At 40.0% G+C, this 262,910-nt stretch overlaps 12 protein-coding genes across 33 annotated transcripts in view; 6 read left to right on the forward strand and 6 right to left on the reverse strand.

The window, feature by feature from the left end:
• Nucleotides 1-2,486, forward strand: part of fam83b (family with sequence similarity 83 member B) — an 8,364-nt gene extending 5,878 nt beyond the window's left edge. For both annotated transcript variants that reach the window (XM_071480826.1, XM_071480827.1), the window contains exon 5: nt 1-2,486. This exon is cut by the window's left edge and continues 358 nt beyond it. In XM_071480826.1, coding sequence (XP_071336927.1) covers nt 1-1,626 — 1,626 coding nt within the window. In that variant the 3' untranslated portion in view covers nt 1,627-2,486.
• Nucleotides 2,487-9,940: 7,454 nt separating this feature from the next.
• On the forward strand, nt 9,941-32,427 carry hcrtr2 (hypocretin (orexin) receptor 2). Of its 2 annotated transcripts, XM_071480828.1 has the most exons (7): nt 9,941-10,154; nt 22,359-22,537; nt 24,564-24,807; nt 26,040-26,155; nt 26,275-26,495; nt 26,753-26,874; nt 27,309-32,427. In XM_071480828.1, exons 1-7 carry the CDS (start codon nt 9,941-9,943, stop codon nt 27,473-27,475), a joined length of 1,263 nt encoding a protein of 420 aa, XP_071336929.1. In that variant the 3' UTR covers nt 27,476-32,427. The 2 variants fall into 2 exon arrangements, with proteins under 2 accessions (XP_071336929.1, XP_071336931.1); XM_071480830.1 differs by lacking the exon at nt 9,941-10,154 and having other exon boundaries at nt 22,396-22,537; nt 23,572-24,807.
• Nucleotides 32,428-32,937: 510 nt separating this feature from the next.
• On the forward strand, nt 32,938-37,645 carry gfral (GDNF family receptor alpha like). 4 transcript variants are annotated; one of them, XM_071480834.1, is made up of 10 exons: nt 32,938-33,371; nt 34,411-34,545; nt 34,884-35,015; nt 35,438-35,587; nt 35,763-35,822; nt 35,943-36,258; nt 36,761-37,020; nt 37,112-37,195; nt 37,311-37,392; nt 37,501-37,645. In XM_071480834.1, the coding sequence occupies exons 2-10, from the start codon at nt 34,509-34,511 to the stop codon at nt 37,568-37,570; spliced, it is 1,191 nt and encodes a 396-aa protein (XP_071336935.1). In that variant the 5' UTR covers nt 32,938-33,371; nt 34,411-34,508; the 3' UTR covers nt 37,571-37,645. The 4 variants fall into 4 exon arrangements, with proteins under 4 accessions (XP_071336935.1, XP_071336933.1, XP_071336932.1 ...); XM_071480832.1 differs by having other exon boundaries at nt 32,944-33,371; nt 34,372-34,545; nt 35,432-35,587; XM_071480831.1 differs by having other exon boundaries at nt 32,944-33,371; nt 35,432-35,587.
• A 3,126-nt stretch (nt 37,646-40,771) lies between these two features.
• Nucleotides 40,772-54,212, reverse strand: hmgcll1 (3-hydroxymethyl-3-methylglutaryl-CoA lyase like 1). Its single transcript, XM_071480835.1, has 9 exons — nt 53,926-54,212; nt 52,271-52,348; nt 51,645-51,752; nt 51,165-51,260; nt 50,814-50,962; nt 49,861-49,924; nt 49,254-49,442; nt 42,451-42,576; nt 40,772-42,044 (listed from the first exon to the last, which is right to left on the reverse strand). The coding sequence occupies exons 1-9, from the start codon at nt 54,016-54,018 to the stop codon at nt 41,940-41,942; spliced, it is 1,008 nt and encodes a 335-aa protein (XP_071336936.1). The 5' UTR covers nt 54,019-54,212; the 3' UTR covers nt 40,772-41,939.
• A 7,591-nt stretch (nt 54,213-61,803) lies between these two features.
• On the reverse strand, nt 61,804-71,958 carry bmp5 (bone morphogenetic protein 5). Its single transcript, XM_071480836.1, has 7 exons — nt 71,012-71,958; nt 68,324-68,516; nt 64,846-64,994; nt 64,267-64,464; nt 63,305-63,381; nt 63,028-63,138; nt 61,804-62,882 (listed from the first exon to the last, which is right to left on the reverse strand). Exons 1-7 carry the CDS (start codon nt 71,505-71,507, stop codon nt 62,733-62,735), a joined length of 1,374 nt encoding a protein of 457 aa, XP_071336937.1. The 5' UTR covers nt 71,508-71,958; the 3' UTR covers nt 61,804-62,732.
• Nucleotides 71,959-73,116: 1,158 nt separating this feature from the next.
• Nucleotides 73,117-99,977, reverse strand: col21a1 (collagen, type XXI, alpha 1). Of its 3 annotated transcripts, none has more exons than XM_071480853.1 (29): nt 99,845-99,977; nt 92,535-92,662; nt 91,774-92,334; nt 91,415-91,580; nt 91,116-91,344; nt 90,050-90,220; nt 88,568-88,645; nt 87,490-87,573; nt 86,246-86,308; nt 85,766-85,819; nt 85,624-85,677; nt 85,457-85,510; nt 81,285-81,338; nt 81,130-81,183; nt 80,992-81,045; nt 80,584-80,637; nt 79,019-79,063; nt 78,871-78,924; nt 78,725-78,778; nt 77,690-77,743; nt 77,400-77,471; nt 77,175-77,210; nt 76,438-76,482; nt 75,341-75,373; nt 75,100-75,246; nt 74,902-74,956; nt 74,626-74,817; nt 74,472-74,549; nt 73,117-74,287 (listed from the first exon to the last, which is right to left on the reverse strand). In XM_071480853.1, exons 2-29 carry the CDS (start codon nt 92,629-92,631, stop codon nt 74,100-74,102), a joined length of 2,880 nt encoding a protein of 959 aa, XP_071336954.1. In that variant the 5' UTR covers nt 92,632-92,662; nt 99,845-99,977; the 3' UTR covers nt 73,117-74,099. The 3 variants fall into 3 exon arrangements, with proteins under 3 accessions (XP_071336954.1, XP_071336955.1, XP_071336956.1); XM_071480854.1 differs by lacking the exon at nt 99,845-99,977 and adding an exon at nt 97,933-98,378; XM_071480855.1 differs by lacking the exons at nt 73,117-74,287; nt 74,472-74,549; nt 99,845-99,977 and adding an exon at nt 97,933-99,787 and having other exon boundaries at nt 74,652-74,817; nt 75,100-75,242.
• Nucleotides 99,978-103,300: 3,323 nt separating this feature from the next.
• Nucleotides 103,301-119,826, reverse strand: LOC139623033 (collagen alpha-1(IX) chain). Its single transcript, XM_071480856.1, has 27 exons — nt 118,438-119,826; nt 117,722-117,832; nt 116,499-116,622; nt 115,045-115,438; nt 114,871-114,948; nt 114,684-114,779; nt 114,543-114,596; nt 111,195-111,248; nt 111,058-111,111; nt 110,923-110,976; nt 110,707-110,760; nt 110,566-110,619; nt 110,435-110,488; nt 109,979-110,032; nt 109,799-109,843; nt 109,646-109,699; nt 109,505-109,558; nt 109,361-109,414; nt 109,147-109,218; nt 109,026-109,061; nt 107,732-107,776; nt 107,609-107,641; nt 106,861-107,007; nt 106,205-106,381; nt 105,357-105,447; nt 104,094-104,171; nt 103,301-103,797 (listed from the first exon to the last, which is right to left on the reverse strand). Exons 2-27 carry the CDS (start codon nt 117,798-117,800, stop codon nt 103,595-103,597), a joined length of 2,292 nt encoding a protein of 763 aa, XP_071336957.1. The 5' UTR covers nt 117,801-117,832; nt 118,438-119,826; the 3' UTR covers nt 103,301-103,594.
• Nucleotides 119,827-119,971: 145 nt separating this feature from the next.
• Nucleotides 119,972-223,514, reverse strand: dst (dystonin). 13 transcript variants are annotated; one of them, XM_071480840.1, is made up of 105 exons: nt 223,142-223,514; nt 222,755-222,786; nt 221,259-221,447; nt 216,920-217,133; nt 202,475-202,536; nt 199,415-199,504; nt 197,536-197,571; nt 196,176-196,253; nt 195,099-195,191; nt 188,413-188,579; nt 187,612-187,724; nt 187,316-187,422; nt 187,099-187,218; nt 186,625-186,720; nt 186,385-186,512; nt 184,782-184,875; nt 184,535-184,689; nt 183,979-184,447; nt 183,754-183,882; nt 183,494-183,571; nt 183,216-183,377; nt 182,778-182,882; nt 182,481-182,576; nt 182,277-182,402; nt 182,032-182,184; nt 181,771-181,925; nt 181,505-181,631; nt 181,200-181,383; nt 180,335-180,492; nt 180,069-180,247; nt 179,845-179,983; nt 179,558-179,751; nt 179,277-179,439; nt 179,107-179,190; nt 178,771-178,878; nt 178,584-178,682; nt 172,318-172,464; nt 170,495-170,583; nt 170,303-170,411; nt 164,826-169,706; nt 164,582-164,728; nt 164,229-164,444; nt 164,006-164,149; nt 163,681-163,917; nt 162,531-162,683; nt 162,171-162,404; nt 161,719-162,003; nt 160,713-161,261; nt 160,318-160,494; nt 159,294-159,417; nt 158,276-158,484; nt 157,847-158,164; nt 157,603-157,769; nt 157,310-157,466; nt 156,674-156,800; nt 156,430-156,480; nt 154,917-155,152; nt 154,627-154,756; nt 154,049-154,248; nt 153,440-153,938; nt 151,579-153,047; nt 144,151-144,312; nt 143,788-143,958; nt 143,339-143,505; nt 142,556-142,715; nt 142,027-142,353; nt 141,770-141,854; nt 141,212-141,453; nt 140,854-141,060; nt 140,601-140,720; nt 140,383-140,490; nt 140,079-140,297; nt 139,787-139,990; nt 139,175-139,406; nt 138,476-138,702; nt 138,267-138,389; nt 138,026-138,127; nt 137,272-137,373; nt 136,732-136,905; nt 136,356-136,511; nt 136,045-136,242; nt 135,340-135,468; nt 134,589-134,759; nt 133,307-133,462; nt 132,734-132,940; nt 132,329-132,448; nt 131,511-131,680; nt 131,230-131,389; nt 130,404-130,598; nt 130,193-130,321; nt 129,746-129,889; nt 129,305-129,493; nt 129,063-129,192; nt 128,723-128,886; nt 128,454-128,616; nt 128,200-128,354; nt 128,037-128,111; nt 127,825-127,842; nt 126,858-126,974; nt 125,238-125,355; nt 124,387-124,500; nt 122,914-123,104; nt 122,583-122,693; nt 121,846-121,972; nt 119,972-121,024 (listed from the first exon to the last, which is right to left on the reverse strand). In XM_071480840.1, exons 1-105 carry the CDS (start codon nt 223,323-223,325, stop codon nt 120,768-120,770), a joined length of 22,917 nt encoding a protein of 7,638 aa, XP_071336941.1. In that variant the 5' UTR covers nt 223,326-223,514; the 3' UTR covers nt 119,972-120,767. The 13 variants fall into 13 exon arrangements, with proteins under 13 accessions (XP_071336941.1, XP_071336938.1, XP_071336942.1 ...); XM_071480837.1 differs by having other exon boundaries at nt 124,435-124,500; nt 197,473-197,571; XM_071480841.1 differs by lacking the exon at nt 197,536-197,571.
• A 2,051-nt stretch (nt 223,515-225,565) lies between these two features.
• On the forward strand, nt 225,566-232,235 carry znf451 (zinc finger protein 451). Of its 2 annotated transcripts, none has more exons than XM_071480857.1 (12): nt 225,566-225,698; nt 226,865-226,928; nt 227,306-227,389; nt 227,485-227,598; nt 228,284-228,395; nt 228,680-228,830; nt 228,922-229,048; nt 229,168-229,327; nt 229,472-229,619; nt 229,752-231,259; nt 231,775-231,840; nt 232,093-232,235. In XM_071480857.1, exons 2-12 carry the CDS (start codon nt 226,869-226,871, stop codon nt 232,131-232,133), a joined length of 2,571 nt encoding a protein of 856 aa, XP_071336958.1. In that variant the 5' UTR covers nt 225,566-225,698; nt 226,865-226,868; the 3' UTR covers nt 232,134-232,235. The 2 variants fall into 2 exon arrangements, with proteins under 2 accessions (XP_071336958.1, XP_071336959.1); XM_071480858.1 differs by lacking the exon at nt 225,566-225,698 and adding an exon at nt 226,129-226,269.
• A 1,359-nt stretch (nt 232,236-233,594) lies between these two features.
• bag2 (BCL2 associated athanogene 2) lies at nt 233,595-236,345 on the forward strand. The gene is made up of 3 exons (XM_071480860.1): nt 233,595-233,879; nt 234,209-234,318; nt 235,264-236,345. Exons 1-3 carry the CDS (start codon nt 233,758-233,760, stop codon nt 235,656-235,658), a joined length of 627 nt encoding a protein of 208 aa, XP_071336961.1. The 5' UTR covers nt 233,595-233,757; the 3' UTR covers nt 235,659-236,345.
• A 508-nt stretch (nt 236,346-236,853) lies between these two features.
• rab23 (RAB23, member RAS oncogene family) lies at nt 236,854-243,192 on the reverse strand. Its single transcript, XM_071480861.1, has 7 exons — nt 242,789-243,192; nt 240,272-240,505; nt 239,850-239,935; nt 239,386-239,542; nt 239,156-239,238; nt 238,964-239,056; nt 236,854-238,866 (listed from the first exon to the last, which is right to left on the reverse strand). The coding sequence occupies exons 2-7, from the start codon at nt 240,424-240,426 to the stop codon at nt 238,733-238,735; spliced, it is 708 nt and encodes a 235-aa protein (XP_071336962.1). The 5' UTR covers nt 240,427-240,505; nt 242,789-243,192; the 3' UTR covers nt 236,854-238,732.
• A 1,114-nt stretch (nt 243,193-244,306) lies between these two features.
• The window catches only part of prim2 (DNA primase subunit 2), a 21,784-nt gene continuing 3,180 nt past the window's right edge, over nt 244,307-262,910 (forward strand). Inside the window, exons 1-12 of one of the 2 annotated variants that reach the window (XM_071480862.1) lie at nt 244,307-244,443; nt 245,793-245,942; nt 246,077-246,189; nt 246,858-246,949; nt 247,063-247,183; nt 248,115-248,210; nt 249,762-249,899; nt 252,705-252,772; nt 254,227-254,299; nt 254,583-254,768; nt 261,190-261,316; nt 261,577-261,659. In XM_071480862.1, coding sequence (XP_071336963.1) covers nt 245,798-245,942; nt 246,077-246,189; nt 246,858-246,949; nt 247,063-247,183; nt 248,115-248,210; nt 249,762-249,899; nt 252,705-252,772; nt 254,227-254,299; nt 254,583-254,768; nt 261,190-261,316; nt 261,577-261,659 — 1,242 coding nt within the window. In that variant the 5' untranslated portion in view covers nt 244,307-244,443; nt 245,793-245,797. Of the gene's footprint in view, nt 244,444-244,609; nt 244,721-245,792; nt 245,943-246,076; nt 246,190-246,857; nt 246,950-247,062; nt 247,184-248,114; nt 248,211-249,761; nt 249,900-252,704; nt 252,773-254,226; nt 254,300-254,582; nt 254,769-261,189; nt 261,317-261,576; nt 261,660-262,910 lie in introns of those variants that run through there. The other variant, XM_071480863.1, reaches the window with a different exon arrangement.

Here is a 262,910-nt window from a genome sequence, read left to right on the forward strand (position 1 = left end):
GCAATGAACTTCTACAAAAGGCACAGCTACGCAGGGGAACAACAAGATGGAATTACACCCGAGAACATGAGGCCCAGAGCAAGCAACTGGAATATCTCCAGAGAAACAGGAAATGGAACTAACAACTATCCCATGGATAATTATTTACAAGTGCCTCAGATATACAGAGGTCAAAACATGCGGCAGTCCTACAATGGCAGTGACAAAAAGGTTCTGTCCATGCAGCAGAATATGCCAACACTAGAGAATACATCCAAGGCATTCATGCGCACATGGCGGATCGAGTCTTACCTCAAAAACCCAGACGTCCCGTTTGGAGACCCTTGCGACTACTTAGACCAGTTCGAACCAATGGACAAAGCTGGCTCCTACATGCAGGGAAGAATGAGGTCTTCCCTTGTTTTCAGGTCCAACATACCGGAGCAAATGGAACCAAACAGACACATAAACAATGCTTCCACTAACATTAGCTCCTCAACAGCACAAAACATTCCTTTGCACTACTCATCAATGCAGTGGAATCCAACTGCAGGAGGAGAGAATAGAATAAATAACGATGAGTACATGTTAAAGAGAAAAAGTTTGCAGATTTTGGATGACAATTATCTTAATCCAAGCTATGGCCCAGGGAGAAACCCTTACCAATCTGCATATACCAACTTAGGCAGAGCAAGAGGTGGGCAGATGATAACAAACCCTGACACCCTAACAGACAATTGGCACAAAAGGCATAGTGTGGCAGATCCACGATCAAACACTGAGTACACACATGAACCCTCAGGTCACATGTATGACGCTTTTGCAAGGATGCAGGTACATAGAAGCACAACAGGGATCCATGCACAGAATGGTGGATATGGTTTAAATCTGAATGAAGATCAACGGTCTATCTCTCATCATGATGTCAAGAGTTACACAAAGGGTGTCAGAGCTCCTAACTGGCAGGAGCCACCATCCAGGACTGTGTCTGCAGCAGCACTGGATGTGAACAACAAGGATTTAACAGCTAAATCCAACAGGATGGGCTCTCTGCATTTTCTGCAGAAGAAAAGAATATCAAACATCCCAGAGAAAAAAGAGGATTCGATCGGAACCATGGAAACAGTGAGTCTGAAGTCAGGTGGCAGCACAGACACTTTAACAGCTGAGCATGAGGAGAAAACATCAGATGGAAAACATCACCAAAGCACAACCAACTCAGTCAGGTCCTCCTCAGAGCACCAGAGGAAGTGGTTAAATGATGACCATCTAAACTCCAAACCTCGATTCGCAACTGAAGACCACCAACCACAGGCTCCTCTCTCCAAAACAACCACACAGAAGAAATCTACCATTCCGGACAAAAGCATGAGGCATGGCCTTGACGCAGGCAGCTGGGGCAAAAATCGAGTAGCTGAGAATCGCCTGTACAGCAGATTTGAGCCTTTCTGTTCCATTGAAAAGAAACACTCTTCACGCACTTCACACAGCTTCGGAAACACACAATCTCAGGAGAAAAGCAAAAGCCTTCCTAAAGGTGAGGCAACTACTGAACACAACCTCACCCGGGCTGCAAGAGGACACCATGAAAATAAGCTGGAGAAATTCTTTCAAAGAGTGGGAAATCTCATACACAAGAACAAGTAGTGACAACTGCATTAGCATAACACATAACACACTGACAGTTAAACAGTCAGTTATTATGAATGCACACTTGACTGGTACAGTTTATATTTGTATAGACGGCCTTTATTTCTGTTTACTTGTACATATGTTTTTAGCAAACACTGTTTACATGTTTACCTCTGCTTCTTTTATCTGCACTGATTAACATCACTGAAAAGAGAATACAATACATTTTATATGAAAACATGCTGCAGACCTTTGTACAACATATAATTTTAAAATGCCACTTTCAAGCTGTCTTTGTGTCTGTTCTCCCCACTGGCGTCTACCTAAGTGACTAATTCAAATGCTGTTAACAGATGTTGCAGACACATTAAATATTAGTCGTGTCAATTGTCAGAGATGTATACAGTTTATTGCTGCAAGTGCAGGCGTGTACACATACCAAAGTGCTGTTGTTTATTATCTGAGGATTATTCTGCCTCAGTATTGTCGGCATGTCAGGGTAAATATGTTGCATATGCAATCAGCATGTAAGATAACCACCACTACACATGATGACACACTTAACAATACATCATCACATCCTTGTCATTTATGTGTCAGACAGAGGTTTTACGAATGCTATGAGGGCTACTGTGGACTCAGGAGGTAGAGCGGGTAATGCATGGGTGTTCCATCAGTGTATGTGTGTGATGTATGAATGTGTGATTGACTGGATGAATGTGGCAAGTATTGTAAAGCGCTTTGAGTGGTCAATAAGACTAGAAAAGCACAATATAAGTGCAGTCCATTGCAATAATTTTGTAAAATACACAATATGTTTCTGTATTTGAACCACTTTTCAGTGAGTGTAAGAGAAATAAAAAAGAATGTCTTTATTGATTGTCTTTTATTTACTGGATTTGAAGACATACAGTAGTGACAGGGCCCAACTGAGGCTCTGCTCTTTGATAAATGTCACTCATCCATGGGTTTATGTTGTGTTATGAACATTGTGCCTTACAGCAAAATTCAATGTGCACTGTAAGCATGTAATTAGAAACACATGCCCTCAGTGGCCACTCAGAGACAGACAAGGATTTCAACTAAATATATGCTCCATCATTTACTCAAGGTCTAAACAGAGAGAAACGTGGCCCTCAGTGTGAAAAATAAATGCATGCAACAACTGAGTATTCTGTCTTATTTTAAACTGTTATTTTGATGTTGCTTGCCAGTTCCACATTGGTTGTCTTTGTTTTTCTCTTCTCTGTGAGATTTGTGAGAACATAGTGGCTTTTTTCAAATACAGAAGATCCATGTACTTTCTCTTGGTGATGCTGATAAAATGTTGATGGAAATGAGGGGTGATGATTAATGTGTCTCTTTTGGTCTGCCATATGGATGAATCATGTAAATTATATGCTTATTACTTGTAGAGTTCTGTGAAAAAAGTTCTGTCAGAAGATACGTTCACAAACTATGAATAAGGAAGTGACTTGAAAAAATTGCTAAAAAAGGACAGAGAGAACAGAGAGGAATTGTCTAAAATGGATGCAATAGAAAATTACCTGCAATCTGGAGTCAGAGCATTTATTAGGAACATTTTACCCAACGCAGATCTTGTAGGTAACTGAAGATAAAACAAATAGGAATTGGGGTAGCCTAAAAAGTTGAAGTGAAGATTACAGGCAAAACACATACACAAGCATAGATGTTATAATAAACTGCCAAACACAAGCAACTGAAAAAAAAATCCACAGTTATGGAAACATTTTATGGCCCTTTTGACTTTATGTAATTGACCCAAGATAGAAAAACAAATGGTAAAAAGTATTTTGATATGATTGTTTCTTTAACAAAATGTGTCACATCATGTATCAAGTGGCACGATATAAAGCTTCTCAGCTTCTTTTCAAGAAAGAGCTTTTTCAGAAAACTTATAGAACGAAAACAGAAGAACTTAAGATTAATTTGAAGCTCAATACACTCGAGTGTTTCAAATATAATTCAGTGTTTAAAACCTGCCATCTGTGAAGCTGTATTTGATCCCAGTTGGTGTGAATCCCTCCATTCGATGGCTCCGGAAATCTCAGTGATTTTATTTTATTTGAAGACCACCTTCATCACATAAGTAATGAGCCAACGACATATATATATTGTCCCGTTACTAATGTGAAATGAAGCACACAGTTAAGGTACATATATAAAAACGTACAACATAAATACATGGATACTTATCAGACGTCATCCAGTTTCTTTTATTACACCATTAATATAGAGAGGGAAATTAAATGAAGCTGTGTAACAAAATTCATTTCCTTCCTGTGTCGCGCATGATTCAGCCAATACAATCGACATCCGTTCTAGTTTGACTGATTTTATAGGATATTTCAGGTTGTTCATGTCTATCTATTAGAATTAGTATTTTGTCAACAGTTCTTAGGGTTTGTCATGTTTGGAGTATATGTTAAAAAAGTGAAATCGCAGGAATTTATCTGGATGTATTATATTACATCTCTGAATGTAACATGAATCTATTTCCTCCTTGCAAAGAGATAACGTCTTCCCTTGAAAAAAGTAATCTGTGTGGCAGTCATCCTTGGGTTTCTGTAGGAATGCAGCCACAGATCGGCACATCTCTTTCTGAACCACGTTTCTTGTGCGAGTCGCACTGTGTACAAAGTTGCTTCACATTGAGTTCTCTTCTGTGTGAAACTGAAAAATAACTGGCAAAAAAGGCAAAACAGAAACGCCTGCCACTCGCTTCATCCAGTTATAAGCAGGTTCCCAGTCTCTGATGTAGCTGCTTTTCCTTTTCTTCGTGGGAGTTTCCATCATATTCCAAAGAAATCTGCAAGGCTTGTGACTTTGTGGTGACTCGCAATTTTCCCAGTTGGGTGCAGTGTAGGCTGCAAAGACCCATGTGAGCACAGTTTGATTGACATCAAACATTGCCCCATGATGACAGTCTTCCCTGCTTTCCTCACAGCCATTGGATTGAAGCCAGATTTTAGGAAAGCATCTGTCCTGCGGTGTTGATTTTCGAAAACTAGATGGTAAATGGACTGCACATATATAGCTCTAGTCTAGTTCTGTTGACTGCTCGAAGCGCTTTACAGTAAAAGCTATATTTACCCATTGACAAACACATTCATACACTGCTTTTTCTATGAATTCAGAATTTTTCTATCACAAGTAATCAAAATGTGGGACATGATCTCAATATGGGGGGTATATACACACCTATGCTTATTGGGTGAAACACCCACCAAACAAGATGTTCAGATGTACTGACCCTAATTTGACACCATATGTTACTCTGTCCCATCCCATCATGTCCAAAATTATCCTACCCTACTGAATAATATCCCATTCTCTTCTCTGCATTTTAGAGCAAGAAGAAATACATTAGCAGCCTCAATAATATGTGATGCAATACAGCCTCCTCCTCTACTCTGTTAGCAACAGATGCTCTCGCTCTGATGGCAATCTTCAACTCATACAAAATATGACAGTTAACTTTTTTTGGATACACTTGAAGAACACCTTGCACCTCTGGGGTGAATAAGTATGACCTGATTGCATTGCTGCAATGAAACGTAAGGGAAGGGAAGGGAAGGAAGGAAAGGAGCTCCCACTTGCACAGTCCCTCAGCACCTTTATTGACTCATTGATAAGTTTCAGAAGACTTAGCAGGCAGTTGTGTCTGCTGTGGAGATGAGTTAAATTGGACAAATAACAGAGTTTTCTTCCTCTTATGTCTGCTGATAAGAGTGCAAAGTTTAATGATGTCCTGTGAATCCATTTAGAAATGAGCTGAGAGGCATGATTCATCTTGACTGAACAAAATTCGGGGATAGGGTTTAAATCTCTCAAACTATTCAAGAAAAATAATCACACACCTTTTCTTTGCTCTTCAAGTTAAGAAACCTCAAAATGTTTTGCAAATGCACATAAAAAGCTGATTAGATATCCATAGGTATGAGTCGTGACATAATTTTCTTCACTGCCAAACTGACACACTAAAAGTTTGAGTTGAAGTGCTAAACTGTGTCAGACCTCATGGGTCCAGCTCCACCTGCTGGTTATGGACTGACAAAATGATTCAATCTTCACCAACTTCAACAGATACAATTTTGACAAACATAAAATACACAAAATATGTTTAAATAAAAAATGCGAAACATGTAGCGTGGGAACAGTCAGATCTGATGCTGGATTACAATTGATTGTGCTGCAGATGTGCGGGACTGCTGTATAGTGAGCTTCTACTGTGGGTTTGGACTAATGGCTATTGACTGAACGAATGGCTGCATGCGACTGTGTAATTAGTGGATGAGGATGTGTTGAGTGATTGCTCTGATACTTTGAACTTGGCTTTAATATTATCATTATGCAAGAACGTACTGATCCTACTGATTCATAGAGACATGTGCATTGTGTGCACGGCATATGAAACTCTGACTCTAAACTACATTTACATTTGGCAGATACTTTTATCCAAAGCAACTTACAAATGAGGGACACAACTAAAGCTTCGTTGCAGTAGGAGACATTGGTGTGCGTAGTACGTGCACGACACTGAGATATTAATGTATCAGCCATGATTATGTGAGATAGTCCCAGCTAATGAGAGAAAGTCCTGCAGGCAGAGGCAGGCCTGAGTTTCAGTCAGAGATCAGTGGGTTGAACACAATTTTGTGTGAGAGCCTGCAGTGTAATCAGGTGCCTGAGAACACACTGCAATGAGCCATGAAGCAGATAATGCTGAAAAATTGATGAGGAATAATTAAAAGTGAGCCTAGAATTGTACAAGACGGCCCGGTTGTTATCAAGAGCAGACAGTGAAAGACAGTGAAGGGAATATACCAGTGACATGACACAGAAAAATCACACGTGGTGACCGTTACACTTTATAATCTCTTGTAGCTCCTGTGTTTGAGGCATTGTCTCTATTAAATCAACAAAATCAAACTATTAAATCAAATTATTTCACAACTTTAAAACATATGAGTAACATATATTTTGGATGTCATTCCTCTTTCTACTCTGTCCGTTTCTCCAGTTGTGATGATGGTTTACAAATATTTTCCCATTCTTTCTTCCTCTTGGAGATAATGTCTCAATTGTATGGATTTTTAAAAGTCATGGGTAGACAAGTGGAATTTATTAGAAAGAGGTTGAAGGATTGAACTATTTTCACAGTGATCCCTGCAGCCGTACGGTATCACTGCCAAGTCTCTGGGTCCAGCTTTTTCATATCTTTACAAAAGAGCCTCAAGAGCAATTTCCTGTAATTACACCTTAGTTCAAATGAAAAGAGACAGTTTATTGTGTGGGGATCTTAATAACGGTCCTGGTTATTTGTCTGATTGGATAACTAATAACTGTTTAGATGTCAATAAATAGGAAAGAAATATTAACAGAGATTTAAAAAATGTTGTAAAATGAGTTGTTATACACTGCAGTTTTAATTAAGGGGAACACTTTGGTTGATTACTTAATTGCTCATAATGAGTGTTTGCCAGACTGTACAGAGTTTCATGTCTCACCTGATTTGAGCTGAGCATTAGGATTTAGAGCCTGAAGGCATTATTCTAACTGAAGATAGAAATAAATTGCTGCTTATGTGTGATTATCCTTTAAACCTTTAAACACGCAAAGTCAAATGAGTCTGGATCCTTGGAGTTATAAGTTTGATGACTGCTTGTGAGGAGCTTTAATTATAAATGGTCATTATGCAACAGCAAACGCAAAAGCTCCAGACAAGGCAGCAGGAAATTAAGAGGTATACTGCCTATTTCTATTAGGCAGTATTAACGAAAAAACATGGATTATTTATATTTATTAGAAACTCAGAATTATTACTGCCAAGAAAGAGGTTCAACATAGAGTCCTTATTGCTGACTTTCTTTGCTGTGTGCAGACAAAGCAATGCTGCATGGACAAGCACTACTTTTCTTTCTATGTTGTTTTAAAGCTGCATCGTTTGACATACACATATACAAGGAGTGATGTCAGACATAAAGAATAACAGCAAACCGACCGATTGTTGATGGCAAAGCTTACAAAAACAGCTCAATCTTGTCCATCTCCTCTGTCCAAATAAAGACGAATACTGAGATGAAGAGATCAATACAAACAAAAGATTGGTTCAAGTCTTGTTATAACCAAAAACCTGACTGTGGTGTCATGGCTACCACATAGTGGAAAGACTTTGAATAAGGCTTTGAATTGACATTCCATGTTTGAGAGCAGTCCATTCATTTTACATGACACAAAAATAATGAAGTACAATCATGATTTCACACCTGGGTCCAAATGCTCTGACAAGTCTCTGTCATTTTGCATCCAGTGTTCTTGTGAACACTGAAGGGAACCTGCATTGTGTCAGATACCTTCGTTTTGCTTGTTTCTCTCCCCTAAGAGTATAAATTCAACTAAAGGAGCAATGATGTGCAGGATCACAGTCATAATTCATTTCTGCTCCTCTGGCTCCAAAACCGAGCAGCTGTTGAGTATTCTACTATACATCTGGCAACCAGTGAGAAATTCTGATACAGCAACTCCAGTGTTATTCAGCTCGCCTTCCAGCACCTCTGAAGCTCACTTATTAACACTTACATCTTTTAGATTTATTCAATAACTTCAGAAATAACTTCTCATGTCTGTACTTAGTGTACAGACATGGGAAAATGGTTAGAACATCCAGCTTTTCGTAGAAGCAAACAGACCATACTACTGAAAAAAGACAAAACAAGGAACTAAGACTTAACACTGACATCACTATGCTTGAAAGTCATTTTAATGACCTTGGCTCCGACTTATACAGAGTCGGTAATTTGAATCTTCTGATGAAGAAATGAGACACATCACATTTATACAATGGAGCAAAGAGGAAGCCTGTAAAGAGGAAACACCTGCTGTCTCCAAACAATGGAAGTTCAGTCAGGTACAATTAACAATGTTGATAAATAGGAAAAAAAACATATCCCTGTCTCAAGTTGCTATAAAAACAAAAAAATCACACTACACTTTTGTACCATATAAGGAGATTTAGCAAAGACTGGACACTATCAACCTCAATATTGTAAAAATATGTACTTCTATATTATTCATAGTGTCAAGTTTCATCTGAAAAATCTTACAAAACCAATTTAAAAGATGACATTTGAGACATAATTGGCAGCTCATCTGGATGAACAAACACTTGCTCTTTTCAAATATGGGATTTGATTCATTTTGACCTCCGCTGTCATCAGCCATTTGTGTAGCTTTGTCTTGTTTGTCTTGCTGCATGTTTCCAGTGCTTTAATCATCACAGGCCACTTTTCTCACTGAGGCCACGTCATCAGCAGCATCATAGATTGCACAAAAATGCTACTTCAACAAACCCAGACAGCTCACTTTTTTTTTTTTTTTTTTGTATAAAAAACAAGATCCTGGAATGAAAATCTATGATCCCTGTTAGTTTGCGCCCATTGCATTGCAGCAGCATTTCTCAGCTTGAGGCAGTGGGAATGATGACTCTTAACGACATAAAACAATAGCAATTCACCTTATTTACTGTAATGATTAAGTTGATATGTCCATAAATTGGTTGTTAAAAATAACATATTTTTAGGGTTGAGTTAGGGTAGATATCTTAACATGTTAGCCACGTTTTGAGGCAAATTACCCAATTTATTCTAATGGTGTTCACAGCTGTGTTCACAGCTCATGTAATTTGATCATGCAGGTTAACTGGGTGTATGAAATGGTCTCAAGTCCTCCTTGGGGTATTTATACACCCATTCCCCGTTTAGAGGCTCCTGATGGAGCTCTGCACTGAATTCAAAACAGATAAAGCTGCTACAGCTCAATATCCCTCCAACCTCACTCTAACTCTTACTTACACGTCCTTGTCCATCACAGGGACAACTCACTGCCCTATGGAAGCACTGGAATCTTTAAAAAATGAATGAATGAATTTAGTATCAAAATGAAGACAGAACCTCTGCAGATAAATGGGTGATGTAAAATAACCTGAAGGGTAGCCTAAGGGTCAGATCTCTGTGGGGGTATTTTAATGCTCACAGCAGAAAATAACCTCTCTCACAGACTTTTGCAACATCTCTTTTTTTTTTTTTGTGTCTTTTGAAGGGGCGCTCACAGGTTCTTGCAGGCTACAATCAGCTGTGCTGCTGGTGTCTGACCCTGCTGGGGCCGCGCAGGAGAGACAGAGGAGAAAATCAGCGTCACACTGACGAGGTCTGCGGAGAGCGTTATCATCGCGCTACAGTGCGAGTCCTCATTGTCAGTCTGCTCAACAACCTGCGGCCGCTGCGGACACACGATTGACAGCGAGAGGATGTCTGGCATCACCGGGAATCTGGATTGCGAGGATTGTTCTTCTGCACATGTGGCCAACAGCACGGAGTTGCATGTGCACTCCACTCTGGATGAGGACGACGAACTTCTGAGATACATCTGGAGAGAGTACTTACACCCCAAGCAGTATGAATGGGTTCTGATTGTGGCTTACATTATTGTTTTCTTCGTTTCACTCATTGGAAACTCGCTTGGTAAGTGCTGTCTTTGATATATTTTCATTCCCCCATACGCGCGTAATCAGCCCTGCATAAATCAGACATTAGAAGCTCTCTTTGAACAACTTTTTTTCCTCTTGTTTTTTTTTTTTTTTTTTTGTTTGTTTTTTTGAGAACACGAATGAGCACGCTGCTGCAGGGGAAATGAAATGAAATGCTACAGTGATGAGAAATGTAAAACAGGAAGCTTCAGTTTCTCTTTAATCGCAGCGGCGCACCTGCTGCTGGAGGGAGCTGAAGAGGATAAGTCACAGAGCGCAGTCTCCCGGTGCGGCAAGGTGCAGCTCCACACGGGCACAAGTGGAAGCCCGCAGATACAGACAGTATAAATTATATCACTGGTTTGACAGAGGGAGACTGCGCGCCCACGGACGCACTTTTCTCGCACCAAAAGATTTTTATTTTTGTTTATTTATTTATTTTTTTTGTTATTATTATTTTTTTTTTCAGATTGTAAATCACACTAGTGTAATTTTAATTTTTTTGAACATTTTTTCTGAGTTTCATCTAATCATTTCTCGATCATCACCCCCCCTTTATTATGCTGTTTGTAGTCTTGTGTACCCTGCTGTGAGCAGGAGCAAATATACCTTTGAACCGGTGTGTGTGTGTGTGTGTGTGTGTGTGTGTGTGTGTGTGTGTGTGTGTGAGTGTGTGTGTGTGTGTCTGTGTGTATCCCCCCCCCCCCCCCCCAATCACTGTGGGGTGTCCACTGGTGGGGTCCCTGGTATACACACACACACAAGTTGGCTTGTGGGACATATCAAGCGCTCTTGGGGGCCCTCTGGTGGTCACAGGGGCTCTGCCGCAACCTGCCGATTTCCCGTTTACAGTTTGATCCATGCGGTCTCAACTCTTTTTATGCAAATTTGTGTTGTTGACCTCACTGCAGGAGTCTTCCTTCTCTCATCATCTAGAGTTCCTTTCCTTCACTAGAATCAGTTCCATCATAAACAACATTACATTTTTGGCCATGACTGCTGTCTCAACAAACCCAGATGGACCCAATTTATCAATGTGCACTTACAGAACAGGACCCGGTGTGAAATAATACGTGAAATAACAAGTGAAATGACTTAAGGAAATTGGTGTGTCATTCTTTTGCCATTTGACAGATAAAACAAAACTTAAAATATATAATCTAAACATACTTTTTTCTGAATGAAATAACCGCTATGGATAGAAATGTGGGAATAAATCTTAATTTTGGTATTTTATAAGAAACACTAGTTCATTCATCTATAGTGCCATCTGAGCAACTCAAATGTTTAATGATGCAGACAACTCAGTATCAATCCATCTGGCCTTACAGCTCAGTCCAGCAGGTCTCACAATTTAATGGACAGATAGACTGGAAATAATATGGGCATGCACAAGTTATAATCACAGTAGTGAGACACAGTTTCAATCAATAGTTTCACTGTAAGGTCAGGGTTCTGGATTTGGTCCTTATACCACAGATAACTCCAGTAATACCGAAGACATGTCCTTTGTTTTCAAATCAAACAGTGTGAAAGCCACAAATTGGCAGCAACCACACCAGTAGGTCTCCCTCTCCCACAGACACAGAATAGGGCCTATGTCAAAATACCAAAATATGCCTAATAATGTGTTTTACTCATCTAGTTTGCCTGCTGTGTGCATGGATGATAAATGGTTCAACTGCAGCTTCAATAATCATTCCATGTACTGTAGAATTTATCCAGCAGATTTTCTGCTTCCAGTGAAATTTGCATTTGTTTGTCTAACAGATCCGGGGGATACCAGGGGAGAGCTGGCGTTTGGTTTTAACGGGCAGGCCATTAGTTTCATAGCTTCAGCTGACAGGTTGTCATTAAAACTGTCTCCTTTTAGATGAAATGCCAACAGCAGAAGGCAAAGGCTTTTAAAATCATCTTAGCTTCTCTTTCTTTGTGCTTTTGTGCCCAAGACATTGTTATGACTATTGATGTTTGCAGCAAATTTTCCAAAAGCTGAACACAGAGACAACATTTTAAAGAACACGGGTACTAAAGTAAAACCTTGTAACGTAGCAACATGTGAGGAAAGCCGTTTGGCCCTTTGAGACTTAAGGACGCCAGCAAGATCAGCAGAGCAGATGACATAAGAAAAACAGAATGGATACAAATGAAGAATTTTCACATGTACCCGCTTTAACTGCGTTGTTTTGTTTTATAATTCCATCCACACCTTCTCCCTTACTTAAAGCTGCTGAAATCAAATTTTTCTTATGAGCAGTGTATCAGTGTGTGTGAAAGGGGACGCTTCTTAGTGCACAGAGAATTATTACCTGACTCTGCAGTGGCCTTCAGCTCGACAAAGCAGTTTAACGTCTTTCAGCTAATTTTTTTGGTTCTTTGTTGTCATGGGTAATTCTCACTGCTCTTACACTTAATGCAAGTTTAATTATAACACGCCAATTACCTATGTGTTAAGATTGTAGTAGGGGAGCCCAAATCAAAATCTGGCAGGTGGCACTGTACTTAATAAGTAATGTATTTTCATTATTATTTCTATTTATGCTTAATGTTTGCCACTAAAAACTCCTTGTGGTACAAGCGGATTTCCACCTATTGCGCTTTATAGAGTATAAGTTCGGCCAGTAGCACATGTCAGCATCAGATGCATGCATTTAAGTTTGCTTTGGATTTAATGCTACATTGCATCTAATTATAACCATAAAAACAGGAGATCAAAGACAAGCTGTGCCTTTTTCAATTCAGTTCAACTCGAGCAAGTGTATATAATTGTTGCTGTGTTAGCCACCCATGGGCCACTGCACACAGAGTTTAGCCATGAATTACTTCCTAGTTTGTGATGGGTTCATTACTTACACTTTCACACTATTCTTTTTTTGTGTTTGCCAGCGTCTCATTTCTGGCTTGCTGAGGGAGGATTTCATCATGTGCTGTGCTGAAATCAAACAGCATTTTCAAAAAATAACTAGGTCCTAACTGACCAACCTGCATAACGTGCTGATCTGTAGTCCTACTAGTAAACTTGACTGATGTATAATAATTCATATTCTTTTAATGATAGTAATGGTGAAAGCAAACATCCTTATGAAAAAAAGGGAGTATATTATAACAAATGCGTGTGGTCAGTGTTCATAATTGAGGACATTTTTAAGACAGTTTTTATGCACAAAGATTCATCTTCCACAGAGACGCAGTGATGAATATGGATGCAGCAATCCACACTGAACTAATCACTGTGCGGGATATGGAAGAATTTCAGCACAATTAATATGCAACAGTACATTTTACCCATTTTTGATACTGGAAAGTATCGACCCGGTGTTTGTTAGAAGCTCTGTTTTACAGCCTGGGTTGGACATTGATTACAATTACAATATAATGATATATTTCTAATAGATTAAGTGTCATGGAAAGCACTCTGGGCTCTGAAGCACTTGTCACTTACATGTTTTGTTTTTTTTCCTACAGTTGATTGATGGTCCTTGAATATGTTTTGATCTGGAAGCCTGAACAAAACTTGAAGTATGGTCTGCAGCATTAGTTACCACAACAACGGAGAGCTGTTTTTGAGGTCGAACCACCTTGTTGAGACCAGATCGACCCACTAATCCTGCTTTGTGAGAAAGACTCTTGTTCTTGTGGCTACGATGACAATAGCAAACAGTTGCCTACTTCAAAATGCAGTGGAAACAAACAACACGTACATCCAGTTGGACTGTGTTTGTGGCTGCCGGCTGGCGTTAGATTCCAAGGCCAAGAAAAGCCAGCGGCGATGTGCAAATATCCTTTGAGTAATACCGGAGAAACACTTTCAGGGTTTGTTTATACACTGATTTTGCAGTGTAGTATACTGAACGTCAAATTTTTGTTGCTCAAGAAAATTTAAGGGAACAATATTTCAAGCTTAGAGAAATCTTTTTTTGGGCTTTGTTAAATAGAAAAGATTTCACTTGACAGAGTCAGACTGAAATGCGCTTGACTTTTTGATGCAACAGCTGTAAAAGTTTTTGGGATGTGCACATTCTCCACTCTGTTTGTCCTTGACCTGAAATTACATCGCTTTGACTGTAATTTTTCTCAATGGTTTGACATGATTTGAAAGAGGATTGTGAGACAGGACTTAACACCGAGAGGGACTTGATTATAGAGGTCAACAATGGGCAGAACAGAGACTAGTCCCTGCGACTCAATCAACCCCTCCATCGTCTGCTATTATGGCAGAGGTAGAGGATAAAAAAGAGATGTGCTGCTATTCCCAGGCCTAAGCTCTGTTATGTTTGAGCCTTCGGCAGCAGGAAAAGCAGTGTTTGACAAGCTTGTCACAAACTGACACTCAGATAACAGCCTCAGACGCATTTTATTGCTGATTTTGTAAAAGTTTGCTTGGCAGACCTGCAGCTTGATCGAAAAGGGAACACAAAACTCCAAGCCAAAAGATGTTATTTTGAGCACCCATGGTCTTCAAAATACTTGACAAGAAGACAAACAGTGCTTTTGTGTATACAGCAGAAGAAGTCATGTCCTTATGCTGCTTCTATAGAGGGAATGTATGTGAAAATGAGGAGGAGGTGTTGCTGTGCAATAGACAAACAGATTCAGAAAGAGTTCACAGAGGAAACTGCTGCAGGATAAATGAAAGAGATGAAGCATGAAGAGATTCTTTCTTATGGACTGGTTAACATTAACTAATCAAGCACACAATTTCAGGAATCAAATATGTCATAACCATTGCAAATCTGTCTGCAACCAAGCAGAATATCATGTCAAATCTCCGTGATTTTGCTTTATGCCTTTCAGGCTTCGCGCTGGTGTTCAGCTACAAGCAACAACAACAATTTCAATTTCTGAGATACTCACAATCTTTTGGATACCACATTACATTTTGCTTTACTTTACTTACTTTACTTTAAGTTTTACTATTCTCAGCTTTTATTCTGAAGGCCAGTGGCACACAACAGTTGCTGCTTCTCCTGTCCACATGTCAACGTATTCTTGGGCAAGACACTGAGCCCAAAACTGCTCCCAATGGTCTGGCCAGCTCCCAGAATGGTAGATCGCTACCATCTGTGTAAATGAAACGTAAACTGTGAAGTGCTTTGGATAGAAGCACAAAATAAATACTGCTATTTACTCTCATTAGTGTGTGACGACTTTCATTACTGGATTACCTCTGAAGCTGAAGTTGATTACTGGCATTGACAATCACTGGCTCGTTCATCAGCTGTTTAGCTACTTGCTGACTGGCAATGCTAATCATGATCACGCGGGTGTACAAGGTGACCCTTATAATCTGAGAATCACTCATGCCAGTGCTCTTTGTTGCTGCACCTCCTTACTGGCTACACCTTTGTACTAATATTGTGAATATAACTTAGACTGGCCAGTGTTCATATATGTGTTTATTAAGGTGGATGAGTTTAGAGACTCCATCCATCCCTTATCTATACCGCTTATCTGTACAGGGCCGTGGGGGGGCTGGAGCCAATCCCATCTGACGCTGGGCGAGGGAGGGGTACCTAAGATGTCATATATGTGCTCACAGATTCCAGAAATGAATCCAGAAAACATATTCCTGACAAAATACTGGAAAAAAATCTCCATCTTGACACAGTCCCTACAGCTATATCTTTCTCTTCCTTAAGACTGAAAGGTGAATCTGGGCGGTTGTGCTGCTGTTGCTTGAATTAATGTGACTCCATTGATCCTCAAGGGATTTATTGTTTGAGTCTTCGTGACAGAGCCTTTAACATCGTGGGGAGCTGTGAGAGAGACACTGAGAAAGAACAGGAGGTTACTTGTGTCTTTCTCTAAGCGGAGAAAAACATTTGTGTCTAACTTCACCAGTTGTTGGTATAGAAAAGAAGAAAGTGGAGGGAGAGTGTCTGTTTATGCTGCAGCAGTTTCTTTTATTTTTGTGATCCTTGTGCCCTTTCTTCTGTGTGTAAAATGATCAGAAATAGCTGTATTAATTCACACAAATCAAGCAAATTTGTTGATCGGCTTTGGCTAAGATGTTATTACTGGATATTGTTATTAAATTTTGACTTTATTTAAATTTTCATTGCAGATGCAATAATTCAATCATGGCATTGTTGCAACTTTTCATTTTCACATTGCTGATCAGATGTGCACAAAAAAAAAAAATAATAATAATTTCACTTGACTGTATCCTGTGTTTGCTGTTATGCATAGTTACAGTTATGGTCTGGATGTTTCATTATGCTTATATAATCCACTGCAGGTCTGCAGTATCACATCTGCATTTTACAGTGTTGTTATCATCTTTGGGGCTTCAAGACATGAAGAAAAAGTAAACAGTTATACTAGATAGATCTGACACCAGTGAATTCACAGATCACAGAAAAGAAGAACCACAGCCAGAGCAACATTTAAGTGCTCTGTGCACCCCTGGTTCACCTCTACAGGTGTTCTCACCTTTGTTGTCTGATAAGACTTCTTCTCAGGGCTGTGTGGGCATGTACAGACTATTTCTGATTGACATGACCCACGCGCTCCTGTTCCAGCATTTCAGGGAGGCAAACTTTGATCTTTATCATTCTTATTGGTATTTGTATTTGATTATGTTGTGTAAAGATGAACTCGCTCCTCTTTGATATCAGTGAGGAGCAGAGCCAGAACTAATTTGCTTCTGTTGCAAATTGATCCAAGTTTTGTTTTTTTTTTTTACCTCACATAGAGTTCACTGTGACTGACATACAAATTACAAGCCGCTCCAGCATTTTGCCATTTCATCAGCAGAAAAAGCACATTTGTAATTAACAACAATAATCGGCGAACTCCATTTAGCGGCTTCCGTTTCTATCAAAATGTCAGTTGTGGAAAAGGCCAATTTGCAGCCAGTTTTTGGGGAGGGGGCGGAACTGTCCTCCCCTTATGTAAATACTGAATGTTTGTATTATTTGCTTCGACACAGTGAGTGCAGGGAAAATATAAAGACAATAATATGTTTGTTAAGCAGCTATATATAATATCTATCCTACCTGCTTTTTGCTTCATCATGTAAGTAAGTGGTAGTGAATAGTTTGGTAAATGTACTTACTCACCGCTCCTATTAGCATCATTTCCAGCCATAGCAGTTAGTTGTTTTCAGAGGAAAGGCTCTGATAAATCCACTGTATGCCACCGGCCCAGCACCAGACAAAAAACAGTCCCCACTCTGACCGCACCATAATTCCCACTGTGGCTCCAGCCAACTTTATTCTGAACACAGGTCTGATCAGACAAAAATACTTTCTGCAGCACTCCAAAACTTTACCAACACAGAGTGGGTTTGAGCTGGGAGGGTCTGGTTTCTGCTTCATTTCAACATTACGCACCAGGTGGCGTGTTGCCTCAATCAATGGCTTGTGGGGAAAGTAAACAAAATACTACATGTACCAGCATGGGTTCTAACAGCTGAATCCAAATGAGAAAGGTTCTGTATCGACCTGCATGTGCTGGAATGGTAGAGACATACTTAGACATACTTAAATAAGCGTAGAAGGCCTTTTATCTCTGTGTCTTATGCACTCGAACACCTGGTACCCCTTGTTACAACTCTCAGGCAGTGAAATCATTTTCCACTCTGCCTGCTGTGGTTCTCTTTCCTGCAGCCACCTGTACAAGGTTGAGTTCATTCACCCACCCCGGCACAGAATAAATTAGAATCCAAGTGGTTGTATACATGAGAAATAAGTCACAATAGAAACTTTAATGTATTTTCTACAGTCATGTCGGTAAACTTTAATTAAATTTCTCCTGAAAATATATATATTCTAATGGTGGAAAATGTAATTCTGGTTCTTTTCAGAGACATACATATTTTTAAGTGTCAACATTCTCTTTCCACCCACCTTACAAATTCTCTATGTCATTTTGCACATTCACATTGCAGCCCAGGTTACACCATGTTTGAATTACCGAAGCATTTCAAAAGCAACAGCAGTTATACACTGTCAGTGTTGGGGAAGTTACTTTGAAAGCATAGCTTTGCAAGCTGCCAATTACTTGAAGCTACCCAAAGAAGAAATCTAGTTTGGCTAACTAAAACTACTAAAAAAAAGTAGTACATGATGGTCATAGAAGTTGCTCTACTGATATATGTGAGCTTTCTTATTTTGTTATGTAGATTTGTTTTGTATTGATAATTTAGTTTTCTTTTAGAATATACTGTGTATTTTCTCATATGTTCAGGCTTATATTTTCCTAATAATTCATACTTTTACAGCCTGAAACTGAAGACTGTGGACCCTGACAGCTTTGCCGGTGTCTCCTCTGTTGTTGGCACTTGGTGTCTCTCTTTTTTGATGTTCTCATTTGGCTTTTGAAGTCCTACGCAAATTCTCACTGTGCCTGTTGGCTTCATGACCGGCACCATAGGTACACACCAGGTTGTGTGACCCTCTCTATCAACTATTCCATTCACTGCAAGTCAGACTGGACTATGGGAAGAAGTGGTTGGGGAACTCTTCTGGCTGTATTCACAGTGTATGATACAGCTCATTCTCCTGGATTTTGACTGAATCTGTCTTAAGTTGATGTCCTGCCCCTGCACTAACCTGCTCTACTCTGTTGACCAGCTTCATCTCTATTACTGTCTTTCTCCCTAGGTTGTCGCCTGTAGGGCCTTCTTTTAGGTTAAAGATCTACTCCCTCAGTTTATGCAGCATATTAGCTGTGAACTGTGCCATAATATCTGGTGTCCCTCACGGCCTATCCAGGGGTTAGATCTAATGAGCTTACTCTTTGGCTTAAATGCTCTGAATGTTTCCAGATTCATTACACTAATGTCAGTGGCTATATTGATTCTAATCCAGTCTTGATTTACCGCTCCAAGATAAAAGTTTTCCTCAGTGTCTTCACAATGAGTGACTTCTCTTACCAAGTGACCATTTTTCCCGCATTTTCTGCAACAAGCTGTCTCCCACATCTCTTCAATTATCTCCAGTGTGTCACTCCCTGCACTTTGAGTGCTGCCTATTGCCCCTGCTGGTTTATGTGCTGTGCTACATCCTCAGCTCGCCTTACAGTCAGCACTGCAGTTTCCAAATTGAATTCAGGCATGAGCTGTAGTTTCCTGGAGAGCCATTTTGTCACCGATGCCGACAACCAGTCAGTCTCTGATATGCTTTCTTTTCTCCACATTTCTAACTCAGTCTAGAACCTTTTGATAAATGACTCACTGTTTCCCCCGCCTTTTGCACCTGGTTTTTTTTTTCCATCAATATGGCTTGCACCTGACATTCATAATATTGCTTTTTCATTGAGGGTACAAGAAGGTAGGGGATTTTACTTAAGTCTTAAGAAGTGACACAACACACACCGCCAGTTTCCTATGTGAAACTGGATGAAGAAAGGGCAAAATGCTTCCACCCAAGTAAGAAAGGAACCAAGCAACTAGTTTCTACTTTTATTCATTCTATAGCTTTTAATTCTCCCTGACACACACTCCAGCTTGAGCCTTTCCACACTTCTATTTTACAACAGTGAGGGTTCTGCTGTTCTGTGATTTTAAAATGACTGTTTCTGTTATCACCAGTGACAGAGGGATCAGTTGTTCAGTAAGCCATCTCTCTCTCCACATGGTCTGACCATCTAATCTTATTCATACTCCCTGCTGGCCGACTGTATGTCTCTTCCACTGTTCCATGTCAAAGTTCAAGGAAAGGCTACTCAGTGTAATATCTCTGTTAAATAAGTCATTTGTGTATAATGATTTTTTTTAAATTATTATCACAGAATCTCCTCCTGGCTATTTTTTTCACCAACTAAGACTTTTGGGATGGGATGGGATTATAAACTTTATTGAACTCTAAATCTTCTTTTGAATTCTCTGAGCCCCTGTCAATAATCCTTCTCAGGTATGACAGGTTTTTAATTCTAGGTGATTTTAATATTCATGTCTGCTGCACCACTAACTGTCCAAGTTTTTATCTTGATTGATTCTTTTAATGTATCCCTCTCATCACCTAGGCCCACTCATTGTCAGGGCCATACTCTTGATCTTGTTTTATCTGATGGTCTTGTATTATCTTCCTTGACGTATTCTGATCCTTTTTTTTTCTGATCACGGTTGTATTTGATTTTACTTTCTTCTTTTAGCAGCTCACATAGACAGTTACACTCATTCACTTCTCATTTTGCCTTTATTATGATAGTTGCAGTGATAGAGAGACAGGAAGGTCAGGGAGAGAGAGGGGATGACATACAGCAAAGGGCCTCAGGCCAGACTCGAACCCAGGCCTGCTACAGTGAGGACTAAGCCTTAATGGTATGCGGTCGACCAGATGAGCCACCAGAGTGCCCTTGGAGCATGTAAATCTAAAATGCTAGCATGTCATGAAATTATTAGCCTGCTGTTCTTATTGTTCGAATGTATGTAGTTATGTTTTTACTCCTGTTAAAAGATTTGTCACCATTTATGATTTACTTTGTGCGTTGTGTTTGTTAAACTCATATACTTGTATTTCCATAACCATAAGGGATAATTCATTTAATCATCATTTAATTCACTTTGCATATTTCCCCTGTCAAAGTCCGGTACTACAATCATCTACTCTTTCACCGTAGTGTCATTGTTGTGTAGTTAGTATTTGTTGTGTTATTGTAATGTCAGTCTTTGTTAATCGTGTGTATTAGGCTAATAAATGTTTATGTTGTTGACTGTGCTTTCTGTAACTTACTTTCAATCAGTCCTCTGATTCCCCCTTAAAGTTTGTGCGTTACAGACACTCTGGATTGATCACCCAGTGAAATGGTCATTAGTTATATTGTGCTGGCTCTGAAATTACGTTACTGGTCGAATAATTAAAAGGGTTCTGCCTGATAATTATAAATGGTGCCATATTTCTCCTAATTGAGTTAAATTTTCCCCACACTCACAAAATGTCAGTGTTTCAGAGTATTACTATTACTACCAGAACAGTTTTCCCCAAGCTATATAAGCTATATATTCTGGACCATTTACCTCCACATGTGCTGTCAAGGGCCATGAGGTCCATAAAAGCAGCAATTTGCACTTTTATAACCATCCAGTGACTCCCCTGTCTTGCTTTACCACACCTTTTGTTTTATTGCTTTAGTAAGTTTTTGTTCTTTTTTATGTTTATTACAGTGTATATGTTTTATTTCTATTCTTGTGTTTACAGAAGAGTCGCAATTACAAATCTTTAATGGGTTTATGACTATTCAAAGCCACTGAACTACTTAGTGCTGATTTTGATGACTGTTTGTATTATGCTTTAATTCTTTTAATCATTTCGAAGGTTTTTATTTATTGTCTTTTATCTCTTTTTAATGTCGATGAAGCACTTTAAACTTGTTTTTGAAAAGTGCTATGCAAATGAAGTCTGTTTAACAGAGGTAATAATGTACTTAATTTTACTGCATAAAGCAAAACACTGGTTTATTTTTATTCATTTGCATTTGTCATTTATTACAAGTTGTATCAAGACACATTTGAGGTATTTCGACATTGTCTGTTGGTCTGATAATAGATATAAACTGAATAATGTCATATTTTTGATGTGACTTTTAACCATTATGTAAGACACGATTACATGTAGCTAGTTGCTCTGAGATTTGTTTGCAGTTGCCTTTTGCATAAATGGCACATATTCACATTATGACTTTTGACTCCCTTTCCACAGTCTTTATCTATATATGGCAGTGGATTTGCTTTTACTTAAGATTCACCATTAAATGTATTCTTTTTTTTGTTTGTTTGTTTTATATTTTATACAACTCAGTGAATGCTGAAATCTGTTCAGGTTTGATAAGACCAAAGATCATATTTTCTTGGGGCGTTACGTTAATTAAAATTAATAGCTCATTTAGATAATCCTGTAAAATAACCAGTTTTCGTTGTGCCAATGAATTGCTTAAAGAAAATGCCTGTACTAAAAAGAGCTGTTAAAAATTGATTAACTTTTATGAATGTGAAAACACTTTCCTGTGACAGTCTCAGCATGAAATGTCACACTAACACATTAAACATTAATTGTATTTGTTTAATTTCTGAATAGTGAATAGTTTGCCAGCAGGACTGAAGCTGTAAACATGAATATAATTAGATTTTAATTCAAACTGCAATTGACTGCATGGCTCCAAGACAGTAGTGATTAACATTCGGTAGCCTGGACTAATGAGATAAATGTTTGCCTTTATTGACTTTGGGCTGTCTTTGATTGTGCATCATTTTCAGTTTGTTTTGCAGTGTGGAAGAACCGTCACATGCGCACCGTGACCAACTATTTCATAGTGAATCTCTCCTTTGCTGATGTCTTGGTCACCATCATCTGCCTGCCTGCAAGTCTCGTGGTCGACATCACAGAGACGTGGTTCTTTGGAAACACTCTTTGCAAAGTTGTGCCTTATCTGCAGGTAAGAGATCAACATCAACATTCAACCAGGATAGTTGAAATCTTGACCTGATGTAAACTACTCAACCTGTGAGGGTTTTATTAATATAGACCAAGACTCTTGTTTCTGTTTTTACTTTTTTCTTTCTCTCTATTCCCAAGGGGACCCCCCCCCCCCCAAAAAAAAAAAAAAACAACATTTTTTTATATCCCAGGAGATGCGCACTGTGTGAAACCTTTGCTGTTATCCCATGGTGATTTACCATATTATTACTTACACTATTATCTCTCACACAGTTTTATTGATTTGTATTTAGGCTGTTCACAGGTCTTTGTGTTAAGTTTTACTAGAATTGTCCATGAGCAAGTTTGGCACCCTTCCCTCTACTGCACCTTCCCCAGCAGCTGGAATTCACTGGAACCTTTAACCACTGTGGTGAAAAGATATCTACATTTCTCTAACTGTCAACAGATTCAATGAAAAGACACAAACTAGCAGTGCACTTTCCGACTTCCCAACCCTCTCTCATGCGTGTAGGTTTCTACATACTGAAGGTGTGAATCTTTAAAAACAAGTCTCAAATATGTAGTGTCTGTTAAAGTTTTTAGCAGGGTGACATATCTGGGCTTAACTCAAGATAATCTATAATGCCCATGTTCTTTCTGATGGAGCATATCCAGTACAAAGATGGGTCTCATTGATTTACCTAGATCAATTCATTGACAGTTTTAGTCGTTCCGTGGGATTTGTTGACTGTAATATAATATAATTACAGTATACACTGTAATATCAGCAGATCTATCATTTCATTCCTTTCCAGAATGACAGTATCACAGTATGACTATAGACTGGCTGCACTGACGTGTCCTGTTTGTTATATCTTAAATGGCTTCTGAAGACCTGCAGTGTGCCCGTAGGCTGGTACACTATACTCTGTGGGTTCTATTTCTGCGTCATGCTCAGTGTATTAACAGATCTCTTTCAAAGCCACCATATCAAGCTCATAATATCTGTACATGTACTATTGATTGGAGCTGAGCATTTATTTCCCACAGAATATGACCCAGCCACAACCCACAGGTTTATCTCCCACATGAAATTGGTGATGCTGCTGTGAACCAAAAGGACCAACGGAAATTCCTGGTGACAACCATGTGCAACAGGCTGAAACTGGATAAGAGGATCTCCAACAGAGGAGTTTCTCATGCATCAACATGCCACATCTGAAGTCGGTCCAGTTTCCTCATTCCATAATTGAAATCTCGCTTCATCTGGTATGGCTCCTTTCCCAGAGTCTCATTTAAGAGCCAGGCTATTTAGATTGTGGTGAGATTAGACCGCACTCCATCGAGGCAACAAAGAAAAAGGCAAAGAAGATTGTGGTTGACCCCCCGTCCTGTTGGTCTAACTGAACCCTGCTAATCTGCTCTTGGACTCATTCGTGATTACCATTATGGTTTGGATACAATGGACTAACTCCATCTGTGCTCGATCTCCAGGACGGTTCACACCTGTATCGTGAAAGCCAGCATTTTGGTGAATTGGTGAATCGATTTGCTTAATTAAAAAAATACAGATAAAATCAATCATTATGATGCTACATTCCTCACCACACTGTCTACCCTGATGTCACCAATCAAGGACTGCAAAATTAATCAAAGACGTTTTACCATTCACACTTTGTCATACTAACCACACTTTGTTCGGTCTAAAAATCTAAATGAATGTGTTATGCTGCCATTGCCTCAGAAAAGGAGCTAACAGTTAAATTGGAAGGGTGTTGGCTAAAGACATGCGTTAGAGCCATGTAGTATCTCCAAGATTTAAAACAAAGTCCCAGCAGCTATACATTTTGAAATAATGTTCCTCATTCACGTGTGCTGTTGCACATAATCAAATTTATATGAATGTCTCTTGTATCACAGCTGCATCCATGAATAAAATAAAATGCTGCGGGAACTGTTTTCTGAATCCTGACTTTGGAGTACTGAAAATGCCATTTCAGTCTCTATCTAACTGGCGGGTCTTTTTTTTTTTTTTATTTCAGACCATCTCAGTTTCTGTATCAGTCCTAACACTGAGCTGCATTGCCCAAGACCGTTGGTATGCTATCTGCCATCCATTGATGTTCAAGAGCACAGCCAAGAGGGCTCGCAAGAGTATTGTTGTCATCTGGGTTGTATCATGCATCATCATGATCCCTCAGGCTATTGTGATGGAGTGCAGCAGCCTGCTGCCTGAACTCACAAACAAGACCAGTCTGTTCACCGTGTGCGATGAACACTGGGGAGGTTAGTTTTCACAATGCGCCTTGAATACATAAAAACACTGAGCCAGATTTCTCACTCTATTAGGTTACAGTGACAGAGGCAGGTTATCAATTGGATACTTTTAAAACACAGATAGCTCAAAGAAGACACAACATGTACACACACACACACACACACACACACAACCCTAACACTAACCCTAACCACTAAATTCAACAAAGCTGAACTCCAACTGACTTAAAGTGAAACAAAAATCAAGTACTGAAGTGTCACCAGAAAGATGAGCAATGTTTTATTCTTTACTCGTACAATAATATACCGTTATTCCCCCTAGGTATGTGGAGACAGGAGCAACTAATCTTCATTCCTCACACTATACACTACACACACACACACACACACGTATGTGTGCATATTGTGTAAGGAATGGATTACTAACCTAGCTTTACTCTCAAAGGCATGGGCCTGTTATTAGTCATCTATATTATCAATATTATTACAGGTGCAGTAACAGCAGACACGCTGTCCTGATTTTCGTTTAGTTTGGAGATGTTTACACTCCAGCAGCTCCAACCAAACTTGTGTCAGATGGCATTTCATTTGCCAGACTCCTCAGTTCTTCCTCGTCCTCAAATCATTTTCTTATGTAAAAGTAAATTACAGGCCACTGTAATAGACAAACATAAAGTTTAAATCTAAACATCGCGTTGCTTGACCAAGTATGTTTTTCTGCTATCCAGTGGTCAGAAATAATATTTTGTTAATAATAATAATAATAATAATAATAATAATAATAATAATAATAATAATAATAATAATAATAATAATAATAATAATAATAATAATAATAATAATATTTAGTTAGATTTTCATGTAAATACTGCACCATAATACTAGAACTAACAGAACTAACAGAACTAAGTCAGATTAAAAACATTTTAAAAAATCAGCTATAAAAGTTTTCAACCAACTAGTTACAACTGCTAAGATCTGCAAATATCAGTCATTTCAGCCCATACAATCCACTGTTGTCGGCTAGAATCGAAAAGTCTGCTTTTGTTTACGTCTATGTGAAGTTGAAGACCTGGTGTTTCAAACATTACTCTGCATTTTGACTAATAACTCGATGCGCTGTGCGAGAACACAAAGATTGACAAGAACAGCAACAGTAACTGGGGGCGTGGGTCTTAGGGAGAGATCGTACAGTTAGTTTTCAATCAAATTCTAATGATATTTGTTTTATGTTTATACAGCTGAGATCTACCCAAAGGTGTATCACACCTGTTTCTTCATTGTCACCTACTTTGCACCATTATGTCTCATGGTCCTGGCATATATCCAGATATGTCACAAGCTGTGGTGTCAACAGGTGTGTAATATATATCTTTTAAAGGTGATTTAAACGTGTTCAAACATAAATCTTGTGGTGAACTGATCTTCCTTTGTCAGGTTTACAGTGCCTGATGTATACACATGTTTTATTAACAGATTCCTGGAAGCACATCTGTGTTGCAGAGGAAGTGGAGGCCCATACAGTGCTCAGCTCCGACTCCAGGCCGGGGAGAGTCTGTCAGAGTCAGGACCAGCACAGTTTGTGCTGAGATCAAACAGGTCCGAGCCCGACGCAAGACAGCTCGCATGCTGATGGTGGTGCTTTTTGTTTTCGCCCTGTGCTACCTGCCAATCAGCGTGCTCAATGTCATGAAAAGGTAATAACCTCTCAAGCTGGGCTGCTTTAAGATTCAAAAGACATGTAAGCAGAGAGAGATCAAGAACAGAGGTTGCGGGACATTTTACATTTCTTTTTCAATTAGGAGCTCACCCTGGTAGCCTCATGTATATTAACACTACTGAACGCACTGAATCGTTGCTTGTTTTCTGCAATCCTGATTTAAAATAATGTGTTTTATAGTATAGCATGAATAGGAGAATCTTTAGCTGACACCGTGTCCTGCTTTACTTGCAGAGTCTTTGGGACTTTCAAGAACACAAATGACAGAGAAACAGTGTATGCATGGTTCACTTTCTCACATTGGCTCATATATGCCAACAGTGCAGCTAATCCCATCATCTACAATTTCCTCAGTGGTAAGTTTGTAACCTGTCTCATCACTTTAACCAGCTGTTTGAGCTCATTAGTGCCCTCTAGTGGAACGTTTGGGTTTAAAAATACAACTCACTGTCATAAATTCCTCATCTGATAGTAATGTATGTTGTAAATATGAATATAAGCCGCGATTATGTTTATCACAAACTCACATGAATTTATAGATGCTATTAAATTTTGATATCTTTGATAATGATATACAGCTCAGCTATTAGTCACTATGTACCAAAAAAAAACAAAAAAAAAACAAAATGTGATGTATCTATAATAAAGAGTTAACTGACTCTTTTAAAACACGAGTCACTAATAAAATTGTTGGTCATAATGTTAATGAAAACAGAAAATGCTTTTATGCAAGGTATAAAGAAAAGGTTCAAAGTGAAAGTGGTTTTCATGTTTCTCTCGTTCTCCTTAGGGAAGTTCCGCGGGGAGTTTAAAGCAGCCTTTTCTTGCCATTGTTATGGTCAAGGCCAAAATGGAACACAGAGGACAAGGACCAGAACGAGCACAGACAGCCGAAAATCTCTGTCAACTCAAGTTAACATGGACAATGTGTCACGCATATCAGATCAGGTAGTGTAGTCTTATACTCTGAGTGGGGGGCTTCAGAGACACACTTATAACTTATAACTGTTTCCTGAAGACCCTCTCACTTCTTTTACGTGAACGGGAACACAAGGAATGGCAAAAAGCGGCATTTGAATGTTTAGTATTTAAGAACTCCATATATATTTTATGATATACAGTTAAGTGACATGATTCTAGTTGCACATGCTTTTATTGTATTGTAAACGTACCATTTTATATTTATAACTTTATATCTGGTTCAGTAGCCAGAATCAATATTGCAGATGATCTGTTTATGGGTTTTTACAACAATAGAAGAGCAGGTGTTATAGATAATAGGTCTCATAACTGCTCAGATTTGTACTTTTTCTCCTTAATTAGTTGATTTCCATCTTCAGTCTTCAGTGTAAATGCCCATGAATGAATGATTATGTGCATTAACAGTATGAAATTATGCTAGATCAAACATAATAAATATCCATCAAACTATGGAACATGAATTTTATGATATTTCTTTGTTGCAGCTGCACACATGCCCGCTATTGTATGTCTAGCACCAAAGCAAAATTAAGTTTTAAACATTATAAATAATAAAATCATGAACTTCTCTGCTTCCAAGAGCTGGTGAATTCTTCAACACAGGGTAGAAGTGACATGGAGTCGATAAGAGGTGTCAGAGTTTCAAAGATCCAGTTTGAAATGCACTGAAATGCTTCTGTCAATCATCTATACTGTCAGAGTCCAGCAGGCACTTCCCTGTCAGAAAAAAACAGAGGATGTCATGAAAACCAAACATCATTATATCAATACTAAGCTGCACTTTAGAATGTGCAATCAAGAAACATGTCTATATAATATCCTGGCTGAAATGAATATTCATGATGAAAGCCTTAAATATGAAAAGAAAACAAACAGAAAAACACAGCTGCAAAACTGTTTGTATCAGTTTCACAGTTTCTCAAATACTGTGAATTATAATCGTCTGTAATCTTCATTGACAGTGACTGACTTCTATATTGACCCTAACTTTTTCTTAATCATGTTCAGTTAATTTACCAAAATTATCATAGTTCGATTACACCATTATACTATTATAGGCTGCTTGCTGTCATCCACCATACCCAACCTTTCAATCATTTAACCTACTCTCAATAATGTCATTGAGGCCTGTAAATAAATGACGTTAACATATTTTGACTGTAAACCAGTTGTTGTCTCAACAAGTGATGTTGCTACTGCGTTGTTTTGTTTGGCTACATATGTGTCAGAGTGTGAGTCTTTTACAGCAATGCATTTGGCATCCAGTTAACCCAGACAGGAAATGACTCCACTGAACTGCAAAATGTGCGACAATGCTTTTACAGGAACGCCTGGGTCACACTCACATAGTTCCACACACTCACACCTGGACGCTGCTCAGTACAAAGGCTTCGTCAAGGACATCTCAGTGGCGACAGTCAAGCAGCTAGCAAGCACTTCTTTCACTTTCCCAACAAAAATCAACAAAAAACATCTGCTGGTCCTTGGACTGAATGAATTGAAAATCGTTCAGTCTCAACCCGGTTTCTTCTTTATAATCGTTACTTTAGGAAGGACAGTGGAACTCCAGCACAGTTTCTCCCATTCTCAGCTGTTTTAGTCATAGTAAATAGTTAAAACAGCTAATATATTATTCTCATTAATATTTATAAATTGCAAAATGTAATTGCAGCTAATAAGCTTGTATATGGGTGCAATTAAAGCTTCAAGTACAAACATAAATCTGAAACAAAGATTCCCAAGCAAAAAATGATATTGTTTGTGTTCTCACTCACTAAACCGCAGACTCTGATTCCTTGGTAGTCGTGTCTGCATGTCCGCATTGTGTTTGTGCTGGCAGCAATTAGACCCAAAAACAGTGAGCGAAGGAATATTAAAGCAACCTCTACACACAGTTCCATGCAGATTTAATACAAAAAACAAGCTTTCTGTCAGGAGACACTAAGGCAGATGGATGGAGTGCAGTAAGCCAATTCTAATGGACCTGTTCACATCGGAAATTTAATTCAACGCAAGTTCACCTTGGAATGTAAATCCACAAACCTACAGCACATGATAAAATACTCGCTAAATAAAGCAAATGGATACAAATGTTATGAAATGGAAATGTTATTCAAGTAGTATTTGTCAAAGTGATAATTAACACACATAATAAACAAACACAGTAAGTATTAAACACCACTGTAATCATCAGTGTAGATAAAGTCTTCCTGCTCATAAGTGACGCAAAATGAATAAACAAAAGTTATGTGGAAGTCTCTCATCAGATCAAGATAATGAAATACATCAATAAAACTGAAAACGCATTCAGGAAAAGGCAAGAGTGATATGAAAGAATTCCACAAACAAGAAAACAAACTGTAATTCTGCAATGACACGAAACAAAGATGGGGAAATGATGCTAAACAATGCAGCTTGATTCCTGTTCAGTGGCTCTATAATTACTGGTGCGTGTTGACTATAAATTGAGATTGCTAATAAGCGAGATTGTAAGTGGTCAAAAGTTTGCTTGTTGAGCCAAAAATGTTTCGAGAGTAGATCTGTAACTCTTGGTAGTTTTAGTATTCATGTAAGTCTAACATCATCAGGACCACTTTCACTCTTGACTTGAATGTGAGATTGTTGCACATCAAGGATAATTTACTTAATGCTGCAAAAACAACATGCTATCCTATACATTCAGGAAATTTCAGAGATTTGTGCCCCCACTGGTAGAATGCAGTGCACTGACATTTTATCTTCTTCAGTTCAGGTATTTCCATTATTGTCCAGACTGGAACAGTTTATAAAATTATCATCATTATAACATAAAAAAAACTAACAAATATGTTTTGTAAAATGTGTTAAAAAGTTGACTATATTATGTGTATGTCAGTTTTACATTTTCACATCTTATGCCTTTTCTTCTTTTATTTATTTGAATGTGTATTGTGCACCATGATCAGTATTTGTTTTATTCCGAATAAGATGGTGCTAAATAAGTAAATTAACTTCACCTGTGAGTGATTCCTGTGAGAGTCAATTAATGTTGATTGATAGTGGTTTATAATTTATTTCATAAAAAGCATATACATTAGCCTTTGTCCAAACGGTTTTGATCTTACACTCTTTTAATTTCATTTCAATTTCAACTGTACTTTTAAAGCTTCTCAATCCTGAAATTAAACTTTATTAGTTACATTCAAATTGTGGAACTTAACATTTTCAAACTCTATCAGACAATAAGTTAATCACGCTTTTCAAATCATGTGTAAAATCATTTGTAATCTGAAATATCAGACTAAACATCCAAAATGTTTCAGATGCTTTAAAACACCAGAGATGTTTGCTACTCATTATGTTGTGATGAATTTGTTTCATTATGCATAGATGTGGTTTGTTTAAAGTGGAAATCCTTAGCTTCAGTAATAGAGCTCCGGTATTTGATTTTGTGTTTAAGTATAATTTCACCATCTTGTCAGTGCTTTATGAAAAATTTGCATTTCTCTTTCCAGAACCTCCTTGTATCTCTTTCTTTTTCAAAGCAGCTGTGAGCTTTGTTGTATTTTATTTTGCAATAGTTATTTGGTGAAAAAAATCTTTTATAAGTATTAATGCCAATGTAATATGACATGGTTTTTGAAGCTTTTTTCGTAAGCTTTTTAGTAGCAGTTAAATAAGAAGTTCATTACAAATCATACCATGCTGTGCAACAAGCTGTGTATCTTTATCCAAATTTGTAATAATCTGGTTTTCCTTTTCATACAACCAATGGCTGTAGAAGTCAGCGTGTAAATCAGAATGTAAGCCTCAAACAGAAATTCATAAAAAGTCAGGATGTTGACCATCATTATTTTTTCATGTTCAATGCATTTATTTATTTGGAAACACACTTTTTCATGGGAATGCATTGCCACCAATCAGAGTTTCATGCAGTTATCCCACCATGTGTCCTGAGCTTAAACTTTTCAGATTGCCTTATTAGTTCCTTGACTTGATATTACTGTTCTTGTGAGCTTTCAAAGTGCATTAATTAGTTATCAGTTTATTCCTCATTGTTATGGGCTGCAGATTGTAAAGTGGGGCATACTGAAATCAACAACAACATCTCGCCAAGATTTCACATTAAGATTTAACATTTAACATTTAGGTTAAACATTTGACATTATATTTAATATTTGGACTTTAACATTACTTCTTTTTTTTTTAAAGCAAATATGACAAAGTTCATGAATATTGCTGTAAATCTGGCCAAAAAAAATAGTTTTAAAAATTCACACCGCTTTTTTCTCGACATTAGTTGGGGCTAAATGCGTTAAAATGTTGCTGTTAATTTCAATGTGCACCACTTAATAATCAACGCCCCATACACTGTGTCTGTTTTCCTGCACATGTTTTATCAATAAAGTATCTTCCTATATGGTTTATCTTCCTCTGTCTCTTATCTCTGTCCCCAGCAAAAAAATATCATGGGCTTGGGTAAGATAGCCAGTAGCATCTTAGCTCAGCACACCAGACGATCATTTGCCATTGCTCCACTAACTGGGAAAATAAAACTGGAAAATAAAAACACCTAGAGCTGCCAGTGGTGTATCTGGTGTATGCAGTCTAATTTCTATAGATAAAGTAAAGACAAACTAACAAACAAACGTTTTTGAAATTTGCAATTACTAATCTTGTTTTACCAGAAGGGGGGAGTAGAAACAAGCTGTGAACACAATCCTGACAAATAATCACCCTTCACAATGATATGGTGAACTTCAGCGGTCACCTGTTTACACATACACAGAGTAACATTATCATTCACTTGGTGTTGGGTTTCTGACAACCTGCAGGGGCATATTCAGAGTCATTTGTAGCTGTTGTTTGATGTCAATTTGTAGCTTGGTCTCCATTGACTCCTGATGGGGAGAAATTCTGGCTCTTTAGTTGCACTGTGTTCACCAGCTAGCTGCTAACTTTGTCTGTGTTTGGTGTTAAGCAAGTTAATTCAGCTTATCATTGGTTTTAAGAGCCTTATCATTGAAAACAGGTTCATTCTGTATCTGGAAACGGGCTGACAGCAGTTCAGTTGCGACCAAAACAATGAGCTAAAATGCTCAGTTATAGTTGCCTGTCTATCACTTTGAGCGAGCCCTTTCCCATAGAAGCAGTGCTCCACTGTTTAAAAATATTGATGGTGCTTGTAGAGTTACAAAAGTACTAACAACTAACAAAATCTATTGAGACAAATTTTATTTGAAGATTTTAAACCGGGACATAAACTGGCTTCCATGCAGTGTTTGTGATCCCAACATGCCTTAATAAGAGCAGTCATGTAATCTGATTCTATCCTGCATCTAAGGGAAAGGTTGGCATGGGGAAAATAGCAGGAAATAGCAGGAAATTAACAACAGCCATTCTTACCCACAACCAGAACTGGTAATGGGCATGTTCAAACTAGTGGGTTGTTGTACTCAGCCACCTGCCATCTGCACTTCAGTCAGATCTCGATCAAGTCTTTACCAGAACTCAACAACAGCATAAGAAAGTTAAACTGGGGAACAAACAAACAAACACAGAAACCTCTCGCCTGTGACAGAAGTCAGAAGTTGGGTGAACAGGAAATGGGGCGTGCAGGGAAGAACCAGAACAGAGGATGGCTGGCTGTGTTTATAGACGGCCCACATACAGGGAATGGGCAGAAACGTGCCATCTTTCCTTGAAATATTGTCAACCAGGTTGTGCCTGGCTCTGTGTATAGTTCATGGTTAGTAAGTAGATGCTCAAATCTCCTCCTCCTCATCATGTCGATCTCCATAAAAAAAAACCCCGACCTCAGCAAAGAGAAGGAAGCTTCACCCAGGCTGTTAGATCCCATTATCACAAAGAAATCAACTTCACGGTATTAGAGGTAAGTCTGACAGCATGGCTGTGATGTGTCTGTGTACTTTCAGGCAATAAAACAGAAAAGGAAAAACAAAGCTTTTCTTCTATTTTGCTGCACCGCACTTAGTTCAGTGTCTCAGCTGCTGCTTTTCATGGCTGCAGATAAAACTTTCACCTGTCAGAAAGCTGAGAGGGAGTGAAGCTAGCTGCCTCCCCTGGCCGGAGCCAGAGATCCTATAATTTACATGACTGTTTCAAGTCATTTAAACAATATGACTCACATCGATACACTGTGTCCACCACAATTTGCTTTTTTCATCCCTCTTCCCTTTTGTCTTCATACAAATTCAAGCCAGTAACAAAGTTTAGCTTCATCTTATGCAGAAACAGCAATCCCACCACAGTTTCTTCAGAAATTGCACTTTTGAGTGTCACATGTCTGTTTTCTTTGGTGACCGGCTACCATAGACATAATAACATTAGCCGACTTGCTGTTATCCTTATTTGAAATTTGTTTGGCAAATGTTGCTATTGCTAGCTGGCGTACTTCCAGCATTGTTATGTAGCCAATCACGGCTTGGGCTAATGGTTGTGGTTAGATTGTTTTTTTTTTGTTGGCTCTTGTATACATGGTAACTTTATTCAGTTGTGCTTTGTTGTGTGTTTAGTGGCTGCTTTCGCTGTGCTCCATAACACCTTGCTGACTGAGAAAGTGAAGGGAGGGATGGGAGGTCTTGGCCATGAAGCCCGATGAAACATTTGATGTGGGTGGTCTATAGTGTGATATCTAGTGGTAGTGACAGTCATGTCATGTTGCCAATACTTTCTGTAGCTGCTGAAACATCTCAATACCAACTTCAACAACAATTCTGGTTGTTAATTCCTACCTATAAAGAAATACACTCATACCTTTTGGACACAAGAAAAATAAAAACCGCATACACTATGACTACATCAGTACAAAATATTTGTTTTTAGTTTGTCTTGTTTGTGAATCGTACGTGTCATTTCATTACACTGTGCAGGGAACAGCCTCCAGTGAACGTGTTGCTTCCTGTTGACAGTGGGTGGTGTATCCTAGTTTAAGTGCATCAACACCGACGTGAGGCACAGATCAGCTGCAGGAGAGCCTCAATCAACTCACAGCTTTGCAATAGCTATCATGCAACTAACACGTCTGGAAGCTGCTGTCATCCTTGGTGAGTCTATAGTCAACTGTTACTATAAAATATATTTTTTAACTAACATACTAAAACTGATTGAATTCAACTGAATGTGTTTTATCAGGGGTGTAACTAAAGCTAAAACTTTAAACTAGAGCTGCATGTCTTGTAGTTTACAATACAGCACAGTCAACCAAAGTTATGTCTACACTTAACAAAGTAAAATGTTCATGTTTTGAATCTTTTCTATAAATAAAATTAAAATATCCAAATGATATGTAGATGAATATAATGCAATAATTCACATATAATCACCTTTCAAGGTAAATGAATAAATTATTGTAATGTATTGTATTGTATGTGTTGTATTTCAGGGATTGTAATTCCTCAGATATCCAGCATCAGTTCATCTGCACCTTCTGACTGTCTGGCTTCTGTGGATATCTGCATGTCGGATTTATGCGCGAGTGAGCAGGCTTTTATCGGCGGCATCTGTAACAGTAAAGGTGACACATTTCCAATTTACTATTCCTGCTGCAGGGGACTTGAACATGTTGTTATCCTTAAAAAAAGTAATGATTACATTTCCTCAGGAAGCCCAGGACATGAAGCTATTTAACTGAATTGCAGTTCTCGGAGTATGGCTTAAATGTAATAACTGAGGCAACAGCCTGGAGCAAAGTCTATATAACTAAGTCAATAGATAATAATAAAGAGGCCTTCAGCTGCTGTTTTGACACTAGATTCCAGTATTATGATACTAAATTTAATTCTGTCTACCTATATCTGCATCTAAACAGCTTTCATATGTGAAATAATCAGAGCAGTAGGACATAGGAAACACCTGTTGCACAAACAAGACCTCACTCGCTCATGGAAAATCCTGTTTTTCTGCCTCCCTCTTGTGTTTGTGTCATTCAAGATGAAGGCTGCCAAATAAAAGGCTCAGAGGTCTGTAACATGACCATCCAGACTGTACTGGACCAATTTCCCTCTCTGCGAGGGTGTGTGTGTGCCTGGGAGGAGGAGCTTTGTGACTCTATACAAGCGCTGGCCACACAATGCCACGGAAAGCCAGGTGCAGTATTCTCAGTGCGCTCTGCGATAACAATTTACAGCTAAAATTACATTTTTGTTTACCAAAGGTATGAACAAACAGTATTGTGCTGCAGAATGAGTGTCATGAACAGCAGATTGGTTTTAACTGGCATTTGTTGTAGAAAAGCTGATCATGTTTTCTGTTGTTTGAACAGCAACTCAGCAGAAGAGAAGTACAGTGACGGACTGGAAGTCAAGCAGTTTGATAGGCTATGGTAATAATTTTATTTTGGTTTAACCTCAAATGAGAAGATAAAATGACAAATTTAATTCAATCAATACAAAAGTGATGTTAGTGAAATCTCAAAACTCATTCGCCACATCTCTTTTCACAGTATATGACCCTGCTGGATCCTGCTCTGACCGGATATCAGTTTGTGTCAATGATGCAGTTTGCAACAGGTACCTTGTACCCGTTCTCCAGGCATGTTTGGCAGATCTGTGCAACCGTGAGCTCTGTCAGCAAGTGACTCAACACTTCTACGGCAGCATGCCGCAGAATGTTGCAGAGATGCTGGTCATGTGTGAGTGTGAGGCTTCAGATCAGAGCTGTCTGGATATGAAAACTGCTCTGCACAGTGGCACGTGTGGAGACGAGACCCGGATCTGCCAGGACACAGTTCACCAGTGTGTTGAAGACAGTGACTGCAGGTTTGTTGCTGTTCTGCCTCTCTACAATGTGTCGGACACTTCAACAGTACTACAGAAAACAAATTATTTGAGGATGGAAGTTCAGTCTTTAACTCTGGATCATGTTAAAATCAATATAGAATAAATTAGAATTTTTGTTGATACGAATTCCACAGCAACAAATTTTTAAATAACGAAGCAATGCTTATTTATAAATACTGCAGACCTGTTGGATATGGAAACCTAGATTTAGAAATGAACTCATAAATGAGTGGCTGAAGGCAAATTTAGCATGTACTTTGATACTGGTACGTTTTTAGGGAACATTTACAATTTGCATCTAATTAACCTTAAATGTCCAATCATTAAAAAAGAAAAATGTCACATTATAACACAATTTACTGACCCACAATTAAATTTCAATAACACAATCTATTTGAAATAATCATCAAAGTAATGGTTTGTTACAGGATGTTAAAGATGATGAAATCTGATGTATATATTATTTTCCACGATTTACCAGAGACCTGTTAAAAACTTTCCAAACCAAATGCTGGAGCGCTGCAGAGGCTCTGTGCAGCGACAGCGACCTCCAGGGTGATGAGTGTTTCACCAGCATGGATCCAACCCTCATCCTTGGTGCAGACTCTGAATGTAAAATGGCCTTCTTAGCCACTTTGGCCACAGCACTTCACCACCCTTGTTCATGCAGAGGCATGCACAATGGTGATCTGAAAGCCTGCAACATGATTCACGATGTATTTCATAACAGATCATACTTCAGTGAGTAGGATATGGGTTTACAGGGCGGGTATTTTAATGATCAATTTTGTTTATTGGAAATATTGTAAAGATTTTTTTATGCTCTTTTTAGTGACATCTTGGAAAAGCAGCAGCAGTGGTCCTTCTAAACCTCCTGAAATCACTCAGCCTGGGCGTGGTCACACATGGTCACATGGTAATGTGAAATTCAGCACCTTATACTCATTGTGATGTTATTAAAATAAATATTTATTTAGTTAGTTTCAGAACAGTTTTGCATGTATTCAATGTCAAATATTTTGTCTCTTCAGATTATCTGCTGTATGCTTTTGCAACTGTGCTACTTGTTGGAGTTGTTGTATTAATACCTTTGGCTGTTGTCAGTAAAATTTGGTAAGTACATCAACAATAAGTCACTGCAAGATATGTTAAATTTTCCTGATATTTAACAATAACACACCACATCTTTTTTTTTTTACATTTTTTTCTTTTGTCTTGTAGGTTCTTGAGAAAAAGAGATAAAACAAAATTACATCATCCACAGAAAGGCAACTGTGCTGTTATTCTCTGACGTTAATGGCATTAAAATCACAAATCACCACTTTGTTCCATTTTAACACATAAAAATTTGAGAAGATTAAACTTATCAGAGGGTTTTTTTTTTTTATTTTGTCACCTAAATATCAGCAGCGTTGTAAGATATGAAGTTTTGTAGTGAACCCTGGTCTTGGTAACAGATGACAGGTTTTAGCAGTCTCATTGTGCTTTATTAAAGAAAATCTATTTAAGAAGGTTGATAAAACAAAACATTTACAGCTATAAGTGTCTCAAAGGAAAATACTGTTGTAGAGATTTCCATGATGTTTATGAGTGAACACAGGATTTTTTTCTTGAATCACAAAAGAAACCTTTAAACGACAGAGCTTATGGATCGATCAACTCTCTTCAGTTTTTGATCTTTTCATGTATTTCACACTGACTTGTGCCATCAATCAATCTAACACATCTGACACATCTGAGATTACTTTTAGTCATCAGTTGTCTTTTTGTGATGATTTATTGGTGCTCCAGGCCTCCAGTGTATCTGTTAAATAAACACTCACAGTTTGATGAAAATGTCATATTTCTGAGGTGTCGAGCTGTATTTTGATCCACAGAAAAAAAAAAAGCAGCTTTTAAAAGAAAAGTTTTTATAGTGCTTTAAGCCTTTATATACAGTCTATACTTTAAACACACCAGAGCCCGGCATATAGAAACAGAACAACATAGAGGACAAGGGAAAATTAAATGAAAAAAATATATACAGTATGAGAAACAGCCAGGGGTTTAAGGCTTCAGACAGAAACACAGGAGCATATGGGGTCAGGCAGAATATCACCAGCTAGTAAAACAATGCTTGAAATGTAATTAAGAAAGCATCAGAAAAAAGTATGGCAGGCAGGTGGAAGGAAATTACACAGTTACAGCTATTCAGAAAGCCCTGTCAACAAAGCACTTAGACCTGCATCTGGAGACAGACGGGAGCCAGACGATGTCAGCTCTCTGACAGTGAGACATAAAGACAGCTGATGTGAAATGTAAGCAGCGGCAAGACCATTTAGTGCTTTGTTCGCAAACAGCAGAATTTTAAAGTCAATTCACTTCAACTGTAGGAGGCAAGAATGGGTTTAATATGGTCCCTCTTTTCTGACCCTGCTTCAGCCATTGAACTATTTGGAGACGTAAGTGATGACAAAACATGAAGAGCTGCAGTAATCGAGGTACAAAGGCATGAAGGACTTGCCCAGGTCAAAGTCATGGAGGACTATGTAGAGTCTGGAGATGGTTCAAATATCCGATTTATTTTTTGTTTGATGATTTAGTTGATCAAACTTCAAAGCAGAAGATGTTTTGCATGAAAAATAGACAAAGTGCCGAGGAGAGTTGCAAGCAGGGAGGTTAAATGCTGTGGTACGAATGATAGAAATTTGGATTTTGTTTAATTCTGCTGGAGAAGGTTTTCAGCCATCCAGGTTCTGAACTGAGCTGAACTGCCTTTATATGACATTTACTTTTTACTTGTATACTCTTTATTATGATTTAACCTTAGATGAAGATCTTATCTTTTTCTCATTTCTCTGCATGATAAAAAATATTATACATGGCTCTATGGAGCCCCTAAAGATAATATTTTTAATCTTTTGTGCACTACATATTATCTTGAGCACACAAGATACAATTTATAGTGTGCACACAAGATAAAATGTTGTGCTTGCAAGATAAAAAAAAAATGTATGTACACCTTTTGGGACTTTGGGAGCTCTGTTTTACTATTTGCCTACAAGCAAAAAAAAGGATGGGATCAGAGGAAAGCACTGGTGAGATAACTAAAAAAGCATAAACAGTATTAGGAAATAATAGTAATTTTTTTATGCCTGAAGACAGTTCTAAATACAGAGTCAACCACAAAGATGAGGATGGAAATATAATAGAGGAAAAGTTGGATGGAAGGTGAAGCAGGTTGGGGAGGGGTTTGCTTTGCTCGGAATTTCTCCATCTATTTTTGGCATTAGATGCACTTTTTTTTATGAGAGTCCTCATTTTGACCTAACAGCCTCCTCGAGCTTTTTGATATCCTGTTGATCAGTGAACAATTATTTCTCATCTGGTCTGCCTTTGAAGATAAACCTTGTGTTCTCTCTTACACTAGAGCTTCCTGTGGGGAGTTAATCTTTGCTGGTTCGGATGATGTTCTTAGGTGTTGTTTGGCTGTTGTTCAGAAAACAGTTTGAAGTGCAAGTGCGAGGATGAATCCTAATGATTTTGGTTGATCTCCTGACTTTTCATGTAGCACCACCAGCAGTTTTCACTTATTCAAATGTTCAAAATCAAAATCAAAATTTGGTACACACAATCATTTATTCCTGAGGGATGAATGAATATGATGAATCATAATAACGCTGTTGGCACCTTCAGTCATCTTTTTCTTTTTTTTTCTTTTTTTCCAATACTTTGTGGTCTATAGTTTGATTGAATACTCACACAGCTGGTGTTTTTCACATCAGGCTCAACTATGCTTTGTGCTCAGTGCTGCCATCAAATGTTACCATGCTTACAACAGCTTTAGCCGACAGGCCAACTCACCTCAAGTAAATTTTAGATTCCTTATTTCCAGGACAGACTGAATCAGAACCTCCCTGTGAGAAATATCATGTCAAAATGTTAAACCTCAGCCTCTAAAACAGAACCAGAGAACTTGCATGAACCATGAAAAAAAACCTCAGCGAGGAAACACATTTTCATTAAATGACACCACACTGATCAGCACCAGAGAAAAATAAATATGTATGCTCCTATATAAAACTGTGGGAGAATTCTTTACTGCAATACCAATAAAATTGTATTTTTAATTCCAGATCCTTCAGATGATTCATCCTATTCAGTGTCTGTTATTTGAGCTTCCAAAGTTTGCTCATTATTGAGTGACCGCACTCCAATGTACACATTTTTTTGATGAATAATGGTTTGCTTACAGTATGTGTTAAAGATGGACCATTGTGAGTAGAATTATCACATCTTAATACACATATGTAAATGTGCCAGTTATCTGTTGCATCTATTCATTAGAGTTGAGCTTTGATTCATTCCCAGAGTCCAGCCGGCTTGCACTCCAGCATCTAATTATAATGACTTACTACTGGGATACGTGATGAATATAATTAACAACAATCAACTTGCTGGATAGGAAACCAGAGGTGTCCTAAGTCCTGAGGACCAGGAGAGAGACGTCCACGACAGTTCTTTCGTCTTTATTGCGATTTTCATATGCAAACATAAAAAGATGATATTCACTTTTCTTAATTACAGCATATGTTTGTTTTTTTTTTGTCACATCTTGCTTTAGATAAAACTTCATTAAAATTCAGTGTCACATTCAATTATTTATGTTTCTATTGTTATCTTTTACAGATAGCAGGATGTAAACAGACAGGAGAGACACAGGTGAAATGCAAAGACATTTGACTTTCACACAGAGGGTAGCTTATGTCATGGCTTTTTAATGGCAAAAAACAGTCAAGGGGCACTTCTTTGGCAAACCTGAGGGCAAAACCATCTCTTTTAAATGGCGATTTTTCTAGTAGTTTGAGAGAAGTCTTATTTCTGGTTGCTAGTCACACAGAATCTGACCGGGGAAGAAAAGCTGGAAAGATCCTCAGAAGTATTCTGCATAAGGAAATATTCATATTTATAAAGTAGCAAGGAGGCTTTTTTTCTTTTTGCAGTTTGTCTTATTCAAATGAAATACCTGTGGCAATAATAAACTTCAGCGCACAGCCAAAGCAACTTAATTCTTATTCTGTTACTTTAATTGTATAAGGCCACTGAGCGATGCAAAGTAATAACGGTGACTGATCTTTACTGGGTTTATTTGTCAATTATTTGCCAAATAAATGTCAGAATGTTTAAAAATAGAAGTGGATAATTCAGCCTGTGAAAAGGCCACATGTATTCATATCTAATCAATTTAGACCTCTATCATGAGTAAAAGGTCTTGTTAGAGTCAGTCGTCTCCCTTAAGTTATTTTTAAGCTGATGTGACCTGTCCTCGTAATGTCCAATCATACAGAGCAGAAAATAACATAACAAAAATATTACACAAAACATGTGACACTTCAGCAGATCGTAAAGGTCTTTCAGGTCTGCATAAATGCCAAAATGTGGCAATGAAAGTTAAAAAAAAGGAAACTCTAATTGAAAGAGGTGGTTTTGCAACACAAATGTTGAAATCTTATGATTATTCTTGAGAGTATTTGTTTCAGATTTAGAGCAAGTTTAAAACAAGGTACAATGCACTTCAGATACAGCGGCATAGGCAACAAATTGAAAGGCAGCAACAACAGGGGAAGCACTTTAAATGGAACAGATGGAAATATTAAAACATATTCCTCTACAGAAACACATCACAATGATCTGCCTTGGGCCTGGGCGACCTTGGAGTTTGTCTTGCGACATAAAGCGTTGCAGATGAAGTCACCGGCCTCGATAACTTTTGCGAGGTTCACACCCTGCAGATAAATGATCGTAGTATCTGTTAATCTGTCTCCATGTCTACAATGCGATATAATGTGGGTGAGATGAACAAACAGTAAGTAACAGTCAGTGTAAAGGATGTAAATGGATGCGTACAACAGGTGGGAGAAAACTAAACTGCAGTGAAAATATTCCACCAGCAGGGGTAGGAATTGTTAAATAAATTGTCCCTGGGTAGGTGCATGCAACACTGTGGGCTTGTGCAAGTTCTGTAAAACCACTGATATTATAAAAATAAATATTTACAGAGCAGTATGTTTGCACAGTGATCTGTTTATGTAAATGAGCTCAGACTGATTGTATAGCTTTGAGTTTGGTTGATGCGTTGGGAAATGTAAAATGCAGCAGGTCTGTCCAAGTGCACGGCGAAGACATACTCACAGTTTCAATCCCCATGCCGTGGAGCATGTAGAGAACATCCTCTGTTGAAACATTGCCAGATGAACCCTGAGCGTACGGGCAGCCTCCCAGGCCAGCTACTGCCGAATCCACCACACAGACCCCCATCTGCAAGGACACACAACAGAGACATTCAGCACCTCAACACAGACTTCACCTCAGGTAAAATCTTAGGAACAAAGATCCTTGTTCTGTTGAATTGTTCGACCCTGCAGGCTGCACGGCCGCGCGCCGTTGCCGGGCCTGCGGTCGTGTTTTACAGCTGTTTAGGAGAACTGTGGGCTTATGTCTTGAAGATGAGTGGGCACAGAATGTCCCACAGTATAGCTTAGTCATCCTCTTTGTCAGCTCAAACCACCAGCACCACATAATTACGGCCTTGTTCATATGAGAGGAACATTATAAATGCTGAACAGAACATTTCATATGTTTCTGATTCTCCTGGGTACTCATGTTTTTACAGCACTACTCTGCCCTTAACCATGGGGATTCACTTTCTTGCCACACTGAGAAGACATTTTTTCCTTGGCTGGATGGTGTCCTCTTACACTGTGCCAACAATACAGGAATTGTAACATTACTACTCAAATGTGTCCTCATTTCAGGGATTTGGTTCATTGGCTGATTATAATCAATATTTAGAGGGAAAATATATTTTTTTAAGGGTCTACAATATCAAGTGTCTGCCCGCGACATGAAAATTTATGATGCGTTTTCAGTTGGCATTTTTTTTTGGTTGTTGTTGTTGTTGTTGTTGTTGTTGTTGGACAGCTCACCAAACATCTTAAAATGCTGCTCAGGAAGTATGAGCTCACTGCTTTGTGTAAACTAATGTTGATGCCGGGTGGCGGGATGAGTTCATCTATTGAGATTGACTTTTCTCTGAATACAGATAATACATAAAGAGATAAAACAGTAGTGCTTGCTGTGTAAGCGTACAGAACCTTTGTTTTCACACCAAAAAATGATGAAGCCAGACCTTCAGTTTTTCAGAGTCATTACAGACTCAGGTCTCAGGATGTTTTCCACATGTCCCTGGGATCGTCATGAGAATATTAAAGATGTTTTCCAGCTTCCGTGGCAGAGCCAGATGTCAGAGGATCCCACAGTGAGACAAAATTAACACGCTGATCCTCTCAGTGGCATTGGGTCATGAAGGACTTTCTCCCCATGGAGCATGACCAAGCAAGCTAAATTAAAAGAATCTCTACTGCCTTTTTTTTTTTTTTTTTTTTTTTGAACAATGCTGCTAATTGGTTGCTTTTCCTCCAGACAAGAACCTACTTCTTTCAGGGGCTGTCTGAGCCAGCCGTAATTGCTGTTTGTGTTGGCAAGAGGAGAGGAGGAGGTGGGGTAGAAGGAGGAGGAGATCTACTCCGGTGTGTGTGCAGTGCACAAGATTTCCAGACCTTGGTTCAAGCCAGAGCAGGATATTGTACTAGGCAGAATTTTTGTAGTATAAACACAGAGTTGTAATCTACCATGCCAATCCTCTCGCTTTCAGCTGCTAACCGTGTAAGGCCAGGGGTCTTCAGCATACTGTTTCCGAGAGGAACAAAACAGAGCCTTCAGCAGCATGCCCTGTTCCTCTGGACAGTGATCGCGCAGGGATTGGTGGTCAGCAGTTCCCGCTTGCCAATGCTCAGTTCGGTTCACACTGCCCAGAAACCAGATGTGCGCTCAGTGTGAAAAAAGCCATATCCAGTGAGCTGTGGCTATATAAAAACAATACATTCCTGGGTAACGACACAGCGCATTTTCAAACTTGCGTGATTTGGGATAAGCTTGTTGACATTCTACACACTGAGTGGACGAGGCTGAGGATGGACATGCTCCCATTTTGGTTTTATAACTGCGTCAGTGAGAGAGAGAGAGAGTGTGTATTCACTGAGGGATACGCAGCAGTGATGCTTTACCCACTGCTACATAAACTGGGAAGCTGAAAGAAAACTGTCACAGATCCACTGCTGACACATATATAACCTCTTTCCAGGAAGCTGGAATGCAAAGCCCAGATACTGGAGGACAGCTAGGAGATAGACAAAACAAACATAGAGAATTCTTTCATGATTTATTTGAGCATAAAAATTCTGAACTATAATCAAGTCATTCATCTTTACCTCTTCATGGATTACTGAATTTTGACAATTAGTTAATATAGCAAAAATTCTGATGGTAATTTAAAATCTTGGTGCTTTAAAATTTATGTCTTTACATTCAGACAGAAGCTGTGTGGCCGGCAAGAGGGAAATTGAAGCATATTTAACTTTGTAACCCCAAAAAAAGAAATGTATTTGGTTAGAGCTGCCAGAACTAATAAATCTGCATCCATGAAAAACAGGCTAGCGACTAGTTTCCATAGACACAGACTGTGCCAAATACACCTGCTCGTATGTTTATTGACCAAGTCTTAGTCACAGTAAAAACATATTTAATAATCTTTAATAATACTTGATTTCAATATTTAAAAATGTTACAACAGTTACAACTTATTTTATCAAAATGAAAATGACCAGAAGGCTGGGCTTCATGCGTCCTCGGCATTTTTTTGAAATATTATACCTAAAATGAGATTTTTATTCTTTTTGGTTAGTGTAAGGTTCTGAATGTGACAGTGTATGTGTAATAGTTTTTACTATATATCCTTACATTGTTGTATCCTCTTATATCATTGTATATACTGTACACGTATAAATGCATTCATCTTTTTAAAACCATTTTTAACCTTTACCTTCTGTCAGTATCTATAAAATTTATTATGTATTATTTAAGAATATATATTAATACTATATCATTATTATTATTATTATTTTATATAAATAATAATATAGTAAAACTCCAGAGTGTGCAATTATTTATTGCTGTCTGTAATCATGTGGGGTTTTCCTCTGAAAAAAAGCACTTCACCACTCAAAAGTGACAAAACAGTGATGATAATGTTGTTGACAGTCGTGATGAAGAGGACGATGAAGAACATGAATATGGCAATGTTATAAATGTCAGCTATAACACTGACATATCAACATCTGCAAAAGAGGCCAACAGAAAGTTGTACAGAAGTTATCAACAGGCCGTCATGACTGAATAGTGCCTCATGGACAAGAAGAAAAAAGAAAACACTGCAGAATGTTATTGTTAGCGGAGAGCTCAAGTGTGTGCACAAACAGGTTGTACTGTATTCTCCAGCTGCAGCAATACACAATACGCCAAAATTGTGGGTAAGAATAAATAATTTTCCTTGCCAAGCCTGTGAAATCTAAGTACATACATTGTCATTGTGTGACCTGCCAGGAGTAGGTTAGTTACAAAGCCCCCCCAGACCTCATGAAGAAAAAAAAAAAAAAGAAAAGGTACAAAGACTGAGGAATGTCTTTATCAGGAACAAAAGAAGTGACTCAGGGCTGACAGCGCTGGGGGAATTCATTTCTCTCCCAGTTGGTGGTGTGGACTTCTGGCACACAGTAATGAAAAACTATGATAAAATCTTTCATTTCCATCTTGTTTATGGGTGAGCAAATGGTAGGCTAAATATCCCCGGCTGCTATTACTTTCTGTGGCCATGGGGCAGCTGTGATGAATCATTCTAAGTATGATCCACAGAGGAATTTCACCATCCCTCTGTGCTTTCTCACTCCGGCGTCCAAAATCAAAGCTAACTTTAAAAATATTTGCTACTTTACACATGGACATTGTTGAGCTTCACTTTAGCGCAGTGTTACAGTGTTACAGATGACTAGTACCATATATTATCAATATTACAGTAAATCTTGTTGTGCTTTGTGTCCTGACAGAGTGAACTGTAAATCATGTTGCTTTTTGTTTTTTTGGGATTACAGCGAAAAATGTAGAAGTTGGAAGTATAGACGTACCTGCTATCTCAAGTCATAATACTATGAGATGACATGTATTTATTCTTCATAGGCTAATTCTCATTAAAAACACGAACATTAATGAGTTATGTTATTTATGTTTATAGGAATTCAATAGGAAATAATAACTGCCCTACTTTTGTCAATTAGAAAAATCTAATAATAATAATAGGGAATAAATGTGTGTAATATGTGAAAATCTTCCAGTTACAACACATAATTAGTTACTGAATTTACAGTAATAACACTGAGCTGCTTTGTCTTGGTGGGTGTGTGACTCTTGTTAAATAAATGTTTCTAGGTCTTAAAACTTCCAGGTCTTTTTTGTTCTTATGTGATAAAGAGTGCAGTACATTTTTGGTTAACATTACCACAGTAATTATTCATTCATTTCACACACTAAAAGTCAAAAAGCATAATTATCTTCTACACACCAGATATTTGCAGTCCTATGAAACAAAGCGCTCTCGAAGTTTCTCTGAGTTTGGTCTGCAGCTGCGACACTGCTCATCATGTGCTCAGCAGCGAGCGAATGAAGGGATCATTTTCCACTGGCCTTTAAGCACAGCATTGTCAGGGTTCAACAGCCAAGCGACAGATGAGTTAGGAGCCCCCCAGGGCCCTTCTATCCACCTAGCTTTCAGATGCTTTGTCCAACAGACACTGAATAGGTGAGCCTTTGTGCTGACCCCCTCACATCTGTTGACCCACCCAGCCCCCAATGAGCTTCCTCTTCTGCAATGACAATGTGCTCCAGAGAACTGATACAGCCATATCTGCGTTACCTCTGTTTTATGTCTGGATTTATGTCAGTTATAGACTTGCTACAGGCAGAGAGGTGAAAATCATCCCGACGAGAGCTCTTCTACCGGGGTTTACAAGCTAATTACATTTTTGTGAGTTGCTTATAATGGAGTATATAACTATAATAGTCCGTGAAGTTTTTTTCACTTGAATCCTTGTGTACTGTGATGGGAGGGCCCTTTGGAAATATCTTATGTTCATTAAGATTCTGGGATTTTTTTTTTCAGAGGGCAGTTTGTGAATCATCTTACTTTGTGGCGAGGCTAAGATCATGTTTCTTAATGTCCCTCTTCCTTGTTGACTGATGGTTCCTGGTTTTCTGTGTGTCCCATTGTAACCTACACATTTGTTTTGGGCCCTCTCAATACTCCCTGAACAGAGGATACATTCATAATGTCGTAAAATGACACATTGCCATTAAAGCTCAAGGCCAATTCAGGTTTACAGTGTGTTTCATAAACATCTCATCATTGTGGTCAGCTCAATACTCAAAATGACAATATTTGTTTAAGAGAAGAATGTCAGCAGTACTTTTGTGATTTATATTATATGTTTTTTATTAAATCTAGAGCATAGAAGCTCTAAAATACTTTAATTTAAATTCAAACAACCTTAAATGGCCAAAATAAATGGCCTAATTGATAAGAATATAACTTCCCCTTGCCTGATTCTAGTGAAAAATAAACACTATTGCACTATTCTATTTCCATAGCTCTTATAAAAATGAAGAAAAAACGGTCTCTTTAAATGTACTGTAAAATTGTCTAAAAAGATGGATTGGAAGCAGCTTAACATATGATTATCCCCAGCAGGAAGAATGATTTAAAGCCTCAGAAAAGACTTGTGATCTCTACAATGTTGGCAGTTACTTCAGCAAGTTGAAAGATATCCTGGAACAAGAATCACCACCTCGACTTTGCTTCCACATCTGGTTGCTCCTTGTCATGTCATCATGAGTAACAAAACTGATGTATGCACATGCTGGGCATTTATCCATCGGCCTGCGGCTCTCCACAAGAATATTTATATTCATCAGAAGGAGAAGGATGTGCATGTAAAAGAAGGTGCCCAAAGAATCCTTGCCAAGCCACTGGGAAAGCACAAAGAAAAGCTGTCAAACAATTTAACATGAGTGGATGTGAGGATCAGGAGGATGATTCACTGCTGTCTTGTGCCGGTACAGTGGAGAAGCTGGACCGCTAACTGCTGCCTCCTCGTCCAATCATGCCAGTATTTGTAAGCCTCCTACAGACCCCTGTCAGATAAAGTGCTCACACTTTTCACATCTCTCACACAAAGATCAGCATGCTTTTTCGTGCTTTTCTTCACATCAAACAAGTGTGAGTGAGAGCTGTGACCCCACACCAGTCCTTCCAGCACCCACTTATTTCTTTTCTTCAGAGAGGCCTGAGACTTTCTCAACCTTTTCTCCCTTCTCAAACAGCCCTCATGTTTGCTTCCTTTCACCAAATTTTCAGGGGCATCAGGTCTCTCATTAACTCTATTTTAAAAGATGCCTGATTTCTGCCAGGCTTTGCAAATTTTCAAGCTCTTTCCTCGACATTTTCCCAGAATTCACAGGTCTCTCCACCCAACTTTTGGAGCAGTTCCCCCTCATATAAGGACTTCCAGGAATGCCAGGTGCTTAGAGAGAGGCAGCACAGTCTTGCCAGAGAGCAGCACTTGTAAACCTTTCCCACAGTTTCTGGATAGATTATATATTAACCGTAATTACGGGTTCCGGGTTCTGGGAGAGTTTGTTTGTTTGTATTTTCTTTTTGCCCTTGTTTTTCTCTTTTGCTCTTAATATTGATTAGTTTATCTTTACGTTTTTTGTGTCTATTGACTTATCTAATCTTATTATCTAATCTTATTTTTTACAATCAAAGTTGGCAAAATGCAATCAATGTTTTAATGGACAATTTAGCTAATGACTTGTTTTTTTTTGTCTTACTTTGTAGAAAGTTTTAATAAATTCCTTAAGGTAATTTATTCCCGCTACATCTACTGCTAGCTCTATTTTTTCTTTTATTGATTGTTATAAAAATCATGTAATGATGATGACATAATCAATTATTATGACTGGATATATTGTATATTATGAGTTCCTACCTTGAGTGCAGTCAGGATGTTGGGCAGCGCTTGCCCATAAGTGTCATGGCAGTGAACTGCCAGAGTGTCAGCGGGCACCTCCTTCATCACACTCTGCAGCATCTTAAACATGGACCCTGGAGTACCAACACCGATGGTATCCCCCAAGGAAATCTCATAACAGCCCATTTCGTATAGCTTCTTTGCCACCTAAAGAGTAGTAAAAGTTCTCAATGACAGGAAATCATACAGTATAGTAAAAGAACAGTTATCTGAGGCCGACGTATTCTTCAAGTCTGGTTATTTTTCATCATTAAAGACAGTTCAGTCTGTGGTTATTGTGGGTAAAATATAAAGATCTCCCTAAATGCCTGAAACCAAGGAACCATGACTCAGCTTTGTGATGCACATGGGAACGTTGCCAGACAAGTTTACATGCTGTTGAGATAAGAGCCCGCTCCTCTATAGTCCAACGAAACGAGTGTCATCTCATAAATTCATTGTGCATATAAAATGAGAAAAAAAAATGCGTGAAGAGGCATGATTAAAAAACTTGCAATAATAATTACTTAACCTTGAAAAATATAAGCTTCCAGTCTACAGTATATGTCCATAAAGTTAATCTCACCTCAGCAACTTTGGAAGGTTCAATGTGTCCCTCATGGGGGCATCCAAGGGCACAAGAAACATATCTGAAAGAAGACAGCATTTTTATTTGGGTAACATCTGATAGCATGTGATACTATCAACTTACAATAAAAACTAAACAACTGCTGTGGATAGAGCAGCAATAATCTGTAACATGGAGAACTTCAATCTGCTGATTATTTTATTATTCTTGTTTTTATATTCCTAATAACAGATTTGTATACAAGGCACATTCATTGAAAAATAAATCACCATTTTGAAAAGCCAAATATGTCACTCCTGTTTGTTGTGGTAAATGTACTCACTCAGTTTAAATAAGGATAAGAAGCTTCTGGAGCATTGCTGTTGATTCTGATGTGTTTTGGCCTTGGTGCTTTGGCTATTCATCTGTTCGTCAGCGCGATATCACAAAGGAATCCAAAAAGATTTACACGAGATTTGGTTCGCAGATCGGTGATTCGATTTTGGAGGTAATCCAGACATCAGTTTGATGCCGTTTGTAAATGACTCAACATAATTTGGCTCTCAGAAAGTGACAGTGTTTACACTAAATCCACTCTTCTTGTGATGTGTTTATCGTTTTTGGACAGAGAGTTTCTGTTGTCATGTCATTTAAGAAATCATGCATTACAGCAGCATCTTACTTTTCCATGTAAGAAAAAAGCTATATTCAGTAACTCTCTGTTTGCTTTGCTTTAATGTCCATCTGGACTTGTGGTTTTCTAATGCATAGATATAACATAGTGAACATCTGGAACTTTGCTATAAAGGTATCATTACTGAAGCGTATGTTTTCTCCTACATATAGAAACAGTCTTTCCAACTGTTTTGTTTTCATTTGAAGCAAAAGAACAAGTGTGATAATCAGAGTAAAATCAGAAAGTAAAATGTGTTTCCACTCATTGCAAGTGACAATACATAGAGAATACTAACCCTCGGACTGGGATTTGTTGCTGTTTGGCAGCGTTAATGACTTCCTCAAACCTCAGCATGCTTTCATCAATAGAGCAGTTAATATTTTTTTTACTGAAAGTTTCAGACGCTGACCCAAACACCGCCACCTCAGTAGCACCAGCTGCAACCTTCAAAAAGGAGAGAAAAATGAACTCGCAAAACTGTTTTGAACACTGCGTTGGAGTCACATTTACGTAAGTGCAAGATATATATGACAAAAAGACAAAAAAAACAATGTGGTGCCAACAATTAACTCAAATTGACAAGCATGGGTAAACAGTTATGGTTTGTAGCAGACATCATCAGGCTGAATTGAAAATTAATGCTTACAGCATCCTGGAAGCCTTGCATGTTAGGTGTCAAAACAGGGTACTGAACGTGAGGTTCTCTCTGGATTCCTCTGAGGACGTCAGTGTGGTCTGCCATCTGAATGACGGAGGTAAAACATATGATGTAGAAAAATAAACCTTTATCATCATCTGAACATGTTCCTGAGAATACATGATTCGTCCTGCACAAATGTTTTCTCATGCTTGTGGGCAGCAGACAATCCTTACCTGACAGAATTATTTTTTCACTCTGTATTAACAAAACATTTTACTGTTTTTCAGGAAGTAAATAGTGGAACACTTTATGACAGGGAATGAGAAGGCCACTATATGACGAATATATGGAAATATTCTTTCTAAATATTCTTTACAAGGATGCTAGAGGAGCAGATTTTCCTCAGTAGTTACACAGACGAGGAAAAAAGAGAGCCTAATAAATCACTCAGCACTATTTTTGCTGTGCACAAAGAGGAGTTATTACCTGCGGTACCCACTTTGAAGAGACAAAGCTGGTGGCCTCGATCACAGACAGGCCTGTTTGTGAGAGCATGTCTATCAGCTGGATTTTCACCCCTGTCGGAACAATTTCCTGGGAAACAATGAAACTGAAACAGCTTTTTCTGGATTTGATTCCACTCAAGATGAGAGGTACAACACAGATATCAGGCAGTACTCTGCTTGCCAATCACATTTACTGCTATATTATCATGCTGGATCTTGTGTATCTACCATATCGATGACTATTTTTCAGATCTTTCAAAATACACGCTATTTTTCATAGTAACATGTTGTGGTAAATAAAATTATTTCTGCATCCAGTACAATCCGTAAAACCACTGGTGTGCAATAAGGAAATCATAAAGCTGTGACATGCTAAGAAGAGTAAACTAAGCCAGAAGTCGTGTCATCTCTCCTATTCAATTTCAAAGAAAATGTGAAACATATGCTCCTGGCAATTATGGCACAGAACCCATATGTTATGGATTGTTTTATGTATGACAGACACAGGAAAAAATGGGGGTTTCCAGGGATGATCGTGCATAGTCATACAAAATGAGGCCGCATATAAATATAAATGAGATTCCTGACGGAAATGGCAGTCTATACCTTTTCATTTTGAAGTCCATCTCTCGGCCCAACCTCAACGATTTTAACAAACTCTGGATACTCGTGTCCTGTAATGGTCTGACAAAATATCAAAGAGAAACAGAGCAGAGAATAAGGAGAAGAAAAGCACTCAACAGGACACTGAACACAAGCACTTAGTCATCCTCTTGGCATGGGATGCTTCAGGACATGTCATTTCTAACATGAACAACTCTCTACCTCAAAGCCAGATGAAATCCGAGAGCCAAAATATACCTTAGCTTGTCAGGCCATTAGGATGCAAACTCAGGAGATGTGTCACAGAGAAAAGGCTGGGAAGGAGGTAAGGGTAACTCCACAAAAACCACAGGGGTACTCTAGGATCAGGGTATTTTTCTGGCCTGAACCTCATAATTCTAAAGGAAAAGCTCTGGTTGAATTTAAATGCAAAACCTCAAGAGAGATTAAATATTACACAATTTATGTCACATTAGCTAACTTCTAGCTAACTGAAGCTAACATTAGCTAACTGAAGGTGACACTTAAAAAAGCAGCACATGAACAAAAGCCACCAATCCTTCTGATCGCCTTTTGTCGACTAGCAAAGAAACCAAGGAAGCTGACAGATTCAGCAGCTTATTTCACTGTCATGGCTAACAGCTAATGAGGTAGCTAATGGCATCTTCAGACATGGAGCAACATTAACATTCATTTGGAGTCATTATCTGGAATAAGCAGCATTGTGATACATTATCATGGTTTAGTATACCCAGCAATAACGCTCAAGTAAAAGTAACAATTAAGGGCTGAAACTAATTGGCAGTTACTAATAAGCAATCAGTAATTAGTCTCTTAAAAGTCAAAAATAGTGATAAAATGCCTGAAATAAAGGTGAATTTAAGATTTATCCAGTACTCAAAGATACTCAGTTTACTGTGATGTTTGTCAAAGAAAAGCAAAAAAAAGTTTAAATATGAGAGGGTGAAAAACGAAAAATGAAAAATGTTTGCATTATCCATTCTCGAAAAATGGATGATCAATTGATTATCAAAAAAGAACAAGACAAATAATCAACTAATTGATTAATCGACTAAGTCTTTACGAACTTGACCATGCAAATACAGGATAACAATGAAATGCTTGTGTTGTTGCAGCACAGACTTAACTCAGATTCAAGAAACGTGCAGGCCATAAAACCAAAACAATGAGCTCTAAGAGGCTAAAAAGCTACATACTGCAGATTCTTCTTAACTTAATTGATTAAATATCAAATCTATTCATATAAACCTAGTATCTGAATGTAAAGAGCCTTAATGGGCAGTCAGTTAGTTCATTTGCAAGAAACAAATATTGTTCTTGTTAAATTATTATCAAATAATCCTGCCTAATGGAGTTAGAAGAAACAGAAAAATCTAGTCTGTATCCTTTGTCACATACAGTCAATTCAGAAAGATAAAAACAATTTATCATTCTTATTTAAAGAGAATTCCAGGTATCCTCAAAAATAGGATAATATATAAGCAGAGCAGAATTTCACTGGAAGAGGACCATTACATAAGCAGCACACAGCATCAGCGCTGTCATCAGTGGCTGGCTGCTGTGCAGCCTCTCTGTCATGAGAGAGTCATGTGGCAGAGCATGTGCAGCAGATTAGGAACAAGAAAAACGACGCCCACCTTCTCCTGCAGCCAGCGTCTCAGCCATGGGTAGTCCTGGGTAAGTTGCTCATAGCTCAAGCAGTGCTTCACCGTAGTGGGTACGTTACCCATCCGAATGGCTGCAGGTCAGCCCGCTGCACCTCTTTATCCTCTGAGACTAACCTGCACAGACTGCTGCAGCTAATATAGCAAATTGAAGCTTCAAATCAATATGCTAATGGTGGCCTGGACGATGAAGGGCCTTGCTGCACGAGGAGACGGAATTAGAGGACGGCTGCAGACGGTGGAGGATGATTCAGCAGTTGCCATGGCAGCCACATCCCTTGCAGGGAGGGGATCAAAACAGAGAGGGATGGGGGGGAGGGGTTGTGAGTGGATGGAGAGTGAGAGAGAGGAAATGGTGTGAAGCTAAGTGGCAAATGGAGCGATGTGGGAGATTAGTGCTGCAACCTGGACTGGGAATTCTTGTGGAAACATTCTGAGGAAAGATGTAATATGTGCATCCAAAAAACGGGATGCAGGTGCAGGGCAGGAAAAGGGAACTATAAGGAAGGAAGAGTTTGCATAGATGATTTATTAACAGGCTGAACACTGAACGCTTTCTTCACTGGGGAAGCATTTAAAACAGTAATCACTCAAAGGTTTTATAGTTATCTTGACTCAACAACAAGGTTAGATTCACCTCCCTGTTCCAGTGAGAACTGAATGCTTAAGGGAAACATGCTGCTTTGATTGATTTCCTGTGACCTAAACAGTTGAGGGCTTTCCATTGCCAGACGTGCCACTGCTGCCAATGTCAACTGCATGGTGTAATAAAATCCCTTGTTAAGCTAGGGCAACATTTACCAGAGAAAGAGCCATTCTTCTGAACCCAGATGTTAACAATAGAGGGGCTTAATGAAGTCCTAGCATTCAACCATCTCACCGCGCTAAACTGCTCTGTGATGAGAGACCTCTACCTCTCTCTCAGGGGAGGAGGGCGACTCATATGATCAGCCCTGAAAAGCCTTTTTTGTAGCAGACTTCAAGGTTGATGTCTATCAGTTGCCACCCCCTAAAATTTAAAATGGCCTTTTGGTGTATTAGGTCTAATCACTTATTCATGTCCGCCTGCAGAAAAGCAGTGCAGCAGCATTAATGACTGAATTTTGAAGCCTAGAACTTTTAAACCTTATTTCTAAACTTTTATTTTGCTTTTTACATTAAAGCAAATAACTGCAGATTATCGTTTCTGCCAAAAATGAATAAAGGTAATTTTCTGTTGTTATATCTGCCTGAAAATAATTGTCCATTCATTTAATATAATTTCATGGTTTTAGTGGTTTTTTTGGACTTCAAATTCTTTTCAGACATCCGTGCATTGAACGCATCAGAACTCAGTAATAAATTAAACAACATTTTGCAGATGCACTAAATCAGTTCAAATGAACTACCACAGAGCACAGGGCTGTGTGTGTAGACTGTACGTAAAACCTTTTAAATAAATATGTTATGGAAACTATTCCTTATAATATCACAAAGTAAGGTTTCAATCAATGATATCTGGATCAATCATTTAACCTTAACTGGCCTTTTAACATTTCTACTTTCAAGGAAACTCAGCAGCTACAGTTTATCTTGACAAATACCAGCTGCTGAGGGTCACTTTAAAGATCTGGCCTTCAGGGGCTTTCCTGCTTTTAGGAATCAATAATGTAATGCAGGTGAGTAAAAACTTTAAAGTTTAAGACGGGATGTAAGTAGAGGAAAATTTGACATTTTACAAAAAATAGTCTTTGGAAACAGTTCATCTGACATTTGTGAGAAAATGAAAAATAGCTTTTTTTGTAAGATATCAGAGAGATATTAAAAGTTGTGGTTGTGGTTTAAAGGGAACACTGATTGGTGAAGCACCTGTAAAAACATTTTTCTGTAGTACATTTATATGATATAAGAATAACACAAATTGTCACGTTACTTCTAATGTAGTTGGGTCTTAATTACAAAATCCTCAAAAGGCGATCTTAAGCAATTTTGATGTTGTAACTTCAAGGACGGAGGATTTTCAGGACTCACAGTTTGGCATTTGGCGTATTAGCCGTTGACTTTTTGTATCAACAGCATTAACAGATTTGTTTGGTTCCAGCCTCAGAGATCAGTGCCCATTTTGTACAGTGATTTAAATCAAGACTAATGAAGTGACACAAAATGGCAATTCAGTCTAATTATGAGGCTACAAACAAATAGCGACAACTAACATGAAAATGTTTAAACTCTGTAAATGGACAATGCTCTTAAGGTTTGTGTAGATTAGGCAAACAGATATGCCTTGACAGGAAAAAGGATGTCTCTGCTCTAGTGTGTGAGCTATCTCCTGAGAACAATATATTTTACACATGAGGATTCTGGAGACCAAGTGGATGATGAATGCCTCAAAATATTAAATAAAATCAAACAGCCACAACATGTCTCTCCACTGGAAAACGTTGCCTATAAAAGAAAGGGACTATTCTCCTTTTTGTACTAAGAAAGAAACAGATGTGAAAAACAGCACTTTATAGAGTACAGGTTTCGGCATGGCATGAAAGAGGTTTTAAGCTCTCAGATATATACTGAAAACAAAGTGGGAGAAAGAAAACAGGAACCAGATTAAATCAGTTTTCATCCTCCATCCGTCTTCAATTTCGACATCATGGATTTAACTGAACTGTAACAACAAAAGAGTCCTGGTGCTGAGCGAATAGCACATTATCATCACCCCTGAAAGCAAGAATCATGACATAGTCTTTCATACCCAGTGAAGATGGAGGGGTTTGACTACTTGATGGTTTGTAATCGCACTAAATCATGCCTAAGAAACAGAAAAGAATGAACTCATTTATATATTAAAAAAAAACAGTATACACAGTACATATATATAAAATAATATGTATATAAAAAACATGCCCTTGTGTAAGGAAAGACATCAATACCCGTCTCATTTCCATCATATTCAACTATGTACCACAAGAGGAAATGATCACCAACACTTTTTTTTTGAATAAAATGTAAAGCCTTTATAAAAATAGCAGCCTACCTTACAGTTTCTTCAGGAAGGCCTGTCGCTCTGAGCCAACTTTCCACAGCTCCCCTCAGAGACACCATGTGTGTTAAAGCTTATCCTCGCAGTAATCACACCACAGAGCGTCCCGTGGCTTTTAGTCACAAAAGCCACTGACCTGTGTGTTGGGTTTGTGTCCACACACAGTCATATACAGGACTGTTGAGCTCTGATTTGTGAAATACAATTTCTCCTGCTTGATTACCCGCCTGTTCAGAATGATGAACATCACATTTAACAAGGAGTGTAATCAAAACCACTTCAGTCCTTGCCAGTTAATAATCAATAATCATTCACTCCCACACACTGCAGTCTCCAGCTCTTTCTTCACTAAGGCACAAGTCAACAGCACTTTGTCACAGACACATTCACAAGCAGATTGTTTCTAAGCAGCCAGAAATTTATTGTGTAGAATTTTATATTGCACCGTAGAGGACTTCACGGCTGGATTACTGCTCCGGCTGGATCATAAAGCGTAGAGGGTTCCTTCGGTGTAGCCACATCCTTGGTGGGAGAAATTTAATTTCACAGCAAAATTTACAACAGCCAGTATTCACATGAACTGGGTTAAGTGGAGGGTGTTGACATCTCTATTTGCTCTCTAAATTGGAATAACAGCCTGTTTTCTTCATTATTTTATGGTGGTGTGAGACAGGACAGATGCCGTAAACATCAGCCCAGTAAAATCAAATACATTTTGCTCATGGAAGTATGATAGCTGAGTTTGCCAACACTTTTCTGATACCTGACTGATCAGTGGATAAACATTTTTCTACAACACTCTGACACTGACTGCAGCAAACACATAGCATGGGACAGTATCTGTGTCAATATCCCAGTCAATGTACTGTGCAGTAAGGTGGAAAATACCACATATTAACCTTCAGAATATTATCTTAAATATTCATTCTTAGGCCTGCGCAACTTTGCTCAACCAACAAAACCAACGAATGCTAGTTTCCATTATTTAAACCCTTGAACAAACATACAAACACAGAAATAGAAAGACCCTCCAAAAGCCGTTGAGTCAAGAGGCTCTAAAAGATGTGCTATTGTCTTTCTTTAATCAGCTGCAGAGAGGCTACTAAGACACAATTTAGCTGAGCAAAGAGCAAAAGCAAAAAGAATTGAGCAAATACCTTCAATCTGCATTACAAACACAACTAGATACTTTTAATTAGCTTGGCTACTACGGTGATTGTGATTAACTCAGTCAGTGCATTAAAGTTAAAGACTTGGACAAAAATGGGCTTTTCCTGAGTGTTTTCATCCTAGAGACAACAGAGCAGCAGGTTTTAATAGAAAAGCCTTTACCTTTATAGAATGAATTGTGTTTTTCTTAGTATCTTGCTTTTGATCTTTCTTTATTACTTAGTTCATAATTGTGCCCAGATATGCCCACATTCTTCTGATGTGTCCTGTTTTGGCAGCATATTAAACACTGGTTTTAGAGCTCAGCGATACAGTAAATCAGGATGATTAATACAGGATAGAGACGTCCTTGGCCTTCGAAACAGGTTAATATCCTGCGCATCTGCTTTGGTTTCTTCTTTTTCTTTCTTTATTTTATGTGCTCTTTGACATAAATTGCACAATAGATGGGCAACAGGAGGACATAACTAACCTGCACAAAGAGAAGAGCGCAGACATTGTTAGCATATCATGACAGAAGCTTTTATTTCTACTGAGAAGAACCCACAGAAGAATCCTAAAAGGCTTATCTGTTTTTTCTGGATGTTTTTCTGGATTCTCGTGGAAAATATCTTTCATAAAAGCTGCATGCGATAGAGAAAGAAGAAAATGGAAAGCCCAACCAGGACTTAGGTTAAAAACAACAGTGTGTGAATCCATTTTATAGCATGATACAAAGTAAACAGAAGGTTTAAATTTATTAACTGTTAAACCCAGACTAAAAGCACAAGAGTCCAAAATATAGAAATGATTTAAATGCACAGGTGCCACCCCTACTGGTAATGGGAGGTGACAGTTGAGTTCACAAACAGTCTGTTGTAACTCTGAGAACCCAAAACCTTCTCTTCTGTGGCTCGGGAAGCGAGCGTGCATATGTGAATAACAAGCAAACATATCGGAGTTTCTGTGTTGCCCTCTGAGAGGACACATTCCTCGCTGGTCCTGCTGCAGCCTTGTCATACCAAACAACATGTAAAAATGTGACCCATATGGTCTCCCTTTTCAAGACGGGTTGATTGAGCTGTATGGAAGTCATAGCCCACCCACAGAATACAAATAAGGAGAACCATATGTGGGGAGATGAATAAGGTAAACTGCACAACATTTTTATTAGATACAATTTCACTTGCCTTGTGGATGCACTGCAAGGTGAGACTTTAAAAATAAACTTTGAGCGACAGAAAGAAAAAGATGTCTGGTTTCCAGAGGGTAAATCCATGAAACATGGAACCACTAAACCAAATGAACAATAACTATTATGTTTTGTAGTTGTAATAAATTGACCAAAACGTGATCAAAGCAAATATCATGTCCGTCATCCAACCCGCCATCATTAGAGTCGACTGTAGCAGAAACTGAGCACGTTAATGAAAAGTCAAAGTAAAACATTGAACTAGATGTGTGTCTTTACAGTAGCTGGCCTAATAAACTCCACTAAGGCTGTGAACAAATGTTTACTTTCATAGTTTATAATATGTTTGTGTAAAATCCTACTTTTCTTTCATGGACTTTGGACCACATTTGATTTTCATTTCAAACACAAATGTTCCCTTTCAGAACACTTGTTTATGAAATGAATAATTACTCAAAATACTGGAAATGCACCATAAATAAATCATCAATGCGGAATTAAAGTAATTGAAACCTTTTTCCCTTTCAGCTCTCACATACTTAATTAGTTTTTAACTTAATAAGTTAATCTTAGCAGTTTATAGACTATTCAACATGGATAACTGAGACATCACTGCACTCAAAGTGGCCTTTATACATTATTGAAAAGCAAACAGATAACAAAATATTGCAGTTTCTGTGATACTCACATTGTTACAGGACGTCTGTGAGCGGCCTCCACCATGTACCTCCACCTCTGTCGGTGGTCTGACAAGATCAGTGGCTCGTAACAGCAGCCTTTTATTTTGGTTTTGCAGTATTTGTCAATGTATTTCCTGCTGGTGATGGTTTAGATTAGATTAAGAAATGACCTGAATCATCAAGCATTTGCAGACAGCCAGTCCCGCCTGCTAAGAGCTTCAAGATGATCTCTCCTAACTAAATATATCACATGCTTTGAACAAAAGAACATGTTCTTAACAGCCGCTCACATGGACACGTCTGTTTTCTCAATCAGGTTAAGAGAATAAACATGTTTGTGGATGAAAAAAAAAGTTATTATCAGCACCTGGAAACATATCCTGACATTATGTAAGTGTGTTTATGTAAAGCTTACAGTATGTTGTGACATATACGATAAACCTGAGACCATGATGCATGAATAATGCACAAGAAACCCTTCATGAAAAGTAAACTACCATGGGTTGTGACCTTTTTCCAGCTTAAAGTGGCCACTGGAAGTGTTGATCTGATGAATGTCAAGGCACCCCTGACTCACTGCAGGCTGTTTTTGACCGCGGGGGTCTCAGAGGAGAAGGGGCCAATGTATTAATCTGCCCTGAGTATGGCAATTGTTACCCTTTCCTTTCATGTGGTGAGGAGGTTTGCTGTCGAGAGGGCTGCGTAGTCTCGGACAACTTAAATAGGAGCTCATTCATTGCGTCTCCTGCGTTACAGAAAAGGAAGAAATGTAGTTAAATTGGAAAGAATCCATGATATTAAACAGTAGATGGGATTGTGAAGTGCTAGGACTAATCATGCCAGGCAACAGGCCACAGGAATGCAAATCACCCCTCAAGCCAAGAGTTAAGTTAGCAGGTGGCCTCTTCTATTCACTGAATGTCAACACTCCTTTTAGATGCAGCCCACATAACATCTGGGCAGGCCAGCCACTGCTTTTAATTAAGTGAAATACAGTCACTCAATGTTCTGCCATGTCAGAGAAAAAAATGTTATAAAAGTGGGACGGTGGGGGGAGAAAAAGTGCAACAGTACATATCCTGTTCAGTGAAGGTCAACACAGTTGTGTAAATAAATATTAATCCTTAACCTAATCCCTACATTTCCAAGACCATTGAAAATCTGTGCGTAACCAGAGTTCTTCTCTGGAAATAGCACGTTCTCTCACACTTCTCTGGAAGTTCTGCTTAACCTGAGCGAGAAGGGAATGCAACAACTTGCGCCGTTTAGTTTATGGTCTCCACTTTGTTTCCGGGGTTGAATCTTAGCTCTGAGGATGTGAGTGTACAGAATCCATGCAAGCAGAGGTGTGCCATACATAACACATAAATCATGTGATGGATAGTATCTTTCCCCCATAATCTGGAAGAGATTGGTTACAAAATGATATACTTTTCTCTGCTGGCAGTCTCATGATAATCACCCTTTTGGTCTGGCTTTGGAGGTCACTGCACTGCTTTACTGCTAGCACTGTACCACTAGCATTACCACTCCCCAAGAGCATGTCAACAGGCTCCGTGGGTGGACCCCAAGTTTATATCATACTTGTCAAACATTTATAAAGACGAGACGGTAGTCCAGCAACAGTACGTAAAACATCCGCAGAGCTCCAAACAGAAATACGAAGGGACGACTTGAGTTTAAAAAGGCTGGAGACCTTGCAGCTGGAGGAGGGGGAAAAAGCTCCAAGATGAAATGCAGTTCTGCATATAGCTCACGGTGATAAATGAAGCAAGAAAAGCTCTGAGGTCAAGTAAAGGCAAAGCAAAAGACAGTGGTTTTCAAGTGGTACATTTATTAAAATACACAACACTCTACAACGAGATATACTTTTCCCAAACAAGAACTAGATTTAGCATGAAGCAAAGACATTTGCAGCTATGACACAGAGGAACACACAGAGGAACAGTGTTTATGTAAGAGATTTACATTAACACTGTGTAAAAGAAAAAAAAATGACCTAAATTGTAAAGCATTCATAAGTGAACACTCAACATAATAAGAGTTTCATTCCAGACTGACACAATTCCCTTCTGAGAACACGGTCATTTATAAAAACAAAAAAAAGCTGACGTGGAAAAGGCGAAGCAGTATCACTGCTGAAAGACGGTGACAGCTTGAAAATAGCTTTGGGCAGTTTGGTTTATTTTAGAGAACACTCACTGTTTTTTGTTTTTTTTCCAGTGATCCAATTTGAATTACAGCCTGTTCACGTTGTGATGTTTGCGCTAGTAGCATCATATGCCTTGTTTGTCAAATGAATTTTTGAAGCACAATTTTGTGACATTATTCTGTCTGTAGTCATTTCTAATTGTTGGTCAGAAAGAAAACACATTACAAAATTAGCGATGAAGAAAAAACACACACATTTTATATTTGAAAAGGGGAAAACAAGCAGGAGGGGAAGCGACCTTATGTATCATGATGACTCCAGTGAATAATTTACTCATAAAAGTTATACAGATGTAACTAAGAGGGAGTATATGCCAATGGACACAAAAGTTATGAGATAACTGCCTTTAAGTAAAATCATTTTGTCTAATCATTTAAATATCACAATATTCAGTGCTATTTTAAAAAAACAAAAATAAATTAGGTAATAAAACTTTATATACATAATACTGTACATAACATCACACCTGCAGCAGATGTGTTTTCCAGCGATTCCCATACCAGATAACATAAATTAAAGTTAGCCCAGCCACTAATGGCAGCCACAAGACCTGACTACCATATTTCTGTATTTCTTGAGGATAACGTTTGAGCTGTCATCAAAGTAAAGTACTGATATTGCGTTGAGCTTGGTTGGGGCACAGCACGGCTTTGGCACATTTTCAGGAAACATTAAATGGACCTATAAATGAGAGCAGACAGTAGGTTTAAAAGAGGTGCGACTGCAGCGAGTTTCAAAACAATTATACCTGCTAAGAACATTATGGTCGCTTAAAACATGACTTTATTGCAAGACACATGTGCAATACACTCCAAAGAATACTTACCAGGGTTTGCACAATTGCATGATTTGTTGCGTTCATGTGTGCGTTGAGTGGGAACGAGCATTCACCATCACAGTAAAAAGCAGCGTAGCCCTCAGGTGCAATGATCCAATCCTTGACAGAAAGAGGCCAATTTGCTTTTCTTTATTTATGACACAGGATGTGTTTTCTCAGTGTGACCATTAATGTGAATTTAAGAAGTGTGTCATTCACCGCGTTATTACCATGTGTTAATTCTATCCCTGTTTGGCACAAGAGACGTGAAATCATTTTGTCTTACCTGCCAGCCCAAATCTCGAAAGCTGACATAAAGTTCATGCTTCTTACAGGCTTGCTTCTGTTCACTGGTGTTGTAATCTGAAAGTTAAGATAGCTGATTATGACAGAAACTAGCACGTCTTTATATCTTGCTGTTTGCTTATCGTCAGAGGATTGGCACAACTGTTACTTAGACATCTGTAAAACCCATGAACAAATAAAAACATATACAGCACTGTTGAAATATGCACTGTGGATCTGTACATTAACACAATGTTTGTAAATTCTTCTTTCTAATAAATCTTATAATAATAACAAACAGTAAATGCTAGGTTAAATTTATTGACTGCGGAGACACAGATGTTGAGAAGCTATAACTGTAGCGCGGCAGAGAGTCATTTATTCATAAAACAGGCAAATTGAACAGGAGGATGACAGTAATTCATCCATCAATGTGTTGGATTATTAGTTATTCCTTGAAATTATTAATGATTAATGAAATGTGCAGCACAGTACAGTAAAGACTAAGCCAGTAGTCATTATATTTAATCACTCTGAGTACTTATACTGTATGTTCACAGCATTGTTAATTCAGTTGAATACAGTTGACTTCAGATTCTGAATGAAAACCTTCTTTGTTTCCAAGTAGAAAATTAGTTGTTTTCTCCAGAGTAACATTTTTAAAGAAAAAGAAATTATTCTGGAGGAACAAACAAAAGAGCATATTGTGGGAGGAAGCTATTGACAAGATGAAGTTCAATCCACCCCAAGTTCATGGCAGACAGCCCACCATTGTGAACAGATGATCAAAATATTATTTCAAATTTTACGGCAATCTGGCCAGTAATTGTGGTGATGTCTGGCTGCAGACGATTATGTTCAGTGGACATTCTGATGCATGTGGTTAAAATGTATCTAATTTAGAGATTTGATGTAAAAGAAATTATAGAAAAGAAATCTATCACGTCATAAAGGTGCACATACCTCCAGTTTTTGGCGCCCTCGATGATTCTTGCTGATTAGTAGATTTATTGCGATTGTGGTTCTTTTTCTTCCCACCAGCAGCTCTGACAGAGCGAAGTAACACCCCGCTGGCCTTGAAGAAAGCAACCAGGAAGGGCTGTTTGGACTGGGGCCCATTCCTCCCAATGATTCCAGCAGATTTTATGTTGATACTTCGTCCTTTAAAAATCAGCAGGTAAATAAAACTTTCAAAACAAAACTGGGTATTTTATTATTTTATGACTGCTTTCAAGGTAAGGCTGAAGTCCAGCATCTTCACAAATACAAAGTCTGGATCAACCCATTAATCTTTTTAGTGGATTTATTGTTATTTATTGGTAATAAATAATCACAATCCAAAAACTATCAAATGTACAAGTCACATTTGCCCCGAAGTCAATGAAATACAAGATTTTAATCAAATACAGACATTGTGGATTGTCTCAAAAGATGAACTTCCTGACCCTTTCTAGATTCCAAGAGTCTGAAATAAATCTGGGGAGGTTACAAAGAAAGGAACAAATGTCAAATTCATAGACAGAAAAACTGAACTTCACTTGCCGTCTACAGTCTCCACACAGAGCTGCAGGCCCAAGTTCTGCTGTGGGTTCATCACCCAGTGGTTACTGGTGGCCGTGATGTCAAACACCAGCCAGCCCCCATCGGACGCCTGGACCTTTTTGGAGTCGAGCAAGAATGTCTCTGCATCTCTACAGGTCAGGTAAAACAATGACAAAAAACCCCCCCAAAACATCTGTATTAAATAAACTGCAGCTATTGCACAACAAAAAACATACACCCTGTCTTCTGATTATTTAAAATAGATTATAATCTAATGCAAATGAATATTTATCTCTGTGGGTATGTTGGTTTTCAAGATTATTACTCCTGCGTTTCAGACCAGTGCCGCTCAAACAGATGGTGAAATGAATGTGGTCACTTTACTGCATTATAAACAAATTACAAAACCTCTGTGCTGGCTACAGTTTGTCAAGTAAAAGTGGCCCCTGCACCTTACTGCTGCATAGCTTTAATGGCACACAGAAAAGAAACCATATGCTTGTTTGGGGTATTTAGATTGAATCCAAGAGGTCTTAACCACTTAGACGAGAACAGATAAAGACAGTATCACTGACTGATCACAAATGGGTGCTTTAGCCCAAACTCTGTAGCAGAAGCCAGAATCTGAGTGGCTTTTATTCGTTTCTTCATCTCTTTATCCCTTTGAAACCAAACATTGTTCTCTAAAAAAGCCCCTCAGCATTGAAAACTGGCCATTTGGTGTGTAAAAGTAATTTGGTGATTTTTGTGTGCCAGCTTTGTAGTGTAAATAAAAAGAAAAGAGTGCTGCTATTGCTGAAGAAGCTGTGACTTGTAATAAACTGCAGAGTTTTGTGGCAAAACATGTGCCAACATTTCAGCTATTTGATGGGCAAAACCTTTTTCAGGAGTTATGAATCTTGTGTATCAGCCCTTATGTATTTTTAACATGACTCTGACATAAGGCATCAATCAACCTTAAGTTGAAAAAGCCCCGCTTCGCAATTTGCATTGGATTCCTTTCAAGCAGCAGATCGGATAAGGCCTGTTCAGTTTTTGTGGTTACATGGTGCTGGTCGGAGAGAACCAAGATTTTCCATGTGGCCTCAAGGGTTCAGGAACTATTCATGTGTTTATTACAGGTGTAATAAAACTCAACCACACAAGGTTAATCCTTATGACTGACTTCCTGCTGAACTTCCTCTTTGAAATGTACAGCATTACGCTTACATCCTGTGATAATTTAGTTTCTGTAGGTAAGAATTTGCTACTCTCATAGCCATATCCAAGAGGAAAAATGTTTTTCCCAGGCCCACATTAATCTGTGATTACTGGATGTACTGTTCCACAGACAGCAAGTTTAGTGAGCGAGTGAGTGGATGCCAGCGATAGTGTAAGTAACACCTCTTTTTTAGACTTTTTAGTCTCTTTTCACACTGTTTCCTGCAAATTCAGTTCACATGCCACTCGTCTCCATTAGCAGTGTATGTTCAGTGGCAAAGTTGGCAAATACGGGACGTTGATTTAGTGGAGTGAAGGAAGGTCAGGTTGGTGCGCAGTCACTTTAAAAGTGCCCTAAACTGTAGGTTTCAAATTCCTCTAAGAATTGGCTCTGCACATGCTTTAGAGGGGAGGAAATACATTCAACATGTTTGTTCGACCTCAACGATAAACACATTGGATTTTGGTGAGAAACAGTAAGTGTAAACTTAACTTTGTTTACAAAAACCTCTACAGGGTACCTTTAAAACCGTCATCACGAGTTCAATCCCATACGCATACTAGTAAGTGAAGAGTACTGCACTTATTTGAAGTGATTTTTAAAGTATTGACAGGAAGTGAGGGGAGAGAGGGCAACAAGAACCACGGCTGACCACGACCTGAGGACGCTTCTGTTTGTGTACATGGTCACTGCTTTAATTCACTGATGAAACCATTACTATAACTATATAACTATACTTTAGTTTGTGCACAAGTGGATTTTGTAAAAACCTGACCAGTTTGAGTGTTAACAATTTTTCTGATTTGTTAAAGAAAAACATAAATGAATGTTCATGGCTTTACAACTATGATACAGAACTATGAATATACTGCTTTTTAAGTTGAGAAAAACTGTTTTGAGATCACATTTTCAGATATTGCTTCTAAGATTTCTAGCACTGGGAAAGCACTTCTCTTCTTTGTGAATACTGACTGAAACATATGATTCCTCATGAAAATGTGCGTGAAAACTTAAACTGAGCAGTCTTCCCCTTTAAGATGGCAGAGTCCATTGACTTGGACCTTTTCAAAGCCCAGGAGGGCCATATCTCCCCTTCAATCACCCACACACATTTTTGGCAAGCAAATGTGGGCCCACTTTTAAGTACACCCTTGTGTATTCAGCTATGTCATGGTTTAAACTTCCGGAATATTGTTAAGACAGGCAGGTGGTGGGCATAACAGTGATCATGGGAGCACCCGAGGGAGCCCCCCCTAATATGGGCCCTCAGGGTTTCATCTGGGACGCGGCCAGCTCGGCAGGCAACACAAGACGAGTGATAACTGATGGACCTTCTGAGCTTCGTAAGTGGCCAACTTGCTAATGGAGCTCTCTTTATCCGAGAACTATATTTGTAAGGCAGACATGGTGCGAATGAAGGAGAACAGAGTTGGAGATAGAAGGACATTTTGTGTGAGTGGAAAGTTTCAGCCGTGCAAGACAATAGCTGCTGGACTACCTTTTTTTTTTTTAAACTGTGAAATAAGATTACTGTAGGGGATCAAAGCACGGCTGAAGTAACAGCTATTTCTGTTTTCTTTCCATTGCAGTTGCAAACAGGGTGATGTTTGCTGTGTGCTTTGTGTTTCACAGCATTTCAGATAAGTGAGAACAGGCTTGATGCAAGTCATCCTTGTCCTATATTATTTTTTTGAGATGTTTGATTCCTGTGGGACTGACTGATTATGCGAGGCCAGAGTAGTTTTCTGTTGAATATCAATGATCAGCATCTGTTCATCCCTAATATAAAATATATAAAATATCCTTTAATCATTTGATCAAGAAACATTGAGATGTTTTAATTGAGAAAAAAAGGACTAACAGGCCCGCATTCATAATACTACAAAAGTACATTAACACCAAAATGTACTTTAATTACCAAAAGTAGGAGTACTTATGAAGTATGGCCCCTGTCAAAGTCTATACTATAATTACTGATGGACTAAAGCAGCATATTCATGTTTTAGCTGGTTGAGGAGGAGCAATTTTTAATTACTTTATATATTTTATTAGTTTAATCTAAAACAGTATAACATGCCTTATAAAGTAGGTCATATATTTATTTATTTTTTAAACCATAATCTGCAAAGTAACTATAGCTGTCACATAAATTTAGTGTAATAAAAAAACTCCACATTTTCTGGAGTAGAAGCATAAAGAAAATGGAAATACACAGTACAGTATAGTGACAATCCACCACTGCCTTTAATGTTTGGCATTGGTTGGTCTTGTACTTACTTGTTTTGATATTCCTTGATAACTTGATATATGGAAACCTTGAGAGTAATATTGTCGTAGCGGGCATGGCTGCGGTCCTTATAGATCCGAAACTCTGCAGCCGTCACCGCCTCTCCATCTGGGATCTGAGTCAGATCAAAACGGAACTCCTTGTAGTGTCTTCGTTGGTGGGAAAAATCTTTATCTTTCTCCACTGGGAAAGAAATATTTTATGATCAATTTCATTTCTTACTGGCAGCAAAGCTTAAGCTGACCAAAAAATATGGCTTCACCTCCTGAACCACTGCGTGCGTTGCTCAGAAGAGAAAATATGCCAGCATTAATGTACAGAAAAAGAGTAATTTATTACATCTTCTTTTACATTCCAGGTCCAATCCAAACATTTTGACTACCAACAAAAGCACTTTCCAGTTCATTAAATCAGTCAACTGAATACAGGTAGCAGTTCCCAGACAGGCCCTCTACTGTGTGCCTTAACTGCATTCTCTGGCCATGATGAATGGGCTGTCAGTTAAGAAAAACAGGCTGATTTCAATTAAAAACACTTTGGTCTGATCCTAAAGTGAGAGAAAAGACCAGACAGGATTCTTCGACATCATGGGCGCGTCTACTCTGACCTCATCTCTGACCTTTTACTGACCTCCTGTAGGTTTCATACAATGCGCTAAGAGGGTTTAATGACACTTGACCTTATATTAGAAATATTTCTAATATAATCAATAATGTGGGATATCTTTTTAGGCCTGTGATTGTGGAAAATGTTTCCAAAAAACCTATGTTCTGCTACCCGGGAATAAATAAAATATATGTACTGTTTGATTTTTCAAAGCCCCTCGATAAAATGACTTTAATGACCGCGCCAAGGAGCCTCAGAGCATCAACATTACCACCTGCTGACTAAAGATAGTTTGCTGCTACTAAACATCGACCGCCAACTGTCTCACACCCCAGCCTCTTAGCAGAGAAGGGGCATGTGGCTGAGATCAGTGAATTCCCTGTCATCTGTAGTGATATCATGCAGTGCCTTTCACTGATATTTTATCAAGAGAACGCCTGCGGTTACTTAGCACAAAGAGGTCAGAGGTCAGGTCTGACTTTTACCCACTGAGCGCGTTCCATTATTTTAGCCCCAGGCAGTAATCTGAAGCAGAAGTGCCACTGAGAGCGTGGAGCATCTAACTTTCAAATAGCTAAAGATTAAATAATAATGACCTCACTCCCCTGTAAAGGTGAGGCTGCGTGCATTCGGGATGTGTTGCATATCAGATTCAGTGTCTACCAGGAGGGTATTCATATTTTGTCCAGAGGATTAATAAATGACTGGTGTGTTACATCGTTACATCTTTACTCCCCTTCCATACAAATGGCTGACTTCTATTCGATACTTTCAGTAGGCACATTAAACTGCATGAGATCCCACATAGACGTTTGTAAAAGAGCTGAGGTCAGTAGCTATATTTGAGCGTACTGTAATAAAGACAGAGCCCCATTGAACACTTCACTGACAGTCCCCAGAACGAGAGCAGAGCTTTCAAGGCTGACAGTGTACATGCCCTGGTATAGTGGTAAGTGGAAACAGATGGGCTCAGGCCAAGGTGAGGGATTATACTCGCAAGAAACTATACAAATCCACTGTTACATGTTTTGCTATATATTTAGGAACATAAAACCCTTAACACTACGGTGCCAACATTGCGTACAGTTATCTTCTTTTATCATTCATTTAAAAATTTTGCAATGCTGCGTCATATTACACTTTTGAGTAAGTGTCTATGTAGTGTGTTTAATATTTTAATTTACATTGAAGAACAATAAATGCTACAGAGAACACAGATATGAGGAGTAGGGCTACTGCTTTCTCTTCTCTTTCTCTGACAGAGCCACAAGAAATACAAGCATCAGTCAATATCACTCCCCTTTTAACAACAGGAAATAATTTAGACCAATTTTCTCAAGGTCAGACAGTCATCTGATAAGTTGCACTGAACTGCCGGGTTAAAGGTCACGGCTACTGAACAAACACAATCATTATACACATCAGCTGCTTTTTAATAGAAAGCAGCACAAACTGATAAGGTCAAAATGTTGAGCTTAATTCTGTGAAACCCAAAATATTTCGCGCAAGGCCAAAGCAACTGAACTGATGCCCGAAAATGTACTTGTGACATTTTCAACTTTAAATTTTCCAAATAAATAAATAATGAATGAATGAATGAAAGGAAGTCAATTGTAAACTTTGCTTGGATGCGCAGCACAATTGTTATAAAGTTTTTCATTTTTTTATATATAGGGCTACACAGATATGATTATTTATAGAATATCAGCAATTATTTTGACAAAATTAGTAAACTGCATGTGTTGATATATCCATATACAATAAAACAGGCAGGCCAAGAAATATATTGATTCATTTATATCGGCCTAACTCTTGAAAGCTGGAGTATGTCCTTATATTCCCTTGTCTGCAGTGCACTGAAGAAGAAAAAAATGCGTCTAATCTACTGAATATTAAGCTTAGATAAAATGATATCAGAATGAGCTGGGGGGGGGGGATTTTTCTTTCTAATGAAACTGCTTCAACCCTAAATGTTGATGAAATCAGGAATCGCCTGCATTAACATTCGACCAGTTCATCAATTCTGACTTGATAACAGCAGCTGACAAAGAGCCTGCTTTAATGCCACTTACCTAAATTGACAAAACTCATCACCATGTCGGCGTCATTGAGGAAGTTGGTGTCGTGCGCTGTGGTGAGTGCGGGGCTGTGGCCTAACAGAGGGGCCGCTCGGTAAGGCTGTGCCACACGGGAGTACCCGGCATTCTGGGGGCTGTAGTAACCTTTCCTGGAGTGCCCTTGAGCCTTGGCACTGAAGCTCTTCCCTGCGCCCTGCTGCAACCCCTCCTCCTCCTCCTCCACGGCCATAGCGTTGTACAGGTCCAGCATGAAGAGCGGCGCGGAGGACGCCTGCTTCCCGGGAGAGAAGGGCCTCGGCCGGTGAGGCAAGCCCAGGATGGAGAGGATCTCTCTCTGGATCTCCCTGCGTTCGTGATTGCGCAACCGCCTGTAAATAAAACTGGAGTGCACATGGTTGTCACTTAACCCGCAATGAGCGCAGGACAGAAAACTCAAACAGCTCCACGCAAGTCCAAGCACAGCACGGTTCAAAGGTGTAAGCGCTGTCATCTTGACAAATAGCTCACTTTGGGAGGTGAAGTAGAACTACATCGCACTCTGTGAGAAAAATAAAGCAATTTATATCTCTGCCAACACGGAATCATAGACTCTCCATATTAGCCAGAGGCACCACAACTTTCACGGTGGTAATGTGAGAGGGCTTTTTTCTACAGATGAGGGATCAGTTTGCAGAAAAGTCGCCGCTGCTCTCCTGTGCGCCGGGCTCCTCCAGCCGTATTTACTCCTCCAGGGTCCATCCAAAGTCTGTGCCACACCAACTATTTATGGAGTTATGACCCCGTCCCTCACCTTACTCCTCTGTGATGAAAAAACGCGTAGGTACGCCCATAACGTCGAGGGATAACCCGGAGTTTCCAGTGGATGAAATGTGTTGAACTGTGTCAAAAATGAGAGACAGAGAGTAGCTCTCGACTCATGCCCCGGCTCGCACTTTTCTTTTCTTTTTTTTTTTCTCTCTCTCTTTTTTTTTTTTTTTTTTTAAACCCTAAGAGAGTGGAGCCTACTGGGGCTAGTTGCCCTCTGAGTCCAACCCCACACTCAACTTTTTGTTTTTGCGTCTCCTTCTAGCGGCCGCAATAAAACTTCGGCGCAGTCCCATGATGAATGTGGCGGCTCAGGAGTGTAAAAGGAGACACTTGAAATCCGAGAGCCCGCCTTAACGAGTGAAAGAATAATGACAGAGCCTTTTAATCACCTCAACTTCTTGAAGCGAGCGTGTTTATTAGGAGAGGGCAACAAGGATCCTGTGTTTGCATGCTGCACACGCAGGGCTCAATCCACCGGGGCTGCTGTGAAATATACTCTATTAAATACACCACTAAACAAACAAGTGGGCCTGCTTGTAATGTACTGCACAGTGCGATCCCAACAGACAGGGATAACAACAACACAAAGATGAACAAAGTGTAAAATGAGTATTGGGAACCACAGACCAACTGCATGTCTCCTCATGCTACAGTGGCTTCCATCTTCATAATTACATGAACTCCCCAAAGAGCACAAACTTTCTTTGAGCATAGAAAAGTTAATTTAAGTAAAATAGCCTTTATGCATTAAAGCTCCACTCTCAGAGGAGCATGAAGTAAACAGTGTGTTGAAGTAAGTGTGCTGGGATAATTAAGAACATAAATAATCAGAGTTTTCCATGTGATGGGTGGCTGCTGTCCAAAGTGGGAAAAAAAGGAAGCTCCTACTTAGGTAAAGTCACTCCTGGGCAGGCTGTGTGTTTTAACGTAGCGCCATCTAGTGTACCAAACCCATAACTGAAGACTCTCTCTCTACCTCTCTCTCTCTCTTTCTCTCTCTCTCTCTCTCACACACACACCGCCTACAGAAACTTTCTGTACTTGTATCCAAGTTTCCTAATGTGATGTCCTTAGTGGAAGATCCAGGTGATGATCTCTTTTTTTTTTTTTTTTTTTTTTTGTTCCACAGCAAACACACTCCATGCTTTTTGATGCTGCAGTCAAAATGGAAACATCTGACACACACCACACCCCAAAAATTTCCAGGAGAGAGATGAGATTGATGATGTGACGGAGTCCTGAAGTAAACCTGAAATTTAAAACCGAAAGCAGAGGACGAACTGAGTTCAGAAATCAGTAAGATGTTTTAATTCTAGTAAAAAACAAAACAAAGGAACAAACAAAAAAAAAAGGAAGGAAGAAAGTTTCATACAAAAGTCACCTTAACAAAAAAATAAAATTACAAATGATGCTTAAGACATGACACCGCTGAAATACACAGCTATGACTCTTTCATAAATAACAATAAAATACCTGCTACAGTAATGAAAGGTAAGCTTCGGCAACATAAATGATAAAATTTCAAACTATAAAGTCAGCATGTTTGTAGATGGTGAAACTTTAAACATTTTTCTTCTTAATGGAATAAAATGACATGTGAATGAACTGGTATTGTAACGGGGGGGGGGGTATTAATTTACCTTGGATGATACATTGTTGTAAAAGGTTTTCATAAAGAGTTAAGTGCTTAACAGTCAAACTGAATGCTTTAGGAACACAGGCTTACAGCAGCTCATAATCAGCTACAGGATATCAAACTCACAGTTTTGCGCTGAAACATGCCAATTACTGACATCATTTATGGTGAAATCACTGAGCATGGAATTATAGATGATAAGAAGCTTTTTTTAATGTAACATATAGCACCCACTCAATGTACTGTGATAATTCAGACAGCGACATGCAACCAAGCAACACCAGGGGGCAATATGGGAAAATGTACCAGCTGTACTGCCCAGAGGGAGACCCAGACATAGACTTAGTACATAAGTTCAAGGTGATCAGAGTAGAGGTATTAAACGGAGCCAATAACTAATTCTCTCAGCATTAAAACCTCAAAGCATGTTCAAAGACGTCTGAATAATCATACAGAATACCAATACTGAAGGTGTGATAGGATCTAGTTCTGTCGACTGTCTGAGATCACATACAAGGTGTTACAAGAGGTCCGTTTTGTTTCCACGACAGAGAGGACTGTAAAGATGAGATCTTCCTGAGAATGGCTGTTTGTTCCACATCAGCTCTAGACTGGTGCCTGCAGTGGCGCTGCATTACATCAATAGTTTGGCCCTTTGCTGAAAGGATCCCGCCTCATCATGCTACCATAGCACATGGATGGATCACACACCCCAGGCTGGCCAGGGATGCCAGGATTACCACTTTTGCCCTCTGCTCCGTTTACACCAGGGGGTCCAGGCTTACCTGGAGGACCTGGTTTACTGTACCCCTGGGGACCCATTGGACCTGAGGAGATAAAAGTACCAAGCCATGATCAGTATAAAGGAACGGTACACAGCAGCAAAAGGTGACATCAAGTATAAGAATTTTTGGAAAAGTACCTAATTAAACCTGCTTACACATGGTTTTCTGTAAACTGAATAATAAACTGAATTATTAGGAAAAATGAATAATTAGCCACATTATTTACCTGGAGGCCCAGGTGGCCCTTGGTCCCCAATCATGGTTCGACCAGGGCTCCCCTTCTCACCCTCTAAACCTGGTTCTCCTGCAAACACAAGTGTTGTTAAAGCATCCTGCAAAATAGTTTTAATAACACACTGTTGACTTGACGCTGGTTCTACCTTTGAGCCCATTCATACCAGGGTACCCTGGTCGACCCGGGTGACCTGGCTGTCCCCTGGAGCCACTAAGTCCAGGAAGACCCCTGAGTCCCTGGGGCCCAGTTGGACCAGGAGGACCAGGAGATCCAGGCCGGCTTTGGCACCTGGTGCAGCTACTCTGCTGGTTGCTCAGCAACAATAAAGCCAGCTCAGCTAGGATGATTGACAATGAAAAGATTTCAGATGAGTGTGGTGGAAACACAGAGAAACACATCATTATTCATTGATGATACTCACTCTGAAGAATGTCTCTGCAAATTTGTCGAATGTGATTGTCTGATATTTCACTTGCCTGTAATAAAATACATGTTCCTCCAGTTAATGTCTATGCAATAATGTCAATCTCAAACTTAACATTATGATAAAAAAAACAAACAAACAAACAAACAAAAAATGCAACAATAGCATTGTTAACACAATGTGTATCACACATACAGATCTTCCCTCAGGTCCAGGCTGGCCAGGTGGACCAGTGTCCCCCTGCAGACCTCTGGGGCCAGGTGGGCCTGACTGACCAGGCTGTCCTGGTCGTCCCGCTTGACCCTCTTGACCTCTCTGCCCTGTATCCCCTGCTGTCCCTTTCTGGCAAAAAAACAAGCCCAGTGTTAGCAACACATATGACTGGTAATTCAAGTTAGATGGAGGTACAGTCATTTATGTATTCAGCTTAACATACCTCCCCTCTTAGTCCTATTGGACCAGTGGAGCCCTGTCAAGCAAAGTCAGGATAAGTCATTAAAAACTACAATAGACAGCAGTGAGAAACAATCTTCAACATGTGTTATTTTAATCATGAAAAATGAGCATTTAGATCTCTGTCTAAATGCACACTGACAGGCATTCATGGTACATTTAAGATAATGTTAAAATAATGGAAATATGAGGCAGAAATTTTGTAAAATTTGTAATAAGTCAGAATTATGAGTGCTGAGTTATGACCAGCTAAAGTCATCATGTTGCTGTAGCACCACCTACAGGCTAAACAGCATCAGATTTCTGCAGGATCACTTTGAAATGGGACCATGTTGCACAGTGTGTTCAAGAATGACAGGAATTTATGCCAGATAGGCCATGCCTCTGAGAACTTGGCAGCATGTTAAAGGAGTGTATGGAGCATTAAACACAAATGATCTAACACCAAATTTAGTGAAGATTAGAAGTTGAAGTGATACAAAAAAATTGTTTGCCTTTAAGGTAAAAGAAAATCAAAGTGTGTGTGGCCTTTATGGATAAAGCAGATATGAACTGGACCAAGGGATCCAGGAAAACAAGAATTTTGCTTCTAAATTTCATAGCTTTGGAGATTCAAGTGGAAAATTATTTTTTGTGAAGTGCTTTATAAAGGGCCACATGGTGGCACTATTGACTCTCAAGACTCTTTTAAGCCAGCTTCTTCCCTGGCCCATGGACTTACTTTTCCAAGAAATTCCATTTAAATCTGTTCACCAGTCCTTAGGTATACTGCTATTCAAAGGACAAATAAACAGATAACATCCCTGGTGGAGGTACTGAATATATTACATGAATATATTCTCCAAGTTTAGCTACTAAGGGATCCAGGAAAACAAGTATTTCTTCACTTCTTCTCTTCTTCACTCAGTTTCAAACTTAATTTCTCAATCTCTTTTCAATAAACTAGAAACGTGCACATGATTGAAGAACAGCACGAACATTTGATCAAAAGAAATCATTTTTGCTTTTTGCATTCAAATTTGTTTTGTTCATGCATCATCACACGCCATCATACGGCAAAGCTGATCAAAAGAAACTCACGTGATGCCCTGGCCGCCCAGGCTCTCCTTTTTCACCTCTCAATCCCTGGTAAGAAAATCATTACAGCAGCGTACGGTCACAAAAGCACATGAAATCAGTGTTTCACCCATCAATCTATACTGTATGTGCAGCATATAGTGCTGTACTGAAGATTAAAATATCCATTTGTGATTATAGATGTGTGTTTGTAAAAGTATTTACGGGTGTTAATGTGGTTTAAATGCGGCTCATTAACACCCATTAGATTTGATTACATAAATATGATCACACTTCTTTGTTGCGCTCCAAAGTTGACTCTATTTTCATGACATGAAATGGATCCAGTGAAGTGTAATGGAGAAAACCATGATGGAAGTCAAAGCAAATACCCAGTTGTACTTCCAAAAGACAAAATAAAGCTGACACGATGATAGCTTTCCAAACCCAGTACGTGATAAGTCAGCCCTCATTTCCCCTGGAATATACTGATCTCTATATTAAATGGATTAAAGACAGTATATTGTACTCCACTAATAGGGGTTCACCATTACAGACAGTGTTGAATACAAGCTATTTTAAGCCAACCCTCCGTGGCACTCATGTTTATTCAAAGCTGAAGATGTACTCTCAACCTCTAAATATTATATATTATATATTATATGCTAATATAGCATCACAGAGGTCAATAGGATCATTGCACAATCTGCTTGTGTGACTAATTAAAAGGTTGATGGCAGTGTAATTTTGTTTAGTCTTACCATGTCTCCTCTTTCACCTGGATTTCCCCTTTGCCCCTGGGAAAAAATGAAGACATGGTTTATAATTTTACAGTTGTTTTGCAACAGGAAAACAGCCAGTTTTCAAGTTCCACATGATTTATAGAAAAAATGTATTGCCAGACTACATCCTTCTACTTTATATCATAGTGAAGACTGTGGTGGGGTCACAACACTGGCAGAAAATAAAAATCACAGTAGAAATACCTTGCTGCCCTTCAGGCCTGGCATGCCTGGGTGACCTGGCTGACCTGCACTTCCTGGTTCCCCTGCACTCCCCTTTAAAAGCATTTATTTAAACACCAATCATTAAAAACAAGAACACACCTCATGTATATACTGTTACATGACCTAAAACTTCCAAAAATATTTTGTTAACTGTGGATAAATACATGTTTATTCACTCATACCTTTCCTGATTCAATACATTTTTACAGTAATTGAAGTCAGAGATAAATCCACCTGGTTCATATTAGATTCTTTAAATGGAAACATACCGCAAGGCCTGGTGTTCCTTGTGTACCTGGACTTCCAGGTTCACCCTTATTCCCCTTGATTAAGAAATAAAACATGTCTTATGTTACACAAAACATACAATGAAATAACATCCAATCTAAATCAAACCACTGACCGCAGTGCAGTTGGTGTTTTCACTTTCTTATCATAATTCATTTTCCTTGATGCATGCAGTAACTTAAGCATACCTTCATGAGGTTTTGGGATATGGCAGTTTGATGTTTAATTGTGTCTAGTCGAATGCTTTCTTTTCCAGTTGAACAAGCTTCAGTAATTGCAGTCTGAAGCTCAGCCATAAAATCAAAGTCTTGCCTGCCTGTCCATAAACTAGGTTTTCACTTGTGTGCCATTTACCAATACACTTTGGCTTGTTAAAGCCAGATCAGCTAATGAAAAGTGATTAGGAGACAGAACGTCCAGACCAGACAAGCCCAGACTGCTTACATTTCCACTAAAATTCCACTGACGAAAGCAGTAAGATCAGATCATCGCTTAATTTAGCACTGCCGGTGTGGCCAAGAGGTCGTTACTTGTTCTAAAGTGTATTTTAGAAAAACAGTGACCAAACAAAACATGTAATGCTGCTGACCCAAGCAGCTTTCTATGCATTTCAAGGAGGCAGCACAGATTGAATCGTATCCAAACTAATGACACTATGCACTGCAACATACAGGCTGGATAGGCCTTGGCAGGAGGTTGACTGTGCTACACTCTGCTTAGAGTCAACTTAAATCATAAGATGGCTTGGCCTGCAGCTTGTTGATCTGCAGTGTTGGATTTTCTAGGTCACAGTTTGAGCCAGTGCGCTCATAGCCCCAGGGACGTAGAGAGGGATAAGTTCACATTATATTTCGCAAACAGTTTATCCTTTTTAAAGACTGTATTAAATCTTTTTGATGTCTGCTGGTAAGATGAAAGTCATTCATTATTTTTGCTCGCTTCATTGTAGCTTTGCATCACTAACAACACAGCAGTCTGAAAAGGCTCAAAAGGAATTTTCTATAATAAATAATTACCTTGGATCCAATTAGTCCTTTTAAACCAGGTGCACCAGGTAAACCCATCTCGCCCTGCAGGAGAGTGACGAAACTGTTTTGTTAACTCCTCACATTCAGTATTAACACTTCGATTTGCACAAATAGTCCACCAGCTGTTAACTTACAGGGGGTCCCGCTGATCCTGTGAAGCCCCTTGGTCCAGGCAAACCAGCTTCCCCCTTAAATAAGAATCATGTCAGTCAAACGTTATCACAAAGAATGGGTAAAATCACTGATCCTTTTCTTTTTGCACATCTGTTGGGGACTTGTTACCTTTTGTCCATCCAGGCCTGCAGTTCCTGGTAATCCAGGTAAACCCTGACAGCAAGGAAACAGATTACACTGTAATGCATATCAGTATAGTTGAGAATTTAAAAAAAAACATGACATGGAATTCTGAGTAATTTTTCTCGTGCAATGTTTCTAAACTGGTATTAAACACACGTTCCAGTTTACTTCCTTTCACAGTTCTGAAATAATTACTTCATTATGTCAACAACAACTGAAGCCAGTTGCTCAATAAAAGCAACCAATTGAACTGGTCTTGGTGTACAAGGACATATCTGCCAGAGTCTTACACTCCCCAGTTATATTTTGTAAAAATAATCACCCCCTCCCCCCCAAAAAAACAAATATTTCATTCCTTTTCCCAGACTGAACTGCATCACTTTGTGCATGAGTTGAGTACTGTCAGCATGCAAACTGGAGGATCCTTACATGAACCATATGTTTCAAGTGGGCGGTGCACATGTTTTGTTTGCTGATAGTTGCAATAAGACAAAACATAGTTGCTATTTAAATTGCAGTTGGGGAAAAAGTGTGACAGCAGAAACTAATTAATAAATAAGTGGTTTAATACAAGTTTATTCGGTTCAACATACGCAGCAAAAGTACCCTGGAAAGCCTCTAGTTTTTTGTTTTAGTTATTTTCTTCAGAGATAAATGCTTGCAGATGCTTAGTGGTTGCCTCACACAAAAGTTTGAGAAACATATGTGCATGGTGAATGGATTAGAAAGGCAGGCAGAGAGAGAGAAATATAGATAGAGCCTCCCAGACACTCACACTCAACATATAGGTGAAGAAATCCCCATATTGGGGCCCACACTCAAGTGCTAACTTCATCCTGTTTTAACTTGAGGAAGTACAGTACTAATCCTGTCTCCCTGGATACATCGCTAACTCTATTGTTCTGGTGTGGAAAAATGGCTTACAGCCTTGTGGAGCAACTGACTCATCTTTTGTAGACCCATCTCAAACTTTTGGACGACACTTATAATCATGATCAGTGGGGTGGCTGCCGAGTTGAAACACTTTCTTCCTAAAACAGATTTGCCAGAGCACCACAGCACTCCCTCGATGAGTTACTTTCACTGCCTTAGATTATAGCCTGAGCCTGCTTGTTACATAACAGGGTTATCCTGGGATGAACTACAGGGGAAATACCCCTGATTTACTGGCTGTTAGGGGTACTCTCTGTGCTGCTGACAATATGTCAACACGCAGTCTTGCTATGGTAAAAAAACATTATGCATCTGTTTTGCAATTCTGTTGTTACAATTTATTACACTTGTCTGTGACAAACTTAGTGAACCATAATGCAAAGGACCACACACACTGGTTCCCCCATTTCTTGTTTTAAAATGCTTTGGTCAATTGTATAAACCTTAACACAATATGACAGTCTATTTCATAGTTTATTCATGCACAATTTGCATCACATATTTGCATCAAATTATACATTTCTAGGAGTGCAAGTAGTAAAATGTAAGAGAATACAAACAGCACTAGCAACCCACAAAACACCAAATATGTACACTGAGTAATATCTATGACTCACAGGGTGGCCTTGCCTTCCATCAGCACCGGGAATGCCACTGGCCCCAGCTTCTCCCTTAATACATTAGAGAAACAAAAACATTTCACACATTTCATTTTCATCCAAATTTCTGCTTATGAGCCACTTCATTTGACACATTAACATAATTTGACAAGTCATGCTGGATTCATTAAAAAGACATCTATGAACACCATTGATGTTTACAAAAATTGTCAAATAGAGTTTGTAAAAAGACAAAGGGGACACCAGCAGTGTATGACTCAGTTTCCATGGTTGCCAAACATCAACAGCACAACTTTTGGGAACAGTTAAGTCCCGCACTCTCAGCCAATCTCGTGCCTCTATTATCCTCCTAATCCCTCTATGATCTTTGTGATGCAACTATACTGTGCTGTCAAAACATCAGACCTTTTGACCAGATCCCCCCGGAAATCCATCCTTTCCATCTCTCCCAGGTGGCCCCTGAAATCAGAGAAAAATGATTTTTACACAGAATTATAACAGCACAATAGCTCTGGATACGCTTCTGAATTCTTCTATACATACAGGTTTTCCTGGATAACCAGATGGCCCAGGAGGTCCTATGCTTCCTTTTTCTCCCTGGAAACATAATGCCATCCTAGTTAAACTTGTTCTATTTCTTGTGTCATGCTCAGAGACAGAACTGTTGTTTTAGCCTTTAGCATTGTCTGCACCCTTACCACTTGGCCAGTTTTCCCTGGTAACCCTGCAGTTCCTGGGGATCCAATAGAGCCCTGAGAAAATTTAGAAGATTTAAATTGATCATTAGGGGTGCCACCCATGTTTCTAATATATGTAGCAAGTAAAAAAATTAAAAGCCAGATCAGGAGGCGCAAGTCCACATGATCACAAATACAGTGAGTGCTTGACATGAGTCAGCCGTGGTCTTCCTTTTCTGGGATAGGCATTGAATTATACAACTTTTTGGACTGAACCTTGAGTGAGTGACGTGTTTCACTGTGTCATTCTGGCATTTTCAAAACTGCGCCGGTTGACCTAGATCTAGATGTTAAGTGTCTCTGAACTTTGCCAGAACTTGAAAAGCATGATTTTTGGAACAAGGTGGGACGTTGCATCATTTGTTTTTTTTTTTCTATTTTGTATTCCAGCATTTAAATCTATGCTAATCAGCTCAAGAGGGAATAAATCATCATTCACCTTACAACCAAATGACGTGTTTCTCGCTGGCTGGGGACAGGCTGATGGGTAACACCACTTTTATTGTTGCCTCATTTACAAAAATATTTTGTATATAAAAAGACATTGAAGTTAATGGATAGATAGTTTCTTTCCATCGGTGTCAAAACATATCAAACATCTGTCCAGCTGTGGACATCACAGCAGTTCAGTTTGCAGTAGAATTCCAGTGAAAAACAAACAAACCGTGGTGAAGGGACTCAGAGGCTCAGGGTGCCTCTGACTGGCAGCGCTACAACCAGGGTAGTAAAGACAAAAACATGGAAGCCAACTGGTAGTGTTTGTGCTCTATTTGTCTTCATGCTGCAGTGAGTTTTACTGTTTTGTTGGACTGTGCAGCAAATGCTAGGCTGCTCCAGTCTGTGTGAAAACTTGGATCATAAAACGTGGAGAGGGGCTAGCAGAGGTGGTGTAAGCAGTGAGTGGTGTGTTCTCACTTCCCAGGTGTGCAGGAAAGCCTGCTTTCAGTGGGCAGATGTGATAAGAATAAAAGTTTACAGTCATGTTCACTCCCTAAGCTGGGCTGTGGGTTTCTAATTACAACATTGATTTCTATCAAAATGGATGCAGACAATGTGGCTACAGTGCTAACTAGAAGGGCACTAAGAGAGAGCAGACCTCTGCCAAACTCAGTGTCGAACAACATACACCAGACTTCAGAGAAAAAAAATTCAAATTCATGGTAAATGATCCGGATCTGCCCCCAAGTTTTATGGGTTCTTCCCTGGCCCGCGCCCCATCCCTCCACCAAGTTCAGTGTCAATCAGTTCAGCAATTTCTGCGTAATTCTGCTGACAAATGAACACACACGGGTGAAAGCATAACCTCCTTGGCAGATGTAATGAACTACATAGATCAATAGCACAGACTGTGTGGATGCCCGCATAATTAGCCATAAGATCTTCCTTCAAAGGTGATGAATGACTGTGGTATCACGGACTGTGAATACACAAACACAACCAGCTTTTGGCGAAGTGTCTAACAGTCTTTCTTCCTCTTGTGATCTTGAATTATGTACTTCTGACTTAATTTAGCAGAGATCTCATGTTTCCATTCTCTAGAGCCTATGCCAGGAAAATGAGGCTCCACCCTGTGGTGGTCTTACAATATGGGAACAATTTGGGATGAAGTTTGTAAGTTTGTATCCAAAGAAAATCTCCTTATTAACAAGATGAGGATTCCCTCTAACTTTAAGAAGTGCCTTCCTGCTCTTCGAAGACATCTTGGTCTTCAGAGACTGTTTTCTGTTACATGGAGGCTTTTTAGCTTTCCTGGAGTGCAAACACCTCTTGACCCAGACACGAGAGAAATTCAGTTTCCTCAAACAAAAACTGTGAGGCGTTTTCACTTGGCAACTATGAAGAATAACTTAAAGTTAAAGTTTGAGTTGTGGAGGTGCCAAAGGTGTCTGTGCTCTTTACTGTTTCATATATATTTTATATTTTGTCAGACAAGGGTCATTTCATTGGCACGTTTACTGCTCTTAGTCAAGTTGTTTTTGGATCAGATGTGCTGGTTTAATGTGAACTAGACATTATTTTATTTTTTGGGCATTTCATGCTTTCTTGTTTGTCTGTACTCATTTAGAGTACAGTGAATTTTACTCTGAATTCAAATTGACTACTAGTGGTGTCAGAGAATATTGATCTTTTTATCTACAGTACAGTAATATATTTTACTGTTCACTGAAACAATTTGGCCAGAGCTTTTCCAAACTTGCGCTGTAACGCATTATTTTAACACATTTAACAAGTGATGGAAAATCACTTTAAGTGCCTCTTTTAAACACTCACCTCAAACCATTACACTGATTAGATGTGTAATTATGGGATTTTAAAAGAGCTCTTTGATAGACCAGTTAAAGCCACAATCCTTTTATGTGTTAAGTGTAACTGGAAATGAGGAAAAAAAAAAAATACAGTTAATCCACCTGATCTTTAGAAATGCAGTCCTCCATTGTGGTCGCTCTCTTTGTGTTTTTATATAGCCAAAACCCAAAGTATTTGACTGAATCAAAGACAGTTGTGAGGACAGTCCAAACACTAATAAAAACCTAAATTGATACATCCTGGAGTGAGAGTCAAACTCTAATAATGGGACAGATGGTACAGGAGGATTCGCTGCAGGTGCAGACACGTGTCTGCAGCCAACTGAGACTCTGAGCTCATTTTCAAAATGACATTAACTGCTTCAATTGCTCTTCACGTCAGCCAACTGGCAGGGGGTCATCCTGTGGTCGCACTGATTACAAGGTAGGATGATATGACAGGGGTGATGCAATCTGGGGAGGATGCATTACTTCACTGTACCTCAAAATAATGAGGTATTATTGAGTGTAATGTTGCTCAGATGAACTTCAGTGCGATCGGAGCGACAGAAAAAGTTTTAGAGAGACTCACTCCACTTTTGTTTGGATTGGTACTGACACGTTTCAGCTCACAGGTGCTTTGTCCTTGTGGCTCATGTTAGTATACATGTCATGACAGCTGCTGGTAACACACAGCGCCAACTTTGTCAGTGTTTTCACATCTGTGTGACTGGGCAGTGGAAGAGGCAGCTGAGGCACCACTTACTGAAGGCTCCCTCAGATAGTGCATTGATTTCTTACCATCTTGACACTTTGACTTTGTTTGGCTATCACCTTCTGCTTTTATATAATATAGTGGTCCATCTCACTCTAGCCTTGAATGTGAAAAAGCTTGAGCTGTCATGTTTTTATCTGGTAAATGGAGACTAATTCACATTTCACTTTTATACATACAGTATATCTTCCTACAAACAAAATAAGGGAATATTTGGAGCAGCTGATGTGCACTGCAGCTGTGGTTGGTCTCACTGGATTACAAAGTTTGATTTCTAACTGATGGCCTACAGTTAAGGACATACAGTCCTCTTTGTGGGAGTGTGATCTGTTTTGTTAGACATTCTGGGATCTCATGTTGCCTTGATTTACATTATCGATTCACATGACACTTGAGTCATCTCTTTCTGGCATCTCTACCTCAGATCTTCCTGTAACTGGGAGGCTCAGGAGCAAGGACGAGATGCAAGTGAGGGGAAAAACACAAGGCAACGAGAGAAGAGAGAGTCACCTGTGGTTCTCTATAAAAGTAGCAAAGAAAGTCAAACTGTTTGAACTTACTGAGAAAAGGGGCAGAACAAAAGTCAGGAAATATGAACACATTTCAAAAAGTCTCTGATGGCCCTCATGCTCTCTCTGCAAAACACTCTCATCCCATAGTATGAGACTGTATTTTTGACTCACCCGAGGGAACTGGCTTTATATTTATAACATATGGTTTCTAGAGTGATTGATGCAACAATGTTCAGTGGCTGAAGATGATGTGTCTAGCAGGGATTTCCTGTTAATCCCACATTTGATCTCATAAAAAACAAAAAGAAAGAAAAAAAAAAGAAGATGTACCCTGACAATTCACAGTGTGTTTTGTGTTGTGTCTTTCTAACGAATGCTTTCTTTCAGCTTTGGTCAGTCAATACTGTAGTCAATACTGACTGACCAATCAGCAGTTTGATTATGGCCTAAATTTAACAACATCCCCTAGAGGATACTCTGGAAAAAAAGAAGCATCATCATGATAAAGACATGGTACGCTCTTATGGAGCAGAGGCACATTTGAGTAATGAAGATCACCACCTTCTCTCCTGGTTGTCCAGGCGATCCTGGTAATCCAGGTATACCCCTCTCACCCTGAAAGTACAGGTAATGCATTACAAAAGTGTCTTTTAGTTAGTCACAAATTAGTGCTACAGCATGACAATGAAACCCATTGTGTCACAAATGCTGCTTTTTGACCCTCCTACCGAAACACCGGGCCTCCCTTGCTCCCCTTTGTACCCGTCTGACCCACGTGGCCCCTGGCAGATGGAGCGAAAGAAACAGGCATTAAATTTTCTATTCTTGATACTGAATTTAATTTTCAGGAAGAAGTGAAATTTTCTTTACCACTCCTCCTTGCGGGCCTGGCAGCCCTGGACTCCCTCTAATGCCAGGGATACCCTTAAATTGAACCAAAACAGGATGAGAGAAACACAGACTTGGTTAAACATTTGAATCCAGCTGTGTGCACGTTCTCTGAGTGAGTCTGGGCTACGGGGTGGATTCTTTCTCTGAGTTTTTGATCGAGCTATAGAACATGTGGTTCACTTTTGGTTGGTTTTCATCTCACAAAATCTCCACTGTGCTGCCACAGTGCTGTAATCAGACATGTTTTTTTATTTACCCGATGGAAAAATAAGTAAATAGGCATGTTTACCGCTGTGTATGAGCATTCTGATGCAGTCCTGACCACATACAATTAACAAGCAGAAATTGTCATGATCTAATGGATACATTAACTCAAAAGGGTCGCTGTGGATGCTGCTGTCACAGTGTTGTTGCCAGTTATGTACTGTATGTTTGTATATTGAACTATGTAGTACTCACAGGCTTACCATCAGCACCAGCAGGTCCAGGCTGACCAGGTTTGCCAGTGTTTCCTTGTTCTCCCTATAGAAAGTGCAATAATGTAACTCAGTCATGTGCAACTAAAACAAATTGTACTTTGTCTATCAAAGCAGCATGAATTCATTAGTTTAATTTATTAATCTAGTAACAGCATGCTTTCTCAAGCGTAGAGTGTTGATTTATTTTATCTGTAAACCATCTATCATAAGATGCTCTTGGGCAATGTGTGGGGTTATGAGGAACATCTGCAAGCCAGCAATGGCCCCAGCATTTTGGATCTATTAGTAAATGTAGTAAAAGTATAGCATTGACCTTATAAACACAAACATGCCTGAAACCATGTTAGTTTTATTAACAAAGAGTTTTGTTGCTAAGGTTATATCTCTCTGAGGTCCTTGTGTAAAGGCTTTTATAGCCGGGGCTGCTATTATTTGGTTGATGCCCTGTGATCAATAAAGCCGGAGATGTAGTGTTTATTCCTTAGTTTGGTAATTTTCCGTTCTAGCCGGTGTTTATCTTGAGCAGTGGTCTGGTTCGTTTCCAGCCAACGGTACAGTACAACAGGATCTTACAAGACTAATTGTGACTCTCTGGCAATGGAAAGCCTCAGTTTGCCTAAGTGGAGAAAAGAGGCTATTTGGTGCATGCATCATTTATAAAACTGTATATTTTCAGGAGGTAACTGTGTATTTAAGAGATAAAAGTTCTAAATCTCCCACACAGCACTGTTTCTGGCATGAAGGAAGCCTGTGTTTACAGGCTGTAATGACAGTTGAATTTGACCTGTCGGTAAAGTGCAACCTCATGTGCTCATCACATAATTATCTGACACAGGGAACAGGATTTAGACGTCACTGGGGAATTCAGCACCAACTTCCTCAAGGCCAAGCTGTGAGAAAGAGAGAGTGTGAGCTCTGTCTCCCAAACAGAAGCCATTCAGTCTCTTTGTCATTCCCGAGTTTACACATAAACCGACACTGTTAAAGATTAAGACATTTTTCACTTATTTAATCTCAACAGACCACCACTGTTTAAAGTAAATATTTAAGCAGTTGTCTGAACAGTGGGGAGTGCTGAAGCAGGAACAAGCTCTACTGTCTGATATCCATGTGTGAGGTTAATGTTTTGTGATGTGCTTTTCAGTGCGGCAATATTTTCTTGTTCAATATATAACACAACAACGTGACACAAGACAAATAAGGAGAGGAAAGAGATCAGCTGACCTTAATTCCTGGAAGTCCAGGCGGTCCAGGAGGACAAACACAAGGCTCTTGGGTGGGTTCAGTGTAATCAGGACTGTTGGAGCACTGTAATGAACAAGTATAACTAGGCATTGTGTACAATTTTCATTACTGATGAATTATTTTCTTGATTAAGCAAAAAAAAGCCCATTATAATTTTCTAAAACCTGATTTTTGTGTCTTAAAACATCTTGTTTTGTCAAACCTCAGAGATATCAGGTTAAAATCAGGTAAAACGGAAGACAACAACAAAAACACACATTTTAGGAGTTGTAACAAGAGAAACAGGATATCTTTTTTTATATAAATCTCAATTACATCCTATATCCCTGCTTCACTGTGTTTCAATATGACCTGTGAACATCTTTCTGTTATGAAATCAAACAGAGTGAGACTGTGCCAGGAAGAGTCCGAGCTTCCATTCAAACAGAAATTGATAACTGAACTTGGAGATTTCATTGCAAATAAACCATCGAAAAGCAGACAGAGAGAGGAGAGAAGCAGCGGTACTTGGCAAGCATTTGTCATTTTAGGCTTCTCATCTTGTCTCTTTTGATATTTTTATCCAATGGCTTCACATTAAAAACAGTAATTTGGCACAGTTTTTGTGGTTAGAGCAATTTCCAAGCCAACATAACAATGGGCCACTGCTTCACAAACACATTTATTGCCAGCAGACAGAAAAAAAAAAAAAAAGAAAAAAAAAATACTGAGCGCAGTATGTTTGACACTGAGCCATGTGGTCCTCCTCCAGCACACTGTTTTATGCATAAACAGATGCGACTTAAAAATGAATATGCTGAGTTTACACCTTCACGACACAATACTACAGCACACTGTGCTGGTGAAATACAAAGCAAGAAAGCTTCACTTCATGCCCTGCAGTATGATGTGTGGAGGTAACTGATGATGAAAGGACTGGCTGCACCAGTGCAGGGCGTTTCAGAGCAGAAACAGATGTAGCTGGAGAAGTGAAGTAGGTGAGAAGAAGTTATCTTTGTTGCTTTCGGACTGAAAAATCAAAAATCGAGTGCAGAGCCAGACAGGTTCTTGTACTTACAACTCCAGGTATTTCACATGCAGTCTCTCGGTTATTCTGCTCAGGGTCACAGTAGATACGAAGTTTCTGAATTTCAAACTAAAGAAAATTAAAAAAAAAAAAGAAGAACATCTTGTGAAACACACAACCTCCAGTGGAGACACGAAACAAGCTAACAAAACAAACAAACTGTAATATGGGGTAATTTTGCAACATTTCGCCACTAATGAATTGAAATAGCTATTATATAACTGTTAAAGGAAACATAAGTGCCCTCACTGGGCACTGAGCAGCTACATGTTGCCAGACCTCCCTCACTGGTTGGAAATGTTCTGCATGATCTTCCGATACTTGTTTTGTTTTGTTTTTTTTTTAGATGTCGGTGATAAAATGGCTCATCGAGAGTTTCACTTCAGTTAGCAGAAAGATAATTATCACATGATTTATATTATTTCCAGCCTCTTGAAAACATTAGTACGACTGCATGATCAGGGGCATAGATCAATCTAAAACAATATAGTTTACATTTTGTTAACAGTGTGTGCCTGTGTTTAGATTTAAACATGATAAGAATGTCTGGGTCTGGTCTGATGGTTCACATTTATGTAGTGCTGTTTAAAATTGCATGGTGGTCTAATCACGGTGTACTTTTAAGGGTCCAGTTACAAAAATGTGTTTCCAGATACAAATGCGTTTGTCTTACATAAGTACATTCACTTTGTGGGTCAGTACACACAATAACATTCACTGCCAAGATGTGTTCGTGGTAATATTCACAGCTACAACGATGTGTCAGCATACTGGCTGACACAGGAAATGTAACAGTCATGAATGAATTGTATTTTTTATTTCTTTTTAAACAAAGTATTTTCTGCATAGAGCATCTCCACCGCTAGATGAACAAAGAGTTTCATTTATTTTGCATGTATTTCATTTCATTCACCATCATTACTGCCACTAATGCAACAATGCCAAAGCCCCGTAATTGCTTGCATGTGTCTGAGGTGTTTTAAAGGGTAGATTTGTGCTATTGTTTCATGATGATATTGACATTTAGAATAAAATGATGTATTGTGCAGAACTTAACCATAACTGTATTATTACCTAACAATGTTATATTATGTTTGCAGTGATGTATTTATTTCAATGTTCAAAGTTCACACTATATAGCTTTCTGCAGAGCAAATTACAACACAGCACAATTATGATTTATTACAAATACAGCATTTTTGGCGCAAATTATGCCAAATGAGACAAATAAAACAAAGATTACTAAGCCCTTGTGGGTAAAAAAGGGCTCTTTTTTTGCCAAGGATTTATTATACACGGAGTTTAGCATGTCTCTGAGGAGGCAGCAATAAACTGTGCAGTGCTGTGTGATGCTGTTTAAATCATATATCAGCTACTCATTAACCCTCTTTCTATAGTCAAGTTGACGCACTGCTGGGTTACTTCTCTGGGGACCAAACAACATGCAGTTTATGATGATGCTGATCAACTTACTGGCACTGTTGTGTCTTTCTTCACATATTTTCCAATTTGGGTTTTTCCATTGATGAAAATGCCAACAGGGGGGTCCAAGGATAGACTTTCTATTTCCAGGTCGTCAACATAAAGAGTAACATCCTCTTCTGTGACCAGCAGGCGGAGTTGGTGCCATTTCTCGTCAAACAGCTTTTTTAGTCATCAAGAAAGAATAGGAAAAAGTAGTCATTAATACAATGGTACACCTTGGAAATGTTCCGATAAAGAGACTGAAAAAACAAACAATGCAACAGAAAATACTGAAAGGAAAAGGGTGTGTAGCATTAGGGTTTATTGGTTACATAACAAGCGTTTTATGTGTGGCTGAAAGAAAATGCTCAAGCCTTGGAGGTGCATTGATTTTAGAACAGTTTCTGCCAGAGTTGTATAAAATAATGAATACAACATGCAACTGTTTCACCCCAATGAGGGCAGCTTGTCTCCTGTAATGTTCATTAATTACTTACTTACTTATCATATAGTATGAGTGTGTTTTCACTTGGACAAGTTAATGAGCATTCATGCTGAGAATTTACAGCATAAATGCATCAATCAGACTGTTAAAGATCCATTTTAGCAATTTAACACTGACTCACAACAGACACATTAAAATAGGAATGGTCAAAATCAAAGCTGTAGAAGCTGAGATATCTTTAACTTCTATTTTCCAGCAATGGGTTAAGCTCTAGAAATTTTGGATCCTACATTTCCCATCATGCATCTTGGTAGTGTCTTTTGTCTTCTCTCTCTGGTTAACTCTCTGGTAACTTTCAAATTCCACACACAGGCTTTTTATTAAAGTTTGCTTAATTTTGTTTAATTTGTTACATTTTTATTAGAATTTGTTTCGGTAGCATGATGATAACATGATGATGACATCATCAGGGTTATATTCTTGTTGTTGACAAAACTCCTACAGAGCCACATTATTCATATGTTTTCACAGTCTGCTTAGTCGGACCTGTGATGCATAAACTGATCTTCATGTGCAAAATAAAGTTCTCCTTTAAGAGTATTTAAAAGTGAAAATGCAGAGTTATGTTACCCGGGCTGTCTGTTTTGAAAATGTAACTGTTTGCGTTCCGCTTGGTGCGTCACTGGTTGTGGTGAACTTGACGGTTTGTTCCAATCCATTTAGAGTCACCGCCATCTGTGGTTTCCCATCACGCGTCTGTACTCTCCACAGATCCCACTCCTCGTTTGCTACGGATCCTTTATACCTCAGCGTGGCCACAAAAACGTACGATGGAGGCAGGCCATCCGGGAACAGGGTCCTAAATAAAAAAGTAAGTCAACTTGGCATACACTGATGATGATGAAGACATATAAAGGCAAGATGATTACCGTGTAGTTTCACTCAAGTCAACACGAGATGTCACTTCATAGGCCTTAGAGCCATAATAGGCTCCTTGCGTCTTCCTCGCTTTTTTAGCCAAATCTAGATGCAGCAGAATATCAAAACCTTTCTCATCACGGGAATCTACAGGAATTCTTGCCGGGCAAACAGTCTCTGCAACAGAAAACACAGCGAATTAGACAAACATAGTGACAGAAGGGTAACACACATGATGGAGAGAAGGATAAGAAGCACAATTACAAATGGAGTAGTCTGAGCTGAAGAGATGCCACTGCTACTATCATGAAGGTGATATTTGATCTCTGAGCTGGAAAACATCACCAGACACTGACGAGCAGTTGCTTACCTTCGCACAGTTTCTGTCGTATGACCTGTATGATCCTGGAAATAGCTTTGTAGTCCTCAACAGAGAAGACGTAAGTTGAAAATGGCTTGTTCGCAATGTCCCTCAACTCGACCTCTTCTGTCTCTGACCCAACACCAATTGCAAACAGAATTACTCCTTTTTTCCTTGCTGCCTCTGCTGCCTTCAAAACCTCATCTTGAGACTTCCCATCTGTGAGGACAACAGCAATTCTGGAAATGCCTTGAGGGCCACGCTCAGAGAGACCAAACAGTTTGTCTGTAGCAAACTTAATGGCTGTGCCTGTCCTTGTGTTTCCCCCCATGTACTCAATGGACTCCATCGCTTTGATGAGGTCTTTGGTAGAGGAGTGTTTCCCCAGAGGTATTTCTAAAACGGGGTCATCGCTGTACTGGACGACTCCAACCTGGGTAAACTTCTGTCCAATGTTGAAGCTTGTTGTTATATTGACAAGCCATCGCTTCACTAATTCAAAATTAACATCTTCAACACTCCATGAGCCATCTAGAATAAAGACCAAATCACATGGGGCCGTCCTACAACCTGGAGCAGACAGGAAATAAACAATTAGCAGTGTACAATAATGGTTTCAACTAATCACATCTAGTTTGGCGGAATACTATATGTTAAATAAAATGCATTTACAGTACATGAAATTGCCAGTAGTATGCATTTCACAGTTTTTAATGTATGGACAACAAGCATAACAAAGTGTGAGAAAATGAAGACAGAAGCACTCTTACTTCTTATGTCTTCATCTTGAGCTGCACTAAACAAATGGAGAAGCATGAAGCACAGGCATCTTAAGACACAATGCATGGATGTCGCTTTGTAACCCATTATGCAGCAGTACCAAGTTCCAATTGTGCACCTAAGGGGAAAGGGAAAAACATGCTTTGTATTGCAGGGAAAAAGAAAAGGACAATGCAAGCATTTGTGACATGTGGTCCTGGAGTTATTTTTGCCTTGATAGAAGTTAATGTCCCAGACTAGTGTTTTTCCATTGCTGAGATTTTTAATTGCCATTTGTTTTGGCTACTAACCTCACCAGAGACTTAAAAGTCAAAACCTTACCACACAAAACTACCCCACTAGCTGCGGTTTTACACATAAGTAAGGAAAGGTTATGTAATACCATGTGTTATATGACAAAGATGTTGGCTATGTTGTCAGGCTCTGCAAAATATGGATTAAAGCAAAAAATAAATGATTCAAGCGTTGTATACGCATGCAAATTAGCAGCGTTTGTGCACTGAGGTCAAGTTTTCTCTCTGGATGATGCACTAATGGTCAACCTGAGTGTTAGATGAAGGTGATCTGATTAAGCTTTGTAAGAAAATGTATGACTCAAGCATGATAGCAAGAATCCATGCATACATTCACAATATAAGCGTTTGTTATGACTCCTTGTCAGACACATGAATGAATTTTAATGGCTCAAGTTATTTTTGGTTTAGGTAGCAGTTCAGATCCTGGTATCCTGGTAGAAAAATGGCAGCTAAATGTCAAAATAATGGAGAAAGACACAAAATAGTTTAAGAACTTACGGTTTCATCAACAGGTATAGTGTGTATTTCTTTCCTAAAACTTATTATTAGATTTTTTTTTTTCTTTTTGGCGACTTGGGGTCAGTGCAGCAGCACTGACACATTATCACCTTGTAAAGTTGATAAGGCAAACATGTTTGCCAACAGTTGCTTATTTACACATCCAGCTGACTACATTGTACTTTAAATGAGTGCTTGTGTAGTCATTGGGAGTAAAATGTAAAGTAGATCTACTATGTATAATGAGTGCAAGTACTCATTTGGAGCCGTATTACTGACCACTTAGTGAATATTAGTCAATTATGAATGTTAGTTAATATTCAATCCCTTTTTTAGCTCTGTTTTTGGTCTCTAACTATGCCTGAGAAAAATATTTGGCTCTTAAGTTGCACTATGTTCAACAACTCTTTCTATCTACAACCAAAACAATGAGATGAAAGACACTAAAAAGCTCTGCAGAGCTGATGGGAACTGCAGGGTCATATGATCATTCACATTACATTTGCTTGATTCATTTTATGTATGAAAGTACTGATAAGAGCAACTTTGAATTCCAAGTTAAATGCTATTTATTTACTTGTGGGGACACTTTATGTGTAATGGAAAGATATTGTGACATAATTCAGGACAGGAGGTATTCACACTGATACATGATTCATATAATACTAAACCACACAAGGAAACCACACAGGGCACCATGCAATTTGAGGACGATTAAAGAGACAGTACTATTCATTAGCCACCTACTCTGAATATGGGGTGTCACTGCGGTAAATCCCATCAGCCAATGTTTGCTTTTCACTGTATTCACTTCCTACCCCCCACTGTTGCCACAGACACTGCTATACACAAATCCCTAATTCACTTTCTAACCACTAAATTATACTCAAAACTCTGCATCTATCCTCCATGTGGCGCACTCTATCTTTCCAATCACAGCCTCCACCGCCTCAGTACACCTTTTTCCAGCATTTTCCTTTCAAGCCTCATCTACCACATCCTCACATGGCACTGTCAGCTTTACTAAATAAACAAGTCGCTGAACCTCTGACCACAACTACCCTTAAACTAGTGCTCACTGTTTCCTGTGGGATTATCAGCTGTTTCCTCAAATCTGCTGCCATTTGTCATTCACTGCCCACCCTTGGCCCAAAAGCAGCACGCCTGCCCAGAAAAGCTTCACTCCTACACTTTTCCTCCCTCGTGGCTAAAACCAATTGTAATACCTTCCTTCCCATCAGCACATTTAGTAATTTTAACCACTTGGTGCTGCTGAAGTACTTACAGTTGTTATGTCACCAGGTGTGTCATTCTTGGAGTAAGATTATTTTACACCCTGGCAAAATGTTCCAAAACACTGGCATGTCTGAACATATTGGAAACTGACATTTTGGGAAGATGTTAGCTGCTAAACAGTTTGTACATATGATTAATCTCTTTTGGTTTGCTGCCATTTTCTTTCCCAATTCATCCACGGAGACAGCTCTGCTGAAACAGCCGTGCTTGTACTCGTGCTTTGCCCTACAACCATTCTATTTATTTTTTTACCCGACTGATTGACTCAATCCGTAATGATTTCGCTGTACTCCGCCCTGAGGATCCCCATCTACACCTGCGCAACAACATCCATGATGTTTGGTTGACTGCTGAAATGTCTCACCTATACTGCAGAGATCCAATACAAACATTAACACAGGAGTTGATATGGAAATATACCTCTTTTTTATGTGATGATGCTATTCAAAAGCCCCCCCCCGTGTAAAATATCTAGATATAACAACCTGGTCTATCCTGACAACAAGATGTCACACCCAACTAACGCAACAGGTCATTTGTCAAGGCACCTAAAAAGGGAACATTGTGGTCCTGGGTAAAGGAAACCACCACTGACTTTTGCTGCAAGACAGGTCCATGCTGATGAATACCTCAGCACCTATTTTATGATATATTGTCCAACCCACCTGCATCAGATATCTCGATGTGCGAACATCCTCATTGAGATAATATATTGCTGTGAAAGCTGTTACAGATATTCATGTTGTACCAAACAATGTATCTCAATGACTTTCGTGGCACCCTGACTTTGCATCTAGCGCCATCGTGAGGTCAAAATTTAAATTTGTCCATGAAATGCACGATTTAAACACAAATGTTAGCATGCTAATAAGCCAGCTAAGAGGGCGATCTTGGTAAAAAAAAAAAAAAAAAACATACCTACTTATAATGAGCATGGTGACATTGCAATTGTCAGCATGTTAGCATTTAAAGCAAAGCAGCCCCTCTGAGCCACTATCATATCTGTGGAGGGTTATTTACCAAATCTGTCCTTTTCAAGTCTGTTCTAAGTGTTAAAATTTCCACCAACTCAGAAATGGCAAACAAATCCAACATGGATTTGAATTAATCAATGTGCAACACATATCAAAATGCAGAGTTTGTCCTTTGTCAAGCATCAATTAACATACATGCCAATTACTGCATTTTGCAAGTTTATCTCAGTATCATCATTCCAGGTGCTGTAAACAACATGTAGCATTATAGTGGAGTATAATGACGGTTATGTTCATGTTCATGGAGTCAGAGATGAAAAGGGACATTAAGAACCAGGGAAGACAATGAAAAGAGTCAAATTTGCATTTGCAAGCTAGAGAGTTGCACGTCAGCAGACAGCAGATATTTGATCACTTTTTGTTTCTGTTGCTGCTCTCTTCAATTATCTTTTACAGTGTTTTCCAGCACATGTAAGAAAGAAACTGCTGACATCCTAAAAGGAAGCAGTTGGAAATGAGGACCAGATATGCTGCATGGAGTATAAGAAACAAGACTTGTGGAAGGTATTTGATAGGAAGGAACTGAGCATACACTTTATTCATAGTTACTTTTTGATTGTGGCATGTGAAGGTCAACAAAACAGTGGCCAGGATGTAACCTTTGGCCTCCAAAATGCTTTTATTTCTATGCAGCCAAAGAAGGGGTCACACTCTTTAACATGACTGCATTTTTCCACCGTGTAAACTCAGTGTTGAAGTAACACAGTCGAAGGAGGCGTTAAGCTGGAAGCTGTTTTCCTCAGAATTTTTCCCCACTAGAGAACTGGAGGAGGCTGCTGGAAAACCCCCTCATTGGCAGCGTCCAGCCAGAATGACTTTCCCCTCAACTGACTTTCCCCAAACTGAGTATTTCTACACCTCTGCTCGAGCCACATGGAATTCATTTACACCATCAGACAGTGAAATTCCGGCTGTGGACAGTGACCAAACACATGTATTCGTGATGAAGGGAAGCAGCCTTCATCCAGGAATAAACTCGCAACATTACACGTGCCGTGCTATAATGCTCAGAGGTGGAATGCATGCATAATGTAGCAGAATTAACAGGTGCACTTGTGATGCAGGTTAGCACCAGACCCCGGTGATCTCTGATTTTCCTGCAGCAGAACAGACACTTTGACACTTGGTTGGTATGTAGAGTATTTAACTTTACAAACTTAAAATGAAAATATCTGCAACACTCTGGGTTGAGCCTGCTGTCGCAATACTCTGCAGCATTAATAAGATTTAATATTTGAGATGTGGTTTATTGATAGGTCAGTTCCAGCTGGATGTGCTGTTGAGGAAGCTGCTGAACAAATGATTTCTCACATTTCACCAGATAAGATTTCACTTGTTCAGGGAGGGCGACACTGAGTCGTCACACAGGTTTTGTGCTTAACAAATTAAACCACCTAAATTATTTCCAGAGAGAAAAAATTACAACAATGTTTCTATTTGTTTTGTGTAGTTTATGTAATGCAACAGCAGGCTTTAACTCCACATGAACTGCTGAAGTTATAGTTATCTGTTGTAAATTTGGCAAAAGGAAGCTATTCCATTCCAGAAACAACAACTGCTGTTCAGCGTGAACAGCAGTTGCCAAGATCGCAGGGATTTTATTGCTGCCAAATTCTTGAAGCAACAAGGGAAAGCCAAGCCCTATCACAGAGATCTGTTCAACTAATCCACACAGTTAATGTCTTGTAAAACGTTAGCTCATAGAGGTGTCATCGCTTTTTAGCCAACATGTCCACTTCAGATGCCTGATATTTTCTTCTGTAGTCACAAAGATTATTGTTCTTCATATGCATGCATTTTTCACATCTTTGCAAAGCATGCACGCAAAGCTGTGGTGCACTTTCCAAGGTGCAGCAAATATGTAAAAAAAATGTCCATTTACGACAAGTGAAATGGCCAGGAAAATTCTTGAGATGATTCCATTCATTCTTTGCATGACAGTAGCACAAACAAGGGACTGATAACTGAGCTTAATGTCTTCAATATGCAGCTGCTGCAGCACACAGGGTAGGACACTGAAGTAAATGTTGACACAGTGCTAAACTGCTACTAATCTGAACATAATAACACATGACACACTGAAAAATTCATTAAATCCATGACAATCAGCCTCCTGGAATGTTTGACTGCCCGATGGTTAAAGAAATGTGACAGTTGTATCTTTATGCATGAACAAAACCTGCAAAATGCAAAACGGCATCTCTAAATTACAGAAATACAGCATGTTGCAACACAACAATCACTCAAAGTAAGCAAAAAGTTACCAGTAAGCGTCCAAGCCCTTGTGTGAATTCCTGTTAATCCTCTCATTGAGAGCCAGTGATCAATACTGTTCACAGCCCTAGGTTTACAGAAACTGAATATGGAGAGAAGTGCACATGTTTCTCTGCTGAATGAAAGCCTGCCCTTTCCAGCAGCTCTCTCTGTCTCCTCTGTTTCTGTCCTTCTTCCTCTCCACCGCCCCCCCTCACTCACTCCGGACTTTTACTGGCCTACAGCCATCCTCAATTACCATGGAAAGAGAAGCAGATAAGGAGAGCATGAAATAGTGAAGCAGACAGCCCATCTCTGACAGTCCAAAAGGAAAATAATTGTAATCAGCGCAGCCTCCTTCCAAGTGTTGAGGGTCTGGATCGTGTGTGGGTTGCTAGGGGCACCAGAGAACATGCAAGTTTTCTGGAAGCAGGACAAGCAAAGTTTCACTATAATGAAAGACATATACTATAATGTTGATGGTACGTTGAGAAGGACCTGAAGTGCTCAGCAACACATTACACTGCTCCTGTGTCATTCCACTTCATCACCCAAATGGACAGGAGATTGTTCAGCAATGAACAAGGTGCAAAAAGCTACTGCAGTGCTTTCCCTGCACAGCTGGGAGTTATTAGAAATGCAGAACTGAATCTGCTATCTGCTTTAAAGCAGGAAGATCTCAGCTTGATTCACTCTAACAAGTTTTATCATGTTTGTCCTCAGTGGCAGCCTGCTTTGCATCAAGGAACAACAGCCTCAGTGTTTTCAGGCTCTCTTGAAGGCTCCAAAAAGCCTGATACTGTACTGAACACAGTACAGTGCAGCACTATTTTATTCAGTTTAAAAGAAAAAAGAAGGCTGCATTGCTGACGGTAGTGCAGGAGATTATATTAGATTGATGTTCTTCTTGCTGTTGGTAAAGAGTCAAATGAATGACAAAAAACTCAAATTTTCATTATATTAATTATTATACTTGCAATTAATTATAAGTTTTAAAACAGCCACTTGGTTGGACAACACGTTTTAATCAATAAAAGCTTGAATTTGTGTTGTTCTTTACTGTTTGTGAAATTTTCAAGTAATACTGAGATGAGATGTAATCATGAGATGTGATCTTATGCTGGGATTGAGCTGCAGTGGTTTCCCTGGATGATGGCCTGGTTGACCCTGAGCCTCAGCACACTCTGCTGGATCATACAGGCAAAAACTGAGCTGGTGTTTGATGTGTGGAGCCTGGGAGCGGCCAACCTGCTGGTGAGACTAGACTTTCCAATGCTGAGTAATCATCTGTAGCTATTGACTGGTCTCTGCTTTGTAACCAACAGGATGTGCATATGAAGGAAATCCCCAGAGCAGAACATCTGTGTTCTCATGGTGTTTTCCTACCAGAAGCCACTTTGGTTGTCTTCTCAGGCCTAAAGTAACTGTGAACTGTCACATCTGGAAATATATTAGATTCAGCAGTGAGCTCATCAAGATTACATAATTTTGATAAATAACTGATAAATACTGTTTGGCTAGATTAGGCCTATGCCAGGAGAACAAGACAGATAGTTTTAACTGCCAAACACTGATCCTTACCCAAGAAAACTGCAGCAAGCCCAATGTCATTAAATAAATTACCACAGTATGATCAAGTAAATGAAACTGTTTTGTACCTTGGTAAAGTCTGTTTTGGACTTGCTAATTAGTCATAATTGATTCATTATATTAATGTGGAAAAAGGGGAAGTCATTTGTTTAGTTTTAGTTAGTTTTGTTTTCAATGCTATGAAAGTGAGGGCACTACTTAAGCAAAACACGACATAAGTATCTCAAAGAAATGCATGAGCTCTACTGTTAATGTGCACATTCACTAAAGGAGCTAGTTGCAAGTTTAGCTTTGCTACATAGGCAACATTAACATAAACAACTGTTTACTTACCAGTCTGGCCGAGAGCTTCTGTTGTTGAATTTACGAGACAAGAGGTTATAATACACCCTCGGGCTAGCACTACTGGACACTACAGTGATTCGGTATCAGAAAGTGACAAGACGGCCCGGAGCTAGCTGGTTAGCATGCTAACTTCAGTAGAAGAAAAAAGTGATAGAAATAAAGGCAAAACAAGAGGGTTGCTCTCCACCACTGGAGACAGCTGTTGATGAGTACAGGAATAAAGTTTGATGCTGAACTCACAGCGTTTTTTCAATGGTAAGTAAACAGCTGTTAATGCTAACGTTGGCTATGGAGCAATAGCAAAACTTACAACTAGCTCCTTTAGCGAATGTGCACATTACAAAAAGAGCTCATGTACTTTTTTGGATTTGAATGCACAAGATAATTCTAGCCGTCTTGTTTTACTTAAGTTGTGCCCTCACTCACAAAATGCAACTGTGGCTCCACGTGCTCCTGGACACTGTAATACCTGTTAGACCTTTTCTGCCAGTGGCCCCTTAATACAAAGCAATGCCTACTTTTGACTCCTCAGGGTTTTCGTTCGTTTCGTTTCATTTGAATAATTTTTGCGACTCAAGAGGAAGAACTAGTATCTGATAAGAAAAAAGCTATGATTTATATAGTATGAACAGAATTTTGTGTTAGATTTTCTTATTTTCAACATAGCTAATTCTTATTATTATTGTATTTAGGTTCATCTTGCAAGCTCATTGCATGGGTCATGGCCCCCGAACCAATGCCCAGGATTGAAAACTGTATTTTCTCAAAATATCATAGCCTATTAGTTTGTGCACACCACATGCTTTTCTGTGTGTATGATGTATAGAACATGCTCCCCAGTCGCATAACAACCCCTAAAATAGGTGTAAAATGCACACATGAATTAGTAAAGTCAGTTTAAGAGGTTCTCAACTGATAACTACACAAGTCTTTTCGAAAACAAATTCGCCTTCAGGCGGTCATGTGGGAAAACAACAGATCAAATATGTTCTAAAATCAGTTAAAAGCCTCTTTGCTATTTGGCTATTCATAACTGCAAGTTAATAACTGCTCCCATGATATGGCCCCACAGCGTCAGACAAGAGAAATAAAGCCCTTTAACAACTTTGGCCTTTAACTTTTTTTTTCCCTCATGATCATCAGAGGACTTTATTTTGTACCAAACTCAACCCCAGAGAAAATTCCAATCTCTTGTCCTTTTTGCAAAAGTATGAAATCAAAAATGAAATCTGTTAAGAAGCTGAAAGAATCAGATGCTATAAACACATGCAATCAGCTTGCATATGTGATAAAACCGTGCATACAAATAATGAGGAGGCAAATGAACCTGAAAAAGTTTATGTCAGCTGCCCGCCCAGCAGCATCTCATTCTGCCAGTATGTTAAAATGTGTGAATGTGGTAAAAAGTTGTCAGTATAGTTAATGAAATCTAGAGTTGGACCGAACAGCATCAGCGCACTGCTCATTTTCACTTCTACAAAACATAATAACACATTTGGATTATTACTTGAATCAACTAACATTTACAGTGTCTGGCAGTTGCTCTGAAACTCTTTAAGTAACTGCCCGAGGACAACATAAAACCTTCTCTGTCTAGTAACCTCTGATTCTGTGCCACCACTTTGAAGCTCAGCTTTACTGGGTTGTTTTAATCAGCTCACATGCATTAAGCTGCATTTATCATGATCGCTTGTATGGTTTGCCGCAGAGATAAATAGTGAGCATGTCTGAAGCAAGTGGTTGAGCCCAGAATGAAAATTCAGAGGATAATCGTGTATTAGTAATAGTTTCCATGACGGAGGTGGCCATAGCATCCTTTGATGGAAGAAAACAGAGCAGCATGGCACACGACGCTGCAGTCACAGAGTGGTGGAGGATGACGCTCTACAGTCAATTGGCTTCTCAGAGGGTATAAATGTGAGCCAGGAAAGACACTGAGAAGAGCCACACGCAGAGCATCCAGCGCGTCTCTCCCTTCAGAAGTGTTTCTCCATTAAATTTGAGCTGTGGAAAACAGCTCAATAATTATTTTTCTCAGCTCATGAAGTCCTGTCTACGCTGGAGGCTGGCTGGACCTTTTCCCAGCATATGTTGATCACAAAGGAGGGAAATGCCCCAGGCTGGGCGTCGGCCAATTGCACGGCTAATGCAGATAGACAGGCGCGGCACCTCATACCCTCAGTCAATTTAAATTCTCCATTCCATTTGACCAGCAGGTTTTTCAGCTGGAAAGTCTACACAGGCCAGGAATCAAACTAGCTCGGTGTTGCTGTGAAACACCAGTGCTACAACAGCATCTACAGAGCCACCATGTGGGAAACACTGCTGTTTGTGTCATTGTTTGTTCTCATAGCTACAACAACTTCTGCAAAAGAAAAAAAAGTAAGCGCAGGTTGGAGGTCATTAACTAAACTCATGCATAATCATTCAAAAGTCCCATGAAACATGTTACCAAATCATCATAGTGAGGATTTCCAAACCTTCCACTTAGGAAAATTCAGAGCACTCTTCTTGCTGTGAAATAAAAATACTTAAAGGTACACTCCCTAATTCTATTATAGCACAACACTGCAACCCCAGTCTCAAAATTCAGGTATCTGGGGCCAATATTGGGTGAGTGTATCATTGCAGTACTGCAATGGAGGAGAAATTATTGTATTGTATGTATTATAAGAATATATTATGTTTCAATTTCCTGTTGGTTCGCCGCAGACATGACTGGCATGAAAATATGCACTCATAGGGCTCCACTAAACGTTTCAAATTTTATTTTACCGAATGCTTCAATTCTGATAACACGAAGGGTCATTTGGCCTTTGGGGCCTTAGCTGCACGCAGTAAAATGTATTCAGCTTTTACAGCCATTCTAAAGATAACGATTGTAAATGGAAAAAAAGTCTTCTTGGGCAAGTATGAATTATGTAAAGTTACAGAATATGACTCTTATCCAAAAATTGTCTCACAGTCCATATGCAGGATCCATTGCTGTCTTTTTTTTATAGTGCTACTGTGAGGCGGCCAAGTTGTAAGATTTAAAATCCTACATTTATGGTTTTTAAGAATAACTTTAGTTTCTAAACACAACAATATCTGAACTGTGTAACATCCAAGCTATGACTAAATATTTAATTAAAACATACTTATAATCAGGTGTCATAAACTCTGTACTTTTTTTAAAGAACAGACAATATACAAGAAATATAAAAATAGACAGCTCTGAGCCGCTCTCTGCCTGGTAGTTTTGAATAAGTTTTCCTTCATTCGACAAATGACTATCAAAATGGAGTGCATAAACTCTCTGTACATATTTTACATAGAGTATCATATAAATTATATTCATGTTCTTCAAACATCAGGGTTTTTTTGCTGGCTTTCACACTGGCTCTAAAATGCCATGCTTGATGTAGCAGTGAACATGAACCTAAAGCAGGCCTTCACACAATAGATTTTTGGATTTTTATTATAAAGAGCAGGTGTTTAAAGACAACTCAGACTTGTGAAATCAGTTTAAATAAAACTATCAAATGAAGATGGTCTTTTTATACAAATATATTTTGTTACGACTCTCCTTCAAATCACATAGGTGTTGTCTTTGTTCTCAGAAGTTCAGTTCAGGTTTCAGTTGCATATTTACATGAAATTTATTTGAACAAACACATATTAACAAAACCAATCCAGCATGTTTTCCTCCTTTAAGCTCAATATTCAATTCACTGTCCCCATAGATGCTCTCTTCCTCTATGGGCGATTCCTCAACCTCCGCGGTGCCGGCTGAGGTGTCCCACTGGTGGCGTTGAGCTGAGGACACCCAGAGGTGACACAGACACCTGGAGGTCCTCTGAGTCCTGGGTGGCCCCTGAGTCCAGGCTGGCCTACATGTCCCCGCTCACCCTGCTTCCCAGGCTGGCCATTGAAGGCTCTGCCAGGACGTCCACGCTGACCTGTGATTGAGCCAGAAGTGCTGTTTAGGCTCCAGTCTGCTCAGTTAGCTGAGTCAGACACAGTTTGCACTGAGTCCAAGAAAAGAACATTTACAGAGAGAAATCATTTCGTTTTTTGGCAGATAACACACTTCTCTTACAGTAACAAATCTCCTCCCCCCTTTCCTGGGTTTTTGAGCACAGACTCAGCTGAATATACTTTGTATAATGTTGCACAGGCCCACATGTAGATTTCGATTAATGTCTCATTTTAGCCATATCATCAAACAACATTAAATTCTGGTAGATGAGATTACCCTTCGGTCCCTGATCTCCAGTGTAACCAGGTAGGCCATAACCCTTGGCTCCTTTATCACCTTGCTCTCCTCTGTCACCTGGAAGCCAGACACACACACAAATGCACACACACTTTTCTGTTAGCAGGAATGACAGCAGACGCTATTCCCCCAGGAGGGATCTCCACTCAAGAACATGCCGTTCATGTTGATTAAAGACCATATGTGTTCCTGAGATCATTGTTAAATAAATGTTTAAAACACCTTGTAAATATTCTCCAATTTCATTGTCTTGGCACGGGAATGAAGCATGAGTGTGACATCATGCTCAGGCTGCTAACCATAAATTTGAGCTGAGAATGTACATGTTAGCGTACGAGTTTTACAGGGCTGCCGTACAGTATTTGATTCAGCAGTTTCATACAGATTAAAGGTGACACGTTTGTTCTTGCCAGTGGTGGAAAGTATCTTAATTAAATATTGATGCTTTTACTTCATTTTATTTTAGAGGGAAATATTGTCCTTTTACTCTACAAGATTTATTTGAATATTACTTCTTAATTTGTTCCTTTGTTGATCAAGATTTTACACACAAAAGATGATGAGATTATATAATATGAAGCAATGTTAAACAGTGTATAAAGAAATTAAAAAACAGGATAGGATATAGGATAAAATCGCACTTTGAACAGGTCCATTCTGAATAATAAGTGCTTTTATATTTGATCAATTTCGCAAATAATACCCGCGTGTTTCTGCTTTAATATTGTACTACCATATAGTTGGGGGAAAGATTTCAAAATCAGTTATCCAAATTGACGCAGTAAAGGTCAACATGTCCTTGCTGTTAGTCCCTAACATTAGTTGAGCTCCGAAAGTTCAGGGAACTACACTCCCCATAAGTCAGCATGATAGCATCTTTTCTCAGACCCTCACTGCCTGGCAAATGGTCACGTCAAACTCCAAGCCTCCGGTTTGTATGGCAGGCTGTTTGTAAATTAGTTAAATCCAAGCACAGATGCCCCCCTGATGACATCAAACGAATGGTAATGATGCTCTGTAAAAAAGCAACCGCTGGCCAAATCAATTTTTTAAAACTTATAATATGTGTGATGAGTGACATGTTTATATCTCGTTGTCCTGTCTGTATGTGGCCAAAAAAATATTAAATGCAGATTTAATTCTTTTTCCACCAATACCTCTTTCTGAAACAAATCCTGGTGAATTATGGGTTTGTTGCTTATCATATTCATAAATATGTTCTGTCAGGTTTGTTTTCCGCACCTTTTCCTCCCTTTTGGCCCGGTTCTCCAGCTTCTCCATAGAATCCCTGTAGGCCCACTTCTCCTGCAACACCATCATTACCTGGTTCCCCCTGACAACATCATCAATAGGAAAATTCATTAATATTATGAGTGTTTTGAGTATAAACCAATATATGCAATATTTTTTTCTTCTTAGGTTCTGTTGAAGTTGTGAATTAAGGTTCCATTCACCTCTGACCTGCTCTGTAAAAACAAGCCTGTAAAGATTTTTCTGGGTGATCGTTCAACACTGTTGGGGAAAACACTGTACAGTAATTGTACATCACTATTCTTGGTTTGGCTTCATGTGCCACAACGTGAGGCGTACTGGCCATAATCTAATATAGTGTAATATTTTTTATTGTAATGCCTTCAAGAGTATTTATCAGCCCATTGTGATTAAAGAAGTTGTGGAACATGAATTGGTTCTACACTGTATAATAATATGGAAAAGGCTTTCCAATCCAAGGACAGCCTTGATACTCTCCAAAAATCATTCAACACAGACCAAGTGTCTAGTCTGTGACTCCTTATTTGTCCTCACAGAGACGTGGAAAATCGTAATGTTTTCATTCCAAGCTTTTCTGCCAAATACTTCAGCTCTTTTAGTCCAGTCCAGACCATTGCAATGTGTTTGCATTTTACTCAACCAGGGAGTCAGAAAAACGAACAATGTATGGAGGATTTACTGCTCTCCAGCAGTGTGTCTCAGCTTAAGGTCTGCAGGAGGTGAGGTGATACACAATGATGATTTTATTTTATTTTTTAAAGGTTCCCGGACTGTCATTGCAGGCTGATTAACCTTAAACAATGAACACCAAAACTCACAGGAGGTCCTGGGGGTCCCATCTGTCCGGGGGGGCCAGGGGCTCCCATAGGCACATCGCCATAAAGAGGACAAACTGCAGCACACGTCCTCTTCACTGAGTTGGCAAAGGTGGACATCTGCTCCAGCACCACTTTCTTACAAACCTCGATCACGTGTTGAGCAGGGAGGGTCGGGCCCTGTGTGACAAATCATTACCACATTCATCACTGGAGGGGACCCAACTGTGGGACATGTAATATGGAATATTACAGGATGGGGCAAGCTGAAGCAGTGGCTGCCTCTCAGAAGAAATGCAAAGAACAAATGAGGCCAACAATATTTCCTGAGGCTCATTATGGATTTATAGCCACACTAAATGAAACCCTTGCAGTGAGTCACTACTAACTACAGGCTAATGAGACACTGTTTAAATGTGTTTTTGACACTAAAGTTGTTACCAAACACAGTGTGTGTGCCAGTCAGTGTAAATGATTACTCTGCTGTTTCTATGCCACCTCTCGCAGATAAATGAAGTTATAGTCAATTACAACAGAGACTGAAGAGCAGTGCTTTTCACCATGACTACATCAAGTACTTCTCTGTACTATAGCATTGTAATGTTTGTTCTAGTAGCCAAAATAAACAAAAAAGGTTTAGAGGCTTGTATTTTACTTACTGGTGGGCCTGGGGGCCCCTGGAAGCCATCTGGTCCTCCTTCACCTCGAACCCCCTTTACTCCGACAGGACCTGAACTTCCAGTTGGGCCTGCTGGGCCACGTTTCCCCCGTCCACCCTGGGGACCCTGTTCCCCACTGTCTCCAACCTACAGAACAGGTTAACAACATCAGGAGGCCTGAATTCGTTACACAGCCAGTGCATCCATCAGAGTTATTGTACGGTGAGAAATCGGTTTTGCATGGACACAAACTTCATGGAAAGCAGTAACAGCTTGGGATGGATCTGAACAATAAAAATAAAACACTGTAACTAACAGGGTCACAGAGAGGGTCAGTGTGTTAATACACAAAACCTGCAACTGAAATATAATATCTGAATGTTACTAACACATCTACTGACGGATTTATATTAGATTTTCAAACCAAATATGCTGAATATAGCATTTTCTAAGAAAAGTAAAGGGTTGATGCTCTGGCAGGAATATCATCGTGTTAGGAAACACAAACCTGCATTTGACCCAACTCATCACATTCTTTTAATTAAACTGATTCTTAGATTGATGATGAGTAATAGCCGCTGTATCTGGTCTTTTTACATCTGTCAGCTCACTTGAAGCCATCCCTACAGTATTCTTCCAGTGAAGTGAACAGGGTGCACCAAGACCTTTGAGTGGTAGTATGCGATCCCCAAAGAAACCACAATTTCATGTTGGTCAGTTACGCTCCACCAATAGAATCACAGCTCACCTTTCCTTTTGGGCCTTTAACTCCTTTTTCTCCCTTTAAGAAAAGAGCAAATTCATGTTAAGAAAAACGATGACGTAGACGATGTAATGAGAAGCAGAGATCATGAAATATTTAAGGCAGTACCTGTGAACCTTTCCCTCCTTGGATTCCCTGGATTCCCGTGCTACCCTGCACAAGGCAAATGAAAAAATAAACAGTGCTGAGAAGCTTGCAAATATTTGGTCTATCAGGATTTCATAGGAGTTCCACTCTATGGATAGATAATTTTTTCACTGGTGAATTCGAGCATTTCTCAAATGAACACAGTGATTCCCAAATTAATTTTAGGGCCTTAGCCAGGCTGCACTATACGTAGTTTTTAACTGTCTGCATCATAATCGCTCTTACTCCAAAGACTTTCCCAACATGGGGCTGATCTGGGTGGCACTCCTACACCAAACCTGTTGATGTGCAGTATCGGTCAAATCGTTGGGTGTAGTTATGTCACAGTGTTGCAGTGTATGCATTCAGCAAATTACACCCTTTTCTTTCATCAACCATGTTGATCACATGCACAGTTCCACGTCCAGATCACGTTTTGGGTTATCTACATGGGTCACTGGGCAGGGGACCTCCATTTAACAGTAATTTTCATCCCACATCCACAGTGGTTTGGCAGCTTGTTTTGGAAAGGGTCTGAGAATCAGGGATCAGGCAAAGATTTCAGTAGGTATACGTGAAACATGATCTATCATTTGTACTCTCTGATAATATGTCAACAGCCAAATGTGAATACTTCTGTTTGTACCATGTCTTTTGAATGAATTGACTTTTATTCATTTTTAGAATTAACATTTACTTCATTTTTTAACAGACCACTGCCAGATTTCTCCAAATGCATTGTTTTTTATCAGATTTGCCTGCCACAAAAATGCCACAAAAACATAAACAGCTGAGAAGCGGTTACTGCAGGAATATCTGCCTCTTTAATCAGCGTGGGACGTTCTATAAACACCAAGAACCGGTCCTGAGGGGGAGTTCAGCATGGGCTGTGACCTCCAGTCCAGATGGGGAGAACAAGACAGACTGAGCCAACATGCCCTGATGGGCACCCTCTGAACTGAATGGTTGAAGTGTTTGTTCTGCCTCTTCACGGTGGTTTACTGGGTGACAATATGGCAATCAAAGGAGTGGCTTTGGTAGTATCATTAAGTACTATTACTTCATTTGACCTTAAACTGTTACCTAAAAACAAAGCTCCAAAAGCCTAGTGAATAAACCCAGTTTCGAAAAAGAGAACCCATCAGCAAATCCTAAATTTTAAGTGGCTCATTGACCTGGTAAATAATTCCTGAATAGCTACAGTAATTGTGTCCATTAAATAGTAATTTTGCCTTCATTTTATATCTCTAATGGACAATGGATGAGGATGTATTACCTTGAGCCCTGGTTTTCCAGGCACACCCACGTGTCCCTGTGAAGAGAAGACATAGTTTAATGGCTTGAAGAAAATGAACTAGTGTTTAGGAGAGTTTCGAAAATTCATCTGGAGCACTTACAGTAGGTCCCGGTGGGCCGATAAATCCAGGTCTTCCTGGCTTCCCAGCAGAACCCTTGTAACCTCTTGGACCCTCGGGAATAAAACATTTATTATACCGACCTAAGGGACTGCTTTATTCTTTATTGTTTTCCTTTAAGATGGCAAACTACTTTACATATAAAACGTATTATGTGCTTGTCTTCAGTGACTGAAATGCCTGAAAAGTGACTTACAGTTCTGCCTTTGGGACCCATTTCTCCTGCTGGCCCCAGGGTGCCTTTCTCCCCCTGTAAAAATCACAAATGGCAATGGATGAATCTGCCAAAAACAACTCATTTTTACATTTATTTACAAAACCACACGGATCAGTGAGTTACCTTTGTTCCAATTCGTCCAACTTTTCCACTAAGACCTTGTGGTCCTTGATAAGCCTGTGAGGAGTAGATGACAGTTATAACAATACAAATGCACTGCTTCCAAAAGTCAACATGAAGACATCATTATAAAGAAAATATTACCTCTATTCCTAGATCACCATCTCTGCCAGATAAGCCTGGATCTCCAATAATGCCCTAGGGAGATGCTATCATTATTATGAAATAGACAACTTATTATGGGAGTGTAAGTGAGCACCCAGGTGTGAGGCGCTGTGTGTGTCAGCAATGAGCTACCTTTGGCCCGATGGTGCCAGCTCTGCCCACGGGTCCTTGGATCCCCTAGTTTTCAGACAAAAAACATGCCCATCAAAATTCTGAACAACGCATCCAGAAATCTTTGTGATGTTTGCAAATTTAACAAAATCAAAAGGGAAGTGCAATTTTCATGTCATGTGATCATGTTGTGATACATACAGGCTTGCCCTTCTCTCCAGGAGCTCCCCTCTCTCCAGGATCTCCCACAATACCCTGTTAAAATTATCATATGAAAAAGAAAAAATCTTAAGAGAAGAAAAGATTTTGCATTTTATGCAACACATTTGACTCATTTGGCAACATGGTGAACCAGGGAGCCTTCATGTAGAATCCATCCTCCATGAGTAGGTTATTGCGGTTGAGGCTCTTCTTTCAGTGACTCACCAGCTTATGCTGATGTAGTTCAGGCCGTCAAATCTCAGCCAAAATCCAGCCACATGGACTAACGTTGTTTATGGAGACGGCACATAAGCCAAGCTATATTCCAGTGTTTTACCACATTAAAAATGATTTACTGGCTCTCTGCGCTCAAATGAGGGGGTTTTGAAGATAGCAGTCACAGAATTAAGGAAGGTTTATTATGGATTATGGAACGGGAATCCCACAACAACCCACCTGCTTTCCTCTAGGCCCAGAACGCCCCTTTGCACCAGTATTCCCTTTTTCTCCCTAGAAAGAAAAGCATGATGGAGTTCAATCACAATATCAATAGATAAAAAAAGACAGAAAGGAGGAAATATGAGTACCTTAACTCCTTGAAACCCAGGAATCCCTTCGTATCCTTTTTCACCTTTAGTGCCCTTCAAGGAGGCCAAAATGTTAGTAACATGGTAATTACATAATCACTTGCGAAAGTGTTCACCGCTGAGTCTGAAAGGTTAACCTACAACTTCTCCTAGTTTCCCGGTTTCTCCAATGTCTCCAGGTGGTCCACGAACTCCCTGTAATTACAGTTCAAATGTCGACAATAAACCCTCTGAGTTATCTGTTATAAAACCTTTACCAACAAACTGCACAAAAATCCAATGAAAAGTTTGCAACTTAATTAAGTGGCTCCCTAATTAGGGCTCCCATTAAAACCTGAACCAAGCAAAGATGTTTACCTTGAAGCCAGCTGCCCCTTTTAATCCTTTCAGTCCCTTAGGACCTCTGTCTCCCTGTAAATACAACATCTCATTAAAAGAAATTCATAACATATCAGCGTACAGAAAATGATAAATCTGGGTGTGACAAATTACCACTTGGCCCCAGAGTCCTCTCATTCCTTTCTCGCCTTTGATTCCTTTTTCACCCTGAGGATGTGCGTTTAAAGTTTCATTAATGCGTATTGAGAACAAGCCAAACCCTGACAGGAGCATATAGACGCTGATCTTACCTTTGGGCCTGTCTCACCAATGTTGCCATAGTCTCCTGTGTTTCCCCTGATCCCCTGCAAGACACATTGGACTGAATCACACGCAAGACTTCAGCTTAAACTATTTGTTTGTGAGTTGAACAGCTTGTGAAATAGAGCATACAACGTGAACGCTGTAACGACTATTTCCACTGAGAGAAAGTCACTAATAACTTCTGCAAGATTAAACTTTGGATGCATCAGACATCTTGCTCCTTAAATAAACACTCAGAAAGTAGCTTTTTCAGTTTCCTGTAGTCAGTGTGGCAAGATGGACAGGTAATAAAGAGATAATGATTTAAAGTAATAGCTGGACATACTGGGAAATACATTTATATTAACTTTCTTTCCAAGACTTGGACGTACTCTCATGTCTGTGTGGTAAATATGAAGCAGAAAGCAGTTCACATGGCTCTGTCCAAAGATAACAACATTTTCCAGGATCCTTTCAAACTAATTAACATGCTACAATTTGTACAAAAATCCAAAGTGTAACAGCAAAAAGCAGTATGTAATAGTGACAGCAAGACTGTTGCTGTTGTTTATATACTTGATGAGATATAATGTGTTAATGCATGAGCTTTAGAGCTGCAGCTCTTCACTTTAACGTCCCAGCTAAGCTAAGCTAACCAGCTACTGGCTGCAGGGTCAAAAAAGAAAGTGACATCAATCTTCTCATCTACGTTTAGACCGAAAGCGGCGGGAAACGTCAAAGTGACCGGAAGTCATTAATTTTGTATGTGAGTCGTTGTCTCTTGGCAGCAAGCAGCGGCATGCCGGTTAGCAGCAGTCTTGAGCGATGTGGGCGTTTAATTCCAGGTAACTTTATGGTAATGAGCTATGACACTGTTCTTCGGCAACTAATCGGAATGTAGAAGTGCTACACCGTCATCTAAACTTTTATTCCCATCAAACATTTGTTCCCAAGTACAACAGTGGAGACTAATAACTGCTGCGATGGGTTTCCCCATCTTTTATGAGGTGTTTGCTTAAGGGGACTTAAATTTAAAGAATAAATAAAAAAAAGATGTATGGACAAAGGTGTCTGACACTGTTGGCATTCCAGGTGTATATATCTTGTGAAAATAGGAGGGAATTGCATGCTAATACGCGCCATAGCGTGCAAATCAGCATTCCAAACAAACCAGCTCCATCAGAGCTGTTGAAGAGCAGCCTGCTTTAGGTCTGAACATACAGAAACCCTTGTCATGAAAAAAAAAACAGTCTCAAAATGTTGCAAAATTCTAGAAGACAGTTTGCTTAGTTTAGCACAAAGACTGGACAAAGGCAAACAACTTAAGGATAAAGCTTTACTGATGTCCTTCACTTGTAAGTTGCTTTGGATAAAAGCGTCTGCCAAATGAGTAAACGTAAATGTAAAAAAGATTTAAACAAAAAAATTTTTTTAAAAAACAAACAAACACTAACCTCTAAAGCGCAGTAATTGTCACTTAGATCTTATTTGTTTAATCTGAACAAAAAAAATGTGTGAAGAAGACAATCTTGATTATTTGGGGTCAGATGGGCAAGCTGCTTCTCCCTGTTTCCAGTTTTTATGCTAAACTAACCACATCTTATATTACAGCATAGCAACAAGAGTTGTGTCAATCTTCTCATCTAAGTCTTAGTAAGAAAGCCAAACTGTCACATTGATTTTTTTAACATAAGCTGTGACAACCATATGACAAAATTGAGGATAATTACATTTAAAATGTGAACATGCTATAAATTTCAGTCACACCCACACTGGTCACATCAATGGAAATATACCCCAGCCTTGTCAGCAGGATTTAGGAAACATTAGTCATTAATACAACAAAATAGACCAGTATTGTTTGCACAGATGCCGACATCCTCTGTAGTAGTGGGACAAGTGTTTTCCAGTGGGCTGTATTTCACTGAGTCAACAAACAGATTAAACTGGTCCAGGGCGCCTTTGTGTTGTCAGTTTATTTGATCATCCCACCTAACACTGTTTTTAAGCAGAGTCAGCTAGGCGGAGGCTAACCTCAGAGATGGCCGACAGCACGGCGACAGGCATGACCGTGAACTTTACGACAGTACCAAGGCGGGTATAGCTCTGAAGAGAAAAGGACCACCCACCACCTGAGATGGATAGTTCATATATCTGTGCCAGGAAATGCCCTCCTCGGATGCCAGCAGGGGAGGAGATAAACATGTTGGGGCTCTGTGATTCACAAGCTGGCAGGAGGTCAAAACTCTTAACAAGTTACACAAGACAGATGTTTATTCCCAGATGTACAGCTCTGGAAATGTGCTCTGAATGCACATTGCTCTGCAGGCGTACATTGTGTGTTCTCAGGCAGCATGGGGGATTTCCTTGAGTGCAAAGGGCATGTTATATACGAAACCATCACGTAAGTATTAAAAAAAAAAAAAAATCTTCCTCCTTTAAACACATGTTCTCTGGACTGTTATTGAAGGACTCTCAGATCTGCTCCAATATAACAGTAACCGCTAACCATCAAAGGGATTAACAAGTCATAAATTTAAAGTGGAAATAATCACGTCCGCAGCTCCCTAAAGGATACAACTGTGAGTGTATTTGCTCTTCCACTGATCCCTGTGTAACTGGCCCCCGAAGCAGACTACTTTGTTCATTATCATTTTCTTAAACCTTTCCTCTTCCACAATTTGGTCTTCCTGTGGTGAATTAATCAGCCTTATCCACAAAAATAAAAACATTTAAGTAAAAAACAATATCTGACAAATTTCACATAATAATTATGCAGACTAATGCCACTCATTACCAGACACTTGGAGGGCATGGTTATTGCTCAACTGCCTGGTTTTCCTGTGTGTGGGATTCATTACATTTGGCTCAGTTTCTTCCAAATGGAAAAGCAAAGCCATTACAAAATCCTGTGATCTTACGCCAGCTTGAGTTAAATCCTATATTCTTTGTGTTTTAGGATGCAAATGGCTATTTCAGAAATGCAAAAACAAATTTATTGTCACATCCGTATTGCTTTGTGTTTATCTTGGCCTCTTCCCTAAATCTTTTGCAAAGCGGACATGAGTTTTCAAACTATGAAAGGAGCCCCTGTGTTTACTATCGCTGAGCGCTTCTGCTTCCAGATTTGTTTCCATCCTGTCGTGTCTCGGTTGTACTTCTATTGCCATTTTCCACAGCTTCACTGCTGTCTCACAAATGAAGGTTTTACAATGTCACAATTCATTTTAACTCTTTGTTGTCCAGCAAGAGCAAAGGAGCTGCTCCTGCTAAGAATACACCAAGTAAACACACCACAACACACATTCAGCGTGACAAAGGTGTGATATCTGCACGACTGAGACATAAATATTTACCCAGTTTCCCTGTCTTCCTGGGTCTCCGGCTTCCCCTGGAAGACCTCTGTGACCCTGCAGAAGAATGATAAATATGTCAAAACATACTCAATTTGTCTTATCAGTGTCTTCCACCAACTTTCACTGTACAGGCATGTTCACCTTTGGCCCTGGAGGTCCTTGAACGCCTGGTTGTCCGTGCATACATTTGCAAGATGCTCGTCCAGCTGTTAGACCGATCTCTGCATACCCTCCACACTGCCATGGGCAAATAAAGAAATTGGTTTTGAAGTTCCACACACATCTGTACCTGTGGGAGTGAAACATTGCTGAATCATAGGTGACTCACCACACTGGAGAGCTCACAGCAGCCCTCTGAGTAAGCCTGCTCTGGGTCACATGACACATCCATCTGCTGAAGGTCGACCTATAAAGAGAGAGGAGATAATATGAGAAATTAAAGTTGATATCCAAATCAAAGGAAGTTGAAATGTAACTTTAGAAATCCAAGCTGTCGACGTACAGACACAGAACGATCTCCTGCAGCCCGCTTGACAATGGAGGTGTACCCTCGGCGGATGACTGGCCTTGACTCATCAATGGACTCCACACTGACCTCTTCACAGTCTATCAGCAGCTTCACCTGCCCGCCCTTCACACTCAGCGCCAACTTGTGCCACTCTCCATCAAACAGCTTTTCCACACCATGGAAGGTCCTCAGCATCTGGCTCCCACGGGGGCCAGTGTAGAAGAAATCCAAAGAGCGCGTGTTGCCCTGGAAACGCAGGCCAACTTGCTCTCGTCCCTCGGGGTCACTGACCTGCCACAAGTTCCAGGATTTCTTGGCAGTGTCCTTGGTCACCTTAAATGTCGCAATGACGGAGTAGTTGGAGGGAAATCCATCTGGATACACATCACTGTGGCACAAGAGTGGGGTTTAGAGGGCTGGTTAACATCATACAGAGGCTGCCTTCTTCACAAAACAACAATTGAGGGCTTTTGTGGGAACATAAGGGTTTTATTTTAAAGGAATGTGCATAAATTGAAACAGAGAGACTTTATCCTTAAATCCCATATTAGCATATGAGTTGGGACAAGTTTCAATATCCACATTTGTTTGTAACTCTTTGTGAGAATGCACCACTTAGCAGACAACCAGTCTGTGTTTATTTATAATGAAAAAGCACTAAAAGCACTAGATCACTGTCAGGCAAAGAGAGTTCAAAGAAAAATAAGATGAAGTTACCTACAGCCATGCTAGCAGCTCTGTGAGGCTGTAACTAGGCACAACGGTGCTTTCAGCTAAATGCTAACATCAGCATGCTAACAACCATTTGTGGACCAAAGTGGTGGAAAGATCGACATGCTGACATTGCCATCCTTAGAGCGAGGCAAGTAGCATGTCAAAAGTCTGTACATCTGTTTGTGACACTGCTATTCAAATGTTATTGCTATTTTCCATCTGTGAATAATTGCTTACAAAGCGCACAAATGAAAACTTATTAAAGATCAACTTAACACCCACCTAATTTTTTTTTTTTTTGCTAACCTCCAAGGATGTAAGTTCTTGGTTTGCTGCAGTGATGTACAGGTGCGCTCCAGGACCCTGTGACATCACTGATGGGTGGGGTTAGAGGTGTAACACAGCTTTTCAGCCTGGTGTTAAGTTACCCTTTAAAGAGCGACCTAACACCAGGTGTGAAAGGTCGAAGGTTTCAAGTCTGTTTCACCTCTGATCACACGCAGCACCAGCGCTGAGTGTGTTTGGGTGTGTTCAGTAGTGTGCGCAATTGCACCTGTCACCATACCTGACGATGATGTCACAGTGTACCGACATGCTGCGGTGTACGCTTCTACCTCACTGCAGCCCAGAGAGATGTTAAACCACTGGGAGTCAGCAAAAATACAACTTTCAGTTGCTCTTTAATCATTTTTCAGCTCCACTGAAAACTAGGCTCGTGGAGTCTAGCATCGTACCTCATGGTCTTGCGTAGATGGATGGAGGGATTGACGCGGTAGGCCACCGCCTCAGGCTGAGAGCCATCCACCATCCTCACTCCTCTCGACTCAGGCACACGAAACTCCTCCAGGAGATCAAAACCTCTCGGCAGAAACACTGAGCTTAGTTTGACATCACAATAATTCAGCATCAAAGGGGCTGGACCACTGCTAAATCTGAAGTCAGCGCTGATATCACCGATTTTTTAATTCGATGCATTACTCACTGTCATTAGTGGTGCCATCTCTTCACAGGTACAATGAGGTAATTTATTAAACCCATTAACACGATGAGGTTGTTTATTTTCTTTCATGGGTGGATTTGGCTACTGAATTCTAAACACTGGACACTCTGTGCTACAGTCAGAATGAGATCAGCGTGGCAGCAGTGTTTACTGTGAGGTTAAACGCGTGGATGAAAGATTCTCATTACAAATGTTAAGACTTGGGTGGAAAATAACTCAGAACACCAACTCTGCAATAATGAAAAACTTGATAATTGCAGCATGTTAACAAATTGTTCCTGAGATTAGAGTGTAAGTGTGCAGAGAGATTTGTTCTATGAAATCATCTGCTGTCTATGACTGAAATCTGCAGTCTTGTCTCCCTGTAGATATGTTTTACTATCCTGTATTACCATCTATAGGCCAACAAAACACATACTATTTCTGCTGACAGACACCTTTATCTGTTGGCAGAACACCGCAGGTAGAAAAAAACATTGCGTTAACGGGTTTATTTATGGTATCATTGAGACCCTGTTGCAGGGCTTCAAAGGTTCATGCACACAGCTTAACCCCCAGCATGACCTTCTGACCTCCGAATGTCTACACATCCTCTGAGAGCAGGAAATATGATACTAGCGCAGCTGCTGTGCAGGCAAATAATGGACTCTGAACTGACAAACACTGACATCTGCTGATCATGGTGCAGTAGTACAGTGTTCAACCCGAGGAAAAAACTACACTCACAGTTAAAGATCATTTATATGATATGGGTGATTGGTAAAAAAGATATTTTATATTAACCAGGAAACTCCTGACTGAGGTAAGAAACTGGACTGTTGTTGCAAAGATAGCAGCAGTACATATAACATGTCCACCCGTGGGCAACTATCCAGAAACAGAATATTATGTGTGATAATCTGGTGTTAGTAATATTTCTATGCAGCAGGAAATATGCTGTAGTCAATTCAAACTTACTTGGCAACTTTTGACATTGGGCCAATCCCAAGAAGACAAAGAGTGCTGCAAACACCAGTATATCTTTGCAGGCTGGCATTTTCAAATTTTGAAGTCAGGGATTACAAGTGCCTGCAGTACAGCAAGTCAATAAATCAGAAATTCAATAAATCATATTCATTTAAATATGTGTACACAGTAGTTCAGTGGTATAGTTCAATCAGATGTGTTCCACAACTGCACATTTCTACTGTATGCATAAATATTAAATGAAAGAATGAATATGTAGAAAGAATAAAGGAATGAAAGAAAAAAAAAACAGAAGAAACAATATAATGCTAATATTCTAAAAATGCTAACATTCTTATAATAATAACAGGCCTAAACTACAGGAAGATCAAATAGTAAAATTTTCCTTTTAACTATTTTAAATAAATATTTGAATTTCTTCAATGTATTACAACTACTAAGTATTTATAATCACATTATGTGATAAAATTATCTTCCTGTAAAACCAGAGACAAAAGCAGTTCACAAATTGTATCCACTGAATTGGTTTGTCCATGCAAATGTTCTCAAGTTTCACCAAATTAGAGGACACAGTTGCACTAATCTGCAATGTCCTCTGTTTGATTGACAACCTGATATCATGGACAACTCCAATTAATATCATTTCCCACTACCTCAATTGACTTTAAAAATAAAGAAAAATTACAGAGAATGTGAGAATTACTCACATATTCTTGAAAAAGACAGTCCCACGGCTCCTGTAGATGGATCTTTTCCAGTTCCTGGTGTGAAGATATATCCCTTCTCTAAAGTGCCATCCCGGGGGCCAGTGTTTGAGCTGAACAGGAGGACCATTCAGAGTAGAAGCTCTGGGTCTCAGAGGAGCCTGGCCCCTGAGCTCCACTCCACCTTTGGTCCCCAGGGGATCTGTCTCTTCTCATAGGCCAGTTACACCTACAGTCACTACAAGATAACACCGTTCAGTAAACTGAGTCATCATATAGAGGAAATGCAGGTGAACACACCAGGGCCTTTACATAGGTTAAAGCTGCTTTAAGAAGCAAGTAACTGTGATGTTGAAGAATAAGCCTTTACTTTAAGTTTTGTTCAGTTGTGTAGCTATCAAAAAAAAAAAAGTTTTGTCTATTTTACTGTGCAGAGCTTTTGTATGTCTCTTTACATATCCCCTGGTACAGCTTGAAAAAAGACTTGATGGGACTATTGATGAAACTTAGTCTATAATTGCTTTAAAAAACAGCCAGACAGTTGTAGTTTATGTTCATTCAAGACCGTGTTTCACCACCTGCATGGTCTCACTGAGAGGAGGATGTAGTATGTCACAGCTAAACACAAGACGCTCTGCAAACATTCCACCCAGAGTAAACCACACCTTCAATCTCAACCACCACACTGGATCTGTAACCGCTGGGCTATGGGGAGATTGTGGGGAAAATAGGTTAACAGCTTCAATTTGGATATAAATAGAAAGTTTTAAATTGTCTTCAAAGTGTTGTAGTTCTTTGGCTTTTTAAGAGATAAGAGATACTCATCAAATTACCCAGCGTTTGCTTTCCACTCTCTTAAAGCTGTGTAGTTGGTGGACCATTCAGTTATCTTAGTTCAGCAGCATGAAAGAGACGCGGGAGACGGAGACAAGGACACAGATGAAAAGCTCACTCCCATATCAGCTGTGTGAGGCTGTACTTCAGCTAAATGCTAACATCAGCATGCTAACCTGCCCACAGTAACAATGCTAACATTCTGATGTTTACCATATGTTTACCATGTTAGTCAGCATGCTAACATTTGCTAATTAGCACGAAACACAGACTACAGCTGCAGCTGACGGGAATGTAATGAGGTTTTAAGGTCATTAACCTGTACTAAATAACCTTTGAAGTCTGACCTGATGATGGTGCTGAATGAAAACTTTAGGGATCAGTTGGCTTCATCCTCTGGGAACCACATGTGTCCACCACCTTGTGCAAATCTTTCAATTAGACATATTTGAATATTTCACTGGATGTTAAAATTTTGGCCTGATGTCGGCACTAAAGGAAAAGTCAGGGTATCACCAAAGTCAGTAGGATTCATCTGTTAGAAATCACAAACGCCTGTACAAAATGTCACAATTGTTTATAGTCATATTTCAGCCTGGTACAAAGTGGTGGACTGACAGACCGACACTGCCGCCATTGCTAGCATGACTGATAAAAGGTGGTAAAACCAGCAAAGCAGAGAGGACTCTGTTCCACACCAGTCTCTGGTGGCTTTCTGCAAGCAGGTTTATTACAAAGTAATGTTACAGTAACAATTTCAGCTCTACCGAAATTAACCATACACTGACATGGATGCACACGAGAATGTCTACATGGAGTGGCACCTCGTCAAGGTCAATGCACACGCTGCTGTGAAGTGGTCAAACAAAACAGGGACTGCAGCTGCTGACAAACAAACAGGACTTGAAAGCTTCATGATTACGAGGTTTCTGCTACTTGTCTTAAATAGTGTTTTTCAAAGGTTTCTGCAGTGCTTACAGGGGTTTATTGTAGTATATTGCATTGCCCTTTAAATGCATGTTGGCAGTATATCATAGCACTTAAATAGATAATTGCAATGCCTCACATGGTACCATAGTGCACCATCTACTCCAAACATCAGCAAACATAAATAACATTACATTCAGTAACCCTCAGCGCTATCCTGCGTGTTGCCCTTCATTAGTGTGTAGAAATGTTAGTTAACCATACAACGTAGTCATTTTCTAGTGTTCATTGAACCTCTACAGGTTTTGCATCAATAAAATAAAATACAATAAAAACAATTTGACATTTTTCACAAAAAATAAAATACATTAAAAACAAATACACAAGGCCATTAACATTCCATTCTCACATAAAATTAAATCATATTGCCTCTCAACAGAATATTTTACATCTTTGCAACAATTTAAATAACACTCAACACATTTGCAGTCTTTTAAATTAGATATCTCCAGTGTCCGTTATGTGTTTAGGGTGCAGCTAGCTCCTGGGTTGTTTGTTTTCAAGGCCACTGACTATCGCTTGGATCCCTTGGCCAGTTTGCTTGTGGGGGTGGTTCTTCTTTGAGGGGTGGGGATCTTGGAGGGTTTTCCTCCACGTTGGCGGGAAGCAGAGCGCGGCGTCGCTCTGCTAGACTCTCCAACTGTCTCAGACACATCTGAGCACACAGACTGGATGTCTGAGATGTCGAAGTCAGAGGCGTCACTACCTCTGCGACTGCTCCCTCTGCTTCCGGCTTTGCTTCCAGGTCGGCTGGAATTTCTTCTTGAATCTAAAATCAAGAACAATAATTAGTGATTACAAACAATAATTAATGAACCACTAAGAATTAGCCCACAAGTAACAGCCACTATTGGCGCAGTGTCAAAGACAGTTCACCATGACCACCTATTTACACAACCAGACATGTAGCAACATCATTATTTACTTATTATAATTTGGGAGTTGTCTGGCTGTCACTCCAACATTCACTCTGCTTTTAGCTCTGTTTTTGGTCTCTTTAAACTCCATACGAAATATCAGGCTCTTTTCACTCTATCGTATACTTTGCTGTTGCTAACTTTGTCTGTTTGCCATTCAATGGTTTATCAGTTTTAATGCTGAAACCAGCTGCATGTTGAGGCTGATAAGGACCCTGATGAGAGCCATGACAGTGAACCACAGCAATAAATCTGCAGGCCTAAAAAAATCAAAACAACGAGCTAAAAGACGCTAAAACACTCTGTAGAGCTGAGATGAACTGCTGAGTCGAGTGATAATTATCTGTAGGTTTGTCATGTTATTGATTGATTGTTAATGTAAAAATATTCATCATAGCTTTAATCAACTGTTTAAATGCCCGTTCTGAACCATTATCTGCACAGTGGTCATTCACTTTACAGAGCTAACTGTCTGAGGCTATGTCTTGCTAATGCAACACATTAACTGTTGGCTTAATTTATTGCTGAGCTAACTCTTGATATTTTCACTCCTTTTACTTTTCTTGTGTATATACACAGTGTGGTCCTCTGACCAGTGCCCCAAACAACACACAAAAACACATTTTCTTTCTAAATAAAATGAAAAAAGCGACTGAAGATGCTCTCTACTCACCGCCTATTGTCTGTGCTCGAGCTTTCAGTACAGCAGCGCTGATCAAGGTTCCCTCCTCACCAGACTGAAATCCTTTGCCTGACAAGTACCCAGGAAGACGCAATTTGCTGCCTTGGACTGGTGTACTCTGCAAAAGATGGAACTTATCTTACTTCATTTGTAATTAATTGCAGTTAACTTTGTAGTATAAGGACAGAGAAAATGGTACTTATCAACTGAAGAATGCAACAAGTTGTACCACAAAGCACTGTAACTATTATTGAGTTAGTGATACATTTTATGAAAAAAATCATTTTAAAATGTTTATTTCTTCAACAAGTGGGGCATTTCTTTTAGAGGCGGTTAGTGTTTAATTTCTATGTAAACTTGCAGAGTTAATAAATCATTAAAGAATCATACATGCAAAGATTTAATACAAAGTTGTTGTTAAAGTGGCATTAAAAAGAGAAAGATATTTTTGTCAGGCAAGAATTAAATATCCAGCCCATTAGTAATCAAAGACATTAAAGTTTGTAGACCCAACTGAAATCTCTAACAAATACAAATTAAGATTTGTGTGAGTCCACTGTGTTTCAGGTTTGTTTTCACAGAAAGAAATGGAAATTAGTACACCCAGAAACATTGTGTATATGTGTCCAGGTTTGCATATTTTTATTGTCTCTTTTTTTGATAAATGTGTGATAGATTTCAGTTGGGTCATAAATCTGAAGCGTTCCACATCTTTTATGTGACTATACCTCTGAGGATGAACCTTGGCTCCCAAAGGAGTCTGATGATTTAAGAGGAGTGGAGGGTTTGCTGTTTGTAAGCCAGGGCTTATCATAATTGCGGGTTATGTGTTGGGGAGTCTGAGGAACAATGGCAAATCAAAAAACACAGACATGGATTCACAAATCAAAAACTACAAGAAACACTAGATGGGAGAAACACAAACAAATAAACAGGAAAGTGATCAAATAATGCAACACAAATAAGGGGAGGCAGATAATTGAGAGAGAAATCATAGTGTAGGATGATCAGCCCACAGTGTGATAGACGATTAAACCACAACAGGGTGGAATCTCTTACCTTGGGTGTACTGCTCAGTGCTTGGTGTGCTGGGACCGGACAGCTCTGACTGGAGGTGGATCTGTTGGGGGAAGCTCCTCTGGACGACGGCCGAGATCTCCGGCCTCGGTAGCGGAAGCTCGCCATCACCTGGGTGGTGCCTTCTGGGAGGATGAATTTCTCCCGCAGCTCTACGTTGGTCCTGCCTTTAGCTACGAAAATACACTCCAAATGAGCCATATTGTATAAATACAACTATGATTATCTTTATTAGTATTTTTGTGCTGATGATGATGTGAGTTAACACTTTATTTTCCACTTTACGTTCCTAACAACTTCCCAATATTCCCTGGGAAGTTTCCCAGAAATTACTACAGTATATATTTGGTCCTGATTATGGGGAATTTCCTTGAAAGAACTGCTCCATTTAAACCCCAGCAAATGTTTATTGATGATTCATTTACTAGTAGAAACTTCACTTTTCATAAGTGTTGAATTGTGTTCTTGGCTGTGGAGAATTTTTCCCATTTTGGCACTGCCTCTGTGTTCCCTATGATTAGCACCACACTACACAGGGGTTTCCAGGAAACCTCTAAGTAAATCACTGGGAATATATTGGGAAAATACAGATCCCGTAAAATAAAGTGTTACCATGATGTGTGTCTGCTTTAAAATAAAGCAGAATACTTAAAATGAATGAAAATAAAATACTGAGTGGACAATGAAAACACAAGACCTCATGCAGTTTCACATCTCATCCATACTGTCCAGTTACTCCTGCAACAGTAGTGGAATAAACGTTTTGTTTCTCAACCAGCGACACGTCTTTGTTTGCTTGCACTTCTGATCAAATGGTAGAAAAATTAAATAAATCAAACTGTGCCTAAACACTCCCACACCACAACTGCCCAAATCAGAAGAATTACAAAACCAAGAAAACGTAAACTACTCAGAATAAACCAAACAAACTCTTCACCAGTTGTGTTAAAAACAAACTGGCTAACATGCAGTTTCATCACTAAGCCACACTGTCATCAATGCAATTAATATTGTTTCAGTTTTGTTGTGTGTGTTACGTGGAGGCAATTTAATAATTTTTCCCTGATGTGAGACAGTTTTATTTTTACAGCTTCTATCACCAGCCAAGCATCTCTTGAACCTTACACATGGTTTTCGTTTGATTGTCAAGCAAACCTGAAAACTGCAAAAGAAGCTCAGCTCAGAAGCGCTCGCTACATGCTGAGACAGAAAAAAAAAAGGGGCCATTTTGGCGAATCAAGTCCCAAAAAAAGAGCCTTAGAGAAAGTGACAGCAGGTGATGTGACTCACACAAACAACTGCATGCATGAAAACCAGTGAAGTGGAATGATTGTTGTGAGTGGAGCTGCTTCACACAGTATGAGACACGTCATTCATTCACACACGGCTACGGTAGTTACACACACCGGGACCAGCACAAGCAGCACACACGCTCGGATGTGCAGACACACATACCACTGGTGGGTTCATGGAGCAAGGAGAGAAAGTGTGTGATTTGCCAACCTATAGGAGACTGAGTAATTGAAGAGTTTGATTCCGAGCGCAACATTTTGCTCCCGTGGTGATGAACTAGAAGAAATGATATCATGTTCAGCAGGAGGAAGGTTAGGAGAGAGCAGAAACAAGCACATAAAGCTTTCGCACTAGATGTGGTCACAGAGAGGACGTTTTCATACTGATACACATGTAGGTGCAGTTTTTTCGTTTTTTTTGTTACTATATCTATAATTTTTTAGAGCTTGGGAGGTGCTGTGTTGATATAGCGAGAACAGACTTTAAGAAGAAAGTACATAACCACAGACATGACTCCAAAATATAGCTGGTTTAACAAAGAGACAAGAAAAGACAGTCACGGTGGTAACTTCTACTCATATTCAAACTGAGGATTAAACTCTGAAGTTCTCCAAAACTTTTGATGGATCTGGAACTGAGAAAATCTTTTTACAGTTATTCTGAATTAATATACTCACACTCATAATATTTTACACCATTTTGGTAAAAAGAACACCACTTTTTCTCACTGAATTTTTACTCTGTGTCTGTTACAATATTCATAAAATAATCTTTATAATAATAATAATCATAATCTTTATCAAGAATAACGATGCATACAGTGGTGGCCCACAAAAATGTTTTGTAAATCAAAAATCGGACAGTCAAAAGAGATAATACATAGATTAATGACTCAAACTGTAATAATCTTGTCAGTGCATACTCCCAAATCACTTTGCCACACACTTCACAAATGAATAGTGTGCTCACACTGTGCCTCACTGTGACGTCTTGTGGTGAACTTTTGAACTCACCTCGACAGGGGTCGTTCTTCACCAGGAACTCGTCCAGAGCCATCCAGCCTCCTCCCACCCGCACCATCACAGTGCTGCGTAAAATACGCACTAGACGTAGCTGCTGAGAGTCTCCGAACTGCGGCGGGGGAGGGAAAAGAGAGAGGGAAAAATGTGAGAACACTGACTTGTGAGTGAGAACTCTCCTCACTGCAGGCTAGGAACTGTGCAACACAGGGAAACCAGAGTGGTGTGCAGAATCACATTTATTCCAATTGGTTAATTCATCACTATGTTTTGTGGAATTAGCTATAATCAAGAAAATCTCATAAATGAATGCATCCATCAAAGATGTTTTATGTTCACTTCTGATTTCCTTTCCATGTTTACACATCCAGGATTTCAGCATGACATCAATTTCCAGTTTTCATTCTCAGGGACACAAATTACACAAAGGTCAATCCAACTGGTTTCCTCTATTAGTGTGTGTGGGTGTGTGTTATTCAAATCTATCATTCTAAAATCCCTACACTATGTGAGCTCATTAATACTAAATGAGTTCATGCTGAAATACATCTTTTTATTTTCTCACACTTTCCTCAAACATGTACAAGAATCTGATGTCGAGCCTGACTGGTTTATTGCTGGGTCAAAGTTATTCGCTAGTATCGGCTCATGTCAAATATCGTACTACATATTAGTATCTATGTACATATTTTAGCCAATGAGAAACAAAATGCAGAACAGAAGTACTCTAGTTACTTGGAAATAGCATATTCATCATGTAGTTTCTGTAAAGTCCAAGAGACAATTGGCTGATATTTCACTATCACATAGTGTAATATAGATGTTACAGTAAGTCTATTACAATCACTGTAGATCCCAGTCAGGCTCCACATTGATATCTGTACAACGTTATTACTCAAGTGATTTCTGCTAGTTTGTAGTTTCAGGATGTAATGTCTGACTTTATTGTCTGGCTTCAGTTTGCTGCAGGTTGAGCTGTGAAAAAAACATGAACTGAAGGCACATTATTATACCACCAGGAGGCACTGCTGTATAATAATCTGCCTTCGTCTTTCCAACCACACATACCAAACAGTCAGTGCACTGAGCATGTCATGGATGTGAATGGTTCAAGCTTTATGAGGTGACACGAGACAGAAGTCAGCCAGTTGGATATGACCATGAGCATTAGCACAAAAACAAAGTTCACACAATCACAGCCGCATGCTTTCCGTCATTTCACACCATGATCAAATGGACAAACAGCAATCTCCTGCAATCCGGCACTTTGTTGCACTTTCTACAACTACGACTCAAATACTCAGGATGCATTGACACTGATGCAGATCCAATGCAGCTAGCTCCGATGACACACTGAGAACAACATGAGGAATGGTTCAAATCATTTCTGTCTAATCCACCACAGTGTGACACGCAGACATGACCAAACACTGATGACCCTCCACTAAGTGCCTGTTACATTATGGTATCTCTTAAACTTCTATAAATCTTGCACTTGTATGATTATCAGAATGATTTAATGCCACTGGTGATTTAAGTGATCAAATACATTAAATGTGAGGATGATCTGGAGGAAAAAGAGGCACAAGAAACATCTTAAGAATAACCATTTACCAGAATACAGCTTTCCAAAACTGCAACGTGTAGGTGGGGGGTAAGATTTTGATTTTCCCTGTTTGCTATTGTCTCATCGCCGATTAAGGAGTCATGTAAGCAGTGAACCAGACCAAACTGTCAAAAGAATTATTTCAATTCAATGTAGTGTGATACAGCAATACAAACCACCACTGAAGCCCCTATCCCCTCTCACTAACATCATTAATCCAACAAGCTTCAGAAAGCATGTGGCACATGAGCCCATATCAGTCATGAGTTTTACATTACAACATGCAATTTGTCAAGACAAAATATTAACTCAGCAGGTAAAATGAAAAGCAAAGGATTCATTGAAATCATCAAAGTTGCCCAACTATGAAAACAAATGAATAAACAGTGTCAGTTACATAAAAGTGTGTCAGCCAATGTTGAGATAAAATCATTCCCATGATACTGAAGCGCCAAAGGCAAGCACACAGAAAGCATTATTTCCCAAAATGCCCAGCAGATGAATTTATGCCTGTGGACCAATAAAAAAATATGGGCTGAAATGGTACTGGCACGCTAATATTGTATTCTCTGAAACTCAAAAGCAGATATATAAACATTTGCTACACTACTTTTCACCTTGATTGTCTTCTTTTTTCAACAAAACAAAAACGCATGTTCAAAATTGCTAGGATCACAAAAAATACACAGATGCCTTTGATGCTTCTTTCATTAGCTGTTCTAAATCAAACTTCATGTTCGGATTATATTCAGCCACCATAAATTGTTGGACTGTTTTAGGCCAGTGCTCCATATGGATTAAATCAGATGGCCATAGATCTTTATTTCTACTTCTGAGTTCCAGTCTGTAAACATCAGCCAGGGATCTGGGCAGAAAGTGTTAATTGAAAAACAAACATGGTAAATGAAAGAGGACGTAAGGTTTGATAAGGCACAGAACAGAAAGATTAAAACACAAGAGGGGATTCACATGTACCTGGTTTCCAAGGTAGAACTGGTGATGCGAAGGACAATGAAAACATGGAGAGATTAGAGTTTTTATTGGCACTTGTTTCAGCATATTCATCACTTACCTTCACAAAGATCTCCCCGTGAAGTTACTATTGTTTTTAAAACGTGTCATAATAATGGTATAGTGTGTATTTGAAGATAAAGATGAAGGATGTCTCTTTTAAAAACGTCTCTTACCCGGTATTTGTTGGCACCAATTTGCTCCACTTGGAATCGTTTTGGACATTTGCATTTCGCCACTTGACGTGTAACCTACAAGTAGAGAATGATTTTATTGAAGCCTCATTCCAAAAAAAAATGAGAATTATTTAAAATTCAGGGCAGGGAGAGTTTGTATTACCTCATCCTCAATTTTGTCTGCATCTGTCAGTGGCTTGTAAGCGTCTTTGTTGGGGTGAAGAGCTGCCACAAACTCATAGTAGTCAATGTAGCCGTCCCCGTCTCTGTCAAATATGTCTGCTACAGCGCTCATTTCCAGGCGACTGGTGGGGAATTCTGTTGAAGTTTTAACATTAAGTGTTAAAAAATAAGCATTCTGCCGGCAGGGGTGCACGCTGTTCAGTTGCGACTTCATGTGATGTGTTGGACACTTACTGGAGGAGAGAATGCCCTCTATGAACTCCTGTCGGGTCACCTTGCCATCTTGATCTTTGTCGATGCGGCGGAAGAAGTCCATGACACGAGACTTTTTATGGTTCATCCAGCGCATGTAGCGCTTCCGCCACACATCAAAGTCAAAGTTGGCAAATTCCTTCAACTGCACAGAAAAAAATATGACATTAACAACCAGAAAAGCACAAACTCAAAAAAAAAAAAAAGTGAGCTTGTAATATCACTGAGAGCAGGTGTGAGTGCTCCATTACCTCCTCCAGTCTGTCCAAGGCATCATTGAGTTTCCTCCTTCTGTCCAAAGCCAGCAGCCAAACATGCTGCCACTTAGTGACCAGCAGGTTGACCCGGGGATTCTTGGTTTCAATGGGAGCTTGTGTTGCGGACGCATACATTGTTTGCGTGGGAGAGCGTTTTCCTGCAAATGAAAAACAAAAACCTTCATGGTGTAATCAGGATGAATAGATCAGCAATGACATCATTCCAGGTGATAACATGGGACGAGAAGAGGATGTCACGTCACCCCGCAGTGACTCAGCACTTGGCCAGATGGCTCAGGTCACGCTCTTTGAGGGGCATTTGTGGGATACATACTTCCAGCTCTTCCTTTGTCGAGCACAGGGATCTGAGACTGGATTTGGGGCTCCACAGCAGCCTTCCTTTTGTGTGTCTTGGTGATTTTGTCAACATCTGGTTGCTTCCTGGTCATTTCCTCCATGAACGCCTGCAGGACACAGCAACAATAAACGCTGTAGCTTCTATCATGTGCTCATGCAATCACAGATCACTCCAAGTAAAACAACACTTTAAATCCCTAAAAAACAATTTTACTTTACCTGATGTTCTGCTATGAGGCTTTTCACCTCTTCGATCTCTTGTGGCAGCGGCTCCTTGTCCTTATCGTTGAGGTTGGTCTCAGCCCACTGCAGCCAAGTCAGCAGATTCTCCAGTAACTCCTGAGTGGCCAACAGCTCAGTGAGGGCTGTGGCCAGACGCTGCTGGTGCTGCCGGGCCCAAGCCTGCACCTGTAACAGCAACATTACACACATTACGCACACTAAACAGAGACAGAGCAGTTCTCCTTGTGTGATCGGGACCACATATGGCAGCGAATGTATGGAAATGTCATGCTAAAGCTACACCAGGCAAATACCCACACCACAAATGGACATGGTATTGTAGCTTGAAGCCTCCAAATGGTGTAATTGTGCCCAGTAATACCTGTGGGTGTGACAGAGAAGAAAGGCATGTATGCAGACAAGCAGCTGTGAACTGACCTCTTCGAACCGGGCTTTAATGATGGTGTTCCAGTGTTTGATGGTTGTGATAGAGTCTGGATGGCAGATGCTCAGAATGGCCTCCCCCATACTGGTTGCTTTATTCAGAGCCACTCGCTTTTCCTCCAGTTTCTTCATGAACTCCTTAAAAAGAGCAAATGGAAAACAGTTTAGATTTGCAATTGGATTATCTTCAGCAAACATAAAAAATTGACACATTGCTCATAAGGTTGTTTAAACATCGTAGCGAGCCAAAGCTATTTCAATTAGATGAAATCATAGTTAAGAAAAATATTCCTGCATTGTTGGCATGAAAGCTGATATGGCATCTACTTGAAGACATTTGGGGTATTAACAGTTTATTAAAGCAAAAGACGGCAATGTAATGTAAATATAAACTTAAAGTTTTGATCAAGATAAAACTATATAAATGTTTGCATTGCTTGCCTTGTGTTGTTCGATAAGCACCCGCAGAGCCTCCTCATCATCAGGCAGGCTGCCATGGAAACGCAAACTCTGCTCTCCCTCAGCCAGCCACTCCAGCAGGATATGAACAGTAGAGTGAAACTCCTCAGCCTGCAGGAGGAAAACACAGGTCACGTCACACTCATAGACTCAGGTTACCTTCTATCTAACAGCTGTAGGGGCTCTGCAGCACCTGACACAAGGCCTGCTCCAGCCGGGCCTGTTTGGACACCGACAGGTTGCACACTGTCTCCCAGCGGGTGCTCAGCTCCTGCATCTGTACTTTGACCCAGGACGAGTCGTCGTGACTGCTCTCGATCAGCTCCTTGGCTGAACGTTTGAGGGCCTGAACGCTCACTGTCCTCTTTCCCAACTCCTTCTGGAAAACCTGCAGGGGACATGACACAGTCAGACAACATCAGCCAACACACACCAAACTGAAATGGCACATCAAGAGTTATCAAGCTGCTTTGAAAATGACCTAAACAAACAAACAAATGTGCTTACTTTTTATTGAATTGTGTATTTCTAGCATATTTCTGCTACTTATAATTTCATTAAAGAAGTGCAGAGAGAAATTTTAACTTGTGGACTACAAAATACATTCATCTTCAACAGAGTTAATGCAACAAAGAACAGAAATACCTCTGTTGATGATACAGCACAGTTATTATGAATAATAACATTGGAAATAAGGAAACATAACAGAAACAGTTTTCCAGAAACCTTGCTGGACAGAAAACTTCAAAGAGCTGGCAGCAGCAAGGTACGACAACACAAGCTTTTCTGTTGTTTAAATTTATAACCCTAAATCTGGTGTGGTTTAAGTGTCCTCTGTCTTCTATTGTGATAAGAAACAGTGATGAAAGGAAAAGACAGTGTTAATGCAGCAATGAAACCTTTTATTCTTTTTTTTTTTTTAAGATGGGTTTCAATGCTGCCAGTGAAAGACCAGTAATCAACTAGCAGATCATCAAATGTGGGACATTCTGTGTCCTTAGCCTGGTGTTGTTGTCTACCTTGTGGTTGTCTATCAGGTTGAGCACCAGGTCTATGTCTCCATGTACGGGCTGGTCCTCAGCCAGCTGAGGTTCCACTCTGTACAGCCAGTCAATAAGAGCCTGGAGAGCGTCTGTAAACTGGCCGGAGAACAGCAGGGCCTCCTCCAGCTTGTTTTGTCTGCAGGAGAGAACAAATCATTCCCAGTGAATGAAGAGGTGTTTGGAAATACTGCAAGTTGTCTGATGAGAAGTTGGTGGGATAAAAATAGAGCAACGAATGTGGGAAGATGTATCCGTACCTTTCTATAGACTTGCCACAGACAGTGTCCCATTTGTCCCTCAGTTCACTCAGCATGTCGTCCAGCTTCTGATTATCATCCTGAAGGGAGGTCTTGTCTTTGAGGGCCCGTCCTGTCCGGGCCGTGGTGTCGTACACTGAGTGTTTGCTCCCCAGAGCTTTCTGGAACTCCTGTATATGAGAAAGAAAAGGTAATTCATCCAACCAATAAAGTAATTCTACTGTATTTAGAGAGTAACAAGCTGACAAGAGCTATGCTTAGCGGATTGCTTTAAGTCTGTATCTTTGGATGCACACACTTCACAGTTACAGTGAACCTTCTCAAGGGATTTTCCTCTTACTACTGTTGGCATGTCAGACAGTATCCTAATCTGTGTATGTTTTGTGATTAAGAAGACACTATTCTGTGAGGGAAACAAAAAAGAGGGTCAAAACTCTGGAGCCACTGCTCCACAGAGATTAAAAGTATCCAAAAAGCAAGGTCACCCCTAATACATTCGGTCCATCCTGGGATTATGACAGGATTAGCACAATCTCCCCATATAACACAGTAGAGAAAACAAAAGAGACCGGGCAGTCTATAATGCAAGCAAATGCACTAATGCATTCTGTAGATACTGTAATTCCTATAAATATCTTTTACTGCTGGAATTATCTACTTCCATTGCTTCATTATTCTAGCTTGTACAAAATGACTTGAATGCTGACGTCGTTTGTGTTAACTGAATGAAACTCAGCTGTAGATTCCGCCAAAGGTCCGTGGCTATTTTAACTTTCGTTCTTTTCCCAGTACAGTGCGATAAGACCACGCTCAGTCACCTTGTGCTGGGCCAGCTGTGTCTTGATTTTGTCCGGATCATTGGCAATTTCCACCTCTGAGTCCAGAGTCTTCTCAGATTCGTCCAACCACTCCATCAGTTTATTCCAAGTTTCATGGAACTAATGAAGGATAAAGAAACAAACGCAGTGTGAAGAAAAAAAAAAAAAAGTTATGAGTTCACCTGATTTATTGCCGAGTCCTGTTTAATGTTCACATGATTAGGATTTCAGGCCCAAGGAACGTGAGAGGCCTACGCTAATGAAAATGCTATAACAAGCTGCAGGCAGAATATGAAACAAGCTTAATATACTATTTCCAGAGTTTTCCAGTGATAATAAAAAAGTCCAAACAGCAGTGAAACATTGACTATTTCAAACCCAGTATAAATAAGCACAGAGCAGTACCTGTTTGGCCCGCTTCCTGGTGTCATCCAGCAGCCGACCACGCTCAACAGACCTCTGCACCACCTTCTCCCAGCGGCCTTGCACGCTGAGCAGCAGGTTCTTGATCAGGACCACATCTTGTTTCTGGCTGAAGTACTTCAAATGCGTTCCCGTCTTGTCCAGTTCAATGATGTGCTCTCTGTGGGAGTTCACCTCCGTCACAAACATCTGGACAAATATACACAGCAGCAGAGAAGAGAGAGGTTTAGATGTAAAGCGGAGGTCATGTAATTCATATGATTAATCCGTTAATGAGCTTTGTTCTGACAAGAAAAAACAAAACAAAAAGCAGATGTCATTAAGTCATTGGCGAACTGTTATTTTATATGTCATACTGATATAATTCATAATTTTTCACTGACTAAAGAAATGACACACCGTCATAGCAGCTGAATAAAAGCAAAGTTGGATGAAAACACTGCAGCTTGGCATAGATAAACCAGTCACGCACAAACATTAAAAAGAAATGTCTTGTCATCAGCATTTCATTTCACTGCACATACTATGTAATCCTCCTCTCTGTGCAAACATTACCTTATGCTCATCAATCTGAAACATGATGGTCTCCAGAATGAGGGAAGCGGGGGAAACCATGTTGAGCGTCTGCTCTGCTTGGGTCAGCCAGTTGATGAAGTCCTGCAGAGAGTTGTGGAAGTCCGTGGCCAGTGTCAAGGCTTCTTCTAGTTTCACCTGTAGACACAACAAATCATCAGGAGATAGTGATGGAAATAATCCTGTTACCTTCTCTCTCTCTCTCTCAACAGAGCACTATTATAATTTCTATCACACTATACATTGCTGAAAACAAACCCTCTGGTTGCTACAACAATTACGCTTCAGTTGTGCCAAACCTGGCCTCTACTGAAACAGAGGAAGTCAACATCTCTGGAGAGGCTGCTGGTGAAGCAGTAATGGAGTGATGAGCTTTTAATTGAATGAGAGAAACATCCACAGCATCTCCATTGCGGAAAAAACATCCGCTTGCTGCAGCCGAGGCCACTGGCACAGGCTCATCACATGACAGTAACTGCCGTGTTAATGACATTACAAACATGATGAGAGCTATGAGCATTAATGTGTTCTTGTCGAGAGTCTTGCTAAATATGGAATTGCGGTTAAAGTCCCTGCATATTTTTATCATTCGAATACTCTTTGTGCGAGTGAGCGCGTGGTCGAGGACTGTCACACTGCTGCTGAGAGTTTGGACAGCAGCTGCAACTCTGTGCAGCTCTAAGATTTACCAGACTTTACATTCCTGGGAACAGGACCAAAGTAAATAGGAAGCAAAAGCAAAATGTTAAAGCAAACGCTCAGGCAGCCAGAACGTGGAGCTCCATATCTGGAGTGAGAGTGGGAAGGGAGAGATGATTTATCTTATTGTCATGAAGTGTTGATGTTTGTTTATTGTAGCAACAAAAGTGAGAAACTGTTGTTCTAATTGTGTAACATATAAATAAGATAAGTGAAACATGGTGACTGATGTGTCTTTGTTTTGCCTCAGAGGTTATTTTAGCTCTACTATTTATTTAACGCACTTGTCAGCTCTTCACTATGGCAACATGTGAGACAAGACCACTGTTGTTCCACGCTGACTCAGACAGCAGCTTGCCCGCTGTGATCTACACTGTGACCACATCCTGTGTGTGTCCTTGCCAACACTCTGTCCTTACACCATTCATTATCGGCACTGGGATTAGAGGCTTTCAACTACAGAGTCATGGCTCAAGAGCATGTCAGTGATCTCTCACTGGGACCTACATCTCAAGTTGTGAATCATTAAGCTGAGAGCACTGAAAGCCACCCAGTGACTCCATACCTTTCTTTCAGCGACCTTCCCCTGCACCGCTTCCCATTTCTCCTTCAGGTTGGCGAGGTCCTGCTCTGTGTTGCTGTCGGGACCCTCGGGCGTCAGCAGGAGCAGCTGCTGACCCTTGTTCAACAGCTCCTGATACAGCTCCTCCTTCACCTCCAAGGCAGAACACAACTCCTGCAAGAAAAGACACACAATGACATGAAGAGGGCGACGATTTCGTCACACAGACCGAGTTACAGCCAAAGACAGCTCTGCTTTTACTTTTGGATTCTACAGTGTTCAAAGCGTATGTAATGAATTTGTCTGCGGTTTGTCCAGATCCAGCCCAAAAATGGTGAAAGGCTGAACACAGTCAGGCACACAGACTCTCAGAGCCATTTTCCCACAAACATTTAAACAGTATAATGTTACTAATTTGATAAAAGGTATTGCTTTCAAGTAATCCCTCTGTCTTTGGTTTATTAAAATGCCAGTGCTGGTGCTCCCTTGTCGTGAAAGTGTCTTGAGTTTCTCCATTAGAGAGAAGGAAAACAAAGAGGGAAAACATTCCTAAATTCATTATAGTCAGACAAGCCTGAATCAATTCGAAACACTTTAAAAGCTTTTTGTCATCTCCTGCAAGGGGGGGATGCAAGTAGTGTATTTTGCAGTGTCATTTAATTTTCACACTTCAGATAAAACACAGAAAAGACACAGTCGTCTCCTTACAGGCCCCGCCATCTGTACGCGGTCTTTCATATTGTTAAACACATACCAGATGGGCGTTAAGCTGCTCCCGGGCCGTGTCTGGTAAGCCTCCCACAGCCTTTGATGCCAACAGCTGACGTTCTGTGTCTTTCAGCCATTGCTGCATATCTTCTATCTCACCATGGAAACCTTGGGCCTACAACACAATACAACCTGAGTCAGGACAAAAGGTGTCACACACACGCATTGTTAGAAACCTATGGCTCGAAGAGGAGGATGTCTGAGTTATTAATTCCTTGGATTCATTTAGCTCCCAGAGTCAGCTATCTGCAGTATTCAGCAGTAAAATAAACAAAAATGTAATGAATTAAAGCTTTGATTCAAAATGAAAAAAAATGTTACAATTGAATTAAAATGAAACATTTAATTAAATTTCTAGCACTTTTTTTTAATATAAACTCTTGTCTATGAAAACCCTTTCAACCAAGCATAGATTATAAGTTGGAGGTAACTTTTCAAACATTTCTTGAATAAAAATCTAAATCCAGTGAATATTTCTGTTTCTCATATCCCCCCTCAAAGCAGCCCCCTAAATGTCAAAGTTATGAATAAAAACTCCACAGGATGCAAAAGGAATGAGGAGGGGAAGAGAGAGGGTCACTCCTCCAGAAAAAACTTAACATACCTGTTCCCCTGGGAGAAAGGATTCACTCACAGCTTATTAAACAATAAATAATGATAAATGAGCTCTGGATTTATTAACTTTTTATACCTGAAGCAGAGCACTCTCCAGTTGTTGCTTCCTCTGCTCCGTCTTCTCCAGGATGTCTTTCCACCGCTGGTTCAGGTTCTCCAGTTTGGTCTGCAGAGCAGAGGCTTCCTCACCAGCGCTGGACTCCACCAGATCACTACCGGCTTTGTTCACAGTCTCAACGGTCGCTTTATGAGCCAGCACGTCAATCTGGAGAACCTGTGGAGATAAAGTAGCCAGAAATAGCAGGATGTTGGGTGGAAGGATATGAGGCACCAAGGACCAAACCAAATCTGTGTGGATGTGAGTAGATGAGAGGAGGTTTGTCGTACATGGTGCTTGGCGAGCTCTATCTCGATGGCTTTAGGGTCTCCTCCGGCCTTCCTTTGCTCATTGAGCAGCTCCTCGGTGTGGCTCATCCAGGCCAGCAGCTCATCCAGTGCATGCTGGAACTGGCCCAGAGCCAGAAGGCCTCCCTCCAGTTTGTGCTGGATTATTGACAGATTAAACCATTAGATATTGCAGCGTGTGAAAGCGCTTGACATGCATACAACACAGCCTTCCACTTGAGCCACTGTTGAGCCTCGCTTTCGAGTAGCATTCAAAGAAATTAATTTCACACTGTTTAAATAGCATCTAACTAAAATGAACAATCAGTGTAAAAGGAGACTATCTCTGGTTGAAATGACTTCTTTCCCCTCGTCTAACCTGTCGGCTGATGATCTTCTCATCCAGGGTGTCCCAGAGCATCTTCAGCTCAGACATTGGCTCCTGAATGGCGCAGCGATCGGCCTCCTCCGTCACCTTCTTCAGCAGGAGGCCCGCCTGGTGGTTCAGGCGCTCCATCTCAATCTGCAGCTGGTACGCCTCCCCTTTGAACTCCTGACAAAACCAGCACATACACAGTTACACCCAATAAGTCAACAGGAGCACAAAGTCACCCAGACAAAACCAGCTTTGCCCTTTCAGCTCAAGATTTGCAGAATTGTACATCAAAGCAAATGTGGCTACTTTATGATGTTACTTTTACAGAGCCTTTGTACCTGTACAAACTATGGCATGTTATGAATCAAGCACTCAACATAAACACAGCTGGGATATGACACAGCTCCTGTAACAGTGAATACTGCAGTAATGTTAAAGATGGAAATGAAATTGACAGGGCAGAAGTGGATCATCATATTCTCAGCATGTAAAAAAAAAAAACAGTCAGGTATCGTATCTTTATACAGAAATACAAGACTGTACCTTGAGTTCTCCAATCTGCTGCTTGACAGTTTCCAGGTCGGTGCCTACAGGTGACATTGAATCCAGTTTGCCCTCCAGAATATCCACCCAGTCAAACATTCCCTGTGTAGGAGGTGAGAAACCATTGTTACTGAGAGAAAACAAAGCTTAGTGCACAGGGGGTCATGTTACACACTCAGCGTCATGCATCAATGCAGTAAATCTATATGGTTGACAAATGAGGCAAACAAACAAAATAGAAATGAGAATAAAAAATAAGCCCTGGAAATAAATGTTATCATCTTTAAAAAGTGTGAATGTGATCTTTTACAGCAGCTGTGTGGAGGATTCCTTTCTGACCATGAAAAGCTCTTAGAATAACTTTATGAGTTAAAATGTGAGCCAGATACAGAAAAGCACTGTAGTTGGTGTTTATTGTTTCAAAATGAATAGGTCTCTCATAAAATGTTGCATCACTTCAATGAAGTGCAATAGAAAAAACACTGTAATCTGTGGTTTCATCTGAAGACCTTAAATACTGACTCACTTTCAAACACTTTTCAAACATTGAAGTATGTCTCTATGAACAAGTACCTGTATATTCTCCAAGTGGTTATATAATAAAAACAAGTTAAAAAAAAAAAGTTATTTTTAAAAAAAACAAACAAAAAAAAAATCTGGGTTAAGTTTTGGAAGAGCTTCAAAAAGTTACCAAAAACCCATAAAGTCTTTTATTGTGTTGCCCTTGAAAATCCTTGAAGCAGCATCAAAGTACCTGCAGGCCGTCTTGAAACTGCACAGCAGCCTGCATGGCTTCGTCCAGTCTCTCTACTCTCTCCTTCCAAGTCTTATTAAGATTCTCCCACGCTGAATTCACCTGGACAAATGACACAGAGTCACCACCAGCCACACGCAGGCAAAGAAATATACAATATCTGCAGGGACAACGGATCAGCAAGTGAAGAAGAAAAAAAAAAACGGCCTTTGCAAAGATGGTTTTGAATGTAATCTATTACCTCATCGAGACTTTTCTTTATCACAGGTTTATCAGGCTCCCCGCAGGCAGTCATAAGCTCCGCCCCCTGGTTTTGAACCACATCAAGCTCTTCCTGCAGCCCGTCAATCTCCTCTTTAAATCCCTGTGGAAATAATAAAATGCAGTTTTTAAAACAAAGAAATGCTCCCTCGCTCTTAATCGTCATTTTTATACTGGGGCTCTGTGTACCTCCACAAACTCCTGCTGCTGTTTGACGACTGACGGGTCGACTCCCGGCTCCTCCAGCTCCCTCAGCAGGTCCTGGCTGTCTTTGATGGTGACAATGAGAGCACAGTGGTCGCACCAGAACTTGTCTGCCAGGTCCATCACATCCAGCAGCTTTGCCTCCCGCTCCTCCTGCAAGGCCTGGATGTCATTCCACAGGAACACCATCTGGTCCAGTTTGTCTTGTACAGCTTGTGGGAAAAACACAAGTGACAATTACGGTGAATACAAAATAAATTAAACACACATCTCACACATTCACATTGACGGGTTTAACCGGATTATTTCATGTGCCTGAAAAAAGAACGGCATTCCCATAAAAGCTACACCTGGAGGAAAGCTTACGCAATCCAGTGAATGAAAAAATCTAAACTAAATTTAAGATCTTGAGCCAAGATCCTGAAGCTTTGTCTGGTAATTGTGTTTATATACCACTGATATTTTGGTACTGTTGACCTTTTACTATGATTTTTTTCTTATTTGTTTTAATTATCCTTATGCCCTGTTATACTATAACCCCTACAACTGCCAAAAAAGCTTTTAACCTTTTAGCTTTTGTATTACAGCAAAAAATGATTGCTTTATTTTATAAAAAATGGACTGCTAAAAAGAAGTTGAACAAACTAATATTAAACAAATAAGACAATATGATATATACCACACCTTTAGCAGATATGTCCTTGTTTGCCCCTTCAGACCGTGCGATCATCTCCTCGCCTCGCTGTCGCAGTGTTTCATAAGAAGGCTGCAGTTTTTCCAGATCCACAGAGACGGCCTTATTTTCAGTGATCTGCTCTTTGATCTTGTCCACCTCCACTGAGATGGACGGAGGCTGACGCAGGCGCTCAGCGATCCGTTCCAGGGATTCCAGCATGGGGTCAATTTTATCATGGAACTGGTGGAGAGCGAGGGGAGGAAACACATCAGTTAGTCAATCAGCTGACAATCTCACTAATTGTTTCAATTAGTTTCATTCAAGGAAAAGTGTCAAAAAGTTTCTCAGCTTCTAAAAAATGAGGATTTTTCTAAATCAAGAAAAAAAAACAGTCATGAAGAATTGAAATATATATAAATATATAAATATATATAATCTATTGTCAAAAACAGCTAAAAGTTTTAATTATATCAATATACAGTATATGTATGTGAATTGCCAATTATTGACATTTAAATATGGAATTTCTTCAACATGTAGACTTCAACATCATACAGTAAAACTAGACAAGTAAAATAAAAAATTTCCTTTGAAACCCCTAACAGACAACTGCTCCTCACCTGGGTGGATTTGGAGATGGCCTCATCCAGAGTGGCCGCTCTCTGCTTGACATCAGCCTTCAGTTTGGTGTAAAGTTGGTCAGAAGTTGTGTACTTCTCTCTGATGGGCACTCCCTCCACCGGGCTGAGTTCAAGTAACTGAGGCCCGGTCTTATTCATCTTGTCAATGTGAGGCTTGTGCTCGGCAATCAGCTCTCTCATTTGCTGGAGAGGATGTGACATATTCAGTTTAGTTTCACCATCATTAGAATAAATGTGTTGTACTGAACATCTGCTCCTGTTGGCTTCTTACCCTGAGTTCCTCTTGCTGCTGCCTCAGGGTGTCGTACTCGATGGCGGGTGGGGGCAGCTGACTGAAGGTGGTCAAAGTTTCCTGAAGCCATGGCCACATCTCCTCGTAGGTCTCCCAGAACTGACTGGCCAGAGAGTGGGCTCGCTCCAGCTGCAGACAGCGCTCCGAGTTCAGCTGACTCACGATACCGTACTTCACCAACAGAGTCTGGGTCTTGGCCTGATTGAGAACCAAGAAGATCTTTTACTTTATGTGCACATTCCTAATGAATAACTGCTTCAAACTCCAAATAAACTCTTTTCACCTTCAAGATTTCTTTCTCCTCTGGGTTCTTGCTGTTCATGATGGCCTTTCCTGTTTGCACAATCTCATCCACAGCATCTTTGTGCCTCATGATGTCCATGGAGAAAATCTGGAAAACCGGTAGAGTGGGTTTAGTTTGACGTAACAAAACAAACCGCTGTGTTTACTGTACTTGAAACAAAGGCCTGTGTCTATACACACACAGTATGACGGACTAACCTTCTGTGCTTGGAGCTGAGCTGTGTTTTGGTCTTGCTCCAGCCTGATCTCGCCCATTGACAGCAACTTCCTCTCAGCATCAGTCAGCCATGAGAGTTCAGTATCTACAGCCTGTTCAAACTGGAAACAGACAAAAAAAAAAAACTCGGTCTTTGATGTTTTCCATTGAGGATTTAGGAAATACAGTAAAAAAAACCCTTTTATACTTAAAGTAGGAGAGGAACAAAGAAAGCCAAATGAGTTCCTGCTTTACCTGCTGCGACTTCAGTATGTCAGCGTTGATCTGGTCGACCTGCTGGGTGATGGTGTCACAGACGGCTCTGTACCGCTCATTATCCTCAGTCACCAGTTTGTCCAGACTCTCACGAGTGTGCCAGGGGATCAGATCCAGGAGAGAACCACTCAACTCATTCAGCTTGTCCATCACAGGTTTTTGGTCCTTGGTCTCCTTCAGCAAGGCCTTGAAAACAGAAAACACCAGTTTAAGACTAATAATTACAGTGATGTTTTTTTTAAACTAACGTGTGTCAGAGGTGTTTCATGTTAGAGATTACATTTGGTATTTATTTCTTAAAGAACAAATACAAAAAAACCTTTATAGAAAGACTGACCTTCTGCCTGCTTTGTGCATGAATGAGCTGCTCGCCCACTGGCTCCTCACCAGCAAACGCATTGATCTCAGCCTCTGTTTTCTCTAGCCAGGAGCTCAGATCCTCATGAGTATGTTGTAGCTTGCAAGAGAGACTCAAAACACGCTCCAGTGTCTTCAAAACGTTGTCACTCATAGAGTTGATCTCAGCATATTTGTTTTTTATACCATCCAGTTTGCCTTGGATAACAACCACCTCATCACCTGTGAATCGAAAGTAAATTTGTTATATATTAATAGGAGTCTTGTATTTCTGCCTTCTATTCTATGAAGTGATCATATCATCCAACTCTTGGCCAGAAAGAAAAGAATTGTTTTTCCCAAAATGGCAAACCACTTCTTTAAATAAGGTGGCAGTTGGGGGTGGCGCTAGTGCTTTCTGAAAATTTAATTTTAAGAAATTTTGTTGAAGACTTTGCCTACTGTTGAGCTGCTCCCTGAATTATCTCATGGTGGTTATTACAGAGACAGAACTGTTTTCTGAGATCCAGCTGTGTGAGCTGTGATTAGAAAGACATGCCTGTTGTTTGCTTCAGTAGCTCCATCCCATTAGAGATGGCTTGGTCAACATTCTTCTTCCTCAAGTCAATATCACTTTGTAGTTCCTGAAAATGAAAAAAAAAACAACCTCAGAAAGGTTTTGAGAGTGGCACAAACTTTGTAAATGTAAATAATGGTGGACACACAAATTGCTTTCAACTGAATTCAACTGAAAAATGATCGATGAAACTTAAATGAAAGGACAACAAAATGCTTGGCCTGAGGAGGATTGTGTACCCGTTGTTCTGCCAGCTGCTTTTCAAGAACATCTATTTTGTAGTCCTCCACGGACACTTCACCCAGCCTGGTGTGCACTTCGTTGAGCCAGTTCATGAGGGCCACTTCATCCTCTCCAAACAGCTGGGCGTTTGCCAGAGCTTGCTGCAGCATCTCGGCTTTCCTCCTGCATCGCTCCTGGAGCTCTATGTAACTGGCCTGGGTGGCGTCCAGTTTAGACTGAACAAACTCCTTATCGTCCACTGAGCTCACAGTTTTGAGCATCTGACCCAGACTGACGGCCTGAAACAGGTCTTTACTGTGATTCATAATCTCCTCCTCTAAGGCCTGACCGCACAGGATGGGAAACAAACCAAGGAAATATGACACAAACAGAAAACACACACACAAAACAAAAAAATATGAAACAGAAATTTAATGAAGAACGGAATGGGACAAAATGACGAGCGCAAACTTAAAGTTACAAGCAAAATTAACAAAACTGAATTCAGATGAGCAGAACCTTCATATGGTAACAAAGCGAAATTACCTTATGCTGAGAGATCTGATCTTCCAGCTTAGACGTCTCTGTGCCGATTGGCTCAGAGTTGGCCAGGTGTTTCTCTGTGGTGGACAGCCACTCGCTCAGGGGCTCCAGAGTCTCATGGAACTGCTGAGTGACCACTAAGATGCTCTCTAACTGCTTGTGCCTAACACATATTGATAACAACAGCAATGGATCAGCAATGTACAGTCTTCTCATTTATATAGACAGACTAAGTTCATTTCTTCCAAACCCATTAATAAATATCTGCTGTTGGCAAGTATCAGCAACATGTCATGTCTGAACAATAAACATGAAGCTACAGCTAGCAGCCTGGCGAATAGCTTAGCACATAGTCTGTAAAAAGATGGAAACAGCTAGCCTGGCTTTGTCCACACATAAAAGAAATCTGCCTACAACCACCTCCAACGGTGATTAATTAACATTTTATATTGTGCTTATTTAATTGGTACAAAAAAATGAAGTGTCTGTATTTGGCTAAGGTAACTGACTGCTAGCTGTATAGCTTCGTATTTACTGTACCAACATGAGAGTGGAGGCAATCATCTCGTCTAATTCTCGGCAGGAAAGGGAAAATAAAGTGCATATCCTGTTGTTGAACTATTACTTTCAACTTCTATCGGGGTAAAGTGAAGATGAATTTAGGCATTTGACAGAAGAAGGTTTAAATTTTCAGAGCTAAATCTAGGCAAAAACACAATATCAAATAAGAAAAAAAATATATCTTGGGAAAACAAGTGTGTTAACATTGCAGGTGTTCATACAGACCTGTTTTCAGCCTTCTTGAGCAGAGCGTCCCACCTCTGCCCCAGGCATTCGATCTCTTTTGCAACCTTCTCCTTATCCACAGACTCTGCCAGTTCTGCGACCTTCCCTCCCTCTTTTTTTATCAGCTCCACTGTCGGCTTTCGGTCATCCAGCAGTCTCTGTAAGAGCTGTCAAAGACAAACAAAGGAGGAGAGTTATGCGGCGCCTTTAACGCACTTTGACTGCGAACATTGCTTGGTGGTGAAAAACAGTAAATCTAACAGGCACAAATTAAGTGTCCATTAAAGTAGAAGCTTTGTGTTGCACGCTCTTGTTTAACACTGGATGTCAATTAAATAAGATAGATGTCAGAGTCATAATGTTTTGTGGATTTTCTAGTGTTGAAATGGAAAGATAAAAACAGAGCTGAGTGTGTGTTTATGTGTTTGTACCATGTAATACTGGCTTACTTTCTGCTCTTGTATCTGTGCCTTGACCACTTTGAACTCTGCAGAAGGAGGCTTCTGATTGGCCACGAGCTCCTCTGTATCGGTCAACCAGCTGAGCAGAGACTCCAGAGCATCCTGGAACCTCCCACAATGCAACAGGGCTTCATGCAGCTGGGCTGAACGCTCAGCAATCTGCGGACCACATGGTAAACACAGATATTACCTGTTTTAAGGCCAGCCTAAGCCGTAAACCAGTAACTCATCAAAGGATGACACTATAACAAATAGCAAGAATGAACGACAATATGTCTTTGTATTTTCATGAATGACCAATAGTCAAAAGCAAACATCAACCAGTCAGACCTCTAGTATATAACAAATAACCTTTTTATTGAGGGTATTCCACTTTGTGTTGACATCCTCCAAGTCATCCTCAAGCTTCTTGGTGCTGGTGCCTTTGGCAGCGCTCTGGATCAGGCCCTGGCTGAGGGAGTTGATATCTTGAAGCTGCGTCTGCAGTGGATCAATGTCCTCTTTCTGGAAAGCCTAAAGACAAATGGAACAAATCACAATAAATAATTTATAAGTGATCAAATTACAATGTCATCAGTCTTATTTGGAGGTCCATTAAACTAACTCAATTACTGCTCCAGCTGTTCAAAGACCAACGATTTCAATGATGCATTACTGCTTTTACTGCATTTTTCAGAACCAGACCAAACTAAGTATTTGACTCATTCTGAACAATCCCCTGATTTTAATTTCAATATTGCTCTACCGTGACTCTGTCCTCGAAAAATCTTTTTGTCCTGTTGAGCTTTATACAAACAAAGAAATATTGGAACAGTTAACAGTCAGAACAATTAAATAACAAAAATTAATAACACTGGATGATCTAGATCTAGGCTTTAGCTGCAACCATTAGTGGATTTATCAATTAGTCAACTAGCAGAAATATTCTGCAACTATTTTGAGAATCAAATAATCAAAAACAAATGAAAAAACGTTCTGAAATGTTAGGATTTGCTGCTTTTTTTGTTTTGTTTTATATCTCCGTGAACCTTTGGGTTTTGTACCTAAGAAATCACCTTAGGTTCCTTTTTTTTTGTACACATAACAAGAAGTTGATTAATTTAAAAAATAATCGCTGATGAAAATACTTGTTAGTTCTAGAAAAAAAAAATGCCTGGGAGTTCTCCCACTTCCTGAAACACAATTGCCACGACATCACCTCAGGTTCAGTGTTGAAATCCAGCTGACATAAACAACTCTCTAACCAGTCAGCAGCTTCTAAAAGGGCAGAGCACGGCTAACAGTTAAAGCGCAGCTGTGCATAATCACACAGACAGACTTCCAGGCTGAACTGGTAAGCGAAACCTAATTCACCCATCATGTAATCAGATATGTAAGAAAAACACCAAGCCAGTAGCCAGGAAACACTCATCTAAAGAGGCGTATCATCTAGTGAAACCGGCCGGACCAACTAATGAGCAAAACTCGGAAATGAAGGAAGCAGCTATTTTTGGGCACCTGTGAGGAGAAATAACCCACGGGGTCCATTTCAGGACACACAGCGATGGCATTCAGTAAGGCCTCTATCTCCTGCTCTCCGGTGTGCTGGAATGCCTGTAAACTTTTGGGCAGACAGGCCTCCACTGACTGCAGAAACTCCTCCAGCTCCTCCATGTTGTATGTGGACGCTCCTTGTTGCAGAGTACATGGTTTTGTTTGATGGCGGCTCTCTATGGGTAGAGTTACAGAGTTTCCGTACGTCTCAGGCTCTGTCACCACCACACTAACCAACTCACAGTCATCCTGACGTGACACATCCTCTAACAGCTCAGCAGTGGACAGCTCATCATAGTCTGTTAAAGTCCTGGAGCGCCATCCAGAGCTGTCGTTTCGAGTCCTGGAGGCCGACCCTGAAGAGGACCTCCCAGTGGAGTATTTGTATTCTCCATTGCTTAGGGTATCCCTTTCATTGAGCTCACCCACACCAGATTCTGCCTTTCGTGGCTCCTGGACCAAGCTGCTACTGTGATAAAGAGACCGGCCGTCCCTCGCAGGTGTGAAAGGAAACTCCTCCTGCCCTGAGCTGAGTGATCGCAGCGTTTTCAGGTCCCCAGACATATGCATCGCCTCTGAAGACGACAGGCTCCTTGTACCGGGGCCTGCTCTTCTGTGGGATCGATGGGCACGTCGCTCCCTCTCCACAGTGGGACTGTACAGACCTGAGTCCTCTTCAGATGTCAGCGAGCTGGTCATACTCTGCCCTTTCCTGTCGTTCATCAACCCAGGTCTCTCCACACTCCCAGAACACAAGGTTCCACTGCGGCTGGCGTACTCGCCCAGATTAGTGGGGGCAAAAGTCCGCCATGACCTCCGATGATTAGGATGGTCCTTCTTCTCCCCTCCCTGGTGTCGTGACTTAGGCAGCACAGCATCAGTCGCCCTGATTATGTTCCCATTGAGTTTAAGTCCATCAAAGACCACGCGCTCGTCCAGCAGGGCAGGCTTTCGGCTTCGGAGCTCAAATGAACTAGAAGCTGAGATAACTCCATTTCCACACAGGCTGCTGAGGTCTAACGTGCGGTGTGTGTATGGTAGCGTGCCTGTGAAGTGCCGGGAGGAAAGGCTGCCTTTAGAGCCTGAGTCTATCTGCTCATTGAGCCGGACGGTGTCATAAATGGATCTCTGGGGCACATAGCAGTCATCAATGTTCAGGTCCTCCTCCTCCCCCTTCCCCACACAGGAAGGGTTTTGTCTGAGGCAATCTGGTCTGCTCAGCGGTTTGCCCATGCTAAAACAATTGCCACCACTCACTACAAAGAAAAGATTAAGGATGTAGTGAAATCCTTTGAGGTATATGTTGCTCTAGTGCATTTGGAGTCATTTACAAAGGAGCACAATGTGACCAACTGACATGGCAAGCAACTGTGTGCAAAATAATTAATTTTCTCCTCTTTTCAATGAGAACTTAACAAATTAAAAGTCAACACTTGTTTTTCAAAATAAAATCTACAATTGCTTGTGAAGATTTGAAGAAAAAAATACTGACAGAAATCTATCTAAATTAAAAAAATAAATCCTGTAGAAATCCAAATATGTCAAACAATATAAAAACAATCCTATATAGCAGCTTCATACTCCATATAAGGAATGAAAATCCAGACTTTCAATACAGTCACCTATCCTAAAAATATTCCTCCAGGCTCTTCTCCGTGCATTGCCAAAACTTAATCACTAGTCCTATGGTCCAAAGTGCTTCTTTTTCCCTGAAATCCCTGCAGCATCCATGCGAGCTTAAGGAAGATCTTCAGTGCAAAGTGAAAAATATCCACAGACAAATCCAGCAGGCTCTACCAAAAAGCTGTGGGCTGTTCTGAGGAGAGCTGGTACTCTTGGATAAACAAAAAAGCCTGCCCTTTCTCTCTCATCGCTCCACTCGCAATGACAGACACCCTCCTGGCAGAGGGTTTCATGCCCCGCCCCCGCTCATTATTCAGACAACATCTGCCACAACTCCATTTGTGCGCAGAGCCGCTCCGGCACATGTTGATTGGTGGACACATGACCCTTTTTTTTTTCTCCTTTCTAATTCCCCCTTATGTCTGCATGGCCCATATGACTTCACTTCTAAGCCATCTTCCTCATCCTGACACGATCACTCACTTTTCTCCTTCTCTTTCTTTCAGTGACTGAGGGAACAGGGAAGGGAAGCAGTATGCACCAGCTTTTTTTACTTCACAGACAAAAAAAAAAAAAAAAACCTAGACCAGCAGGCAGCAGCAGTTCCCACTCTGATTACATCACACTATGCTGAAATAGATACACATTTTTCCTTTTTTCCCCTCTTTGCCCTCTGTTTTCCTCTTGTGGACAGTCGGCGTGGACCCTGCAGATATTCTTAATTACTGTGGAATGCTGAGGGGGGCACAGGTCCCAGGTAATTTAACACCGATCTCTCTGCCAAGTGCATGAAGGAGCTTTTTATGTCCAGTGACCGGGGTAGGAGAAAAAAAAGAGGAGGATAGAGGAGATAATAAAAAGAATTTATTTTTGTTTCCTGGATTGTCTACGCCACAGTAGCTCAGCAAGGACCTGAACAATCCCAACTTCTTTGTCCACTTCTGCACGCATGAGAAGAGACGGAAAGAGGACGCTGGCAGAGATAAATAAGCAGTTAAAGATCTGGTGGGATTTTAAAGACGGATGTTTAGCCACTGAAACCCACATACTTTTAAAATATTCTGGCTTTTAGGTGAATGAATATAAATTATTCCTCTAGTCATTTTCTTGGCCGCTGCAGGTCCCATTGTCAAAACTGTTCCAAATATCTCTGTGAAGTTCACATAAATTCTTTTTTAGGCAATTCAGACCAAAAGCTGCAGAGAACAAAGGTTGAAGAGAGGACACTTTTTTTTTTTGGGTCAAACTACTGAATAAAGCTTTTTTAACAGCAACACTGTAGAAACAATCAGGCACAGAGGAGTTTCTACAACAGTGGCAACTAGGAGGTCAAATCTCAGAGACAGAGGAAGACAGGGGAAGAAAGTTGTGCTCTTTATGTGGAAGATAGCAGAGAATTATGAAATCTCAGCAGTGATAAATCAAAATGACTTTAAATCAGTCTCTGTGTAGTGAAGAGTTTCCTGGATTACTAACTGACTTGATTTCACGGTTGCTAAAAGACAGTAAACTAGGGCTATGATTAAGAGTTATTTTCAGTATCAATTTCCCAGAGCCCCAGCTGACATATTTAAAAAGCTTGTTTTACCTGACCAACAGTCCAGACCCAAAAGATATTCAGTTTACTTAAACAATTAAACAAAAGCAATCAATAAATTATGAAATTTTAAAATTTAAAAGTTGCAGATTAATTTTCTGCTAATCAATGAGATAGCACTTACGACAGATTCAGTTGTGATCCAGTAAACCAAGCAGGCTGACACAGCATTCAACCTCTAATCAGTAGGTTTTCATGTCACTGTTACAAATGTTTTGTGGGAGCGTAAAGAAGATTGATTTCAAACCGGTCTTCATGTTCAGCTGAGACCTGCTTTACTACTCAAGATTTCAGTCTGCATTGGACTAGAAACCTTTGATGAATAGAGAACTCAACATAACTGCCTTACAGCAATACAATGTGCACTCTATCTGTATAGAAACTGGCCCGTAGAGGTTTCATGTTTCACGTTGTGGAGAGTGTATCATCACTCTGTGGCAGTGAGTAAGCAACACTACGTGGTCCCAGTGACACTTTTTTACCATTGACTTCAATGAGCTGGTTGAACTACAGTATGATTCAGAAGGTAGAAATTCCTTTTCAAATTGAAAGACATGCTGATGTAATGTCTGAGCAGTGAGAAAAGACACCCACGCCAACCCCCTGTAGTGTTGAGTCACCAGAGCTGCACTTCAAGGTACACATAAAGATATACATACACCAGGGCTTCCTCGGTCAAGCTTCCACAAATCTCATGTGGAAAAACAAGAGTAAACACATGAAGTCAGGCATGTCTCTTTTCAAAACTTGACCTAAAATGGTAACAGCACATGAAAGAGGTGAATCCAAGCGCTGTCTTTCTCTGTTTATTTCTTTCCCACCAGCTGCCAATAAAGCCCACTTACCTACCCCTTGAGTCTGATCCAATGAATATAAAACAGAATATGACAAAATCATTTCATGTTTTCATGTTGCAACAATTCAAGTTTTGCTATTTTTGACAATTCTCCTCCTGATGCTTAGTGTTGGTATGACTTAGGACAAAGGGGATTTCCCAGCAGCAGCTGAGGCCTCGTATGCCCTCTCAACCCAGACTGGTGACAGCACAAAGAGGGGGGTAACAACATGCACCATGACAACACTGCTCAGCAACAATTTGAATCAATCACTTCTTTAATAGTCACCCTTCAAGGTCTTTGAACTTAACTCCCCACAACGAACTGACTGACAACCCCCCCAAAACACCCACAATGATACTTTAATCCATGTAACTCAACAAGGGGTTTGGATGCAGCCCTACAATGTGAGTACAGCAACCTCTTAATCGAAAAAAATCCCCTTGACCTACATCTTAGCACAGATCTGCACCATTTGCCTATACACTGCTTTTTACATTGTTTTATTGAAATGCTATCTAATACTATAAATGATGAAGTGTTTCAGAATTAAATATAGGTTAATCCTCTTTTGAGAAACTCCACAGGAATTTATAGGCTTTTAAAATATTTTGCATCTGTCTGTAAATCTTGCTAATGGCCCTTGTTTTATCCCTCACTGGTACCAACAGAGGCCTCCATGATTTTATAGACAATATGGAGAGTCAGGGGAAGTGAAAACAGGCCATTAGAAGAATTAGGAAGCTTTGTTGTATGTCTGTGGTCCTGCATACATGATTAGCTGTATAACATTTGCATGTTTAGTCCAAAAAGTATTAATACAATAAACAAAGGTCTTAAGGAATAATCTATAGCCTTTGGGAATATAATGTTCATTGGCACTGCTTTGTAACAGCTAAAAAATCTATTACTAGTATGCACTGATAAGCTTTTACAATTAGCATCCTTTTCAATAATGCAGTATTATCCATAAAGGAAGAATTAAATAGCAGCAAAATTACGCGATCTTTAGCACCAGTTCTAATGGACGCTCAGCCCTGCACTGTATACTACAAGGTTTCAGAGCCAGGGATAATGTCAGGCTGTGAGGATTCAAAAGTAAAAGAACAACAATATCAACAATAATGTGAAGAGATCAGGATGCAGGCCCAGCTTCATTAATGAATCAAATGACGCCCTGCTGGCGACCACCTGGCTGTGAGGGTCCATCCCTCCTGCACAATCACTGCATATGGGCCGCAGCTCTTTTGTTAACAACAGATGCCCTGAATGAACCAGCAGTCCCCTGAGGATTGTCATGCATGTAGCAAGTGTCTTCAGTATAGAGCCTGCCGCTAATCTGCCCCAATGCAAGGTTTTGTGGACAGACAGCATCTAAAATATTATTATTATATTATATATAATAATATAATATAAAAATATATTACTAATATTATTATTATCATAAGAATACTAAGATAGACTACAGCCTTTAGTCTGGATGATTCATATAACATTAAAAGTCGCATTTCTCGATGACAAAGCAAAGCAAAGGGGCACTTAATGAAAAACAAAGATGAAGATTCGACTTTTATCTTTAAAAAATGTATCAAATGCATGCATTTTGTAGTTTTTATCATATAATTTATATTCATTTTAATGTTATAATGTTATAATATTGTTATTTTAATGCTATACTGTAAGTGAACACGTTCCAAGAGCAAAAATATCAATTATTTAATCTGTGTAGACATTATTGCAGAGAATCTAACTCTATATTTAAAGGGTAAAGGGACATCACTATCTATAAAGGTGACAAATGACAAATATTACACATCCTCATGTCCACAAATACAAATAGGACCAAAGCTTTTGGGATGCCAGAACCAGTGCAGTTCACAGCCACAGCTTAATCACTCAAGTGCAAAGCAAACTAAACAGGACTCAGTGTGTGAAGAGGTGCAAAGTCCCTCTGGAACAATTGTACCATCATGTTCACTACTGTAGCAACTCATACTGATCCCCTGAGAGCACAAAACAAATAGGTGCAAATGTAGGGAGCAAGCAGTTAACATCGACCTTTGTGCTGCTGTGATTTCACCTATATTCAATCATACGACTCATTCACTCAGAGGAATGAAAATCAAGTGATGTGAAATTCTGTATTTAGACCTATGCAACATGATAAATGTCAAACTGGGGACACTGTACCTTAAAGGCCTCCAGTTGTTGGTTGATGACGTCTGTCTCCATGCCAACCGCCTCCTGGGACGCCTCCTTGTCCACAGCTTTGCAAAGTTTATCTTCCATTTGTTGGAGTTTACCGTACAGCTCCTCTATCTTGGTAAGAGTGCTCTGCACCTGCTCCTCCCTGCCTTTGGCTCTGTCCAACAGTTTACCACACTGCTTGCTCAAAGCATCTAGATCTCTCTTCAGGCCTAAGAGGTCAGGTGAGGTTTCAGTCTCTAGCATCTTCTTACAGCTGTCTCCAGCATTGGCTGTGTTAGCCATCAGCTCTTGCAGCTTAGCCACAAAGCTCTGGATGCTTTCCTGCTGGTCTTTAAGGGTGGCCAAATCAAGATCCACTGGAGCCATGTTGTCCAGCTCATCATCCAGGTCTGTGAAACGGGTAAACATCTCACGGATGCTGTTTTGGAACTGACCAATACCCTGTAATTTACCCTCCAAGACCTGGCACGTCTCCTCTAGTTTCTTGTTCAGGGAGCCATAGTCTTTTTCTATGCTGTCAGCCTGTAGTAAGAGATCTGTCACTCCATCTGCATCTGGGACATCTGCTACAAGGTCCTGGGCCAAGCTCTTCAGATGCTCTACTTGGTTCTGCATTCCCTCTAAACTCTTATGTTGGGCTTTCATGTTGGTCAGGTTCTTGTTGCTGTGACCCTGCACTCCCTGTGATTCATAGGTATCCACCTGCTTCCTAGCTCCCTCCAGCTGACCCTTTGCCTCCTTGTAGGTATCATTAAATTCTTTAATTGTGTGCGAGATCTTCTCCAGGGACTCCCTCTTGCTCTGCAGACCCTCCACTACATCATCCACTCTTTTGCCAATGCTAGCCTTCTCCTCTTTTATAGCTTCAGTGTCTGTGTTGGCCACCTCAAGAAGGCTATCTGCAGCCGCGTTGAGCTGCTCCACCATCCCTCGGTGCTTGTCAACATCCTTCTGGAGAGCTTTCACCTGAGAAATTGAGCTCTCAATAGCAACGGGGTCAACTGTGAGTTTGACTCGGCCTTCACCTTCTTCACACTCCTGGATCCAAGAGCTGAGCTTCTCTGCGTGATCCTGATACTTCAGAGATCTCTGCAGAGCAGTCTGGAGATTATCAGCCTGCTCCACAGAGCTCTTCCTCACCTCTTCCCAGTTGGAAGAGAGGGTAGTGAGCTGTCCTTGTAGTGCCAATTTTTCTGCACCATCAGTGTTCTGCAGGAGCATCTCCCCTTCCCCAGTGATTGTGTTGTAAGCCTCCTCATGTTCACTGAGAGCCTTCTGGAGCTTACTGTGCTCCTCTATGGTTTGTTGCAGGACATCCACTTTGGTAGAGATGGGCTGGGGCTTAGCCTGGTCCTGGAGCTTTTCACCCAGCCATGACTGGAAGTCTTTGGATGTCTGATGGAACTGCTGAGAGCTGGCAAAGGTTGAGTTCAACTGCTCAATCCTTTTTGCTACAACAGAGAAATGCATGGCAAATAGTGAGTTAAATGCTGTAACGCTTTTTTACAAAAAAAAGTAAAACTATTAGGTGGCTGGGAATATTGTTGCAGGTGATTTTTCTAATTCATTCTACAGTTCTGATAAAATACAGTCATCAGTCTTAGTTTGAAACAGCTATGATAGATTCAAATGTACGCACAATTAGTTGTAAAAAGAAGTTCAATTGGAGCCTTGGCCAGAGTTTGACTACTCCACAAGAGCAATTGTGATAACAATAGCTTAGCCTGCTGGGAAGTTGTTGTCATAGAATAAATATATTCTGCAGTGATTCAACACAAATAGAATCATTTCTTCTTTCCAAACATTACAACACTACATTATTAGGTTAAGTTACAAGGCCAACCTGCTTTCTCTTCCAGTTGTTTGAAAGGCTTGCTGACACTCTCCAGCTGCCTTGCTAAGTCTGCTTTCAGATAGTCCTCAGTCACCATTGCTGTGAGCTCTGCGTTAATGGCCTCAGCCTCCTTCAGCTTCTTCCTCTCCTCTCTCAGCTGAACTGAGATGTTTTGGACATCCTCCAACTGCATCTTCACAGCATCGGGCTGGGTGCTGTGTCCCTGATGGTTGGTGAGCTGGTTCTCCAGCTGAGTGGCGGTCTGGCTGAGGCTCCTCAGTAACTCCTGAAACTGCCCTGTCTTCACCACAGCCTGGTCGATGAGGCCATCTCGCTGGTCCAGCTGCCCTGTGAGGCCTTGCCACTTTTGAGTGACAGCAGCAAGCTGCTCCCTCACCAGCTTCCCGCTTGAGGGGTCCTGGTTGTCTGAGGAGCTTAGGATGGCTGAGGCAGCTTCCTCAAGTTGCTCATATTGAGGTTTACGGCTCTTAAATTCATTCTGGAGGATCTAAAGGGAGGAAATCGATCAAATTGATCTATCAGAAAACTAGAAGAAATACTTGTTTAAAAGGGATGTAAAATCCTCTAATCATTCCCAACTATTTGCACCATGCTTACCTGAACTTGCTGCTTCTGCATTTTAAGCATGTTGGGGTCTATCGAAAGTGGCCCAAGGACACTCATCATCAACTCCTTCTCTGAAAGCCACTGACCAAGCTGCAGCTCGGTCGTTTGGAAGATGTCCAGATTCTTGTTGGACTGCTCCAGGTGCTGCTTCCTCTCCTCTACAGAGCCGCTGATATCTGCCCAAGCAGCATCTGAGCAGGAGGGCAGAACAATCACACCAGTCTGCATTAGTCAGCGCAATCGCACCTTTCCATCCACTGTCCTACTGTTCACCAAGCAAACCTCCCACTGTGCAGGACTTGGCACTACAAATGTGTTAATTTAACTGATGTGGCAGAGAGCAGGTACTGATACAGGTTCACATTCTGTTATATGTATGTGGTGGACAGACGATGAGATGGACTTCAGGATTATAGTTGCTCTAATATCTCATACAGTATGTAAAAGCCTTTACCCAGATTCCACTGCTGTAATGGGATACATTTCATCAATTGGACTCAACATACCTCTGACAGTTTCACTGACATAAATTACCCAGGGCCATCTGGACACAACACCTTGGTGCATACCTATTTCTGCCAGCATCTGCTTCCATTTTGCTGCCTCAGGGGAGTTTGGATGAGTCTTAATCAAGTCGAGGAGCTTCTCTCTGAGTTTTTGGAGCTGCTCCTGCTTCTGCTTCATGTCATCTTCAAATGCCTGACAGAATAAAATTAATTATCAACGCTCAATCCTTTAATTTCCAAAAAAAGAGTGTCACATGAGTATCTCATTCACAAGTCAGTGAGGACTGCGTGCAGTTTTGGAGCATAATTAACTGTAACAGTCCATTTGGTGATCAACAAGAACAGTACTGTACCTTCTGCTGTTCAAGCTGTGTTTTCACTGCATCTTTCTCTGTAGCTGCATTGTTCCATGATGCTGCAGTCTCTTTCATGTCTTTCAGCCATGTCAACATGTCCTCCGTCTCTTTTTGGGCCTCTTTCATCTCCTGCACCGAGCTACTCAGCTCTGCGGCTCGACTCTTTAGCGTTTCTCCAAGGCTTGAGTATCCCCCGTTGACGAATGACATGTTCTGCTGAATTACCATCAGCTCTGAGGACATTCAAAATAATTCCATCAAGTTTCCTTTCTGGGAGTATAGTAGAGTGCCATAATGAGGTTATGATAACAGTGAGGCACTGTTAATATAATAGCCTTAAGGTACAGTATGTTCGGAATATGAGTGGGGAAAATATCACCAACTGGAATTTAAGCATACGATCTTCAATGTAGCTGCAAGCTCCACCAGAAGTTAGAGCAGCGTGCAGGAACTTCTCCTATAAACAGATTTGTTCTTAAGTGGCATGTGTGAGTGTTTAAGATGGAATAAACAAGAAACAAAAGAATTTACAAAATTGTTATGTAAAATTAATAGGTGCATGCGTACTTTCACTCCAACAGCTGTCCCTGAGTCTTTACGCAGGTCGCTGTCCAGCAGCACCCAATAGTTTAATATCAGCTATAACAGAATTCTCTCATCCACCTCCATGACCTTCTTCCCCTGTTGACCACCTCCCATTTTAGTCATGGACCACTTTGCTTTACCAATTTTTTAGCATCTAACTTTGTATCCAACCATCACTTGTTGTGTCACTGTGTTGACAGCTGCAGTAATGTTTTCTCACTTTTGGGGTTCTATAATGCTAATGCTATCACTACCGACTTATTTCCAGCAGCAGGACTTGAAGCTCAGATCTGTGAAGCTCTTCTTTTTACTCTTTAGTAACATTTTTGTGAATGAAGCTTGGACTCTTGCGCAGCTATTTGGGGGCACTGACTATGTAAATGATCAAATTTTATGAATGCGCACCTACTTATGACCAGGTGGCACTCATCAGGCTGAAATGGGAGATTTCCCGTTTTTGCAGCTGGGAGGGTTTGGCCAGTCAGACTCAGAACAAGTATCATAGAAAAAAAGTGAGGGAGGTTTAAGATGAGAATATGAAAATGTTCTTGCATGACACCCAATCAGTGTAGTTCCCATCTAATCTTATCATATGTGTGTGTGTGTGTGTGTGTGTGTGTGTGTGTGTGTGTGTGTGTGTGTGTGTGTGTGTGTGTGTGTGTGTGTGTGTGTGAATGGGTGGTTGCGCCTTTAAAGCCTAATGGAAACCTATAGAAAAACTCACTCCCTATGAAAAAAAGCAATGATCTCCCTCTGTAAAACTCATAATCCAAACATACTGTTACACTGATTTTCAAAAGCTGCTATTTGTTTGTTATAGAGTCACCACAGTCATAGCAGTGTTTTGAAAATTACCCATAACACCTTCACAGCAGACCACAAACAGTGTCTTTTCAAAGCAGCATCCACATACACACTTCATTACCTTTATTAGTTAGGTAGGAATGGCTCGCCGGACCACCACCATTAGTAAGAGCTGATGCAAAGACATGAGACAAAAGCTTGAGTAAAAGACAGGCAGACCGACGAGGATTGCTGGCAAAAGATCTCTTCCATGGTCTCTAATGGTTAGTGATTTTACAGTATACACTCAGAGGTGTGCCCAAACACCATGCTTCCCATTCCACTGAATGATTCAGACACATGAGGTTAACTGTGCTGATGTTTACCTGACTTGTTGGGAGTCTTTGTTTTCGCCGGGGATGTGAGGAAAGTAATGAGGCTACACAGCTCTGATCCTTTACTGTTCAGGTCCTGGACAGCAGGGCCTTTGGATATCCATTCATCTAATAAACCCTGGTGAAAGAATAATCAGACAGATAGATGGTATATGACAGGTGGCATTTAAAGTGCATGAAATCAAAATGTTATGTGAGAAGCAGGATTTAAAAAAAAAAAACAAAAACAAAAATGGATGATTTCTTTTTTTTTTTTCATTTTCTCTTTTCACACCGTATTCAGGATCTACTTCTGTGATTTTTCTTTTCTCTAACATCATAGTAAGAAAATGGTTTCTCTGCTGGACAACGTGGTTTTTCACTCCCAGATCCATCCTGTGTAAACACTTACAACTTACCATCCATCTGTCAGTGGTTGGCACAGAAAGGCAGACTGGGATAGTGGGGAGTTTAGGGAGGATAGGACTATGATCTGTTAAAACACACTATCTGTCTATTGCAAAACACATAAGCAAAAGATGTAAAGTATAATATCAATGGCCTCTGTTCCAGCATTTAAGTGCAGTTGGTTTAATAAATATGGGAATAACACTCTCTCTGTGGTTTTTTATTTATCTCATGACTCACGGTGACTATCTGCAGGTCCTTCTCCAGGCTTTCCTCACTGCTGCTTGGCTGAACTGCAGGTACTTTCTCATTGGTGTCCTCGAGCCACTTGCTGAGCATGCTGGCTGCAGCTCTGAACTCTCCCAGCCGGTCCTGACAGGATGATACCTCTTCTTCTCTGTAGCAGACAGTAATCAGTTATACCGTGCACATCCATGTGTACATTACCGACACTACATAAACAGTAATGTTAAGGAAAAGGATGTAGTGTAAATACAAAGATGTTCTTTTTCTCTCTCTGTGTCCCAACTTACTTTTCTTTGACAGTGTCTTTAAAGGTGGTGAAAATATTGGAGAGATTGTCCATCTTGCTCTGGATCTGGGCTTGGTTTCCATCAGGGCTTATTTCAGACAGCTCTTTGGACAGAGTGTGCAGCTTCTCCAAATCACTGGCATGTTCAGCCATCTCAGCTTTAGTACTCTACAGTGAAATTATAATAGTCAGTCAGTCTTTATAAAAGTTTAAAATACTTTGGACGCTGTCAGTAGTATAGTTACCTGCATTAGCTCCGACAGTTCATTGAAGGTTTTCCCCGGCCCGTCTGTCTCATGCAGATCTTGCGAACGCTTCACAACAAACTGCTGAACTTTATCTGCCACCGTCTCAAACTGCTCCACCTTTTCTTTCAGCTGCTCCAGTTGGGAAACTTTCTGCTTGTGCTTGTCACAAGCATCAGAGAAGCGCTGAGAGAGAGCGTCCATCGTCGACTGCAGAACCGCAGCCGCAGAGGGATCCGCCGTCTCCTCAAACTTCTTCAACTTGGCTTTCATGGCTGAGATGCTGCTCTGGCGACTTGCTATGTCCTGCTCTAATGCCTTAAAAATAAAGGATGGACAACGGCAGAGATTTAATGAATTAATAATGTGAACATGGATTTGGTGAGCATATAGTTCTTTTACTGTTGGAGAGATGACAAGAATACACACTGCTTCTTTGCTGAGGATGTCTCCAATAGATGCAGAGTCCAGGGGAATTTGTCCTTTCTCTTTGACACTGGCCTCCACTCCCTCCATCCATCCCATCATTTCATCCAAACCATCCTGGACACTCATGGAGCGAGTAAGAGTGATCTGCAGTTTCTCATTTCGATCACTTACAGACTTAGACAGGTTGTCATAGCGCTCCACTATGTCGTCTGCAACACAGGGAAGCAAATCAGGTTATGTTTCAAGCTGAACAGTTTCTCACTGTTTGGGACACAGTGTGAGATAAACATTTCAAAACAAAGCAGAGGCTTATTCGACATTTATGAGTGTGTTAATGCTGTCATTTCGGAAAAGGATTAGAGTCACAAGGTTTAGGTGAAGTAAAAGCATTTTAAAATGGAGGCCAAGAAAACAGTGAAGCAATTTGTTTCACACAGATAGTTTGTGTAAATTGCAGAAAAGAAATGTTGGACACTTGGTGGTATGTTGCCAGTCTAGCGTGCTACTAAGTGTTATGATCTTCCTACTTGTTGCATGACAAACATTTTGCACGACTACAAGGTTTATGAACTTTATTAGTTGTATAAAATACATTTGTAAAACTTTTCAATGTCTTGGGAGTTGTAGAAAATACTACGAATGAAGAACAACAAAGGCAGCTGTAGTGTTAAAAAAAAACAGCTGCTAGCACAGTAACACTGTTAATTTGTTACTCATGTTGCTTTCACCACTGGTAGTCAGGGGGTGACCAGTTATGAGTACATCATCGTTTCCAAAGGTAGTTTTCAAACTAAAACTGGGCCAGCAGCATTTCCAACACTCGAAAGGCTCGAAAACTCTGGAGTAGTGCGGACGGGGAGGCCAAAATGTAACAAAAGTAATGCATTTTAAAACGAAAACATAGTAGTGTGGATGAAGCCTTCAAGGCCTAAATCCTGATGCCGTTATCTGAGTGTGAATAATGACACATGAAATCATTTAGTGCAAAATCTGCTCCTTGGTTTGATATTTCCCTCACCTACTGTCTCCTGGATCTCATCTGGGTTGCTCAGCAGGTCTCCTTCAGATGTGACCAAAGACTCAGCTGTTTTGCGTAGCGTGTCAATAGCAGTCTGATGTCCTGTCATCTGACCTTGTAGGGACTGTGGGTGAATAAATAAGAGGAAGTCAGAGAAAATAAAACTACAACCACATAAATACATGTCCTCAGTCTATATTTATACAATGGTGTATAGGTTATGCATTTCACCAGCGTGATGGATTGAAGATAAATGCAACAGAGTGATGATGTGCAAGAATGTCTGGATTATATCTATGTAATATCGAATCACGCCACAGATATAGTTAGATATAGCTGTCTGACTTCGACTGTTACATTCACAGAAAGGCTTAGGATTTCTGCAGTGATTTGTAGCCAAAGCCAAAAGTACAGTGCTCCTTGGTTGGCTCACAGGCGCCTCTTATCTTGGCATATCTATGTTGTAAGTCACTACCTCCCTACAAAGAAATGTTGATGCTAACTGCAGCCAAAAGCTTTGACAGAGACAGCTCTGTCAGCCTAGTTTCTTATCCTCTCGTAGGAGTATGCAAGATACAAATAACTAAACTACTCACATGTGGGTTTGCATTTGAACACACAGCTAAAAATAGCCTTACTTAAGTCAGTGGAAACACTGTATATGGAAAGGCAGGTCTATTGTGCTGTGACCTTATAACCAAGTCAGTGCTCCAAGTTCTGCATGCGTTATTTCTAAATAAAGCTATCTTTTATTTCTTTACTTGGATCATTCATAACCCAACCAGCCTTTTGAACTATAAAAAAATTATTTATGCATCACATGGGAGGAAAGATCATAAAGGCTTTTTCATATGACTCATGAGAATTACAGAGGTCTCATAGAAATATGGAAAACTTACAACAAGATCAAAAAAAAGATCACATTCTGAGATAAATCTGAGCTTTTCACCACAAAATTCTGAGGTTGGGCTTCATACCAAGACTAGACCTAAGCAACACAGCCCAGACTTGCAGGGTTACTTGCCTTGGTCTCTTCCAGCTGTTTCTGTAGTGTTTGTGGGTCAGCTGCTATGGCCTCTGATTGCTGCTTTCTCGCCTCCTCCTCTGAACTGCTGAGCCACTTCAAAAGACCAGCGCTGGAGTCGTCATATTTCTTGTATTTGTCAACCACGTCTTTGAGGTTGTTGCCAAGCTGATTGCACTGAAACAAAGGAAATGAAATGATACTGTGAGTGTGATGTGATATTCAGATAATTAAGTGCACAGGCCCCTTTCATCAAAATAAAAATGTCAATTCTTTTTCACAGTGCTTGCAGAGGAAGCTTTAAACCTTTACACTTTACACTGCTTCCACCCAGTGGTTAGAATAAGCTACTGCAGTCCCTCAAAATTCATCTGATGAGCTGCAGGGTAGAATACCTGTGAATGTAGGGTTTTGTATCGACTTGCTGCTGAGTCCAGTTTATCCTTGACAGCAGAACAGATTCCTGAAGTATCCACACACAGCAGAGCATTCTTAGCAGCAGGGTCACCCACTCCACAGGCTTTGGCCACATCCAGCACTTTCTGTCCTGAAATTGTGATGAAGCGGAGGTCCCCTTTGTGGGAAATCACATCTTCTGAGAAGCTCTTCTGTCGCTGCAGTTTGTCACTGAGGATGTTGAGGGAGCCTGCAGGGGCACCCAGCTCCTCGATCTCTCCCTTCGCCTGGTCTAACCAGCCCTCAAACTCCTTGCAGTCATCCTGGAACTTCTTCAGCTCCTCCTGGACACACTGCACCTGCTTCATCTGCTGTTCAGCCTGCGTCAGGGAGGCCTCGTAGCGCCCCTTCAGTTCCTGGATGTTTTTCTGCAGCTTCTCCTTCTCCTCTGGGGACAACACGTTGGCTTGCTTGTCAAGCAGAGCCTGAGCTGACTGGATGGCCATAATAAGATCCTGCTGCTGGGACAGAATCTCCTGATGTCGAGCCTGTGAGAACAGTGAAGACTTGAAGACCCAATGCTAATACATATAACAGCAATTACTATTTCATCCACATTGACATTTTGACATAATTTTTTTTTTCTTCATCATTTCTTGCTTTTTGTCTTTACTTGCTTTAATGCTGCATGTTGGTCTTCTTTAATCTGAAATTCTAAATCAGCTTGATACTATTAAAACCATTCTCTTATCTATTTTATTGATATGTCCTCATCTCATTCTGTTCTAATAGGAAATGTCATATTTTAAGTTGAGAACAAGATTTAGTTAACTCAGTTTTGAACTTTGGCAATGGCACTTTTGTAATTGTTGGCTTTGTTGTTTAACAGACTTAGAAATGGATCATGCTTTACTTTAAAGTAAAGTGCCTGGTACATATCCTATATTAAAGTATGACGTGCTGTAGAGCAAACAGTGAACATTTTTGCAAACAAACCAACTATACCTTGACCCTGTCATACTGCTTGTCGAGGTCCAGAGAGGCATCGTTCTTGCCGCCGGTCTCTCTGCCAAAATCATTTTCAGTGGTCTGTAAAGCGTTTCCATTGGCGTCATCATCCTCTCCTATCAGTCCCTTGGGTGAGGGTTCCTCTGGCAGGTTTCCATTCTCTGTACTTATACGGTCACTTTGATCCAGGCCGATCTCGTTCTCATTCTCTATGTTGGATATCCAGTCTAGAAGACCTTCGATTTTGTTCCTACTTTCTTCAAGCTGCTCAACAGCTGCCGCCTGTAAAGACATATACATTAATGAAACATAATAATGATGAAATAATGATGAATAAAAATGAAATACAAAATCAATATAATACATTGACATTCAATTGAGCAATATGTTAATTACACAGTAACTAATGATATAAACTCTGATGCATAGCTTTTACAGACAGCACTGACCTTTTCACTCTCCTGTTTTATGGCTGTGGTAACAACCTTCTCCAGATCCTTCCTGGACTCCTCAGCCCGCTGGTTGATGAGCTTGGCTTTGCTTTTAGCTTCTTCCAATTTGTTCTCAATGATGGCGATCTGCTCTGGCGTCAGCTTATTCCGGTTTTCCTCCAGAAACTTTTTAGTGTTGGTGATGACCTCATTCAAGGCACTGGCATTTGTCAATACGTCTTTCTGTAAAGTCTTGAGATCAGACAGGCACAAAGCAGGAGGAATAGCACAAGCCTTTGATAAAGCAGCTTTTGATTGATAGAAACATACTGTGACACAAAACATGCCTCTTAAAGGCAAAGAAAATATTTTTCAAACCTGATGTTCCTGCTGATACTGCTGCAGATCTGTGACACACTCAGTGTTGTCAGCTTGTTGCTGATGGCCAATCAGGCGGTTCTCTGTCAAGGTGAGATTATCACACACTTCCTCCAGTTTCTCTGTGAACTCCTTGTGTCTCTCCAATAAAGACTGACAAAATAAAAATAAATAAACAAAAAACACAAAGTTAATATCACACAACAATAATAAACAGGGTCATTCAGACACAGTCACATCCACACTCAGTAAAACATTCATATTCAACAGTATTCATGAGTCTCTACCGACTGAGCAGCTCCGTCGATATTTGGGAACAAGAACATCAAAACATGAGAGAGGAAATCGGTCGAGCACAGAGAGGTAACATGCAACATCTGTCCTTCATCATAAGAGAGTCCAAATCTAGTATGCTGTAAACATGCTATTTTGCCATTCGCCACTTTGGTCTTGTGATAGTAATAAGCACAGGAGGACATTGTACTGTGTGTGTTAGTGGGTTTGATCTGGGTTGAAAGTGTTCCAACAGGGAAGGTGCATTTTTTCCACTGTTAGTTGTTCACTGCTGTCTTGAGGCCTGTAGAATACAACCAGCATAAAGGTTAGTGTGCAGGAGTGATCAAGCACTTGAGCATGCGATGATGTTATTTCTCCTAAACATTTAGGCATTCACAGTAAAAACTCCTAGACCTGGAAACAAAAGCCAATAATTCATTTCAGAATATACTGAACAAAATGCACTCAAATATTTAAGTAAAAGCTTTAAATGCTTGGATGCTGTTAAATGCTAATTCTAATTTTCAGTTTAAATCCATGTAAATAATCTAATTCAATATTTGTACAAAATACATTCTGTGTTTTCTTTTTTTAGAGATGATTCACCATTCTTGTTTGATATCTGAGGTTCAGATTTCTTATACCAATATAAATATTTGTGTGCCAATAATGTCAAACCCGATCTGATCAACTAATCTACTACTCTAATGTAACTACTCTGGTCTCATGCTTAGACCAGTAACATGGCTTATACAGCCAACTCTACATAAGCATTATATATCAAATTCAATTTTAGTTTGGCAATCCAAACAAATATACGCTGTTTTGTTCAATGAAACCTCTGTGATATTCTAAACCATATCTCCAGGCAGACCTTGTCCTGGTTCTCCCTCTCTCTGGTGTCCAGTAGGACATCTAAGGTGTTCCTCTGTGTAACAAGCCTCTCTGTCTGGTCCCTGAAAGCTCGCTGGGTGCTGCTGAGGCTCTTGAGGAGGTAGCTGCTCTGAGCTGGGCTCAGGAACTGAGCATGCTCAGAAATAAAGCACTGGATATCAAATGTAAGATCCTCTAACTTGAGTTTGGCATCTTTCAGCAAATTGCTCTCTGTTTCCTGGAGACAAGACAAGATGGAAATAAGATGAGTAAGTTTCTGTAGATACTGTAGATATGGAATATTTTTATTAGACTTAAAAAGATACCTTGTTCTGCTGAATCAAGTGTTTCAGTGTATCTATATCACACATGTTCAAATCCACGCCCGGCATCTCAGGGTCATTTTGGATGAGGCCTGCTAGTTCTTCAAGATCACCAACATGTTTTTGGTATGTTGATTCCAAATGTACCTAAAACCACATTTGGATTAGTCAGTAGCTGATGCAAGTGTTCATCACTGTATTCTAGTTCCTAGCAAGGAACACTGACCTTCCCGGTTTCTATCGCTTGACTTAGGGAGCAACTATGTTCTGCACACATTTGGGACACAGTGGTAAAATTTGCCTCTAATTCCAGATGTGTTGAGGCTAAATCTTCGTGGATTTGTCTGGGGATGTCATCATCAGCAAAATTTAAGAGCTGCTTGGCTTTTTCCATATCTACTGTCAGATCGCCAGCCAGTCTAGAAAGTCGTGCCCCTAGGGACTGAACACAAGAGCAGATTTAGTCAGGACCTAATCTATGCATGTAGCAAGTAAATAAAAAATGAGGGATTATGTGATATCAATTTTTTAAATATTACACCACAGAGGACAAATAGCCTTAACTATTTCATTTCTAACCTGACATTCTTCCATTTGGAGCTGCAGTTCTTCCATGTTTTTGTCAATGGGTGCCTGGATTAAAAGGTCTTTTCTGACATCATCTAAAACATCAGCGTGATCCTGCAGTCTCCCAACACACTCCAAATAATCCTGAATGGAGAACAGCTGTGGGGAGGGGGGGGGCACAAAACAAGAGGAGCAAATGTTACTAATGTGAAAACCTTAGGAACTAAGTGGTTAGCTAAAATAACATAAACTGTACCTTATTTTTGACCTCCTCAACTTTGCAGGTGTCTGAGTTGGCAGACGACTGAGGAGATGCTCTGTGACTATCAAAGTGACAGAGATCCTGGTTATCTTCTGCTGACCCCTCATCCTCTCCCTCTGAGCTCTCCTCCTTGATGCTCTCGAGTGTGTGCTGCCGCTCCTCCCGACAGTCACCCCCCAGAGTGCTGGTCAGAGTGTCCATCACTTCCTGAAGCATTGAAAGGTCTTGGCTTGAGGAAACAGTCTTGAGAACCTGCAGAAGTTGCAGCTGGATATTTGGAGCATCCAACTCTTGTGTCTTCTCATGAACTTTCTCTTTTTGCAGTAACAATTCTGGATTTTCTTGTTCCTTGTTCTTCAAACTGAGGGTGTTTTGCTTTAGCAAATCCATGAGAAGATCTGGGTGACAGCTGTCGATAAGTCCTCCAGGTGTGGCCCTCTCACCTTCGTCTAAAGGTTGTGGAGTATTATGAGCTATAGTGATAGTGCTTTCATTGTCTTGGGTTTGTGGCTTTTGCAAATCACTGACATTACCCCCCTCTGTAATCATTCCCTCCTGGTCATCTACATGTGTCCTTAGAGCATTAGAAAGCATTGATGGAGCTGAAGAGGCAACATCAGATGTGATGCTGCCGTCTGACAGGAAATCAGTAGCTACCTGTGGATTTTCAGAAGCATTCACATCTGATCTATTTCTGTCTTGTAGAACAACAGATTCTAAGTCTTCTCTCACTCTAGTTTCAGACTGTCCTGAGCTGATGTCTGATGATGCAGAGGGTGGATTTAAGCAGCAGACATTTCCATCAATATGTGCATTTTCTTCCTCATTTCTTGAGATCTGCTCAGAATTACTTAAAATGTCCTTGTGTTGCATCTCTGGGGAAAGCCTCTCTGTGTGTAACTCAGTGTCATCTGCACCACTGTGCTTTGAGTGAGACAAATCTTTATTAGCCAGCACTGTTTCAGGATAATCTGTGATGGTTGTTGGAGCACAATGCTCTGAATTTTCTATATGGCAGCTCCTATGATTGATGGTGTTCGATGCAGAGATTTCACTGGAAACAACAGGTAACTGAGAGGAAGAGTTCAGCTGTAGTGCAGGTCTCTGGCTATTTTGAGAGCAACTGGGCTCAGACTCAACACTAATATCACTTTCTGAATGAAGCACTGCTTGCTGAGGTAATGTGATTCTGCTGCCATCTTCTGTAATGTTTGTGTCGTGGTTACAATCACCCCTGGTTACTGAGGTAATTGCACTTTCAACCAAATCTCCGGGCGATGAGTAATCTATACTTGGAGTTGGCTCATGGTCCAAAGGTGACTGAAGAGCATGTGTGTCATTTTCCACTCTACTTTCCTCAGAAAACACATTGAGATGCGGTGAGGTCATGTCTACGTCACTCTCGCTAACTGTCTGATTACCCAGTTGGGCATTGTAGCCTGCAATGAAAAAATCATCATGATTGGGTAAGCTGTCAGGTCTACAAGAGTGTGAAGTCTGACTTTCTGGATCAGTGTTGCTGCTGGAGGTTCTGTCACTCAGACTAGATGGATGCGCCTGGGTAGTTGGAGCGGTGTTTTCTATCACTACACTGGATACATAGGCTCTATCTGTCAGTTGGCTATTGATCAAGACTTGTGACTCAGTGTCCTCATCCAGTAAAAGCAACCTGTCTGTTTGATGAATACACTCTGCAGTAACCTGACTCCGTGAGGAGGGTGAGATCATCTGAGGCTCGTGACCACTAACTGGGGGAGGGGAATTATGTACATAATTACTCATCTCTTCTTCATTTCCTCTTGTCACACAATCTAATGCACTTCCATTCTCCTTATCAACATCCTCATTTGTGAAATCAGGCGTCATGGCAGTAACCTTCCTTTCAGTGGGCTGCTGGGTGTTTTCAGCTTCATTCATATTAATTAGACCCAGATTACACTCAACAGAGATGAATTGGCTGCCATTTTCTTCTGGGTTCATGCTGGCTTTGGAATCTAAGTTAAGGCTCTTAACGGCATCAGTAACTAATTTAGACTCCAAAGACTCACTGATACTAATGGAGCAATCAGATCTTAAAAGGCTCTGCTCCACTGTAGGATCAACAACATTTGAGGATATGGATCCATCTGACAGCGGCTGTTTTAACACAGATACTGTGTCCTCCTTATCTTGTCCAACACTTCCCGTTTCATCTGACTGTAGGTCAAGCACTTTCAGCATCGTCATCTCGTCAACTAGGCCCTCACTGAGAGATGCCTCCAGGTCATAACGTCTCCCAGAGGCAACAGCTAAAATGTTCCCCTCCTCCATTTGTGCTTTCAGAAGACAAACAGCATAGTCTTGCTCATTTTCACCCTCCACAGCACCCCCACTGAACAGTGACTCAGCATTATAGAGTGGTAGAGGCTCAGAGTCACACATCCTGGATGGTGAGTCAATATTTGCGCTTTCCACAGAACTTAATGTGGGAAAGACTGACATCTGACTGACAGAAGTTGGATTATCTAGACCTTCACTAACAGCACCTCCAACATCAATATGCAAACTATTTCCACTAATTCCCTCTGATAATTCACCTGACTTTGTCCAGTTTGTGTTGCTTTGAAACACTGTTTTCTCGGCTACATCAGACTCTGTGGTATCAGAAAATTCCTTAAAAGGATCTTGTTTTAGACCCTTATCATGTGCATATGTTTTTTCATTGAAAGTAATTCTTCCCTCAGCCGAGGAAACAGAATCATGAGGATCAAAGGTGCTTTGTGTATTTACATCAAAGGTAATTCTTCCACTGGCTGAGGAAACAGAATCACACAGATCAAATGTGTGTTGTGTGTTTTCATCGAAGGCAATTCTTCCACCGGCTGAGGAAACATAATCATGAGGATCAAATGTGTGTTGGGTGTTTTCATCAAAGGTAATTATTCCACCGGCCGAGGAAGTGAAATCACAAGGATCAAATGTGTGTTGTGTGTTTTCATCGAAGGTAATTCTTCCACCGGCTGAGGAAACAAAATCATGAGGATCAAAGGTGCTTTGTGTGTTTTCATCAAAGGTAATTCTTCCACCGGCCGAGGAAACAGAATCATGAGGATCAAAGGTGCTTTGGGTGTTTTCATCAAAGGTAATTCTTCCACCGGCCGAGGAAAAAGAATCATGAGGATCAAATGTGTGTTGTGTGTTTTCATCGAAGGTAATTCTTCCACTGGCTGAGGAAACAAAATCATGAGGATCAAAGGTGCTTTGTGTGTTTTCATCAAAGGTAATTCTTCCACCGGCCGAGGAAAAAGAATCATGATCATTAAATGTGTTTTGCGTGTTTTCATCAAAGGTAATTATTCCACTGGCCGAGGAAGCGAAATCATGAGGATCAAATGTGTGTTGTGTGTTTTCATTGAAGGTAATTCTTCCACTGGCTGAGGAAACAGAATCACGAGGATCAAATGTGTTTTGTGTGTTTTCATCAAAGGTAATTCTTCCACTGGCTGAGGAAACAGAATCATGAGGATCAAATGTGTGTTGGGTGTTTTTCATTAATTGTTCTGTTTCCTCATTTATGCGCAGCGGTGTATCTAAATCTAACTGTTCTGAAAAATCTCCAACATTTAAAGTCAGAGAACTTACATTTTTCTCAGTGTTTTCAGAAAATGTCAGATCTTCAAAGAAGATTTTAACCATTTTACTCAGCTGCGTATCGAGTATTAGGACCCTCTGTCCTGACTTTGGATCAATGTAACTGTTCAGCATTAGATAGGAGATGAACAACTGCCTTGCCTCTGTGGGAGTGGGGATGTTGTCAACTTTTAAGCAATCTGCAGCATGGTAGCATCCGTCAACTGTGAGTTTTTTATACATGAGCCAAGATGAAAACTTTTCATTAAGGTGATCAACATCAGGAGTCGCATCAGGGATTTCTATAGACTTTAAAACCTCTGCTGTATAACTGTCAATCAAACTGTTCTGAATGGCAGAGGTGATGCCTACTATCTCTGAACTTCCTGGAATGTAAAAAGCTGCTATTTTTTGCTGATTACTAACCAGCGAGCTGGTAAACCCACTAGTTGTGATCTCCTGTTCATACTGGAATGAAGTGGACACAGTTTGAACTTCCCCAGAGTGAGGCAACACAAGTCCCATAAACTGCTGCTGATTTCCAAGCACAATGAGTGTGCTGCTAGAGCTCATCATATCACACTGAACAGCTGCATCGACCTTCAACCTGTTACTGTTTTGGAGGTTCCCAACATCCTCTGACACATCAGCACTTACATTTTGACCTTCTCTGCGGTCACCTACATCACCCTGAGCTCCTAACAGCCTTGGCATGGTCTGCTGATCACTTAAACCCTCACAAACAGACCTCAGAGTGTGAATATTCCTCCCTGGTGTAAGTGATTTATTTCTGCTGAGGCACTTTAATATCAGCCCACTGGCCTCACAAGGTTCAACCTCCTGCTCAGGCTCTAAGAGTGACACATTTTCAGCACTGCTAGGATTTATCATATCCTGAGGGGTCTTTTGCCCCTGAAGAATCTCTGCATAGACAGAAGCAGATATTAAACCACACTGAAACGCCCTCTCCAGGGTTAGTGTGTCCCCTGTGTAGCAAACCTTCACTCCATCGCTGTCTTGTTTGACCTCTATCATCTTGATTACCAGGTCTTCACACATGGGTCCTTCCGTAGCTCCTGCTATGTCAGAGAGGGATACAGAGGAGGCTTGTGAACTCTGTATGCACTTATTTGCATCATTCTGCTCTGGCAAGTGGTTCAGTGTGGATTTGTAAATGAGATCTTGTTTGGGAGCATCAGAGGTCATGAGCTGGGCCTCTGGGAGAGTGCTCCATGTCATGTCAGTCCCATCACTGGATTTAAAATCCTGCAGAAGATGGAAATATGAACCATTACTGAACTGGTTTTAACACCAAAATCTGTATTATTTAGGTAAAATTTAAATATTCAAAAGCAAGACAAAATCTATACTCACCACCACACAAACAAGGGCATGTTAAAACATCATGTGCACAAGTGCAAGACTGCATCAGGGTTGCAACAGGAGAGTGACGGTAATACATTTAAAGCAATCATGCATCTGGGATTGCAGTTTCCAGCATCTTGCAGAAAGAGGGTTGTTAGTTACATCACATACTGTAGTGTTATGTACCATATCTGTTATCCTGTTGAACTCTAAGAGAACTGAAGCACATTGATAACGGTGAAATGTCAGACCAAAGCCGAGCGCAACTAAGCATGTTTACAGCATACTTTTCTGTTTCAATTGTACAAATCCTCTTTTCTGTCCCTAATGATCCAGTGTAGGGGAATGAAATAAGTGATGCAAAAGACACCTGCTCACACTGCACTGAGGGGGAAAAAGGTTAGTCATGCAAGTGAACATCAGGTGGCACTGTTTTCTAACACACAATAAGACACAAACACAATCCACTCAGTTGAACAAAGAGCCCAGTGTCCAACCTCTTCTGCAGAGGTTGTCTGATCTGAACAGTGTTGGGAGAGTTCATTGTATGCCTGATTGAGTGCCTTCAGCTGCTCCTGGGCTTTTTCTCTCTCATCTTCTGTCATTCTGTAAGACAAACAAACAATGAGACTGAGATTTCTAACAGTGGACAAAGTCTGCAGGATGTGGGTCATTGCTGCTTTGCTTACTTGTCACTGTGTTTGTTCAGCATCATTTGTGTGGCTCTCAGTGCTTCTGCAATTTGTTCCTTCTTAGTGACCATTTCCTCGACTGACACCTAAACAATCAAATAGCGACATATTAATACTTTAGATGCAGTAAAATGACTCTTTACTTTTGTATGACTGCTCTTTATGTAGTTTTCATACAATATTGTAGTCACCAGTGTGACTGTCAGAAACACAAAACTCACAAATATTTACACACATGCATAATTTCTATATCAATTATCAAAAAGATATACTGGATACTTCAGTGACAACATAAAATATAAACCCCTGCACCTATCAACGCAATTCAGTAGAACATCTGTGTAATGAATATCAGCTTGGTCAAACTTTAAATTTTAAATTGTAGTTCAGAATGTGTGAAAGACGACTTGAGTCAAAACTATGGTCATTTTCAAGGACATGATTTTTAATATTCATTGTTGTATTTGACTGCAGTGGCCCGAAATGTTTTTTCACTCCCATACACAGAGGGACAGAATATTAGGAACACTAGAGAGGAGAGATGGTTTCCTAAGTTAACAAAACCAAATAAAATGCAATGAAATAGGAAGTCCAAAGCTGCCATTATTACATTGTAATTGTTGATTTAGTATTGTATTAATGTACAAAAAATGTAAATTACATTTTTTTTAATTCCAGGAGTGCTCCCAAAATAAAACTGAGAAGTTTTTATGGCTACTAAAGTCACATCACTAATACTTACTGATACTAAACAAACTAATAATACTTATACTTTAGTGTTCTCCCTCACTTGTAAGCAGTTTTGGTTAAAAGCGTCTGAAATGAGTAAATGTAATAATAATAATAATAATAATAATAATAATAACTATATAAAATAATAAAAATGAAATTATAGCAATGTATTTACACTAATATTTTAAATTTTAAATAAATGGTTAGGTGGCTTAATAACACTTCAAACTATTTAATATATACATAGTTTAGCTTAACTTTAGTCACTGATTTTAAGTAATACACTGACCACACAGATGAAAACCAAACTATAGATCAGCAGCAAGTCAATGCTCTAATGTTAACTTTTTGGCAAGAGACCATAGTACAATAGATAGTATAGAATGGATAAATGCATGCATGAGTGTAATATTAGTCATAGAACTCATGCATGCATTTATCTATTCTATACTATCTATTAATACATTTCTATTCTGACACTCTAACACTCAGCACTCTTCTATGATCATTATAATGCTACTGTATAATACTTATTATGGAAAGTTCCATATTTTTTTTCAAATTTCTTTTGAATAATGTCAGTTTCGGACTGTATGTTTATTGCATTTACACTGCATGTATTCTTAGACACAGAGGACAAAAAATCTGAGCTCTATCTTAATATTTCCATAACCTGTGAGACTGATGTAATTTATTAATCAGTGAGGTTCTTAAGTATAAGGTGCTTGTGCAACTTATTCATTTGGTGCTATTGATTGGTATTGAAAGTGATTGAAATAATCAAATACATCACAACATACAAAATATGAACCATGCCTTTGGGAGACCAAGTAAACCGGGGATATGATAAAGTAATTACAACCACTACCTGCTGTGCAATGTAAAATATATGGATTAAATGCATTCGAAAGTAGAGTGTGTTTTTATTAGAAAACATACAATGTGGAAGCAACAGGTTGTGATATCACTTTGAATAGAAAAATACTCTTCACCATTAAGCCAAAACATTTTCTAATGCACAACAAATATGTGGCAGCATATTAAACCAGGACATTCTGAAAACACCAGAATCAATACATATTGTTTACCTGGGGTTTATTTGAAGCGTCTGTGTTGGCATTGCTATCTTTGAGAGCATTCCCATCATTGTTCAGGGTCTGTTTCACATTGGACATCCAGTGCAATAGTTTGCTAACTTTATCACCGTGCTCTCTCTTCTCCTCATCAACAGACCTCTACAATCAGAACAGATGGGTTTTTAACAAGATTGTTTAAAAAAAAAAATAAAATAAAATAAAAATAAAAACACTCAAAGTGGGAATCCTAAAATTGGCGGGCATTACCAAACTACATTTATAATGAAGCAAAAAACACCAAAGCTCAAGAACCACTGTCAGTTGCATCAAACACAGTGTCAATATGCATGTGTAAACCATAAAACAGCATTCAACAGAGAAAACAAGGTTAACCTCATTGCCAAGCACAAAACCAAAGAAAATCCAATTTGTAGGTTTTGATTTTATGCTATATGGTAACCATTTATTTGCAAATGTTTATTGCCGATATGCCCAAACATAATGAAATGTTGATTTGGGTCCAAAACCAAGAACTTTTGTTGCCTCCAGTAACCTTAACCCTGTATGGCAGTCAAACACACTTCTTTCAAGTGCCTCTCTGAACGTGATTCTTCTCTTGGTCTTTGGACAGGCGAGACTTTTGGTGAGGAATTTCTCATCTTTGAGTACAGAGGCAGTAACTTTGTCAACAAGACCACTCTGAATGACTTCCTCAAGTGAGACTCTATCATGAGTGTCAGGATTGATTAATCCTCCAGTCAGGAGCTGGAACTCAATACAGCGAAAACCGGCATCTTTTGGGAAGAGATTTTCCTGAACAGCCTGCGAAATAGACAAAGTCTTTGCAGTCTTGGGGTGAACAATGCCATTAAATGCCTGTTCAAACTGCTGGAGCTGCTGATTCAATGCCTCATCTACAAGACCTCTTTTGAGAGCCTCAGAGACCGGAACTTTCTCTCCTGAGGAGGGATCACAAATACCTCCAGTGCAGGCCTGGGCCTCCAACAGCCTTAAGGCAGTAGTTCTATCAGTAAAGCCCTGTTGAAAACCCTGAAGAACTGACAGTCTCTTCCCCCGAGTGACATCCCAGAGACCAGCAATGGGGCTGTTAACATCCTCCACAACAACCATTCGTGAAAATATAAGGTCTGCAATCTCATAGATACTAAGAAGCCCATGGCGATAGCTGTCAAGCTCAGATGTCTCAAGAAACCTCTGACTTAGAGCAGACTCTAAACAAAGTTGTCGACCACTTTTGACATCAGTGATGATGTGAAGTGGGCTTCCACTGGCATCCACTATGGACTTTTCCTGCCATTCACTTTCTTGTTGTGACAGAAACAGATAAGTCCTCTTGTCAATGTGTTTCCCCTTGAATGCTTCATATGCTGACATTTCAATGCCACAACTGCTGCTGACAACAGACATTCTATGAGAACTTGTGGGAGAGGTGTTTGTTAGATGTCTATCCCCAAATGGGAAGAGAAACACGCAACCATCGATGTCATAAAGGCATGTCTTGAGTATTTCAGAGTAGTATGCTTTCTGTCCAGTGTCAGGATTGTGGAAACCTTTAGGGTTACTGACTGGATCATACAGACTCTGTAGAATCTCCTTGCTCAAAAGACCCTGATCAACAACAATGCTTGCTGGTACCCTGACACCAGTCTCTGGGTTGATCAGTCCTCCAGTCGAAACCTGGACTTCAAGGATCTTCTTGCCTTTGTATCTATCGAGAATCCTTTCCTCCATTGCCTGAAACACAGACAGCTTTTTGCCAGCATGAATATAGCCACCGATGGCTTTCTCTGCCTCTATCAGTTTATCTTGCAGGCCTGTCTCTATAATACCTTTCTCCAGAGCCTCAACAACTGAGTGTGTTTGTCCTGTGGCCAGATCTGTAAGACTTCCTGTTGCAGCCTGGGCCTCAAGAAACTCAAGTGCATAAGTCTTTGCTAAGAAGCCCTTTTCAGCAGCTTCTAAGAAGGATATCTTTTTCTTACTTGATTCCACATAAACTCCAGCAATGGTAGTTGGTTTGCCAATGTATTGAGCAAGCAACGCTTGCACTTCTTCCATTGTGATGAGACCCATCTCAAACTTCCGCAAAACCTCTTCATCCAACAGCCTAAATTTGATTAAGTCCTGAATACTTGCATTGCCTTTGAGTTCTGGGAGCTTTTGGGAAGTTGAATATATCACACTCAGATTTCCACAACCGTCTGTTGAGCTCTTCTCTGACATGTTTACAGTTTCACAAGTTTCTTTGATCTGATACATTCTTGTCTTAGTGATGCTATGACTTTCATTTGGCCGTTGCTCTGTTAGTCCACACAGAGCCATGTATCCATGTGTTGTCACAGTCATGCGCTCACCAGGTTGGATTTGGCTCTTCAAGGTCACATTTTGCATGTCTTTTTGTAGAGGAGGACTACTCAAAGTTTTCTTTGTTGTTGAATCATCAAGGCTTTGGCTGTGAGTGACATCAGTTTTCTCTTGTTTTACTTGTTTCAGTCCTTCAAGACTATTTTTTTTCTCCATTATTACCACATGTTGATGACTACTTTCACTGACTTCCCGTCTATTCATCCTCTGGTTTTCAGTCTTCATCCTGACCTCCAGCGTCAAAAGCTTTTCCTGAAGACTTTTCACCTCTTTAACGTATGACTCTATTTGTTCCTGAAGAGATCTCTCTTCATTTTCCTTTAGTTTCAGTTTCCACTCACTATCTGTCAACATCTGTTTAGACTTAGCTGACTCCATTGACTGTTCTTTACAGAGGCTTTGCAAAGCACTTATTTTTGAGCTAAGTTTCAGTCTGTCTTCCTCAAGTTGGGTAATTTGTGATTTTGCATTTGATAAGTCTTGGGTAAGCTTTGTTTTTTCTTGGTTCAGTTTGTCCATTTTTAACTGCAGCTGCTGCTGTTGGTCCATTTGTTGCTTTGATTCCACAGTGGTTTGATGCACTGTTTTTGTCTGTGTAACATCTAGTTTGAAATACTTGCTGAGCATTTCTGCTAATTCTGCACTGTGTGACTGTTGCTTTGACCTCTCATTGTCATTTCTGATTTCAGAGTGCAGTAAAATTAGTTTTTTCTCTATCTCAGTCTTTACAAGCAACAACTGTCTCTCATAGACCCCTTTCTGAAGTTCTAGTTTACTCTTTAACTCCTCTAGCATTTTCTTGCACTTCTCCAACTGTTCTTCCTTCTGCTGGGACCTCAGTTGAAGGACAGAAATTTCTCTTTGTTTTTGCTCTGCTTCTGTTTGGGTGCGCTGCAGTTCTTCTTTTAGTTTCCTGACTTCAGATCCCAATAATATGTTTTTCTCTAGTGCCTCAGCTTTCTCCCTCCTAAGAATTGTATTCTCATTCTGTAGATTTGACCCGGATTTATCAGAACTAGAAATCATTTCTTTCATAGTCACTTTATGCTTCTGAAGCTCAGTCTCCAGCTGCAATATTTTTGATTCTTTGACTTGTCTTTCTTTGGTCTCTTTAGCCAATTCATCTTTAGTTCGCTGTAGGGAAATGCTTATCTCTGAAAGTTTATCATTCAAGTTCTCCACTTTCCTTTCTGTTGCTCTCTTATCATTCTGAAGAGCATATATCTCCTGCTTTAGATTTTCTGACACTTTCTCCGAGCTGCTGGTTAGCCCTTTAATACTGTGCTTATGTTTGAAAAGCTCATCCTCTAATGCCTTGACTTTATTCAGATGTTTTCGACTCTCAGCAGATTCTTTTTCCAGTTCTGCACTTCTTTTCTTTAGCATTACATTCAGCTCATTAATTTCAGCATTTTGTCTGTGGACTTTTTGACTTACTAAATTCTTCTCAGCAAGCACTGAGTTCTGCTCTGATTTCAGTGCTGTTATTTCTTTCTCATAATTGGCAATATTTACATTGAGTGCTTTAATTTTCTGCTGCAGTTCAGTTATTTTCTTCACCTCCTCACTGTAATCCTGTATCTTAATTTGAAGCTCATGGGAGTTCTTGGACTTCTTATGTAGTTCCTCCTCAATAATTCTGACCTGTGATCTGGTGCCATCCACTTGAGACTTTAAGATTTTAATTTGCTGATCCTTGCTTTCAGTTTCCATTGTCACCTGATCAAGTTCAGCTCTTACGTTCTTCAGATTCTTTTCCATCTCCGTATGTATTTGTTTCAACTCATCTACTCTCTTTTGCAATTGAGAAACAACTAATTCACTTTTTTGAAGTTCTGCTTCAAGGTTTCTACATTTGAGTTGGGATGCCTGCTCAGATCTCTTCTTTAAGGTATTTTCCTCCTTAGCTGTTTGAAGTTGCTGTTTCCAGCTTTCTATCTCACTCTTCAAAGACTTTATCTTTTGTTCAGAGACCAATCTCTCTCTTTCCAATGACTCTGTCTGGATCTGAAGACCTCTAATATCACTGTCACATGAAACATTTATCCTTGTCAGCTCATTACATTTAAACTTCATCTGATCTATTACTGCCTGTTTGGAAGCTACCTCTTCTTCTAAGCTGTTAATTTTGTAAATATTCTCCTGCTCCAAGGAGCTTTTCTTATGCAGTTCTCCTTGGGTGATCTTCAACTGTTCTTTAAGGCCTTCAACTTCGGTGCTTTGGAAGAAAGTGTTTTGTTCCAGTGCGGACTTTGCTCTATGGAGAGATTTGATTTCCTCTTGAAGCTCATTTATGAATTTCTTCATGTTCAGTATGTCCTGCTGGAGCTCATCTGATTTCTGCCTCATGTTGATCCTCTCACTTTCCATATCCATCTGAAGTTTCTTCACTCTGTTATTGCTGTCATCCAACAGCTTTTTATAACTTTGTGCTTTCTCCTCAGCAATTTCTGCTCTTTTCTGGAGCAGGACTAGTTCCTCTAATTTCTGCTGCAGGACATCCACCATCATGCTGTCATTTTCTCTAACTGCAGACGACTCAGGCTCACTGTCGACTATTGATTCACTGTCAGATGCTAAAGGCTGCTGAGCCAGATCATTTGCTTTGGCCTGGACTTGACTTTGCAACTCTTCCTCAGTACCTTCCTCCATGTTTATTTTTCTCTTAAGTTTGGTGCCCTGTTTTTCAAGATCTGGGTCATTATTTGTTTTCTTTAAGAGGTCTTCTAGTTTCCTCTGAGCCAAAGACCATTTGGCCTCTGACTGCTCAATTAACAGTTTAGTGTGACTTAATTCCTGCTCACTGGTAGCTTTATCTTTGACCGCTATCTCTAATTTGGTGCAATACTGATGAACGTCGTGCTCAAGATGTGATTTCTGAAAGTTTAGATCATCAATTGTCTTCTGTTGTGCCTCTACTTCTCCCTCCAACTTTTCCAGCTGTGCTTGTCTTTCAGCCAGCAAAACCTCCTGTTCGTGGACCCGTTGTTTAAGTTGACTAATCTCTACTTCCCCTGCAGCTTTTTGGAGCTCCATGCTCTCTGTCCTTTTTGCATTCTCTGCTCGTTCAAAAGCTTTCCTGTTCTATAATACAAAAAAAATAAGTCATACACTGATTCATATTGAATTAGAAATTGTAAAAAAAAAAAAAATACATAAAGTTTTACTTCTTACCAGAGCACTGCAGCAACATTAAGCAATCTCTCCAGGAATTTGTTATTTCAAGAGTGCATGATTTTTTTTTTTTAAGTTAACCAAAAATACTGTGGAGGGTTGAAAACTTTAATATTCACCACATTTAACAACAAGATCTTGTATTTCAGATGTATTTCAGATCATTTTAATAACACTTATTACAAATTTGATCACTTCATCTTTTCCCTCTGATCTCAAACTTGTAACAGTTTGGTTTTCAGCAAACAGGTGTGAGAATACATCTCAGCACCAATACTAGACAAAATACACACAAAATACTACCCAAACTCCTGGAGAAGCTGTATTTTGCCACAGAAAGGCCGACAGGAGAAAGACCTTCTGTCAAAGAATAAAAAAGCTGCCTTCTCCTCCCAGCAGGGCCCCATCACCAGACATAAGGAGTTACTTTATGTGCAGACATGCACTGTTTTTGAAGCAAATTATCTTCACTCATGATAAGTTGATCATATATATATACGGGACTGTAAACTTTGGAGGAAGTCAATAAGTAAAGAGGGGTAATGAGGAAAAATAATGTAGGTGTTTTAGTGAGGTAGTAAAACATGTTGATGCAAACCATGCAAAGGTGAAGAAGGTGAAGCTAAACCGGCATTACACATTTCAGCAGCCACAAAGCGCCAGAAGTCGAAAATGTGCTGCATAAGCAACTGTAAATGCAGAAAGTACGAATCTCTCACCTCCTCCTCTTCAGTTCTCTTCAGTGTTTCACTGGCAAACTTTACATAATGCGTCATGAGAGTCACAAGAGCAGTGTAGCGGGTTCGCAGATCCATGAACTTAAACAAGAAAAACAAGTATGTCGTTGAGCATTTGCTTTACATAGAGCACAAGTAGTGTCCTGCCAAAGTTTAATCACAGCTTTACCTCCTGCTGAATGGCATCAGAGGAGCTCTGCATCCTCCGTTTCTTCAGAGGAGATTTGTGTTGAGAGTCAACCATCGCTCTGAAGGTCATCAGCTGAAGTTCATAATCCTAAAAAAAGATTTATGTGTAAGGTTAAAAGGTTATTTTCTCAAATATAGCAATTTCTTTTTTTTTTTTATCTCAACAAAACAGCTACTTTTATTTGTGAGAAAAACCCTGACAAAATGTAAGAAATTGTCACAAAAAAATCTGCATATCCCTTTAGGGTCTGCAGGCTGAAGGGGGCTAAACAAAAATTTAAAAAATGTTGAAATGAGTTGAAATAAATGAATTTACCTTAATGGCAGATGAGTACTGCTCTGAGTACTTCTGGCACTCATCCATTCTGCTCTGCTTTTGTTCAATTTCAGCAACAAGGACCTGAAAAACAAAGACAATTTTCAATTATATATTATACATCTTATAGTGTCTTTATCTCAGTGTGAAGAAGTTCAGTCTTGTTCTACCTTTTGTTTGTTTAACAGCTCAGCCAGCGCCTTGCTATCTTCAGGTTTGTTTTCTTGAGCCTTTAGTTGTGCTGCTTCCATTTCTCTAACCCATTCATCAAGACTACTGTAGGAGTCTCTATAGTGTTTCAGAGATTTGCTGATACCATCAAGGTCCCGAAGCCTGAGAAATAATGGACAACCTCAATGAGAAATACTTAAATTTATAATACTTGCACTCAAATGTTGTAATTTTATTCTTATAGTGCAAAAAAATCTAAAAAAACAAAACCACGACTAACCTGCTATCGATCTGGGAGTGAATGTTCTGCCATCTTTCACTCAGCTGATCAGCTTTCTCCTTGTGCCAGTCAAGGTCAAAGTCACGTTCATTGTGGGCCTTAAACATGCGGTCACTGATCACTCGTGCTTTCTGCAGCTCATCCTCCATGTCATGGAAAACCTCCTGCTTCTCGTCAATCTCTGTCCGCCATTGCTATCAGAGAGAATCAGAAAGAAAAAGATCACTCAAAAGGAAATGAAAATGTTGCCAATGTCATCGAAGTGTTTTATCCAAATAGTGCCTTACCTTAAGTGTGGAAATGACAGTCTCAATGGACTTGACATCAGAGTTCATGGCATCTTCCTCATACAGTTTAGATTCGTAGGCTTTAACTAGCGCCTCTGCGTTCTGGCTGTGCTTCACCACTAAGCTCACTGTTTTCAGTCTGCAAAAAAAAAAAGGAATGTGTCTTCAATTCAGCTACTAAATGCCAGTGTAATTACTTGGGGACAATGAAGGGAATGTCTTACTTGTCCATATAAATGGACGACATGGAGTACACTTGGCTCATGCTCTGAACCAGGACGGTGAGTTCGGACGAAAGCGTCGGCACCGACGGAGAACCTGCAGCCTGTCTGAGGAACAGCTCGCACTTCTCCTTCATGACATCAAGATCCTCCTTCAGTTTATTCAGCTCTGCTGTTTTCCTCTGGAAGGTGGAATGTAGAAAGTGATGATGAAATAACAACACCAGTCAGTTCTTAAATGTGTTAATTATTGATACCCAGATGTGTACCTCGTGCTCTGTGATGCGCTGGAGACTCTGCTCCAGGTCGTCCCTCTCTAACGGCGTGCGGATTTGCCTGATCAGGTGTTCTTCATGGGCCTCTAGATGCATGCGGAAGTTGCGTATTTCTGAGATGTAATTGTTGTAAACAGACTCCTCGTGTTCCTCTGTTGCAAAAAATTTAAAATACTTGGTAAGAACACTGGCATGAGAACATTTCAAACAGTGACACTACAATTTTGTTGTGTCTTTTCAACACTGCCAATATAAAAGTTTGCCTCAATCTGAAAATCACAACTACTGACTAACGGTTGCACATGATAAAACAAAGGCAATGTTAATCCTGAGCACAGCACAGTCTCATACATGAACTGACAGTAACAAGTTCACCACTAGATGGCATCATTATAGCATCTGTTGCAATGAGACTGAATGAAAGGCACTTTCTACACTGCTGAGGTGAAGTCATACACAAATTAAGGAAATCACTTTAGTAAGACAGGAACCTTTTTAGGAAAGGGGAGGGGAACCTATGTATATGAATGTGTCCCTGTTTATCCACAATGATCTATGTAACATCACAACATAACATAAAAAGTATTCTGTATTTTTTCTCCAGATATTCCGCCCTATTTAAAACTCTTGAACACATACTATCAACATCCCAGTGTTTGCTTTACTTCACAGCAAAGCCAATCATCTCTATAGATACTCCTCCTAATTCAGTAAAAAAAAAAAACTCAACATAATTCTAAAAGGAATTGACTTAAGGCTTAAAAGGCTTAAGGAGCCATGTGTTTCCCTCGGGGTGCTGTGTTCAGTTTACACCAGCAGCTCCTTGTTGGGAGGGACAGGCAGGGAATCGGAGCCTTGCCTCTTTCTGCGGATCTGAGCAGTTCCTGGTAGTATTCCTTGCAGGCGACAACGTCTCTCTCGAGCTGGGCGCAGTCTGCCACGGTGAAAACCTCAGACTCCTCGCTGTCTTCCAGGAACTCATCGAAGTGGGACTGTAGGTTGCTCAAGACCTGCTGATGCTCACCTGGCAACATGGTCTTTATCTGGATAGTTAGAGAAGTAAAAGTGGAAATAAGATAAACACACACTTTACATTTTTCTTTGAATGATCATCAAAAATTAATCTGATTATCGAAAAGGGTCTTAAAAGGAAAACAAACATACTGAGGCCACGTTCCAGTTGCGAATGGCTCGTATATCAGACATTAGATAATGCCACGACACCACACTCTTCATGTTGATGTGGGAGTGGTGCCACAGCGCCAGGACATTCTGGTATAACTGCTCAGTTCTGCAGGAAAAGCAAGAGGCATTAATAATGGTCACCACAATGTGCTTTCAGTGGCATTTAAACTCATGAGTCAACTTTATTTTTAGTGTAAGTGCAGTGTGGGAAACTCTACACACCAAATGAATTCATAGCGTCTCACCTTGTTGCCATATCAACAGCCTCTTTGTTGGGCGGAGGCACAGTGAAACAAACAGAGGGCACCATGGCCTCGTTCCCTGCTGGGTTGATGATTTTCCACTTGGCCCGGTGAGAGTTATTAGCCAATACGCACTCATCATCTTTGTAAATGGTGATCTGAAAGAGTTGTGATTGAGACACACACACAGTACAGATTTTGGACATGGACACTTTGAAATGTACTGAAATGAAATGTGGTGCAATGGAATGCAGAGAACTGTACCTCTATTTGACGATAATCACAGATGGCTTTGACAGGGAGGGAAGACCTCACAGGGCTTTCAGGGTTCCTGGGTCTGAGCTGCACAATGTTTTTGGCCCTGCCCACTAAACCAGCTACAGTGCTGCGGTACTGAAGGAGTTGCTCTTTCTCATCCTAGGGACACACAACACAGATGCAATGTGTTTCTTTCCCTTATTTACCTCCACATGTGTACATACACTCTTCATATCTTTCCATCAGTTTACCATGGACTCCTGGATGAGGTCCTCCAGTCTGTGCAGGCTGCTCGTTCGATCACAGCTGTATTTCCTTTGAATGGCATCTTGCAGGCTCTTCAGGTAATCTATGGACTCTTTGGCATCACTGAAAAACTGCACGGGGGACAAGAATGAGAAAATGGCCACGTCTAATAAATGCACTATTTCTGCATTAACTAAGCAGCAGCTCACCTCAAAATAAACAGCATTCTCCTTGAGATGCTGTTCCACACATGAGCAGAGCTGTAAAATCCAGCTCCACTGTGTCTGCATGGCAGCTCTGTACGCCTGGAAGAGAAGCAACACAGAAATAAAACACATAATATCCAGGTGTAATAGCTGGAAAATTACAAGCTGAAACAGGACTTTAAAATCTTTTAATCATAGTGGCAGCTGAATGCAGGGTGGAGACACTACTGCTGGTCCAAATGTAATTGTCATGCCAACCACAAAGGTGAGAGCAGAGAGACAAAAAAAAAAAGGGCTTACTTCAATAGTTAGCTTGGCTGGGTGGTTCTTGAGCATGAGGCGTTCTGCCTTGTCCTGCACAGACTTGATCATGTCTTCCTTTTCATCCAGCTCCCTCATCAGGTCCTGTATAAAGACATGAAGCTGAGTATCTCTGACATCCAGCCACGGCAAGTGACCATTCACCACATCCTCTCACACAATTCATATCCTGCCTCACACTGCAGAATACGAGGTTAATCACTCAAGCCACAATACATAGACAAATCCCTTCACTGACATGATTGTTTTCTTCAATGAATGCAGCTGAAACGGTGCCAAACCTCTACAATCAAAACAACTGACTGAAAAAGTCTTTGTTATCCCGCCTGCATGGAGGATTTCACAGATTACAGTCAATTAAAAGACTGTTCCAACAAAAAAAAAACAAAAAAAAAACAAAACTTTTAATCGGCTTACAGCATGGTAGTCTCTCTTCTTGGAGATGTTGCTGTTGCGATCGCTCCAGTCAAAGGCCACCTCCTCCTCCTCCTTCTCATTCAGCCAGATCAGCTCCTGAGTTGCCTGTGACACAAAGTCGTGCAGGGTTTCCAGGTGGCTTTGTCGCTCCCTTGAACAGCTCTGAAAACAACAGGCATCCATGTATTCAGAATACTTCAAGCACACAAGTAACGTATAGCATTTACATACCAACACAGATTTTAGATTATGTCTTTTGAGCTCAACAGAGAACTTACCAGCAGCCTTTCATACTGCTTTTCTAGCTTGTTCAGTTTGTCTGAATAGGTTAGCTTCAGGGGAATGGTCATCTGGATCTGAGAAAAGAAAAATGTGTTTTTTTTTGGGGGGGGGGGGTTCAGTTTACTCTTCAGAAACTAAGATTTAATTCAGATTATCATCATTAGAGTTATAGATTATGTTATTATGATCATTATTATTATTACTGTTGATGTTTCCGCTAAGATTATAAGACAGAGAGACACTCCACAATCCTTACTTCACTCAGTTTGGCATCTTTAAGACTCATCTGAAATTCTTCAATGGCTCTGTGTACACTTTTGTGGTTCTCCAAATGCATCTCCACACTTGGCAGATCAGATCCCCACTCTGAGCGGTCCAGCTGCACCTTTAAAAGAGAAAAGGAAAAAAAAAATCACATATTCAGTTTATTTTTTCTTATTTTACAATTATAGCTGCAGTACATTACAGACTGGCTGCTCACCTGCATCTCTTCCACCCAGTTCAGCAGGTCCTGAACATATTTCATGTTGACCTCCTCCTCTGTCATGTTGGGGTCTGCCAGTGAGGATTTCAGTAAGGGCTTGCGGATCTGCATGTGTTTCAAATGCCTGAGGCTGCCTGGGTCCATGCCACCACCGCTCCCCATGTAACTCTGGACTGAAGTGGGTTGCAAGCCGGGGGTCAAGGCAGGGGTCAAGGACGGGGTCAGGCACGGTGTAAGGCTTGAGGTGAATGTGGACCCAGGGGTACCTAACCCCCCTGGGGTGAGTGCAGGAGTGAGGGCTGGTGTCAGGTTTGTGCTGATGTTCTGGGAGAAGCCAGAGTTCAGGCTCTGTGTGATGCCTGAGATCATCATTTTGGTTTGTTCTGTTGTCAGGGTTCGGCCTTTGCTGTACACAGAAGAACACTCAGCCCTCAGGGTTAGAAGGTCATCCCGGAGTTTTGATACCCTGCAGCGAAAAAGGAACAACAATATGAGCTGTCGTAACATATAAGGAAATTCAGCGTGTTTTTCCGCAAGGGGATCTACTTTGTACCTTTGGACTAGTTGATCTGCAAAGGGAAATTTCCCATCGAGGAGAATTTGGATGTCCACCACTTGCTGTCTGAGGATATTCTCACACTCTAACAAGTAGCCAGCAATCTCAGCTTCATGTAGGAACTGAATTCCAGACTCAAGACGTTTGGCATCCTTAGCAGAGGAAAAAAAAAAAAGAGACTGAAAACTCAAGACAAACAGTGCACACTGAGAGCTATTTTGTTACATCTCCTATCAAAACTTACAGACTGTAGGGCTGTCCGTGCCAATGCCAGCTTATCCTCTCCGTTGACACAGTCCCGCTGGACCCTGTTGGCAATCTGCTGTAACATCTCAAGCCTAAAAAAAAAACCAAAATGATGAAACAAATTATAGGTTATCACTTCAATAAAAACAGGTGCCCCACAGAAGCCAAGCATGCACACTGTAACCTCACCTGGATCCATAGGCAATGCTGTTGTTGAGAAAGACCGAGCTGTTAATTTGTAAAGGCTCAGTGAGGACAACACTGTCACTGGAGCCAAAGCTGCTGTTGCTAACAGACGAGATCCCGCTAAAACAGGCCATCTTACTTCACATGCTCAACAACTTCTGCGTCCTTCAGCCACTCAAACGATCACTGTCTCTCATCCTAACCATCCCTTTGTAAGGATGCCAGCCTCAGCCTCACCTTTACAGTTTGACTGCGAAGCACTCGCAGTCTGAACTGCCAGAGCGACTTTCAGCCTCCTCATATTTATAGTGTCACAGCCAGGTAAGGAGTGTGTAAAACGAATCCCACCCTGAAATAATATGCTGCCCTCAGGGGATAAAAATTAAATAGCAGGCTGAGACAGTACTCCTTTATAAGAGTTGAGACTGTATGAAGCACTGCCAAACTGCAGTTTCTGCCAATCTGCACCACACCCAGCTTTTAGGCTGTAAATATGATGTGTTTATAGACCACAAAAGCAGGAATGGAGATGTAAACTTGTCTAAACTATTGTTAACAGATCCAGTTCCAAATCCACCCCATAGAAATAAGATCATTCTGCAAGCAAACACTGATGGAAAGAGAACATCAGATAAAGTTCAAGAACTTGACCGAGCTTGCCAGAAAGTTGTCGCCCTGTTAATATATCAGAAAACTTCTTTATTCAAGCAGGCCATGACATGAAATCCCCCTATTCATGTTGCTAACATCTGCAAGTTCCTGCCTTTTCAAAGTAACTACACACCAGATCAATCATGATTTTATTCCTGAACTGCACAACATTGCACAACACAACTGTTTTTTTTATGATTGGAGATTCATTTGTTTCCTCCTTCACCTCGTCGTATACAAACTGTGCACTTTGGCTGGAGTAAATCTAATCCACAAACACTGTGCACAACACCTCATGAATATGTTGATATAAACCTCATCATAGAATGCAACAGTTCAGTGAGGGGATTTCAGCTTTAATAAGGAAAATCACACTCATACAACACTAACGTGCAACACTATCCTTCGGCATCTGCTTTCACTAGAGACATTAGTGAGCTTGCAACATGACGCTGGAGCACTCCAGCCTCAGACAGTGTTTTGCTGACTCATGTAGCATCTTTGTTCCTTTATCTAGATACTTTTCACTGAGAAAAGTAGAACAAAATCTTCCTGGCTTAGATCCTAGTGTGTGGCCTCAAACACACGTTTCCTCATATTAAACCCCAGTTATGTGTCTCTTAAATAGTGTTAGTTACATAGTGACCTTCGGTAGACAAGTAACCCTTTATGTTGGGTTAAAAAACAATAAACATTCGACTCTCAGTCACATTATGATAGGCCAGACCAAATAAAGTGTTAAAATGCTCGGTGCCTCTGCATACCTCTCCACCTCAGGCCTCAGGCTCTTCTCTCTTTCCAGCATGGCAACAATTAATTTTCCCCATTCCTTCTCCACATCGTTGGGGTGATGACCCGGGGGTAACTGAATACGTCCAAACTCGATCCACATCTGCCAGATCAATGCCACAAACAGAGATTTTGTTATAATCACATCCCGTAGGACTGCAAAAGGGAAATCAGAGCAATGTGGTCTGCTATTTTGCTGTTTTGCATTTGCATACCTCGAGCATTTGGTAGAGATTTTTGATTTTTGTCTTCTCGTTCTCTTTCAGTGGGATTTCATGTTCTTTGAACTGCAGATACTGTGTATAAAGTGCCTGTAAAACAAAGCAGAGATTACAATTAAAATGTAGTTTTTCTACTTTTGTGCCACAAAGCATCAGAATAGATATTAATTAGGAAGAAGATATCTAAATACTTTTCCATTCTCTGTCTCTTGTCTTTAAATCAGCTGAATAAAAGTGCCTTCACAAGCTATTGATCTCTTGCAGCAAATGGATGCTGCTGCTCTCTCATATCCATCAATATCACTTTAGGTCTCACTTACAGTAGATGAATCTTTGAAGCGGGCAATCATCTTTCATCTTTCAGATATTATATGCTGATTCTATCCACTCGGTGAAGTTCAACTCATGCAAAGTAAATTAAAAGCTAATAATAAAGCAAAATGATGTTTGTTTGTTGTGGTATGATACCTTGAGTTCCACAGGGTTGTTGGGGAATGATCTATCTGACATTATGGCCACATTGTGTTTAATCCACTGGCTGAGGTATTTGATCATGTTCTGGTACTCCACCCATTTGATATCCACATCCTGTTCAGAGCAAAAGGATCATTAGCAATGAAACACTTCTCAGCACTTTCACTTAGATTGGGTGGAGTTACTGAGGGACAAGACGCCATCGACTTACATTAGGACTGATTCCATCAACACCATCAGGTACTTTGGGGAAGGCATCGTACAGCGTTGAGACATATGTGATGACTGATTTTTCATCTGGAGACTGAACATCTACGTCTGATGAAGGAAGTCGAAACCAAAAAGGGCATAAATGCAACACATGAGCACATGAGCTGTACTCAGAGGAATTACTCCTCAAGCCAAAACCCAAGCTTCACTCTGCATGATTTAGAGATCTAAGGTTTTAAAAGGGTTTCACTGTGTTTTTGGAGCCAAATCAAACATGATAGCATATATGGGTCTCACCCTCAGGGTCCAGGAGTCTGGCCACCCCCAGCTGCTCAGCTGCACAAAACGCGTGCTCCAAATTTGATCGGTTGGTCTGTGTCGACACACGGCTCATGTCAACCAGGTCTGGCCTACAAGAGAAAGAGACAGAGAGAGAAAAAGAGACCTGTAACCCAAGTATGACAAGACAATCCAAGTAAGGGAATACTGACAAGATACAACACTGGAGAAACAAGAGATTAGAGGTAAAGGAATAAAAACAAAATCAGGATATACCCATACAGAAATGTAGTATATGACATATGCCCTATATGTCCCTATATCAAGAGCGATGTTAACATTTATGTCCCAATAAGGGGTTTATAATATTATCACATATATACAGCCTCTGGATATATGAAGATCTAGGTTTATATATTTATGCACACACACACACACACAAACACATTCACTCTCCCTCTCTCTTATTAATTTCTTATTAATTTTAAACATGTCTATCCTCCCACTCTGGGAAAGTCTCAGACTTTTGGAACCCACTGCAAATAATATCAACATATATTGACAGGCTTTGGGATGGATATATATTTACATAACATATGTCTAGAATATTAGCATACACACATAAACATACATATTTGTATGGGCTAGACATATATGTAAATATATGAAATTGTTCCATTTTCTAATAATGTCAGTGTTAATTCAGTATACATACATAGTATATTACATTTGTATATGGGTAATGCTAATAACACCAGCATTTATTTCATCCAAATAATCTGCAAAAAAAGTTTCTGAAGTTTTGGTTTGTTATAGTACCTGTATTTATGAATAATGGCGTTAAATAGCCTTCCATCCCTCCAGGAGGTTGTGAAGTTTTCACATCGGACACCCACATATCCATCTGTTATCTGCTTGGACCAGAGCAGCAGCCTCTCCTTGGCTGTCATGTCCTCGGACTCCCCTGTCACGTGGATCTCCGAGATCTGTCACAAAGACAAGAAGAAAAAGGTTTCAAAATGTGCTGACATTAAAATATGCAGTTAGGGGACACAGAGGAGACTTTCCCTTCACTGATTTCTCTATGTTACAGAATAAAAAGACACGCAGGAGTGGTAACAATGTCAGAAAATGTAACAATACCACCAATTACAGCAGTAACCAAAACAACTGTGTTGAATCAACACCTCTGCAACTGAGCCAAGACTCAACAAGTTAAACTTCACAAAGTTAGTGTCTATTGTACAGAGAAATATTCCTGTAAACACTGAAATATACATATATTTTATTTCACATTTGACAAGAATCAGAGGTTTTTTATTTAACTCAGGAAGAGCTCTCTCTGTACTTTAAACATGGAAAATGTCAGCAGGCTAGAAGCAGGGGTGAAAAGATAGAGCTGTGTAATAAATTACCCAACAGCTTTACAGCATATGAAACAGATGAAGAGCATGATGATGAAAAACAAACAACGCCACGTAGGATAGGATAGGATGGGATGAACTTTATTAATCCCCAGAGGCAAACTGGTTTGCCACCATACACAGAGGCATATACAATATGTTGACAAAGATATATACACAAAAATAATGCAACAACAGTAAAGGTCAGTGAAACCCAGGTATGCAGCTGATAGCAGGATAAAACACAAAATCACCAAGACCAAGAGTGCAAATGTGCCAGTGTAAACTCTACACAGACAATAGCAGCAGAGATAACTGCAGAGTACTGTGAATGAAACAACAATTGCATCAACGTTGCTCGTTAAAAAGCCGGATAGACGTCCTGAACCTTCCAGTGGAGCCAGTTACTGTGCAAGGGACAGTCGGCCTGTGACAGAACACTCCTGAGCTTCTCTGCTCTGACAACACACACAGTAAGAAGCTGAGTCACAGTGAGCTCCACAGTTTTCTTGGCCCACCATGTTTTAAGCTTATTAATGACATGTTAACATTCAGTAATACTGCTTCAACCTTTGTAAACTTAATGTAATACCTGCATGTCAAACTGCAAGAACTAATCTTGAAGAGTTTGTTCCTATTTCCCACATGATAGAAAATTTTACTTCACAAAAACCAAGAAGCAAAGAAACAGAGAATAGTTATTACAAAATGACCATCAATCATAAAAACATCAGTGAAAAACAGAAAAGCAATAACAGGCAGCTATTTTGATTATTGATTAATCTGCCTTTTCTCATTGATCAAAAAGTGAAAAATGTCCATCAGAATCTCCCTGAGCTCAAAGTGACTGCTTCACATTTATTTTATTCAGCCAGAATTTCAGGAGCCAAAGATATTTTACCTACTGTCATATATCACAAAGAAAAGCATCAAATCATCATATTTGAGAAATCTGCAAATGTTTTTCATTTTTCCCGAAAAATGACTGAACTAATTATCAAATTAATTGCCAATTAATTTTCTTCCATTCAACTCATCAATTTATCACCTATTCTTTGCAGTTCTGCAACACACAGCTCAGACAAGATTTACACAGACACAATAAATATGACCGTCCTGAAGCAAACAGTCAATGGAAAAAAGCCTAAAGCCTGAAACATTTCTACCACCCAGTTAAGAAAAATGTTTGACCAGGGTTTAACAGGCACAAGGTTGATTTAGTCCTTTTAGTCCATCCAACTGGACCCTAAAATGACAACTCCTGACTCTCTGAACAAGGAGTGAACTGGACAAGACAGAAAATAGCTTCAACCTTCCTATGACCACAGAAGTTAAAGAGCCGAACCTGACTTACTGCAGTAATTTTACAGGAGACTGACAAAACTGTTGAGTCTGTTTCTACTGTGAAGGCTGAGGTTTCCGTACCACACCAAAATAAAAATAGATGAAAAAGATTCAATATGACTGCCATAAAACAAAGCCATCATGGAACCATAAGCGTTTTTCTAAGAAAATAAAGGTGCTGATGTGCTTTTTTACAAACAAATCTGATATATTTGATTCAAAATGCAGTTTACTGTCAATAAGTGCCCCAAGATATTTGTATTATCAACTGGACTGACAATAGTGTATAATCAGATTTTATAATGTGCCGATTTTCATACAAAGTCTGGCATCCATTAGTGTACGAAATATAAAGAATATATCCACAGTAAGTTTCTACATCAGTTTTTTTTCCTGATATTGTCAATTATTTCACTTAAGAAAAACAAAAAAATGCTCATTCTTTACCAAAACTTTTCTGTTATACATATGAACATAGGTATAATTTATTGGGTTTTAACAAAAATTCCAGTCGACATGCTGTCCCTGTCTCTAGATACAGATGAGTGGAGTAAATATCTTAAATCTGAACTGCAGCTAAAGTGCTATTGACAATATTCTACAGGTGATGCCTGTGGTGTAAATTCACTCTCTAATGCATGATTTTTTAGATATTACTCCTATCATTGATGAGGTTAAAATAAGGTAAAGGTTCAAGCGTAGTTTAAGAAAATGAACAACTTCTTTATTTTAGCATATATTTTCACTGTACTACCATGATTGAAACATGCTTGCAATGTTCAAATTATATTATAACCCAATCAAACCCCTTATTAATCTATCATGAATGACACAAGTAAATGCTATAAATAACATGTTCTTGGTTTACCTCGTGTTGGGTGGAAATACATTTGGCAGGAGCTGGAGGATGTTCTATGTAACCAGAGCAGGTGTAGGCCCTCCGTCTCCTCCTCCTGTGTGCTTGAGAGTCCCATATAATCTTGGCAAACCTATCCTCACTCCCAGGTCTGTCATTACCCCTCAGAGTCCGTAGCATGTGCTCCACTGCTCCAAAGCTAACAGCCCTCCTTAACTGGCGCTGTAGCAGCTTTCTCACAAGCAGGCCATCCTTGGCTGACACAGCTCTGGACGTTGTGTTAATGCAGCGAAGCTTTTCTTCTACAGAGGACCTTCCTCTATCACCGTCTGTCTGCTCCGTGGAAAACCTTCCCAGCCTGTATGCTAACCTCTTGCCAAGAGGGTGATTACAAGGATCCCTGAGGATTAAAACTGGTACCTCTCCAACATAGACACCCTTGCTGATGCTGTCTTGCCTGAATAGAGGATTCTCCACCTCTGATGGTTTATCCAGCACGTCTTGGTTCCCATCTGGACCATCCTGAAGCTTGGCACTGTCACAGACGGCCCCACTTGTAATGGCTTCACTTCCAGGATTCCTGAGAGATCCAGCAGGCTGAAATTCCTCCGATTTCCTCTTCTTCCTTTGAAAATAGCGGCGACCTTTGTGTCCTTTAGATTCAGGGTTCAGTGGCGCTTTCTTGGGGTCAACATAACATTCCTCTTTAGGGCCTCGAACACAGCCACAGATGTTTCCCATGGCCGACAGTGATACAGTCTCTTCCCCATCGACTGTTTCAGAGCTGTTTTTCAGGCAAAGTATCCTGTGAGGTCCACTTGGTCTGAGGAGCCACTATCCCACTGACAGTAAGCCATGTTCACACTGTGTGACAAGCACATAATACGCAGCGACAAACAGCCTGGCAGCCAGGCATAAAACCTCGGCTTCACTCGGAGCAGAGTTGGCTTTTCCCTTTCGTTGACTCTCAGAGACTCACAGCTGAGAACTGGTCAGCCTCTCTCTCTCTCTCTCTCTCTCTCTCTCTCTCTCTCTCTCTCTCTCTCTCTCTCTCCCTCTAACTGCACTTCTCTCTGGCTCGCTCGCTCTCTCGTGGGTCTCTCCTCTGACACTGGAATCCTTTCTGACCTTTGAAACATTTCTCTGGCTTTGCTAATCCAGCACAAACACCATAAATGCACACACAGACATGGCCCACGTGTTTGTAGCCCTCAGCTAAGCAAGAATGAAAAAGGCTTGTGGACGGACCTGTTTCAGGCCGGCTTGTCTGCTTCGTCTACACAGTAAACATGTGCACGTCACAGCTACTACTTAGGTTTCCTATTATATATATTTGTGTTTGTGGTGAGGGGTGAAGGGAGGACAAGTTTTAAACTGCTAGGGGACGCCAGCTGATGGCCACCTATTATGCTGTGAGAAATTTTGGCTCAGCAAGTTTGGCTGCACGAACCAGACAGAGTCCGAGCCGGTCAGAAGGGCTTTGAAAAACTGAACAGCGTGGGTCAACGAGAGCAGCAGAGGCAGAGGCAAATCCGAGCTGGACAACAAAGTGCTTTCACTTTGTCTATTAATCAAGCCACGTTCAATGGTAAAGCCAGAGGTGGGGCCTAAAGACAATGGTTTGAACAAACACTATTATCTGAACAGATCACCACCACCACAGTTCACAAGGGGGCAAATGCTCTGACTAGGAAGTGATTCACCGTATAAAACCATCACAATGATTATACAATAACACTGCCTGACAAAGGGTGGCACAAGCCCACTGCAGAGGTGTGTATCAATACTGTTATTTCAGGACAAAAAAAGAGAAACAGGTAGCATATGACAGAGTGCATATAATACCACCACAGCTCCACTAAATATAACTGTGTCGCTGTAAGCTTACAATAATGAACTTCATGAAGTTTCCCTGAAGGTCAAAGTCACCTGACAGCACACACAGTTCAAACTCCTGCTTCTATTTATGACCAGCTCATGGTCAAACTATTGACTGGTTTAATTGAAGCATTAAATTATATCTGTACATGTTATAATTCACTAAAGTCATTATATGATTTATAGCCTTAGTTGTTACAGTTGACAACGTTATGATAACAATGGATGAATGACATGAATGAATCATGAACGTGTGTTACGTGTTTGTGTTGAGCAAGTGACAAAACAAGAGACATCGCACACACAGACACAGTGACAGTGAATCAGGGCAAAACAAACACGCACAGACACACCTAACAGCAGTGTCACCGGCTATGCTAACATAAACTTTACACTCTAGTGTTCTCAACACCTTGTCCCAGGTGAAAATACAATGTGGTCCCAGTTGTGAAGACTACAACAGTAATGAAATCAACTTCTTATCGGAACAGGCGTGATCAAACAATGGGCGGTGTCTGAAATTCAAGACTTCGACAGTGAAACAGTGAACCAGCCACGAGGAACAGCACACATACACTGTTAATACTCTAAGTTTAATATCAAATATTAGCCTGCAGAAATAAGAAAAGCACGCACAGTATGTCCCCAAAACAACATCTTTCCTTTAGACAGGAACTGATCCTGACACTTTAGGGAAAGCCAGTTGTATATAAGCATATGGTATAAAAAAAATAAAATAAAAAAAAAAAAAAACAGTGCTCAGTTCATACATGTCAATCTGATGTCAGCATATTAAAAAAAAAAGCCAAAGGTGTCAACATTTTTCTCCTGATATGCCCTGCTACCCTTCCAAATCAAGAGGAAACAGGCCCATCGCTGCTGGAGCGACTGCTCAAGGGCTTGCGTGAGACTGACAGCAGCAGGTGTTGGCATCATCGCTGACGCTACCTGTCAGCGTGTTTTCAGTCCATGCAAAATTATATTAGCTACTTTTTCCCCCCCCCCCATTATTTCACTGAGTGCATTAGTCAGACAGACGCATTCTAAAATAATATACTAACTCACTACCATCTCAATCAGAGCTGTAGGTCAACTGCAATATTCCTGATACGAACCAACGACTGAGTCATGTGCCAAAGATATTAATAATCCAGTGAAAGACAGTCAGAGAGGGGGAGAGGAGGAGAGAGCGTAAATGAGAAGTAAAAAGTATGAAATATCTGCATAAGACTGAGCTTCAGTGGACACCTGGATCCTGGCATGCAAACACAGACTAACCCACTTGATATGATTTGCGTCACTCCAGCAATAAAACAAAGTATTTCCAGAGAGAACATTTTTGAGAAACATAAACTTAGCACAGAGGACACAAAATCTTTAAAACTATCACAGCTGTTCAAAACTACAGAGCATTTTGTCCAATAAAAAAATGCAGACTGAAGTAGGTTTTGGAAAATGATGAATTACATATAGTACAATACTTTTCTTTTGTGAATACCAACACATTTCAGCTTAGAAGAGCTACCCGATGTGAACTTTTCAAGTTACAACTCGAATCTAACATGATCTAAGTTATAGCAACACTGACATCATATATTTCACTACAGTGCCCAAGGAGTAAGACGGCAGTTACAGCATTCAGCCTGATGAACGCTGCACAGCTTTGACACCTTGTGGTCAAAAGTAGAAACATCCACTTTATGGGTGTGAAGTCATTTTAGGCCATTTAAGCAGCTATTACATAAGTCAATAACAGGCAGCATGGAAGTTTTTCTCTTGCCTTCAAATACCATTAAACTCCTAAAATCCTCTGTTTTAAAAAGATGCAACAGATAAGTCAGATGTTACACAAGTTTCAAATTATCAGCCATTATCAGTGTGAGCTCATCAGCTACACGTAATACAAAGAAATGAAAGTAGCTGATAATCCATTATCTGGGTAATAGATCATCATAGAACAGCTTGTTAATTACTTGACTGTTAAAAGCATAAGAATTTCTCAACCATACAATGACAACACTGACCTGAAAGTGCAGAATTATGGTCCAGATCAATCCCAGGGTCAGTTTTGGGTTACCATCTGTGATGTCGTCATTCCTGATATTTACAAGTTTGACCTGATGACAGGAAACATATGATTAACACATGCTTATTTATAATATCTCAAAATGTACAAAACCTGCTCTTGAGTTTTTACATGACAGTATTTATATGATTATATTTGTTTCGTGTAGGCAACAATAAATGTGAATGTTAACTGGCCTATTGTTTAAAATGCACCACAAGGTGGCACAATAGTCATTATATTGTGTGGCAGAACATTATCTAGCAACATTGTGAGGCTGAGGTGATCAAGAGGGCATATTTGCTACTAATCAAATGCTATAAACCTGCCAGGACTGCTTTATCTACTCCTTTATCATATTGAGAAATGATGTGTTTTTAATGACGTCCTTCACATAAAACAGAAAGTAGAGTCTGAACAGAGTGTTGGTTCAATACAGAGATAATGAATTTCTTCCTCCAGTGCCAGCCTGATCATCTTTAATAACAGAGAGTTTAAACCTGTTACTACAGAGGACGCGTGGATGTGTCCTGTACTGTTGTGTACTGTAGCTAAAACAATAGAACACCTCATTTGTGACCAACTATGAATCCTTTGTCTCAAGCCTTACGTCACATCTGGCTGTGGCTCAGCCAGGCTGTGTTCTTCATCACATCCTGACTGTGGTGGGGGAGGGGAGGGCAATCAAGGCTTTTTGAAAGCCCACTGATGGGATTTGTAGTCAGCGTTTCTTAAACTGCTGCCAGCTCCATAAATGCTGCTATTTACTATTTGTGGCAAATGAACTGAAAAAAAAAATCTATCACAATATGATGCAGCTGTCACCTGGATGAATCCATGACAGCAGGGGAGATGTTGTTTTTGCTCTTACATCACTCTATTAAATCTGACAGCAGGCCGATTTCCAGTAGTTTAATGCAGCTGTCTAGGCTTTGAAAGGTTTATGAGAATTTTGGCCCAAATTTATTTCAGTCCTCAGTCAGAGATGTGGCCACACAAGAGTTTGAGTGAGACTTGGGCTTGGACTGATTCTTACCTGCCGCCTCTTCAAATAATCCAGTGCTATTTGTACATTCTGGAGTCTGTGGAAGCGCATCCTCCCTCTCTCCCGAGGCTGTGGACATAAAGAGGGAAGAGGAGCCATGCATGGTAATCAGGTTCTTCTCAATATCAGGGGACAAATTACAAAAATGATTAGTGGCATAGAGGACACGGGACATGCTTCTAGGTTCTTACCCACTGATCTGGTGAGGTAAAGACTTAAAAGAACACACAAAAAAACAACTCTACCAACAGCAGGAGCATCCATTCCTGCAGGTCCACTCAAAATCTGTGCATACTACACATATAATCTACCATCCTGGAACATTTTCCACCATTTCCACCCCCACAAAATTTGCTCTGAACATATTATGACAGACTAAGTAACCTAACCTGCTAGATAACCAGTCTGACAGCCAAAGGTGCAATTAAAATGCAACTACGCTCAGTTCTCTGTGCTATAAAGAATAATAAAAGGTTATATTATATGATCTTGTGTGGCAAATGCACGTGGATGGTCAGGGGCCACAGCATGAGGTAATGAAATGGAAAATGCACTCAAGCAAGGGTGCAGCAGCAACGACAAAGGACTTGTGCTGCATTCAGCCATGTCTCTGTGATGATGGTAGGAAGAGGGTGAAGAATCCTGCTCATCTCAGTAGCAAAGCAACAACACTTAATAAAAACCCATCTCCTTCACTCAGTGAATCGAAGCCTTCGTGAGGCGTCAAAGCAGCAAAATACTCAAAAGCAGCAGATGAGAAATGTCCTGATGCTCAAATAGGTTCGGAGAGCTTTGACTGGATGGTTCAATGATGCGCAGAGCTAGTGAAATAGATATAAAAAAAAAACTTTCCTTTATAATTTATTGCATCTCTTTTAAATGCCTTTCTGCGAAGTCAGTGTGCCGGATGTGTTATTACTTCCTCTCTTGTTATCTCAAATTTACTGTGCGTTACAAAGAAGATTTGAGCAGGAAGCTGTCTGAGTCTCTGGATCATGTGCATCATCAGTATCATCTGGTCATGTAAACAAAGATTCTGACATCATTTCCCGATCAAAAGAAGTGACATCATAAAAAAAATGTTCCATAAAAATCTAAAATTTAGCCAATTGGAAAAAGGAGGAAACACTTCTATAAGAGTATAGAAGAGCTGCAATATTAGGTGCGACTACAAAGAGAGAAATCATACAGTGGGATTGTGGGATTGTCTCTACACTTCTGTTAACTGGCCACAGCACGCTGTGAATTAGTTGGTTACAAGGGGGTGGAGGGGGTGAGCCACACGTACCCCCTTATCATCATCCACCGTGTCTCCATGCTGCTCAACTGCACATGCTTCTGTCCCACTCACCAACCGCAATGTCTTCAGAAAATCACGCTCCCTCGGCTTATCACCGAAAAGGCAACACATGGGGGAGAAAGGACGACATGGACACACACACACACACACACACACATACACACAAACACACACACACAGCGGCCAAATCAAAGGAAGTTAGACAATGGACAGAAAACGATCAAAGAGTGGAGAACAGAAGATGAGGACAGTAAGATGTAAACCGAAAATAGATAGCTACTTAGAGGATGAAAGTTAGTCACAGTGGAGAGGGAGTAACTGCTGTGGTTCCTTCCTACAGGAACACATGCAGCTGAACTGGACAGTAAGGGACATCACAGCATGATAACATTATGTAACTCACAACTTCACAAAGACTGTATCAGTACACTTCAATATAGGATGAAAGAATGACATGTTAACAGAGAAATGAAATAATACTGTATTTAACCTGAACAACATGCAGCCTGTCAGTACCATGTATCTTAGGCCGAGGCACGACAGCTAAATACTCTGTGCAGCTACATATATACGACACATACTGAACTACACAGAATTTGAACCTATATGGCTTCCTTATTAACAACATTAAAAACACCTGATACCACTATAACAATGTGCTTTGGCCATTGTTTACTTCCACCATCCCTGTTTGTTAGGAAATATTTGAATATTCTTGGTTGAATATCAGATGGAAAATGTACTTATGGGGCCCCTGGATTAACACATTATGAGATGATAAACCTAACTTTAAACAAATAATGAAATTATATTTTTCATTTTCTTATAATTTCCTGCTCATTCCGAGTTTCGTCCGACTGCAAATTAATTATACGTTACCGTGATCACTGCAACAGTTCACTCAAAAACGCTGCTCATGAGTCTAACATTACTGCATCACAATGCGGTTTTAACGAAACAATGTAACATGTTCATGTTGGCTGCGTGCCAGGTCCAGGTTGTCCTTTCAGTGACTTTGCATGCGCAGAGGTGCATCAGTAGTTGAACACATTTCCCCAGTGGAAACAAGCACTGTAAGCAACTTGATTTCTGTCTTCTTATTGTTCTTGTACAATCTGATACACTGGTGCTGTTTCTATATACATACTGTATTCATGGTAGCATGTTAACCTTTGGCAGTTAGTGAGTTAAAAAGCTAGTTAGCAAGTTAAACTTTGTTAATGACCAATTATTGGCTGCCAAGAACACCCTGGAAACTCTAGTGGCCAACCAGAGAACTAGTTTTCCCACTTGTTAGATTTCCCCTGATGTGGTTACATCAGCCTGCTGTGGGTACTGTATTTTATATCTCACTCAAGTTTGCTGCCACTTAAGCATCACTGCTACTACTGTGGCACAAAGTGCCCCATTTCTGACTGTATCCTGACTTTATGCACAGGATATGTAAAGCAGGGCATAACATACCAACTTATTTCATATTTCTTACGCCTAGTAGCACAAACTAATCACACTGACTTCCACATTAGTTAGTTTCATAGATATCCTAGAATGGACAAGGAAGACATAACGAAGAACCAGAGAAAAAACCTGGATACAATTTATGAGTGGGTTTTGGTGAATGCTAAATCACACCAGATCTGCTTACAGATCATCAAATCTCAGGATTCCCTGATTCTTCCTACCATCAGTTACATAAGTCAGAAGGGGGGCGGGCAAGTGCATTTGTTATGCACAGGTGTGACATTGCTCTATGTTAAGAAACTCTCTCACTTTCCTCACTGGTGTCTAATGACAATCTGAAGGTTTTGTGTTTTTATGAGACGGATTCAATGGACATTTCTCTGACTAAAAGCTCAATAAGTTTTGTTTTGAGCTCTTATCTCTTTAGGCTGACCATGAAAATGAAGATAACAGAAAAGCATTAACTCACCAGTGTGTCTCCAGACAAAACCTCCAGCAGTGAGATCAGGTTATGTCCATCGCGTAAGTCTTCATAAAGGTCATTTATATGCTTCCGTACCTGCAGACAAGCGGAGGGAAGCAAAATGTGAGCAAACTTCAGATGTAATTATATTGTTGTTATTGTTATTACACAACTGTTCACTATAACAAATGTATTTAATCGAATACTCTACATATAATCAAGATTAGGATTGTTTTGAAATCTCTGATCACAGTTATTGAACCATAACGATCTCATTTTCATTTAAAGTTTAGTCCCTCACTTTCTTACACCTGGCATAACTCTTCCTTATGTCATTCTTTTAACTTGGTGTTCAGTTTCAGTTCAAACCCAGTTTCAGAAAAACCTGTTGTAGTTCACATTTGACTTTCTTTTTGTTTTTCCTCCCTCATGCCTGAAGTGCATTGCATTATTAAACACTGGGAATAAATGCAGGAGCAGCGTGTCTTTGTCACACCTTATCTGAGCACTTGAGCAAGGCACTTAACAAGTCCAGTCCTCCCACCAGGCCCATCTCTCCTTCCTGTCCTAAATACCGCGTCTCTGAAATCACCCTGCTGCCCGTTGACCTGCTTTCACACAGGGCTTTCAGCACTGTAATCCCACATAGCAGCCTCAGCTGTGGAGCCAAAATAGACCTGTACCCTCATGTTATTAGGTCAGCCAAGCAGATCCCCGACTATTACTCAGCACCTCCGATTTCTCACGGACCATGCGTGCAGTCTGCTGATAAGGACCTAACGGTAAGCTAAAGAGGCCTGAAATCCAGCTGTCAAATTCTGGACATCCAACATGAAATAAAAGGCAAAAATCCAACAGGGTCAAACTCCTACAGTACAGAGCCTTTGGTTTTTAGGCACATGTTGCTGTTAATCTTCGCAGCTTCATTGCAAGTGTCATATTTTATTGCAGAACTATAGACATAAAATATTATTTCCTTTTTTTTTTTAAGCCAACGTTGTGACAAAGTTTACAAAATGTGTCTCTCATGAACAGTGTGCACTGCAGCTGGCACTTCCTGAAGGCAGAACTGGAACCAGGGCCTCATGCATCCTTCTAATTATTGTCATATTGGAAATAATGAATGCATTCCAGTTTGAAAACATCACCCACAAGTGGTCATAAAACTAGTCATCAACACGGATCCATGGGAAGCCCAATATACCATCAAGTAAAGACTGATCTAATTGGCAGAGTCCTTTAAACTGACCCTTCAGGACAGGTTTATGGCACACACTAAGCTTTGAAGATAATTATCAAAGAACACCAACCGCCCCCCAGGGGTAGAACAGTAAATACGGCATGGTGGGTGGAAAAGAGAGGCCCACAGTCATGTTATTAGTCTGTTAAGACTGTGGCACCTTATTTGCATTTCTGATGAAGAATGGTAACGGGTTAGCTGCTGCAGTTGTGTTACCAGCAATGTAACCAGCTAGAGGACCAGACCAGAGGTTTTGTGTTAAAATGTATAAAAAGAGAATAAGAGTCTACAGCCACACCACAGCATAGTGGTGCTTTGAACTACATGCTTATATATATAAATAAAGTTCATTATTATTATTATTATTATTATTCTAATATGCACAGAATAGCAATGTTAACTTACAGATTTTTAGCAGGTATAATGTTTTCCATGTTCACCATCTTGGTTTGTTTAGCTTGTTAGCATGCTAACATTTTCAGTAAACACAAAATACAAATGAGGGTATATTTGTGGGTACTTTGTCATTAAGTAGTGTTGTGTAAAGTATCGAACAAATTTAAATTTTGATGTGATCGTAGCGCTAGATGAAAAGTCATGGGATGATCCAAGGTACTACAGTTCATGCAGACAATGATATATCTGAACCAAATTTCATAGAAATCCATCCAGTAGTTATTGAGACAACAGGGGCTCATTGAAATCGGTAAGATTCATCGTTTGGGAACAATGAATGTGTCTTAGGAAATGTTGGGTAAATCTATCTGGCTTATATCGAGATAGTTCACTGCATATTTTGAAATCTTTTGCCCTGTATTTCAATGTGGTATGAAAATAACATTTTGAAAAGATACTAAATTGTGTGTTTTCTTTTTATTCCAATGAATTTACTGTCAAGTTGTACAGCATTTGCAAGAATGGACTGTGAACAATAAAAAAAAAAACTCCTCTTGTTGAGACATGTTCAAAAACAAACGATTTTCTATGATTGCTCATTGTTCTCACTGGCTCTATAACTGAGCAGACAGCTGCCAAACAAAAAGCTGCATCTAACCATTTCATTTTTGACAGTTACTGCCAGGCTAGCTTAAAATGTTTCTGTACTTTTATCTGGCAACCTAACGACTACTTGAAAGACATCCAATTTACAAGACTCGAGGCATCAACTAATGCATCTCTATCAGTACCATTTTATTTCCATATCACAGAACTACATGTTTTTGCCTTACATACGTGCAGGAGTGTGATTTTTAGTGACAGCAGTGATTAGTGTATCACTTATGCATGAATCCTATAAAGTACAATATTACATTTGATTCTCAGGTAATGATTCATGTTTTTTTAACAAAGACATATCAGAGGAGACTTGCCAATGCTTGTCTGTCTGGTACCATGTTTCATTAAATTCCACAGACAGATAAAACGGCAGAGTATGTGATTCAAATACTTGAGTCAGCAAAAGACAACCTGTTGTTGCAGCAATGCAGCAGCACGTCACGCTAAATGACTTTTTATCCAGCTTTAATACGGAGGGAGGAATGTTAACATGTTAGGACCTAACATGGAGAGTGGTAATTGTTATTACTGCCAATACCTCTCTAATGGATTGTAAACGTTGGAGGAAAATGGTTTGCTGATTGTTGTGGAAAAAATGTTGGAATTTTAACTATTATTTAGATTTCATCTCTGTATTTGTGATTATAGTTTCCATATGAACACATAGGGCACAAATAAATTCGATTTTTTAATCAGTTTCCATATCCTGATATTTCTAATTTTAGATGATAAGAGACAGGACAAACAACCAGCACATAATTGGTTCTTACCTTCAGCAGATGCTGGTTTATCCATTTTGTAAATGTCTTCTTCTGCACTCTATCTCTTTCATCTGAGGAAGAGAAAGAAAAAAAAAAAAACACGTCCTGTGAGTTTTTTCACTTTACAAAGCAATCAACGTAGGTGTTTGGGCAACACAGATTTCTTTTTGTGAAGGTTGTCTCGAGCAGCCTAATTCTCCCCTGCGTAAGCTGGTTATGTAGCCTATTGGGTTGCATGGTGTTTAAAGGGCAGAGACAAATGCAGGGGAAGTCACTGATGTTCTTTTTTGACAGTTGAGCAATTAAAATTTGCTCTTAAAGGTATTGAAGCATTGGGAATTTGATTAAGTGAAATGTTATTTTTCAATTTATAGTTTCAATAAAAGTGACGTAGCAAAGGCAGGATTTGTGAAGACCTCAAATCCCTGTGGCTGAAAAGAAGTATGTCATTTCCCAGAGACTGAAATAGCATCACTCTTTCCTGCATGCTGCTGACCACATTATGTTTCTTGTTTCCCATCACCATAGCAACCACACTTCCTGCCACCAGTGACATATGTGAAACCAGGATCCAAATGGATGCAATTAAAAAGGAAAAGAAAGGAAACACTTTTTTCCAGTAAAACAGTCCCAGCTCTTATATTACATCTCACATATGTTTTCTTGTGAGCGTTATGAACAACTCATATTTCTTGTCACTATATTTTCCTTAATATTGTCCTTTATCCAGTGTTATAGCAGAGCAGGCTTCAGGCCAGCCACCACAGCCATGACTCATGACACAGTTTCCACGCCTCCCAGTCTGACAGACACAACTCCCTCTAAACGATCCTCAGTGAACACCAACAAACTCACACGCACAATCGATCACTTTTACAACATTATCTGACGGCTAGGTCGCTCTCAGTTCACTGCTAACAACAACAGCACTGTGGATGACAATCAGCGTTTTCCTGAACTTTGACCACAGGACGAACAACACAGAAAACCTCCTTGATTTAATGTTCCTCGGTCTGGATTACAAAATGAGTTTTGCTCGAGGAAATCTTACTTACTCAATTAAGTCATGAGCAAGCACAGGCACGAATAATCTCTCAAGGAAATGACAGGAAGCAGTAAGATTTATACTGACCCATACAGCACATGAGAGTTACAAGGTGAGTCCTATGCTCCCTCTCAGTCTTAAGCAGGCACTCCATCCTCTGCACTAGCTCCTGAGGGCTCTCAAGAGAATCGTGGTTCAGGTAGACGGATGCCATGTGGATAAGCGACTGAGGAAGGAGTAGCAGTCGTCGTCTCCTTGCCTGTCTTCTTGCCTGCCTTCTTGCCTGCCTTCTTGCCTGTCAGCCTCTAGGGCAGCCGTGACTCCCTTTTTCATTAAGCTTCCAGAACGAGTTCTGTCAGGTTTTCCATCGCTACTCACTATTTTGAGTTTCCACGCGGTTACGTGTTTATCTAGCAGCAGCACTCGAAAACCACAGAAGAAATCAGTGCTTCTTTTAAAAGAAAATGAAAGGGGGGCAAAAAAGAAGAAAAGTTCCTTGTTGACATGTTTCAGGAATGGCTGTGGAAGGATACAGTTTACTTTTAAGAGCAGTGTACCATCATTTGTTCTGGCAGCATGGTGCACTTCATTAACACAAATATCTTATCATATCTATCTTGAGCAATATAACCATGCTCAACCATAGAACCTAATGTTCAAAGGTGAAAATGTTCCCAGGTTATCATCAGTCTATTGTGCAGCTGCAAAGACTCACTGCAATGTTTAGAGAACACATCCAGACAAATAACAATCTACACTCTTCCTGATGTGACCTGGAAAATACCAAAAAGGCCAATGATCTTTCAATGCAGGTTGTTCAGATCAAAGTTTTTAGTGGGGTTTTTACTTTGTTTTATGGCACCGGTTATACCAGTTACATCAGCAGTCAGAGAAAATGAAAGTACCTCTGACAGGGTGGCATCTTTTTCCATTGACAGTTGTTGTGGGTGGTTATTCTTATATAATGGATGTGGCTGAATTATCATAAAGCCTGAAACACATTTCCAGGACAGCGGGGGTACCTTAAGAGTCATGTGACTGTACTCTCTGCAGATTTTTACATTTAGTTCATCTAAAAATAGTCCATGTGTAAAAGCTGCTGAGAATTAAAAAGTGGGTTGATCTGGCAATTATTTTGTATGATGGTCTAAATCAAAGCTTGACATGAAGCTGAAACATCAAATAAAAGATGGAACACTTTGGTCTGTCAGAGCAGTCTGAATAAATGACTCAATACAACTGATCAATGAAAGAATCCCACCAAATAAGGAGAGTAGTGTGACTTCATATTGAAAGTGTGACGCAGTAAGAGGCCTTTACCAGCAGTGCTGCTGTGTCACTGCCGATGTATCCGTCCCTGTGACTCTACAGTGCAGCTGAATCACAGAGAGATAAACCAGTGCAGTCTGCATTAGGGCACCAATTTGGTTTGTAATGCCCATATCTAAGCTCTCTGCTGCATAATATATAAACCTCCTCTGAGAAACTCATTAATATAGATTGGCTGGGCAAGTACTCAAGGAAACTCTCCAGCTCAGAGAGAAGGACAGGCTGAAAAAGAGTGTCATCAACCAGCAATAAGATGTGGTCAGCAATAGGCTACTGTGCTTCACATACTGCACATCAAATGCTGATAAGAGACACTGAACACATCACATCAACATCAGCTAGTCTCAGACGGTGAGACAGCCGGTTTTTCATTATTTATGCCCATCCTATTAAATCTTTAATACTAGTGGTATAAACAGAAACAGAAGTAGGCAGCGGGTTTGATGAGTCATTTCTGTACCTGTGCTTCCCGAAAGCATGAAGGTGAGTTTAACAGTATGGTGCCCTCTTGAGGATCTTATGAGAATAAAAAGTAAGCATGAACTCTGGTTAAGTGTCAGTCCAATAGAAACTGGATTCTCCCAGCTTCTAAACAGAAGTCATACACAGTACACAGTACAGTAGTCATAGACTATTTGGTCATAACATAAAAACAGAACAAACCAGCTTCACTCTTCTAACAATAACAATGACATTATATCAGATCAGATGTGATCATACACTCATTCTCCTGAAGTTACACAACTTTATCTGCTTCATCAATCTCATTCTACTTATCACATCTAGTAAAATCTGTGATTATACCACTTGGACTTTCACACCTTTTTCCCATTACACCCCATATCTGATTCAATTAGCTACAGTACAACACTATGGCTTATCGTGCAGACATGTATTTCATTTATTTATTGCTTTTCTCATTATTTAGATTTTTTTTTATATGCCTAACAAAATGCATTTCTCACGCAAGGTTTGCTTGTAGTGTAAAGAGACTCCAAATCGTGATCACTGACAACAACTAGAGCTACATACAGAACCTAATATTATTCCAAATGCTTATTCAAATTCACCACATTGATTAACTATTTACGAATAACACACAAATTAACTTTTTGATGTTTCAACATCCAAACTTCAAATCCAGGCAGGTAGATGAATCACATCCTGCAGAGGTCTGGGAACAGCTTAGAGTATAACCAACAGCTTGTGACCTTTGACTTTAACGGGTTGATGTTTGAAGGATCACAAAAAAAGCCTGACTAACCACCTGTCTCTCACGTTACATTTGCACTTGTTGACATTTGCGCACTGTCTAAAAATTTTTTGCCATTTAAGCCTCCTGCAGAAGTAAAAATTTACACCGTGATAGGAGGTTAAACTGGGAGCAATTAAAGTATTAATTACTGTAGAGTACAGTGTGCACACTGCTTTGTGGCCTGTGTGTTCCCTGACTACAAACTAAGTCCAGCACTAGCCAAACGTCCACCACAGCATTCAAACAGACAGCTATGGAGCTCCTGAGACACTTATTTGTAGACCTCAGCAAAGCACATGTGCACGGCTATAAATAGCTACAACTCTAAACCATGCTGCCCCCTAAACTGCAGGCCACATAATCTGTGCCACTTAGGTGACGTCCTTCACTTCCTTACATAAAAGAAAGATGACTGAAATTAATGTTTGTTGTAAAATTGAATTTATAGTAGCGTTGTCTTTTGTGTATTTGTGAATAGGGCCTGACGTCTGTTTCCTAGTTTTCTCCTTTGGTTTGTAAATGTGATTTATCCATTCAGTGTTTCCTAAATGTTATTATATGTTTAGCTTGTATTGAATAAGATTTAGGACATGACACTGGTTGTGTATCTGCATGAGCGATAGTTACTAAACTGTGTCCAACAACACACAGCCAGACTGCTGGAAATGCAACCGGTAGCAGAAAGCCTACAGCACTTCACACCGGCCTTTCATTACAACATGTTTACAATATTCTTTGAACAAGAGGACAAACAAATTGTTGTTTTCCAGAGAATGACTTGCACAGAGGGCCGTTAACATCCTTTGGCATCTTGTTGCGTCAGGATGCCTAAAATATCCCCACATGATTCTGAGCAGAGCAGAGTCAAAAAGTCCCAGCAATCAAAATCCAGCCTGTGTAATCCTTTTGACCTCGTATGGGAGGGAGATCAAAACACACACATAAAGTCCGAACTGAAAAGCCCTCAACCTCCCAGCGTATGACAAGGACTCGCTAAACATTCTTGCTCAACAGCACTCATTTCACATCTTGTGTGTCATAACCAGCTCAGCGAGCAAAGACGCGTGCACATCTGCGTTGTTTTGAGTACAAGGCCATATACTGCATAGCAATGGCAGAGATTTTGAAGTAGGTACTGGTCTTTGTAACTGTTATCCTGATTGAACTTAACATCTCACACCTCTGACTGAACAGGCTTCACTTTGATGAGTAATACAATTCTGAAAATGTAGCGTAAAGTACACATCATGGGAATCTCATTCACAGCAGCATAATTCAGTGTGATCCTGGACACACAACCACACACACACACACACACACACAGTCAGTGTAAAAGTATCCAAAATAAAAAAAACTTTGCTGCATCCTAAAGCTCAGCCCCTCCGAGCTTCATCAAGACCAGCACTTAGGAACAGGGGTGCTTTGAGCTAAATGCTAACATTAGCATGCTAACATGCTCACAATGGCCATACTGAGATCCCGATGTGTGGGAGGTTTAGTATCTACCATGTTAGCTTGTTAGCATGCTAAGATTGAAGTAAGTAAACACAAAGAACAGCTGAGGTTGATGGGAAGGTTATTAGCTTTATCAGGTATTTGGTTATAAATTAAATGAGAGCTGCAGTGATTAATTGATTAACTGATTAGCTGATCAACAGGAAATTCATCAGCAACTATTTAAGTAATAATAATAATAATAATAATCTGACTTATTTTTTAAGCAAAAATTCAGACAAAACAAAAGATCTAAAGACACCAGTTTGGGCTGTTGAAAATTATAACCATCACTATTTTCTGACACTTTATAGGCAAAAAGAATAATCTATTAATTGAGAACATAATTGCCAGATTAATTGATAATTAGTTGCACCCCTCAACAAATTATTTTTCACCTAATAATGGCACTATACACAAAGTGAACAGATTGCTGAAGTCATTGGGATTCGTCAATTTCATGACCAGCAGTTGTTGAGATATTTCATTAAAAATCAATGTCAGCCTCACGATGACACCAGAGGAAAAGTCAGGGGATTGCCAGGAACAGTAAGATTTATCCTCTGTAGACCATGAATGTCTGTACAAATGTCAGTAAAGATCAAAGTGGTGGATCAACCACCAGATCAACAACACAGTCCCTTCAGCCATGCCAGTATCCTGGCTACAAAGGGTCTGTTGCAACTTACAGATCAGCCACACTGGTGATTTAATGTGCATTGTCCTTCATAACAGAGGCCCACATGAGTGGTGACTCAGCACAAAATGGCTACCACTGCATTTTAATAGCAACGTTGTCAAAGTGGTATCTGGGTAGGTGGTAAACAAAAACACAAGGTGAGACGATGATGGAGAAATACCTGCCATTCTTTGTAAGTGAGAATACTCTTCTCAGAGGGGTAGGGCAATGTCTGAAATATGTGGCTGGAACAGCACTGTAACTGAAACAGGTTGCCAAGCCTTCAAAGCAGCCCTCCCACTCAGCCTTTGCTTTGTCTTAAATCTGGAAACTAAAGCAAAGAAGACTGCAAGAAAAAGGGTACAACGGCTGAGCATCCGTGCAGAGTATTATCATTATCTTGTCTGCCTTGTTTTGAGCCAGTGCTGCATACATTTTTCAGCATTCCCCTCTGATTATCATTTTCCTCAACTTCAAACTGAATTACAGTGAACTGTGGCTTATGCAAATCAAAAGTAAATAAAATGAAAGTACTGCACATGCCACTATTTAAAAATATATAGTATGTACTAGAGCTACAGTAGTGACTGAATATATAGACAGAACATACTGACTAATTTTACTGTGTAGTGCAACCAAGAGGTGTCTTAATTAATGTCTGACTTTTGTTTCATTAAGGATGAAATACGCAACATCTCCACCAGTGAAGTTGAAATATCCTATGAACCTTGTTGAAAAGCAAATGGAGGATGAAGGTGAAGCTGTCACGGGACTTTCAGGCATGAGCTGTCACTGCAGAGGCACTCAGCAAAGTCAAGGAGAGGAAAAGGGAAAGCATTAACGACAGCTAATGGGACATACATACACACACACACACGAACAGTACTAATGCGAACACACGCGCACACACACACACACACACACACACAGTTGCTAACACTCAAAGGCTAGTCTCCATATGCGCAACAGCTGCAACCGCCGCAGTTAATTGAGTATTTGCACATGGAAATCTGCCACAGAAATGTTGGCTTAGCACTGCCAAAATACCCACAAATACATGGTTTCTTCCCCCAATATCATCCTTCATAAAGTTACACTTTTTAAGATTTCATAATTTTCAGACAAAACCCTTCTTGACCAGCCAAACAAAAGGAGCTACTGTATTTGTATTTGTTTTAGCTATTGCTACATAGGCAGCGTTAGCATTAACAGCTGTTCACCCACCAGTCTTGGCAAGAGCTTGAGCCACTGTTGGGTTTAGAGGACAAGAGGTTACAATACATCTTCTGAGCAGCGCTACTTCTTCAGGACAGACTGAGCGCTACAGTGACTCGCTATCAGAACGTGCCAAGACAGTCCGGCCAGGCTAGCTAGTTGGCCGTGCTAACTTCAGTACAAGAGAATAAGTCATAGAAATAAAAGCAAAACAAGAGGGTTGCTACATAGCCAATGTCGCTATTGCTACATTGGCTATGTAGCAATAGCGAAACGTACAAATAGCTTCTTTAAGGTATCAAAGTGGAATAAACACGTGCTCAGAAAATGAGCTACTGTATATTGAGGATAATTATATTAGCAATATGAAATAGATTTGCTGAATAGTTTGAGGTAGTTTATGCCACTGGCAATATCATTTTGAACAATCTTGACTCTAATAGGTAAGATGATTTTTGCATGTTATGACTTAAAATATGCAGATGGGTGAAATTAATGGAAAAAAAGCCCTTTGCGTAGGCCTAAACAACGTGCAAGCACACAGATTGTAAAGCCTCTAAAACTTAACTGAAGAGATAAAAACAGTTTGTCCAAAAATATTGCCACCTTTGGTGTTTTGATGATGGCTATATTGATGATATTAACAATAAGGGCACAGTATATGATTCACATCATTTTCATACTCATCAAAACATTCAGTGTACTCTGTATGGAAGCATCTGCATTTGCCATGTGTCTCCTTTCTTGTATTAAGGTTTTTCCTTTAATTCATCACCAGTCTGTATCTTCACACCAGACCCACTTCTTACTAATGGGCACTCAAAAAAAAAAAAAAAAAAACATAAATCCTTTTATGTTATTTTCACTCCTGATATAATCCAATTCACGTTAGCATCACAATGGTTTTAAAACAATAGCCAACAGTTAACATAAAAGCAGATTGAGCTGCCGGTTCCTTGGCCACCCAATAAAAAGCGGAGAAAGGAAATCTGTTTCCTGCTGCTAGTGTGGGATTGCTTCCCAGCATCTGCTGCATTCAGGAGAGAAGGGTGGTGCCGCTGGAGCGGGAGAGGAAAGGCAACTGAGCATGAGTCAGTGGTGGGACAGAGACTCAAAAGATGATCTCATGTAAGAGGAGCTAAGCAAAGCTGTGGAATGAGGTTCAGCCACGCTGGTCTTCCCATCACCATGACAGCATATAAATACAACATTTGGAAATATAACAGTGAGCAGGCATCGTACTCAGGCACAGACATGATACAACAGCATAGTTGCAAAGTTAGATTTCATTTAACAATATGTTGAATCAAATGCATTTGAAATGGACAATGGATACGCTGTATGTCTATAAATGATAAATCCAGGAATAATATATGATTGAAGATTAAATAAAAAATATATGTCTGTACCTAAAGACTGATGGAGCAGTATGAAGCTTTCTGAGAGCCCTGGTTTGGATTACACTCCCCATTTTAAATGAAGTCTATTGATCAGATCAATAAAGGGCCTGGCAACAAGAACAGCTTCATGTTTTAGCCGAAGCACTTCTAGAGTACTTACTGTTAATGGTTTTTATTTTTCAACATTTTGTTTTCCACATACAAACCTCAAAGAACAGATGGACAATAACAGCAAACACTCACACCTCAGGTTTCTGGCTGCAGACAACTTGCATTCTGATCTGAGAACACATATTGCTGAAACCTGTAAAATGAAACCAGAAGCAGCTGTTTTTCATCGCTTCAAATCAGCTTCTGCTCGATGTTATTGTGAGGTTATAGAGCACCAACTCGAGCTTGAGCTGGAAACTGATACAAAGATCTAATGCACTTAATTAGCTCTTAGCACTTAGTACTTCAAATTCTGGCTGTGGTAGCGGTGATATTACACTAGGACACACACTACACTATGATTAGGTAGCCTAGCGATTATACTGTCTAAATCATATTTGCTCACATTTTTGCTATCACACATATGTCCAAGTCCAAATGCCATATTTTTTCCCTGGTAATCTTCTAGAACAAAAAAAATGAATCAAAAGAAATTACACTTTATCTAAATAAGAAATTTCTTTAATTTCATTGCAAATGATTGGTTAGCAGGCTTTAAGATTATCCAAAATAATGTTTGTGTATTCACCCCTTTAAAATGTAATCCTACGAAGCATGTTCCTATTGTTTGTGAACGATAGAAGTTAGGGGGTTAGTTCTCAGCGTTGGGGAGGCTACAAAGGCCAGCTGTGCATGTACAATATGCAATTATGAAACATTAATTTGTAGGTTGAATTAGGTGGACAGAGACCACCTTCAGAGTGTGGCTCCTTGACGTTTAAGCCTCAATGAAAAGCCAGAAAAGGAGTGTCACCAACATCAGCTTGACACATGAACAGGCCTGTGGAACTTGGATGCTGCTCACATAAAAACAAAGTGTCTTTTGTATGGTAGCAGACAGTCTCAATAGAAGCAGCCTACTGCATGTGTGGGCCACTGGGCCATTTGAATGTGATGAGTGGGCTGTCGACATAGAGCAGAGGGGTTGGGCTGGGCACGGCCCAGGAGGATGGACAAAGGCAGTGACTGTGCAAAAAACACAATGCCTTCTCACTCATCACTGTTTGTTAATACAAGATAATATGAGTATAAAAGGATGATTTTATTATTAATGAGGTATTCCTTATTGAATCTACAGAAGTCCTAATTGTAACAAGAGATTAAATCAATGAGCAAGACTGCAGTGATTCACAGACAGACATGTCAGACAGCCAGTGAGAGACCACACCCTCCTATAACACACAACTTACAGTGCAGCCGTCCTGCAGCCTGGTGCTGTATACGGGCGTCTTGTGAAAGGAATACCATCTGTAAAATTCAATATAATATATATGTCCACAATCTAAAGCCTTGCAAAAAAAGATCATGCCTATCATATCCTTTTTTCAAACTCCAGACACGAGTTTGAAATTTTGAATTTAAATATTGTTTTCTAGTCATCTTTGTTAAAACAAAAATACATTTGGCCACAGAACAATCTGTGTATATGCATGAAAAAGCAGGTCACCAACAAAACAAAATACTTCTCCATCTTAAATTTGTATTTGCTGGGTATTTTCTGCAAGACTGTCAGTTCTTTCAATAAGCACCACATGCTCATTTTGGGTCCAGTTCTAGAAATATACGTTCCTTCCAATCTAATCAAACTATCGACACCATATGGCATCTTAAAAACAAAATATACCAACTGCAAGAAGAGCTGACTGAACCAACAAATGTCTAATCCATTAAATCTTCCCTGATGTCAGAGGATGATCATCTGTTGGGAAACTCTAACGCTCCCATCATGCTAACGACCGACCAAGCAGGCTCTGCTAGAACAGCGCGATCCAACACAGCCACTACCCAGTGTGTTTCACTGTTGTGTGTGTCTGGGAAACCATGTCTTTAACTCATTCCTCAGGTTCACAGTCTTTTGTAAACCCTGCATTGAATTTCATCCCGGCCTAAAGCTATTCTGTGGAAAAGTGTATAATTAACTCTAATGCCTGATTAGTGTGGCATTATTACAGCTGGAGCGAAAAGAACTACATGCATGCTCCAGGTCAATGGCAATTGTTATGCTTAGTCTCAAGAAACCTCCGAAACTCAAAGTTCAGATCGTCATGTGGTATTTCCTTGATCTTGGAATCTGTCGGTTTATTTCTAATAGCGAAGTTCACTAAAGGTCACACTGGAGATGAACAAGTGCATGTGTCGCACAACATGGCACTCACTCACCACAGCAAAGACTCCTACATTTTTGTATTCTCCACTTTTCTCTTGTCTCCAGAAACTGACGGCTGACATTATCTCAGAGGTGTTTGATGACTCTGGAACCAAGCCAAACCACCAATGACAACCACCCACATAAACACACTGTCACCAGTGCAGATACAAACAATAAGTTACAGTGTGTTTACCTAGAGTTGCACTGTCAAATACGGAAAAGATCTGATCCTATATCTTGATTTGGAGAGACAAAGAAAAAACTGTTCCCGACTTTATAGCTGGCCCACTTGCTGTTCTGTTTACTGCTCTGTTTGTTTGGTAACTGTTGATGACTTGGCTATGAAAATGTGTCCCTTTGATACGCTAAGCATCACATGGAGAGAAGCTCGGGGCTCTGGCTGATCCAATCAACTGCAAATAAACTTTAAAAAATTGAAACAAAGACTTTTTTCCACCCTGTAGAAAAATTAAGCAGAGAATTGTTTTATGGAAAGAAATGTTTTATGGGATGAAAAACTTACATTAAGAACTACATAATTTTAAGAAAGTATAAGGTATTTGACTCTGAAGATGAGTTTCTCAGCCTGATCATCCAGTCATATGTGCTCAAATACACTGTACTGTGGTGTTGTATTCAATACCTTCCAAAAGCCTTCCTCTCACATAAAATCACGTGCGATTTTATTTTTGCCAATCTTCATTTTTTATCATTTGCTGTCATCTCAATCATCACTCTCAGTGCATTATCAGGCACAAGCATGCAGCCCATGAATTTACAAAGAAATTATGAGCTACCTATGAGCTACCTTTATAAACTACCTATAGTCTGCTCCCTCTCTCCTTAACCGACCCCTAGTAAATAAATGTTGATTACCTCTTTCTTCTCAAAGTTTCCTGCAAATGATTAGCCCATCTGCTAAACTCAACTTTCTACCATAGTTGCTCCAGAGCCAAAAAAAAGAAAGAAAAGAAAGAAGTAAGAAAAAACTCTCTGCAGAATAATATTCATAAGCCAAAACATATACTAAATTCAGTCAATTTTACTTATGAAACCTTCAGCTAAATGAATTGATTAGATTGAGACTGCAAGTAAAACTTTAGCGTTACTGTGAAGCTACAACGCTTCCATAAACTTTGAAATTTGTTGGTACAATTATAAAAAATAAAAAAAAAACACAAAATAATTCCTTACCCCTCCTTGATATGTTCATTGTTCATGCACAAGCTGGTGGGAAGTCAAATATCTCCCTAAAATCAATACTTAACATGTAAAAACTAATCACAAACTGGCAGTTAGTGATAGGAGAAAACAGGGAAAATAAGTGAGCTCATTGTGTGTCACAGCTCCTCTGCCTGAAGAAAACAGATACAGCTTCCTAATGATGCTACATCATATGATCCCATTAAGAGTCCAGTCAGGGCGTTTAAGCCTTATACCACAGCTGACTGGCCCTGCTGGCTACAACGCTCCAACAGCTGAGAGAACACGCTCATGGCAAGCATTCACTACAACAGCCCACAGTCTGTTAGTTATTGTGCTGTCGTTTTACTTTGTTAGCGTGAGTGAAAAGGAAAGTCGAGAGTTAAAAGCGCTGCTGTCACTTTGAATTCAGCTCCACTGGATCTCCTCGGGCCTCAGAGTACATGTGTATGATTTTGTCAACGAGCTCTAGCTGTCAAAGAGACACTGAATAACTTCGATCTCTCAAGTGTGATGGATATGCTCTAATTAATGAGATTGACCCCAAAAGGGCCAGCTCCATGAAATGACACGAGCCACTGATATGAGCTAACGCCTCATCCTGCTATGTCATTGTCCTGTCTGCCTTGAGACACCACATAGGTCACCGATTTACTACTCAATCAGTGGTATTTCTTCAGGCGATCACCATAAAACCATTCAAATATATCATTATATTGTGAAAGCACAATTTACTCAAACAACAGACTTGATTTCTCTGTTTAGATCGTTCAGTCTGACAGTAAACAATCCAGACACTGTAACAGTCTGGCTTGATTTATTGTTTTTCCAGACATATTTCAAGCTAAATATTTTTCATACACCAAGTAAACAGGAGGAATAATCCTATAATCTAATGATCAGCTGTGATCATATAATAAGGCCTTTGTTTTGGCCACTAAAAATCAGCCTGAACGTGATGTCATGCAGGAAATATTCTCACTTTTCCAGCGCAGGGATAGAGAGACTAAGACCAGCCAGTCACCAGAGGGAGAGAGGGGAGCAGGCTGACGTCTATCGAGCTGTCAAGCAGCAATCGGCCAGTTTCCTCGCCGTCCCAAAGCCTAAGCAATAGACCCTCCAATCACCATTGATCCTACCTTTGTATTTTTCCAAAACATCCTCATAAGCTTGGAGGTATTCCTGTTCGTCGGAGAGCACATAAGCCTGCGGTGCGTACTGAGCCATAACCCGGGCTCCACAAACTGGACATTCACCAGCGGCGGACAGGGACACAGCGTGTGTGTGTGAGTGAGTGTGTGTGTGTGTGTGTGTGTGTATATCTGTGTGTGTGTTTGCGTGCATGTGCATGTGTATGTGCCGAGGACTCGAGAGTGATCGGCGCTGTTGTTGCACTAAAGGAAACGCCCTACGTCCCTCCCTTAAGCGTTCTGTCCAATAGGCCGCACTTCCTCCCCGGAGTTCACGGGCTGATAGGGAGGACTGCCGGACGTGCTGCGCTGCAACAAAAAAAACACAAAAAAAAAACATGCCTGCTTTGACAAGTCAGTCCGCGAAACGCTGAGTGTAACATCCACCTAAAACGAGATTCAGATCTTACGATCTTATCACAAGATAATCAGCCTCACCAAGCCTGAACCCCGTGTGCCAGATTTCGCACCGGTCAGTGAAGTAACCTGCCTGAACGCCACTGAATGAATTGCTCACTTTTTACAGTGTGTAGTAATAAACTCTCCGTCTCTGTACCGGCTCGTAACATGGACCACTTTCTTTTCTTTTTTTTTTTTTGTTTTGTTTTTTTTTTTTTTGTTTTCCTCTGTTGTCCTCCTGCCAGAGACTTTAAACAACTGTGGCACATTTACGGGACTGCTGTTTGAAAAGATGTGGCCCATCAGCTGCCACTGCTGTCACACACAAGCCGCGAGGTTTCGTGGAAAACTTCACCCTCCCTCTTTCGACTGAAGGCTGTGTGATCTGACAGCACCATTATTAAATACACCAGTGTCATAAAGCTTGTTATCAAGGGTCAAACAAACAAGTGTCCACGTGGGAAGGATTCATGTTATTATTTTGCGTCTGAAGCTTCATCCATCTGACTTTTGCTCCACATGAACTGCGACCTCGGAGGCTACATCTCAATAAATAACTTATATGGAAAAATAAAATCATACATTAAAAATGGGCCTACTTGTTTTGTTTTTTTTTTTAAATTACACCACATATCCAATAACCCTTTGGTTCATTTTTAAAGCATCATATCCAGAATAAGAACAGACCAAAATACCATCACATGCAGGAGCCCACGTCACAACAGACCCCGCGTTTAGGTCCCCCAAATAAAACTGGGGACACCAGAAAAAGATTCAGCTTTAATGAGGGGCCATGAGCTCCTCGTCTCCGTGTGTTGCAGCACACTGGAGCTTTGTTTTTTTTCCCGTGACTTCGCTGTCTGACAACAAGGAGCCAGCCGCTCACCTGCGATCCTGAGCACGGCTCTCTCCGCCGGGTCCAGCACGGATCCTCCCTGGATTTTCCTCTTGGACCGCTCATGTCTCGGCAGGTTCCAGGGTAAAGTGTCCCCGGGAGCCGGCGATGCCGAGCCGGATTTGATGCTGTAATCATCCTCGTCTGAGAAATCCGCCGAGGAAGACATGGAGCAGTGGAGGGAAGGGTTCCCCGAGCTGGAGCTCTGTGAGACAAAAGAAAACGGGGCATAAAGGGGGGGAGAGAGAAAAAAAAAAAAATGAACAATGCTTGTCTTGATTTCACTCTCAGCCGAAATGAAAGAGGACAACGGCGCAGGAACAACAGGCACGAATCAGATGATTTCTCCACCGTCGCGGGTCAAAGTGCGCGATGCGAGCGCACGGTATAGGTGCGAGGACGCTCCGTGACACAAGCCACCGGCTCGCAAACATCCATAACAATCCAAGAGCCAAATAAAGGCGACGTGAAATCAATAGTAAATGGCTCCCCCGCCAGGTCAACAATAAGACTTACCACTGTGTACATGGAGACCTGTCAGCTGGGAGAAGAAGAAGAAGAAGAAGATGGGGAAAAAAACAACAATCCTTTTTTTGTGCGTTATCAGCCTCCAACCCTTCGGTCACACATTTCGTGCGTTAATTCCTCAGCGTGCCACGCCCTTCGAGGGATGCTCCGGCCACCGGGGCGTTGAGGATGTTGGGGTGATGTCAGATCTCCGGAGGGGCTGAGGGGATGGTGCGCTGTGTGCTGTCGAGGCAGAGCTGGGCCGTGATGGGGAGAGCAGACTGCATGTGTCTGCGCGTCACAGCCGCTGCAGCCAACAGCAGCAGCTCCGAACGGCGACGGGCGGTGTTAGAGCGCCATCCCTGCACGAAAAGAGGTGCTGGCTGGCTACGAAACACCTCCGAGGCGGGAGGCAATGAGAGGACAAGGGCTCCCCGTGGTTCCTCGTGGCAAGGGCCCTACGACAAGATGCACATTTTAACTGCCTGCAGTGTAGGTTGCGTGTTGACCACAGAGGGAAGGGTGGAAGCATTCACTTTACATTGCGCTAATTACCCGAGAGGATGGAGCGGATCATGGGCGCACAACAAAAGATTGCACCTGGATTAAGTCGGTTTAACCGGGCTTAATATTAAAATCACCTCTGACTGGTGTGTTATTATTCCTTGAACTTTTTCAGACAGTTTCCAGTTCTGACTCGAACCGCAAATAACACAATTGCTCACATAGAGGAAAATTGTGAATTAATGACTGTCCTGCTGCGCCCTGACACACCTGTGGTTGAGCAACAGAGCCAATGCAGGTTAACACAACCTAATGTAGAAGGAGATGGGTGGGGTGCAAAATACCTGTGTGATGACACCATATTTGCTTAAATGATAAAGGGGAGATGCAACCTGAGACAGCCTGCAATGATCCTGTCTTGGTGATATTCAAAGGTAAATCTGGATGCCTTAAATGTAAATGCAGAGGATAAACTTGAAAGTGTCTGAAAATAAGCTCTGGTTTAAAATAGCAGAAGAATTTGTTTCCAACTGAGTGCAGGGTCATTCAGTGCAGAATCTGCACGGGCTGATAAAAGCAACACACTGCTAATATTAGCAGCCTTTTTTTTTATCATTGCATCACTTTTCATCAGGATAAAACTCAGATGCTGAAAATGCAGCTTAGTGTTGCAGTTTTTATCAGCTTTCTGCTTATTCGTAATTCTTCCTACTAAAAGCAAAAAAACTCCATGATTCGATGAGAGTTGACGTGCACTATTATGAAATGATCATTAGTTTGGGCTGCTATGTTCTCCCGAGTCTGTTTTTATTTTCTTTCATATGAAGAACAAACCGTACAGGGATAAGAATGGTTGAAGGACTGGAGGCCCTCCCCCATCACTTAATACACAGCTTATCCTTTCCATTAGAGAACGTACAGAATTCTTTATTCTTTGTTAATACCTAATGTTCTTTGCTCAGGAGCTGTTACTGTTAAAAATGGACACAAGGACGTCATGTCTTCCTTTCTGACTATCTTTGTCAGTATCGTCTGAAAATACAGTGACTACAGGGTATCCACCAGTGAAATAACTGATTCTGATCAAGCCCTGACAGAATACTGTCAAATTGTCTACTTGCTAAGTGTGCAGGTCCTATTAAATACACGTAAAAGAGGAGCACAGATATTAAGATGCACTTATGAAATATTCATTTGATTATCGTGCTGTGGACAGATTGTGTGAAGTAGTCAGCAGTTCCCTTGCACTGGTAGACGGGGTCATTTAAAGAGATTATCAATACACAAAAACACACAAAAAATATGGTTTCACCAAAACAAGGCAACCATTCTGGATTATTCATGTTTCACACATGCAAATATATCATGAATGATGCATAGTAGGTCGATCAAGCCTGCACTAGTTTATGCTGCTCGATTAAAGTCTGCTCACTTACAGCAACGTCATGGAGCTCTCATGATTTCCATAAATCTCCAAATTGCTTTTCCCGTTGTGATCCCCTGTCACCTTTTCCATTATTACAATAACAATATTAGCAAACACAGGGTTTCTTTTTGCTGACTGCAACAGTAAATATTTAACCTGCACACTGTAGACAGAAGATTTGAAACATTTTGATTTTGTTTTACCCAGGGCAACAAAGATGATTTGATTTAAAGGCATCAGAAACGACAACACATTGATGTGCATCTCGTTGTGGTGGCAACATAATCGTTGGCTGGATTCTGTTTAGGTAGTTGTATATGAACTTAATTCCTGGGAGACAAGATGGTAATATGATAAGTCCTCCGCGATCGGTGGCTCTAGTCATGTTGACATGTGTGTGGTTTGCTGACAAGGGCAATAAGAAAAAGCACTGTTTGTGTCTGTTATCTGCAGTATTGCAGGAAGGAAGCATGACACTGCAACGTGTTCGCACAGATCAATAGGTTCCTTTGAACACAGTCAGTCAGTTCAACATCTGCATCATGTCAAGTCTTGTGCTAAATTAGATTTTCATACAACAGCAATAGCTGGAGATGTCTAGTACGGATAAAAGTTAGGCAGGATATGTACTATTCTGGATACAGTGAATTACATTTAAGTATTAGACACGACCAAAAACATCCAGAAACTGTAATAATTGTCCTTTCTCATTTTCTCAGATTAGAGCAGCAGTACATAAAGAAAGCCCAGCAAACAGGAGGGGGTCATGGAAATGCTCTCTGATTCACGTCCCCCTTGAGTAAATATTTCCCATCCAGCCCAGTGTTTCCTGTCTCTTCTCACCTTACAGTTTAGCTGCACTATCTGGAGCTGATAAAAGGATGGTGAGCACGCTCTCGTTTGGAAACAGTGCAGCTAATTCACAGGGTAACACGATGCAGATATGAAAATCTGACGGCCTAAAACTGTGCTGAGTTAACAAAGAGCTGAGCTGTTGATCCACACGAGGACACACATGAGGTTTTCATGCAATGTAAATTGTTAACAGGCTTCGAATGGATTAGAGAGGACACGTACCAACATGCCAACTGGGATGACTACAAACCAAGGCAAAATGAACAGATACCATGGAATCTGTTAAAACGGAGGACCTGGAAATCAGTAAAATCAGAGCTGACAACAACAACAAACTGCATGTTTGTTCACACTCTGGAGTAAAACCTGTGATTTTTAAATTAGTTAAATGCTCTGACATTTGTTTATGTAACATATTTAAGTCTGTATTTTACCACCAAGGCTGCTACACTTTTAGAAATTGTACATTCATGTAAAAATACTGGACCAGGGTCCAATCTGAATACAGAACATTCATATCAGGTATGAATTCATGGAGTAATTTGGTGATCAGCACATATTTCTTATTACCCAAAACTTGTACTTGGCTAAATGTACTATAGTTTTATGCTAAAAACATTTTTTGGCAAATTACTTAAAAGTAAAAGTAGATTACTGGACCAATGGTTCATGTCAAGTCTACAAGATCTGTTGTTAAAGGTGTGACTCTGGAGCCCAAGTTTCTTTTATGCTAAAATCTATGATCACCACATTTGTCATATGATGACAAATAACTAAACAATACACCGACAGATACAAGGTGCCAAACACGGTAAGTTTTCATTTCATAGGACCTATGGTGTAAAGAGACCGTCCTTAAAGAGCACACACAGGGTCCAAGCCCCGTAGACAAACACTTGCCCTGTGTCCTTGAGCAAGTTACTGTATCCTTACCAGCTTCAAAGGCACAACGGTGTCCCTGTGGAGGGGAGCAAGCAAAAAATAGTATCACTTTATCATCATGTGTTAATCAAGGTTACAGGTACAGGGGGTACCTACAGGTTTGCGTGTGGGGGTGACTTGTACAGACTGGTAAAATTCTGGTAGAACCCTCTTCTTCACTTTGCGTTTTCTCAGAGTGGCTGATGAATCAGGTTCGCTCTCAGGAACCTCGACCAGACTGGGCTTTTCCTCTGTCACTCGAGCATGTATGCTCCTTCTTGCGTGACGTGGACTGTGCCTGAAGCCCTGGGAAACGATGGGCAAATGTCAAGCACACAGCAGATTTGACTTTCAGCAGACTTAGCAACAGAAATTAAAAGCTTCATTATAATATGAATAATAACTGTAATGCCATTCAGGATTTTTAAGCTAGGGAGGGACTGCTATGACCTAGATTTCAGAGCGTTTGAGAAAGATGATACAGCATTTCCAATCACTACACAGGAAGGAAAGGCAAATATTTCAGTGTAACACACGACATTTCTGACAATCAGCCTCTTCTTTAGACCCTCTCTGAGTTTAAAAGGGCTGTTTACTGTTGGACTTTATGTTTGAAGGTAAAAAATAAAGGAGACTGCTCTTAGCAACTGTGCTGCTGTCGTGTCCTTGAACATGATACTGAATACCCACCAGCTACAGCACTGAGTTGGTGGGGATTCAGTGTCCTGTGGTTCAATAACATAACCTGCGATGGATGGCATGCTTTTAAGAACATCAAAACCACAGAGAATCACAAAAAAAAAGAAAGACAAGAAAGAAAAAGGAAGTGTGTATGCGTCAGTGTATCAAGTGCACATTTATCCTATAGCAATAAAACTGATAGGTCTATGTGGCACTTTCAGTAAATAATGGGTTTACATGCTAGAATTGCTTTTCACCAACCCTTTTTTAGTTTTAATAAAATTATAAAGCTTTTCCATCCAAGCCATGTCAGGAAGATCAATTACTGAAACAGCCTATTATTGCAAAAGCTTTCCACTAAGACAGCCTTGATGATAATACTTTAATAATACAATTTTCAAATGTTAAGATGCCACATTTGCTTAATGGTTTAAAGCTGTTTTTATGCAGCTGATATCTTTACAGGCTTTAAAATATCATATTTTATTTTGAAAACAATGTGCGTAAAACGGAAACAGGTCGCCTGAAGCTCTGCTTGACGCACTTAGACAAGCATTAAACATGAGGGCAAATATAGCCTATAGATCATACATTTGAGTAGCCTTCCATCGGCTCACTTAGAAATGAGTTTTAATTAACGTGTTTTTGAGAAGACAATAGTTTCGACCCACCTTAAAGTATGAAACTGCAAAATCACCTACATTATTTATTGATAACACATGCGCATTGCGCACATCACGGTCCTTAAAATAGTCACGCAGCCCTCGAAAAAAGTCCAAAGAAACAGGACTGGTGGGTGAAGCATTTGTTATATTATACATGGAAAGATCATGCAGTCTGAATAAGGCTTTCACACATTTAAAGTCGAATCTCTCCCGGCAATAAGATATTAATGACTGACTCAAGACCATAATGTAAAAAGTTCATCCTACCTCAGATCGAAAATGGTGCGTTCGGAGGCCAACTACAGGACAGATAACAGATGTTAGACTGAGGTCTTATGATCCAACACTTACCATCAAGTATGACACGTCACATATTAAATATACATTTGTTACACGTAGTCTATTAATAACTTTACGATATTTCAGTCCAGTTTAACCAAAGCCTTAATTGCCTTAACACCTCCATGAGGGTCATGTGTCTGTTTGATCAGCACTAACTGCAGAGGTCTGATATGGCTACTGACTTTTGCTGCGAGCTCCTACAGATGAGAGAAACGGACTGTGAACACCACAGAAGCCGAATATATGCATTAAATGCGCGGACATGAGATGAGGTGGCAGGGCGCGGAGACGCGGCTGGCCTGCGCTACTCACCGCGGCTCTTGGAGCGTCCGGAGAGCACAGATTTTATTGGATGTTTTCCATTACGAAGCCTGCGGTGCCAGCAGCAAAAAAACAAAATCGTCGCAATAGTCCCGAGCAAAAGCAACAATAATAGCAGCACACATTGAATGCTGTACGGCCTGAGCAGGACCAAAAACGCCGCAGCGATCATCATAAGGCGAGATGCAGGACAGACCCCGCAGCCTCAGACAGCTGGCTCCTCTGCTGCCGCTACGCCGCCGAGAGCTCAGGACGAGAGACAGGACGCTGAGCGACATGCGTGAAGCATCGCACAGCAAACCGTGTCAAGCGTGTAGGTTCAAAGTAGACAGCCCAGGCTATTGATATCATTTTTGTGAGGCACAATGTATGACTCAGCAGAGACGCAAGTTTTATTTATTTATTTATCCCCCCCCCCCCCCCCCCCCCCAACAGGGGCAGGGAGAGTCAGCAGATTCATCTGAGCATCGCAGTGATGAGCTGCAGAGTCGACAGCAGACGGATGATGCTGTAACACTGATACAGTCCAGTGATACAGTTTATATGGAACATATTTTTGCATTCCTAAACCATGTTATAGGCTTACTTAAAATGTTACTAATAAATTATGATTATTGTCATTATTAGTAATACAACATGGTTGTCTGATACATAAGTACATATATACTGACTGACTGACTACCCCTGTAAATGTAGCCTGCTGTACTGGCAGGCCCTGCAGTGAGGCAGGTGCTATGCACAGACACTTGCAGGATTAGGGGGGGAAAAATAGAAACCAAATCTGATCATAATCCAACATGCATTATGTCATTTTTTTGGATGAACTGATATCACGTAGAGCAGTTTTATGATGGGTGATGAAAGACTCAGACAAGTGAAGTGTGGTGGGTGAAATAAAGTTTTATTTTCCAGGCAATTCTGCACCCAAACAAAAAGCCAGAGGTCACCACTGATAAATTCTAAACGGTATGTTATCATGTGTCTATATATGAAACAGCCATATTATTTCTGTATGTCAAGACGTGTCCTACTATGGAAGAGACCAATATACCATACATTACATTTCACAAAATATATTATATAGCATATATTCACTTATGTAGCATTAACAACTACAATGGATATGTGTTATTCCCACATGTCAGAATAGGCATAATTATAGTATATACTGTACTGTACTGTACATGTACTGTATGGCCATCTATGCTCAGTTGCACTGTGTTATGTATGTACCTCCAGTGGCCACTTAATTAGTTACACCTGAAAAATCTAATACAGTCCAATACAACAGTTTAGCTGTAAATTCTACCTACAAAGAAAATAATGTTCAACTTTCCTTGACACTGTCAGAGACATATTAATTCAGCTATATGTGTGAGGTAATGACAGTGGTGTTGAACTGGACACCATTTATACTGTTCCTAATATTTAGCCCACCCACATACATGAGTGGGGAAGAATATTAGAAACATATTTCATTATAAAGAAGCCCAGGGCAACTCCAACAGTATGTAGGCTAAGACCTCAGTAAAAAAAAAAAAACAAACATTTTGTTGAATGTACATATCTAAATTATTATTAACAAAAACTAACCATTGTTAAAGATAGACTATGTGGTGGAGCTGTTGTACTGAATTGCATGAGATTATATACACCAGGTGTACCTAATAAAGTGGGAGTGTATCTGCAAATACAGTGTGTATGTCAACATGTGTTCTTATTTGTTTCAAATGCACAAATTTTATTAGTTTATGCATTTAACTTTTTAACATTTTATTCATATATAACATTTATATATGTCTGAGACTTGTGTAAGCAATGCACAGTATGTTCATACTTATTGTAATACATGTAAATATATACTGTAAACTGGCATAAATACCATTATCATTTGTGTACACACATTTTCAGAAACAATCATGCACCTACATCAGGCTGCAGTTTCTATGTTTTCTATATTTCTTTTTTTTTGGGGGGGGGGGGGGGGTCTTTATGTGTGTTGTTCATCCTGTTTTCATATGAGTTTCAACATAAAGTCCAGACTAAAGAGGTTTTGGATTGGATACTACAAATTACTTAGGCAGAAATATTTTATTGAAGGTGCATGGTTAACATGTCCACAAAATCACACTGTATTTATGTACAAAACATTTGTGCACATCTAGTCATTACCAGTCCTTACATTTTTTCTTGCATAGAAGTTACATACTGTATATGTCAAAATCATTCACTGTATGGGGTAATTTCAAATATGTGGCACGCATGGACACACAGTTATGTATTGCTGATAAGTTTCTCTAATGAATGCTGTCAATTAATTACAATTACGTTTGGTAAAACATGAAAACACTTGGAGTCGAACGACCAACCACAGACGGGCGGGGTTTATCTCAGCAGTTAGTAACCCCGTCCGTGCGGGCAACTCCGCGTAGAAAAGGAGCGCTCAGTGATGACGTCGCAGACCAAACTAGCTGCGTCTGCTTTGGTTTGGGATGCTGCAGCTAGCAGCCCCTCGTCTTCACTGAGGAACCAGCGGGAAAAGGAGTGGGTAAGGCGGTGCTCGGCTTCAGTCATCTGTTGGTTTCAATCGCGCTCGATTCACGCTAACACAAGTCGAAGTTTAGCGAGTTTACCTAACGGGGGGGGGGGTATCGTCGGTGCAACCGCAAACGTTAAAAGCTAACGTCGGAGTACCCGGGGTCTGGATTGCTGTCAGAGTAAAACACCCATTTCAAGATTTCGCTGTTCATAAAGTTGCATAAGAGATTGTGGTTGGTAATAAAAACCTCAGCGACAGATTAGGACACTTCACATCGACGTCAAGTGTGTGTGTTAAGTAGCGTAAACACGAGTAATGGCGGCGGGGCGCTGCTAAATGCCCGTTGACGTTAAACTCGAAGAAGTCTGTTGAGTTCCTCTGTGGCGCCGAACTTCAGCCTCCGTTCAGCGGCGCGGCGCTCACCGCTGCCGCCGGAGGCCGAGGGGCTGTACCGCAACAACACCGTGATTTAAGAGCATCGTAGACCGTCGCAGTTTAACTTCCACCCATCAACGGCGGCATAATCGAGGAGCACGGTGGACGACAGCCGAAGAAGAATCTGTCCCTCCGGCCCATGATGGTTTGTACATTGGTTGTATTGAATTTAATGGAACTTACATAGCGCAGGCGTAAGTCGTTTTTTTTGTGTTTGTGCACAAGCCTGACATCGACTTGAGGTCCCAGGAGGAGGTTGCTGAGGATAATAACTGCCCTCCGGTGTATTTTGTACAACGTTTTAACATGTGTCAATCGAGCAACCTTACCTAACTAATAATACCACATATGAGAGCTGTGTACGCTGCTGGAGTAGCTAGCTGACCCTGTGATGCTCTCTGCTCATGGTCTGGCTAAATCCCATGCATCTGTTACTGTATCTGTACTGTACTGTATCTCCGTCCTCTTATCCCTGGTTAATTAAGCCGTGATTGCATCGGTTAGAGGCGCATTGAGAGGAACGGTGCACACCTTTGACTGATGTCGAGCCAGCAGGCCTAACGCTGAAGTTGCAGGGGCGTACATTAGCTCACTGCTCGGGTACTTGGTTGGATGGCTTTTGTTAATGTATAGACACACACCCTTCTCTTTCACCTGTGTTCAACGTTTTAGGTTTCAGCCTCAGAAGTTACATTGGTTTGTCGTTTTTGTCCCCCCCCCCCCCCCACACACACACACAGAGAAATGTCTTCTCCAGCTCGAGCAGAAGAAGATGAGGTGGAAGAGGAAGTGGAGTTTGTATCAGTAAGTCATGTGTAAAACGTTATCTGTTTCTAAAAAATCAAGAGGTTCAAAGGATGAGATAATCGATTGCATTTGCTTACTTTCTGTCTGTTGACATTAGTTGGACTAATTGTGCAATAACATGTTGGTCTAGACTGAAGTGCCTATTTACTTCATTCCTGAATACATCAGATTTGACTAGCCGAACAATATAAGCTCTGTATATTATATGCCATGACTGCAGCGATGATTCAGACATAGACCACTTCTTTTTTTTAATGATCATATTAATCTTAAGAAACCACTTTTTTCACATTGGACAATGTTTGCAGACTGCTCTGATGAATGTAGGTGTGTTATGTAACATTAAATGACATGCTGTCTTGTACCTGCTTCAGGAGGGCCCTCTTAAACCAGTATTGGAATGTATTGATCTACTGAGTGACAGTGAGGATGAGGGATGTTCATCATTTGCAGGAGTGGTGAGTGGCTGAATAGAACACCTTTTTTCATTAGATGGTGTGAATACCTGTCAATAGTTCTCTGAAATTGCTGTGCCCTCTCCTTTCTAATGTAGCTTGAAGATAAAATCACACGCCACAAAGCGCGCGTAACATCTACACTGGACCGACTAGCACACCAGGTGGCACAGGAGAAGAAGGAACGAGCAGATAAGTGTAGAGCGTTCAAGGTGAGGCCGCTTCAGTATAAAATGGGCAGCTATCATTTGGTGCTTGTTAGATAGCAATTAAGCGATAATTTGTTTTTGGTTTTTTTTTGTTTTTTTTTTTTGGTTTTGTTTTTTTGGAGGTGTCTATATCCGACCATTGTCTTCAGTCACTGTCTTCATCTTGAATTAAAAAAATATATATATATATATTCTGTGGGATCATTCAGTAATCAGAATGTAGATGATTCAATGTAACATAACATCACATTGAAACATAATATTTCACTTATTAACTGCTCAGTAAAAATCATCATAGCCATAGTCCTGTTCAGTCTGTATTTTCAGTGTTGGTTATTATTAGGTTATTTGCATTGTTTTCATTTAAAGGCTAAATGTAACTTGCTCAGTGGACATTTCAGTGTTGTGTTGGTATATGGGGGTCATTTAAGGCCACTTGTAACAACAACAATAGTGCCACCCTGTGGGCAGAATGGAGAAGTAACAAATAACAGCTGCAGCCTATAGTAGTAGGATGATTAAACAGCAATGTATTTACTCCATACAACAACAGTGTGTTTTTGTCACTTACAAAACTAAAGATAAACACTGTCTGTTTGTTTCTGTTGACATCTGTTTATATAAGGCCTGTGTAAAGAAAATGTAGAATATGTTTGTTGTCATTCATCTCTGTGTTTCTCTTTTTCAGGAGAAACAGATCTTACAGAAAGCTCATGGACAACAGGAGCTGGCTTTTAGTTCTGCAAATGGAGTTAATCAGGAAGCAAAGCGCTGTGTAGACATGTGGTTAAAGATGCCAGGTACATTTTTAATCTGGATCATAAATCTGTTGCGTCATCACTGACATTCTCACTTGTATTTCTGTCAGAACAAGTTTTTCAGTAATGTAGTCTTTGATGTTTCTACCATTACACTATATTGTGCTGCTGCAATGATCCACTTTCATCACAGGGATGATTACAGTGTCATTTTGTTTGAATAGATCTCGCCATGCAGATGAGACACCAACCTGTTACAGTGCTGCTATGTTATGTCGGTTGACTGACTCTGCACCTGGTTACACTGCACCTTTGTGTTTATGTAGGTCTTCAACCTGGAATGATCGCTGCTGGTTCTGGAAGAAGGCACAGACCTGCTTCTTTCCCCAGAAATAATTCAACTAGACACACTTGTCCAGTGATTAACTGTGGTCGAGTCTATGACAATGCTTCCCTCCTTGATGGGCACTTAAAAAGGTAATCCTTTTCTGTTCATTTCAGCCTTGGTGTAATGCTTTTAACCATATTTAAAATTGGCATATTTTGAAGTTAAATATCTCGTGTGCAGGTTTGATCATTCCCCTTGTGACCCAGCTATCTATCTGAAGGGAAGTCCATCTGAGCTCTTTGCCTGTGTTGCCTGTGGTCAACATTTTCAGACCAAAGAAGCATGGAGGAAACACCTTGAAACTAAGGTTTGTGCACACGAGACTCCTGCTCTGTGAAGGTTTTATCAATTAGTTCTTGAAAGTCATAATTCACTATTGATTTATGGCGGTAAAACAATTCTAGATGATTCTGTTTTGAACCTTAGGTGTCCCCATCTGCTACTGATAATCACAGCATCACTCAGACCTATCAGCGGGTTGTGTGTTTTGCCTGTCCTGTCTGCTACCTCCTTTTCAACCTTCGAGACGAGTGTCTGCAGCACATGTCAGCCAAAAACCACTTCACAGAGGCACTCGCCATGAGGGGTAAGGGTTATTGAACAATTTTATTTTCTGTACATCCTCATTAAAACCTCCCACATCCAAATCTCCTAAACTTAAAGAAGGGACTCAGGGGGTATTATATGAGCAAGGTGATGTGTATCTTTTACTTTTCTCTTTTTGTTAAAGAACCCAGAGGAAGAGCACTGCCTGTTCCTGTCCCACAATATGTTAAGAATTGTCTCATTGCTTCGTGCAAGGATGTGGCATTCAATGTCCGATGCTCTTTATGTCATAAAGTACTGATCTCACATCAGGCAGCTCAAGCTCACTTTAAGTAAGTTTTGTTGAGATTGTCCTGGCAGTGTTACATGTTTCGATAGCAGACACTGATTTTGCATGCATTTTTCTTGGTCTTTTTTTTTGTGGAATTAACTTTGTTTGTTTTTCTTTCATTTTTCTTTTTCAGTGTGCACTGCAGACAGGGCTGTGCGGTGGCCAAGGCCGATAAAACAATAGTGCAGGTGATGAAACAGCTGCAAGTCCGAGGGCAGTGCTCCCTCTGCTGTAAAATCTTCCTCAGCCAAGCTGAAATTGAGAAACACAAAGAATCGACCCAGCATGACGTGGAGGTCAACCAAACAATGGAGAAAGCACTTCTTCAGCACTGCAGGTTTGGTGAAATTCAACACAGCCAGAGGGCTAAAGAGGCACAGAGGAGAAGACGGTCCACTGGCCTTGAAACATCTTTTCAAAAAAGAATCCGGAAGGAAAATGATTGTGAAAGATTTCCAACCAAACGGCAGAGACTTAGCCTGACTCTGAATGACAGCACTAGCAGAAACTTAGCAACAGCATGGTACTGCGAGTGTGGTCTACCATTCTCAGAGGAGGCCGCAGCCAGTAAGCATCTCCTGGCTGTGAACCAGATTTTCCATCAGTGTGGCGTGTGTGGGAAACACATGGGAGAGTCCTCAATTACCCGCCTGCATATGAGCCGCTTTCATGGGGGAGCTCATCTCTCCAACTTCCTCTTCTACTGCCGCAAGTGCAAGGTGGAAATGCCTCGGTATGAAGATATCTTGTTGCACGTGTCAGAAGCTCACAGCGGCCACACCTACTTCACTGAACAAGAAGTGCCCGAGGAGGTTGCCACAGTCATCAATGCCAAGCCATCCACCAGCAGTGAAGCCCAGATTCATTCATCCTCCGAGTCCACAGTCCAGCAGAACACAGCAGAGTCATCTCTTTCCAAAGCAGAGCAGACTTGGATGTGCAGGATGTGCGAGGACATCTTTGACTCGGAAGCCACCATCCGCAAGCACTGCAGTGACGTGAGCAGTCACAGCTTTCAGAGGTTCATCTGTGGACACTGTCCTCAGAAGTTCTTCAAGGAGTCCACTGTGCGCAGACACTGTATGAATGAGCACGATGGGCAGATTAAGAGCTCCCACTTCTGCGGCCTGTGTGACAGCATGCAGTTTGAATCGGAAAGTGAGTTCTTGGAGCACTACAAGAGTCTCCACAGTAAGGACTACTACTGTATGGATGATGTCGAGGTTGTTCAGCCTGCTGTTGCTGAAAGCACCAGTCAGCTTACATGCCCCTGCATGGGCTCAGAAAAGAGCAAAGAGGAAATGAAAGCTACATATACAAAGTGCATGAAGAATCTGGCCGCTGAAGGAGCATGTCAGTATGTGTGTACTCCCTGTGGTGTATCTGTGCCTTCCTACGCACAGATGAAGACTCACGTCCACACAAAACACGCAGCCTTGAACCTGGAGAAGACCTTTGATGTCGAATGCAAAGCTTGCCAGGAGAGTTTTACGGGTGTACCGAGTTTCCATAAACACTATCACTCCCAACACTGTACACTGGAACCCTGCATGAGCTCCAGGACCTGCAAGAAAGACATAAAAGCAGAACCCACCACTGTAAAGATACTCACTGCCGTGGAGATCAAACCAGACAACAGCGGTAAATCAGTTTACCTCACATTTGTAGTAATTGTTATGTATGTTTGCACGCAGCATTTCTGTAGTTTGATTGGCAGAGGTTGAAGAAGAAACACAGTTTAAGGTTTGAACATTTATCAAGCCAACAAAGAGAGTCAAGCAAATAAAAGTAGGCAATAAATAATGCATAGCCACTGTGTAACTCATGCCACATAGAAAATTAGATAAGCTAATGCAATGCATCAGTTTTTTAATATATACAGTTGTTATATGACATCACATTTTGGTGTTTTGGTTTTGAAATATTTTCCTAAAAGCTCTAAAATTTGTCCAAGATGAAACAGATGAAATTCAGACTAAACACATGGTGTTACATCTGCAAGCTGAAAGTTACATACGATAGACTGTATATACAGGTATATAAATATAAGTACATATAACGGCTTAAAGGAATAGCATTTACATGTCTTTAAATATCTAATAATTAATACAAATTTTAAGGAACCAGCTGCTCCTCTATTGTGTACTCTGTTACAGATGGCTCAGATGACGAGATGAAGCATGCTCTGTCTTTGATTGATGAAGACACAAGAGAGTCGGCAGGTACAGTATAAAAGACTATGAATGTGTCAACTCAAGATATTTAGTGCACTCAGTAATGCTCATTATGTGCTTTAAAAGACAGCTATAAAACAATTAAATGAAATGTGAACAAACACACTTTTGAAAAGGTCATGCATAAGATTTTCTCAGTATTGTTACAATTGTGTGGCAAATTGCAGTGTTTTATTTAGACTTAATGTTACACAGGTTCTTATCATCTGTGTTTTTTTTTTTTTGTTTGTTTTTTTACAGAGTTGCAAGAAGCTCTTAAAAGAAGTCTTGTGGAATTTTAAAGACCTGAAAGCTTCATGTGACACAGTTCATCAGACATTATATTGAAATGTTTTGTACAAGGTAATTGTGTTCAGAATATAATAAATAAATGTTAGCGGTTATTTTACGTTGTCTACATTTTTGATCATTTTAAAATCAATGTAGGACATCACAGTCTCCATTTTTAGAGTTCCTCTCTGCTTCGGGTACATAGCAGCACCCAGATCAGACCGTCCTTGGCAGATCCCATGTTTTGGAAGCTTGGTTTTTGGGTGTTGATTTATGCCTGCCCCTGTTGTGAAAGACTCGACACTTCTGTGTGTCGACACGTTTGCTATAGTAGGCATCGATGACACTGCAAGATACCGTAGCTGAACTTGTGACCACAGTGCTGAGTGTATCTCCAGTTGCAGTCTCTGTTTTCATTGCAGACATGAAATCCCGTGGATAGTCTGCACCAGTCTTTCCTGAAGTGCACTCATAGAGTCTATGAACTTTATCAGATCATCTTTGTAAAATGAAAAACCACATTTTATTATGCTGGTCGGGAGTCAGCAGTAAGGAGAGAGGCATTATTCTCCTGTGCTACAGAAATATCATTATGTACAAACATAATATGGAGCTCAGGGTACACAATGCAGCAGAAGAAAATGTTCGCACCCATCTGGATGAAGATAAAAGAAACTTTGGAAACATACCACCAGGGGTCAGTTTTTGTTTGTTGCAGTGGCTTCAATATAAACAGTCTCCCAGCAGAAGTCGTGCATAATTGCAGCTGCAATTCTGGCAGCAGCTCTTTGGGCTCTGTTAGTTTCCTCATGTTGTTGTTAAAATGATTATTGGGTGACTGACTGATTCATTTTAAAGTGGATTCACACTGCAAATTGGCTGCCTTTGTAATTGGGATATGCTGTAGTGTAATGAATTGTTTGCTTTTTTTCCCCACAGCCTCTTAGTCACTTGTGTAATTGGGTTTATTCACTACGGAACAAGTTAATTAGGACTGAACTCACCTGGTTGTAGAATTTGGCAGCTACTGTCTAAATACAGTTTCAACCACTGGTGAGAAACCACTTTGAATCTCATCTAGGAGGTTGTGTAGAACATGACAGGTAGATTTGTGCAATTTAAAAATCAAAATACACAATCTTAATCACAATCTCAAAAATTCATCCATCTGAAGTCAGCACCAAGCCACTGTTCCCAAAGCTGTAATAATGAGTAGGCCAACTGCAACAGAAGCAAATTAGGCTTTAAAAACCCCTCAAATTAAGATATTTGTTAAATATGAAATTTTAAAAAAGTAAGTGACAACTGTCGAAACAGTTATCCACCCAGCTGTAAATAGCCTGGTCTCAATATTTTTGGGGACCCACTGGAGCTCCTCGGGGGGGACCGGTGGTGGTCCTCGGACCCGACGTTGGGAACCACTGTGCTGTGCTGTTCTGGGCTCTTCGGGAAGCTCCTCTGAGGAGCGAGTGAAGGAAGTTGCAGCCCATGTTAGGAAATGTTCTCCCGGGGGCGCCGCTGCTATCCGGCGGAGTCAGTGTCAGCTGGACGACTCCGGGAGCTGATCGGCTCAGGCGCGGATCATCATCATCATCATCATCATCATCATAACAAGAGGAAGAATAATTCACCAGCATGGCTCAAGCGAAAATACAGGCGAAAATGAACGAGGTTCCCTGCAGTAAGTTCAGCAGGACGCTGTCCATGGCAGATCGCTCCGGGCGGCTCCTGGAAAGTTTGGATCAGCTGGAGACGAGGTACAGTGAAGTAACAGGCCTGAGCCATGTGGCTGAGGTACAGTGAACCCGAGGAGCTGTTTGAAGCATGATCGTGGTGCAGCTTTTTTTTTTTTCCTTAACAAGTTTGGTGACAAAACAATAAGTGGGTGTACGTGTGGGGGGGAAATATATATATACACATAATAGAAAAAATCACTATTTATATTGTAGCCTAATGTGGGTTGATTGTGATGTCATCGACCTCTCATAATAACAAAGCCGTAACTTTTTTTGCTGTGCGGGGATGTGGTTTTGAATGGGTGGTGGTGGTGGTGGTGGTGGTGGTGACCTGCCTCTGTCTCTGTCAGGGTGGAGGCTTTACGCGAAGCAGCATCGGCCATGGAGCAGGAAAGGGAGTGCATCCTGGAAATGATTCAGTCCATACAGAACAGTCAAGAAATGCGAAACATCTGTGCTGGTGAGGCTGCTGACTCTCACGACTTCACCCTGTTTGTCACAGTGACCAGAACTGAGGCCGATCCGCCTCGTTTGTCTCTGTTTTACTGTATGTTTTTTTTTTTTTTTAATCCACGCATTGTGGTAGCTGCTGTAACATTGTGATCCAGTGAGGTTATGCTTTGAAGGCCGGGTGCTGGTGTTCAATAACCTCAAGGGATTTAAAAAGGAACAAGTCAACATGATAGTTTTTTCACCCCACCCTAGAGAAGATGGAGGTTTGTTCTCCTCCTTGTTTCCCATACCTCTCATAGATTGTAGAATACACCATGGGTGGTTACACTGACATTGTCATCCAGTATGTGTCACTTACAGTTTCCTGAATGCTGGAGTGAAGTATGTCCACCTAACATCAATACAGTACCAGTCTAACTATACAATACTGTACATACAAGGGCTGGAAATTATATGAATACTGTGTCCAATCAAATGCAGTGATCCTGCCCTAAATACCACCGCTCCGGATCTTATAGGAATGATGTATCCATTTTAAGTCTGTTTTGTTTGCCCACATATAAACGTATAATACATAATATAATACAGTTTAATACTAAAATCTTGTTTTGTCTGCTGCATGGGGGGAAAAAAAAGTTGAATCAACACCTTTCTGACCCAGTCTTTCATAAGCATTAGTTCATAAGTGTAGTGAACTGTAGTGTAGGTAACTGCGGGGCCATCCTGTTGGATTGTATGGTATTAAGACCGGAGCCCATCCCAACAGGACAGTCATGTTGTCTGTCTTTGGCTGGTGGGAGGAACAAGACAAGGACAAGGACAAGAACTTGGCCAGTGCGTGGCCCCTTACAGCAGATTGCATACATGTTCTTACTATTGTGTCCACCACCGTACCGGTGTATTTTATCTATTTGAAGCAGCATTGATTTCTCTCTTGCTTTATGTTTTCTAGGGGAGAGAGAAGAGTTAGATTTAACTGCGAACCGCCTAATGGGCCGGACGCTGTCTGTGGAGATCTCTGTCGGCACAATCAGAAACTCCCAGCAGGAGGAGGCGCTGCGCAAGGCCACAGCTATAATAGATGAAATAGTGAAAAAGTTGCTGAGTGACATGGACGGTGGCCGACAGGGGCTGCTGGCCTTGCTCGCGGCCTGTGTGACTGAGGCGCCGCCCGTCCCCATCGACCAAAAGTTTCAGGCCATTGTGATCAGCTGTGCTCTGGAGGACCAGAAGAAGATCAAGCGGAGGCTGGAGACCTTGTTGAGGAACGTTGAAAATGCTGAAAAGAATATCAAGATAATGGATCACCAAAAACTGGAGGACCCACAAGCCAACGGCAGTCAATAAGTCCTGTCACCGAAATAAAAAATGCGTCTTAAATACTACTAACCTCACGAGAACTGTTGTAAACCTGTACTAACTTTTAGAGAGACTCTACGTGTACAGTCGTAGAAAGACTGGTCACTATGGGCAAATTACAGTGATGCTGAAACTTAGGGCCAAAAATAGAGTAAAGCACAACTCACGAGTGAACACGCACCATTATTCTCCTTTAAGGATTATTACAGTGATTTCTATACATAATCAATTTTTACTTTCAATTGAACATCATTTACACTGACCTACTTAAAATGGATCGTTTATTGTGTAAACCCACCACACAATGTGTGTTCACATGCACTGAAGACAGGGAAAGATACAGCAGCAGTGGTTCATTGGAGGCTTGTTGTGTTAATCAGCATATAGTGAAGTGAGCATAAAGCGTCAGTAGGTAGTCTGTGAAGGTGATACAGCCGTGTAAAACCCAGTTAATAGGTATTTTATGACTTTGTTGTAGTTCCTATGATGCTAAAGTGTCTTTTTCTGTTTCACTCTCACCTTTTAAAAGAAGCACACTACCTCTTTGTGTGAAGGCAACACAAATCACATTAAGCTGTGGATTTATGTTCATATTGGCCCAAAGCTGTTTTTAATGTTAAATTGTGTGTCAAAAAATAAATAAATAAAATAAAAAGGCTTTGTCATATAAGTCAATATGTTGAGGGTGGCCTATCGCTGTTTTTGGGAACTTATTCTACATAGGCTGTAACACCCTAGATGAACACTCGTTTATTGTCCGTGAAGGTTCTCAGTCATCCAGGTCATCGTAGTCGAACTGAAGAAGCCTCTTGAATGAGGCGAAACAAGAATCAAGAATCAAAAAAAGTCCAGTAGCCTCCGGTTTATTGTCTTCTTTCAGCTTAACTGTCCGATTACATACATGTTAGTCTATAGACTGTATCCTGTTGGCATAAGAGATATTTTGAAAGTAGATGAAGATATTTATTTTTCTGTTAAACTCCTGTTTGCAAGGTCAAGACTAAACTTCCACACCCATCTTGGTTACTACACAATTCTTCATCTGTTAACAACAAAGTTTACACTTTTGTGATTATTTCATTTTGTTAACTCTGACCATAAGCGGCAACATTTTTTAATGTCAATTTCTGGTTAAAGGATTGTCTTGACAGGAAAGTACACCAATTTGAAATGACACACTGGATGACCAAGAAAAAAGTAAAGTTTTATTTAAGTCAGTTTACCATCAACTTTCCCCCCAAACTTAACATCAGGTCCACAGTTGCATGATACATTTGTAAATGTTAAAACAAAAATCCAACAGTGAGAGTTGTTTTTGTCAGACTGTAAGCATACATATGTTGATTTATCTATCCACCTAAATGTGTGAAACTGGTTCGTGAAGTTGTTTGCGAAAAAAACAGTAAGACACAAAGATTATTACAACACCTGAGTGACAGCACATAAGTATGGTTAGTTTTAATTTATGGTTCTTTAAGATTATATGCCATCTTAATGGTAAAGTGCGCTAAATCCATTCAGTCAAAAAGCAAAAAGGCAAAGTAAACACAATGTTACAAGTAAGAGGAAACTTGAGCAAGAATTATTTACAGATTTAATGTGCAGGCAGTTTTAAACAAACAGCAAGAGTAGGATTAAAATGCTTACTGGTGGTCAGCGGGGGAGAATGTAAACATGGACAAGGCATTGTGGCATTGCAACCATGGTCGAACATTCACTGATGTGGAAAAAAGGCTTACATGCATTAGTTGCCACGCCTTCTCCTTTATTTTCAAAGCATTTACATACAAACAAATAAGACAGCTTGAAATGTGACATACTCTTAGTGTCATTGGTAAATTATTCAGTCCCATCTGCACTTCATTTGAATCTGGTAGAAGCTTCTAACACAGATCTGAAACCAGTTACAAAACTTTTAAAAAGACAAAAACATGCATCTACATGTAATCCCAGATCTCCTCTGTATTATAATTTCATGTAAATACTTAGGATCATAATTATTAATTTAGAAATGTATCATTTTGGACAGGTGATTTGAAGTCAGACTTATCCACACTACCACATATTTCTTTGTGCTTGGTAAACCGGTGCCTTGCAGATAATTAGTTTTGGAAAGAATGATTATAAAAAGGCTTGATTGATGCAGACGAGGCAGTAACATACTGTTCCCAGCTGAGCATTAGACTGGGAGATATTTTTGGAGTACCCTCGTGTAGTGAGAAGAAACTGGATTCGCTTGCATATTCAGGCACACACAAGCAGTTCAGCAGGAAAATATCCAACCCTGATTCAGCTTTATGTAACACCTTCAGAGAGCAAGGCTTTGCATTCTATTCAATACTCCACACCACAGGGCAGATACAACCAAGCTATTCCCACTCCTCCCTTCTCCCCATTGAACAGAAGCAGAATGACATTAACAAAATAGTAATAACTGACAAGATACAACTGAAGCCAAACCAAAAAATAAAATTGTTGTACAATGTTTAGTGTTCGATATGTTAGGAATGTAGTGAAAACGCAATATAACGGAACTGAAACTTAATTACTCTGAGCCTAACCAGTGAGTTACTCAAAGTTGCACCACAGTCAAAGGAAATGCTCAGTTAAATATGAAGTATGTAAAATGTAAACAAGTGAAATCAAAACATAGTACCATAACTGATTGTGACTTGATGTACGACAACTCAAAGAGCAGAGTATCATTAATTCAACCCATGTTCTAGGTCATAAAGTCCTAGACTTTGTCAAAGTCTGAGAATTTGGTTAACTAAACATGGAGGACTATTTCTGACAATAGTTATTGATATTTGGTTATACATAGGAGCACGTTCTACTAATTTCATGTTACAGCCAAATCACTGCAGTGTTAATATTTTACTACAGCTCAGAAAATGGAAATTTGGCACTATGTCAACACTTAAGTGAAAATGTCACTCAACACTATTGTGATTCATACAAAAATACTTCTGCACAGAGAATTAACTCTGGATTTGATAGTGTTTTGTCCATGAGACAATAGATAGAAACAATAATCTGTCACTAAAATGAAATGATTCTATCTAGAGTAGGCTGCAACTTCCAAAAGGATTTTTACTCTTCTTGGTCCTTTGTTTGTTAGGTCGCAAAGTGATGACTTCTCTGCCATTGCTGGAGCTCTGGTTGCAGACATTACTACTTGTGGTATTAAAAACACCTTTGGAAAAACACAATATATGAGTAATGTCACCTTACTTAAAAAAAAAAACACTTAAAATGTAACATCAAAGATGATTTGCAGGGAGATTTCTTACCTATTTTATTGCTTGTTGTGTGGACCACCTCTGTCTCTTCTGCTGTTTGCTGTTTGAGTCGCTGAAGATATTTCTCAGCTAAGTACTTAAAAACTATAAAGAAAGAACCAGCAGAAATGTTATGAAAGTAGCATTCAGAATTTTCAAGTTTCACTTGTATAAGAGCAGCTGTCCATATTTTCAGTAACCTACCCTCATTGACATTAAGGTCCTCTTTTACTGAAGCTCGATAAAATCGCAGTTTAAGCCTTTTAGCCAAAGCTTCTGCCTCCTCGCTGCAAAGTAAAGAAAATACATATCATGAATTCTTGGTCAGGTATACTACTTTAATTACATTTCACATGACTATTTGCGCTTAACATTCAACTGCTTTACTGTTCCACTGTGATTTTTACAAAAAAACAAAACAAACAAAAACTTACTTCTTTATAACAGTTTCTTCCAGGAGGTCAATTTTGTTTTGCACTAGAACTGTGGGAATATCTCCAACCTCTGCCTCCACCTTCTCCCTCCAGCTGTCAATAGCCTGATACGACTCCCTGTCTGTGGTAGAGAAGACTAGCACACACGCTTGCGCACCTGGAATGCAGGACAGCACACCAAGACAACAATTCATGTTTACAACTCTTCGCAAAAAAGAATAAAGACTTTATTCTGATATACAGTAAGTATGATACAGAATTCACCCTCCTTGAGGATGTAAAATGTCTGTCAACTTCAGAACAGCCTTAGTGGAAATTCACTTTTTAGGCATGTTTGCAGTGGTGTTTGCTATGATAAAATGCTGAGCTGCCACTAAACCATAAAATCTGTCCATCTCAGCTGTCAGTGAGGTCAGTGACCCAAAGCAACAGTGTTATATTTGTCACAGTTGTGGGGGTCTTACCACGATAATAGGCCTTGGTGATTGCGTCAAACTCCTCCTGCCCAGCGGTGTCCCACAACATTAGTCGGACCTCTTCGTCATTTACACTAAAACAATGAGCAGGTAATGAGGGAACAGTATAATAATTCCTAGTTGGCATTGCAATTTCCTACCCATCTAGCCATTTTTAACATTTTATCTTATTTTTAACATTTTACCTTCCTTATATTAAATCAATATTAATTTATGCACTTTATGGGATCTTCATTATTATAGACTACAAAATTCTTATGAATGAAATGAGTGAAATTGCAATTTTCATGTCAACTTTACAATAACTTTAAAAAATACAAAATATGCGGCACATCAGAGGCCAGCAGCCACTTTAAACACAAGATCCAACTGATAGAGGAACGAGAACCTCTGTGAAACAAGCTGCTTACAGTATCTGCCTTTCCAGGAAGTCCACTCCAATGGTCTTTTTGTAGTCCTTAGTGAAGATGCCCTTGCAGTAACGTTGGATCATACTAGACTTTCCAACAGCTCCATTGCCGACTACGACCACTTTGATGGCCACTTCCATGTCCTCCTCCAACATGTTGGCGATGTCTAGCTGATTTTCTCAGTTCCACTCTGCCCGGGTAATTTCAGTGATGTGACACGGACATATATACCACCTGAAAGCATAAAATAAACAAAACATTGACATGTGGCACATGTTTAGATACTATAAGTAAAATATTTCCAGCAGAGACAGCAACACAAGTGCAATATTGCACAATTGCAAATACTGTCTTGTGACTGCACACGTCATTTGAAGTCCTCCTGTCAGTGTCAGTTAAAGATTTCTCTTTCTTCAACATGAATTTCTACTTGATGTTATCAGACAAACTGTTACAATTAAACTATTCTAGTTTTTATTAGACACCAAACTGATCAAACTCATTGATCCATGTGTGAGATCTGTGAAACTACAAAACTTCTGCTCATCTTTGACCTATCTGTTAATACAAATCCCCTAATATGATTTATAATAACTGTTCTAAGATATAAATATGTAGAGATCAGTAATTACATGCCATCTCATCTGAAGCATCCCAGCTCAGCACTTTTTCCACCAAAAGGCAGCTCTGATTAAACTGGACAGATAAAGGTGTAAGTAGTCAACTTTTCTGAAACGTATTTCTTATCCAGTACAACCAGTACCTTTATATTACAGGTTACTAGGGCTGCAACATTTCTTTTTGTTATTGACTAATCTTATTTTTCAAATAATCTTTTCTGTACAGTATGGAGTGGGGGCTAAAAGTCTCAAACCTCTTCTGGACCCTACTGTTTGTCAAAAATATCAACAAAATGACAAATTACAAGAGCATAAAGCATAAAGCCTCTTCTGTTTAGCCAACAGTCAAAACTTTAAAAGTATCCAATTCAAATTTTTATAGCTCATCCACTTTGAGATTTTATAACTTCAGGTTACCATAAGAATTTAATTAAGGGCAAGGTACACTCTAATAAATGACTATATACACAATAACTGGAATTGCCCTTTTAACTATTATGTGTGTGCTTAAATTGAACAAACGGTTGTAAATTTTACAGGGAATTTGTTTGGAGCGGCCATGCAATGTGTTTATTCTTCCATTAGCACTGAGAGCAGCAGACTCTGCATAGCAACGGGGTCCTCCACAGTTATATGTGTGTGGCTGCTGAGTGCAATGCTAAACAACATATTGTGGGAAAGCTGTTCCCAATGGACGCTGACAACCTACTGTGTGACTATGGTGTCCAACAGCCTGTCTGTCACAATATGTATTGGAGCAGTCGTTATGACGCAATCAAAACATGGCTTAAAACAAAACAGCCTGCTCTTTATCTGTAGACTCTTTTCATGTTAAGTTCATACAATACACTTGACCTAACTCATGTTAGGTGAAGACTCAGGACCCCCCTTCTTTCTAATCATTTCTAGACTTGCAGTTTAAATTCATTTTATTCATTTTTGACATAATTATAGACCACAGGACAATGCAATTTCTAACTGTAGAAGAGCTGACCACTAGTCTTGAATGGTCTGCTAACACATAATGAAAAAAAATATGCTAATAACATAAATAACAATGTTGATCAAATATTTAATGTCTACAAGTGTAATCTTGTGTTACACAACATGTGGTAAATTATAACAAAACAAAGCAATACATCAGACAATGATCACAGTGATTTATAAATTAACTGAAAATGCCAGCTGAAAATGACAGTTCCAGTTTGACTCTCCATTAAAGCCAACTCCAGTATGATCACCACAAATTATACAGTCAAACAGATCATTTTCCATACCTGCACGGACAACTATCCCAACTATATTGAGGGTCTTCATTGAGGGTTATCATATTTTGCCACCTACAATGAGATCATTACCCCTTTATTACCAGAGGATCTGAAATATAGGCCTGTCTTTTACATGACAGGCCAACAGGGGAGGGTATCTTGTTCATTGCAATGCACATATAAAAGAACCCTGTTAAGTATGTAGAAGATAATACACCTCCCCCCCAAATCAGTGAGTCATCTTCACAGACTTACAGCTACTTTAACCAGGCCTCAAGGCGGGGCACTCATAAAGCCAGTATTTTAGGGCACAGGGAGAATAGGAATATTATCATGGTATGAGATGTAACAACTCCTTTCTGTCGAGGTTTACTGTTGCTGTAGGCAGTGTAGTATCAAAGTCTGTGAGTGGAATTAAGGTGGTAGTAAACTTTTCATTGTTTTTTTTTTTTTTTAATTGTTTTTTTTAGCCCAAATCAGACTCCCTCGCCTTCAAGGCATGACCTGTTGAATAGCAGCTGTAAGTACCGAGCAGCTGCTGGTGTAGTCCGTGAAAGCTGAATGAAGGAAACGGTGCTGGCCAGTAAGAATTAAAAGCTAGCAAACCCACTGAGCGAGCAACTCCTTACCTGTAAAATCACGTTAGGTCTCATCCGGTGTCCGCCAACATTAGATGAGCGAACCAGCCAGTTGTCCTACAATCACATAGCTACAGCCTCCCCCGGCTCTTCTCTGAGACTAGAGGAGACGCTAGTGACTCTGGTGGTAAGGTTACCTAGCTAAGGTTAGCCACTTTTCCCAGAGAAAAGAACCCTCCGCTCCGCCCGTTAATGATATCTAGCTAATGTCTGCACGGGGCCAGTGGTCTCCGCTTCAAAGGGGCAGATAAAGTTTCATTATCGTCGACAACCGATTTAAATATGTCACATTTACGGGATGGAGATTACCATCTATCAGCATTACTGTCTGTCGGCGAGCCTGCGCTCCAGCTAACTAACGTTGCGCATGAGAATAGCTAACCTGGCAACTGGCTAGCTCGCTAATGTTTGTTGCTAAGCAGCAGAGCCAAAGAGTGCACAACGCAAGAGAGGTCACATGAAGCACACGTCCCGACGTCGGGGTCTTGGGAACATTTGTAGTTCTAGAGCATAACATCTATAATAACTCCTTCCTGATATTGATTTTTTTTCTCCACAACTATCATCTGTGTTGTTTGGGGGTTTTTTTTTTTAATTTTTTTTTTTTTTTATCTCTGTGGCTAGCTCAAACCAATCCGCTATTCTCAGTGGTGAGAGAAGTATTCAGTTCCTTTAATGAAATAAAAATACCGACATAATATTCCAGTACGAATAAAAACCACAAAACAAAACATAGGCACAAAAGGCAGCCTCTAAAATGATCGTACAATTGAAGCAATAATTTCTCGGGTTATAACTGCATTCTATCTGTACAATATAATAACAATAATAACAATAATAATAATAATAATAATAATGATAATAATGATAATAATAATAATAATAATGAATACATTAATTAATTAAAATTGAACCACAATAAGTGGAATTGTTTCCTCTGAAATGTAAGAAGTATACATTTACTTCATATATATATATATATATATATATATATATATATATATATATGTACATATATATTTCGTACATTCTCTAGATATGGACAGTAGTTGACCATCAAATATAAAATCACTTCTTGGCATTAGCATCTATTGAATTTCACGCTCAGTTACGGAACAACGAAGATGACGGTTAATTTTTTCCATCGACTTTGACAATTAATTGCAGAAAGCGTCTCTTTAAGTTAAGACATGGGGACTAAAGCCTTGTTGCGCATTAATATTACATTATAGATTAAAAAAAATCTGCATTTTGTGCTATGGGTAAACCTAAACGTCCGGGGTGCGTTTGTTATGTAGTACAAGCGCTCCCGTAAATCCCTGTTGCACCCAGGTCGACGACGACAAAAGAGACATAGAAAGGACGCGATGTGTATACATGGCTTATTTTAGATTGGAACCTCTCCGGATACACGCCTGGTCCAAATGTTTCGTTCAAAAACGAGAAGACTTTCTAATCTTTTCATGAAAGTCATCGCCAGCGGGAGAGGTGCATCGTGTCAGTCAGAACAACTAAACGAGCGCCCACATTACGGCAGAGTTTCTCTTCCTGAGTTGGTGAAACGTCATCATTTACCCGCGTTTGTTGAACAGCCCACTTTGTTTGGCGGGATTGAGCCTTGAAGCAGCTGCTCCATCGTCTAATCGGTAATGTAACGACAATATTGCAAATTAATGGTCCTGCCAGTTACTTGTGTGTTAAATTTATCAGTTTGTTTTAGGGCTCGGTCGGCTTCAAGTCGGTTTCCAAGGTAGCTTACTGTATGTTAGCTAGCATCTTCCACAACGTTGCTGCTCTGTGTTTGGGTATGTGTTGGTGACTGACTAAGCTGACTAGACAGTGCTAAGGATACAGCCTGGTAAAAATAATCCTCCGTTATTTACTAAGTTACGTCTCAACCTGCTGGTCTGGACCGCTAGTCGAGTAAGTTGTTTGTCTAATGGGCTAACTGTTGCCCGGCTAGATTGTGTATCCAAAGGGGAATCAACGTCTTAATAGTCTTTACCGAGTTTAGTCAAGGTCACCTTTCTAGCCCTATGCAGATAAAATATGTTTTGACAGGGAGAAGATGCTTTATGCGTTTCTTTCTCCTCGCCTCCACATCCTATGACAGTTCGTCTTTGAACTATAATGACTTGTAATAAGATCAGCTAGTGTCACTTTACCACAGTTTTAATGGCACAAAGTTAGTAAAAGAGCTTAAGCAGTCATTTTGTGTTATTAAATTTTTGTTTGTCTTTGCAAAAAAGGTCACAGGATTCTTCTGACATTTCAGACCAGATAACATGAGAACCACTTCATTGCTAATTGGTTGCAAGTTGTATTATATTAGTATGTCCATAAAAATTTAAGTTGCTCAATTCTTCTCGACCATGTTTGATTCCCAAAATACCAGCACCCAGTGAAGATGAGCTAGCTGAAACTGTTATAAACAGAATTAAGGCATGGTAATTGGTTGTGCATCTTATTTAATTTGAATGAACTTGTATTTTAGGGCTGCAGCTAATTATAATTTCCATTATCTAATTTTCTGCTGATTGTATTTTGATCAATCGTTTAGTCTTTGTAATATAAAAAATTGTGAAAATATGTCCATCACAACATGACAGAGCCAGATATGACGTGTTCAGCTGTCTTTTTTTTTTTTTTTTTTGTCCAACCAACAATCCAACCCAAAGATCTTCAATTTATTATATGGGACAAAGAAAAGTAGCAACTGCTCTCACTTAAGAAACTGGAATCAGAAAATGGTTGCCATTTTTTTTTCTCTAGTTTTGAATGAAAAAACACTGAAATTAATTAGTGATTATCAAAATTGTTGCTGATTAGTTTTCCATCAGTCGACTAATGATTAATAAGTTGATCATTTCATCTGTGATTGTATTAGAACTAGTGCTGATCTGCACCTCGCTGTCTGTGTGTTGCGCTGAATATGCCAACCAGATGACCATTACCTGGTGGTACATTAAACATTCTTGTTGTCCCTTAACATTAGGCACGATGCTGTTTTCTGGCAGAAGAAGGAAGATTGGTACCAGCCCTCAGACGGAGCTCTATGGACATGCTCTGCAGTTCTATGGGCAGCCTCCTCTTGAAAACATTTCTCTCTCTGAATTTGAGACATTTGCTGTGGACAGAGTGAAATGTAAGTGCTTGGTTTCATGCCAATCAAATGAAATTTGAATTATGAAATTTGTTGAAAGTACTGTTTTCTCTGGTGTTGTGAAATATGTTTTTAACATACTAAAAGGGACATGTCTTCTTTTGATGCCACTGCAGTGTTGAAGACCATTGAGAATCTGGGAGTGAGCTACGTGAAACTGTCAGATGACTACAAAAAGAAAATGCGGGCTGAGTCTAAAACCCTGAACTTTCCTTACAAATTAGAGGCTGTAAGTATTTTAGTATGACATACATTGAAAACTCTGCAGTGCAGCCTGTATAAACTGTTATTAATTATTGCATAGCTGAGCTCAAAGCCAACCTCAAAGTTTTATCATGCAGTGATTTCTCAATGTTTATTTACCGGGTGCTGACTTTCAGATGAAGCTTACTGGCCTTTTTTCCTGAATTGTCATGCTGCATTGATCCATATTGGTAGTTAGAGCTGTGGATGGATGGAAGTGCTATACATGTCAGTAGTGTTGACTTTTCTGGCTTTTAGGTTGAGCTTGTACAACTAGAAAATGTGTTTTTGCACGAAGTCTTAATCAGTATCACTGTAAATATTAAGGGTTTTAACACTTATTGTTTAGAGGTAAATTGTTAAGTCTGCTACAGACAAAGAACCATATTAAAACAGAAAAGAAGCCATCACTGAGAATGTCAGTGGGCAGAACAATATTCCAAAGTTGTTACTATAGTAACACGTTTAATTGATATAAAATATAGCAGCTGTATTGTGCAGTAAACAAATGCTAGTAGCCTACACCTGTGGCAGGTTAGCCTCTAAAATACCAAATACCACAATACCAAAAACCCTGAGATGACTATGGGGATAACAGAAGCTTAGAGGGAGTTGAGAGATGACCACTAATGTCATTTAAAATACTTCTTTTAGTCTGTCAAGGATGATAAAAAACAAGATGAAAACGAGAAACGAAGAAAGGATCATATCTCCCACTTCATTCTCAGGCTGGCCTACTGCCAAACGTAAGTAAAGTCTGTCATAGTTTTTGGTATGACTTGTCAAAACAAAAATACAATTGCTATTTAAATAAATGAGTATCATTCAAAAGCAACTAAACAAAATATTTATCTTAAAGGGAAGACCTCAGGCGGTGGTTTATACAGCAGGAAGTTGATCTTTTCCGCTACCGCTTCGATGACCTGCCGCCTGATCAAAAACGTGAATTTCTGCACCGAAATAATCTGCAATACAACACAGTAAGTTTTTGAAAGCCTTTGTTTTGCAATGATTTTAAGATGCTATTTGTAGGTTTTGCTATTGCTACATATCCAGTGTTAGCATTACCTTACCAGGCTGGGGTTAGCTGGTTAGCATGCTAACTTTAGTACAAGAAAAGCAGTGATATAAATAGAAGCAAAACAAGAGGGTTGCTTTTCACTGCTGAAGGCAGCTGTTGGTGAGTAGAGGACTGAAGTTTTATGCTGAACTTGCAACGCGTCTTCTGCACTGATAAGTAAACAGCTGTTAAACTTTATTTGTCTTTTGTTACGTGAGGCTTAAATTTGAAACGGACCCCATACCAATGAATAATATTGTGCCTTATTTTCCCAACTTAAAGACCGAATGTGTCTTGAGGGACTACAAGCTGTTCAAGCTGCCCTTATTCACAACATAGTGGTATTCAGTTGTAGTTTCACTAGATGGTGCTGTTTGATCACTGTAACAGGACCCATAAACGTTAAGGGTTTTCTTGAGTTGTCATTAAAGAGTTTAAATTTTAAGTGTTTTTTTTCCTTGCTCCATGTTTTTGGTAAAAGATTTATTTGTAAAACAAAAATAATATATCAGATGGTAAATGTACATATGTGTGTTGTTTTTAACAGTTAAATAATTCTTAATCAAATGTCAATAATAAAAGTCTGTTAACTGTGTTTAATTTGTCTTTTACTTAGGTGGGTCTAAAGACACACTTTAAGGAGAGCATGAAGCATGAGGTTTTCATCAGTGGAAAAAATATTGAATAATTCATCAGTGCATAATGAGTTGAGCAAGTAGGAAAACGGTGCATTAATTTGATAAATGACATTTGGTTTCCATGAGCTTCAGTCTTCAATGTATTAACACTGACACAGCTCTGCCTTTGCAGCTCTTCACTGAAATTCATCATCCTCTTCAATAACTTTTCAGATTAGTGCCAGTGAAAAGAAGGCTCTGCAGGAACAGCTTGTCATCTCCAGTTACGGCACCAGTGGAGTCACTGTTGAGAGTCAGGACTTCTACAAAGTGAGTTACTCATCTCTGTCCATTGAGGCCACTAAGAAAGTTTCCACAAGGTGAATGAAAGATGCAGAAACCAGCCATATAGACATAGTACCATGAACTTAATGTTTTGCATTCTGAATGTTTGAACTTTCATAAAGAAATGTTTTAACATTTTTATCTTAACAGCCAATCAGAAAATGCTTTGATGTTAAAATCACCCTCTGCGCTGTAATTATCCTCAAAGCAATTCTTCTATTCACTATTAAAAAGCTCCAGTCATTGTTAGGGTCATGTTTCAGTAATTTTGAGTTGTTAATGCTCATTTTAACAAAGTAGTGTCAAGAATCATTGAAAAGGATTCTGTACTGGAGAGGATCGTCATGTTAAAGGGGCACTCCACCAGTTTTACCCCGATGATGTCACCAGGGTTATGTCAGATCAGGCTCACATTTTTAACAGAAAGGTTGCTTTAAAACTGGAGTTGTGGCGTTAGCTAGTCGGGGAAGCATAAGAAAAAGGGCTTTTCAGTTGCATTATGGGAAATGTAGGAACTTGTGTTTTTGGACTTTGACCTACACTGGGGACTAAAAGTCAGAGTACCTATTTGAAGCCATTACAAAGTAATTTAAAACAGGTTACATAATTTCCCATTTAGCTATCTAAAGAGAGCAATGTTGGAGAGTAAAATAAGTTGAGTGTTGGTGTAGTAAATTCGTAGATTTGTAAGGTCTGCCATTGGGCCAGTGTTAGGCTTGGAATAATTACCACAAGAGCTTTCTCATTAGTGTCACCCATTCTGTGTAAGCCTAAGAGTACCAGTCACTCCAAAATACTCTGGAAAATAAACTATTGATCACACTGAAGTAAGACTCAAATTTACCAGCTAAGTTTATGTTTTTACTACAACTCTCCTAACCCCAGGGCAAATATTTTGTTAGTCAGACCATCTTATAATATAGAAATAGATATTTCTCCCTCAGGCAGTTCAAATCAACATATTGGAGAATGCATACTCTCCCAAATGCCTCTGAGTATCTAGTAATACTTCTTAAGAAATGTTTTGACATGATACTGTTGAATCATTAAATGTCCACATATTGGAGGAATCTCTTAAATCGGTGTGAATGGAGAGCCTGAAAAATAATAGCCTGTTTGACAGATCACCATCATAACCTTTCACAGCTGAGTAAGTTTAAGTCTCAGTGTGTCTATTCACAAAATGAAAAGGAAAAGGGGAAAATGTCATGGCCTGCCCCTAGACTTTCAATTTACATTTTACGCTTGTTGCTGACAGCCTCTTCATTGAGAATGTAAATCATTACACTTGCTTTATTGAGTATCACTAGAATAACTCTAAATCCTTGGATCACATTTTAAGCAGCCAAAAAATATAAAGCGCAAAGGGTTGTCATCAACATCCTGACACGCACCATACATGCAAATATAAAGGGCAAAGGGTTGTCATCAACATCCTGACACGCACCATACATGCAAATGGTACATTAAAATCTATCTTTTGAATGCATTATTTAAAACATTTTTTCTCTCCAACTCTTGTTTTGATTTTTGAAGGTTCCATTTCAAGATGCCCTGGACCTGGTGCGAACAAGGAAAGTGTACCTCAAAGCAGGCTACGTGTACATCCCTCACCAGGATATTGTCACCATTGTTCTCAATGATTTTCGCACACGGCTATCTAAAGCTCTCGCAGTAAGTGTTTACATCTCTGTACTCTTTTTGAAAGGACGAATAATGAGTCTTATGTAATATTACAGAAAACTCATCAATGATCAATGAGAATGTGTGCTTGAAAGAAACATGACCACTTCAGGCACACTTCACTGCAGTTCATGGTGTAAACACGTAACAACTCCCTCTACATTGTAGTTTATGTAAATACATTTTGTGTACATAGAAACCCCGGGTGCATAGGCATATTATTAAATTGCAATCACGGTTGTTCCCTTCAGAGCCCTCAGGGAAACTGGAGAAACTCTGGGTTCATATGAGGGGAATAAGTATGCACACATGACATAAAATGTCTGGAGGGAAGACTGGGGACAGCTAGTGTGAAAGTGCTTATTCTCCCTACAGGCATAATGTTTTTTTTAAAAGGTCGTTGAAGGGGGTCTGTGAAGTTGCAATATTGGCGCACTTGTGCATTGCATCGAATGCCCTGAAGGATGTGAACCATGACGTTTTGGGAACCAGGGGCATTTTTTTATAATACATGTGAGGAGACAACCAAGGTTCAGGCTACATCATGGTGAGGGGTCTAAATGGGGGAGCAGGCGCAAGCATGATCAACAACCAAAGGCAGTAGAACTGTACAGTTCATGAATAGGTTTGTGCTATTGAGGAGGTGCAGGAGATTTACTATATCAGTGATTTATAGCCACAGAGAGGAAATGATGAAGACCTGCAAATCATAACTGCACAGGTTGGAATCAGCCAGAAATAAGAGTGAAGTTTATATCTCAAGTAATCATCTTAACATTATAATTTTTATTGTGATACAGAGTCGTGATAATGGTAGCAAAGAGAAGAGCTGCACTGGAAAAGCCATTACTAGCTCAGAACAAGCACATTTTTCATGAATTATAGCAAAGTTTCTGCATGTTATTGTCAACATCAACAAATGATAGTGGCACAGGAAACTGAGGAGACAGGAAAAAAAGAAACACATTCATGTATCTATTTTTGAATTTGAGAATATAGGAATATGAGGGATCAGCGTTTGCGTGATTGCATCCACCTGCTGCTGAAAATGAACCTCGCAGTTTCTGCCTGTTATACAGCCATGATTGTTAAACGTGATCTCTCTGACAGATTACTGCCATTGACACCACTGCAGATCGCACACAGACAGTGGAAGGCATCCTCTTTAGTTTGTCTGAAGTGAACCTGTCTGCTATAAAGAAGCTGTTTCAGTACATATTTGCGTCTTCACTGGTCATGCGTGTGTCACAGAGGAGTTAATTGAATCCTTTAGGTTTTTTTATTTTATTTTTACTGAATGGCACACGCCATACACACTTGTTTGATTTGCATTTTCATATGTTTGTCATCAGTACCTACAAAATATATGCAGTATTTAACTTACTTCATATTGATTTTTTCTTTTACAACCGTTCCATGTAGTGCTTTCGTTCTACAGTTGTCACTTATCCACCAAAATACACTGATACAGCTAAATCTGCAATAAGCTAATATCGGGCTAGCTCTAATACGTATGCACACATACATGTATATCATGTGTCCCCCTTTTAGAGAAAATGGTTTGTTTCAAACAGCTGTTTGAATCTACCTCAGAAATTTTGTTGTTGAAGTCTGTTACTTTATGCATATGAAGTTATTTTGCAGACAAAGGTCTTTTTTTGTTGTGTGGTTGTGTACTACTGTCCGTCCCCTGCATCCAACTAAGTAGTCACTTTCAATCAGTGTGTTTTTTGAGGTAATGCCTGTGTTCACGACAAAGACTGGTCAATCACTGATCTAAAATACCTATTGACAGCTAAAGCACTTGTCTAAAACTCACTACCAGGAAAGTAAAGAACTGCACCGGCTGTAGAATACATTCTGGTGTCCAAATAATGATTAGTTTGCTGTAGTATTGAAAGTCATTGTCTCTGTTCTATTGTCAGCATAGTGAGCAACATTTGCTTGATTTGCTTTAACCTGAATGCATTTCCTCCATTACATGAGGACAGGCAGGCAGGATTAGAAAAAGAAAACGAGAAAAACAAATAATAAGGACAACTTGGTCCAGTTCGGCCATTCTCCAATTTCCTGCTAATTATCCGCACCACTAACTGCTGGAATGGAATAATGCTCCAAAACTATTTTGTTGTAACTGTGCCATTGTGACTGTTTCTGTGTTACCATAATGTCTATTCTCCTCCGCTGGGGACAGCAAGGGAACAACGCCAAAAATGTGCCATTAAAAAGGCATGAAATTGAAAGCTGCTTCTCCATATGACTCCAATGACCAGTTATTGGTTTGATGTTCATTTCAACAGACAGAGTATCGTATATTAAGCCGTTTTCTGTAGGGTAGACCATGAAATGGCTGTTGCAGATTGGAGTTGTGTTTATAATGTTATAAAGCTTTTTGTTGGGGAGGGATGTGCCTACATTGCTTTTGAATTAAGAAAATTCAATTTGACTCACAGGTGAATATGTTCACATCTAACTGAAATAGACTGAGACAACATGTGAAAAACTAAGAGTTGTGAATGTATTCCTGATTGATGGTATGGTGCATTTACTTCTTTGGTTAAATTGTTTACGTTTTTCTGCTCAAGTTTGATAATGTGGTTCCAAAAAACATGTGAGTCTTAATGAAGTGGTTGTGTTTTATTCAACCTGCTTAAGCCAGCTGACTCCATGGCCATGTATTTTAATTCCTGTTCTGTGCATTACTTCATCTCCGCTCTTTACCTGCAGTGGTAGGCTGTTCTAATCCTTTGACCTACAGTACTTACCATCACTCATGTGATGCCCATCTCTCTGCAGCTGACTGCCCGCTCACTACCAGCAGTGCATTCTGATGAACGGCTCCAGCCGCTCCTTAACCACCTCAGGTAAGCAGCAGGATTGATAACTTTGTTGCCATTTTGCCAGGACTCTGTTGAAAAAGAGATTTAGCAAGATTGATCTTTGGCACCGAGGAGGGCTGGGGGAGCTTGTGGTAGATCTGAGTCAACCCAATCTGTCCCTGTAGACAAGTCCAGATGTTGTGGAAACGTATGGTTCCTGGCTATGTGTACACCATCATCTGTTTTTATTGTTAGTTAACTCTCCCTTGAAGCAATTAGGGATATGCAACATGTGCGTCATGTCTCCGGCAATTTCTCATGCACTGTGTTGCATTAGGTGTTGAGTGGTAGGGGACATGTTTCCCCCCAGTAATTGCCTTTTTATATAGATTATTTAATTGATTTAGAATTTTAAAATGTAATGCATTTTCATGATCAAATAATGCATTAAGCAGAGCTCAGTAATGCAGCCCTCATAAGTCGAACTCCATATGGTGGGAATACCTGCTTTATGCTGCACCCTTAGCAGGCTGTGATCAGCGCCTGTGATGTGGTCACCCTCCTAGTTGTTTTCCAAAAGACAGGAAAGGTGCAGTAAAAGGTGTCATTTATTTTGATGTATTGTGGTGTTCGGTTTTGCCCAAACAATGCAATACAAGCCTGACACTTCTTTTAAGTGCTGCAGTAAACCTGCATCTTGTTTTATCAGACCTCCATTGCAATATTAAAAAAAACAAGACAAAACAAAACAGAAAATGTCCATATAGTTAACATGTTCATCCAACAATAGAGCTGCCACTACCTTCTGATACAAGGCTACATCTCTTGTAGATAAAACTTGATGTAACAACCTTAAACATTTTCACCACTGAACGTTGAAGAGAATCAGCAACAGCACACTAGTTTGCATTAAATGGTAGCTTCACAGCAGCTGACTTAATATCAGCTTCAATAGCCAAGGAGAGTGACTCGGAGCATAGTGAGGATGTTTATCTTACCTAAGATAAAAGTAAGAACATGAATATAGGGGAGGAAGAAGTCATGTTGTTCGATTGTTGTTGGGGATTAGTGGGCAGGTTGTTGAGATTAGTGGGCAGGCCACTAATCTCTGTGGTGGGGGGAACACAATGTGATGAGAAGCACTGCCACACGGGACTCAAAGGATTGCCAGTCATCGACTTAAAAATCTACTGATAGCAGCTTAGCAGTTTCAAGTTTGTTTGTCAGGAGGTTACAGGGCATGTGTTCACTTGTTTTTATGATTGCAGTAAAGTTTTCATTATTCTAGCTGTGTCTAGTCTTTAATATCTGGTCTTTATCTGGTTTTTCTATCAAGAAGATTTCATTTGAGTTGAGGAAACATGCCTGAGAAAATATGTTCACTTCTCATGGCAGTGCCTATTGCATTAAAAATTGCATTAATATTCCTAAAGGAATACAGTCTCATTTGTCCATTTGTCACAGTCCTGATATTTTTCATGTTTTTTTTGTCATTTCAGTCATGCCTATGTGGGACAGGATTACAGCATCCAGAAGAATGTTGGGAAAATCTCCTTGGAACAAATTGATTCAGTGAGTTGCACTGACCATTTATTCTTAAAATGTCAAGTTCAGGGTGCCATGTTGCCTGGGAATGGCTGGTGTAAAAGGAGAGAAATGAGGTTTGTGTAGTAACTGTGGTGGCCCAGAGCGAGGAATGAATAGAAAGTGTATGAGGTGTCACGTTAGTTTTAATCAGTCAGTTCACATTATGTTCAACCTGTGGTCCATAGAATGGAAATAGGAATATACAGGTACTGATAAATTATATTAGTTCATTTTTGCTTGGTAGTCATTAATCGTTTTCTGCCTGTAGCTTTCAGGAAAGTCCTTCCCTCTGTGCATGAGGCAGCTGCACCAGGCTCTGAGAGAGAACCACCATCTCCGTCATGGAGGCCGTATGCAGTACGGCCTCTTCCTCAAAGGTATTGGTCTCTCTCTGGAGCAGGCGCTGCAGTTCTGGAGGTTGGAGTTCATCAGAGGCAAGGTGGATGCAGACAAGGTATTGTTGATCATGTATATCCTGTAATATAGGAATGTGTTGTCATGAGAAGATCACAGGCAACTAAATATGAGATAAAAAAAGAAACACACAGCAGCAGTATTAATGTCTCAGTGCCTTTTCCTCTCCTGAGGGCTTCTCAACACTTGAGTCGTTGTTGCTGTTTTATTGGTGATGAAGTGGCCCCATCAAAGCTGTATTGATAAAAAGAAAGTTCACTGCTTTCATTAGTTGCATGCGGCACTGTAATGAGTCTAATGAAGACTTAAGTGGTTGTGGGTTCAGTTGTATCTTTCAATAGAAGACAGATTCACAGTAAAGACATTAAAATTGTTGTACATGAGGAGAACAACTTCGCTTAATGTGAATAATGGCAGGAGATGCGACAGATGGAATCTCATGCTCAAATGAATCATACTGTTTATTCTTCTTGTAATGTTTTTAATATAAATGTATTAGTAACAAGCCAGAACCAACATTTATTTAACAGTTCTGAAAAGGTTTTGTTGTTTTGCATTTTTGAATTATGTTTTGTTTCTTCAAGGAGGTCATTAGATAGCTGCAGACATGTTGTTACACAGTGTGCCTGACTTAGCCTGGCTTGAGTACATGGTTTTAAAAGTCTAATGCTTGTCCTTGTTGACTGTAAAGGAAATAGCTGCTTGTTAAATAGGTAATTGCTGGGATTGCATTGATTTGCTTTTAGGGATATGACTCTATACACTGAAGACTGTTACCTGCCTGCAGAGCTGCTGACTGCAGTCAAATAACTGACTAGTTGATCAACAGAAAATAAATTCTCAAATATTTTGATAATCGAGTAATAGTTTGAGTTTAAAATTCCAGACATTTGATGGTGTCGGGTTCTTAAATTTGAGGATTTGACACCACCCTGGGCTCTAGGAAATAGTGACAAGCTTTTTTCACTGTTCTATGATGTTTATAGACCAAGAGACAAATGGAGAAAATAATTGGTAATAAACACAATTGTTGTTGCAAACCTGCTTCACAGGTAAACATCAAACCAGCATGATCTGATTCCACTGTGGCGCAGTGAGAGACTTGTCTCATCAACCATGTCAGCTTTGGACCAGTTTTTTGTTTGTGTTTTGTAAATTATATTTGCAGAGTAAAAGTGTAAAATACTGTCTGTCTAGCCCTGTGACCTGCTCTGATGAACACCCATCCATCTCACACACAAGTGTGTTGCATTTTTGAGTGCTCATCAAAAGATGCAGTATTAGCAGCGTGCAAGGTGCCAAGAAATCATGTAATTGTGCTGAGTTGAATAGAAACCCAGTGCGGCAGTCTGGCACAGCAGTTCATGTGGATGGGCCTTGATCCCCGAGCTATGTTGTCTATTAATAATGACTTGTAGTTGTACAGGAGATCACATGGTTGGCACCCCTACCATGCCACTCCAGGTAGTCTGCCTTTGTCCAGTCCAAGGAAGTGTTTTACATCAGCCAGACAATGTCTCCAGGCGTGTCGTGGGAATATCTTGAGCCTCCGTTTCCTGCTGGTGCCTCAGTTTTTAGTTGTAATAAGACACATTAAAAGAATTCTGGCCACATGCTGATGTACAAAAATGCATAGATGCTTTAAAATTCAGACACTTTACCATTTGTAATATTGTTCACATCTCTTAGCAAAAGAACAGCTTTGTAGAAATACAGAACAAAGTACACTAACATGGGACTGGTTAGAGGCCGATGTTTAATTTTATAAATGTACACACTGCTAATGTCTCTGATAAAGAAATAACAGCATGAAGCCAGGCCCAAAATCCTTGGTAAACAGTGGGAATAGGAACAAATTCAGGAGTTTTGTAAGAATTTTAGGAAGTCTGATGTGTAACATAAATTAAACAAACACAAACCTGTTGAGCTCTACCGGTCAGTTTGGGAAATCACATGAAAGAAACATGAAAATACAAATGAAAATAAATAAAATGTGTCTGAAACTTTTTCAATTTCAATCATATTTCAAAGACACTTTGTTTTGGCAACGTTTAAGAGAACTAATTAATCTTGCCCTTACAACATATTCATAGATTTGTTATTGAAAAAATCGGTATCCTGCTGGTTAATGGTTGGTTGTTATAGTTAATTGCAACCACCACCTGTATTTATGAGTGAGGTATTCTAATAACACAGTATAAACAGAAACATTCAGCAAACTAATAAGACTACATAACTAAGAGACAAAAAGTGAACCAAAATATCAACACTAATTTGTGTAGCTGTTTAAACTATTTTTATACTGGAGTGAAATACACTAGAAGTCAGGGCTGTTGGTTTTTACTTCCTCACTCCCTGAAGATATAATTGAGTCAGTGTGTTTTTTGTGTGGCCGCATTTAATAAAAAAAAAAAAATGTCCCATCTATTCTGCCTTCACTCTCTCCTGGCCAATGTCTGTTATTGGAGCTCAGTAAGAGGTTCATGGCAGCCACAGTACACTGGATTCATGTTACATCCCTCTCTGGTGCCCCGTCTCTGAGGTGGCATGTACAAGCTCTCCCAGAGAAAGTGTGATGGGCTCTGCATAAAGCCCATCTCTTGTTCCACAGCAGAGGCAGCAGAGTGGTGCTGACCAGATCGCAGCTCTCACAGTGATGTATGTGTTGTGTCAGGGACTGCACTTTGTGGCAGGCTACACAAAGCCTGCTCATTAGTATGCGATGGGCATGGAGAAAAAGATGGGAGGCAGCGATGCCGAAAGGGAGGCCCGGAGGAAGAGGCAGTGTAATATTAGACTAGAGCGAGAGGGAAAATTGATGAAATCAACTTGATCTAACCATTTTTTCTTGCCATGGAAGTCAGCCAATTCATTTGGAGGTGTGTCTATTTGTACTACATTTTACTGTGTTGTTTAGCCTTAGGGTAGGCCTGCTCCGAACTGCTTGTTTTACAGATGTTAACTTGAGGTTAATTAATTTCCACTAACTGACACCATTTTTCACATTATAGCTTTGGTTTCCTCTGGGACCTTTTCCAACCACAGATGAGATTCATTAGATGACACTTTATATTAACTCCTCTTAAATTGTGGTCACAAATGCACACCGTGTTATATTAATCACTGGTGTTTTCAGTACATTTCAAAGTAGCCCCCAGCGCCTCCTTTGCTATGGGTCTGTCTCACTTTTTCAGTTTTTTTTTTTTCTTTTTTTTTTTTCTTGAAGAGATCCAAGATGATCTTGAGTTAGTTTTTTGTTTTTGTTTTTTTTTAGAAATATTAAGACTCCAATTTGAATAAATAAGTAAATAAAATCCAAATCCTTAAACAGACAGAATATTTGTAAGTGCATCGTTAGCTGATGTAAGTGGCTGAAATCAAAAAAGTCTAGAGTTGCTCTTGGTTTTACTGCTCATGCTGAATATAAGTTGTTCAAGTGACATTTGCTCTCATTGAGAAACTAGGACCTTGCAGATGAATAGCTTTACATGGAGATATCTGTATATTTTGCCTCTTTTCTACTTGTTCATTGTGGGTTAATGACCATTTTAAAAAGCAGCCAGCTTCTATATCAAACTTTTTAACTTGGGTGCACTTTGAATATTTTATAGTCCTTCACCTTTTATTGTTTTCAGGGTGTGAAAAGGCCTGTAGTGCAGATTTAAAAGTATTTTAATGGTATTACATATAAGAGGGATTGGAGCTACAGGCACATCAGTCACTATGGACTGAGCCTAAGAAGCCATGCCAAGTTTACACACATGCACATACACACACATACATAATCCTTTTGATTGTGTCCTATTTCTCTGTCTCCATTGCCGCAGGTTTTTGTGAATGTGTCCTGGAGTGTGGGGGGATGTTGCAGTGATGTAGCCCCACGAGCCAAGATGTGCACTAGAAGAGCTATGGCTCTGCTCCTTTAATACATCTTTTGTGCTTGTGTTCAGACTCTCTTCTCTGATTTTTCTCAGTTCCATCAGTTTGGAGGTCAGCTGTATTAGAGTATATCCAGGATTATCTGAAGTGTAGGCTGAAGTGTAGGAACACAGTTGGTGATTACTGAAAATATCATTAAATTTAAAGGAGTTGCATTCAATATGAGTAAAAATGGGATGAGATGAGAACAAACTGAACTGCTCTGTACAACATCTCAGCGCTGAGGGGAATCTGAATACTGAGGGGAAATCAAATGTCAAAAACAGTTTAATCTCATAAGTTATTACATATTATTTTCATTTTTAAGGTCACCTCTGGAGCTATTTGTAGATAATTCCAGTATATATGTGAAACGGCTGTTTTGTTACCTGTTCATAAGTTTTTTCTTTAATCAGACCAACTCAGTCTTAGTTGGAAGAAGTGAAAGTTTAATGCCATATCATCTCCAAGTGTTTGTATCACTTTTTAGGACTTTTTATGTTCTAATTATTTCATATAACACATATTAAACACACTTTAGTGCCAGTGGAGTTCCAGGATTCGTTTTAATAGAGTGGGGGGGGGTCTTAACTTGGGAAACAGCCCCTTGAATCCTTAGAAGCTCTACATAATTAATATTTGATTTATTATACTTAAGGAAGACTTTATGGGTTTTTAAATTGCTATTGCAGGTTGTCACATTAGCAAGATCAGGGGTTTTATTGCAACATTAATGTGTTATGATGGGTGCAGTCATGGTGATTGTGTTCTGCCACTGTCGAAGTTCACTGTGTGTATTTTACTGTTTGATTTTTAGAGGCACTGTCCCTGTAATTCATTTTTAATGGTTGTGCAGAAATACGGTACACATAAAAGGAGTTCACTGTGGAGATTTTGTAGAATGACCCCTATCAAAAAAATATGAAAGGATTTTTGGTGTGGAACAAACTGGACAGAATATGGTGTGAAGGTTTGCTGAGGTCTGGCACTTTAAGTTTATTGATACAGTTCGCTTGTGTCCTTGACTTTGATGTTTTGTTTTTTGGGAGATCATACAAAGATTTTTTCAGATATTAAGTCAGGGACTCACGTAGTTTGTTTGAACTCACACCCTGCTTCAGTGTGGTCATTGGTAAACTGAATACTACTACACAAAGTCTACTTTTGTCTGACTGTGAATGCAGCCTGTCAGTATTGGAGCTGTACTGTAAATCAAAAAAGGGCCAGAGAAAATGTATCCTTATCAAAATGTGGATAGTCAACATGTTTGTATATTCAGTTTTAAATGCCATACAGATGTTATACAAGCCCGTGGCTGCAACTAATCATCATATCCATCATCACTTACTGTATAATTTTCTAGGTTAATCACAATATTTGAAAATTAAATTGATCTCCTCAACGTACTCATTTTATCCAATCAACAATCTGAAACCCAAAGATACTTGGTTAGCAGCAAAACCTTAAGAAGTACACTGATTCTTTACTGAAGTAAAAGTATTTGCTGTACAGAAAAATGGCCTCTGTGACTGACACATTATCTTAAATTACATTATTAAATTGTCTATACTGATGCATCAATGAGTAAGCAGCATTTTGCTGCAGTCTCTGGTTGAGGTGGAGCTAGATTTTATTACAGTTAGTTCAGTCCAGTGGTTCCCAACCTCAACATCAGCCTCCCTCCAAAGGGTCACAAAGTAAATCTGAGGGGTCGAGGACTGGGGCAGAAAAGACGAAAAGTTCAGAAACGCAAATATCTTCATCTTTACGGATTTTTGTCTCGGCTTTGCTTTTATTGTGAAATTATTGGATAATCAAAAAAGGGAAATGTTTCTTTGGTGGAACTGCAACAACTTCTGAAATGTGACAAGGGGCCACAACTCTGTGCTGCTTTTTTTGTAACTAGTAACTTTGTCTGTTAAATGAATGTAGTGGGGTAAAATGCCAGTTGATCAACTGCAGCTCTACACTGTACAAGCCCATACTAACATGGGCCTGATTTAAACAAGAGCTGGCGATTATTATTTTGTTGGTCACTGGGAAAGTGACATTTTTAGGTAGAAATGGTTAACACATCACGCTGAATACTGGGATTTCCGGTCTTTTATTTAAAATATACTCCTCACATTGTATCAGAGTGCTCTGCAGGACAAGGGGCAAAATCACTGAGAGGGAAAGATGGCCGTGTTAAGGTATCCATAATTCAGCAATCTGGAGTGTGGCAACACCTCTACAGCAGGTTCTCTCTAATAGCTCTATATTTCATTGAGGAAAACACCCTGTCAAAACTGACATGATGTATGACAATGTCTCTTTTCACCCCAACCTTGTCCCTCTTACACTCTCATCCTCACTAATGCCCTCTCTTCCTCTTTCCCCTCTTGTCTTCCTCTCTCTCTCTCTCTCTCTCTCTCTCTCTCTCTCTCTCTCTCTCTCTCTCTCTCTCTCTCTCTCTCTCTCTCTCTCTCTCTCTCTCTCTCTCTCTCTCTCTCTCTCTCTCTCTCTCTCTCTCTCTCTCTCTCTCTCTCTCTCTCTCTCTGTAGTTTGACAAAGCATATGCCTACAGCATCCGCCACATGTTTGGCAAAGAAGGCAAGCGAACAGACTACACCCCCTACAGTTGCATGAAGGTGATTTTGTCAAACCCACCCAGCCAAGGCGACCATCATGGTGAGTTGACGGCTGTTGGAAGAAGCCATTACCCACATGTTAAGCCACTCAGCTCCCATTATCAGGCTTTGTAGTTAAAGGAACTTTAACTAGATATAGTGACAGGACTGACTGGATGTTCATCATCAAAATCATCACCAAAATCTCTGCACATGCAGTTTTCACATGCTGAATACTTCAGTTTCCTCCGGTCAGTGAGTAAAGAGATGGTTTGTTTATGAAGCGAACTATTTAAATTCATTTCCATTTTATGTTTGTAGGATGTCCATTTCGTCACAGTGACCCAGAGCTGCTGAAGCAGAAGCTTCAGTTCTACAAAGTGTCTCCCAGTGGAATCAGTCAGGTGGGTGTCGTCCTGTCCTCAGTAGGTGTCTCAGGTGGTCGGACAACCACCATCTTCTGCCTCGACAGTTCTCCCCTGAGCTCAAGGAACTCTGCAAATAAAATCTTTTTTTTTCGGTGGGGTTATAAATTCTACTTGCCACACCCTCACACCATGGCTGAGAGCAGCTGGTCTTAGAAGTTGAGTCTTTATAACATTTCATCTACAGTAGAGAAAATACACTAGTTGAAAGTAGTTGCAGCACAGATCAGTGCAGGGCAGAGGGGAGACGCCAACCAGTGACTGACTTCGCAAGTACTTGCATAAACCGAAATACTGGTCAAAGTAAAAAATGACCTGACGATGGCACTAGATGAAAAGTTAATGGATCACCAGAGTCATTATTTCATGACAGTCCATGCATTACTTGTCAAGATATTTCATTCAAAACAACGTTAACCTCATTATTGTTCCAGAGGAAATTTAAAAAAAAAAAAAAAAGTGAAAACTTTGACCTGCTGGAGGCGCCGCATGAAAAGATGAAAAGTCAGGATCACCAAAGTCATGAGGAGTCACCCATGAGTGTCTGTACAAAACTGTCTTTCACAGAGTGACCCACAGTTTATTTCTAAAAGACCTGAGAAGTCAAAGATAGCCGAGGCGATAATGTGGATGTTTGACATGTTTCTCAAATCCCAGAAGAACCTTCTCGAGTAAAGCTCACAAATAGGAAGTGAAGTACTCACATCACACAGGTGTGATATTTTCTCTTTTGCGAAAGAGAAAATAAGAATAAAACTCACAGTGCAGCCAGTGTTTGCCTTTTATTACCACTCTCGCAGATCTAATACAAGCCACAGTGGTTGAGCGTGCTGATGGCAGTATCATGCTGGAGGCAGCCTTCAGGAATATGGAGAATAATGAAGGAGACAAATACAGGCAGATTCTTCAGAAGAGTCTCTCTCTTAGCGAGCGCTGAAGACCTTGGATTTATTTTTCAGCAGGTTAGTCACCCTGAGTGTGCAGTCGCACTAATGCTGCAGCGGTTTTGGTACAAGAAGATGAGAGCCCTCATGTGACCCAACCAAATCCTGGGCTTCGAACTGGCTTCTCACACCATCCCTTTTCAACTTCACAGAGCTTCAGAAACACCAGGAAGAAAAAAAAAAAAACCTCTAAAATTACCAGAAGAGTTGAAGGAGTAATCGTTGCCAAGAGTTCCTACATTCTACAAAGAGTTGACTCAGGGCATGAATATTTAAGGTGATCTGT

The sequence above is a fragment of the Trachinotus anak genome, unplaced genomic scaffold (assembly GCF_046630095.1).
Source record: "Trachinotus anak isolate AG129_WGS33_773 ecotype Australia unplaced genomic scaffold, CSIRO_AGI_Tana_v1 ptg000007l, whole genome shotgun sequence".
In the NCBI taxonomy this organism is placed as follows: domain Eukaryota; kingdom Metazoa; phylum Chordata; class Actinopteri; order Carangiformes; family Carangidae; genus Trachinotus; species Trachinotus anak.

Coding starts and splice junctions, on each gene's coding strand:
- hcrtr2 (XM_071480828.1), top strand. CDS start 9,941: ATGTCTGGCATCACCGGGAATCTGGATTGCGAGGATTGTTCTTCTGCA. Junction 10,155..22,358: donor ACTCATTGGAAACTCGCTTG/GTAAGTGCTGTC, acceptor CATCATTTTCAG/TTTGTTTTGCAGTGTGGAAG. Junction 24,808..26,039: donor GTGCGATGAACACTGGGGAG/GTTAGTTTTCAC, acceptor ATGTTTATACAG/CTGAGATCTACCCAAAGGTG.
- gfral (XM_071480832.1), top strand. CDS start 34,509: ATGCAACTAACACGTCTGGAAGCTGCTGTCATCCTTG. Junction 34,546..34,883: donor GGAAGCTGCTGTCATCCTTG/GTGAGTCTATAG, acceptor GTTGTATTTCAG/GGATTGTAATTCCTCAGATA. Junction 37,021..37,111: donor TCATAACAGATCATACTTCA/GTGAGTAGGATA, acceptor TGCTCTTTTTAG/TGACATCTTGGAAAAGCAGC.
- hmgcll1 (XM_071480835.1), bottom strand. CDS start 54,018: ATGGGTAACGTACCCACTACGGTGAAGCACTGCTTGAGCTATGAGCAA. Junction 42,577..49,253: donor ACATCCTGACTGCACTCAAG/GTAGGAACTCAT, acceptor GTGTCCTTGCAG/ATGGGGGTCTGTGTGGTGGA. Junction 42,045..42,450: donor ACGGCATGGGGATTGAAACT/GTGAGTATGTCT, acceptor ATTTATCTGCAG/GGTGTGAACCTCGCAAAAGT.
- bmp5 (XM_071480836.1), bottom strand. CDS start 71,507: ATGACAGCGCTTACACCTTTGAACCGTGCTGTGCTTGGACTTGCGTGG. Junction 63,382..64,266: donor GAGGGCGCCAAAAACTGGAG/GTATGTGCACCT, acceptor CTTAACTTTCAG/ATTACAACACCAGTGAACAG. Junction 62,883..63,027: donor ATGCAATTGTGCAAACCCTG/GTAAGTATTCTT, acceptor TCTCATTTATAG/GTCCATTTAATGTTTCCTGA.
- col21a1 (XM_071480853.1), bottom strand. CDS start 92,631: ATGGGTTACAAAGCGACATCCATGCATTGTGTCTTAAGATGCCTGTGC. Junction 78,779..78,870: donor CAGGATCAGCGGGACCCCCT/GTAAGTTAACAG, acceptor ACTCTCCTGCAG/GGCGAGATGGGTTTACCTGG. Junction 77,472..77,689: donor AAGGAACACCAGGCCTTGCG/GTATGTTTCCAT, acceptor ATGCTTTTAAAG/GGGAGTGCAGGGGAACCAGG.
- LOC139623033 (XM_071480856.1), bottom strand. CDS start 117,800: ATGCCAGCCTGCAAAGATATACTGGTGTTTGCAGCACTCTTTGTCTTC. Junction 110,977..111,057: donor GAGGACTCTGGGGCCAAGTG/GTAATTTGTCAC, acceptor TTGTATTTACAG/GGAGACAGAGGTCCTAAGGG. Junction 109,700..109,798: donor CTGGCACCATCGGGCCAAAG/GTAGCTCATTGC, acceptor GCATCTCCCTAG/GGCATTATTGGAGATCCAGG.
- dst (XM_071480837.1), bottom strand. CDS start 223,325: ATGATGATCGCTGCGGCGTTTTTGGTCCTGCTCAGGCCGTACAGCATT. Junction 183,378..183,493: donor AGCAGTATGAAAGGCTGCTG/GTAAGTTCTCTG, acceptor TGTTGTTTTCAG/AGCTGTTCAAGGGAGCGACA. Junction 155,153..156,429: donor TTCCTACCTAACTAATAAAG/GTAATGAAGTGT, acceptor GAATGTCCTCAG/AGCTGATGGTAATTCAGCAG.
- znf451 (XM_071480857.1), top strand. CDS start 226,869: ATGTCTTCTCCAGCTCGAGCAGAAGAAGATGAGGTGGAAGAGGAAGTG. Junction 228,396..228,679: donor CATGTGGTTAAAGATGCCAG/GTACATTTTTAA, acceptor GTGTTTATGTAG/GTCTTCAACCTGGAATGATC. Junction 228,831..228,921: donor CTTGATGGGCACTTAAAAAG/GTAATCCTTTTC, acceptor TCTCGTGTGCAG/GTTTGATCATTCCCCTTGTG.
- bag2 (XM_071480860.1), top strand. CDS start 233,758: ATGGCTCAAGCGAAAATACAGGCGAAAATGAACGAGGTTCCCTGCAGT. Junction 233,880..234,208: donor TTGGATCAGCTGGAGACGAG/GTACAGTGAAGT, acceptor TGTCTCTGTCAG/GGTGGAGGCTTTACGCGAAG. Junction 234,319..235,263: donor AATGCGAAACATCTGTGCTG/GTGAGGCTGCTG, acceptor TATGTTTTCTAG/GGGAGAGAGAAGAGTTAGAT.
- rab23 (XM_071480861.1), bottom strand. CDS start 240,426: ATGTTGGAGGAGGACATGGAAGTGGCCATCAAAGTGGTCGTAGTCGGC. Junction 239,543..239,849: donor CACCAAGGCCTATTATCGTG/GTAAGACCCCCA, acceptor CCTGCATTCCAG/GTGCGCAAGCGTGTGTGCTA. Junction 239,239..239,385: donor GAAGAAACTGTTATAAAGAA/GTAAGTTTTTGT, acceptor TTTACTTTGCAG/CGAGGAGGCAGAAGCTTTGG.